The sequence below is a fragment of the Lissotriton helveticus genome, chromosome 11 (assembly GCF_964261635.1).
Source record: "Lissotriton helveticus chromosome 11, aLisHel1.1, whole genome shotgun sequence".
Lineage (NCBI taxonomy): Eukaryota > Metazoa > Chordata > Amphibia > Caudata > Salamandridae > Lissotriton > Lissotriton helveticus.
The window spans coordinates 1,048,526,061-1,048,800,448 of record NC_136072.1 but is presented as its reverse complement, the minus strand read 5'-3'; the positions used below and the strand labels follow the sequence as shown (position 1 = coordinate 1,048,800,448).

General features: G+C 45.4%; 1 protein-coding gene across 2 annotated transcripts; it reads right to left on the bottom strand.

The window, feature by feature from the left end:
* Positions 1 to 35,249: 35,249 nt before the first annotated feature.
* Positions 35,250 to 190,821, bottom strand: TMEM120B (transmembrane protein 120B). Of its 2 annotated transcripts, XM_078667533.1 has the most exons (13): positions 190,648 to 190,819; positions 177,422 to 177,540; positions 167,579 to 167,695; positions 159,335 to 159,394; positions 121,937 to 122,032; positions 116,710 to 116,739; positions 115,511 to 115,600; positions 94,993 to 95,058; positions 92,577 to 92,638; positions 92,257 to 92,349; positions 71,036 to 71,100; positions 40,674 to 40,742; positions 35,250 to 36,088 (listed from the first exon to the last, which is right to left on the bottom strand). In XM_078667533.1, exons 1-13 carry the CDS (start codon positions 190,732 to 190,734, stop codon positions 35,975 to 35,977), a joined length of 1,068 nt encoding a protein of 355 aa, XP_078523659.1. In that variant the 5' UTR covers positions 190,735 to 190,819; the 3' UTR covers positions 35,250 to 35,974. The 2 variants fall into 2 exon arrangements, with proteins under 2 accessions (XP_078523659.1, XP_078523660.1); XM_078667534.1 differs by lacking the exon at positions 116,710 to 116,739 and having other exon boundaries at positions 190,648 to 190,821.
* Positions 190,822 to 274,388: the final 83,567 nt, after the last annotated feature.

Here is a 274,388-nt window from a genome sequence, read left to right as displayed (position 1 = left end):
CTCGACGCTGACGTCGAGGCTATCGACGTTGACGGAGATCTGTGCCGTTTCCTGCCCTTTTCTTGACTGGGGAGCCCCCAAGAGGCCGAAGCACGGGCAGAGGACGAGGACCGAGTCCCTCCATGCCCAGACCCACCTGGTTCCTGATGTCTCCTTAGCTCCAGGCCTTGGAGACGGATTTTCTCCCTGTCCCTCAGGGTCCTCCTGGAGAAGGATTGACAAATCTCACAGTCTTCAGGGACATGAGAGGATGGGAGACAGAGGATACACACTCTGTGAGCGTCCGATTTAGCCTTCTTCCTGGCACACTCAGGGCACTTGTCGAACAAAGCTGGCATATTCAACAGAAGAGTGGGCAAAACTGGCCAAAAACCCCAGCAAAAGGAAGAAGAAGCAGTCAGAAGTCGAGTAAAACACTCAAAACACATGAAAAGTGTCAAAAAATTGAAATTGAAAATACACCCAAAAAGGGAGAGCTCAATGCTCCAGGATCCTGCTAGCAGGAGCCGGAAAAAAGAACTGAAAGTAAAAGGACTTTGGCTGTGCATCCTAGGATACTGAGGGTCTCTGGAGAGTTCCTTAAAGGCACGGTATCCCTTTTCAAGACACAATGGCAGCCTATGGGGGCTTGTCTGTCCAACCCTTCCTCTCCATCATTTCAAGGATTTTGGTGAAGGGGAGTTTTCCCGGTGAGGAAAACTTGGTAAAAAGTGTTAAACCGGACATGGTGGGCTATCCTTTTCACTGTTAAGATGAAGTGGTGGCCTTTGTTGCCTTGCATATGTTAGGCTGCATTATTTGTCTTAATTCTCTCTTAAGTGTCTATGCAGGACTGCAAAGAAGACAGCTTAAGGGATTATTTTTGATTGCTCCGGGGTCCACGCACATGGGCGGGACTATTCACTAGATTATGACTATACACAGAGATCCCCTACTACAGAGGGGAGAGTTTCCCACCCTCAATGTTACTGTCATTGAGGGTGGGCAACTCTCCCTTTCCCATGTCTGCTCAGTACTTGTATATTCCAGTGGCATGTCACACAGTAGGCACATCCCACCTTGTACATGGGCGCCCTGATCCTGCCAGCCCACCGCACAGGGCAAAGTAAAGAGGGCGGGAGGGTGTCTGTCCTCTGTTGGGACAGTAATAGGACATACAGGTGCTGCTGTAATCCACTTCCGGTCTATCAATCACCTTCCTGTGAAGAGATTAGGTCAAGGGAGAGAGGGTAGGAGGGGGCCTGCTCTCTGCAGGGACAGTGTCGGGACATACAGGTGCGGCTCTAATCCACCCCCGGTCATACCCTGCCTGCGATCAGATTCTGTAAACCAAGACAGCGAAAGTGCAAGGACTGCTGGTCTCATCCACGTCATGTCTCTTTAAACAGGTGTGATGTCAAACAAGGTCAAATATGCAACGCACCACAATCTACATTGGTTTAGTATTTGATATTATGTGTAAGGTAAACATCGACTGAATGGTGCTCATTTTATTGAAATCACAAGAATGAAAGCAATTCAGACTGCAAGCGTACACCCTGCAGACCATGTGCAGAGCTTTTCAGCTGGCTTAGAACAGACTGAGCCGTGTTTACCTGGGTAGAAATTTACGATCTAAAAGTTACACATTGATCTCAACAACACAAACCCAAAGCCACTAACCTATGCTACTAAGTTCACATCTGCATTTTAAGTACAGTGCTGTGCAGCAGGCATTTTAACGCCTTCTGAGTATGTAAACATGTAATGAGCCGGTTACATATAGGTCTCTCTGCTGCACGTACATTAACCACCTGAGCTATCGTAACATGAATTAACATATGTATTTGCAAAGTACATGTTTATCCTGAGGGGCCCCTTGCTGATGAACAATGGAACGTTTGACACCCAAATTAATAGTATTTATTTCATCATCCTCAGAAGAGAGAAGATGGATTGGACTTTCCCGGATTCTAAACTGTGACCATGAGGTTAAACATAGGTTCAAGTATTGGATGCATTAGTCCACTGAACCACAGGCCCGTTAGTATTATTGTAACCTCGGACTTGCTTGTTCTTAACAAATCACTGCAGCAAGCACTGGAACATCCTGAGCTATCGCTACTTAAAAAGATACATTTAGGCAGCATATAAAGCAGGTAAAATGTCTCAGTGAGTGAGTGTCTTACTTTGAAAATCTGGAGGAAATGGAAAGGTTGCAGCAAAATCAGCCTTTCATTCATCTATGGTTGATAAAAATGTGTAGTACTGAGTTGGGTACCAATGACACCCAGTATGCAGTGCGGTAAGACTACTGCGATGGTCTTAGTAAAAACAATTCAAGTGAAATTGTGTATCTCTGCACGTATACACATATTTATTGCAGGTGATAAAATTGTGGAATCTGTAGTCTTGGATTTAAGTCCTGGTGTTCGTGCTGGATAACATTTCATCAACTCAGCAGTTAGATATCGGTGTGAGTTTGGAGTATTCATAAGAAAGCTAATTAATCCCAATCGCTGATCAATTACAACTGTCTATTTACATTTCTCCTTAAAGAATAGAAGGGAGTTCAAGAAATCAAAATTAAATCTAATCAGAATACAGGAATTGGATTTTGACCAAATAAAACAGAAACATTGAGTCTACCTAGGACAACTCACAGGGCGGTTACATCAGGGAACCATGGGTTGACTTATTTTGAAGTCAAGTAAGGCAAAATGGTTTAAAATGTGATTTCATCTTTGAAGCCAAGTAAGAAATAAAATATTATTATGTCATCTATAATTGTTGTCTGCAGTGGCAGCTGGTGATGTTTTTTAAAGTAATGGGACTTAAGAGACCTCCCCCAGACCGCAAGGTGAGTGAAACAATTAAACTGAGCTGCTCCGGAAGAGTAATGACCTCCCCCCGTGACAATTTTGAAAACAATAGATAAAATAGTGCATTTTAAAGCACATTTTTACTGAAATATTTCAGTGCTGTCCTGGAGTGCTATCTAAACTTGAACATTTCCATTCCAGGTCCTTTTACACTCAGATAATCTACCAGTGTGCATTGATGACTACAAAATGCTAAGAATACCATCAATAAACCAGGGCCAGTATGATTGTCAGTGAGGACATCATCCTATCGTGGATGGTCCTAAAATGAGAAGAATGACCACCAACTTGGCATGGGTGGCCTCAAAATGCTAAGCATTACCAACAACATGCCTGGGCTAGCATTTTGTCCTACAAAGACACGTTCTTGCCACTGATGATCATACAAAATGCCAGGAATTACCACCAGCTTGCCAGGGGTGGCAGTTCATATACAGTTAGTCTTGTGGGATTCTTCCCCCTGATAGAAGCAGATACCCCAAAGGTGTCTCTATGTGTTTATTCCTGTGGGGGGGTTTCCAGGTGTACTACACTTTAGTGATCCTGACATGTTAGAGTTGTGCAGGTCGGCGGTATAATTGGAGTCTGCAAGTGCTAACCCACTTTATTCATGCAGGTGCTTCATTATCGTCAGCTATACCCTCTTGGTATCCCTGTCCAAGCGATCCCTTACTACCAATTGGTCTAAGTCTTTAAATAACTTTTTAGGGAGAAGGATCATGATTTCCGGATTAAAATATAAGCATCTGCACAACATCACCTTTTCGGCTAAGAACACCCGGCCTTTAAATGGTAAGGGGAGAGTGGCCCAAAATTCGATAGATTTCCTCAGGTCTCCCATGATTATTTGGCTATTCTTAAGTCTAGTATTCCTACCTTATGTAGCATTTGTATTTTCAGATTCCTGCACTCATCTAGTTTTCCAATCGAGGCAGTTGTTCAAGCCCACCAAACTTTCCAGTGGAAAGAAAATTGATTTGTCCGAGTTTTTCTACAGTCCTAAAAATGAAGATACCTAAGGTTGCTTGAGCTAGAAAAAAATATTGTCTGCGCGCAAGGAGACAATATGCATTATTACCCCAGTTAATATTCCCCAGTTTAGGAACTTTTTTGGTTTTCCGGCCAATGGCTAACTAGCCGGGGCAAAGAGTAATAGTGATGGAGACAATTTTGATGTGTGCCCCTTGTGCCCATCCCTTTAGAGTGCTCCGCTGCTTTTGGTGTGGCTTGCATTATACAAATACCACATACATTACATAAAGTTAGGACCGAAATTCATATGGCACCAACTACCTTATTTTAGTTTACTTTAGTTTACTTTTTGCAGTTTTTTAATAGCACTAACATGGCCCAATGGCATTATAGCGAGTTAAAACAGAACCAGACAAGTAACACATCTTTTTGGCTTGGCAAAGGGATATTAAGTGATTTGCCCAGAACCACGGGTTGTCAAGCTAAGTCTGGATTTGAAGCCCATTTTCCACAGTCAGTGGCATTAGCCAGTTGGCCACATCTCTGCCACTTCCATACTATTGAAAGATTTTCCTGTGATGGCTGTCTGAGATTCACAATAGTGATTTTGACCTGTATAAAATCCATTCTACTCAGGGTGTACCAGAGTGTCCGCTGCCCTCGACACTAGTGTTTGGTGAGCAGTAAGCATCTATTTTTAACATTGATCGGAATCGCTATACCCTAAAGTCCTGTGACCGCCATCTTGTTTGAGCATCATAAGAGGGCTTTTTGCAGCATCAGTGGTACCTTACCCACGTCTCTAGCAACAGCATAAACTCCTGTAAGTTAATCCATCAGAAAATCACTTTACGTTAGGTAGAACACGACAGGCATACGGTTGACGCACCATGATTTTCCTTTCTCCATGTCTCATATTGTGATTGTCACTTTCTCTTGGTCCAGAGGCTCTTCCGGGGCACCTTCTGGGTATGTGCGAGCTTTGTACAACCCTACAGTAGGGACAACCATCTCATTCATCCTTTTACCCCTGGGCAAGGGGGTAGTGAGTATAGTGTTTTCAAGTTCCTTCAGAAGGTACCAGGAGATACTCCTTTGTGTGTTTTCAGTCTCCTCATTTTTTATTTTTTTTTGTATTTCTTTTTATTGAAACTTTTAACAACATGAACAACAAAAAAACAATCAAGGCAGTGCATTCAATCGAATGGCGAAGCGGCCTGCGGGGAGGAAAGCATAAGAACATAATACAATCATTGACATTGCAGGATTGGAGGATTGAGGGAGACAGCGAGTCCGGAGACAATCAAAGCAACATAATAGCAGGAATGTCGGGTCAGGGGGAGGGGGGATCCGCCACCAATTGTGTGAAGGGAGGTGTACATATATCTCCTCGGTAGGAGTTCCACTGTCCCCAAATCTTACCCCACTTGCAGGGCCTGCCACGGGCCACATACACCATCTTCTCCCTGAACATACACCAGTCCATATTCTCCTTCCATGCCAGAACTGTGGGTGGCCTCTGGGAGCCCCACAACTGGGCGATATCCCTCTTAGCAATCATATTGCCAAGGGTCACCCACTGAGTCTGTGACAAATCATAGTCATTCGGTTCCCAAACATTCAACAAGCAGCGTCTATCTTCAGGCAACAACGCAACACCCGTGACCTCTTCCATTACTGCATGCACTCGATTCCAGAAGCGAACAACCACCGGGCACTCCCAGAGTATGTGAGGAAAAGTGCCTGGAAGGCCACAACCACGCCTACACAGCTCATCCGAGGCGTAACCCACACGGACCAGACGCGGACCGGTAACATAGATCCTATGGAGAATCTTAAGCTGCACAAACCTAAGGCGGGCCGGGATTGCAACCTCTTTCGGCGAGGATATGGCCGACTGCCAATCCTCGTCATCTAGCTCCAAACCATCGCCAGTCCAGGCTTCCCTGAGTCGCTGCAAAAGGTCGGTCCTATCGTTAATCAGCTTTTTGTAGATAAGCGAAATCGTACTGTCGGGAACGTGCCCATCCAGCACCCGATCTTCAAGCGGTGACGCCTCCGGAACCACCGTGCCCGGAGGGAAAACCGCCATCAGCGCGTGTCGGAGCTGAGCGTATCTAAAAAAACTCCCTGTCACTCAGGTCATACTCCAATCTCAACTCGTCGAAAGTCTTGACTCTACCCTTGGTCCACACATCATTCACCCTGCATATTCCAATCACGTCCCATCTATCAAAGCCTTTCGTCTTCCATAGGGAGCCCAGTCTCTCGGAAGCATAAAGCGGAGTAGCGCGTGTAAGCCTATTCTCCCATCCCATGGCATCATTCGCATGATGCCATACCTGCACCCCTATCTTGGTGGGGCCAGTGAGCAGCCTCCCAGCGGACTTCGTGTAAAGCGCCCTGTTGTAGTCACCACCAGGCAGCAACCATCTGTCCATTTTGAACGCGGGGTTTGACGCTGGACCATACGTGCCGTGATTAATCGCCCCCAGTTGGGAGGCCCAGTAGTAACGCTTAATATCTGGGAGAGCAATTCCACCGTCATACCAAGGAAGTGTCAACTTGGCAAGTGCTATACGGGACCGTCCACCCCATATCAGTTGTCGCTGTAAGCTTTCAGTCTCCCGAAAATAGCTGGCCGGGATGGTATCATAAGTATTTTGTAAGGCATATAAAAATCGGGGAAGTGACATCATCTTAAATAAAGCCGCACGTCCGAGCGGGGACAATGGAAGACTACGCCATGCCACAACATTGGATCGCAAGCGCTGGAGCGGGGGCAGCAGGTTACGTTCATAGCGAACCAAAGGATCTAAGGTGATGAACACCCCCAAGTATTTGAAACCCGCGTGTGCCACCTGTATTGGGCACCCACGCGGCAAGGGAGGAGGGTCTCCCGATATAACGTACACGCAGGACTTGGAGCAATTAATCACAAGGCCAGAATTTTTACCGAAGGAAGTCAAGACATCAAACAATACCTCTAGCGACTTCCGAGGCGACGTGAGATATAACAGGATGTCGTCAGCGTAAAGCGATATCCGGTCCTCGAAACCAGGGGACCAGCGGATACCCTTCATTGACGGCTCCCAGCGCAGCCAAGCCGCCAAAGGTTCCAAAGCAAGAGCAAAAAGAAGCAGAGACAATGGACACCCCTGGCGAGTACCCCTCCCGAGAGAAAATGAGGCAGAAACACGACCGTTGACAACCACCTGGGCCAAGGGGTTTTGATATAGTAGTTTCACCCAACTGATGAAAACAGGGCCGAAACCAAACTTGGCAAGGACAACCCAGAGGTACGGCCATTCCAGCGTATCAAACGCCATTGTGGTGTCCAAAGAAGCCAAAATGGCCGATTCACTCAGCGAGGACGCTCTTGCAAGGGCGCCATGTAGACGCCGGAGATTCAGCGCCGTGTTCCGGTGCGGAATAAATCCGGACTGATCCGGATGGATCAGGTCGCAGACAACAGAGATTAAATGGTTAGCAAGCACTTTAGCGAGGATCTTAGGCTCAGCGTTTAAGAGCGAGATGGGCCTGTAAGACGCGCAGCAATCCCGCGGCTTCCCTTCCTTGTGAATCACGACGATAGACGCGAGCCTTTGATCGGATGGAAGGGTACCCGCGTTTAGCGATTCTAAAAACATCGAGCGAAGATGTGGTGGTATTTTGTCTGGGCGCAACTTATAGAGTTCGATGGGAAGTCCACTCGGACCCGTGGCCCTTCCCGATCTCACAGAGCGGATCGCGGTCGCAACCTCCTCAGCCGAGAGTGTCGCGTCCATCAGTTCCCTATCTAGATCCGACAAGCAGGGCAAAGCAATGTCTCTCAGAAGCAGATGTGAATCCTGTTCCGGTCTGTCCGATACAGGGGAGTATACGGTTTGAAAATACTCAGAAAAACACTCCACAATCTCGACCGGGTCAGTCACTCTCACTCCATCCGCCCTCTCAATCAAAGGAACCACACAACTAGCCCTCTCCTTCTTGTCCAACCAGGCTATCAACTTTCCGGCCTTATCACCCACATCATACAAATGGCCCTGCCGCTCTCTACTCATCACCTTGGCGGCATCAGTGACCAACGCTCTATAGTCAGTTTGTTTGAGGCTAAGAAGGTGCAACCTGTCCTGGGTAACATCAGATTCCAGCTCTCTTTCTATGTCTGATATCTCAGTTTCAAGTCGGACCACTGCCTCGCACTTACGTTTCTTGGCGTTATTAATTAACGATAAGGCGTGGCCGCGGATGACCGCCTTATAGGCTTCCCATAGCGAGACAGACGATGACACAGACCCCACATTCTCCACAAAATAATGGTCTAGTGATTTGATTAGTTCCGTGCGGATCTTAGGGTCATGGAGATACCAAGGGTTGATCGGGGCCACCCGGCCCTCAGTTCCCGGGCCTGCTTCCATGACGAGCCATAAGGGGGAGTGATCTGAAATACCCCTAGCCAAATGTCTCATTTCCTTAACAAGCGTGGCTTGCGTTGCGGGCATCAGGATATAGTCAAGTCTCGAGAGACTACCGTGTGCACCAGAGTGGAAGGTGTATTGTAATTGTCCAGGGTGTAGCAGCCTCCAGCAATCTATTAGTCCCAGAGTGTCAAGAAAGCCACCCAGCCAGGACTGGGACCTCCCAAGATCCCTGGGCGGGTAGCGATCGACATGTCCGGAGACCACTGAATTAAAATCGCCACCCACCACAAGGATGCCCTCCGGGAGCCCCAGTATCACCCTCCCCAGGTCAGCCAAGGTCATAGTCTGGAGGCCAGGCGGGACATAAACGGAGAGCAGAGTGACGACCTTACCCTCCCACCGTCCAGTAATGGCGGCATACCGCCCCCTGTCGTCAAGGATGACAGCATCGATTTCAAGGGGGAGGGAGACTCTGATCAAGATACCCACCCCCCTAGAGCCAGTAGTGAAGCCGGAGTGTGCCAGGAGATGGTAGCCCCTACGGTTCATAGCCTGCATGTATTGCCCATCAGATGCGTTTCTTGTAACAGCACAACATCAGGGGAAAGACGTCTCAAGAGTTGTAACACCACACCACGTTTTATCCTGTCCCCCAACCCGTTAACATTCCAACACAGTAATTTTAGCCCCCTACCCCCCATCCCAAACGTATTCGCAGCATCCACCCCACATTAGTCGCGACAGCCAAGTCCAAATGTCCATCAATATAGTGCCTTGAAGGAAACCAAACAATAACAACTTCCCCCCCCCTTCCCAAAACCTACCCAGGAAACAAAACCCCCCACCCTGCACCCCTGCGTTAGACTCAAAGGCCTCCCAACTTGCAGTGTGCCTGTTGCCCTAGAAAATAACTAATCTACGAAAAGAAACCCCAGAGGAGGAAGAGACTCACTCCCCCCACCAACCCTGGAGGACCACCTCAATTAAAACAGGTTAAAGGATCCGCAAACCGTGCCGAAAGATCTGTGCGCAGTCCAGCGAACCAAGTCGCATTACTATTTCTGGTCCATCAGTCCACCCTCAGCTCCACCAGAATGTTCAGGGTGTTCCCGCTGCCTGGGCAATGTGTCGATCCAGTCACTTGCAGCCTCAGGGCGATCGAAGAAGAACGTCCGATCTCCATGCTCCACACGTAGTGGGGCTGGAAATAGCATTGCGTATTTCATGTCCCTGTCTCTCAATCGTCTCTTCACTCCCTGAAACCCCATCCTTTGCTTCTGCACCAACTGAGTGAAGTCGGGATAGAAACTCGCCGTCGTGTTCTCGAATTTCGTGGGGACACTCAAACGCGATGCCTGCAGGATAGCATCCCGATCACGGAAATGAAATATCCTGGCGATGATAGGCCGCGGGGTAGCACCCAGCTTAGGTTTACCACCCGGCGCTCTGTGAGCCCGCTCCACCGCAAAGAATTTACTCAGACCTTTGGGTGCAAGATGGTTGACGATGAGGTCCTCCACGATGAGGTCAACATTTAAGTTGTCTGAATTCTCAGGGACACCCACAATACGGACGTTGTTCCGCCTAGAACGACTTACAAAATCTTCCAAACGATGGGAGAAGGAGTCATTAGAGGACCGTAGATCGCGAACCTCCGTTTGTAGATCGGAGACATCCGTCGTAAGGCTAGAAGTCTTCAAGTCCAGGGATTTGACCTTTTCGTTCGTTTTAGCCAAATCCGCCCTGATCAAGGTGACATCGATCGCCACTGTATCCAGTTTTTGCGCCAGGGTCTCATACTGCACACCAATTGAGGCCTGCATACTCGTAATGGCGCCCATGATATCGTGCAGAGTCGGGTCTTCGTCCGCCGTAGGGTCGTCTCCCTTGTCTGCTGGGGGCCTGCCCGTTCCACCGGGGGATCCCTTGGGATGAGTGTATCGGTCCATGACATTAGATTGTATGGAGCCCACACGGTGAACAGCCTTGGTCTTCCGCTTTTCAACCTCGGGCTTGCCGGCCATTTTGGAAGCTGCGCCCCCGAGGGGACCCGAGATCTGGTGAAAATGGCTACGTCAAAATCACCCACAGATGCTCAACCAAAGTACAGCGTGTTCCAATTCACACACCGAGCGGTGATATACAGTCCCGGCCCTAAAGTGGGACCGTGAAGTGAAGCAATCCATGGGCGGCAGGGCCAAATCCGCTGCGCAGAAGGGTACGGGCCAAAAGCGAAACCGAAAGCCAAGTCCAGGATCGAAAGTGGGATCAGGGAGACCGCTGTTGTTCAATTACGACCAGGCAGTCCACCAACTCGAGCCCGGGGCAGATCCGTGGAGCAGGTCAGGAAAGTTCAGAACACCATAAAATCGGTTCTCTTGGACCAAATCAAATTTTGAAAGCAACTGTCATATCAGCTGGGTTTCATCTGCGATGGTCCGTAGTCATATCCAGGATTATGGTCAGGATAAATGCCGGAGGTGGCGAAGGTCCGGGAGCCCTGTGCTCACGCGACCATCTCGGTAGCGCGCAAAGTTCCTCCTCAGTCTCCTCATTTTTACGACGGTTAATACAGGCGTTTTGGCTGTTTTTGCTTAAAAGACCCAGAGGGTAACTGCCCCATTTTGTCTTCTCCACTGTGGAGCTTTATTGTCTACACTATGTGTGGTTTAATTTAAATAGTGTCCTACACTCTGTAGAACCTGGGCTGTTCTTCTCTAGATGTAGGGGCATATTTATAAAGAAGTGTTGCAACACAGGGCAACAAACAAAGTTACTGTGTTGCATTGTATCACCTGGAGAGAGCAAAGCTCCACTATATCTTCAAAGACATGTTGCACTTCTGCTCTCTTTCAATGCCCCCTTTGGGCTGACTTGCTCCATAGTGCAAGGCTCATCACTCAGCCCCACGCTCTTCAACATCTACATGGCCCCCCTCGCTACCATCGTCAGACAGCATGGGCTCAGCATTGTATCTTACACCGACGACATCCAGCTCATGCTCTAACTCACAAAGAATCCCTAAGACACCAGACTCTCCTTCCTGGAAGGAATACAGAACGTGGCAGCCTGGATGAAGGACAGCAGCTTGAAGCTCAACTCAGAGAAGACCGAGGTCCTCATCCTCATATCCTGCAACTCAGCCTGGGACAACACCTGGTAGCCCTCCACCCTCGGGAATCCACCCACTCCTACTGACTACGCACGCAACCTCAGCATCATCCTCGACTCTTCCCTCTCCATGAACCGCCAGATCAACGCCGTCACCTCCACTAGCTTCAACTGCCTGCGCATCCTCTGCAAGACCTTCAAGTGGATCCCACACCCGTCTGCAGAAAGACAGTCACCCACGCACTCATAACCAGCAGACTGGACTACGGCAACGCCCTATACACCGGAATCAACAGAACTCTACTAGACAGACTCCAGACCACCCAGAACGCCGTCGCCAGACTCGTCCTCGGAACTCCGTGTCATGAACACATGACCCAACACCTACAAGACCTCCACCGGCTCCCCGTCGAGAAAAGGGTCACTTTCAAACTGCTCCCCCACGCCTACAAATCCCTCTACAACATCGGACCTAAATACCTCAATGAGGGAGTATCCTTCCATGTACCCAAGAGGAACCTCCGCTGCGCCGACCTCGCCCTGGCAGAGGTCCCCCACATCCGCGGAAACAGAACAGGCGGGAGAGCCTTCTCCTAAATCGCAGCCACGACCTGGAATGAGCTCCCAGTGAACATCAGATGCTCCCCAATCCTGCACACCATCAGGAAGGACCTCAAGACCTGGCTTTTTGACTGATCCGGAGCTGCCGCCCACCCCTCCCACAGCACCTTCAGACCCTCACGGGCGAGTAGTGCGCTATATAAACCCCTGATTGTTTGATTGATTTGCATTGTGGCCATTATATTGTTTGTGCAGGAAGAAGTGCCTTCCTGCACAAAAACTATCTTTTGAGCGTGTTTCCTCTTGGCATGTACCAAAAGGAAATAAGGAGGAGAAATAAAGATATTTCACCTGGTTACTTCAGCCTCAGGCACCCATAACATTTTTGCACAAACCCATGTTTACATATCTTTGTAAATCGGGGGTTGCATCAAAATACCAGGGTGGATTTACCAGAATGCTCATGCACCAGCCATGGAATGCCTCCTGACGCAAAGTAACAGAAGGCAGCGCAATGCGGTGCGTTGGGTTACATTTTCTTACAAAGCAATGCAAATCGGAATTTGCGTACCTTTGCAAATACTAACACGCATTTACAATGCAATGGTTTCGCCTTTTGAAAAGTTTGAGCTATTGGCATTGTAAATGACAAAATTTGTATTTATGTGTTGATTTTTAAAACAGATAAATAAATGGCATTGTCATTTACAATGCCAATAGTTTAATCTCTGCCAAATGCCACACAAAAACACACAGACCCACACACACACACACAGACCCACACACACCAACAGAGCCCCACACACACACATTTACACTTTGTGTAACTACCCATTCAACCCCGCCCACACAAACATAGTACATCTGTGTGACTACCACACAAACACATAGTACACTTATGTGACTACCCATTCCACCCCGCCCACATACATATTATAATTTGTGTGATTACCCATTCCACCCTCGCGCACACACACACAAATATTACACTTTGCATGTATTTTTTCCAATCCACTTTGAGCGCACTGTAATATATTATTACATATATACTCTTCGACCCACAGTGCGTAAATGAAAAAAAGCAGCAATATGTACACGCCAACCCACACAAACACAGAGAAACACACCAAACACAAAACACAAAAAATAAATACTGGCATGGACACCTTACCACACAGATGCATATACACCCAAGCATACAGAAATACAAACGGAAAGAGAAACACGTGCGTAGAAATATACGCAGGTGAAGAGAAAACGCACAAAACGAGACACACAAATATAACACTGACTTCAAACGTAGGCAGCCCGCGATTAAAAAATAAAAGCAGAGAAGTACACACACGGGTCCATTTAACTCGCATGTCCAACTCTTTGCGTAGCCAACTTCCTGTGTCAGAGCCTTCACTGGCGAGGGGAAGTGGTTTCCACGCCTACAGGACACTGGCTCTTCTCAAATGAGCCTAACTTTTATGGCTGATTAACAAAGGAAAACTGCATCTTGTATTGTTCTGTTGAGTCTTTTAAACATCCACATTTATACAGAAATAAAAGTGACTCAACCTTTTGGCATTAACTTGAAACTCCCCCTGGCCTGGGAGGGATGCAGCGCTCACAGCCACTAACTTCGTGGCCGTGAAATGTCTGGGTAAACACTGAAAACACTTCCTCTGGGCAGCGTCTCCCGCCACCAGTCCAAATCGAAACTAAAAGTGCAGAGCGGGCTAATTTCAGTGTTTGAACTTGTAAATCTTCGGAGGAATGCGCTGGATGGGCTGGTTAGGCCCAGTTACCAGCTCACATGAAGATCACATCACACCCCGCTCGGTGAACACAACGAAGTAAGGAACGCGGCCATATTACAGCTGGCGCCATTTTCAGGCAGTATCTAATAACGGGTCAATATTGTTTCTGAAGCAGCAAAGGGGAGCGATTATCGATGAACTGACGGAGCGGGGCCCTCTGCTTTACACTACTAGCGGGAGGGGGACGGGCTCACTGACAGCGGGAGGGGGACGGGCTCACGGACAGCGGGAGAGGGGGACAGGCACACGGACAGGGAGGGGGCGGGAACAGGAGTAAAATATGCCGCTTACCTGCTAGCAACTCGAAATCACGCAGGCCACCCCTGCAAGGCACACATTGGTAATGAAACCAACATGCCGATACGAAAAAAAATAAAAGCACCGCCCACCGCCGCATGACGTGGGCAAAATGCGTAAAACTGTCGGGAACCCCCACGAATCTGGTCCGGCCATGACGGACAGATCTCTGTTCCAATGGCTAGCCTCCATTTATGGAGCTAGCCAATGGAACAGAGAGGCGGCACAAACATCCATACTGTAACTCATAAGATTTCGCCTGCGCGAAAGTCTGCTGCGCAGCTTTCGGCGAGCCGAAACCTAAAAAGGATTTTGCATCTGAGCTGCATCAAAAAAGTGACACAAGTAGATCTGGACCCTAATCTTCTGCCCAAGCTATTCTTGTATCAGTAGGTGGCCTGGAACAGTCTGAATAGTCAGACTTGTATGAGTGTGAAGGTTAGTAGTTTTGTTGGCACTGTCATTGGCAGCGGCAATGTATGGTGCATGCTGCACTGACTCCTGACGAAAGCCCCGGCACTTATTTTTTTTTCTTCACATATTAAGCACCGACTGGCATAGGTATCTTCATGCACCGCACCCAACCTAGCGCAGCAGTCCAGTCCACCATCACTGTACAAGTGAGGCTACAGAGGTGTTCTTCTCAAACACGTACGTGCCTGTACATCTGTATAGCTCACATCTGGATCAGCTGCAGTAACCATTACTTTCAATTTAAGTTGGCGGTGAAGCAAAGGTTTCTAGCGAAGCTTCTTGATTTTAGTCCTATTCAGTCATGTTGGTAGGCAGGCCCCCAAAGGGTTGTTTGTCACTTGTCGTGACTTGCTCCTGCAAACCCATAACAAGTGTGCTACCTTGACCTCCCCCAAAAACTTTTGTTTTTCTATATTTTCCTTGTTCAATTGCTCCCTTTTTAGGTGTTCTTTGTTTGATCAATGTTCTTTACTTGACTGATACTTTGATATTCCAGTGGGAAAGGCATCTTTATGCAGGCACCTGCAAATAAACTTCAGACACTTAACTATGGTTTCATTGAAGGACCTTTTAAGCAAAACATGCTTCCATTCTTTTAAATCCAGTCATCCAGGAAACCAGGATTCGAACTGTGTGTACCTTATTTTGTTTGCTATAAACAGCTGTCAAGGTGCACGTCTACTGTGAACTACCAAATCAGTCAGTCAGTCAAGTATGCTTTATTTGAGGTAAAAAACTCATAAAAGCAAAACACCTTTAAAACCTTACATTCATAACAATGGTATTAAAAACATGTTTACAATCACAAGGAAATTAAAAAATAAAGCTGCAAGACTTCCATTTAAAATTCGATTTATAACCACAGTGTTCATGCAAAGATACAACACCAATATATAATCAGATTCTCAGTAGGTAATTGGAGGGGCAGGAGAAGGACTACATTTCACTGTACATCCTATTACTGTGCCAGAAAAGTTCTTCTGATTGCCCATGCCCAGCCTAGGTATTTCGCAACAGCCACGACAATAGTGGGGGAAGAACTAGTACGTATTATTCTAAGGGCCACAACACTATCACTTGTACCAAGCTGTTTACACATGGCCCTCAACCAGACACGTCGGGGTAAACAGTAGGCCGCACATACAAACAGTAGGTGGGCAATGGTCTCTATGCAACTTTTACAAGATGGACAAAAGTGAGAGTTACCCTCAGCCCATCTTCCAGTTAGCGATCTAATAGGAATGGACCCCACCCTGAGCTGGAAGTATAACTTCCTTTCCTGGGCCTTGGTTGTAATATCCCAGTAAAGCTCAAGGAAAGGGCAAGATTTCCATTCAAGGTACTGGCCCTCCAGGGTAGAAGGGTCAGCATCATTCCAATTCCTATGATTTACTGTTTCCCAATACTTTGCTTTTATAATTTCCTTAGCCGGAAACTGCACCTCCTCTGGTTTCTCCCAAAGCTCACTCAAACCCAAAGATCTCAAGGATCTGCGCAGATCCCCTAACCAGCCTATCTTATGGAATGTGTCCCGGTAGATTACATCTAGGAAGCCCCTAGCGTAGTGAGAGTGTTCAGGAGTGACCCAGATGCGACGCCAGTATAGAATGGGTCGCAATCTGGCCATATCAGATATGGCTTTCCTGCTCAACTCGCAACGTAGCGGCTTCAAGGGTGTGCTTTTAGGCAGTGCAGTAAGGTTTCGGAGAAACTTATTTTCAGTGAGTGTTAGTGGTACCAGGTTGTCATAGCCCCAAAGCTCAGCGCCGTATAGCGCAGAGCCAACTGCTTTGGCTTCATATACCTGAAGTGCTGGCTTGATAGGTCTAGTCAATGAATTTTTATGCTCAGCACTTATGACACCTGTGTTTTGGCGGAATTTGAGGGCCGCCATTTCCATATGTTTCTTCCACTTGGCACCCTTATCAATATGGACTCCCAGGTAGACGAAGTCTGATACTATTTCCACCTTCTGGCCATCCAAGAAAAAGTTCCCTCTGAAACTAAGGTGAGCGTTAAAAGTCATGAGCTTTGTTTTTGCCACATTTACTTCGAGGCCACGATCCCTGCAAAAGTCCTCGAAAATGTTCAGGGCATGCTGAAGGCCACTAGGGGTTTTAGATACTATCAATGTGTCGTCTGCAAAGAGTAATATTGGGGTTTTCAGACCATCCAAAACTGGAGCATCAACAGACGCAGACAACATGCGCTCCACTACACCATTGATATATAAAGAAAAAAGTGTTGGCGCCATGGCACAGCCTTGACGAACCCCTCTTTCCACTGGGAACTCATCAGTTACCTGTCCATGCCTACCCCACTGGATCTTCGCATGGTTGGCCTTGTGTAATCTCATGACCAGGGATAGACTCTCAGATGGCATACCCATCTCACTTAGGACTTTCCATAACAAGGAGCGGGGGACTAAATCGAAAGCTGCACGCAGATCGATGAAAGCTGCGTACAGGCTTCCATTCCCCAACTGCACTGTTTTCCAATGTAGCAAAGTGAACCTAACGTTCGGATTACTGTGCTGGTCAATTTGCGAAAACCTGCTTGGTAGGGTGATAGTACATTAAATTCTTCTACCCAGTTCATAATCTTTGTTAGGGTCATTTTTCCTACAACCTTCTTTTTCCTACAACCTTCTCAACCGTATCTATTAGGCTGATGGGCCTATAATTCCCCGTATAGTTTTATCTCCCTTTTTAAATACGGGTATTATTACCGCCCCTAGCCACGATTTTGGCACTGGTGCCCCTAGAGCTACCGCATTCGGCAAGTTCAAGATATACTCCCCCCAGCAGGTTTTATCGTGGAGGAAGACATCAGCGGGCACCCCGTCTGGTCCTGGAGCTTTACCCCGCGCCACTGAATCTAGGGCCATTACTACGTCGGTTCTTAAAAAAGGCGGTGATTTAAAAACTGTAGGTACCACAGAATCTCCCGAGATGTCCTCCAGACGACATTTGTACTGAGGACCAAAGTAGTCCAACCAGCTACTCTGTGAGACATAGTTTGAGGGTGGTTCAGGGATGCCACCTTTCCCCCACTTGACTATATTCCAGAATAATCTGGAATCTTTGGCTGAGCTGGCGGCCTTAAGATCTAACCAATGCTGCTCATCCCAGTCCTTCTTAGCCTGGTGGACACTAGCCTTATACACCCGCCTTGCTTCCCTCACGGCTGCTGGGACCTTGCTCTTAATAGCCATCCCCAATGAACTTCTTGCTGCCCTACACTGTGCGTTATACCACCCTGTTTGATATGGGGGAGTTTTCTTGCCAGGTTGCACCCGTACTACCCTATAAAAGTGACCTTTTATTAGGCCAAAGAATGCACAATGGAGGTTAGTGATCTCATCCATTTCTGTACCTCCCTCCATTCCCATCTTCAACATAGCTTCCATGGCTACAGTGGCAGTCTCCAGTTCCTTGTTGATACTATCCAAGGCCTCTTGGTTCACCACTACTTTGGGCCACTTGACTCTTCTCATGTCGTTCGTTGGAACAATCTCTGGTATCCCCTCTTCTGTGTTGTTTAGGCCCTCCACCTCCCCACCCCATAATTTATGGGTGATACATAGGGGATTATGGTCGCTCTCCTGCCTGCAGACCACCCTCATGTCAATCATTAGGTGCCAGATTGCCAAGTTGCAGATGACATAATCAATCCGACTTTGCCATCGGCCATTGTCAAATGTGTTAGCCCCTTGTCCATCACTTACGGACCTTCCATTCAGAGCTCTTACCCCCCTTTCCATGCATAGAGCATTCATCTGAATTATTTCAGCAGACCATCTACACACGGGATTTAAACCCAGCTTGGGGATCCCCCACTCGATATCTGCCTCCTCTCCGGGATGCCAGTCTTCAATAGGAAGAGGCTCAAAGGTCATATTCATGTCCCCAGCAATTAACATATTATTAGCACTTGGTTGGGCTTCGATCAGCTGGTCCAGTACTACTAGAACGGGAGATTTCCCTCCATTTGAACCTCTTCTATACAAATTATAAATGTCTAGCGGTTCCCCCTTGGTAAGATTTAATCTTATATGCTGGATGTCATTATTACCTGTGGGGAGTTCTACTATTTTTGCAAATAGTGCCTGTCGAGTCCAAATCGTCAATCCCCCTTTTGGTCTACCCTTAGGACCCTTCACAGCAGGAACAAAAAAGTTGAGGAAACCCAAGAGAAACAGGGGCTCGCAGGCCCATGTCTCTTGGAAAATACAAACATCATAGCCATTTATAAACGATACCCATTCTGGTGAATGCATTCTGGGACCTAATCCCGTGATATTCCAGGAGACTATACTACCTACCCTGCCACTGGGTTTATACCCTAGTGTTAAGATAGTTAATGGAGGGTTCGCTTGGTCACCTATACTCAGGGAAACACTATCTGCTGTTGTCTCGTTGGTAAGCTGCATCAAAAAAGTGACACTACCGTGATGCAAACTCTGTAGATCTGGACCAAAATCTTCTGCCCAAGCTATTCTTGTATCAGTAGGTGGCCTGGAACAGTCTGAATTGTCAGACTTGTATGAGTGTGAAGGTTAGTAGTTTTGTTGGCACTGTCATTGGCAGCCCTGGCAGGGGCAATGTATGGTGTATGGTGTATGGTGCATGCTGCACTGACTCCTGACGAAAGCCCTGGCACTTATTTTTTTTCTTCACATATTAAGCACCGACTGGCATTGGTATCTTCATGCACCGCACCCAACCTAGCGCAGAAGTCCAGTCCACCATCACTGTACAAGTGAGGCTACAGAGGTGTTCTTCTCAAACACGTACGTGCCAGTACATCTGTATAGTTCACATCTGGATCAGCTGCAGTAACCATTACTTTCAATTTAAGTTGGCAGTGAAGCAAAGGTTTCTAGCGAAGCTTCTTGATTTTAGTCCTATTCGGTCATGTTGGTAGGCAGGCCCCCAAAGGGTTGTTTGTCACTTGTCGTGACTTGCTCCTGCAAACCCATAACAAATGTGCTACCTTGACCTCCCCCAAAAACGTTTGTTTTTCTATATTTTCCTTGTTCAATTGCTCCCTTTTTAGGTGTTCTTTGTTTGATCAATGTTCTTTACTTGACTGATACTTTGATATTCCAGTGGGAAAGGCATCTTTATGCAGGCACCTGCAAATAAACTTCAGACTCTTAACTACGGTTTCATTGAAGGACCTTTTAAGCAAAACATGCTTCCATTCTTTTAAATCCAGTCATCCAGGAAACCAGGATTCGAACTGTGTGTACCTTACTTTGTTTGCTATAAACAGCTGTCGAGGTGCACGTCTACTGTTAACTACCAAATCACTATTGTGTCATAAACAGTAACCTAAGTTTGCTAAAAATCCTGCCAAGCTCAGGGTGTGGCCTGCAGCCACGCGGAAAGGGTGTAAACGAAGAAAGCAGTGATCATCCAGTACGTACAATTCCAAAAACATGCCATTTAGAACTTACAAAAAACAAAAATCATCACTGCAAAGAGGGTGTGAATGAATCCACCTGAAAGGAAGTTATTCTGAACACAGATTGGATCCCAAAGAAACACAAGGGGGGCCCTTGGAGGAAGTGCACTGAATACCAGGTGCCTATAGGCCAAAGAGATGCGATGTTATGTTATTAACATTTATAAAGCGCACGTACACCAAACGGTTTCTTGGCACTGATACAGCCTAGCGCAAGCCACATATATACTGGAAGATTTAACTTCCGTATAGGTGGCAGGAAAGACCTGCACAAAACCTCGCTGGAGCCAGGTGTGACCAGCAGGAAAGGAAAAGGCCTGTTTGTGGCGCATCCCTGAACCAAGAGCCGTCTGCTAGCTCCCAAAACAAACTCCTCGCTCCAGCAGCAGGATTTGACGTCAGGCTGATGGTTAGAGCCACGCAATAGGGAATCAAAATCACAATCCTGATATTTACATTGTATCAGTTGAATGAGGCTGCCACTGCCAGCAGCCTAAGCTCAGCTGCGACCCCAAAGTCTGCGGGAGCAGAGCAGGCACGCCACGGGCAGCGTGCTGCCACATACTTAGATTTAGGCAGCACTTTGAGTGCCAGGTGCCACACAGCATCGGCGTGACAATGCATTTCAGTGCGGTAATGCAGAGTACCGCATCGAAAGGCGTCAGTCTAACGCCTGATGCGTGATACTTGGCAGTACTGCAAGTTAGGACCCCCTGCTGGAGGCCCTGGACCGGAAATGCAGGGCACCGGTGCGCAGAAACGAGCAACACGCACGCCAAACTGCTTTCCGTTGCCTGTGGGGGCCTGGGTGGCACTGAACTCCCTGTCCCATGCTGGTGGCCCTACTGGGACTTCGGAAGTGACCCGCAGCCAGACTCGAGCTCTGTGCGGTGCAGGCGAAAGAACTTAGCATGGCTGCGCACAGCTTTTGTGAGGATGCGGACAATAATGACCACGTTATGCAATTGCAATTTAAATAACTTCCAAACAGTTTTTGTGTGGTAAATGCTTGCCGCACGTTTGACGGTCGGCTTTGCTCAGCGTACGGGCGACCCAGGTGTCAAGGGTCACCGACCGTCAGTGCTGCAGAGGCTCACAGTTCTAGCCTCTGGGCCGCCCTTCCTTTGCAGTAATATCTCAACTGGTATTACTTTAAATGGCAATTAGACATGTATGCATCAAGCATTACGTGAACAGAAGCAAGGAGACAAACAATGATTTTAGAAATGTGCTCATGACATCGTTTAATTAAAATCAAAATAATGTATGCAGTTGTAGCAGCACTGTAGAAAAACAAATATGAAACAACCCGAATTGGACTTGGTGCTCTAAATATGTATGTGACACAGAAAGTGGCGACGCAAGTGACAATTGTGTAATCAGTGGAAACGGCACATGGTGCAAAGGTGCTTGAATATATACAGTGTATCCAGTGAACAATGTGGCTCAAAGCAATGATTTACAATCGAAATTTTTGAAAAGTTAGGGTTAGTTATCAGAGCCACAGTGGAAAATGCGCCATCAGTTGCGCTGAACGGTCGACGACGTTTCGATCCTATCAATCCGGATCATCTTCAGGACCGGGTTGTCATTGCAAACGGTGCTGAAAGGGTGACGGAGCGTCAAGGAAGGCGCAGCCTGTGGGTAGGCGGCTGTCTTGGCTGATGGACGGAAGACCTGAAGTAAACTGCAGTCGATTGGTGGTGTTTAAAAAGAGCTGTGTTGCAGAGGACCTCGGGGGGGACGAGGTTCAGATTGGGGTTTCACGTGGGTGGTACCCCCAATGAAGGAAGCCTAGTGCAGACTGAATCCCGCGGCGGTGTAGGCACACAGACGTGGCGAGTTCGTATATACGATGCCATGAGCACATTTTTAAAATCATTGTTTGAGTTTCCTTGCTTTTGTTCACGTAATGCTTGATGCATACATGTCTAATTGCCATTTAAAGTAATACCAGTTAAGATATTGTTTGTTTATTCTTATGTACCTACCCTACTCTCAACGTGGTTTACGGGTCATACTCCTGTCGTTAAATACAAAACTTCCTTTGCAGTAAGCACTAGAAAATTATCTGGCATTCACGAAAACAGTGTAAATAATGAATTTCTGCTAACCTGTCCTCTGGTTGTAAGTTTTGTCTCTTGTTTGGATACCCTGTGGTTTTGTTTTCTGCTCCTTTCAGTTGAGGTCTTGAGACTTTGAGTGACATGAAGCATTCCAGGGGCCGATAATCCATACATCAAATAAAGAGATCGAAACCCCAGAAACAGTTCCGCTAGTACACAAACAAAAAATGAAGAAACCTAGAGTGAAGGACAGTGGCAACGGATTCACCTGGAAATCACCACTGCACAGGGATTGATTCTAAGGGCGTTGAATTCAAAAATAGCCCCAAGTTAAAGATCAATAAAACAAAGAAAACGCCATTCCTGATAAATCCCATCACACTAATGGTATGTAATCGTTTAAAGGTTTACATGTAATGCGAATTAAAAGATAGTACTTTTATTAATGGTTGCTGTACACCTCGAGGCCTTTCTACAAGAATGTTACGCAGTGTTGAGCAGCAAGGCACCTTGCTAGGCTGCATAACAGGCACAGGGCAGACATGTGCCATATTTAAGGTAATATGGTGCATTACTGCCTTTTCCCTGTGCTGGCGTTCTTTTGGCAGCATCGCACCAATGCAGGCACCCTTGCACCTCCCTGCACAAAAACAATCCTTGAAGTATTTTCCTCTATGTGTGCTGCATTCTGCAGGAAGTAACAAGGAGAAATAAATATATTTCTTCTCATTATGCCTCATCTGAGAATCCATATCTTTTTGGCACATTCCCAGGTCTACCTGTTTTGGTAAATCTGGAAATACCTCAAAAACCATGAGTGTTGTCTGGGAACAACCCACGCAACGCCCATAGAACGCCTTCCCAGGGCAGAGTTAGGCAATGTAGCGAGTTCAGCTACGTTGCCTTACTCCCGATTTATGGAGCCATTCAGGGCCAGGAAGAGGGGCCTTGTGTTGCTTCATAAATCACATGGAAGGTTTGCATCGCTCTCGCACCACGCTGCGTGGTGCAAGAGCAACGCACATCTGCTCATAAACAGGCCCTCAGATTTTTATGGTCATTCTGGACCTTTTTTGGTGTGGGATGCCCTTTTGGTAAATCAAATTTCATAGAAATTCACCAAATCATAAGTTCATGGTTTAATAAAGTGGATTAAGGATGTGATTTTATTTATGTAAAGCATGATGAGCCGTGGTTCTTCAATTGGAGTATTCTAAATAAAATACAAAAACAAATGACAAAAAAAAGGCCTCAAAGGTGTCATCTTCGACAGCTCTTTTGCTGTGGAATGATCATCTTTGGAGTGTTTTCTGGGCTACATAAACAGATTTGCTTGGATCTCCTAGAGCTGGGTGTCTGCCCGCCTCAAAAATGGAAGCAGCATAGCAGGAGGCACTTCACCACTCTTGGACCCAGCCTAAGGAGGACAAGCAGCTTACAGTATCCAAGAAGCTCCAACAAGACCACATTGGTTTGGTCAGGAGTAGCTCTTCCAACTGATGGACTGAAGCTACACATTATATTTTCAATTCGGCTCAGAGGCATTGGTAATATAAGTAGTTTTCTTAGTTCATGTTTTGGTCAGCTACAATTCAGTATGTAGGACATGTTTGGAGGCTTTCTACCATTCTGAAGAGTGTCAGGATTGGATCAGACATGTATTCCAAGCCAAAGTTGGACAAGACAACCCTCACTTAAGTAGTGTTCTTGATGGATTTTGCAGGTATCTTACTGCACATTTTTGAGGAGGCCGACTAGGGAGGAAGGTTTGTGAGCCTCCTTACTTGTCTCCCCCCCCTTCCAAACGAAAGGGAGGAAAACAGGGGCGGCTCCTCCACTAGGGTGGAGGAGCGTAACCCCACTGCTTTCTCGCAGTGCGAGAAGCAGAAACATAAAATGGTAAAACTACCATTTTATGTTTTTGCTTCTCGCACTGCGAGAAAGCAGAAGGGTTTGGTTAGGGGCGGGTCTGCTCTAGAGCAGGGGAGGAGTGGCTTTCCTACTGCTGAAGGCACTGACTGTTTGGTCGGCCCCCTGGGGCCGACCAAAGCAGTCATGTGCACTCTGCCTTTTCTCCATGTAAACTGCACGCAGCCTACATGGAGAATATGTCCTCCCCTTGTGGCACATGGTTGGGCACCGTCCCGACCAATCACAACACTGCCATTGCATTGTTGTGATTGGCTTAGGGGAGGGAGGCTTCCTGTTCCTGCCGGAGGCAGGAAAGCAGGAGCAGACCGAGCAGTAAAGACGCAGGACCCAGGAAGGGTACGTTTTTTTTTTTTTTATTATTTAAAACCCCCCTTCCCTGTGTGACCCCCCTTCCCTCGTAACCACTCACCCGTCCCCACCACCCCTCGCGATTCATCCCCCCCCATCCGTGAGCCATGCCGACTGCAACTGGAGTAAAGAGAAGGATGGCACGTTTGTTTTGCTGGCAGGCTCTGCCAGTCAAACACCCTTTATTCATACACTTCACTCACACCACACACGATCAAGGTGGGTGCAGAGAACCCTGTTACAGATGTTTTAATAGAACGAACAAGCAGGAGGGGGTGGACCAGTAGACAATGCCCCGTGTGACAAATATAATGTACCAGGGATGTACTAGAGGTTGGTTGGGGGGGGGGGATCATAGAGACCCACACTGTTTACCTCAAAGGGGACCCCTTGGGCTGGCAAGCTGCAAACAAATAGAACACTCAGAAGCAGATAGGGAATGGAGACCTCCTCACCTTACCGGGGGTGGTGGGCCTGAGGTTTTGTTACGCCACTGTGATGTGACCCCAAAAATATAATCCACTTCCACCAACCATTTGCCCCATTTGAGGGGTTATGAGTTGGTCTACCCAATCCTGGACTATATGTAGGGGCATATTCTTGGTGTCCACCTCTTCCCCACAGTCACCTACAGCTCAGCCAGGGAGCACAAAATAATGGGATATCAGACCAATGCTTTTCTCAACGAGAGATAGTAATGTCAGTACCCAGTGTGCGCTGCCAGTGTAACATGTATGGCCAGGTCAGGTTTGGGCCCACATCTCCTAGAGTTGCATTGATGTTTGAGATCAGGTATTTTGGGAAGGCACACCATAGGAAAAGCTTTTCCCACGGTGTGGTTGGTCTGGTTGCTCCTGCCCTATTTTCAGGGAGTGGCGAAGATGAAAATAATGCATGCTTTGTGTCTCTTAATTTAATTTGCTGCTTACATTGTGGATATTATTTTGTTTCTTCACTTTGGAATAGGTCCCTTAACATTCTATAGCCTCAGGCATCAGAATCGGATGACGAAAGTCCTGGGAAGAATGTACTATTGTCCAAAGGCAGATGAATGGGGATGGAGATGAGAGCTTACAATTACTGGTAACTACATCCCATATATCTATGGCAGGCTGTAGAATTTTTGAGAAATAACATTGCGCATTTCTGTGTTACAGAGGGACTACCCATAGTCTGCCCCATCACAGCTGCATCCTTACGTACCCAATGTCGTTCCGTACTATACAGGGACTATTCGAAGAAGTCATCAAGTTGTGCCACTTGGTAGTATTTCCGTATATCAGGTAGATCCTGTTCCCCAGCCTCTCTCTAGGCTCGTAATACCTTCTGGGACATACATGCCCAAATATATGGTTCTACTGCCTTCTAGAGGGTCGGCACGTCCTTGCCAGGAAATTTCACTGGGAGGGCCTGAAAAATATATATCAGCCGGGTAGAATATCCTGCTTAAATGCAGATATTCTAGCCAGCAAAGATATGTTAAATCATTGACATTTTTGTAATCACTATAATTGAGTGTTGTAATCTGGGATAATCAGTTATGTATGACATGTCTAACCTTAATAACAATACATATACCTAAATATTTAATGTGAGGTGGACACGATTCTTCAGAACTAGCCATCTTTAGGATGGCATACTTAGGAATTCCGGAGTCAGGGACTTCCCACAGGAAGTCATCACATCGGGGACGTAGTGATCCCTTAGGGTCAGTAGCCCATTGGCTACTACCCAACGCTCCCCTAAATTCAGTAGTTAGGGGACCCCCCCTGGCTCCAGAGAAGCAGACCCTGATAACATAAGAGAGGAAACTGAAGAGCAGCAATAGAGGAGAGAAGAAGCAGCTGACCAGGTACCAGCCCAGCCAGCAGATCTGCATCCCATATCAAAAACTGCACAAAAGACGACTGATCCTGCAGCTGTTGTTTCCAGAAACCTGGGAGGGCTGCCTTCAGGGGACCTGTTCTAAAAATTCCCCAAAAGAGAAGACTCTTGAGGGCTCCAGAACCACCAAAACTTGACACCGAAGTCCACCACTGCACCTGTCGCCCACGGCCCAAGTTAAAGTGGGCCACAGGTGCCAACAAGGTTCCCCAGCCCTCAAGTCCATGGTGGTTTCACCCCTCTTAAACTCCCTGACATCACCTTCAGCCTCTGCACGCAGGCCCCTTTAACCATGACTGCTCCTGTAAGGAAAAACATGACGCCTAAGGACACTCCTGCACATGTCGCCCCATGGCATTTAAAAAGAGGACCCAAGGTGCCCCCACCCCCCTCCCCCCAAGCATCGCAAGGCCTTAGCTCACTTGTTAATTCAGCTTGACTGGCTTCCTAGCCGGAGCAGGCGCCCTCCTTTTAACAATGACCGATATCCACTGAAACACATTGTGCTCCCTATGCTGATTTGCACCCTGCACCTGGCTGCCCTCATGACGCTGGTGGTGTACTGTTGGTGATGTTTTATTGTAGTTACCCCTGAAGAAGGGCATTTCATACCCGAAATGCATTGGGAGGAACCAAATACATCGTATTCTAAAGAACAGTGAATCTCCATGTTTGTAGAAGAAAAGTCTGGATAGCCAGTGGTTGAACTTTTTAATACATTGGATTAAATAGGCATTTTGGAGAAATTGGACAAAACACAAACGGATTAAAATTGACAAAATAAAAATGGATTAATCTTGACAAAGTTTTGTCAGAATACATTTACTTGGAATCACCAAATAAGCAGTGCACCCGGGGTTGGGTCCTGACGAGGTCCCCACTTTTGTGCAGTACTATTGGTGCTGCCTTGGACTTTGCCCACCACTTACCTTAACTCCTGGAGATTGGTCCTGTAAGTCTATGTACTGGACCTGTTTACAGAACTTGTTCTTCCTTCCATAGGATAACATTACAAAACTCAGAAATTGCTTTGTGTCCACTTTTTAAAGGGAAAATATTTTTTATTTTAAAAAAGTACTTACCTGAACAATCTTTCTCTGATGCCAAATCATACTGAGTCGTGTTGTCATTTATTAATAATGGTCTGTATTTTGCAAATGTCTTGCACTCCTCTGTATTAGGCCTAAGGCTGCTCTACCTCCCCACTCCGTAATAGAGCACGTAGGAGTTGCATAGCAAGCCCCTGTCTACTCATAAGGGTATCCCTGGACTCTTTACAAAGCATATCAACGTATTGACATATCACATAAAGAGCCTGATTTTGACAGTCACCTGCACAGATGAATTTTATGACCTACATCCCCAAGTGGTAACCCTGTGATATCGAGGCATTGCCCTATTAATGTAGCCAGTGAGTCCGTGACCAGGACAAATATCAATAGAGAGGGAGCAGCCCTGTTGTGTACCCCTCTCTAGTAGGATAACGTCTGCTCTCTCCCTTAACTAACGTTTGACGTTTATAGCTGGCTTCCATTCAATTCTGCATGTGGTGACCCAGGCCTTTTGCAGCGAGCACTCAAGAGAGAAACACCCAATTGACCCTGTTGAATACTTTTTCTGCAACAAGTGACAGAATCACTAATGGAACCTTTCCTATAGCAGCTCACGCGATCAGATGAAGACCTCAGCTAAGTTGCCTGCAGCATGTCTCTGTGGGATGGAGCCTGAATGATCGGTGTTGATTGGGAATGATAGGTGGAGCGTTAGTCCATTGGGTAGCAGCTTCATAAAAATTTATGGTAGAGAAAGATGTTAGCCTCCGTCATCGAAGGTATCATTAATTGTGATTAAAGTATAGAATTGTGATGAGGTGTAAATTTTGATTTAAACAGTTTATAGAATATGTTAGTTAAGCCGTTGGGCCATGGAGACTTGTTAGGGTTCAGTTTACAAATGAATTCAGTTACCTCTTCTGCCATTATGGGTAGTTTCAGACTATCTCCATTTGCCTCCTTAAGTTTGAGGTGGTTTGCTGCAGCTATAATGGGCCTGACATCTTTCGTGTCAACTGGATCTTCCACAAATAATTCAACATAAGACTCGCAGAACGCCTTATGTTGCACTACAGGCTTGTTAAGAATACTGCCATTGGGGCCCTCAAGTGAGGATAGAGCTTCTTGAGACCACCTGGAGTTGTAAATGCCTGGCCAGATGTGACCCATATTTGTGCGAGTGTTCATAAAAATCGATGCTTAAGGCAAAATAACACTTTTTCAGATTAATCTGTGGGCAACAGTACAATATGACCCCTAGGAACTTATCTTTTGAAAGGTTTTAAGTGAGGCAGTGGTTTTATATGCTTCTAGCAATTGAATCCCTCTGAGAATTCTCTTTGGTGTGGCCATCAAACAGCCGACTGGAAACATGCCGAGATCAACCTCCTGCTGAAGAAGCCAGCTTCGGAAATGACAGACCTTAAGAACTTCAGACCCATCTCCCTCCTCCCCTTCGTGAAAAGGTCATCGAGAAGGCCATCAAAGCCAAGCTGTCAGAGTTCATCAAAGTGAACTTCATCCTGGACACCTCCCAATCCAGCTTCTGAAGCAACCACAGCACTCCTCACCGCCACCGACATCTGCTCCCAACTCGACCAGGGCGAGTCTGCAGCCCTCATCCTACTAAACATCTCGGATGCCTTCGACACTGTCTCCCACTGCACTCTAACCACAACGCCAACATCCGCGATGAGGCTTTGGACTGGATCCACTCCTTCCTCACTGTCCGGACCCAGCGAGTCAGACTTCCACCACCCTCAGAAACTCACCCACCTTAATGGACCACACACGCAACCTCAGCATCATACTCTACTCTTCTCTCACCATGAATCACCAGATCAACGCCATATCCTCTACATGCTTTAATACCCTCCACAAGACTTTCAAGTTTATTTTCCCCCCGCTCCCCCATCCCCCAAATCCTGGAAAACTGTTACCCACACACTCATCACCAGCAGACTTGACTACAGAAACGCTCTCAACGGTGGAATCAACAAAAAACTCCTCTGCAAACTCCAGAACTCCGCCGCCGGACTTATCCTCGACATCCCACAACACGACCACATCACCAAACAACTCCGTGACCTGCACTGGTTCCCCGTTGAAAGAAGATCAACCTTCTAACTATTCACACACACCTACAAAGCCCTCCACAACACCAGACCCCAATACCTCAACGATAAATCTCTTCCCACGTCCCGAAGACAAACCTACGCACAGTCGACGTCACCCTAGCAAACGTCTTTCACTTTTACAGGACCAGAGCAGGTGAAAAATCCTTCTCCTACCTCGCAGCCAAGACCTGGAACAAACTCCCCCTCCACCTCTGACGAAGTCAGACACTGCATCAATTCAGAAAGGATCTCAAGACCTAGCTCTTCAAATGACCCAAACGGAGCTGCTCACTCCCATCGCTTTGAGACCCTCACAGGCGAGTAATGCTCTCTATGAAACCCTGATTGATTCAGTTGGGAGGACCCCAATTTAGCTATCATGTCCCTTGGGAGAGATCCCCTCGGACTCCTTGGTGTCCCCACCCAGTGTGCGCGGACTATGGCGATGGCAAAAGTTGATTTGCTTGGTGTCTCAACCTATTTCCCAGCAGAGACACTCCAAATGTGCGTTAATTCTATTGACATACTCACCCTTATTATGGCAATACTTTGATGCTTTAAGATTAGGCATGCAGGGATTCTAAAAAAGAAACTGTATAAAATATGCTGCCAACTATCATAATTTTACAGATTTCTGCAATTATTTTGTTTGTGTGGAATTTGTATGAGTGAACACATTAGGGAAAAGGTTACCAGAACTCAAAATTATATTTATATCCCCAACAGTCTCTGGCATTGTTACTTATTATCTTCGGCTAAGTTAAGGGAGGTTTCTGGGACATACCTTGTTTGCACTTTCATCCCAAGACTAATAAGCTGTTCTATACCTGTGCTTGCCAAAGATCCCCACAGGTCCACCTATTTGTCATCATATAATATTTGTAAGAACGTAACATAAGATCAGTTGAACAACGCATTGGTGTTTCCATGGGGAAGCATTTCATACTCTGAAGACATATGCAAAAATAAACTGCAAAATGGAAACAGTAGCATTTATATGCACAATCCTGCATCACCATTCTTCCTATTCCTTAGGACTCAAACAAAATTCTCTACCCAATTTATACTACAAGGAGGTAGTGCGATACTAGTGCTGTAGACACCAACCCACAGCCAAATGTAGAAACACTCACCAAGTTATATTTGTGCGTACATATAGCCATTTTCCATAACTCACAATTAGCAAGGCAAAGCCTCTCCAGAATCTGACCAATCCACCATCCTTCATTTAGAATTTGGGCAATTCACAGGGTAAGATTCTGTGGACTAAGATCCCTGATTTCTTGACACGCATTCACGGAAGGGCTATTATCGAGGAATCTGCTACCATATTCAAAGAGGCCTCCTTCAGAAATATGGAAAGGCCAGTTGCATAGCCTGAGCTTTACCAATAAGAAGATGCTCTTCTTCCATGCTCCAAAATCAAAGAAAAACAAGCATTGGCATAGCCAATAGGTCTCGTCTTTGGGACCTTATTTTTTAGTTATGCTTTACATTATCGTGGGTGAAAGCTAACATATTTATTAGGCATATTAGTGCATGAGACAAGCCAGTAAAAGGTAGGGCTGTGGCAGTCATTAACGTATTTGGAGACGTATAGCACAGTCCGTGGTGAATGAGACAAGCCAGTAAAAAGGTAGGGCTAGGGAAGAGTTACTAACGTATTTGGAGACGTATAGCACGGTGCGTGGTGCGTGAAACATGCCAGTAAAAGGTAGGGCTGAAGCAGAGTCACTAACGTATTTGGAGACGTATAGCACAGTGCGTGGTGCGTGAGACAAGCCAGTAAAAGGTAGGGCTGGGGCAGAGTCACTAACATATTTGGAGACGTATAGCATGGTGCATGAGACAAGCCAGTAAATGGTAGGGCTGGGGCAGTCACTTACATATTTGGAGACGTATAGCATGGTCCGTGGTGTGTGAGACAAGCCAGTAAAAGGTAAGGCTGGGGCAGAGTCACTTACATATTTGAAGACGTATAGCATGGTCTTAGGTGACCTTGAGGATCGACTTGATGGTCTTAACAGCTGGGTTTCTAATGCTGTTGACATACTCGCCCCACAGTGCTCTCCTAGGTTGTCTAGGGAATCCCCTTCTAAACCCTGGTTCAGCCCTGAACTTAAAGCACTCGAATACGAATGTAAGACACTTGAGCGAGCGTTGCATCGCAGTGATTACTGCCCCGCAGCAAACCTGAAGTTAAGAATCAAACAGAAGTTTTATTATGGGGCCATAACTCCTGCCAAAAGGCAATTCTATTCAAACCGTAAAGACTCTGCTAAAAACAACGCTAAAGAAATCTTTGAGATTGTTCAGAGCTTTACGTCTCCCTCCGCTCAAGTTAGCGTGACATCCACCTCAGTCACCTGGTGCGATACCCTTTCGAATTTCTTCTTGGATAAGATTCGCACTATTCGGGCGGCTCTTTTATTTGGTGGCAACTGGTCTGTCTCCACCTGCCAGCGCTGAACATCGCTTGGATGCTTTTAAGCCAGTGGACTTGTCTGACTCTCTTAAAATTCTTAAGAGTTTAAAATCGGGTCCACCTTTTGATCTTTGCCCTGCTAGACTGCTAGCAGCGGAGACGATTGATGTAGAGGTTAACAGTATCATCAACTTGTCTCTCCAGACAGCCAGTGTCCCAGTAGCCTGGAAGCAGGCCAGGATATTGCCACTTCTAAAAATAAAAAAAATAAAAAACATCACTAGACCCTCTCAATCCGGGGAACTAACGGCCCATTTCTCTTCTGCTTGGCTTGGCCAAGGTGTGCAAGAGGTTGCAACAAACAACTCACATCGTTCGTTGAGAGGGAGGGTATTCTGCATCCAGCACAGTCTGGGTTCCGGGCCGCCCATAGCTCCGAATCGGTCCTGGTGGATGTCGTCGAGGCCATTGGGGAGTGTCTGGACGCTGGGGGGAGGGCAGCATTGATTCTGCTTGAACTCTCGGTGGTGTTAGACACGGTCCCGCACTCTCTTCTCCTCTCGCGACTTACCAGGATCGGTGTGTCAGATACTGCCTGGAACTGGCTTAGATCCTTCTTAGAAGGGCGGGCCCAGGAGATTTGGATTCCTCCATCCTCCTCATCTCTACAGTCTGTGAACACGGGAGTTCCCCAGGGGTCTTCCCTTGGTCACCTTCTTTTTAACATTTATATGACACCTTTAGTCTAATGGTCGAGAGCTTGGGTGCCAAGGTGATGGCTTATGCCGATGACACCCAGCTGCCATTTACATGGGACGATAGTGATGAGTCAGTTTCCTCGGTTCATCTCTGTCTCTTATCCATTTTTAAATGGTTAGCAGCTGCGCAATTAAAATGTAATGAGGAGAAGTCAGAAATTCTCCTTTACGGAAATTTCCTCCCAACTTTCGGGAATCATTGGCCTCCTGAGTTTCCCTTGCCCACCTCTGCTGGGAAGCCGGCCAAGAACTTAGGGGTGTGGTTTGATGAGAGCCTTTCTTTCTCAAATCATATCAAGAAGTTGGCCAGCAACTGTTTTTGCCTCCTCAAGACTGAGGAAATTTTTTCCTTTCCTTACCAAGGGAGCGAGAGAAACAGTCACCTGTGCACTTATTCTGTCCCGGCTAGACTAGGCTAATGCTCTTTACATGGGCATCCCGTGATATTTGTTGAAAAAGCTCCAGGAGGTCCAAAATGCGGCAACCAGGCTTCTTTTGGGCATCTCTGCCAGGAACAGCGTGCGACATCACCTGCGATATTTGCATTGGCTGCCCGTGGTGGAATGGGTGAAGTTCAAAGCCCTGGTTTTGGCCCACCAGTTTGTTGCCAAGGAAGGCCTCTGTTGCCTGGAATGCGCTGCCCCTTGCCCTCCATAACATTCAAGACCCAGCAGTATTCAAGAAAAACATGTATTTTCAAGTTTTCGCTTAAACAGACTCCCTCGCCCTTTTTTTAGGCTTCGCGCCGGGACACTCGTGAGTATCCATGCGCGCTACAAATTAAAATAACATAACAGTGAAAGGTAGGGCTGGGGCAGTCATTGGAGACATATAGCACGGTGCGTGGTGCGTGAGACAAACCAGTAAAAGGTAAGGCTGGGGCAGAGTGTCTAACGTATGTGGAGAAAAATGTGTTTAAACTATTTCCCCAAGGAATTCCGCCAGCTTTCTCTAGAATCAATCGTTGCTGGAGACATGTATAAGAATTATCAGATGCGTTGATTTGTCTAGGATCACACAATGTAGCCAAGGGGGAAGATCGGTGTTCAGACTCTGGTACCAGTGCACTGTATTTGTGACGACCACAAGCATGAGCTTAAGGATGGTGCCAGCACTCATTTAACACCATATCATGTATCCCTCACCATGCCTGGGTCAAAAGCTACTTTGCTCAAAACTGGGTCTCTATTGATGCGATGTTCTAGAACGTCATCAGGAGGCCAAAGGTCATGAGATGATCTGTTCCACTGATGTCATTATTAGTCTAAACAGTACTCTTAAAAACTGAAAAATCATACCTTTGTGGTCATAGAATGTTTCCCAATATGGTTGATGACAATGCAAAAGTTATTAAGGCAATTTCTTAATTAACTAGTTTTTCATCATTGTTCAACAAGTATGTCGGAAGCAAGGAGATTGGTGTAGATATAAATAATGTTGGGGGGGAAAGGGGGGGTTTCGTAGGTCTGATGGGACAGTTTTCTCTTTAGGGCCGGTACTATTTTGTTGCAATAAATATGTGTACAGCAGAGGACAGAAAAGCCTTTTTTGTATGTGAGTAGCATGGACGTTGGCAATTAGTCATAACCCTCAGACAGTCCAAAGAAGAACAAAGACTATTAACACATAACAGTTGCACCATCATGAAGGCCAGAAAAACACAATATTTTACTTTGTGCTGGAAAGACAGCTTCTTTGTTGCTAAGAACGCCTGGGTTGTTAACAACGTGTTCTGTGAACTTGCATTAGGCAGTAATCTAAGTGCACACAGGGTTCCCGTCAGCATTCTTGTACACTCAGCGGCTCTGCACCTTCCCCTGCAGCACCTACTTCATTCCGGAGAATGCGTACAGCAAAATCGGAGTCCAATCCCAGCTGCGTAAATAGACTCCCTTTAAAATCACGTCTCAAACAAAGAGCAAAACCACAACAAACAATATGTAATCCTAACCAGCGCGCATTACCCGACATTCCCAATCTCACGAGAGAGACATGGGCTAGTTCTCTCACCGCAGGACCGTCAGCAGCCCTCCGTGTGCCATCCCACTCATCGCGTCGCCTGCTGTCCACAATGGTGCGGGATTCAGAAATGAAACTGTAGGAGAAATCTATCACACTCTCCGGAATAGAGAACTGGCAATCACAGCCAACCCCAAAGTTTTCCCTGATTTATGTGCAAAACTGACAGAACGACCAGTCCTTCCAAACTTCGAAAGTGGGCACAAAGGTGAGGCAGAGAAGAGCAAAAGCATGGCCTCAGTCACAATCATCAGGAAACAAGCAGCCACAAAAGTGAAGGCGACCGCCATCTGTTTCCAATTAACGCGACCGCGAGACAGGCAAATGTAAACAAGCGATAATTGGAAACAGATGGCGCAGCTGCTCGCTCTCGCAAGGTGGATGCTGTACATGCACAAGTACTCATTGTAAACAGTGCTGTAAATGCACGTGTTTTCCAAAAAGTACAGACCAATTCCAAGAGGTCATCTCCTAAGCAGCGCTTGCGAGCTGCGCTAGGCTCGACCTAAAACATTTAAACAAACACAACACTAGGGTGTCGCATGTGCTACAGACCTCTAGTAGGGCAAAATTTGTTCCCCCTTCTCCATTAATTCAGCCAATCATCTAAACTCCATTGTTCTGAGGGGAATAGAAAAAACAGGCGAGTGTTAGAAAAATAAATAAAGAACCAACAGCGTTGTATTTTTTAATGTCAGTCTTCCACATGAATATCACCAGTTTTATGTGAACTGAAACAAGGTCCTCTGTAAACAACCCCCCCCCCCCCCAAAAAAAAAAAAATGGTGGCTCTGATAGGACAAAATAAAAAGTTCCTGGGCTACAAAAAAATCTGGTCAACCCCACAGGACGTAGGACAGCAGATCAGCGGAGGGATGCGCCTTCCAGAACAGTACATTAATGCAAACATCTCTCACTTTCAAAGTGAACAGTTGGGCATGATTCCCAAAACATTCGGTAGTTTCCTTTCTTCCGGTTGCGCCTGTAGGAGGGTGCTTGATATCAGGAAATCAAAAACTCCAAAACGGACAATTGCTGACAGTGTAGAAGGCAGTCCCATTGTAGGAATGGCAGCCAATTTCCCTTTCTTCAGATCCCTTTTTCAAAGCTTCAAAGATTAATGCATTATACACCAAGTTAAAAAGACCAAAAGCCCCTGAAGGTAAAGTTGGTATTCAAAGCACACATTAACAGTTAGCTACAGTGTGGAAGTGGGGTGCATTGCTCGTACGAAATTCGTACAGTAGTCTGAGTAGTTCACATTGTGGCCAGACACAAAATCTGCCAATGCAATAGCTTGTCAGTAAAGAATATATAGTAAATCCATAGATCCTCTGAAAATGACATGGTATTGCCAAAAGAAAAATTCCAACTTTTCTATGTCCGTCTCCAAGCAAACTTAAGGGTTCTTCAGTTTCTTTTTGTTTTTTTGAAGTTTGGTATGCACTACTTTTAGGGTTGTGAGGAAATTTCCAAGGAATAGTACAAAAAACGTGAGTGCCAGCACAAAAACCTGAAACAAAGAAAAAAAAATATTTCAGAAGCAGCACCTAAATCATTTATAAAACAATTTATGTTGTTGATTTTAGCCAAATCACACTTAATCAAATCTCAGGGACCCAGACAATTATCTTATATTAAAAGTACAGGCAGGGCTCTGAGAAGGCACAGGTTATTTTACTCCTACAACCCTAGGACCACCTTGGGCACCCCATTGAGTCCCTAAAGGCTGAAACTCATCAAGACTGGCCTCTTTGTATGAGATGAAGTTCACACATTACAGATCAAATATTACAAGAAAGCACAGTAACCTAGCATGTACACACCCGATGCACCACAAGATTATCTCCTAGACTTGCTCAAAATGGGCACACAATGAAGTGCATTGTCAAATTAGCAAAAACAACATTTGCTGAATTGAAAATTGTGCCTTTACTGCAAGGCGATCTGGAGTATTACTGGGGCATGACTCAGTGGATCTGGAGGCAGCAATGAGAAGATAATGCTGTGTTGTATTCACTGCAAAGCACACATAGTGCACATGCCAATAAAGCCATTGTGATGTGATTTATGTGGAGAATGCAGAATCCCCATTGGCAGATTGAATACCAAAAGCCCCTATAAACTATGATTCCAAGTACCCCATCGCCCACCACTATGCTGGAGCCTGACATCACGATTTGGTACCCTCTTGGGTACAGACTTTGCTGCACTCTTAGTATCTGGAGCTAAACATGCGAGCTGCTGAGAAAACCAGAAAGGACAGGTTAAAGTGAAAAATGAGTCTAAAGAATCAAAGGAAATATGGGCCCTAGAAACAAAGGAAGGAAGTGTCCAAGAAGGATGGGCCGAACAGAGAAAGTAATACAGGTTTGTAACAACTGGACAAAAATAAAGGAAGTTCGAGCCCAACAAACAAAGTGAAGACAAGCCAATAATTAAAGATTGAGGGAAAGAAACAAAAGAAGGACAGGTTCAAGAATTAAGGATTGGCTTCAGAAAGAAAAGGATGGGCCATGAAATAAAGGAATAACAGGCCAAAAGGAGGACACATTAAAGGTAGAATGGGCTACGGTAAGGCAGAATGGGCTACGGGTATGCAGAATGGGCCTAGGAAATGAAGGGCGGACTAACGAAAGCAAGGAAGGGCTAAAAATAGTAATAACAGGTTTAAACAAAAGAAATGGATAAAAAGATTTTTTTTAAAGGGGCTTCATTGAAGAGAAAAAAAAGAGAGGCCGAATAAACAAACAGACCAGGATAAAACGAAATGGATAAATGAAAGTCAAATACATAAAGGTGAGAAGGAAGGGGTGAAGAAATAAGGGAAGAAGAAAGGACACTATACACAATTGTAAAAAGGGAAGGAAGAATATGACGCAAGAGATAAGGTGTCCTAAATGTGATAAAGAACATCCCTAGCAAAAGCTGCGGCAATGGCATTTTAATTGTAAATTAGCACATATAACTATGGAGTGCCCCCACCAGACTTGTATACCTACATAAGATTCTTGGGTATGGCAGCCCCTTGATCCTAAATATGCATGTGCTACATCCATATGATAATACCAGCCCAGGCCAAGACTGTTCATGCCGAACTTCACTGGGTACCATTCCCCTTGCCTCCTTCACCAAGCTGCTGGGGTGCATTTTACAAGGAAGCAGCAATGATGCAACATTTGATCATTTCCTGCCTGTCCTCTCTGTAAGAAGCCAGGAAGGAATGGCCGAGACTGGAATTTCAAACACTGGGAATTACCAACAGACCTCAAGCCTTTAGTCTACGTACAAGGACTGATACTAGCCGAGCTCCATCTGCACTTTGCTCATCTATATCCAGCTCATCAGCCTGGGAGGGATTGCTACAATTGCTAGCTTGCAGTTGATGTGAATGTTATGCTTCCAAGCAAATTACAATATACTTTTGTATTACTTCTAACTCCTAACCAATTCACTGCACTTTTTATTTTGATTACTGCTTAATGTTTTAAATAGGAGCATTTATACAATACAGTTGTTACCTACGCGCAATAAACACATTTCTAAACAATAATAGAATTTTTTTTTTAATTGCATTCCGACAATATGTTTACAGAAAACAGGGGGAATGCAGCCATCCGATGATGCATCCATGTGCTTCATCGGATACACAACACCTAAAGGAATAGCTAAAAAGTACATGGATGGGGCTCAGAAGGTCAGTTTTCTCCACCCAGTTTTTCAGGTTAATCCTGTCCCTGTGCTTTGGCAACAGAAAATCAACGCATCATAACAATGGCAATGGAACCCGACCACATGCCCCGCGCTGCCACAAACAAGGTAACAACAAACTCAGCACTAAGTTTAGTGCAGCTCCAAAAAGAGGTTTATCATCATCAAGACACATGGTTGCCATTAAGCCAAGTTGGTGTCTAGCACAGGATTTTCATGAGAAAACCAACATATTCTAAGGTGACAGCATCTAAAAAATCATGGCTTTGTCACATATAAGCAAAACAAATATATACTGCTTCCCAACCCCGAAAGCACACTCCACCGTTGCGTAATAAAGCTAAAATCTATAATTTCGGATTCGCGAACACATTATTACATACCTGCATCAATGAATTAAAATAGAATTTTTTTTATTATACTGTGGACGTGCTAGTCGCCAGTTCCAAAAGCTCTGCATTCGAGTCGTTCAGTTTGGTTCAGATGCTGATGGCGACAATGATGATGAATGCTACTTCTAAACTCCAATTGCACCCAAAGGTTCTCGTAGTGTGAATCTTTCGTACTGAGATGGGAAAGCATCCGGGTAATAGGAGCAAGTGACCACAGGTGGAGCACATTCAAGGAGGGAGTTCTCACCTGCCATTTTTCTACTGGAGTGTCAGAGCTAAGGAACACACCAGGGCTTCAGATCATGAGAACTTGCGTTGTAATTCGTAAAGTAATGTGGTTGCTTCTTTACAACAAGTACAGGAGCTCTGCCATAACCAGTGTGCAATACACAGAACTATTACCTGAATATGGGTAATAGTCATCTTGGCAAACGCACAGAACTAGATCCTATTAAAGCTGTTACGGTGACATCTGGCTATTGTGGGTGAGCGGTCCCAGTGGTGCCAGAAAGGAAGGACAAAGCATAACGACCCAGATATCTTAAACAGCAGTAAAATGAACACAACAGCACACACTAGCCCTCGTCGAAATGGTGGTACGCGAGAACCTACATTAAAGCCACACAAGAACAACAATGGGACTTAGTGACCCATAGACATTAACTGGGTCCCTGTTTATATAAAGGTTACTGGGACTGAATGTTAAGCATACTGCAGCACAATTAATATTCCAAAAGAATTTGGATTACAGTGGCATATTGTTGTTGAACAAATAGATATCTTTTAAAAAATATTTTAAAAACATAATTTATTGTGTATGTGAGGGTGAGCACTGGCTGCCCAGAGAAGAGTTCCTGTTCAAGATCCAACTAACAATCCTAAACATTGACTGCTACCCAACAAATATACTTGCCTTAAAACACCCTGATTTCCTTGTATAAAGCCATAGTCGAGGGCAACATCTAATTCATGGACGATTAAGGAAGATCACAAAATGGCGCCACTTCACCTGCCCTGTACATCTCACACACTAACCGGCTAATGCAAATGGTAAATCCTGAGATCCAGAGCCTATGGGCACACCCTTAAAATATAATCTGTACATTATCTATATATATTTTTTTCCCTAAGTTTTATATAGCACGAACTTCACCTGAAATTAGGTACCATAGCGCTTTACATGAGCACCAATTGCGTTAAATGAAGACACATTAATTTTTGTTGGGCACGGGGAGCGTCGTTGCCGAGACTCGAATCCGGGACCCCAAATAAGAGGTCGACCGCCCTAGCCGTTAGGATACATCCTCCCCCCAAATATATATATTACATCAGAAACATTTCTGGAAAGGAAATAATCACAAACATTTTGTGTTTTTAGTTTCTGGGTGATCATTAGTGATATAAGAGCTTTGAAAAAGTGGGCACTCATCAACGAAACTAATGATTCCTTAGCGTGTGGTAGGGTTGGTGCCCGTTCCCTTGATTGCTGCAAACCTTAAGTAGAGAACATAAGAGAATTCCACAGATGTATTGCTGGGCCGAATAACTGGGACAAAGGGGCACAGATAAATGAGACATGGGGACAGAGTAAATACTGGACAGAAAAGGTAATGCAGACCTACAGACAGAGGGCGACACAGAAACTGTGACAGGTAGTGCCTGTTTCTGTGCCTCACTTTCTGGTCCTCTGTCCTCAATATCTTTCGCAATACTAGAAAAAAGACTGACATTAGGGGCGAGTTGCCACTAGGACTAAGACGCACTGGCACGCGGAAGAAGACACCTCAAGAACCGAGATGCACCAACATTGAAAGGAAAAACAGACGGAGAAAACCCAGACATGCCTGAGAAATAACAGGCGAAGGCTTTAGTAACTGCTTGTGCCTTCCAGAGGCCAAACTAACATCACACCTAGTTGTACTGCAGGGTACATCCCAAAGAATGAAGTACAAATTAGACGGTACTCATGAAATGTAAATGCATATGCTACAGTACCTGCCATTCTTTGCACTCCTTATGCCTGGACAGTCCAAAAAGTGTGATCGCATTATACAGCTGCCAAAACTGTGGACAAAAGAAACAAAATACTGTTAGTTTGCTCAACTGAAGGGCAGAGATCACAGGGACAATCTTTGTTACTGATAACTGTCCTCTTTTCTGGCAGGGAAGCGTAGTAGGGCAATGCACTGAATCCAATATCATCCAAGAGAATTTTAAAAGGATAATTAGATTCAAGATCAACTCAAACAAACTGGTATGTAAACCGAACAAGAACTTCTGATGTTTACTTGATGTGAAAATAGACAATATAAACATAGACAATATAAACAAGGTTCAGATCTAGCCATTCAATAGCCTCTGGGAAATGAGATCAGCACTGTAAACATACAAGATCCCCTCACGATAAACAGTGTGCGGCACTTTGGGCCAGCAGCGCCAAGAGCACAAAGGCCTTCTTATTTGAGAGGGTTGTATCCAATGACCACCACAAAAGAGCCACACAGCGAGCTAAGGCCGTGGGGACAAGCGACGGAAAGTGAGGCTGCAAATGGATTGCCAAAAGATTGGTCTTATGTTAAGAATCCATTGCATTGAGCATCAAGATTTGTTTTGTGCCTGACCACGTTTGTGCAAATTAGTTATTTGCTAAGAAATGCACTGCTAACCTGGAAGCCTTTTTTTTTAGTTTTAGAGCACATAACCGGAAAATGGTTCTTACGGCACAGAAAAACGTACTATTGGCTTTGAAAGACTGCAACCTGAACATACTGTTTAAATATACAAGAAAACTTACATTTTTTTAAAAAGAAGGATAACAAGCATTTACAATGCAATGGTCTCGGCATTATTAAAGGTTGAGCTATTGGCATTGCTCATGACCTTTTTTTTTTTTAAATCATAAATAAATGGCATTGTCATTTACACTGCCAATAGCTTAATCGTTAAATAAATGGCATTGTCATTTACAATGCCAATAGCTTAATCGCTCGCATATGCATGACCTAATGCATTTACACCCACACAGAGCCACACACACACAGCCACCCACAGAGTCATTCACATAGAGCCACCCACACACACAGAGCCACCTACACAGAGCCACCCTCACACAGACAGAGCCACCCACACATAGAGCCACCTACAAAACAAGAACAAGCATTTACAATGCAACGGTTTCGCCTTTGGAAAAGTTTGAGCTATTGGCATTGTAAATGACAAAATTTGTATTTATGTGTTGGGTTTTGAAAACAGATAAATAAATGGCATTGTCCTTTACATTGCCAATAGCTCTAACTTTTCCAAAGGCGAAACCGTTGCATTGTAAATGCTTGTTTTTTAAGTGGACACTGCCTGTTGAACCGAGACATTTCCAGCACTGACATTTTAGTTGAAACTAAAGGTCATGTACCCAGAAAACACAAGGTTTGCAGGACTCTCCATGATACAATTCAATGACTATAAAACCATTTAAAAGAGAGTGAAATAGCTTTTCCAAGACTGATATTTGAGTGGGAATAAAACATGATACACTTAAACAAATGAAAGGGCATAGTTCCAAAAATTAAGGCATAAAAGTCAGGTCACCATCATAGTATTTCAGTATCCGGATAGTTAGATAAACTGTTCCCATGATGGGCAGGTTCAGTTCTGATTTGGATATGGAAAGCCTTTTTTTGGAGTAGCAGAGTGAGTGAAAAATGATGGGTTTCAATGCTACCTGGAGGAACTGTGAGGTTTAGACCAGTGTTTCCCAAACTGTGGGTTGTGAGACGATTTTTGGAGGGTTGTGAAAGTCCAAGCAATAAAAAAAAATGAGGTCTTTAAATTCTGTATTTATCTTGTCGCTTTTGCTGTGCTTTAATGACAGAGGTCAAATGTTTGGCTGTCCCCAAAGTGCTGTTTACATGGGGATTGGTGTTTACAAAGTTATCTAACTTTGCAGTCAGAGAGAAATGTAAAGTGAATTATGTGACAATCTTACTGGAGTACAGGCAGGGAGAAAGGAAAGGCCATTACAGACTTTTACCGTGATAGCAGAAGGAGGGAACAGCTGCTGCTGCTCAAGGAAAGGATCCTCAACCAGCACCTCGCGGAACCCGCTTCGCTGTCCCCTGCCCATCCAAAGCTTGGCCCCTGCAGGGTGAGTGCGCGAGCGACAGGGCTGCGAGCGTGGGACCGGGACTCACTCTCCCAGGAGTCCCGGCAACCCAGAGGCCAAGTCACCTGGCCCGCTCTCCCTGACCGCCCCGCCCTGCAATACCATCATCTCCATTGACGCCTATAAAAAGCGACGAACATCACTGTGCGGGAGCGCGCGGGAGTGCCCGGGGCTAAGCCCGGGCAAAGGGCGGGCCCTCTGTGGCCCTCAGAGGCACGAGAAGGCCAGGCAAGGCCAATCCCCTGACATCCAACGCTCGGATACTAAGGTACTGTGCTCCTGTTTGACATTTGGCATAGCCCATTGTTCAGAGAACATCCTCTGTTATTTTTATCACAGTCGTATCATCCACATTACATAGTGCTATTGCTATTTTCTGATTGCCCTCTTGAGGCACAGCACAGAGTATGGGGAAAAAACTGGTATCTGCCCCAGTTGAAACTCTGAATACTTTAGATTCGTATCTTGTTCAAGTTGTCAGTAGTATTAACAATAAGCGAAGGCAATCTCTGGGCTTGAGTCAATCACCGGTGTTGCCCGAAGATAGTCCATCAACAGGTGCAGCTAGCACTGCAATGTCTGACTCATTGCTAGACAATCCTCCGCTTATTAGGGCTGATCCCGATTCTTCCGATAATTTCATCGAGGCCAATGATGATCTCGAGCCCTCGATGGGTAGAACTGATTTAATAGATTTGTCAGACAATACCCTCATTGACTCAAACAGCCAGATAGCCATTCAGAATGAAGACCAACAATCCCCGCAGCCAGAAACACGCGCGGTTAGAGCGTGTAGAAAGCTTCCTACGAAACGAGGGGGAAAACATTTAGGTAGGAAAAAGCCTGCCACCCCTCCCCCTAGGCGGTCGGGCAAACATACAGTCCTTGAGGCAGAATCCGAGTCTAAACGTATCAGTGATGATGATCTTTTCAACAGGATCCAAGATATGATAGATATCAAAATTAGGACTATAATCAAACCTCTGATCGGGAAAGTGGATAAATTAACTGCTGAAGTGAGGAAGTTGAGTGGGGTCCATAATGTTCTGGCTAAGGAGGTAGAGAATCTATCTTCCCTCGTCACAGATCTAACATCTACGGACGAGGAGGACTCCCCCACTGAAAGTAATTTACAGCCCATTCAGACTATCCAACAAGGGCTGGCTCCTTCTCCTTCATCGCTATCACCACCTGTCACGGATCAGAATGTCGAAACTGGAGTCCCCCACACCAGTGTAACTGACGCAACAGTGGTAGCGCACCAAGAGACTCCCTCAGCAGAATTTATTGTGGAAGCCTCACCGGTAGTCTTGGTGTTGGCCAATGTCCCAGTCCTTGTACAAGATAAAACTGAGTCCAAACAGGGTCTAAAAGACAAAGTTCTACATTGGCTCTCTAATAATATGTATATGGCTCAGGAAGGGCTAGACAAACTGGCCGGGGACATAGTTCTGACTAGGAGGGTATCTTGGATTGGCAGCAAGCCTAAAAAGTTTAAAGGCGACTGTGTTATTTTAAATTTTGCTAATGCTGAAGTTCTCCCAGACATCTTAAATAATGTGTTTCCACCACAACGCCGCAGTGGCTCTATAATTCCACTGACTCAAGTTTTTTTATGATGAGATTCAGGCTGCCACTTTGCCTAACGCCATCAGGCAACATAAGTCTATCAGTACCAGTAGTTGGGGGAGGGCCACTAGTTTGCGACACCCAACCGAGTGGTTTCAGCCAATGGTACATCGGGATGTAGGAAGATCTAGTTACCCGCACGAGCAAAATCATCAGTTTGATCATCAGCATGATTTAAGAATAAATGGGTGGGGGCCAGGTCCTTTGGGATACGACCATAGCGAGCGGGGTTTTAGGCCCACACAGTGGCAGAGATCGGACCCTTTTTCGATCCATTCAAATAGTTCATACCCCATTTGGAACGTAGCTCACAATGGTCATTTTCAGCCACCTAATCCATCCGTGTGGGGTTTCGCCACAGGAAACAGATTTGGCCCCCTATCTGACTTAAATACCTGCGACTGACTTGCAACAGGAGCGGATCAGGAACGCGTGGGGCCCAGCAACCTAAAAACTAGTAGCGACGGTTTCAATATAGAAGAACACTCTAGTTTTCTAGTGTCTAAGGTAGTGGTTGAGCCTCACCCATCTACAAACCTTACTCAGCAACCAAATCTATCCGGGCTTGTGGCCGGCGTGAAACCGGGTGTTAATGGAGAAGACACACAGTGTCGCGGTCATGGGGAAATCAGAGAGGTACCTCCATCGCAAGATACACCGGAAGGAGACTCTGAGGGCGGAAATGAGCCAAGTGTAATTATTGATTCGTGCAAGATCATAAGCTGGAATGTAGCAGGACTAAATACTAAAAGCCAGGACCCTGTCTGGCGGAGCTTTATTTTAGAACATCATATTATTGCTCTGCAAGAAACTTGGGTTACATCCAGCAACATCTGGTGGGATGGGTTCACTAGTTTTATAAGACCTGCAGTCCCCAGTAGAACGGGCAGGGCTAAAGGGGGTTTGGCGCTCTTTTTTGCGCTGAGCTTAAAAGGAAGCTATAGGCAAATCACCTCTGACTCTGATAACATCTTAATAGTAGAAAGGGTGATCAGTAAAACTAGTAGGACTCTATATGTTAATTTTTATAATTCTGGGAATAGTGACTACGCCGGCCGTAACATTGCTAGTCTGGACAGTATTTTAAACAAAGTCTCACAGAATATCGTATTTGCCTCCGAGTTTATTTTAGTAGGTGATTTTAATATTCATTTATGCAATTTAGACTGTAAGGGAATAGAAGTTGATGAAGTGGATGATGCGGTACCATTAGGACCTCACTTTGTACATTCTGCTGAGGGCCAAGAGCTTGAAGATCTACTCGCCAACTATAATCTTTTTGAACCCGACTATGGTTTGAGAACGCCAACTTTTGTGGGCGGCAATCATGGAACGGTGATAGACTATATTTTTGTCTCAATGGGTATCTTCAATCGAACTATTGCTTATCGCACAGTAGAAACCCATTATAGCGATCACAACCCAGTATTATTGGAAGTGGCCTGGGGAGCCCAGATGGGCGTTTCACCATCAATCGTAAAAGCTTCACACTCCTTGAGGACCACCGACCAAGACAGAAGAGTGAAGTGGGCAAAAGTGATTCCGGATAATTTCTACAAAAAATGCTTCCCTAAAATCAAAGATCAGGTGGAGCTTTGTCAGAATTCGGACGTTCAAGGGAAACAGATTGTAGCAGCTTTTGAGGAGATATGCGTCCAGGTCTCTAACGAGTTGTTAGCTAAACCTATTCAGGGACCTCAAGGACACAAGCGATGGTTCGACTCAGCATGCTCGAAGGCCCACAGAGATCTGATGGTGGCTCTAAAAATCGTACCGAGGGCAACAGATGACATCGCGAGGCTAAGGAAAGTTTACAAGACAGCAATAAAAAATTGTAAAGATTCCATCAAACATGAAACATGGGAAAACCTCCAGTCAGCGGCAGTACTGAAGGATAGTAGGAGGTTTTGGGAGATTATCAAGCAGCCCCTATTCTCCGAAGACAGAAATGAACCCATGGACTGCGTGATTGCTGACGATAAATGGCTGTCTTTCTTTAAAAGTGTATATGGGGGCGACGAAGGGGATGAGGGCATCAATAAGGGTTTATTGTCTAATGGGCCCGTACACCCTATCGTCTTTAACCCACAAGAAGTCGAAAATGCACTTAAGGCAACTACAAAACACAAGGCACCCGGTCCAGATGGAGTCCCGGCTGACTTTTTTATGCACTCGCCTAAACTATGGTTGAACGTTTTGTGTAATGTGTTTAATGCTGTTACTGACAACTCAGCCCCCGCATCATCGGCAATATCTACTATCGTCCCTATTTATAAAAACAAAGGTCAGCGGGACGACCCAGCATTTTATAGACCCATTTCACTTTTGGACTCAACCGTAAAAGTTTTGGGTAGAGTCCTTTTGCACAGACTAAGGGAAAATGTTGAGGGTTGCGGTGGGCTGTCCGAACTGCAATATGGTTTTAGAGAAAGAAAAGGCACAATCGAGCAATGCTTTAACTTGCATTTACTCATTTCAAAGTATACGGTGGCCAAGGAGGGGTCCGTGTATCTAGCATTTATGGACCTCTCCTCGGCTTTCGACCTCGTTAATAGGTCCAAACTATGGTCGAGCCTATTGGAACTAGGCATCGATGAAGCATTGGTCACGTTTATGGCCACTTTGCATCAGGAGCTTTTTGCAGCTGTCCGAGTGTCTAACAACGGAAGGTGTACCCCTTTATTTAAATCCTTAAAAGGGGTTCGGCAAGGTTGCATTTTGGCCCCCACGCTTTTTACCATCTATATTAACGGCCTGGGGGCATACCTGCGAGGCAGGAGCACGGACGTTCCACGTGCAGGTGATGTCCAAATTCCGGCACTCCTGTACGCGGACGATGCCGTGTTGATTGCCCGCACTGGTATTGGTCTTCAGGTTCTCCTGAACGCCTTTGGCTCCTCTATGGAGAAATTGGACCTTAAGATTAACGTGTCTAAATCACACACGATGGTCATGGGCCGGGATTGTGCAAAAAAAAGCCATAAATCATTTTTTTACAGTGGGGTTCAAGTCTCCAAGGTCACCACATTTCCCTACCTGGGCGTTTTGTTCGACCATAAAGGGACGTGGGGTCCACAGATAAGTGCAAAGCGATTGGCGGTAACTAGATCCGCCTCGGCTCTCTTAGGTTTTGCAGGCAAGTTGGGAGCAAGACCCATGGAAGCTTTGTTAAAAATTTACAAGTGTAAACCTGTGGCCATCGCTCTATACGGATCTCCCCTGTGGGGATACGTAAATCTTGACCCCATCCAGAGAGCCGAGAACAGATTTATTAGATCTCTCTTATCTGTCCCTCAGTCAACCCCAACCTATTCTATCCACAAGGAGGTGGGTTTATCGTATCTATCAGACCTACTGAGTTTAGCGCCCCTGACCTTGTGGATGAAAATGTGGTTAAACGAAGATCTCCCACTGAACCACAGTATCATGAAGGATGTCCTGTCTTTAGATAAATACAGGAAAATCCCATGGATGGACTATTTGATTAAATCTTTTACAAATTTGGGTCGCCCAGAACTTTTCTTTTGCCCAGAAAAAATCAGGGCTCAAGATATAGGTCACATAAAAAAGCTATTCTATGAAAGGAAGGATGCGTGCCGTGAGGTAGTTGAACTGCAGAAACCAGCAGTCAGGGCCCACTACCTTTTGGTAAGTGAACCCCATCTTGCACCTTATCTCAGCTTCGTTACAATCCCTTATCATAGGTTTTTACTAATCAAATTTAGGTTCAATCTTTTACATTTTCACCTTGGTTCTTTTAACGGTTGGCAGAAGCCGGAACAAGCCGCCCCCTGCAGCTGCGATAATTTTTCTGTGCAGGACACAATGCATTTTGTCATGTTTTGTAGCCTGTTTCATGAGCAGAGAAAAAAATACTTGCTCCCCATTTTGAAAGAAGCAGGGTTCACACAGGTGCGCCCTGCGCTGCTCTTTTTACAGCTTTTGACAAATCCTCGCACTACTTTTAGTATTGCAAAATTTTTAGTGGCAGCCGCAAGGGTTAAAGCCGTTGGCAATTCTCTGTCTTAAAAATGTCCCTATTATGGGAAAAAATGCATCTTCTTATATAAAATGTACTTTCTTTTTAAAAATGTGTATATAGTATTTAAAATGTGTTTTTTAGGCTGATGCTTTTTAGGAAATTGGATGCTTAAGTATGCTTTCCATGTAATGTCATATGTTTGTCTTGTCTTACTGTTTTTTGTTTCTTTGTATGACTTGGAATAAGTCGAATAAAGATATTCTGACTGAAAGGCCACAAGATATCATTTTTTGTAAAACACAACAAAATGTAAAAACCTATAAATGAACTGTAGCCATTCAGCAGTTAGGAAAGCAAAGATGAAGCACTTTTGCATTATTCTCAAGTGTGATGGAGACAAAGATGTATTAGGATCAACAAAAAAACTAATCAAGATACTTTACTTCGTGATGCACAAATTATAAACATTCACTGAAACCGGATTTCCACATTTTGTCATGTGTGCAATTTTGATTGATCAGTAAAACTGTCTGTACAAATGTAGTGGTCATTCAATGGATAATGTGCGGTCTGTAACCGGCAGTGCGCTACCACACGATGCTTTAGTTACATTAAAAATCAATAATTTAAAAAACTGCCTGCCTCATATCTACTAAAGCTAGGTGGGTTGAAAATGTTTGTTGTTCTAAAAAGTGGGTCATGGTTCTAAAAAGGTATGGGAAGCACGGGTATAGACTATATACAAGCACTCCTTTTATCACCTTTGAGAGTCTTCATGCTTTAGTGCCTGTCTCTATGTATTTGTAAAGCACATGCTCAACCAGATGAAGCTTAATCATGTTGGCAGAGCATATAGTAGACCCTTACATCAGGGCTGCAAATTGTTTTGTGAATGATGGTAAGGCAAAAGTATTATACTAACTCAAACCCTAAAATATTTGAGTAAAGTGATACTTTTCCCAAATTAGCCCAAGAGCATATATATTCTTCTAACATCAGTCCGAAATATTTTGAGATGATTTAAAAATGAGCAAGTAGTTTAAAAAAGGGATGAAGAGTTGTAATTTTCAATTGCTAGGAAGTGCTTTCCTAGCGGTACAGCTTAATGCAAAACCTAGGAATACTATTAGAAGAGCCAAGTCCTGCCACTACTGGACCAACGGCTACAGAGTTGGGGGTCAGTTGCACAACCTAGGATGCCTTAAAGGCACAAGTAAAACAAGAGACAAAAAAAATAAAAAATAAAAAATGTATTTACACCACTGTTGTAAATAAGATAAACAAGTACACTGGGAAATACATACAACTAAGCCCATGAAAAATGGGCCAGATCATAAATACCTTGCAAAATACTTGAAAACTAAAACAACGCTAATCAAATGAAGAAAAAAAAGTTACAGAACACGGGGTAAAAGATCACATAGTAGAAATATAGATGACCTGGTACAGACAGTGGATTGTTGACATTATAAAGGATGACACCAAAAGGTACTAATTCTGAGACTTTGAAATGAAAACTAAGTGCTGAACAAAATACTATCCCCTACGTTAAACCGTAAGACGGTGCAAAAATGATGGCTACCTAGCAACTAATAACAACTTAAGGCACCAAAAAAGGACAGCAACACATAAGGTTAACGTTGGCAGAGCAGGTGAAAACCTTCATCGGCCTTTAGGATGATACACAATGAATCTGTGTCTTTCCTTTCACTACATAACGTTCAAACTAAGGATCAACAAACTATAAAACACTGTAAACAAGTAAACTCTAAGAACATTTTGAAGTGTTACAACGGCAAAAAAGCATTCTTGTGTTGTATTGGGTGCAGATTTTAAATGTGAACTGACTGTCCTACAGCGATGGTAAGGAGGAGGGGAGAAGCAGGTCATACTCACCACACTCGTAGGTCCTCGGGCAGCGACAAGCGCCCGAGGTCGGTTGTAAAGGGACCTCGAGGCTCGAGTCCAGGGCACACAAGTCCCCTTCTACCACCGCAGCTCAGTACTACTGGGCCTGAGCCCGGGAGTAGAGCCGGGGTGCTCGGGAGGGCGGGGTAAGCGGGGCGCAGGTGCTACGTGCTCGTGACGCGTTTACAGACCGAGTGGCTCTCGGCCATCAGCGGCTGCACTGATGATAGAGACCAGCGGGTCGGGTCACCACAAACATGGACACAGCTAAAACTGCCCACCAGGGTCTTCTAGCAGCTTCTGAACGAGCAATAGACAAAGTTACAAAGAGTAAGATACCCATTCCACCTAGGGAAGTAGTGTTTTAATGTCTGAAAGAAGCTCAACCCGCCTTGAAAACAAGCCCAGAACAAGCCAACTACTACCAAAATAAACTAAAAACAAGCCCAAGTCGTCAAAAAGCGAACAACAAGCACCTACGAGGACACAGGGGGCGGGAGGGGACACGGACGGCGGGAGGGGGGCGGGAGAGGACACGGACGGCGGGAGGGGGGCGGGAGAGGACACGAACGGCGGGAGAGGACACGGACGGCGGGAGGGGGGCGGGAGAGGACACGGACGGCGGGAGGGGGGCGGGAGAGGACACGAACGGCGGAAGAGGACACGGACGGCGGGAGGGGACACGGACGGCGGGAGGGAGGCGGGAAACGTGCACAGGACAGCGAGGGGGGGGGCGGGGAGGCACACGGAGGGGGCGGGAATGGACAGCGCATCTGAAATCACTTTCAGTGAAAGGGGAGGGAACGGGAAAAAACGTAACTCCGCCCAGGGAAAAAATCTCGGGAACGCCCCCGAATCTGGTCCGGCCTTGACGGACAGATCCGGCACCCAATGGCTAGCCTCCATTTATGGAGCTAGCCAATGAGAGCCGGGGGACGTTCCCGAAGTCCTTTTTGTAAACAAAGGATTTCACCTGCGCCGAAAAGCTGCGCAGAGCGCAGCCTTCGGCAGGCGAAACCCAAAAACTAGTGCAATCAGGGGGCAGAAGGCAAGAAAAACGAGTGCAATCAGGGGGCAGAAGGCAAGAAAACGATAGCTTAATCGCTCGCAAATGCAAGATCTATTGCATTTGCACCCACACAGAGCCACACACACAAAGCCACCCACACACACATACAGAGCCACCCACACAGTCATTCACATAGTGCCACCCACACCCACAAAATCAATCAATCAATGAAAGATCTATATAAACACCAATATCTATATGGTTATGCAGTTTCGTCCTCTACATATTTGCCCATCAGAAAGAATCACTGCAGCTTTATTTAAAAACATGCCATGTTTTTGGCTTTTCAAATATTAATAACTATAAGACATATCTACCGTGTGAGCATCACAAACTGAATTATAGCTAGGTCCTTGAATGGGAGACTTTTACACTATGATACTTGTTGAATCGACCTCAGAAAGATGAGAGGCTGACGCAGCCCTTTATTGACTCAGAACTATGCAGTTCACAAGGCTGGCACTCTGCCCACAGATTGATCCTGCGGCTGCTTTCTTCTTCTGTGTCCAAATGGCACGGGGACACTCCTTTAATGTGTCACTAGCAACCGGAAATGCGCTCCTCAGAAGATTATTGCATAGGCAGACTACGTTACTCAGTTTATTTATGGGCCTTATCTGAACCCAGCACTGGAATAAGGTACCAGGAACTTCCCTGTCTGAATTAATACTAAAGCGCTAACAACTCATTAACTTTATTATTGTGACTCGGATTATCTTCTTTTTACCACTTAAGTAGTAATTTATGGCTTCAAATTCCTGAAAACATACTTACACATTTAATCTAAATTACCATAAACAGCAACAATTCCGCTTGAAGTAAAATCTGAAAATTCACTATAAAAACACAGATTGTAAGTGACACAGAAAATACATAATATAACTATTCCCAAAGCAATCACTTCCTTTACTCACAGAACCCATCTTAAGAAACATTGAGGGGATAAGGCGTGATCGAACACACCTCTTATCTGGTCCTACTGGCCCATACCATTCCTAGGCTGCCTATGGGCTGGTGCTGACCAAAAGAACATGTCCAAAGTTCGTATGAGGAGCCTCCAACATGTGAAAGAATTTCAACAACTCAGTCTTCAAGTGCAACTCTTCTTCACCTGGATTGACTACACAAATTTCGAAAACCAGAACATAAACCCTCGTCTAATATTTATTTCGTTTATTTTATAATATGTTCTTTAGTATGGCACTCCGGCTGCCAAGGTCATATTTCAGAGTACTACGGGTCAAACACAGAGGAGAATTGGAGAATGAGCAGGTGGCGGGGAAAAAAAATACGTCAATTAGTTTACGATTGATGATTCCTACACAGAGCAGAACAATTTTGTCTTCAGTACTCTTCCGAACTTCCTACATCCATGTTCAAACAGGGTGCAGCTTAAGAGCCTTTGCAGCAAAGGACTCTGACCCTAAAACTGTGGAGCGCTGGGGGATGGGGCTTCGCCCGGGGGGCCTGGGGGTGACAAGAAGGAGCGCCGGGGGATAGGGCAGGGTCCGGGGGGGCCTGGGGGTGACAAGAATGAGTGCCGGGTAACGGGGCAGGGCCCGGGGAGGCCTGGGGGTGATAAGGGGTGACGGGGCAGGGCCTGGGGGGGGCCTGGGGGTGACAAGGAGTGCCGGGTGATGGGGCCGGGGATGGCTCCGGAGGGGGCCTGGGTGGCAGAGGTCTGGCCGGGCAGTGTGGCTGGCACAATAGCGCGGTGTAAGCTCAAGGGCCGGGGTGGGAGGGGGGTGCTGAGAGGGGGCCCCTAAGCTGATACATTATTAATAAAAACAAACACGGCCCCCAGTCCCCCCCGACCCTCGAATGCTGCAGCGGGGTGAAGTCTGCGCTGAGATCACAAGTAAACATTGTAAACTTACTGTGTGTAAAGCAAAGGCGGTGGAGCTTTGAGCGTCGCTGCTGTCCAGGTGTGGCATCGTGTCAAGAAGAGCTGCCAAATGCTAGTTTGGGGGCATTTAAGTAGCAAACCAGTTTGGGGGAAAAAGGGGCGTGTTTGTTAAATAACAAAGGTTTCGCACTTGCCTTCAGTCTCGCCAAGAAATGCACGTGAGCGAGAGATGCTTTGCTAATGTGCACTCGTCTGCCGAGGAGGTGCGAACCTTACAGGTCAAGGGTGAAAGGGAAGGTCGGGGAGGGGGGGGGGGGGGGACGCTCCACTTGTGCGGGTAAAAACTAGGCGGTGCAAACACAACACTCAAATGAATCATGAAGGAGAGTGAAGCGGAGGAGGTGCGTGTAAGGGCACAGAGGAGCAGGGGGGGAGCAGCTGGGGGAGGGGGAGCAGCTGGGGGAGGGGGAGCAGCTGGGGGAGGGGGAGCAGCTGGGAGAAACAGGGGGGGACTAGGGGGGGGGGAGCAGCACGGATCATGCGTTTAACCCTCACTCAAGATGAGCAGTAAATGTGCCACCACAGACGAGCAGGGGTGCCCCGGCGCAGATTCAGCGCGCACAATCAGCGCCCGCAGGGACCATTACTGAGGGACAAAGAGAGAGTCAGTCAGCAGCAGGCCCGGGCTCCGTAAATCCCTAGACTAGCTCTGTGTGGGTGTGGCATTTAATGCAAAAAAACAAACAAAAAAAAGACGCTACACAGCTCCCCATAGCGCCTCAGCTCTGTACACTAGGTGAGGAAGTAAGATTTGCGAAATGCCCCCTGTAAGCTGGCTCCGGTACCAGACGCCTGTAATGGCGTGCATGTGAGCCGGCCAACCCAGCTGAGATCCTGTGCAGGCGGGCTGCAGACACCAGACTATCAGCAGCTCAGACTCGTGTTCAAGAGCTCTATTGAGTGCCGGGAGTGGGGCGGGAAAAAGACACGGCGGGGAGGACAGCAAGACGATCTCATCAGCGGGAGGGGAACAAAGACACGGGCAGCGGGAAAAAAAGACGGCGGGAACGAGGAAAGCGAGAGCAGCCTACCTCAACCTTACCAGCAGCAAAATGGCGGCCTCAAGCTTCCGAAATTTTTCGGATTCGGGGACGTGTTTTGCTGTCCTGAGTGACGGACGACGTCACGAGCTAAAGAACAGCAAAACTTACGCCCCCGAATCCGAAAAAGACGGGGCTAAATTAGAGTGACGCATCTCTCCTCCAATGGCTGGCCTCCGTTTAGGAAGCCAGCCAAGGGAGGAGAGACGGGGCAGGGAGGCGGGTTAAACAGCACACTAAGACATTAAATCTCCGACCCCAGACTGCGCAAGCGCAGCCTTTAGGTCCTCGACCTAAAAAACGAAAAGAAAAAAGCAATTGCAAAATAAAGAATCCGTCCTCCAGCCCTGGCACTGAAGGGCACTTCTTTCAAGGGGACTCTGCACATGTGATCAGGCCAAATGCGGTCACTAGAGCCCCATCCTGCATGCGACTGACCAGTAGATGAAGATGGTTAACCAAGAGCCCTTCAATATATGTATTGAGGTATGTATTTTTTCTTTATTTATTTTTTATCACAAGACTAGTGATACAACTAAAGCCAAACGTAACACATATTGGCAAAGCCAATAAGTCTTGACTTTTGTATTTGCCAATTTTTTTTGTATTTAAGATCCTGAACATCATTGTGAGAAGTTGGCCTGATAGGTGATGTTTCCAATTCTGGAACCACCTATTATCAGACCAAACAATCCCTTATGGTGTCAGGTTGTAAGTCAACCTTGTTAGACAAGCTATCCTAGGGGTAGCATGGACTAAGCAGCCTAAAGGCTTAACTTAAGAGGTCGTGTTAAGCGAGCTGTTTTACCACATACAATCCTGTAATATCAAATGAAAGGACACCACACAAGTATATATTATAAAAATATATGTGTTTATTACTAAAAACAATCCCCAGTATTCTTTATGAATAAAGGGGCACAAGCGTTAAATCAAAAGCACAGTTTAAACATACAAAGTTGCACAATTATGGATGAGGGCGGGGGGCCACTCAAACCATATACTAAACAAGTGGTATAAGAGATACCAATCGAACAGTGGTTAGGCCTAGGGCCTAGGGAATCGCTGGGAGCAGTCGGGATAAGCAATGCTGAAGTCGGGAGAGGCCCACGGGATTCGGGAGCAGTGCGGAAAGCGCACGCATGCACCAATGTTAACCAATGGTGCGTAAAAGTTGTAAAGTTAAAGTTTAAGGACACTTCCGCTGAACCTAGAGGAACAAAACTTAAGACACAGACCCTAGAGATGTGTACCAGTGTGGGAACACCGGCGGAGCAAAGTTACCTCACCCACAGGAAGCGGGTGCACAGGGTCGAAGTTGAGTCGGGTTTCGTCACGCAGGCTCTTGGTGCTTGAAGCTGAAAGGGCTGCAGGCGGGGTGAAAGAGAAGTGTCCGGTGGAGTCCAAGGGTGGACTCGAGTCGAAAAGTACCTGAAAGCAGAGGGGACAGAGTCTGGGTCACTCAGCAGTGACCAGGGTGGAACCAGGACGGAACCAGGCAATGTCGGGCGCAATCAGGTCGCTGTCGAGGTGCTTCTCTCCGCTGTCACGTGGGCTCTGGGGCATCTACGACGTCCAGGAGCAGGTCACGATCTGTCCCACGCAGGCTCTCGCCGTCGGCGCTGTCGGCTTCAAGATTGGAGCAAACAACACTTGGCAAAAGCAATCCACGCGGAACCGGGAGATTGCTTCTCACTCGAACCAGGAGGGTCAGAGTGGGGGCTCCTTTTCAGGGGAGCTGGTGCAAATCTGGAGCAACCAGATTCACAAGTCGATTTCAAGTTTTCGTCGGCACAGGGGCCACTAGCCGGCTGGCAAGTGACCGGGCCAACGCGTTGAGCCAAAAGTAGCAGAAGGGCCCCACGCAGCACTCGATGAGTGTAGAGGGGTGAGCTTTGGTGCAAGAGTGGCTCAGGGTTGGGGCTTCTCAAACCCCGGTGTACAGCTTCGAGGGTCACTCGTGGGCTGCACAGTCAGCGTCTCGTGGTCAATTCAAGATGGCGTGCCCCACGCTTCCGGTCGCCTCCACGGGTCACAGCTCTGCAGGGACTGTGGATCGGGCTGTAGGAAGGTAGGCAAGCTTGATCTCGTCGATCTCTGTCGCTCGAGTTCCGGCGGGAACTGCGACAAAGCAGACGTCGATGGCTGGATGGTGCCTGTTTGCACAGGGTGGTCACTCCTTGACCACAAGGGAGATTCTTCGGGCTTCTACGTCGAGTAGGATGTCGAAGGGTCCAGAATTTCGTTTCTTATGTTTCTTCAGGATAATCTGAAGTGCATAGGCACTGCTCCCACTCTTATTCGAATCTGGGGGGCGTGATTACCTGCTAGGTCCCCCCCTATGGGTGGGACCCAGGAAGTGGGTGGATACACCCCCTTCCTTTGATCCAGGCCGCCCTGGCACGAGGGCTGGAGTGCCCCAGAACCGGTTTGGCCGGATTATGCAAGGGGCAGCCTTGTGCGCCCCAGGCAGTGTCTGGTTTCTTTCAGACCTCCCTGCTACAATCCACTATCTCCTGTCTGGAGGGTGGTGACACCCTCCTGTGGCAGGAAACCCTTTGTCCAGGCCCCATTTGGCTGAGTTTCGGTCAGCTGCAGGGGTCCAGACTCTTGTCTGTGGCAGAGGCATCCATTTTGTGGATCTAAGGCCCTTTTAGAAATTAACCGCATTAAAGTAAAGCAACATGTCTTACCCCTCTAGAGGGGTGGAATGCTATCCCCGTCGCCAGAACTGGCGAGGGGATAGTATTCCAAATCGTATGACACCTTACACGACATGTTTTGATAAAGCCAAACCAGAGTTGCTATATAACCGCGAGGATTATAAGGCACTTAAGAGTATATGGTATGGCATTATCCTGAAGCAGCTTAGGGAGTTGTTCCCGACAGCTGCAGACAGGCTCAGCTCATGCTAGAGCTCCATCTCACATTAAACCACGCACTCTGCCTCCAGGATTGATGAGGCCTTCCATAGGAGTGGCTCACAGGTTTATATGTGTCCAGATATAGGTTTAGATATAGGTATACTATATCTAAGTAAGGGGTGATTACACCACCTTACCCCAGCTGAGTGATCAGCCAGTTGTGTCAATTTAAGAACCAGCCAGGGGTGGCAAAAGATATGCTGCAGCCCCTGGTAGGCCTTGGTGGCCCCTATGCCCTGGGCACCTATAGTGCATTATACAGGGGCTGACAAGGAGTCCATTTCCAATTGTGGTATGTGCCTATAGCACATGTATCATTAATTTAGTGAGAGAACAGCAGGCTGGGGGTCTGATCAGCAGGCCCACAGCCTCAGTAGTCGAAAACCAGTGAAGCAAAAAGCAAAAATTTGGGGTGACCATAGGATAGCAGACCCTACTCTCCTACACAACCCCCCCCCAAACGCAGGGACATTAAACTAACCTTGACCAGATAAGTCTTCATGTTCTAAGTGGAAGTACCTGGAGAGACCATCTGCATTACCATGGTCAGTCCCTGGGCGGTGCTCCACTGTAAAGTCCATCCCCTGTAGGGAAATGGACCACCTGAGCAGTTTGGGATTTTCACCCTTCATCTGATTGAGCCATAAGAGGGGCTTATGGTCTGTCTGAACTAGGAAGTGAGTTCCAAACAAGTAGGACCTCAACTTCTTCAGGGCCCAAACCACAGCAAAGGCCTCCCTCTCAATGGCTGACCAACGTTTCTCTCTAGGGGTCAGCCTTCTGCTAATGAAAGCAATGGGCTGGTCTTGACCATCTTGATTAAGTTGTGAGAGCACAGCTCCCACCCCCAACTCAGAAGCATCTGTCTGTACAATGAACTGTTTGGAGTAGTCAGGACTCTTCAGGATAGGTGCAGAGCACATGGCCTTCTTCAGGTTATCAAATGCCTTTTGACAGCTAACTGTCCACTGAACCTTTTTAGGTCTCGCCCTGGAATGAGCATCCAAAGGATGCTTCCAGGGACGGAGACGTATAGTCAGCTGTCTCGAGGGAAGGACGGACGAGAAGGTGTACGAGCTTTGCTTGGATTTCTCTGCCTGCACGCGCACCGCCATTCACGCATGCGCACATACACAGCCACACCGCCACTCACGCATGCGCACATACACATCCACACACAGGCACACACACCCCCGTCGCACCTACACGCATACACAGAAACCCCTCCACACACACCAGCCCCTCTCCTCCCGGCTCCACTCACCGGTGTCTGTCAGGCGCTCCCCGGGTCTCCAGGCTCCTTCCCTTCCTCCGCAGCCGCAGGCTCTCTTCACATCACGCGGGACTCTCTCTCCACATGCGAGCCCCGCCTCCTCAGTGCGCCCGCTTCGCCCCGCGGGTCTTCACCCGGTCCCCCATCTCGGGACCGGGACTTTAAGGGAAACAGTATCCAGGGCTCCTTCCTGGTCACGGGAGCCCTGGGGCCGCAAAGCTCACGCCACTTCCTGCTGCCGGCTCCTCGTCCTAGTTGCACGTCAGGTCCCGGGCCAGCAGCCAATCAGAGCGCGGCCCGGGAAAGACGTCACAGAGGTGTCCCGCAGTACCGCCCCCGGCCTGCCTGTAACGAGGATGTTTTGCGGTATGTATTTATTTAATGCTAAATAAATGCTAAATAAATTAATATTGCCCTGTGTAACGCAATTGGTGCTAATGTAAAGCGCTCCAATACCTTTGGGTCGTGTTTGCGCTATATAAATCTGCAAGGAAATAGAGCTCTCTTCACACACTGCCACTGGTCACCCTGCCAGAGTCATCAGTGGATGGTCAGTTGGACTGACTTCAAGACGCTGCTGTGCCCGCCAGGGCTCCTACAAATTCCGAAGAGCCCCCTTCGAGTACATAAATAAAAGTCTTCAGTATTAAGATTCATCCTGCACCCATACATTAGGCGAAAGCTTGGAATTAGAATTAATAGTCTTGGCACAATAATCGCTTTAAATCTTTTTATTTAATTATTGATTTGCAGACCGGCTGACGTTGCTTGAAGGAAGCTGCTTCCTTAATTGCGATACAATCATTCATTTATATTAAAAGCCACGTTTAGTAACGTTTCATGTTTTTCATCCCTTCAGCCCTGGTGAGCTCAGTTTCTCCTTCCTGTGGTCGCCTGTGCAAGAGAAAGACACATCCCTGGCCATTTCTTGTCAAGCACAGTGTTTTGTGTGCGCAGGGGCGAGCTGTTACTTCGAGTAATATTGTTTTCAGGAAAAATCAAAAATGAACATCTTGTTCTCCTGCCTAAAATGCGGTCATTGTTTAGAAAGACATGCGTCAGGCCGATGGGGCTCTGTGTTGCTTCAAACTAAAGGTACCGACACCCTGCTTTGAATTCAAATATCACAACAGAGCAGAGACAAAACAAGACGTGTCACTGGTTAGTGCCTGTTTGGGTCTGTCTCAGTTCTTCCCGGCCTGTTCTGTTCTGTATTCGCTTATCATCGATTTACAGTCCATTTGTAAAGTCCAGTCTGCAGTGGGCGCCTATATAGACGGCCCCCGTTTTCTTTCATTGCTGCGTTGCAGTTTGCTTACTTTTTGTGTGACACAGCTGCAGACTGAAAAATGTGAACCTTCCACGTCCCAAGCCTGAAAGATCAACAGCAGTAGCCAGTAGAACAAAATATTATGTTCAAAATCTTGACGTCAATAACAAGACTTTTAAAATGTAGTATAATACACGTAATAGAAAAAATTAAATACATGCTCCCATGAGTATTGCTGGTAGCTGACATGTAATGTGTTTAGATAGTTTAGGGAATCTGTCTTTTAATATTTTAGTAGTGGCCACTTAGGAGCTAGTGATTTCCTCTGTTACATTTTGTAATGCACGCCTTAATTCGATTTCTGGGACATTTTGGGGGACGGGGCGGGTGATTGTGTTCCCTTCGGTCAATAACAGCATCATTTTTCATTGTGCGTTAAAGAAGTATGTATTTTGCATATTTCCAATTTAAATTCTCACTGCTTGTTCTTTACCTGGCTGTAAGTGTAGCTCGTGTGCAAGAGCAGCTGTTTTTAGGTCTCGCCCTGGAATGAGCATCCAAAGGATGCGTCCAGGGTCGGAGACGTATAGTTAGCTGTCTCGAGGGAAGGACGGACGAGAAGGTGTACGAGCTTTGCTTGGATTTCTCTGCCTGCACGCGCACCGCCACTCACGCATGCGCACATACACAGCCACACCGCCACTCACGCATGCGCACATACACATCCATACACAGGCACACACACCCCCGTCGCACCTACACGCATACACAGAAACCCCTCCACACACACCAGCCCCTCTCCTCCCGGCTCCACTCACCGGTGTCTGTCAGGCGCTCCCCGGGTCTCCAGGCTCCTTCCCTTCCTCCGCAGCTGCAGGCTCTCCCCACATCACGCGGGACTCTCTCTCCACATGGGAGCCCCGCCTCCTCAGTGCGCCCGCTTCGCCCCGCGGGTCTTCACCCGGTCCCCCATCTCGGGACCGGGACTTTAAGGGAAACAGTATCCAGGGCTCCTTCCTGGTCACGGGAGCCCCGGGGCCGCAATGATCACGCCACTTCCTGCTGCCGGCTCCTCGTCCTAGTTGCACGTCAGGTCCCGGGCCAGCAGCCAATCAGAGCGCGGCCCGGGAAAGACGTCACAGAGGTGTCCCGCAGTACCGCCCCCGGCCTGCCTGTAACGAGGATGTTTTGCGGTATGTATTTATTTATTTATTTAATTTGGCATTTTTATATAGCGCAGACTTTACCCGAAGGCGGTATTTATTTATGTATGTATTTATGCATTTTTATATAGCGCAGACTTTCAACACACAGATTAGCGATGTGAGCCACACTTAAGTGTTTTTTGCGGCCCTAAGTCGCAACGCATTTTTATGTTTGCGTTTTTAAATATCTTAATCATGTTCCTAAACTGGTATTTTAGTATGCCCTATATAAATGCTGTAGATAAGCCAAATTAATCTGGTGGTCGCTTTTAGTTGTACTTTGTGTGCATGCTTGCATTGCTAAATCAGTTTCTTTCTCATCTTCTGTGCTTCTTGAGGGTTCCTCTCCTTTAAACCCAATTTCTTTTCAAGCTGAAGGACCAGGTATATCATAAGTGTTAAGCGTTGGTCCATCAGGACTAGATTTACTTTGAATTTGCATGAAAATCACTAGCCACGTGGGGGGGTGGGTGTGTGTAAGTGTCAGAGTGTGAGCAAAAAAAAGCATATACCATTTTAGATAGTTTCTCCAGTTGTGCCCTACTGTCACAAAACATAAGTAAATCCCAATGCTGCTGTGCCGATGTTTGGGGAAAATGTTGTGGTTGGCATATGAAAACCAGACAACGAATAATATACCTGGAATTAAGATGTCGCATGAAGACAAAGTGATCTAGGCAAACCCATTATATACACATGCAGTTCAATACACATGTATGGTTTTTAATGCGTACAAAGTAACATTTGAGGGAAATGTACTCTGCTCCTTGCAGGAGTCCTAGGCATATCCAAAAAATCCAGTAACTTCATCTTAATGCTCCCAAACATGGGCAGTAATTAAACGACAAAACTAAAACAAAATAACTGTAATTTTAGCCCAGCAGCACTGCCGCATTTTTTTTACTCAACCAAACTCCATCAAGGCAGTCTTTGCCGTTTTAAGGAAATGTTGTTTTTCCCAGATAATCATCTTTTTGAAAACTGGTTATTTAATAACACTGATATGCCTAGGACTCCTGCAACTGGAGAAACTATCTAAAATGGTATATGCTTTTTTTTGCTCACACTCTGACACTTACACCCACCCCCCCCCACATGTACATGTGTACTGGATTTTTTACTTGGGTGGATGTTACCGCAAATAGTTATGTGTTCAGTTTGCATTTGAACTTAAGGTGCGTCTCAAAAATATTCTTAAAAAATACACATCACCTAACTGTACGCTCTAGTGACATTCTTTGTTCGAATTACATCTTATGGCTTCTTCTGGCATATTTGAGTGGGAAAAAAACTGAACATGTATTCAGCATTTCGGAAAAAAGTGACCTACCTTGTATTGGGTTTATATGTCCCTTTTTATAAAAACAAAACGTAACTACTGCAAAAAAAAAGAGCCAATGCCATTTACAATACTAAAAGCTCAAACTTTGCCTAATGCGAGACCTATTGCATTGCAAATGCTTGTTTGGCATCTTCTTGGATGTCAAGTCATTTAATGGTGTCACTATAGACCCATAGTTTTTCACAAACTTTCTGTAATACCCAGTCAGGCCCAAGAAGGCTCTGACTTGTGTCTGGGTAACTGGAGGAGCCCAGTCCTGTATGGCCTGAATCTTGCTCTCCAGTGGCTGAACCTGACCTCCACCTACTAGGTGGCCCAGGTATACAACCTTACTCTGCCCTATCTGGCACTTGGTGGCCTTGATAGTCAGTCCTGCCTTTTGCAGGGCCTCCAGAACTTTCTTCAGGTGGATCAGGTGATCCTCCCAGGTGGAGCTAAAGACAGCAATATCATCTAGATATGCTGCACAAAAGTCATCCAACCCAGTAAGGACTTGGTTCACCAACCTTTGGAAAGTGGCAGGTGCATTCTTCAAACCAAAGGGCATTACCACAAACTGATAATGTCCACTAGGGGTAGAGAATGCTGTTTTGGCTTTTGACTCCTCAGCTAGTCTGATTTGCCAGTAGCCAGCTGTCAGATCAAATGTGCTCAGAAACTTGGCAGAAGCCAATCTGTCAATGAGCTCATCTGCTCTTGGAATGGGGTGAGCATCTGTCCTAGTGCCAGCATTGAGACCCCTGTAGTCCACGCACAATCTCATTTCTCTCTTTCCATCTTGGGTATGAGGTTTTGGCACAAGGACTACTGGGCTGGCCCATGGGCTCTCTGATTGCTCAATCACTCCACGCTCTAACATCTTTTGCACCTCAGCCTTGATGCAATCCCTGACATGGTCAGGTTGCCTGTAGATCTTATTCTTCACAGGCAGACTGTCACCAGTGTCCACCACATGGGTACACCAGTCAGTCTGGCTGGGTGTGAGTGAAAACAAATGCCTGTGGGCCTGCAAAACTTGTCTGCAGTCCATCTGTTGCTGGTCAGTGAGGCTGCCTGCCAAGGCTACTCCATCAACTGAACCATCATCAGGGTTCTGAGAAAGCAGGTCTGGGAGAGGGTCACTCTCTTCCTCCTGATCCCCATCTGTGGCCATGAGCAAGCTCATGTCCTCCCTGTCCACAAATGCTTTCAAACGATTCACATGGATTACCCTGTGAGGGCTCCTGGGTGTTCCAAAGTCAACCAAGTAAGTGACTTCTCCCTTCTTCTCAATGATAGGATAGGGTTCACTCCATTTGTCCTGGAGTTCTGCTGGGGCCACTGGCTCCAGTACCCACACCTTCTGTCCTGGTTGGAACTGTACCAGTACAGCCTTTTGGTCATGCCAAGCTTTTTGTAATTCTTGGCTGGCCTCCAGGTTTTTGGATGCTCTTTCCATGTATTCAGCCATCCTGGAGCGGAGACCAAGTACATAGTCCACTATGTCTAGCTTAGGCTTTTTGAGAGGTAACTCCCATCCTTCCTTCACCAAACACAATGGACCCCTCACAGGGTGGCCAAACAAAAGTTCAAAAGGGCTGTAGCCAACCCCCTTCTGTGGGACCTCTCTGTAAGCAAAGAGCAGGCAAGGTAAAAGAATGTCCCATTTCCGCCTGAGCTTCTCTGGTAATCCTTTTATCATGCCTTTTAGGGTCTTGTTAAATCTCTCCACAAGCCCATTGCACTGTGGATGGTAGGGGGTGGTAAACTTGTAGTTTACCCCACACTCCTTCCACATTGCTTTCAGATAGCTGGACATAAAATTGGTGCCCCTATCTGATAATACCTCCTTTGGGAAGCCCACTCTTGAGAAAACTGCAATGAGGGCTTTTGCCACCACAGGTGCTGTGGTGGTCCTCAGGGGAATAGCCTCTGGATACCTGGTGGCATGATCCACTACCACCAGTATAAATCTGTTCCCAGATGCTGTTTGGGGGTCCATGGGACCCACAATATCAATTCCAACTCTTTCAAAGGGGACCCCCACCACAGGTAGTGGTATTAGGGGGGCCTTTGTTGTGCCACCTGACTTACCACTGGCTTGGCAAGTGACACAGGAGCGACAAAACTCCTTGACATTTTCTGACATATGAGGCCAGTGAAAGTGTGAAAACAAGCCTGTCCCACGTCTTGTTCTGGCCTAAGTGTCCTGCAAGGGGAATATCATGGGCCAAGGTAAGGAGGAACCCCCTAAACTGCAGAGGTATAACCAACCTCCTGGTCATGCCAGGCTTGGGGTCTCTAGCCTCGGAGTAAAGGAGTCCATCATCCCAATACACAGTATGGGTACCTTGGGCATCCCCAGCAGCCTCAGCAGCAGCCTGCTGTCTGAGGGGTTCAAGGGAAGGGCAATCTAATTGAGCCTGCCTCAGGTCTGCCCTTGAGGGTCCCCCTGTCCCCAGAAACTCAACCTGGTCAGGTTCAAGTTCCTCAGAGACAGTCTCCTCTTGGACTGCAGAATCAGTTTCCTCTGAAACTTGATCCTCAACCTGGGGCAAGGTGGAAGGCTCAGCCTTTCCTCTCTTGCTCCTTCTCTTGGGTTGTGGTTGGTCTATTGTTCCAAGATCCACCACTGGTTCAGGAAGGCACTTCTTAACCTGAGCCCTTGTCATGGCAAGGACATGCTCTGAAATCCCTAGCATTTCTGCATGAGTCCTGTACTCCACTTCTGACCAAGCTGAGCTCTCAAGATCATTGCCTAACAGACAGTCTACTGGTAGGTCTGCACTCACAACAACTTTCTTTAGGCCATCTACCCCTCCCCAGGAGAAGTTCACAACTGCCACACTATGGGAAGTAGTGGAGTTGCTTGCATTGGTCACTAGGTAACTCTCACCTAGTACAATCTGTCCAGGGTCCACAAAGTCAGGTGTCACCATTGTGACACTGGCACATGTGTCCCTGTAGGCTTGAGCCAGTTTCTCATTAATTAGAGGCGTCTGCCTATATTTGCCCAGGTTACTGGGACTCACTGCAGTGGGCAAATCTATGTCCACATCATATAGGAGAACTGCCTGAGTAGGGGTTCTGACTAGGCCAGATCCTACTTCAATACCCAGGGTCAACCCAGCTACACCCTTGGACTGTGTTCCACCACTGCTTACTGGACTAGGGGCTGCAGTTGCTTGAGGAGCTGGAGTGGTGGAGACTGGATTTGCCTTAGTGCATTCACTGCCCCAGTGTGAAACTGATTTGCAGGTATTACACCAAGGTGTCTTTGGACCTTTATTCTTCTTCTTCTTGTTTCCATTTTGGGAACCACCCTCCTTACTATTAGTTTGGGGGCCTGAAGACTTCTGGTCTTTTTCTTTATCTTTATCTTTCTGATTCCCACCCTTCTGGTCTGTTTTCTTCTGGTCACCACCTTGGGTCTGGGGTTTCTGCTTAATCCTTGTTCTGACCCATTTGTCCGCCTTCTTTCCCAATTCTTGGGGAGAGGTCAGATCAGAGTCAATAAGGTATTGATGCAACAGCTGGTTTGTACAGTTATTAAGGATCTGTTCTCTCATTATAAGATTGTACAATCCTGTATAGTCTGAAACTTTACTTCCCTGCAACCAACCCTCCAAAGCCTTAGTGGCACACTCAACGAAATCAGTCCAGTCTTGAGTCTGTGCTTTTTGGGTGTCTCTGAACAACAACCTGTATTGCTCAGTGGTTAGGCCAAACCCTTCAATAAGAGCACTCTTCAAAACAGAGTAGTTTTTGGCATCCTCAGGTCTAACTGTGAGGAGCCTGTCCCTCCCTTTCTCAGAAAAGGAGTACCATAAAATTGCAGCCCACTGATCCTGAGGAACCTGCTGTACCATGCAGGCTCTCTCTAGAGCAGTCATCCATTTGTGGATGTCATCCCCTTCCTTGTAGGGGGGCACAATTTTTGTCAGGTTTCTATTATCATAGCCCCTGTCTTTTTCTCTAGGAAAATTGCTGCCACCAGTGGCATCTAAGCCACTCAATTTCTGCTCTCTAGCCAAGGTAAGTCTAGCTTGAGCCAAGGTAAGTTTAGCTTGAGCCAGGGCTACCTCCTCCCTCTCTATTTGGAGTTTGACAGCCCTCATTCTGGCCCTATGCTCTGTCTTCTGAGAAGCAGTCATGCCTCTCTGAGATTCTCTAGAGGCACTAGAAATATGAGAGTCCCCTGAGGGAGATCTCACTCTTCTGTTGCCTGGGAGAATGACATGGTTGGATCTGGGGAGGTGCTGGCCCTCTCCATTTCCCAGTAGGTCTAAGTTGGCCTGGTTAAGCCTGGCAACTTGAACCTGGCTACCCCTCTGATCCTGATTCTCTGGGTCCTCTACTTCTGAGTCCTCTTCCTCCTCCTCTTCCTCCTCTTCTTCTTCCTCCTCTGGAGTGGTATCAGTTACAGGGGGGTTCACTCCTTCTCCTGATTCTAAGGGGGGTTCATTTCCCTTCTCTAAGTCATCCTGCTCTAGAATGGCTATCAGGATAGGACATGTGGGACTTCTGCCCCTTTTTAACCCTCTTGATATGCACAAGGCTATCAAGTCCTTTCGGGTTAGTTTGTCATAGCTGGAAGTTGCCTTGGTAAGGTCAACTGTCACAGGAGCAGACCCTGAGGCTTTTCCTGTGTCAGACATGACTGCTAGTGAGGTGTAAGTGGTGCACTTACCTACACTAAGTGTTTTCCTACTGTACCTTGCTAGTGAGTTGTAGTCAGGGTGTGCTAATCCCTTTTATCTACAACTACTAAGTTCAGTAGAACTTAATATGCTAAGCTTTTGATTTATATGTACCTAGAGGCACTTGATGTGATCTTTCAATTTGATAAAAGATTGCAATGGTAAAACAACAGCAAGCTCAAATCCGCACCGCTGCCACCAATGTGAGAAGTTGGCCTGATAGGTGATGTTTCCAATTCTGGAACCACCTATTATCAGACCAAACAATCCCTTATGGTGTCAGGTTGTAAGTCAACCTTGTTAGACAAGCTATCGTAGGGGTAGCATGGACTAAGCAGCCTAAAGGCTTAACTTAAGAGGTCGTGTTAAGCGAGCTGTTTTACCACATACAATCCTGTAATATCAAATGAAAGGACACCACACAAGTATATATTATAAAAATATATGTGTTTATTACTAAAAACAATCCCCAGTATTCTTTATGAATAAAGGGGCACAAGCGTTAAATCAAAAGCACAGTTTAAACATACAAAGTTGCACAATTATGGATGAGGGCGGGGGGCCACTCAAACCATATACTAAACAAGTGGTATAAGAGATACCAATCGAACAGTGGTTAGGCCTAGGGCCTAGGGAATCGCTGGGAGCAGTCGGGACAAGCAATGCTGAAGTCGGGAGAGGCCCACGGGATTCGGGAGCAGTGCGGAAAGCGCACGCATGCACCAATGTTAACCAATGGTGCGTAAAAGTTGTAAAGTTAAAGTTTAAGGACACTTCCGCTGAACCTAGAGGAACAAAACTTAAGACACAGACCCTAGAGATGTGTACCAGTGTGGGAACACCGGCGGAGCAAAGTTACCTCACCCACAGGAAGCGGGTGCACAGGGTCGAAGTTGAGTCGGGTTTCGTCACGCAGGCTCTTGGTGCTTGAAGCTGAAAGGGCTGCAGGCGGGGTGAAAGAGAAGTGTCCGGTGGAGTCCAAGGGTGGACTCGAGTAGAAAAGTACCTGAAAGCAGAGGGGACAGAGTCTGGGTCACTCAGCAGTGACCAGGGTGGAACCAGGACGGAACCAGGCAATGTCGGGCGCAATCAGGTCGCTGTCGAGGTGCTTCTCTCCGCTGTCACGTGGGCTCTGGGGCATCTACGACGTCCAGGAGCAGGTCACGATCTGTCCCACGCAGGCTCTCGCCGTCGGCGCTGTCGGCTTCAAGATTGGAGCAAACAACACTTGGCAAAAGCAATCCACGCGGAACCGGGAGATTGCTTCTCACTCGAACCAGGAGGGTCAGAGTGGGGGCTCCTTTTCAGGGGAGCTGGTGCAAATCTGGAGCAACCAGATTCACAAGTCGATTTCAAGTTTGTCGGCACAGGGGCCACTAGCCGGCTGGCAAGTGACCGGGCCAACGCGTTGAGCCAAAAGTAGCAGAAGGGCCCCACGCAGCACTCGATGAGTGTAGAGGGGTGAGCTTTGGTGCAAGAGTGGCTCAGGGTTGGGGCTTCTCAAACCCCGGTGTACAGCTTCGAGGGTCACTCGTGGGCTGCACAGTCAGCGTCTCATGGTCAATTCAAGATGGCGTGCCCCACGCTTCCGGTCGCCTCCACGGGTCACAGCTCTGCAGGGACTGTGGATCGGGCTGTAGGAAGGCAGGCAAGCTTGATCTCGTCGATCTCTGTCGCTCGAGTTCCGGCGGGAACTGCGACAAAGCAGACGTCGATGGCTGGATGGTGCCTGTTTGCACAGGGTGGTCACTCCTTGACCACAAGGGAGATTCTTCGGGCTCCTACGTCGAGTAGGATGTCGAAGGGTCCAGAATTTCGTTTCTTATGTTTTTTCAGGATAATCTGAAGTGCATTGGCACTGCTCCCACTCTTATTCGAATCTGGGGGGCGTGATTACCTGCTAGGTCCCCCCCTATGGGTGGGACCCAGGAAGTGGGTGGATACACCCCCTTCCTTTGATCCAGGCCGCCCTGGCACGAGGGCTGGAGTGCCCCAGAACCGGTTTGGCCGGATTATGCAAGGGGCAGCCTTGTGCGCCCCAGGCAGTGTCTGGTTTCTTTCAGACCTCCCTGCTACAATCCACTATCTCCTGTCTGGAGGGTGGTAAAGTAAAGTAAAGTCCACATTTGTAAAGCGCACAATCACCCGTAAGGGTCTCTAGGCGCTGGGGGGCTGTCGGGAAGATTAAGCGAGCTATTGCCCAGAGTCACATGGTGCTGGGCTGACCTGCCGCCGGAGCCGGGGATCGAACCGTGGTCCCCAGATTCCAGCGTCAGTCGCCCTGGCCGCGGCGCCACACCTCTTCCACACCCTCCTGTGGCAGGAAACCCTTTGTCCAGGCCCCATTTGGCTGAGTTTCGGTCAGCTGCAGGGGTCCAGACTCTTGTCTGTGGCAGAGGCATCCATTTTGTGGATCTAAGGCCCTTTTAGAAATTAACCGCATTAAAGTAAAGCAACATGTCTTACCCCTCTAGAGGGGTGGAATGCTATCCCCGTCGCCAGAACTGGCGAGGGGATAGTATTCCAAATCGTATGACACCTTACACGACATGTTTTGATAAAGCCAAACCAGAGTTGCTATATAACCGTGAGGATTATAAGGCACTTAAGAGTATATGGTATGGCATTATCCTGAAGCAGCTTAGGGAGTTGTTCCCGACAGCTGCAGACAGGCTCAGCTCATGCTAGAGCTCCATCTCACATTAAACCACGCACTCTGCCTCCAGGATTGATGAGGCCTTCCATAGGAGTGGCTCACAGGTTTATATGTGTCCAGATATAGGTTTAGATATAGGTATACTATATCTAAGTAAGGGGTGATTACACCACCTTACCCCAGCTGAGTGATCAGCCAGTTGTGTCAATTTAAGAACCAGCCAGGGGTGGCAAAAGATATGCTGCAGCCCCTGGTAGGCCTTGGTGGCCCCTATGCCCTGGGCACCTATAGTGCATTATACAGGGGCTGACAAGGAGTCCATTTCCAATTGTGGTATGTGCCTATAGCACATGTATCATTAATTTAGTGAGAGAACAGCAGGCTGGGGGTCTGATCAGCAGGCCCACAGCCTCAGTAGTCGAAAACCAGTGAAGCAAAAAGCAAAAATTTGGGGTGACCATAGGATAGCAGACCCTACTCTCCTACAATCATGGTAAAAAAATAAAAAAGCACCAGAGTGACTATGAATACGTGAGTGTGTGGAAGGGGGCATTTTAATTTTAATGTACCATTCCAAAATTGCAGACACAATAAAATAAACAGAACAAAATAAAATAGAAAAAAGGCAAAGCGCATTATTTACAGAGGAGCAGCACGGCAGTATACATAAGATGCCAAAAATGAAAAAAGAAGGGCACAACCGGGAGGGATGGGAAAGCACACCAGAGAACACATGCACAATGCTATAGTAAAAGAAAAAAGTATCTCTCTGAATGTAAGCAACCGAAGGGTACTAGTCAAAAGGATGGCTAAACAAATAGCTAAAGCTGTAGCAAAGACCTAAAAAGGGCGCAGAGAATGAGGCATCTTTTTTTGTCAAGAGTTCTGAATGGTACTGGCCTACTGTTTATTGAATACAAATCTTCAGAACTGTGCAAACAGAATCAGGAGAAAACGATTTAACTTAAAGGGGACAATATGAATAGTGTCCTAACAAACGTGCCATGTAGTTGCTTAAATTGTAATGGGTATCTACACCACTTAAATGTTTCATTTACAGAATGCCAGTGATTTCCAATTAACAAGATCAGGAGAGATGGTAGTCTCTTCTCTGAACAATACTTGTGTAAGACTATCAGGGGAAAACTCTTTCACCTACACTATCCAGTGAAAATCCTCCATTGTGAACAGTGCTCCTTCCTGTGTAGATGGCTTTTTGAGGTACATACGTAAAAGTTATATTAGTGAGCCTTGAAATTACAACTGCCAATGAATCCCGTTAAAGCAATAATTAACTGCGCAGTGTCGAACTTACATGCCCAAAAAACAGGATAGGAAGAAGAAATGTGAGACCTCTCCACATCCAGGACTGAAATCCCTCTAAAAAAAACAGAAATAATTAGATCATTTCTTGTTAGCCTAAAGCAATAACAGATGGGAAATGCAAAGTAAATGGTACATTATCATTAAACAAATTCAGAGTATTCTCCAAAAGAAACCATCCATCCAGCAGATTTCATTGACCTAGACACCACTTTAACAGTGTAAAAGCAGAAAAGTGGAACCCTGCACTGGAATAGATGCCTGCTTTCCTCAACTTAAGAACTGATTGTCAAAGTCCTTGCCAATCCGGCAAATGAAAAGACAAGTGTAGGCAAGAAATCAAATCAAGCCAGCATATTTTGGCAATCTCTTACCCGTCTTAGGCAGACAAGTCATACATGCTTGTATTCAACATATGGTTCACAACTACTGCCCAAATGGGAATGCAGTGCAGCCTGTGCCGCATGAAAAAAAGTAATTTTTACTTAAACATATCCACTATATGCGTACATTTCGAGGGTCATGTCTTCTTTGTTAAGTTTGACTTTAGCGTCTTTCTCATCAAGGTCTACAAAATAAGTTTCAAATGTACAATGTAATACATCACAATTATGATCAAAATTTAGGGCACATTCTGTTACACAATAGAAGAATATACTTCTGTTACACATGCATTTTTTAAGACTGTCAATGATAAGAGATCTATTAAAAAACGTATTTGTAAGGATCTTGAAAATGATGACCAAGTGAACCTAACCCATTAAATAAATATTTTAGATGAGCAACGCCTGCCTGTTACTCAAGCATTAATAGAACCAGAAGCTTTATTATTATTCCCCAAATTTTTACCTAAATACAATCATAGTCTCTTTTCCAGGCATGCTGCTTTATAATTAAGGATAAAATCTGTGGAGCTCATTTTTTCACAACCCGCAAGTAATGACTTTGGCATCATTTTGTCAGGGGATAACAACCTGAATGCAGGGACATGGTCACTGCATTCCTATTTGGAACAAGCATTTGCAATGCAATATATCTCGCATTTGTGAGAGTTTGAGCTATTGGCATTGTAAATGACAATGCCTTTTATTTATGTGTTTACAAAACCTGCAAGCGGTGCTTAAACACCGCTTGCAGGTTTTGTAAACACATAAATAAAAGGCATTGTCATTTAAAATGCCAATAGCTCAAACTCTCACTAATGCGAGACTTTAAGCAATCGCGGCACCAACGCTTCAGCTTAGGATGTGGAAGCTAAGGCGTGGTTGCCGAGATTGCTTTATATATAAAGAAATAGAACAAAAAGTTTTTCCATTTCTTTATTCTTGAGGCAATCGCGGCATCCGCGCTCTAGCTTTCAACACCCTCAGCTAAAGCACAGGTCCGCAATTGCTTTAAAAGTAAACAAATAGAAAAAAAAATTGCATTTTGTTTCTATTCGTTTACTTTTAAAGCAATCTCGGCACCCGTGCTTTAGCTTAAGATGTTTTTTTTTTTTTTTTTTTGGCGTAAGATATTTATTTTGAGCAAAGGGACAGAGGGTTACACTGCGTCACGCCAACAACCCGGAGGCAGGCCGCAATAAGGTCACACAGCATCCAATGTAAAAGAGCAGTCAATGGTGACATAACATTATGGAGGATCAAGCTCCCAACAGTATGCACAATATTTAATGGATCGTACGTGAGCAATGCACCCTCAGCACGGTGAGTGATCTTACTTTTTTTCCCAGTGCAATAGTTAGATGATCATAGCAGGAGATGTGGAGGCCGTCCCGGGGCAATCAGCAGGCCCTAGCCCGAGGAACAGCAATTGAGACACATACATCCAGCAGCACTGTTTTCGCCCAACCATCCCCAACAAAATGTAGAAGTAAAGAAAGAAAAACGTAAACAACTAAACATTGGTGCAATCATAACAATTCAATCACGCAGTGCCCCACATTTCAACGGGGCCACGCGTGTCCGCGCCGTGCGACCATCGGCAGGTAGCGATCCGTGGCAGTAGTGGGGGTGTGGCCGGCAACGAGCACACCCGACTGAGGTGAAAAAAGGGGGGGGAGGGGGACGCAGGGGGAAAGGAGAGATATCAAAGCTGGGCATCAGGTCGGGACAAGTGGTCCGAGGGGAGATTTGTGAGGGATAGCAGGGCTCGCCGCAAGTGCAAAGCCATAAAGGATCAGCAGGGCGAGCGTCATCCATGTCCAAATCAAGGCAGTACCAGGAGAAAGTAACAGTTCCAAGGCCATCCAAACTCTCGCTCCCACCATTCAGCCCATATCATCCGAGACACCCACATCAGACGATCTCCCAGAGACGACCGATCCAGCCCGCTCTCTCGTCCATTGCAGAAATGGCTCCCAAATGTCATTCGGTCTAGAGGCAGTGGGCATGGTTTCCCAGTAGTGAGTAAGCTGTGCGTTCCCATAAGTGACATCCCCGACCCAGCCAGTGAACAGTGGCAGCGCCCTCCTGCCCCAGTGCAGTGCAATCTGACGTTTAGCATAAAGGAGGAGGAGTGCATGTAATTTCCTGTCACAAGGTTCTGTGTCCTTGACGTAGCCCAACAGGCCCAGAAGTGGCGACGGCGTGTCATTTCTGCTTAGGATTTGGTTTATAGCTGTAAAGACGTCTGTCCAGTATTCGGTCAGTTTGGGACAGCTCCATGCCACATGTATGAAGGAGGCATCCTCCCTTCCGCACTTCCAGCAGGACGCATCCGTGCGGATGCCCATGCGATGAAGCAGCATCGGTGTTCGGTAGTAGCGATGTAAGAATTTAAAGTGAATGAGCCGCAGCCGGTAGTTCGGGGACAGTGCCGTTAACTGTTTGCAGCAGTATTCCCATATTTCGTCTGTGAGAGGAACTTCCAAGTCCGCATCCCAAGCAACTTTGGCTGTGGCCACCGTGATCGGGGCCTGCTCTTGCATGCTGTTGTAGAGTCTTGACACCAGTTTTTTGGGAGAGGGTTTCGACAGCAGGTTCTGCAGGGCATCCAGTGCCTGCGGTTCCTCTGGGAAGTGGGGTCCCAACTTTTTGCAAGATTCCCTAAGGGAGTGGTATAGCAGTGCATCCGCAAAGGATTCTGGTTGGTCCCCATTGCCTGCGCACAACTCAATGAAGGTGCCTTCAGGGTACAAATCGGCGAATGTGTGTAGCCGTTTCCCTCGGAGCGTTAGAGCGTCTCCTCTGGCAGCCAAACATGGCAGCATCGGGTTTCCTCTCAGTGGGACGGCTGGCGCGTACAGGGAGGAGAGACCAGCTCTTTTCTGCAGTTCTCGCCAGGTCCAGCGTACCATTTCTACGGTGTCGACCTCCACTGTAGGGCGTGTGACTTTCCCATATAGGGCCACGCGTAGAGGTGACGGAGCCAGCGCAGCCAGTTCCACTGCCACGTGCGGTTGGTAGGGGGTGGGGAAGGTCCAAAAATGCAGAAACTGTGCCTGTGCACACAGAGAATACAGCTTCAAGTCGGGGGCCCCAAGGCCTCCTTGCCGGAGTGGGAGTGTGAGCAGGTCCCAGGAGACCCTCGCCTGTCCTCCAGCCCAAACCAGTGTCAGCAACAGCGACCGCACACGCGCATGGAAGTGCGACGTCATGGGTAGCGGGATGTTCACAAACAGATATAGGAATTTGGGAAGAATCACCATTTTCGCTAACGCTATCCGCGCAACCAGGGACAAAGGCAATTTGTTCCAAACTTGAATCTTCCCTTCCATCCAGTCCACTGTCCTTCCAAAGTTCAGGGACCATAGCTCCTGCGTATCACGACTGATCCATATCCCAAGGTACTTAACAGCCTCAGTTTCCCAACGAATAGGGTAGTCCGCAGGTGGTCTACAAGTCCCATCCGTCAGTGGAAAAGCTACGGATTTAGACCAATTGATGGATATTCCCGCCAGGCCCTCGAACCTCACAAACTCACGGAGCAGCGGGTTCATGTTGTCTTTGGGGTCAACAATGTACAAGGTCACATCGTCAGCATATAACGAGATCAGTAAGCTCCGAGAGCTAAACCCGATGCCCCTCGCAGTGTGGTGTTGTCGTATCCGAGCCGCAAGCGGCTCCATCGCGATAGCGAAGAGGAGGGGGGGGCACAGTGGGCACCCCTGCCTCGTCCCTCTAGTGATATCAAAAGATTCAGAAACCAGGCCGTTTACACTCACTCTGGCTCTGGGACCAGTGTACAGCAGTTTAATTAGGGTCATGAAGTTGCGACTGAAGCCCATTCTTTCCAGCACTTTAAATAGATACGGCCATTCCAAAGAGTCGAACGCTTTGGTCGCGTCTAGGAACACCACCGCCGCCTGCACCGATGGGTGTAGGTAATGAAGGACCGAGAAAATAGTTCTGAGATTATGGGACGTGGCTCTGCCGGGGATGAAGCCGGACTGGTCAGGCAAAGCAATGATCGGCAACAACGGTTGCAGCTTGTCCGCAATTATTTTAGCATAAATTTTGGCATCTACATTTATGAGGGAGAGGGGCCTATAGGAATCCAGGAGCATCTCATCCTTGTCGGGTTTTAGAAGTGTGATTATTAAGGCTTCGTGCATGGAATCTGGCAGGGATTGTAATTCAAGGGCCTCCACAAACACTGAGTGCAGTTTCGGCGCCAGTTCATCTACATAGGTTTTGTAGAAGGACGTTGTCAGTCCATCAGGGCCAGGGGCCTTGTTTGCCGGCATGCTTTTTATCACCTGGGCAATGTCCTGGACGGTCACAGGTAGGTCCATGTACTGTCTATGGTTGCTGTTAAACCAAACTAATGCAATGGAGTCAAGGAAGCCGTTCAAGGCGGCCGGGGCAGTTGGTTGTTTGGAGGCGTATAGGGACGCATAAAAGTCAGCAAATGCACGGAGCACAGCCTCCTGGCCTACGGCTAAAGATCCCTCCCTGTCATAAATAGTGTGAATGTAGTGTGAGTGTGCCCGAGAGTCTATCAACCTGGCAAGTGTTCTGCTGGGCCTATCCCCTTCACCATATCTTCGGGCCTCAGCTCGTCTCCCCAGAAACTTCACTTCACGCTCCGCTTCCTCCTGAAAGGCTAGCAGTTTCGTCTTGATATCACCAGCCATCTCTACCGTCGGGTCCAAGCTAAAGGCCGCGTCGAGCCCTCGTAACTCTCCCTCCAGTCTAGTCAGGGTGTCGCGAATCGCTCGCAGCACACCCGCCTTTCTCGCTATGCACTGGCCCCTTATCACTGCCTTAAATGCATCCCATTCAACAGCTTCTGATGTGACAGAACCTGCGTTCTCAGCAAAGTATTTAATAATGTCCTCTCTTATCTCCTCCACGAATACCGGGTCCGTGAGTGCATGCGGGGGCAATCGCCATGTGAATGCTCTGTTAATGGTGTCAGGGAGGCGCAACTCAAGCTCACAGGGGGAGTGATCTGACAGGGATCTAGCCTGTATCTCGACCCTAGTTACCCATGTCGCAACCTCAGGAGACACCAAACAGAAATCCAGTCTGGACCAAGCCGCTTTGTGGCACGTGTAACAAGTTCCCAGTCTCACCTCAGGGTGGCGGACCCTCCACACATCCGACAACATTCCCTCACACATCACATCAAGAACTGCCTGGCGTGCACGGGCATGCATAGGTCTACTCACACCTTGTCTGTCCATGTCATCATCCAGCACAACATTAAAATCCCCCCCTAGCACCACTGATGAGCAGTCAAGCAGCGCGATCTGCGCCCACACGTCCCTAAAGAAGTCCGGGTCATCCACATTCGGGCCATAAACAGCCGCCAGCACAATAGGTCGCCCCTGTATGGAGCCATGCAAGATCACATATCTGCCATCCACGTCATGCACATGGGTACGTTCCCTCCAGTCTAGCCCCCTGCGCACAAGAATAGCCACCCCTCTTGCATAGTTGGAGTAAACGGCAGAATACACCTGAGACCATCTGGAGTTCTTCAATCTGGGCGAGGGGGTAGTATTAATATGAGTCTCTTGCAGAAAGCAGACATCAACATTATGCCTGGCCAACGTGCCGTGCATCAATCGGGCTTTCCTGTAATCCCCGAGACCCCTAATGTTCCAGGTCCAAAGTTTAATCCCTCCCATATCTGGAGCAATGCAGCGTCAGGACCAACCTCACTCTAGCCCGTCCCTCACATCCGCAACTGAAACCACACTCCCCTGCCACAAATCGCACCCTTGAAAGTGAAAATATAGTATCAAGCTCTATACACCATGTCAGAACAGAAAACAACAAGCGAACAAACCCCCCCCCATTCCCCTCCACCCTCAGCAACCTCCCAATTAGGTCGTGAAATACCCCATAGTAAGGTACACAAGGCGTGACCTAGAACCAACAGCAAAAACAACGGGGGGCACCCCATGGGGCGTGGTGTGCCCAGCGATCAGCCCCGTGTGAACGGGGTGGCTACAATCAGGTGTAATGTTCCATGGGTTCTGCGAGTTCCCCACCTCGGGCCCCTTGGTGTTACCGCTTCAACACGTCCGTAGAGCAGTTAGGCACCATGTAACTCAGTCGAGAGGCCTGGGGCAGGGCCCGGCCTCATCTAGCACATATCTAGGGAGCGTGTAATAACAGTAATCATAAGGAGTCCGTGCCAACCCATGTAATGCAGAAGATGGCAAACCTACGGCGGAGTAGCGCCCATACTAGAACAACATTTAGTCATTGTCACTTAGCTGTTCCGTCGTGTCTTCATGTCTGGGCGATTTTCTCCTGGGCACCGCTCCGCCAATGTGCTTAGCGAATTTGAGCGCCGACTTCGCATCCGTGAAAAAGTGGGTGGTGTTGTCATGTAGTACCTTCAACTTCGCAGGGTATAGCAGGGAGTACGACACTCCCGCCTGTAGTAGTAGTTTCTTCGCCGGCAGGAACTCCTTACGAGCCGCTTGCACCAGGGGGGTGAAGTCTGGATAGAAGGAGATGTTATTCCCTTTATGAGTGATTCTGCCCTTCTCCCTCGCCAGTCGCAAGATCAAGTCCCTGTCCTGGTAGTTGATCAGTTTAGCGAGGATGGGCCTAGGTGTAGTCCCTGGCGGTGGTTTCTTCCCCAGCGATCGGTGTGCTCTCTCAACCGTGAAGACTGAGGATAAGTGCGGGTCGAAAAGTTCGTGCAGGAGGTCCGCCACATATGTCTCCATCTTGTCAATGTTGGTTGTCTCCGGAATTCCCGTTATGCGTATATTGGATCTGCGGGAACGCGCTTCCAAATCGTCTGACTTGGATCGCAAAATGTCTATCTCACGTTCCAAAGATGTAATATGCTTCTTGGCTTGCTGCTGGAATTCACAGCATTCAGTCTGCCTGTTTTCTAAGCAGTCCAGCCGAGTCTCATGCACATCTACCTTGGACTTCACAGATTCCAGTTGCGCAGACATGGCGTCCAGTTTGGTATCGATACTCTTCAGACTGGATCTCACCTCCATGATTAGCGCCCCAAAGTCAATATCGGCTGGCAACCCCTGAGATGTCGCCACGTCGCCATCCGCCTCAGTAGTAGGGTTCTTCGGAGGACGCTTATTATCAAAGCTGATCTTTTGTTGTTTAGCTTCGTTTTTCCCCATCGTGGCGGCTGGACCCCAGCAGTGAGTGGTACAGAGCCTCAGTGGTCTCTGTGCGCTGCAGGCGCGTCGACCCGTCTGACTCAGGAGTGATATAGGCAGTCCCGGGGGGCTCGGGTATGTAGACTAGAGTTCAGGACCCAGTGGCGTGATTGTTCGCCACCCAAGACAGGGGTACCGTGCCAGGTAGGCCAACCTCGGGTCCCAAAATGGCGGGCCGATTTCGCGGGTTACTGCAGCGGCGCCTCAATCAACCAGGGTGGCCGGGCAGGTGACCTGCACACGTCTTCTGGGCCGGAGCCCCTCAATCAGGCAGCAGGACAGGTATTAATAATTGCAATGCGCAGTGACTTCTTCCAGGCGGGGTCTCGATGGCCTGTGAACATCAGCAAGGGCACCACCGCGATTCTCTGCTCGCCTCCCCTCGCCCGCCACCTCCACTGGGTATAGCGGGGCAGGACCGAGTGCTTACCAGGTTACCTCGGGTCCGGCCGTTCCGCGTCCGTACTGCAATGGCGGCGGGCCCGGCCTCCGCCGCCCGGGGGCATCCGTCGTCAGGCGAGGATCCTGCTAACCTCCGTCGCCAAGCCCACCACAGGTCCCGATCGGTCCTGGGCTCAGCAGGGGACCTCCGAGGAGCGTCCGGTGCCTCGCCGCCGCCGCCGTCAAGGATCAGCGCCTCCGATTGCCGGGCTTCCGGAGGCCCACAAAGCCGCGGGCTACAGTGTGACTCGCCGCCCAGGGCTAATCACTTCCGCCCAGCGCCAGGTCCGGCTGCCTCGTCGACAAAGTGCAGGATGGCTCCGGTTTCCGAACCGCTGCTGCGGCGTGTCCCAGAGTCACACTCCAGATCTGCTGAAATGCTCTCTTTCAGACCCCGAGGGAACGGGGGCTCACAGGCGCCAGGAACAGGATTATCAAAGGATTAATTTTTGTAGCCGGCGGAGCTCACTCAACGAGCGGCCATTTCGCAGCTCGGCTTAGCCACGCCCTAGCTTAAGATGTTTAAAGTTAAAGCACGGTGCCATCATTCAAAATAAATAAGCAGAAAAAGAAAGGCATGCAGCCCCGTTTGGCCAGCATATAACTCTAGATAAGTGACTATAGAAATAAGTGTTGCGGTAGAGCGTGTGCTGCCTGTGTTGCAGGTGTTCAGAGGCTGTAATTAAAGTTTACTGAGAAACAACATATGTAACAGGGGGTGTCCTCATGGCAGGTTACAAGATGAGACAAGGCGGTATAAGGAGAGACTCCTAAGCCACAGTTTACAAAGGGCAGTGACAGGAGCCAATTAAAAAGATGTGCGGAAAGTGGGCGGAGCTTCAAGTCCATACCTTAATACAGCATGTCTCGAAGAGACCGCGCAAGAGCTGCTAGGCGAGACCTAAAAAAAAGGCTGGTGTGCTGTTATAATCATACACCACACCAACAAATCATTCTACATACACCTCAAAAAGCTTCCTAATACTCTCATCACTGAACTTTACTGTTGTTCCAGAAAGGGCTGCCAAAAACAGATCACACACTCCTATGGAATAAGGTATACTTGAACAGCCTAATCGGTTTCCGAAATCATGATTCAATTGACAGACGCTAGCCTCAAATCCTTCAAATTCCATTCCCGCATCATGCTCGACATTTGGAAATCTTCCACAAGTACAAACATCACAGACAAAGTGTACAAAATTGTCTCCCTCTTTGGTCTCTAGCACCCATTTCCCACACCAGGTGGAGACCTAGGGCCAGATGTAGGTGGCCCAATACCGATCGGTAACGTGCGAAATTACCGAATTTCGGCCGTTACCGACCGGTATTGGGCATTTGGGATGTAGGTGGCCTAAATTGCAAATTCGGTAATTTATCAATTCGGTATTTTAAGGAATCGGTAAATTACCAATTCCTTAAAACACCGAATCGGTAAATTACCGAATTTGCAATGTAGGGAGCACTCAAATGAGTGCTTTTCCCATTTTAGGATTGGTTATTTACCACCAACTATAAGTTGGTGGTAAATAAGGAATACCTTTGAAAATGCAAATCAGTGCATTTTCAACTGTGCCATGTGGCAAACATACATGCCCTTAGGGCATGTATGTGTGCCACATCTGCACACAAGCACGATTCAGACGTGCAACAGGGTGTCAAAGTGACACCCTGGCACCCTTGTATGTGTCCCCCATTTTACCGAATCGTATTTACCGATTCGGTATTTGCCATTCATTCCTATGGGCCGTGAGGCCCATAGGAATGAATGGCAAATACCGAATCGGTAAATACCGAATCTTACCGATTCAGTCATTTTTACAATTTTTTTTGCTACATAGCATTTACCGATTCTAACATACTGAATCGGTAAAATTAGGTATTTTAGAATCGGTAATGAATATGCTACTTACCAGTATGCATCTGTTCTTGGCATGTAGGGCTGCTAACATTCATATCTTAGCATTAGATCGCCGCCTAGTGTTGGGCTCGGATGATCGCACATTGTTGTCCTGGAAGAGTCTTCGAAGTATCCTGAGATAGGTGGCTCCTCCCCTGGACTACAGTGCGCATGGGCATCGGCTCCATCCCCAGATTGTTTTTCGCCATTGTGGCAGAAGATGGAGTGAAAAGTGTAAAGGATGTCCATGCTAATGAATAAATACAATAGTATATCTGCAGCTGCGACAGGCACCGGGGAGGAGGGCGGGCGATATGAATGTTAGCAGCCCTACATGCCAAGAACAGATGCATACTGGTAAGTAGCATATTCAGTTCGAGGCATGTGGGCTGCTAAATTCATATCTTAGCATAGAATACATAGCAGTCCCTCCATCAGCGGCGGTTGCCCGTGCCAGCTGCAGAAACCTGAAAAAGTGTCTTGAGAACAGCCTGTCCTACAGCAGCTTGCTGTTTGGAATGCACATCAACACAGTAGTGTTTTGTAAAGGTATGTGGTGTAACCCACGTGGCTGCTCTGCAAATATCCTCTAAAGGAATGTTCCCTAGGAAAGCCATGGATGCCCCCAGTTTGCGTGTGGAGTGCGCTCTGGGGGGTATTGTTAAAGTGCGCTTGGCTTTTTGATAACATATCTGGATGCACTTAACAATCCATCTGGCTATCCCTGCTTTGGAAATCGGGTTGCCTTTGTGTTGTGGTGCGAAGGCAACAAAGAGTTGTTTTGTTTTTCTAAAGGGTTGTGTTCTGTCTATGTAGTACATCAACGCCCTCCGTACATCTAAGGTATGGAGCATTCTTTCCGCCACCGTTTGCGGGTTTTGAAAGAATGCTGGTAAGTCAATAGTTTGGTTTAGATGAAACTGTGACACCACCTTCGGAAGGAATTTGGGGTTAGTGCTTAGCACTACCCTATTTGGATGAATTTGAATGAATGGCTCTTGGATTGTGAGCGCCTGCAGCTCACTGACACGCCTCAGAGACGTAATAGCTACAAGGAAAGCTACTTTCCACGTAAGGAACTGGAGTTCACACGAGTGCAGTGGCTCAAATGGTGGTCCCATCAGTCTGGTGAGAACGACATTGAGGTTCCACACCGGAGCTGGCGGTGTTCTTGGGGGAATGACTCGTTTCAGACCTTCAAGGAAGGCTTTAATGGCGGGCACTCTGAAGACAGAGAGGTGCTGCCTGTTCTGGAGATAAGCCGCTATGGCGGATAGATGTATCCGAATGGAAGTGTACGCTAGATTGCACTTGTAAAGATGCAACAGATAGCAGATGATGTTGGGGATAGATGCATCTAGCGGGTTGATGTCATTGGCTGTACAGTAAATGACAAAACGCTTCCACTTTGCAGCATAGCATGCTCTAGTAGTTGGTTTCCTCGCCTCCTTGATGATGTTCATGCATTCCGGAGGTAGGTTAAGGTATCCAAACTCTAGGACTTCAGGAGCCAGATCGCCAGGTTGAGCTGTTGCGGATCTGGATGCTGAATTTCTCCATGGTTCTGCGTCAAAAGACTGGGCGTGAGGCGCAGTCTTTGATGCGGCACCACTGAGAGTTCGAGGAACGTGGTGTACCAAGCCTGGCGCGCCCACGTTGGAGCAACTAGGATGAGAGTCATCTCGTGCTGCCTTAGCTTTCTTGCGACCAGCGGTATTAGAGGGGCTGGCGGAAAAGCGTACGCAAATTTGCCTGACCAGTTCATCCATATCGCATTCCCCTGCGACTGTGGGTGAGGGAACCTGGCGGCAAAGTGTTGGCATTTTGCGTTTTCTTTTGTGGCAAACAGGTCTATCTCCGGATGACCCCACTGCTGGAAGTACGGGTGGAGGACAGATGGGTGTATCTCCCACTCGTGCATTTGATGGCTGTACCTGCTGAGCAGATCCGCCATCTGGTTGTCCTTCCCTGGGAGGTGTTCTGCCATGAGGAAAATGTTCCTCTGAATGGCCCACTTCCACATGCTCTGAGCCAGATGAGACAGCTGTGGCGAGTGGGTGCCTCCCTGCTTTTGAATGTAGTACATCGCAGTCATGTTGTCCGTCCGGACTAACACTACCTTGTTGCACAGATGTACAATGAAGGACTTGATCGCCATGAAGATTGCCATCAGGTCCAGATAGTTGATGTGCATCTTCTGTTGCTGCGTCGTCCATAGTCCCTGCACTGTGTAAGTGAGCAGATGAGCTCCCCATCCCTGGAGAGATGCGTCCGTTGTCAGGATAATCTGCGGCACAGGCTCTTGGAACAGTCGGCCCTTGCAAAGGTTGTGTGGAGTCCACCAATGCAGAGAGTCGTATGCCCGACTGGTAACCAACACTAGGTCTGTCAATTGCCCCTGAGCCTGTGTCCACTGATTCGCTAAGCACTCCTGGAGCGGGCGCATATGTAACCGTGCGTGAGGGACTATGAAGATGCAGGAGGCCATCATGCCTATCAACTGCATGAACACTCTCGCTGGAAGCGAGTGTTGTGGTCTGAACTTTTGGATCAGAGACTGCATGCTGTCTATCCTGACTTGGTTTGGCTGAGCCATGGCCGTCAGGGTGTTGATCGTCGCACCTAGGAACTGCCGGACATGTGCCGGCTGAAGATGCGATTTTGGGTAGTTCAGGGAGAAACCCAGATCGTGAAGAAGGTGAATTGTAGTCGACATGTCTGCGGCGCACTGTTGCTCTGACTTGGCTTGCACGAGCCAGTCGTCTAGGTAGGGGTAGACATGGATGTTCTGCCTCCTGAGGTGCGCCGCTACTGTCGCCAGACACTTGGTGAACACCCTCGGGGCTGTGGTGACTCCGAAGGGTAGGACCTTGAACTGGTAGTGCCTGCCTTGAATAGTGAACCTGAGGTATTTCCTGTGTGACGGGTGTAGTGGAATGTGGAAATAAGCATCCTTGAGATCTAAGGTTGCTAAGAAGTCTCCCTGGTTTAGCAATGGAAGAATCTGTTGCAGTGTAAGCATGTGGAAATGTTCTGATAGTATGTACAGGTTGAGGGGACGTAGATCTAGAATGGGTCTGAGAGATCCGTCCTTCTTTGGAATAAGGAAGTACAGGGAATAAACCCCTGTGCCTTCCTCTCCCACCGGCACGAGCTCGATTGCTCCCTTTTGCAGCATCACCACTACTTCCTGCTGCAATAAGAGCAAGTGCTCTGCGGACATAGGCCTTTGCCTTGGCGGGATGTTGGGTGGAGTGGACCTCAACTCTAGGCAATAACCATACTGGACTAGTTGTCGCACCCACCTGTCTGTGGTGATGTTTCTCCAGACGGGCAGGAACTGCTGTAGTCTCCCCCCGACAGGTGTTAGGTGGTCGGGGGGCAGTGACAGAGAGTCACTGTTTGCTTGGAGCAGAGGAGCGGGAGCTGTTGTTTCCTCTGCCGCGACCTCTGTTGCTGTTATTTCTGTAACCTCCCTTGTTCTGTTTTGTGAACGAGGATTGCGCCCCACCTTTAGAGAACTGGGATTGTTGACCCATTTGTCCTCTGGTGACTCCACGTGCACCTGAGCGACGAAAATTGCTGCCACGAAACTGTTGTGACTGCAGGGCCCCCATGGACTTAGCAGTTTCTGTGTCCTTCTTTATTTTCTCTAGGGTGGTGTCAACATCTGGACCAAACAGACTATCAGGATTGACTGGCTGATTAAGGATTGTTGTCTGAATATCCGGTTTAAACCCTGAGATGCGGAGCCACGCTTGTCGTCTCAGCATAACGCTAGTGTTGATAGCTCTAGCAGCTGTGTCCGCAGCGTCAAGTGCACACTTGATGGCTGCGTTTGAGATTAGCTTTCCTTCCTCAATGAGCAGTTGGGTGGCTTCTTGGAACTGTGGAGGCAGGTGTTGTACAATCTGTTCTAGGGTGTCGTAGTGCGCCCTATCGTAACGCGCCAAGAGTGCCTGTGTATTGGCGATGCGCCAAAAGTTTGATGCCTGTGCAGCTACTCTTTTGCCCCCTGCCTCTAGCACTTTGGACTCCTTATCCGGGGGAGGAGCTTCATCCGTTGTCTGTCAGTTGGCACGTTTCCTGGCATTGGCGACCACAAGAGAGTCCAGTGGCAATTGTCCCCGGATGTATGCGGGGTCTGCAGGTGCAGGTCTGTACTTTTTTTCAATGCGAGGGTTGACCACTCTCGCTCTTGTAGGCTCCTTAAATATGTCCCCAGCATGCTTGAGGACTCCTTTAAGCATAGGCAGTGTCTTTACTGTCCTTTCAGAGACTGAAAAAGTGTCGAAAAGGAAGTCTTCCTCAACCGGGTCGGCATGCATGTCCACATCATGATTGGCTGCCGCCCTTTCGAGTAGTGCATGAAAACCTGCTGAATCCTCAGTCGGGGATGCACGTGCATTAAAAAGCTGCGGGTCCTGCCCCACACCTTGGGTGTTCTGGTCACCAGTGTCATCATATGAATCCGGTTGTGCATCAGGTTCATTGATAGGGAAATTGTACTGCTCGTCCTCATCATACCCCTCACCCGCAGAGTGTTCTGGGGAGGGAGTAGGGCTCCGTCTCGGAGGAGGCTGGATTGGTTCCGTGAGGCCTGAGGCGTCAAGGGGCACCCTCTTCTTCTTTAGTGGGATGACATAGGAGTCCACTGGCTCCGAAGTGATTTTCCTCTTATAGAGGGTCAGTTTGCCTGTGTCAGCGTCGATGAAATGCTCTGAATCGTCCTCTGATTCGAGTACCCGACGTGGAAGCGGGCCAGTCGGTGAAGAAATCACCTGTTTCGGTGCCGATTTGGTTGAAAATGCTTTCGGCGCCTCCTTTGGCGGCAAAATAAAGAGAAGTTTCCCAGAAGGCTTTGCTGGAGTGTCCTTTAGCGGCTGCGGCGATGGTATCGGAGCCGACGGGGCAAAGGCCTTCTCCCTGATTCTTTGCAGCGATTCGGCTATGGGGGACGCCTCACTCGCAGTTTGTGTCGGCGCTGACGAGGATGGTCTGATCTTTCCCTCGGATCCGACGTCCTTGTGCGCTTTGGGCGCGGATCCTGTCTTTACCGCCTCCGATTCCTGTGTTCGGGGCGCAGACTTCTTTCCGTGTGCCTGCGTAGCCTCCTTGGAGCAGACTTTGGCGGGCTTGGACGGCGTCGTAGCCGCTGACCCGTGCCGACCATCTTTCTTGGAGGACCCCTCCTCTGGCGTCGGTTTCGATTTTGCAGCATCGGAATCGACGGACTTCTTCGACTTCTGCGGACCGGAGGTCGACGGAGTCGATGGGGTAGCGGGCACCGTCGTTTTCACCGGCACGGCAGCCATCTTAGGGACACTCGAGTCCTTAAGTTTCGGTTTCGTTTTCGGGTCGGCCATTTTAGGTGTTGTCGATCCCGATGGTTTCGGTTTCGGTTTCGGTTTCGAAACAGTCTGCCCAGCAAGTAAGTCCGTGGCCGGGCCCGAAGGCGGGGCTGTGGCTTGCGGCAACGGGTCTTGGGTAAGGCCGACAGGCGATCCCGTGTCCCGGTCAGTATCCTCGTAACCTTCGGGGCAGAGCTCGTCCCCCGAGCTGTCTGCCGCGGCCCCATAAATCTCATCGTCGTCTCCTACCTCGTCGACGTATTCAAGGCCTTGACCCACGACTCCGTCGTCGTCTCCCGGATCCGCCTCGACCTCCGTCTCGGGTGGGGAGATTTGGAGATGATGACCCTGGTCCTCTTCGTCCTGGTCGCCGAAGATGTTCTCCGGATCCGGGGCCGCTTGTTTAGCTTCCATGCGCACCGCGCGCCGAAGCTTGAGAGTCTTCTTTGAGCGGAACTGTGCACACAACTTGCACTTGCCGTCGTCGTGGTCAGGCGAAAGGCATTTGTTACACACGGGGTGTAGATCGATGTGTGGGTACTTGGACCCACAGAGCGGGCAGTACTTAAACGGGCTCCGCTCCATGTCCGAAAAGTTTTGCAGTCGTGTCGCGATGAGAAGGCATCAAAGTTCCGAGAGCGAAGAAAACTCCGCTTATTCCGGCTCCAAGAGACGGAAGACTCGAGACCGTGCGCAGACAATACCGACGCAAGAAAATCGAGGCCTTTTGGCCGCTAAAAGTTAGTTTTTCTTGGTTCCGACAGTAAGACGTCGAGACCACATCCGAACCCAATGGCGGAAAAAAACAATCTGGGGATGGAGCCGATGCCCATGCGCACTGTAGTCCAGGGGAGGAGCCACCTATCTCAGGATACTTCGAAGACTCTTCCAGGACAACAATGTGCGATCATCCGAGCCCAACACTAGGCGGCGATCTAATGCTAAGATATGAATTTAGCAGCCCACATGCCTCGAACATGTACTTTACCTACATCTGGCCCCTAGTCCCCTTATTTGAATCAGAGCAAATGTGATCTCCCTTCAGAATTCCATAGGAACAAAATTGAATATTTGTCCACTAGTCATGTTCCTTCCTCCTATTGCAAAACAGGCCAAAAAACTTAAAAGATAGTAGAACCTGGAGAACCACGTCTATGCTTTTCAACAAGCATATCCTTAAGTTGCTTAACTACAATGAAAGGTCAAACATAAGAAAAATTCTCGGCTAGAGGACTCGTCGATCCTCATTCCTATAGGTGTAATAATCTGCACAAAAAAGCTACCACAGGCAGGCAGCTATCTTCATAAATCTGTCTGATGTTCCTCCGATATCTTCACCATCAAAAAATCTCACTCCCTCTGTTACACTGCACTCTTGGAAACCAAAGGCTGAGTGGTGACCACAGAATTTGAGGTGGGATCCCCGATAAGCGGATGGACTCTCTGAAAAGGCGAGTGAAAAAGAGAGGAAAGTCAAAGGGTGCAATTTTCGGATGTATCAAATTTGAGAAATGTGTAATTGTAACTTGGAAGCTAAGGCAGAAATACTGGAGAACAAGGAGCAGGCCAGGGAGAAGAGAATCCTGGTATTTTCAGACACAGTAGTCTGTGTACTTGCAAGTGGCAGTACAGCAACACTGACATGATGGTGGTTAAGGACCACTCCTGCCAACCAGGAGGTTGGCAGGCAAGGCTACTGGAGACCGTCCTGATCAACCTCTAACAACATCATGACTCGGTTTCCAGGCTGGTTGGAATGGGGCGACACAAGAGTTCACGCTTTTCCAGACTTGAGCCTCATCACTCAGGGCTGTGGTCCATGTCTGCTCAAGGGCAGACAGTGGTTCACAGCTAAATTGTGAGTCAGGGATGCAATCAAGATGAACATCTTCAGTAATCTGGCAGCAGCAAGGAAACTTTAGTCCTGAAAGGGAGTTGATGCAATCCAACCAGCGTGAAGTCCAACAGGGATATCCAAAGTCTGGGAGTTGATCGAAAATATCTTCGCTGGATATGAACAAAAGGTTTATTTTGGAAGATCTTACTTCAGTGGTTTGAATGTATGCTATAGTTGATAAATGTTTAGTGAATGAAGTACTAGGTCGATACCTCCCATTTCTTACCTCCCACCAGACCTGAAATTAAGGTCTAAGAACATAATACACATTTTGGTACAAGAGCAGATTTTTTGAAGAAACTACTGATGTGATGGGGAAGATTTGGCAAATAACTTTAAGCCCACAGTATGTTCAAAGCACTTAATGGCGTTCCTTGTTCCTGCATGGGGCATAATAGTAGCAAAAAGATAAAAGAAATAAAGAGCACATCTGCAAATAAATGTCGGATCAAGATTGCACATTTTATATTAGTGAAAACCTTTGGCACTTCCTATTGAAAACATGGCTGAGTGAATCCTTTGTGCAAATTTACATCTCATCCCACTGGATTTCTATACTACACCATGGGACCAGGAGTTGCTAGTTTACAAAGACAGTCAATGCAAGTTAAATGGTTGAAAGGCGGCCCTTTTCAAACTTTGCAGTGCCTGCCTGTATAACTGAAGACCACTGACGTAATTCCCACGACAAAGCATTTGATATACCATCTTTGATGGAACAATTAAACCTTCATAGTACAAGTGCTAAAATTAATCACAACTCCGGTATCGTCTACTAAAAATATATCTCTGGGGGAATTACAGTGGGTGATCCCAATTGTCATTTATCACCAGCAATGAACTCTTCCAATTATAAAAAGTTCCCACACACAATATAGGGACAATGCTAGATCTACTATTAGATCCCTCAAGATAAAACTGGGATAAATGGAACAGTTCTCAGCTGGATTTCCTAGTTATGAAATGAAAACCAGCAAAAAAATATAAACAAACATATGTTCTGCAGGAAATGCCCCAAGGAAAGAATCTGTCTCCTAAAACATTCAATTTTTATAATGAATTCATCGGCTCTCTTTTAACCACTCCAACATTTAGAACCTGAGGACACGCATATGTGCCTGAAAGTCTCTTGCCCCCAAGACATCTCTCCTGTGGCTCAGGTTCCCAAGAAAATTGAATCATAAATCACTTTTCTTCACCTCTAAAACCAGGATTTATCCTTATTTCACTTTCTCCTATGCCACCTTGCTTCATTCAAACTTGAACCCAGCTCGCCTGAACAAAGAATAAAACTCAGGGAAGAAGGATAAAGGTGTCAGCTGACTAGAAAAGGACGGTGATGTACTTAGTCAGAAAATTCCAAAAACGAATCACAAAATATTGGTATCCGGTCCATGAAACCAAAAGGGAAATATGAAATGACCAACAATCCAGCCACTGCAAAATTATCTTAAGGCTAACTGGAAAACAAACACACCACATATGAATGCTGCAAACAGCTGAATCAGACGTCATGCTGGGAATACTATAGAATAGCATTACAGGCCTCAGACAATCACACAAGTTCCCAGGTGAGGACAAAATGTGGTTAAAGTCATTCTTTGAAGTTGGGAGAATTTTCTAGAATCAGGGTTGTAGAAAGAAAAAAACTATCCACTACCTCAGAGATCAATATCATCCTTTGTGCACATCCCCAGAGAGTAGCAGAATATTCTGTGTGGAAGGGAATTAGTGTAATCACCTACATTTTCCATACAGCTTCATCTCATTTGCAGGTAACCACAGCACTTCATATAAAAGTATAAATGTTTTCTGACAATGCTGTGCAGCATCAGCAAAAAAAGAATAAAATAAAGAAGACAAAATGCCTGCGTCATTATGTAGGCATGTACATGCTTGATGACTTATGCACGTGTCAATGGGAATGCGCATTCATAAGGAATGACAGGTGCCTTTTTTAAATTTTAATTTACTGTTCCAAGAAGGCGGACACCGCTTGGATCGACAAATAAAAAAGTTCTATTATATTTGCGTGATAGTGCTTTTAGCAATGTGGAGTGGCCTGGCCATAACCGACAGCCGAATGACACTCCCAAAAAATCAAATTAACTGCATTAAGTGAAAGACTAAGGGGTACGGAACCAACAGAGGAGGGGGAGAGCAGTAAATAAAAATAGTAATAGTAATAAAAATATATATGAGGAGACACCCTTTGCAAAGAAAAGGGAATGGATATGTGATACGCAAATTTACAATAATATCAGTATAGATCTACATTAACATTTCATAAAAACAAATCAACACATACAATTTATTAAAAAATATATGAATATTACATTCCTTTTCATTTAAAATTACTTCAAGAAAAAGCACACAAACTGTCTGTGTGCTTTTTCTTGAAGTAATTTTAAATGAAATGTTAATGAAGGTAAAACATTGGCTTGTTTTGGCTACAATAAACCTCATCTATGAAAATTGTAAAATCTCTTTCCAATATCTTTTGTTTACTTTTGATGCAGATCTGAAATTGCATTTAATTATGAATACTCATGTGGGAAAAGCTAATGATCTATACTGATGATATTATTGTAAATGTGCTACTTTGTGGAGTGGGACTCAAATTTGATGATACTCATAGGCCATTAGAAATTAGGATTTCACAGTAAGGACCACAAGGCTTGGCCAATCTGTCACGTATAACCAGGAAAAGGGAACCCTTGTTTTTTTGCTTAGAGGATAAGTAACACAGGAGCACAAAAGATTTTTGGAATGCAGACTAGCCCAGCAGCAAATTGCTACTGTTGGGCTCTCAAAAAATAAACGAACTAAATAAACAAAAACTTTTTTTTTTTTTTTTTTTTTTTTTTCAGACGTCGAGAGCAAGGGTTGTAGAGAAGGGTGATTCCGTGGGTGGGTGAAGGGGGGGCGTAACATCAGGGTGGTTGGTGGTGGGGTATAGAGGAGTAACAGAGGTGTGACTGGTGGCTGTGAATAAGAACAAAAAGGGCAGTGGGTATTGGCGGGAGAGCAGCAGATATGAGAGAGCTAGAAAACCCACACTCTTTAATGGAGTGCTTAATGCAAAAGAAAAAAAATGCTCCCTAAATTAGAACAGTGTGAAGATACTAGCCAATCAAAAGGAAGGTAAAGAGGCTATGCTCCAAGGAAGAGAAAACAACAAAAGGAGGAAGGTTAACCACCGAAAAATAAGCAAACAAAATGAGTGAAAGCAAAGGCTACCAATGGTAAACAATGGGCGGGGTTTGTAGCTCAGAAGTTGAGAGAGCAAACCGATCGCTAGAGAGTGGGCCAAAGAAGGAGGTTGAGGAGCACCTTGACATGAGAAAGAAGGGCGAGCTTTTCATTAATAGAAATATGTGAAGGGAGAAGTAAACAAATATTAATTTTGTAGAGGGAAAGCCATCTGTTGTTTCTGGAGGGAACAAGCAGACTGGTTTGTTACCCTTTCTCCATTTTGCACTGGAGCACGTCATCATCAGACATTACCGCAAAGCTACACACCTCAACTTTTCAAAAAAGGAATGTTGAATTTAGCTACCGCCTCCTTTCCAACTGATGTAACATGTCAGAGGACAAGCACAATGACCAGCCATAAGCTTATCTGTATTTAAGAAACGAGCCTTTCTTCTTCCAGCTAATTACATGAGCCAATATATGAAAATATTATTACTCACGTCATTGTATCCGATTATTCAAGTCTTGTGCAGAGAAACAATTACTGTCTGCATCCCAACTCAAACTTTTAAAATCCCATACAGCCTGCATTTCAATTCCCTGCTACTGTTTAGTAGATAAAAACTACAGCTACAAAAATACTACATGGCTCACAGACATCCAATTTCTAAAATTGACAACACAGGTGTTTGCTTTTGAAAGATTGCTGAATTTGTATTTCCTCTACTCTGATCACTGATATTCGCCCAGCAATCCCCATATTCACCCAGGGCGCATCCTTGCAGACAAAGAAACAGAGCAAAAGGAGAAAACAAATGTAATAGGCTGTGCTTACCGACTGTAAGGTCCAGATGGTTTCTTTCACCTAATGCACGTAATCTGTAGAGGCAGCCACTCTGGTAATAATATTGTAGGAACTGTACGCAACCTGAAAGATTTAGTAGACCCCGTGAGAAGCTTCGCTTTGGCCCCAGTACTCAAGAGCTAATGCTTGAGCAAGTTATAAAAAGCCATTTTCAAAAAAATCAGTCCATGATAAAGGGTTTAGTATTTAAGCTAGAACTCAACAGCACAAATAACCATAGATTCAAAGTAAAATCTTATGGTAAAAGGGTTACGGAATAGATAAATCGAAAAGGGTGGTAATGTACTCACTCTGATAAATTGAAAACGCCAAAAACTGATTGCGAAACATTTGGTACATTAGTCCATTTGGCCTGCGAGAAACGAGAAACAAAAAAGAAAAAAAAAAAAAAGAAATAGAACATGGTTTAGTTCTCCTAAAGCAAAATGACCATCTATTCAACATGAATAAACAAAACATGCATGCAATGCCTTTCAATCTGCAGGGTGGGTCCTTTTTACTAGCCGTACTGAAGAATACCGCAGAGGATTAGTAGGACTTCTTTCACACACAACAAAAGCAGACTTAGTACTTGACCCAAAGACATAAAACATTGATTACCGAAAGAGATGAGATTTGCAAACTGAACAGATATTACTGTAATATTCTAAAGTGACGCTAACCAATACAGCCTTTCAGTTAAGAAAGTACTAAATGGATAGAGTATCACTTTCCCTAGCGAGTAAAGACACAGCGGAAGAGAGTTCAACTATCTGTCTCGGTGGAGTGAGACAGAGGGGGGAAATCTTCTTTCAGCAACAAAGACGCTTTGGCTAATGCACCTGTATCCTATGAACAAAGTTTTGCGTCCATATTTACTCAGAAAACAATGTCACATGGCCTCACTTTTATATCTGATGGTGGGGGGTAGAGAGGGCTTAAGATAAAGAAAACTGTTTCAGCTGTATTAGGACCCTGCCTTGAGAATTGCATTAAACAGGTTACCATAAAGGAGGCAGCCCTACATTGTTCGGAAACGTTATGTCAAAACCTGAATGAGTTGAATAGTCCACTTGTGATTACTGTGTGAGGGCGGTGGGAGGAGGGGTTTTTGGAGAGAGGAAAGGGCAGACACTTGACGTGGGTGGAACAATCCACAAAAGAGCTGATGAAATATGCTGGACTGGGGCCAGGTCATTAAAAAAAAAAACACAATGGTTGCTTTGGGGCTATTTATAAACAATTTTTGTTATTAGAGTACACAAGAATTGTATGCCAAGACCGCTGCATTTGTTAGTTATTTCAACCAAAAATAAAACAGATACTATAAAACACAACTCAGAAAAAAACTTTGATTGGTGAAACTACAATTTATCCATATATTGTAAACAACAGTAAGAATATTGATTCAGCAAATTAAACATATCACAAAGGAATTGAATGATGGTGAGGGGTGAAGGTGTGCGATGTGTTAGAAGGGCCTGGGCCGTGGAATTTGTGTGGTGCAATGTGTGTATTGTACAGTTGTGGCATTATGTTGTGTTATCAAACATAATAGAATGTGTTTATTAAGTAGGCAAAAAGCCTTGAGCGGGATGCCGCATTCATTAAATCCTAGACATGACCAGGACGTCACCTTACCCCAAGAAAGTCTCTTCAGAATGATAAAGCACTGGTACTTTATAGAACATCGTTGGGTTGAACTTCGTTTTTATGCTTTCTTTTATACACTTGTTTTTAATACATGCATGATTTTATGGTATGATTGCAGAAACTCGTGTGCATAGCTTTTAGAGAACTGTTTGTATGCTCGGTGGTGCAACATGAAGTCTAAAAACACTGTGTAAGCACAATCTCTAGTCCAATAATGTATCAAATAATTATTCCCACTGATTTACTGGCTTTTATTCACTGTACAAGTGCTGCACAATGCTTTTATGATGCAGGTTATTTAAATAAAGCAATTGAATTGAATAAAAAACATGAACATGTGACGACACAGTGCTCCAGTGTTAAACGTGAAAAATTTAAACGCACAAGGCAGAAGTTGTGTCAGCATCATGTAATAGCATTTAGGAAGAGTAGCATCTATTCTATAGTAACAGGAAAGAAAGTATAAAGTCTATAGGTGCCAAAGTTAAGGTGCTTAGGTAAGCAGAAAAAACGCCAAAATGGCCGCTTGCCTACCATGGCTTTTAAGGCAGTAGACCAATTAATTTATTTAATTGAAGAAGTGGAGCAGTCCTGAATCAAAAGAACTACTGAAATGAATGCTGAAAAAGACGGGTTCAATGGCTACAATCTATGTGTACCCATATAAATAAGGTTGTTTATAGATAGCCCAAACTCTGGAAGAATCATTGCTTTATCGAATCTCTATAGGATTAATCATGTTGCTAGAGATATTGGGTTGCCCGTGTATACTTGGCTCCTCTACTAAAAGCTTGGTTCCAGGGGGCAAGACAACTCTATCTAACAGATTTCACTGCAATGATCTTGCATCCTGCAGTCAACCAGGAGATCAGCAGAGGCTCTGGGTGGGTGATGGAGCGACACACACGGCTGCGCCCCGTCTGCATGGGAATTAGCCACTTACCTAATGGCATCGAAGACAAAATAGGGTGCTCGTAGGAAGAAACAATAAGGGGAATGTCGTAGTCAAATGATATGAAAATATGTCAATAACCTAGCTGTACAGGTAGAGATTGCAGAACCGGAGTCACTTACCATGTCAACATCACGCCAGAAAGAAATGTTGAAACATAATGATGCGACACCCACCAGCCTTTGATTCTATGAAACAGAAACAGAAGCGTCAAAAAGGTGCATTAGATATTTATAATGGCAAGGTTTTCTTCACAAGCTTTCCAATGCTTGATGTAAAAGTCAACTGGTCGCACTCCCCCACTTGGCGTGCAAACCCTCAAGTTTGTAAACACTCTCACAGGCTGTTGGCTCATGCAAGAACAAATTCTGGGCTATAAGGTAATCCCTAGATAAGATGAAATACCACTGCTGAGCAATTTGACCAGTAGCAAAATCAACCTGCATTATTGGGCACACAGATCCACCACAAGTGCTCTCCTGCTGACGATGAAGCCTAGGCATAAAGATTAAGCACCTTAAATGGTATTCATTTTATCGACCTTGAAGTGATGGCAGGCCAAGTGGACCTGCCAGGAAGCCACCATACGACCATTAGTTCAAACACCATGGTCCATGCAGTCATTGCAGCACATTACAGAGGTGTCAGAACCCACATGCATGTCACGTGCCCAGCGCATAATATTGCTGGTCACATTTTATGTTACATTTTTTTGAAACATTAGTCCCTGCACGCACCTGAAACTGAAAGTAACAGAACATTGTAGCAGGATTATTTTAAATTTGGGATGGATACACCTTATTATCTTCAGACTTGTGCAAGTGTTTCGGTCTTGATGCACAAACTTTATATCACAATCTGTTCAGTTTGTTTGCATGGCAACTGGTTTGCGACCTGACCTTTCCTGTTGCACTGCGACTGTTGTACTCGCATGCAGCAGTGCAAAATACTCATGCAGTCGTAAAAACTCCAGCCTAATTAATATGTATGATGCAGGAGCCTCTGGGATTTCTTGTCAATATCTGAATGGAGTATGAGGGACAGCAACCTTTTTTCCCCACTATAACTTTCTGTAAAGCTGTTACGCCCCTTATATAAGAATTTGGAGCATTCCTGGTGTACTACGACACAATACGCTGCCATGTTGTGGAACACCAGCTCTCCGAGTTAGGTCAGTTTTCGTTACTGCACGGCAGTAGGCTCGCAAGTTATTTTCTTATGTCCATAAAAAATCATAGAGGCCAATGGCCCAGAAACTTACTTATTGTTTAGTGAGGAATTCCCCATGAACACCAGTGCCACAGAGTTGTCCTGTTTAATCAATAAGTGATGATCATCTTTGAACACCTTGTAGGACAAAATTGCTTGGTCCACTGCCATAGAGGATATTATTTGTCCCCTTTTTTTTATTATATGGTATGCCTCATTCTATAAGAAAATTAGGCTAAGTGTTAAAACGTATGTACATTGATAGTCTGTGTCTACTACCTTATAGATACAACACTCATCACACATTTCTTTTATAGAGGGTGCAGCAATTCCTTTTGTACTGATGAAGACTTTATCCTAAATCATCTTTAATTGGGTCAAAATGTTGACATCTAAATACTTTAATGTTTGATTAATTACAATGAGGAATGGGAATAAACATTGAGTTAATGCTTGCCAATGTACATTTAGGTATCATTGTATACCAAGATTTTGATGGTTTCCCCGACTGTCTTTTGTCCTATGGCTGCTTCACAAGCACCACACTGTTATAACTCTCCATTAGGGACACACTTCTGTGATTCATGATATTGTGTTGAAAAAATAGACCCAGTCTATTCATAATATTGGTGTGTACTTGTTTCCATCTTGTAATTAAGAGGTGTACAATTTTCTTCCCATCCCATTGATTAGGTCAACGAAGGAAAATTATGTTTTAGCCTTTTATTGAGTTACAATGTGTTGTAAATTTGCTTCTAACAGAATCAGGATATCTTTAACATAATACAAGCCCAGATTCTGAAGATTACCGGGTGTACCAAGTACATTTACATTTGTACAAGTAAAGTAGGCGTTGTGTGAAGGACCTTGAACAGGAATGCAGATATCTCTGGCGACTGTTTGTCAGTGCTTGTTGCAGGCATAGGGGTGAGCAAAGGAGAAGCTATCTCTTGGGTACAAATTCAACTTTGTGAATGCTTTACTACTCCCTTTAGGGTCTTGTTAACAGATAAAGGGTATGCAACCAAAATTAAGGTTTCAACTGATACATTTCACCCCGACTCGCAATGGAGAGAGGCACAGCCATTACAAGCCTCTATGGATTTGTGATTAAGTAAGGGTCGCAAGGTGTACTGTGGCAGTCAACAAGACTGCTAACCCACAAAGAACACACGGTTTGGTGTTCACCAATCTTAGAAGTTTGCAAATCCTAGAATTTGCAACATAAAAAAAGATTTATACTTCAGGCTCTTAGTTTCAATTTGCAGGAATATTTTGGGATGCACTGGCATGTGGTCAGAAACCAGTGTGAATGATTTGAACCCAGCGCACAGAATACTTGCTACCGGACCCCCATTCCCCACCGCCTAGCTCAGAGTTTGCCTCACTCTGTCAATAGTTGGAAGGTAAAATCCAGAGGTTATGAGTCAGATAGCTGTATGGCACAGTGATGGCAGCGGTGTAGCAGATTGGCAAAGGATCGGATCTCTAGCTCGCATTGAGCAAAATTTGATTGCTAAATGAATTTGCATTTCAAGCACTTTGCTCTAGATTTGTACCATCCGTTTCTGAAGATTATCTTAAGCCCTAGAAAGGAGCACTTGCAACAGCTGCTGTAACATATCAAAAAGGGAGCACAGGAAAAGTCACAAAAGTGACAAGCCAAATTTTCCTGCCTCTTCCTGCTTTTGTGCAAGGCAGCCATTTCTCCCATAACTTACATAGAGCATAGCTAGACCTGCAACACACAATCGATGATAACCAACCAGACAGGCTGACGCACATAAGAAGTGCTAATTGCTTCCTACAGTGCAGAAGACTTCCATGGTCCTTTTCTGATAGAGGTTGCAGGCAGTGCCGATTTCTGTCTGCCTGACAATGCCCAGAGAAACCAGGTAATGAAGCAGCAGACCTGGCATGAAGACAAGCCGCGAGAAAGAGGATCCCACACTAAAAAGTACTTCAGTGTGTAAAAAGAGGACACTGCCATTTCCATGCCAGTGTGCCATTAAAATGTGTGCCTAATTATGGTGTGTAAGGGGTCATTGTGTACCTAACTGAGTGAAAAGTGAACTTTTCATATCAATTCTTGTATATTTCCGTGTGTGCAGGAGCACTTGGAACATACAAGACCACATAACACGTATAGAAGGAGGAAAACAGTATGACAAGGACTGTTGTACGACGAGAACAGGGAAAATATATTACATATACAAAGCAACAGGAACAATACCGTGAAGAGTAGAGCCAATTTGAACATGACATGGAAACATTGCTGTGGTGACGTCGTATGCCTATCTGGCGTGGCTAGAAGGCTCGAGTTAAACAGCACCGACTTGAATCTTTGTCTTATTGCATTTTGAGGCATGCAAAATGTATGCCATTAAACTAAGCAATGCAAAAAGAACTAATGATGGGCAGAATCCAGAACAATGTCATGTTCACCCCAGTACAGAATCTGGGCCTAAATCCATTGTTTTTTTGCTCACCATGCCATTCCAGTTTGGACTGTTCACATGAGGCACAGGGTCAGACTGATTTGCATATGGCCATGTCTGAACTGGGGTGGTGGAGTGAGCTAAAGAATGATGATGGATGAAACCCGGATCAGTTGACTGGGGGTGAGTATTTGATTTGCTCAAACACTCCGTCCATCATCCCCCTTGGTATCGCACTAAACTAATAGCAGCATCTGTTATTTATAGCGCCTGGAGAAATGAAAACTTCAAAATGCAAAGTCAATAAGAAAAGTATTGTCTATGCTTCAACAACTGAGCAAAAATGCTAATGTGCACTGTTCTCTTCGTCAAATACATTAATCCACTGTGCAGCTTACGGGTGATATCTGTGCAATAGAGTAATAGGTGCCTGAGAGCACCATGTCTTCAGGGACCACACTACTGTAGTGGTGTTGGACTGCTGATGATACACTCTGGGCATCAACTGAAACCCCCCCTTCCCTAAAATATGTTGCTGTGTTTACTTCTGATGAATCCGGCGGGAATGAGTGGCACTGAAATCACAGCTTCACACTGAGACGGTGTGTGATCTAAGGCAAAAGCAAAAAGATAGCCTTCAGGACCATACACAAAAGATGTCAAGTCAAGTCAGAGAATTTATATAGCGCACTACATACCCAGAGGGTCTCAAGGCGCTTAGAAAGGGGAGGAGGATTACTTGTCAAATATCCACGTTTTAAGTTGCTTTCTGAATGCTAGGTGGTTCTGGGTAAGGCGAAGGTAAGCGGGGAGTGAGTTCCATGTTTTAGCAGCCAGGTATGAGAAGGATCGGCCTCCCATGGTGGTCTTGTTGATGCGAGGTACCGTGGCGAGGGCTTGGCTGGAAGAACGTAGTTGGCGGGAGGGGGTGTAAAAGGACAGTCGTGAGTTGAGGCATTCTGGTCCGATGTCGTAGAGTGATTTGTGTGCGTGGGTTAGCAGACGGAAAGTGATCCTCTTATTGACGGGTAGCCAATGGAGGTCTTTAAGGTGACCAGAGATGTGTTCGTTGCGTGGGATGTCTAATATGATCCTGGCTGAGGCGTTTTGGATTCGTTGGAGTTTCTTCTGGAGTTTAGCGGTAGTGCTTGCGTAGAGGGTGTTTCCGTAGTCCAGTCGGCTCGTGACCAGAGCATGGGTGACTGTTTTCCTTGTTTCGGTGGGGATCCAGCGAAATGTTTTTCTGAGCATGCGAAGAATGTTGAAGCAGGAAGAGGATACGGCGCTGACTTGTCTGTTCATTGAGAGTGAAGAATCCAGGATGACGCCTAGGTTCCGTGCGTGGTCTGTCGGGATGGGTGCTTTTCCGAGGGCTTCCGGCCACCAGGAGTCGTCCCATGCAGAGGGGGATGTACCTAAGATGAGGACTTCTGTTTTATCTGAGTTCAGTTTCAGACGGCTTTGTTTCATCCATTCGGCAACTTCTTTCATTCCTTCGTGTAGGTTAGTTTTGGCGGTGCTGGGGTCATTGGTGAGAGAAAGGATTAGTTGAGTGTCATCCGCGTAAGAGATGATGTTGAGGTTGTGTTGGCGGGCGATGGCCGCGAGGGGGCTCATGTATACGTTGAAGAGGGTGGGGCTGAGTGAGGATCCTTGTGGTACGCCACAGATGACTTCAGTGGCCTCGGACTTGAATGGTGGGAGGCGGACTCTCTGGGTTCTTCCGGAGAGGAACGAGGTGATCCATTCAAGTGCTTTTCCTTGGATTCCGATGTTATTGAGGCGTTGTAAAAGGGTGCTGTGGCAGACTGTGTCGAATGCTGCAGAGAGGTCGAGGAGGATGAGGGCGACTGTGTCTCCATTGTCCAGTAGAGTTCGAATGTCATCTGTTGCTGTGATGAGGGCGGTCTCAGTGCTGTGTTTTGCTCGGAAGCCGGATTGTGAGGAGTCGAGGGATTTGTTGGCTTCGAGGAAGGCGGCGAGCTGGTTGTTGATAGCTTTCTCGATGACTTTGGCCGGGAATGGAAGGAGCGAGATGGGACGGTAATTTTTGAGTTCGGTGGGGTCCGCTGTGGGTTTTTTCAGAAGGGCGGTGAGTTCAGCGTGTTTCCAGTCTTCCGGGAAGGTGGCGGAGTTGAAGGAGCAGTTGATGACGTCTCGGAGGTGCGGTGCTATGACGGAGTCTGCTTTGTTGAAGATGTAGTGAGGACATGGGTCTGTGGGGGATCCTGAGTGGATGGAATTCATCAGGCGAATTGTGTCCTCAGTGGAGATTGGGTTCCAGTCGTTAAGGGTGTTCACGGGGGGAGAATGTTCAGCAAATGGTAGGGTGGGTTGGTTTCCGGGTTGGTTGTCAAAGCTGTTGTGGATGTCTGCAATCTTGTTGTGGAAGAATGAGGCTAGGGAGTCGCAGAGGGCTTGAGAGGGGGTGATGTCGTTGGAGTTGGCCGAGGGATTGGAAAATTCCTTGACGATGTTGAAAAGTTCCTTGCTGTTGTGGGTGTTGTTGTCAAGTCGATCCTTGAATGCAGTTTTCTTGGCTTTTCGGATTAGTTGGTGGTGAGTGCGGGTGGCGTTTTTGAAGGCGTCCTTGGTGCTAGTGTTTGGGTCTTTTTTCCAGGCCTTTTCAAGGGAGCGGCAGAGTTTCTTGGACTTCTTAAGATCATCGTTGAACCATGAGGCCTTCTTGCTGCCAGGTTTGCTTTGACGTTTTTTCAGTGGTGCTAAGGTGTCGGCGGTGTTGGATAACCATAGGGTGAGGTTGGCGGCGGCTTCGTTTGCGTTAGAAGAGTGGGCTGGGGCGTTTAGAAGGAGCGAGGCGGAGATCTGGTCCGTGGTGATTTTGTTCCAGTTTCTTTGCAGAGTTGGTTGGAGGTGGTTGGTGGGTTTCGGCTTGTTGTAGGTGAAGTGAACGCAGCTGTGGTCAGTCCAGAGGAGGTCCGTGGTGTGGCTGAAGGAGACATGATTGCTGGAGGTGAAGATGGGGTCGAGTGTGTGACCTGCGATGTGGGTGGGGGAAGTGACTAGTTGTTTAAGTCCGAGGTTGGCGAGGTTGTCTAAGAGGGTGGCGAGAGGGTGGCGGTGTTGCGGTCGTTGATCTTTTCGAGGTGAAAGTTGAGGTCTCCCAGAAGGATGTAGTTTTTGGAGGGGAGCGCGTGTGGGGTGATGAAGTCCGTGATGTCTTCACTGAATTTTGCGCGGGGTCCTGGTGGTCTGTAGAGGAGGGTGCCTCTGAGTGTGGTCTTGGGGTCGATGTGGATCTGGAAGTGAAGGTGTTCGGAGTTAGCGAGGTTGGCGTCAGAGCTGGTTGAGATGTGGATTGATTTCTTATGGACGATAGCGATTCCTCCTCCTGTGTGGCCGGTACGGTCCTTGCGTGTGATCTTATAGTCTTCAGGGATGGCAATAGTGATGTCTGGGGCGGAGGAAGCGTTCATCCATGTTTCTGTTAGGAAGGCGACGTCTGGAGAGATGGTGTCTAGTAGATTCCATAGGTCAATGGCGTGTCTGTGGACCGATCGGGTGTTGAGAAGGATGCACTGTAGGTGGTTGGGGTCGAGAGTCTGTGGTGTGATCGTAGCGGAGATGTTGTCGGTGCCGCTGAATTTGCAGGAGTAGCAGGAGAAAGGTCCATGGGTATGTCCAGGAGCGGCTTGGACACAGTTGGGGGCGCGACCGGGGTCAAGGGCTAGGAGGGTGGCGGCATCGTAGGTAATGCGGGAGGGCTGGGGAGCGCGAGGGGCAGGGGGTCTGGCGCTGGGCGCGGTCCAGGCGCGGACGGGCGTAGACGGGCTTACCTTTGGCGCACCTTCGGCGCGGATTGGGCGCGGTCGCTGCGCGTGGACGCTGCGCGCATGGGCTACTGTCATATATGGATGGTGGGAAGGGGGAGGGGCGAGGGCGTCTCAGCTGGGAGGCAGGGCGGGTTAAAGGGAACGGAGCACAACAACAACAGCGTTAAAATGGAGGGGAGGGCAGAGCAGGACGCTGGGGGAGAACACAACAACAGTGCGCTGATGAAAAACAGAGCAAGCCAAGCAATGAAAGCGCTATATTTATCACAACAACAGTGCGCTGGGGGAGAACACAACAACAGTGCGCAGATGAAAAAAGCTGAGCAAGCCAAGCAATGAAAGCGCTATATTTATCCTGGCGCTATAGAAGTAAAACTTTCTCCCAGATCGCTTTATCAGAAGCCAAACCACGTTACCGCTTTTGCAGCGCTGAGGCAGGGGAGCGACCACTCGAGGCTGGAGCGAGGAGTGGAGAGAGGAAAAGATGACCTTCGGAACTAAACACAACACCAAAGAGGAAGCCTTCAGTACAGGACAACAAATATCTTGAGGACTCCAGAACTCGTTTAATAAAATGAGACAAGACTACAACAACCAGAATGCAGGTGTCTATTCCAAAAGTCCAGAACTGGAAGCAGTGTTCGTAATGACCAGGAGTGAGGTGGTCACCCTAGTATGCCTTGTCTGTGTGTGTGAGAATCTTGCACCAATGTCACCTATGCTGTTTAAAGGGAAGCTTGAATTACTGCTTTCTGTTGTCTCTGATCAGATAGAGGAAGTGTGTAATGTTGCTGTGTCTGCACGGAAGAAACTTCCAACTCAGCTGTCAATAGTGTACGTAGTGTGGCATTTGCGTGCCTGCAAAACCTTCTGTTTGCATTATCTGTGTGATGAATCCAGCCTGGCATGCCAATATTTGAGCAAGTTACACAATAGGCTTCCACCCAGAGATTGGCATTGGTCAGTTGAGGAGATCATTAAAGCAACCTGTGAAGTAATTGTCATACAAGTGTAGACGGGATGATAGAAATTCAGTACAGGCATTTGGCAACTCTAGAAACGGTGGGTATACAAATTTGTTATGTGAAATGTATCACTTTTAAAGAGATGCAACCTAACACTTTTGTACTGTCTTCCGTAGCAGGATCCATTTCTTTCTACATGTGTCAAGAAATCGCATTTTTCGGTACATGCAGATACAAAATCAATTTTATTTTGGGGCCAAGAACCAATCATCTTCCTAAGCAGATACCGATAAGTCGCTAAAATGCAAATATTTTGCCTAAGTGGGGGCTCTGAGGTAAGAAATAGAACACAATAGTCAAAAACGCAAGCGGGGATCAACTAGAATGAAAAACTAGGAGTTGGACACAGGGAAGGGTTTCTTCACCGCTCTCACCCAAGCCTCTGACTTACACTGTGAACTAAAGGCTTGAGGTCTTTTAAAAGACTTAACTAACTTTGATACAAGAAACATGCCTGTTCATCACAAATGAGCCCCCTACAACTTTGTCTGGGGTACAGAACGGGAGAACAATCTGAAAATTTTCTTTTTATGAAACCATTTTATTGAGGAACTTTCAGCAACAGGTATAAGAAGGAACAGGGAGAAGAGATCACAAATACTAGTTACAAAATGTTTGAAACTGTTCTATAATCAACTTGCACGTTTTCCTATTTCAACAGTTATTGACAATCAGGAAATTGGTTATCTCTAACTCAAAATTTAAAGATAGGATTAATCAAAAAAGGTGTAAAACTGTACAAACGAGCAGCAACAATAAGGGAAACATGGGGTAGGAAATTTGGAGGTTTAACTTGTATTCAGTAACAATAGTATACCATGAGCTATCATCCAACTCAAAAAATTGCTTGGATTCGCTCCCTATTTACATAAAGATGCAACAACATATGGCGACCTTTCTACAAGCGTATCATGCAAGCTTAAGAAACACCAACAGCTGTTGGATGCGGATTATATTTTCATCAAATGTTGATATCAATGAACAAATCTAACGAAATAAGGATCCAAGCAGGACTTTTAATGAAAACAAAAAAACCTATCCTGGTGGACTGCTAGACAGAATTAAAATTAACAGCAGCAATGAACTTCAACCAACTTTACAGCTAAAAAGAAATGTAATTGAGCTTGTGAGTGCTGTTTGGCCTCTAAAGGTCTAAAAGCGTAAAAAGTTCAAGCAAAGTAAGCGGCAGATTTGGGTCGCCAGACATAACATCTAATGTGGTCTAGAAGGGTAAGTCTGTTATGAGGCTTTTAAAGGATTTAAAGAGTAAGTAGATTCAACAAAAATCATTCTTCAGATTATTCTGGTACTTCATTTTTTTCAGGTACAATCAAGTCTTCTCAAAAGAAGGCCTCCTCCTGGAGAGTCCAACAGCTGTTTGGGTTCCAGCAAAAGTCGGGTTGTAACTTCTTACACTGCACACAACACTGAACTTGAGTCTCTATGGACAAACAACCAAGGTTTCCATTACATGAAGTTTTGGTCACACCGTGTTGGACCCGGCCTCATGGCGTGGTCCTACCCCTCCCGCATGGCGGGCCCAGGACGACATCGGCCCTCCACCCAGCATCGGGCAGCCCTTTTGCCCGACACTGCACGCCCCAACATTGCTGGTCCGGGCACCATCCCGGACCCCCCCCCTACCGGCCTGGCCCCATCGTGGGCCCCTCACGACCTAAGCACGAGGCCGCGCCCGACTCCATCTTGGGCCCACCACGTCACGACCACGTGGCTCCGGCCCCGGCCCAGGCCCAGCGAAGCCCAGACATCGAGGCGCCAAGATCTACCCAGGTGGTCGAGTGGCCACTCGACAGATCCCGGAGGAGGGGAGTTTCGATGGCCCTCCAACCGTCCCCGGACGCCTGGTATCGATCACCCCCGGCATCCCTGGGTGCTGGCCCCACCCCCCTGCTGGGTGTCTGGACACCATCTTCCCGGCCCCTCTGACCCCCAGGAGCGAGGGTCCGGACATCAAAGGACTCCAGTCCTATATCTGGGCCAGCCCCGGAGTAGGACGGCAGTTGTATCCTGGACTGGAAAGCCCTGCTGACGCTGTCACGGCCGACCCCAGAAGAACTCATTTCCTGGAACCTGAAGAGAACTTGAGAGCCTGCTGGCGCTGCCGCGGCCCACCTTTGCCGAACCATCTTGAGAGCCTGCTGGCGCTGCCGCGGCCCACCTTTGCCGAACCATCTTGAGAGCCTGCTGGCGCTGCCGCGGCTCAACCTCTCTACTTGTACATATCGCTGGGAATCAGCAGCCTTTATTTCCTGATAAAGCTTACGAACTCGACCTCTGGTGTGGTGTCCATTTGTAGTGTGTGGTTACTCTGCTGTGCGATCCTAGGAGAGGGCCCTCACCCAGGAGGCCTCTCAGTAACGCTCGGCTACTTCTTGACGGAGAGGTGGACCTAGGGGTGGTCAGTCAGACATCTTCTGCCGCCCCGGGGTCGCCTTTCTAACATTGGTGGCAGGCGACGGGATCCGAGCCGACGCAGATCGTACAGAGAGTAATTCGCTCACTACCGAGAAAAACACACCGCGACCATGACTACTCAGGAAACCAGACCGACGGCGGAATTCCAGAAAGAAAAGATGGAAGATTACAGCCACAAGGAATTAAAACAATTCTGCAAGGACCTAGGCATCGCTACCACGGGCCTCAACACCAAAGAGGACTTTAACTCAGCCCTGCAAGCCTGGGCGGACGCCGATGATGCGCCGCCCCAGAATGAAGATAACCCGGGCCCAAACGGGCGCCCGGAGACCGACGCGAACCCAGCGGGGGAAAGACCCGAAAACCTGGACGCGGGCCTCCCCCACGGAGACGCCCGAGAACAAGAGAAGAACCGGCTCCACGAGTTGGAGCTCGCCCGACTCCGACAAGAAGGAGAGATACAGCTGGCAGAAAGGAAATTAGCCCTCGAGCAACTACGGCTAGAAGGAGACCTAGAGGAAAGGCGAAGACAACGAGACCTCGAAGAAAAGAAACTCATGCTCGAGCATGAGCGCGGCCTCAAAGAACTGGAAATCAAGGCCAAGACAACAGACACCGGCACCGCCGGGGGTAAGACCTCACCCCCGCCGGTGGACACGAAGGTGCACATACCCAAGGAGGTCGTCAAAGAATACTATAAGAACGACGACATCCAACAGTGGTTCAAAGCCTACGAGGTCGCCATGACCGCCCATCGAGTACCCCTCAAAGACTGGGGCGCCGGCTTATGGGGAAAGTTCATCAACGAGGGGAGAGACGCCCTGCTAGAGCTCCCCGACGCCGAGATGACCTCGTACGAACACATGAAGACCGCCCTCTTCACTCGCTACGGACTCACCCCCGAAATGTACCGGCAGCGATTTCGAGACTGTAAAAAAATCCCCGGTACCACTTGGGTGGAGTACGTGAACTTTTACAGCAGAGCCTTCGAAGGGTGGATCAGAGGCTGCCAGGTCACCACCTACCAGCAGTTGGTCGACCTCATCCTATGGGAGCATCTGTCCAATAATTGCTTCGTCGAACTCCGGCAGCACCTCCTCGACAGCAAATTGACAGAGCCACGAAAACTCGCTGTCGAGGCGGATAGATGGGTGAGCAACCGAGTTCCCCGGAGTCCGATGGGAGACTACGGCCGGGGATCCCCGGGGAACCACCGACCACGAGGCGGCGGAGGAGGCCAGAGCAGGGGCCGAGACACCCCCACGGGGCCATCCCCTACCTCCCCGTCGCCATCCCTGGGTTGGAGGGGGGGCCCCCCAGCAAGACCCGGGCCCCGCCCGAATGTTACGTGCCACAGATGCCAGCGACAGGGCCATTATGCGAACGACCCTCTCTGCCCGATGAACCAGCGACCCGGCACCACCAGTCCCCCGAGCCGCCAGATCGCGGCCGCCGCCCTGAGTGCAGAGGGAGGCGAAGAAGAGGGCGACGACAACGAGCAGGCCGAGTGGGAGCCCGCAGCCATGATCTTAGCCTGCCTGGGTGATCGAGACATGATCCCCCGAGACCCGATCCCAGGTAACACCCAGAAATACCGCCAATGGGTCACCATCAATGGACGCCGGGCCGAAGCCCTCCGGGATACTGGAGCCAGCGTGACGGCGGTCCGCTGCCACTTGGTGACCCCCGAACAAATTCTCCCCAACGTCTTGTGCCCAGTGCGGTCGGCGGACAACTCTGAAAGTTTGTGCCAGATGGCCTGCATCCCCTTCGAGTGGGGAGGGGTGTCGGGCATGCTGAAAGTGACTGTCCGAGACGATGCCCCCGTGGACTGCCTCCTCGGGAACGGCCTGGAAAGTTCCCTCTGGGCCGGCGTAGAGCGGAGAGAACATCTGGGATGCTAGGCCTTCCCGAGTGGGTTTGTGCGACCACCCGCTCCATGTCCGCCCGGGCCTCCCCCCCAACGGAGGAAGCCCCGATCGAGGAGCCGGAGTGGCCCGCACCTCCACCGCCCGCCGTCCCCGAGGACACCGACCCTGAACCCGGCCCCCAGGGGCCCAGCCATGAGGAAATCACCGAGCTCGACCACCTGCCGGAACTAGCTCAGTGGCGCCAAGAAGGTGGCCCCACCCGCGAACAATTCCGACAAGAACAGAGCACCTGTCCCTCCCTCGAGGGAATTCGACGGCAAGCCGCCACTCAAGCCGCGGGAGACCCTGCGGGGTCCCACTGGGTCTATTGGGACAACGACCTTCTCAACAGTGAACAGAAGATTGCCGAACTAGGGGCCAGCCGGGTGCTGGTCGTTCCCCTCCGATTTCGAGACTTCCTCTTGAACTTAGCACATGAAGTGCCCCTCGCCGGGCACCTGGGGCAGGACAAAACTTACAGCCGCCTGGTGACTCATTTCTACTGGCTGAAAATGCGCAACGATGTGCACAATCACTGCAGATCCTGCCCGACCTGTCAAGCCAGCGGGAAGAGCGGGGGGAAAGTCAAAGCCCCGCTCCAGCCGTTTCCCGTGGTCACCACCCCCTTCGAGCGAGTGGGGATAGACATTGTGGGGCCCCTGGACCCCCGCACCTCTCAAGGGCACCGCTTCATCCTCGTGCTGGTGGAACATGCCACCCGCTATCCGGAAGCCATCCCCCTCCGAACCATCACGGCCCCAGTAGTAGGCCAATCCCTAATGGGGATCTTCTCCAGAGTCGGCTTCCCCCCAAGAAGTCGTGAGTGATCGGGGCACAAACTTTATTTCCAAATATATGCGATCCCTGTGGCAACAGTGCGGGGTCACATATAAGTTCACCACCCCGTATCACCCCCAAGGAAATGGACTTGTGGAGCGGTTTAACCGAACGCTGAAGGGAATGATCAAGGGCCTCGAGGAGCCACTACGACGCAAATGGGATGTTCTGCTGCCTTGCCTCCTGTTTGCATATCGCGAAGTACCCCAGAAGTCCCTGGGGTTCAGCCCCTTCGAACTATTGTATGGGCACCCGGTCCGAGGCCCCCTCAGCCTGGTCAAAGAAGGCTGGGAGACGGCTGTCCGAGGTGCTCCACCAGATGTCTACCAGTACCTCCTGACCCTCCGCAACCTGACTCGGAAGTTCCGGGAACTTGCCGAAGCCAACCTTGAAGCCAGTCAGGAGGAGATGAAACGCTGGTATGACCAGAACGCCTCGTCCATCGAATTCGAACCGGGCCAGCAGGTCTGGGTCATGTCCCCGGTTGAACCTTGTGCCCTCCAAGACAAGTGGACGGGGCCCTTCAAAGTGGTGGAGCGCAAGAGCCCCGTCACCTATCTGGTGGACATGGAGTCCCCCAGGAACCCCCTCCGGGTTCTACACGCTAACCGGCTCAAGCCGCACTTTGCCCGCACTGAACTAAGTCTGCTATTAGCGACCGATGACGGAGCTGAAGACGACTCCGAACCATTGCCAGATCTCATGCGCACCACTGAGAAGGACGGCTCCATCGAAGGGGTCATGCTCTCCTCCACCCTGACCCCGGAGCAGCACCATGACTGCCGGCAGCTGCTGGGGCAATTTGCAGATCTGTTTTCCCTCACCCCCGGAGTCACCCGGTGGTGTGTCCACGATGTAGACACCGGAGACAGCCCGCCTGTAAGACACCGAGCTTTCCGAGTGCCCGACCGAGTGCAGGCCTGCATCCAGTCCGAGGTGGCCAAGATGCTAGCGCTGGGGGTAGGCGAACCCTCCGACAGTCCGTGGGCCAGCCCAGTTGCCTGGTCCCTAAAGCCGCCGCCCCCGGCACGCCCCCGGAGCTCCGGTTCTGTGTTGACTACCGGAGGCTGAATGCCGTCACCAGGACCGACGCCCATCCCATCCCCCGGGAGGATGAACTGATCGATCGCCTGGGGGCTGCGAAGTATCTCAGCACCTTCGATCTCACGGCCGGGTATTGGCAGATCGGCCTCACCCCTGGAGCGCAAGAGCGATCAGCCTTCTCGACCCCTGATGGCCACTACCATTTCAAGGTGATGCCCTTCGGCATGAAAAACGCCCCAGCCACCTTCCAGAGACTCGTGAATAGAGTGCTGGCCGGGCTAGAAGAGTTCAGCGCCGCCTACCTAGACGACATTGCGGTGTACAGCCTCCGCTGGGATGCACACCTGACCCACCTCCGGGAAGTCCTGTCGGCCCTCCGACGGGCCGGACTAACAATAAAGGCCAGCAAGTGCCAGATCGGCCAAGGGTCCGTGACGTATCTGGGACACCAGGTGGGAAGCGGCCTGGTGGCTCCCCTCCAGCCAAAGATTGACGCCATCCGGGCCTGGGAGCCCCCAATCACCCAAACAGCCGTCCGAGCCTTCCTGGGGCTCACAGGATACTATCGGCGCTTCATCAAAGACTATGGAAGCATTGTGGGGCCCCTCACAGAACTGACCTCCAAGAAGCTACCCCAGAAGGTGTGCTGCACCCCAGAGTGCCAAGCAGCCTTCGAGACCCTAAAGACTGCCATGTGCACCGCCCCTGTGCTCCAGGCCCCCGACTACAGCAGAGAGTTTGTGGTTCAAACCGACGCCTCGGAGCACGGCATTGGGGCGGTCCTCTCCCAAGTGAACTCTGAGGGAATCAACCTTCCCGTTGCCTTCATCAGCCGGCGGCTGCTCGCCAGAGAACAGCGCTGGAGCACCATCGAGAGGGAAGCCTTCGCCGTCGTGTGGGCCCTAAAGAAGCTCCGGCCCTACCTCCGGGTCCAGACCGACCACCGGCCCCTGCGGTGGTTGATGCAGATGCGGGGAGAAAACCCGAAACTGTTGCGATGGTCCATCTCCCTGCAAGGGATGGACTTCACAGTGGAGCATCGCCCCGGCAACGACCACGCCAATGCTGACGGCCTCTCCAGATTCTTCCGCCTCGGCGAGGAGAATCCCCAAGAAGATGGGTGACTCTCCCCTGCCTTCAGCTGGGGGGACGCGTGTTGGACCCGGCCTCATGGCGTGGTCCTACCCCTCCCGCATGGCGGGCCCAGGACGACATCGGCCCTCCACCCAGCATCGGGCAGCCCTTTTGCCCGACACTGCACGCCCCAACATTGCTGGTCCGGGCACCATCCCGGACCCCCCCCCTACCGGCCTGGCCCCATCGTGGGCCCCTCTCGACCTAAGCACGAGGCCGCGCCCGACTCCATCTTGGGCCCACCACGTCACGACCACGTGGCTCCGGCCCCGGCCCAGGCCCAGCGAAGCCCAGACATCGAGGCGCCAAGATCTACCCAGGTGGTCGAGTGGCCACTCGACAGATCCCGGAGGAGGGGAGTTTCGATGGCCCTCCAACCGTCCCCGGACGCCTGGTATCGATCACCCCCGGCATCCCTGGGTGCTGGCCCCACCCCCCTGCTGGGTGTCTGGACACCATCTTCCCGGCCCCTCTGACCCCCAGGAGCGAGGGTCCGGACATCAAAGGACTCCAGTCCTATATCTGGGCCAGCCCCGGAGTAGGACGGCAGTTGTATCCTGGACTGGAAAGCCCTGCTGACGCTGTCACGGCCGACCCCAGAAGAACTCATTTCCTGGAACCTGAAGAGAACTTGAGAGCCTGCTGGCGCTGCCGCGGCCCACCTTTGCCGAACCATCTTGGGAGCCTGCTGGCGCTGCCGCGGCCCACCTTTGCCGAACCATCTTGAGAGCCTGCTGGCGCTGCCGCGGCCCACCTTTGCCGAACCATCTTGAGAGCCTGCTGGTGCTGCCGCGGCCCACCTTTGCCGAACCATCTTGGGAGCCTGCTGGCGCTGCCGCGGCCCACCTTTGCTGAACCATCTTGAGAGCCTGCTGGCGCTGCCGCGGCCCACCTTTACCGAACCATCTTGAGAGCCTGCTGGCGCTGCCGCGGCTCAACCTCTCAGAACCCCCGGCTCGAGGATTGAGAGCTGTGCGCAGGGTATCCCTTCATACACCCCAACCGAGACTGTCCCGCTTCCCTGACCCCCCTTTTTCGAGCCTTTACAGACCCCTCGGTCTACTTGTACATATCGCTGGGAATCAGCAGCCTTTATTTCCTGATAAAGCTTACGAACTCGACCTCTGGTGTGGTGTCCATTTGTAGTGTGTGGTTACTCTGCTGTGCGATCCTAGGAGAGGGCCCTCACCCAGGAGGCCTCTCAGTAACGCTCGGCTACTTCTTGACGGAGAGGTGGACCTAGGGGTGGTCAGTCAGACATCTTCTGCCGCCCCGGGGTCGCCTTTCTAACACACCATTGTTCAATCCCTACAATTCATGCCATGACTGGCCCCGCAGGGCTCTTCTCTACGAGCATAAAGCATCACTCGGAGGCATCCAGCATACTACCAATCAAACATCGAGACAGGTTGGGAAGCATGCCAGGCTGAAAAGAGGACAATGATTGCTCAGGAAAATCAACAGAACGCGTTGGAGAAGTGTAAAGGAAAAGAAAGTTAATAACATGAAACTCAAGATGTGGGCTTTTGGTCTCCTTTTTTAGAGGTGGCTAACATTACTTCACTGATTAGGTTGCCAATGTTAGTCTGTAAGGGCTGACAGCAGCAGCTGATACATGACTTGTAACGGCATAGCATATGTCACCATCACAGCTGGGTCCAACACACAGCTTCATCCGCCACACCATCACCAACCTAAATCTATTCAGGAAATGCTCATGACCACAGTAGCAATGCACCCAGCTATAAGCTATGTGTCAGTGAAAACTTCATCCTGCCCGTACGTTTTTAACTGAAGTTTTGCAAGAGCCATGCACAAAATGAACCTGCTTAGCTAAAAAAAAAAGCAAAAGGCCCTTCAGCTGACAAATAAAAGTTTAAGTAGATTTTCTCAGTTAGCAATAAAGCGACAAAGGTTAAAACTGTCTGGTATGGAGAACAGTCAGCAGAAGTACAGTTGGCTGGTTGACTTAAACAAAGTGATCAAAGAAACCAGGTAACTGGAAGCCGGCACAACGCCAGAGATCAATAACTACAATGTGCTATGCAAACATAAATCCACGGAACTCCATAGACACACAGGTTACAAAAAAAACAAATACGCAAATGGTAGGCCAAAAACAACCAGAAAAACAGAGCATATCACACACAAAGAGGAGATTAGGGACCAACGTGGGCAAACCTCCCAGTCAATTATATAACACACAAAAGAGCCCACAGGTCCAAACAACTATTAATACAAGGAAGTGACACCCTAAGAAAGTGACAACTCACTAGGGAAGTTATCCATTTAAGGATGACTCCCCTCACACACCAAAGATGTCATGCATCATCATGGGTGAAGGAAATTAAAGGCAGACTCATTCTGTTCATCTGCAAGTAGCAGTGCCCTCATTATGTAGCTGTTAAAAAAAATGCAGCTGTATTTTGCACGGACAAAATATATATTTCACCATTTTGGGGGAATTGTGAGCCTGCTTTAGGTTGCAACAACAGGGCACAAAATAGTAACACTAAGCTAAGTGCCTCAAGTTTGCCAAGCACAAATATCTGTGACAATATACGTTGTACTCTTGTCACCTATCTGAAGCTTTTACGCTACATCGGATTATTCAAAAGTCACTCACATCACTGGTGTTTTTGTAAAGTCAGGCAGGGCAAACAGACTGAACAAAAGAAGCTAGTGTAGAATGTTCCCAGCATACAGATCAGGAACATGGTAAGCTCAAGCCTGAAGAATTGCTCAAGTCCATCGGCCGTCCATTGAACCTAAAGACAAACTGTCTCAAATAGGCTTTTCCTGCTAACTTTTATGTCACCAGGACCACCCTCGGATACAAGAAGTAACTTTATCCCTACAAAAGAAACATCTCAAAACCCCAGTTGAAGCCATCAAATGAGGCAACATTCTAGTACATCTATAGTTTGTGATGGTTAGCGATGTGGGACTTGGTAAAACACGGATTTGTTTTTCTTTTCTTACAAAGGGTGACCCCTCTCTTTAAGCCCCAGAACCAAATTCTACTATTGTGGACATATACAACACAGGAATGCCACTTCTGGATTCACTGTTGCCTTGTTGGTTAGAGGAGGTGGGTTAAAAAGGGGGAAGAGGGTATGTGGAGAACGCAAAAATGCCATTAGAGGTTTCTACACACATTAACAAACACAGGCGCAAAATTTAAGTCCCAGGAGCCAGCCCCAAGCCAGATTTTCACAATAATGGAAACAAGTTCCATTGTAAATTTATTGTAGTTGGCTTTCCTGAAAATGTAAATGGATCAGGCGGTTCTGGATCTACTTTGGTTTACAACGTTTACAATTCAAAGCACCTACGTAAAAAGAGATATTTGTTGATGGGAGAGCACGTCAAAACACTAAAAAGGAAACAACACAGGTTGAAGTAAACAAAGACTGCTTAACACAAATGTATCTCATATTTAGGAGCAATAAAGACAAGGGTATAAGGTGCTACTGCACAAAACAGATGCCCTCACTCATTGCAGACACTGTAAAGGCAGAGGACAAAAACCATAAGCACCAACACAAAATGTTAGTACATACCACAAACTAAATGATTTGTAGCTGATCAAACACACTGGTACCAATTGCGAGCTGATGGCCCAAATCCCTAGATCTTTAGGCTCTTTGAGATAGATGTAAGAAAATTCAAATTAAAAGGGAAAAGATACAGGATTCCAGAACTCCAACTCATTATAAAAATGGACTTCCTAAAAATATTTTCCCATTGTTAGATGTTTGATTTACAGTTTTATTTAATGCAGACTTGGCCCTAGGGCATTAAACCAGTATACATGTGCACCAAATTATGTTACAATTTTTTTTTAGGCGCAGTTAGATAAAGCGACCTGTCCACAATCACAGGATGTTCCTCCGAGACAGGTACTCGAATCGATCAATCAGTCAGCATTTATACCTTGTTCCCCAGTGCCTAATTATGCAGCTCTTGCGGATGTCCCCTTTTGACTGAATATCGTGATGTGTGAATATTGTAGATATCTGAAGCGTGGATATTACTTCAGTCTCTTTAACCCTTTCACTGCGGCGGCTATTCCGCCACAGTGCTAAGGGGCTGGGGGGGCGCGCGGCGGTCCCGCGCTTGTGACGGAACCGCTCCATCACGCCCCTCGGGTGAGCTGTGCTTGTGACGGAACGGTTCCGTCGCGGCCCCGCCCGCTCAATAGAACGCTCAGCGCAGGCGCGGAATTCGTGCCGCGCAGGCGCGGCGAGCGGGTCGTGACGGAACCGTTCCGTCACCAGCACAGCCCACCCGAGGGGCGTGACGGAACGGTTCCGTTACAAGCGTGGGAGGGGTTAAATTAATTTTACTTTGCAACAATGGCTCGCAGCCGCCCTTTTTCTGTTGTAATTATTTTTATTGGTATCAAGAACTCCCAAAAAATAACAAAAGTGACAATGTCATGTATATCCATCATGGGTACAGAAGAGATGGACGATCATCAATAGCAAAACATCCATACCCAACAATGGGGAGCACAACAAACCGGGCGGGGACAACATGGGGGAGGGATGAGAAAGGAAGAGAACAGAACTCGAGAGGGTGAGAAAGAGGGAGTAGAGAGGAAACAGGAAGGAGAGCGAAGAAAGCTGTCTGGTACATTTACATGAGTGACTCGATGCATTAAGCAAATCCCACCGTCTTTCTCATTCTTTAGTTTGGGTAAAATGCCTAAGAAAAATATGCTCATGGCGGGTTAGAGAACTCACCAAAGCATCTATTCAGCCCACCATACAACCCATGATTCTTGGATGCGCATGCACACACTAGCTACCTGGAGCCATTGCTGATGAGAATGCTCTCCCTTATTGTCAACGTACAGTAATACCAAACCAGCAGGAAGTTAAAGACTTCATCTGTGACCCTGGAAGAAAAACAGTGAATTGCAGAATGAGCCACATGTTTGTTCACAAGGAATCAATTAGAACAGAACATACACTATCTTGTACTGTGCTTTTACTTTAGTACCGGTACTGTAAGCTTTAACTTGCTGAGCTTAGAAATTGATTCTTACCCACCCACACTTCACAAAAGCAGTCAGGAGAAAATGTCCTTGCTGATTTTGGCCACTATTTTTATTTAATAGGGTAGTTCCATTACCCTTATGTAAGAAGAAATTGCAAAAAACTAAAAGACAAAAGGGTTAGAGGGCAGTGTGAGATTGTAAAAGCAGGACCTATTGCCTTAGGCAATGATCATTTCCGTTGCCATATTTTACCTTTCTAAGATGGTAGCCCAAACATGCGTATGCATGGAGACACAAGAGTGGCCATCTTGAAATGTTGTTACACTTTAGCTAGCAAAGACATGCAACAAGACCACCCATGCATGCATGTGTACACGTATGCAGGGGCAGCCATCTTGAAATGGTTTTTGTAATACAATTTTCAAAAAATGCCCAAGGATGTTTGTGAATTCACATGCATTTGCACCCACAGGCAGCCAACCTAGAATATTTTTGTAATACATTTTATTACACCATACAGTCATATGTGAATCTGTGCACTCATGCCAGTCTTGGAATGTTTTAAAAAGACCATTTCCAAGATGGTGGCCGCTAGCCATGACCGCACTGAAAGGGGCATACTACAAACAGGAGCATGAGCTCAGACGCAGTCTGAAGGGAATCCGGCTCTGGCAAAACTAAATATCAATAAATACATGCGTTTGTTGCCTTTTTATTTATAAAGAGAACATATTGAAGCGCAAGTCCATGGCACTGAAGGAGACTAAACTTTACACAGATCAGCAGAGGCAGGATGTGGTCAGTGACAGAGAGGGGAGACAATGGCCTATTAGCCCATGCTGTGTGTGTGTGGGCTGAATGACAAATGAAAGAAGATGGCTGATTGACAACCCCTCAACGTACATACGTTTCGAATTAATTTTTGGGGAAAACAAAAAGGTCTTGGCTAATGCCAGGCCAAATAGGGGAAAGCACAACGCAAAAAATAAGGGTAGCAGGGTCATTACCGTGAAAAGGTACCAACTGAAGGGTTGATTCTAGGTCAATGGAAAAAAAACAGTAAGGCATCTCCATCAGGGGACAACGGCAGGCCATGCAAGCAAAAAAGTCATGATGTACTTATGGGCAGTTTACAAATTTCAGAAAGCGTGCAAAGTGAAGTATCTATACAATCATACAAATAATTTGTACAGAAATAACATGGCCCATCATCTCCCTCTTATTTCTGCTACTGTTTCGTATTAAACTAAGAACGCTCATCTCCCAAAATAAACTGTTATCATGGAAACAATATTGGTCTCGTGTATTGCATGTAGTCTACATAACTTCTCCAAGGGATAACTTATTTTAAGTCTTATTTTAGCACTTGCCATTATGTTTAATCCATTCTCTCAAACTTTCACATATTTTGCGACAACCTTAAGAGACCATCCTTTCGGCAGCAGTGCAACAGTTACAAGCCCATTTTGTGATTGTTCCTTTTTGCCACAGCAAGTCCTTGATTTACAAGCAGTCTATTAAAATGTAATCAAGTCTGTTGCATCCCAGATCCCTGAAAATACAGTTGGTGCTGTGAACTTCATGGTTCAGCCTGTGGTTTTTCCTAGTTCTCAGGGTACTTTCTACAAGTACCATTCTAGCGTAGGGCACCTCCAGCATGTGTGAAGAACGGTGCATTTCTGTTTACATCCCCTTATGCACATTTCATCATCTACCTTCCAAAGTTTATAGACATTTCGTATATTATAGCACATTCTGTGAAGAGACTTCAGCTCGACTAGCTTTTCATCAATACCTCCCTGGAGGAATGTAAGGACTTTTTCTACATGTTGGCCTTAAAAGTTGCATCTCCCTGGTCTCATCGGATTGTTAACTATAATAGTACGGTAACAATTCTGTCACATACATCCTGTGTAACCCGTGAATAAATGGTCACTTCCCCTTGTCTTTCCAACAAAGGAAGACAGACAAAAAACACAAACCATAAAGACATGAAAATGAGCAGAGAACAGCTATGTAAAACAACTAAATAAAAAGAAATACACTGAAGGCAGCAGAACTCTAGTGCAAATACCCAGACATGCACTTATGTCAAAAGGATACAATGACATTCCTTTGGGGCTAGAGGCTTAATGTTAAGCACAGGACAAGCTACTCCTGGCATGTACAACTAAATCACCTAATGTATTTATTCATTTATTTATAAAGATTTATATAGCGCAAACATGACCCAAGAGGATATCGGAGCGCTTTACAAGTGGTAAGGAAGGAAGAAACAGCAAAAAAATAACAAGATCAAGAGCGAAACAGGATGTGGTGAGTCCCAAAATGAGACCGGAAGCCACCAAAGGGACTAAGCCACCCACAAAATATACATGATACCTAAAGAGAGTGACTTAAAAAAAAAACGTTCTCCGTTCGTCTACAATTCTGATATACTTGCTACTTAGATCTCCGTTCGTTAAGAAACCAAATACAAAAATTACCAGTAAAGACGACGCCTAAAAGAGACAAAACCCGACCATGGAAAGAGGACCACGTAAACAGAAAGCTAAATATTTCTGCATGGGCAGTGTGACTTGAATAAGCTGCCATTTGGTTTTCCTTATGCTCTGAAATATCGCGTTTTACAAAATTGGTATGTATCTCTATTTAAATAAAACTTGCTGCAACTCTGATGGTAAACTCTTACAAAGCTTAGCACTGAAGTAATACAGCTGGTACCAAACACGCTCTGCTACAAGCTAAAATCACCAGTCTGTGCACCCACAGCGCTATCTAGCACAGGGTAAGAACCACTGGCCTAAACTCCAGCATGAAGATCCTTTGAGAAGGTGGTCTAGCCCAAGCTTCAATCACGTAGGTGAGGTGCAAGGACATGGCCAAGTGATGTAGTAAGTACGCCTTTTGAAGAGGAAACTTGTGGTACCAAAGAAAAGTGAGAAAAAAAATAATAGTTGCATTTTTACAAAGAGAATCAAGAGCATTAGCAGAATTCTTAAACAGAAAATGCAAATACCAGTGCATCACTCTGGGCCTTGTATGCAGCCTCCATCTCAGCGTTAATTTCAGAGGATGCCCTCACAAATCCCTTTATTCCTTTTCTCACTCCTACTAGCAGCACATCTACACTGTTTAAAAGCCTCATGCTGGAAAAGGTCCCTCATCTTCCTTGTTAAAGTCAACAGACTCCCAATGGCCGCCCACTGTAGAATGATAACAGAAAAAGATTAAAAATCACTTAAGGTTTTTGGAATTAGACTGAGTCCCACTTTTTTTCCAATCCAAATAACATATGCCTTCCTAGAATAAAACAAAATCCTCATAGAAATATAAAAGAATATCTCAAGTTTTAATCACACTCATCTTTGGAACCAGGTCCATGAGGGAGAAGAGCTCAACTTCCCAGACCACAACTAAAATGGAATACACCCTGTTTACACATGGCTAATCAAGGAGAATTGAGACCTAGATAATCATAAAGCCAAGACTCACAAGTGTAGTCCACAGCATTCCTGAACTATTGGGGCAGAACCGTGGACTCTTGAGGCAGAAAGCAGCAAAAACCATTGCTGAAATACCAGGACTCACTGGAGTAAAAGAATGTATTTCAAACAGATCCAGCTGCACCGTACAATGCTTACTTATGAAGAGTTCTCACCAGGAAACAGGCAATGCCACGTGCCCCTTGCAATATACAGGAAAAACCCTTTCCTTGCAACTTACTTTCATTTCAAAGATGCACATTGGTAAGTAGACCCTGAAGGCAGGATAGTAAAGGGTTAGGTACTTTCTTAAGCAACAGGTTACAAGTAAAGGAAGGGATTCCCACGAGGAGCTAGGATGTAATCAGCTCGGCTCTCAATTGGCAGAGATGAAACAATTACACTGACATCACTCATGTATCCCAACTCCAGGCTCAGAGTCCTATTTTGTTTTTTACTGCAAAGTCACAATCGCCTGGGTTATGTTTGACAGGAACCCATATGCTATCTTCAGTGTTGGAATATGCTATTTGATGATCCCAGAGTTAGCTCATGTATTATGACTAAGTGAGCTGTTTCATAAGTTACTGAGACATGTTTTAGACACATGCACATATGCAGAATGTATCTGTGCAAACCTAGATGCGCAGAGGAGTTGGTTTTGACAAATTAGCTGAAGGGGAACGATAGACCACGTCATGTTCATGACATTGCAGCATCTTCTGCCTTTTAATACCACACACATAACTATGCAATATAGTAATTGTTTCGCAATATGATCACAAAGATTATGCTGAAGAAGGTGAACTGCAAATGACGAGGATTCCCCTGAAAAGTGTGTTGGTATTGTCTTTTAGAATGTTCACTGTTTAATCAATCGATGATACTTTGAAAAAGATTCACATTTTGGGATTAGTTGGGCTAAACAGGAGCATAGTTTAAGGATTTTTTTTGCACATTTACAGGATATTTATGCTCTATGGCGCAAAGATTTATGGAGTTAGGACTCTTGCTCAAGCTGAAGAATGGCACTGGCTTGAATATGATTTTTTTTGTACTTTGCAATGTATCCATTTATTTTGTAGTGTCTCTAAAGACATTATTAAAAATAACTTTTGATAGAGCCGATTTGTTTAGATTTCTTCGATGGGGAAATCGACGTTGGTGGGCATAGAATTCTTTATTTGCTTGCACCCATAGGGGTCTTTCCATAATTCATCAAATATTCAGCACAAACCTTTTATATATTTCTGTCTATCCCACCCCCATGTTGCCAGCAGCTTTGTAAGACCTGATCAGTACAACAGTAGAATTGTCACAGAAAACGTATGCAAGAAAAAGGAACCTAAGAGAATCAGCTAACGCCGTGCAAAGAAAGTGGAGGAAGTTGGACTTCATGGCACGCTTGTATAGGGTACTGAACTGAAAAAAAAGGTACTCTAGCACCGCATCTTTTTTTGGATTTTTTATGGGGCTGATTTCTGTTAGTAGCAGTTTTGACAGTAGGAGTTAAGGGATAAGTTATTTCAGATTTCCAGACTGGACATAGTTAGAAGATTCTCCAGAGGTCCTGTTAGTCTCTCAACTTCTGAAGAAGTTTACAATAGTAGGCCTGTAGTCCTCAAGTTCCTTATTCAGACATCTTGACCTTCTTAACCGCAAATAAAAATTCCTGATGGTTACTGCATCAGCTTATAGGGTAGGTAGCTTTCCAGATACTGGGGACCTTCTTCCAAAACCCACCTTTCAGCTCAATGCTGTTTTGAGCCTTCATTCGGGTCTTGACATTCCATTACCCGTCTTAACCCAATCAGTATCACAAAGAATTTCATTAGCATGGTCTATATATAGACATTAAGCACTGTCCATTCAGAATGATATCACATCATGTACTTCAAAGTGGTGGCACAGGAACCCTTAGAAGAAAAATAAATCAAGTGACCATTGCCAGTTGACAAAAGTGGCTTGCTTGCCTTCATTTCCAAGCATCTGTTTGCCATCAATAATTGACTGTGGCAAAAGAGTAGGCCTACTGCTAAAAACCCACAATACTATCAAAGTGAATGAAGGCTAGGGGACAATGCAAAATCCCAAGCAGCTCCCCCGTGAGCCTGGAATAAAGAGAAGATAAAAGGTCATCATAATTTGTTAATTTAGAAATGAACTCTGCCACGGAAAATAAAGTGGTCAGAGTTAGTGGTCGGATAACACTTCTTACACACACTTCTGTAGCCAGAATGTCAAAGCTGTACAGTCAAGTCCCATAATATATATACGAGACAATGTACAGTCTATATCCAAAACCCTTTGCGAACTAATATACCTATAGGCCTTAATTAGCCACTAGGGGCTGGTACACCTGACGGACGACCTCACCCTACACTTTATTCTACAAAAACAGTTCTATAACTTATTAACCACAAAAAGACTTCCTCGCTGAACTATTATAGTCTGGAAAATGATTTATTAAACAATACTAGTCCATCTTCAGACATAACATAGGAACATGTGGGATTCCAAGTACAGTTCCAATGGCATATGCTTGAGTAAGTTAAGGCGTTTCACCACAATTTTTAAAAATGCACTTTTAATGCAAGTACTAGGTCATAGTTACAATGCTGGAGATGCCAGAACTTTAATTAACCAGGCACATGTGACACCAGGACCCTGCCAGCTCCAAAGTTGACAAACATTTTCTAAAGTGCAGTAGAGAGATCCTTATGGTCATCATACTAGGTCAAGTTCTTACCTATAGTGTAGAAAGAACATGCATGCAACCGCACCAAGTAACAGGATAATAGTCAGATACAGCTTAAACTTTTCATATTCATCTTTGTAGGCAAATCTGCAAGAAGAATCATAAGATTAGCATATGACACAGAATGCAGCATATAAATGATATTCACATGATGTAAACATATCAAATGTTCAAAGAAATTTAGAGACTGATTTGAAAACTGAAAAAGCATCCTGCCAAGAAACAAAATTAGGAAGAGACCATGCACTGTCAGTGTTAGATAAAGTAAAGGCATGTTCATCATTCCTAACGATTGGACACTCAAATCCTCCTTTTTCAACTCACATATATGACCATCCTTGACTTTTTGAGGCACTGGGTACAGATGCTGACCTCAGCCTGTGCTCAAACAAATGGACATTCGTCCAGTAGGATTCTTTCATAGGTACATATCGAATGGATCTACCAAAAGTATCAATATTGTACTACTTTCAATTACTATCAACCACATCAAATCAAATCAAACCAACTTTATTCGGTTTTCGTATTTTGAAAGCCATAAAAGTACATAAAAACATAATAAATATTTAAAAATACATTCAATTTAACTCTGATAATTCATAAAACTTAATGTTGGACATCTGACAAGTTCATAAATTCAATCGATGCTTAATACAAAGTTTAAGATATTGGGCAATCTATTTAGTCATCATATTGTTTTCCAGGAATTGTAATGCCAGAAAGGCAGGGCGACATCTGCGGATTTTTAGTACTTTTAGTACTGGTATTATCCATCGTCTGCGAAGTGGAATGTAAAATTTACAAAAGAATAAAACATGGATAGTGGACTGTGATGATGTTAGGTCACAGGGACACAGTGAGATTTTATGAGTCCAATCATTTTGTTTGGGAAACAAAACCAAATAATGAAATCAATTAAACCTAAAACGGGTGAGAAGAAATTTTTCAAATTGTGTCAAATCATATTGCAAATAAGGTTGGATGGTAGGGACCTGCTGGATCATTGAGCAATGCTGGACTGAAGGCTTCCCTATTTCTGTCATCAGCCGGATTTGGGATAAATGTGACATACAAATTGATTTAAGTTCCTTTTTTGATATATCTGTGACCGACGATGGGTCATCAAAAAACCCTGAAAGACCAATGTCTGTGAAAAAGGATTCTACGTAGGCCAGCCATTTTATCTTTCTTGCTTTATCTAGTTTCAGAAATCCTGGATTATTGGTCTTGTAAGATGACACTCATCCGTCGCCCATATCCTACGCCATAACATGATGGGCTGGATTTTTATAATGTCAGAGATAAATTCGATCCAGAGTTCAAGATGACATCCGTAAGTTGTTGTACTTCTCGGGACGGCCAACAAAAATCTTAGGAATGAGTTTTCGAGTGTTTGCAATTGCTCGACATTGGTTGTTCCCCAGACCCCCGCTCCATAAGTAGCGGCGCTTATGCATTTAGCATTATAAATCTTAATCATTTCAGTGGGAGGTCTTTTTCCCAGGCGAAGGGAAAAGGCTTTTAGTGCGCCCGTTGTTCTTATTAGAGACAGTTTCCGTGAGTTTACTGCTTCTTTCCAGTTGAGATCGTCGTCCATGGTGATGCCTAAGTAGGGGTAAATTTTAGTCCTTTCAAGGGGTAGATTGTCCACAAAGATAGTCTTTACTTTTTTCCCCTTAGTACCCACATGCATCACGTAAGTTTTTTTGATGTTCATTTTCAAGTTTAAACTAGTCATGAAGGAGCAGTAATTATCTAGGGCCCGCTGAAGTTGGATAGGAGTCTGGGCAAGAATTACCGCGTCATCGGCGTATAATAACGCAGGAATCTGCCGACGACCTGCTTCGGGGAGATCTTTCACATCCTTTAACATTGCCCTCTCGAGCCCGTTGGTGTAGAGCGTGAATAAGAAGGGGGCCAGTACACAACCTTGTCTGACCCCCTTCTGGATCGGAAAGCTGTCTGTCAATTGGCCATCTAACCCGAATCTGACCTTGCCTGACGCTCCTGTGTATAGTTCACGGAGAAAGTCTACTATTGGTGGTTCAATCCCCATTTGCAGCATTATTGACCACAGTTTTGAGTGTTGCACACAGTCGAATGCTGCCGTGAGGTCGACGTAAACCATGTGCAGGGAAGATCTTTTTGCGTTCACGTATTTTCCAACCAATAGTGATAGATTTAAGACTTGATCTACGGTACTCAGTCCAGCCCTGAATCCATATTGCAGGTCTGATAATACGCCTTGTTCTTTGGACCATTCCTGGAGGCGGTCCAAAAGAATGCGACCTGCCATCTTTCCGGTGGAGTCCAAAAGGGAAATAGGGCGGTAACAGGATGGACTGTCCCTGTTTCCCTTCTTGAATATGGGAATGAGTAATGAAGTGGACCAAGAGTCAGGGAGATTAGTGCTCTTTGCTGCATTTAGTACTATGTTTAGAAGCGGACCCCAAAGATCCGGTAAAAGTTTGTAAAGGTCCATTGGGACCGAGTCAGGTCCCGGTGCTTTACCCGACTTAGCCACTTCAATGGCTTTCCTTGTTTCATTCAGTGTGAAGTGGATGTCAATTGGATACTTCACCGGAGGTAAGGGGTGAAAGGATTCCTGGACACTAGGGTCTACACGGAGGTCCTCACCAAATACTCCTGAAAAATGTTGGACCCAGTCCTGTGCTTTAATGGCTACATCCATGGAGGGTTCTTCATTTGTGTCTTTTAGGAAAGGATTTTTTACTATCTCCCAAAAGGCTGAACTATCTTTTAGCAGGCTGCTTTTTAGTAATTGTGCCCAAAGGTTGACTTTCAGGTCCTTTTTCCTTTTCTTAATAGCTAATTTGTAGATTTTTCGTAGCCTTGATACTTCTTGTCTATTTCTTTCTTTTTTAGTTAGGGCCTTCTTTAGTTCAGAATAAGCTTTAGTACATTCTGTGTCAAACCATCCTGTTCTTGCAACCTTGTTTGGTTTGTGAGGTTTAGTTAATTCATTTCTTATGTTTGTCACGATCTCTTCGTAGTTAGTCATAACCTCAGTGGGAGATGAAAAGGGATCTAAGCATTTATCTATTTGGTCTTTGCAGGTGGCAATTATTCTTGTGTTGATCACGTCTTGATCAATTTTGCACCATTTAAGGGTATATCCGTTAAGTCTATTTAATGTAAGTACATCCTGATTAAGCAATCCGGTGTTAGCCTTATCTGTTTTCTTTCGATGGCTCAGTTCCTGGTAAGTCAATTTTAGTGGAAAGTGATCACTAAGTACGTTCTTAAGTACCTCAAAGTTCTTGATACGTGTGGCTTTATTGGTGGATATCAGAATATAATCGATTAGAGTTTCGAGGCCTCTTCCATGAAACGTGGGGGTAAACTCGATAATAGGGGTTTTTAACATGTTGGCAAATCCTAGGTCTAGTTCGGTCATTACGGTCAGCATATCGTTTCCCTCGATGGTGTGAGAGAAGTGCGTATGGCAGTTTTCTTCGTCGTCTGATATTCCGCAGATGAAAGTGTTTGTCTCGTTACATATGTGGAGGTTAAAATCTCCACCCCAGATTATTGTATGGGAGACCTTGACATACTTTGTTTTAAAAACATTTATGTGGTGCTGGAGTTCGTTTAAGGTTTTGGTCCATTCTGTGTTATTCATATTGTTGTAGAAGTTTATGATAGTAAAAACTTCGCGATGCTTGCCTTGAAGGTTGATGATCTGGTAATTTTGGTGTAGTATCATGGGAGTTATTTCATGACATGGCCATAGGTTCGAGATATACACTGTTAGACCACCTTTACTTCTCCCAGAATTTGATCTTATGGCTTGGGAGAAGAATGTTTTATAACCCAGAAGGTGGATTGGGTTATTTAGCCACGTCTCCTGGAGGCACAGAACTTCGATTGATTCAATTAGTTCAAGGAAACTTTTTTCTGCGTGTTTGGTCGCCAGTCCCGCGACGTTCCAGAAGAGCGCCCTCATCTCAGCTTTTTCTAAGGTTGGTTTAACAGACATATTCTGGGCAATAATTTCTTCTTGATAAATGGTTTGCGAAGCAGATGTTACGTTTAAGGCAGTTTCCTGCGACTTGTTGGGTGTTGACAACATTGATGAAGGGGTTGTATAGGTCTTTGGATGACAGTATGGATCATGTGTCGTGTTTGCCTTAATTTGATCTATTGATGATTTTATGGGTTTTTTAATCTTTGTTATTTGTGTGTGTTCCTTGATGGGTGGATTGCTTGGAGGAAAATTATCTAGGTTATTTATTGCAAAACTGTTTTCCATTGAAGGAGACTTATCGTAAGACTGTGGTGATGGTCAGTCAACCAACTCTAAACAACTATAGGTATTAAAGGTTGGTAATCCGGCCCATGGTTCCCTCTGTGGTGGTTGGTACTGTCCCCTGCGGCCAAAGGTGTTCCACTCATTCCGATCTCTTTGATCAAACCCCCAATCCGCTTGTGGTCTTCTCCTAAAGTTATTTCCAAAACCCCATTCGCCCTGGTTCCTGTTTCTCTGCTCAGGCTGGTTCCAGGACCAATTTGATGGCCAGTTAGGATCCTCGGGCTGATGGCTCTGTCGAGGGTAGAAGAAAGATAGGCGTTTCGTATTTATTTCGCCACTACCTTCCAGTGATTCCCATGAGCATATATAATCCACAGCGTGTGGGTTTTCAAGATTGACAATTATACAGTCACCGGGGATCATTTTAGGTTGGTGACCTATCCAAGAGACCCTTCTGGCCGTGGTGATCCTGGTGATGTTATTAGGGTGGTTAGGTCTGTTGGTATTCAACCAATACCGGGCTTTGTTAAGCAGAGACCAGGTAGGTTCATCCATATCATTGCTTAATTCCGGAACCCCTGTTAAAATGACTACGAAGGGGGCTGCTTCCGGGGGGAGATTTACTGGTCTAGTCCATTTTTTCTTTGGTCGCTCTGATTTATTAAAGTGCTTTTGTGCGCACTCTGGCTGTGAGATGGAGGTCACAGGTAGTCTGGGAGAGACATTTACTGGAGAGGCTTTGTCTAATGGAGCACTTACTGGTGGTTGATTTTGATTGCCTGGTGTTGGTTTTGAGAGTTCTTGAGATGGTTTAGCTTTGGTTAAGAGGGTTGAGTTATTGGGGGTTTTTACTGATTGGTTTGTGTTTGTATTAGAAGTCTTGGCTGTTTGTTTTGAGTTAATAACAGATTTCGCCTTTACGGGTGGGGCTTTAGGTGGAGGCAATGTTAATGGGTCTTGAGATCGTGGATTTGTAGTCTTTTTAGATTGGGCGACTAATATCGCAACCTGTTTTTCTATCAGTTCTAGACTTTTTTGTATGGGTCGTAGCTGATACTTAACTATGTCCTCTAAATCTTTGATTAAAGAAGATTGTGAATTAACAATATGCAAGTCACTATTTTGCATAGGCACCAATTTGTTTTGGAGAGTTTGGGCGGGATTACTTGCATTATGTACTTCCCTTGTGAATAAGATTTCATTGGTGTTACTGTCTTGGTTTGGAGGTGCTGTGTTACTGATAGTATTCGCACTTAGAGATTTATTTAAGTCACGTGGGTTTGGTAATACATTAAGTTGAGAAGTCCTTCCTCTGGTTTTTTCTTGATAACCTTTATGAGTTTCGGTAATCGTTGGTTTTTTCGGGATAGCACCTTCCCGTATCCCCCTAGTTTCACTTTGAGAGTGATCATTTGGGGGTAACTGAGGACTTGCGAATATGTCTGGCGTTTGCTCTAAGCCATGAGACAACTGTGTATCCGAGAGTTGTAAGGATACCGATAGATCAACTGTATTTGGAACTACATGGATATCGGCATGTGAATCCAATGTAATGGTGTCATGAGGTTGTGCTGTTGGTGTTCGTGCTTGAGCTAAGGGACCCATCGAGGAGCGTCTTGCTTGTTCAAGTTCAAAAGAAACACGTTTATCAATCATCATAACAGTGTGATCTATTGTTTGATTCACCTTGGTGAGAAATTGCTCTATAGGACCAGTAGAGGACGTCATATTTTTCAGTGTTTTACTCCTTAGTCCTCTTGTTGACATTGTGTGTGAGTTAGGCTGTAGATGAATAGAGGATAATCACATGCAACTCTTGGGAGGTGAGATAAGTATTCAGCCAACCCTCCTTGAAATACATACAGTTAAAATTGTAGATGTATGATACCTGGTAGTAGATGTTAGGGGGGTGGGCCCAGCCCAGTCTCCTCCGGTCTGTGACGGGCTTGGACGGGCCCACCCTTGGCCCAGGCTTCGCCCAGCGTCCCGCTCGCGTCCCGCGAGAGGTAACTATGACGCCCTTTAAGCGACACCTGGCGCGTCCTGGAGGGGGTGTGGCTGGAGACCTCGAGGGCTGCCGGGAGTTGTAGGCAGCCCCTCGCCTCACTCCACTCGGCGGTCCCGGTGTCAGATTGCAAGACACAGCAGGACGGCGGGAGGTAGGCGGTGGGGGGTCTCTACAGCCCGTCGATGTAGGGGATAGATGAATCCTTTCTTTTCCTTTTGGCAGCGAGGAGTAGGACACGGTAATCTGGTCACAAGGAAGAGCGTTTCAAAGCTCCGTTCAGCTATGACGCCCTTTAAGCGCCACCTGGCGCGTCCTGGAGGGGGTGTGGCTGGAGACCTCGAGGGCTGCCGGGAGTTATAGGCAGCCCCTCGCCTCACTCCACTCGGCGGTCCCGGTGTCAGATTGCAAGACACAGCAGGACGGCGGGAGGTAGGCGGTGGGGGGTCTCTACAGCCCGTCGATGTAGGGGATAGATGAATCCTTTCTTTTCCTTTTGGCAGCGAGGAGTAGGACACGGTAATCTGGTCACAAGGAAGAGCGTTTCCACATTAAATGTAAGAATTATAGAAAAGAATGAGACCTAGCTTTATGGTGCATATTCAGTGTATTCCAAAATAACTAAATGAATAGAGTGGAGACGTCACAGTCCTCATTGTGGTGTGGATATTTCTATACGATATCATCAATGCATATAACAATCATCTGGTGTTTCCTCAATACAATGAAGAGACAAGCAAAGTGTATTATCCGTGGTCTCAAACTGAATCAAATTCAAATATAACCAGAAATGTGTGTCTGCTTTTCGACCAAGGTCTCGATATGCAAGTCTCATCAGGACAAAAAGTTGTGGCCGCACTGCAGGCTGGAGAGAGGAGACACACTGTAACCCTCGCGCAACCTCAAAGTCTGAATGCAGCTGTAAAAACAACTTTGCTCGAGTTTTGCTGAGAGCGATTGGATAGTAGCTTTTCCAGAAGGCTACGACCTATACATACTGATTTGGGGTGTTGCGATAGACCCCAAATTCCTCGGGGTACTGTGGATGGGGCACTGGCCTAGTTCCCTCATGATTCCGCACCTTTTTGGGCACATCTATTCAGCTTCTAAGGTTTAAGACAGACGCTCAACACATTGTGCATACCTGAGCAACTGATGGCAAATTGCTTGCAAGTATATTTGTTGGGTCACTTACCCGTACCAAGGAGAAGGATACCTACTAACGCCCCAGTGCAAGAGAACACTCGAGTCAGACCACCTTGCCCTGAGGGGACCCACAAATTAGTACGGCATTGATAAGTTGTGTAAAATCAGTCCATATGTACCTATGAATGAATCCTAATGGACAAATGTGTTTCATGTAACTGTGTTACCCCAGTTCAAATTGGATATATAGAGTTGCCCAGGTACAAACGAGATTCAAATAAAAGGAAACATTAAAATCACTAGCACCAGCTAGGCTACCTTAGGAAAATACATGCTTCTCAGATGAAAATTCAGCAACAATCAACAACCTGTCTATGTCAAATCTATTTAAGAAGTCAGAGACAGATAGAATACTCATCTGGCACTTGCAAGGCACATAGGCCCAAGCATGCTGTAGCAGCGGCTTAAATTCTCCATAAAGTTTATAGATAACCATGTGATTTCATGGTTAAAAAAAAAACAAGCGGTGAAACTAAGCTCGAGTGATTTGTTCTTTCGAGCTTTTAGAATAGGAGAAAATAACAAATGCAACATCTTGGACATGTACTTTTTCCAGGAAACGTGTCTTGAAAACCACAATAGTGGTAAGGGACTCTCATAGTGAGCTCAGTCACGAAGGGAGTTGACCAAATGCAGAATGAAGCGACTTAAAGTGTGCGCAAATCCCCAAATGAAAGATAAATTGAAGTAGGATTTCTTGCCTTTCCAGTAAGATGCAGGAAAACAACTTTTTTTTTTACAACATAAATCATATTGAAGCACCCAGCTACGCTGCCGTCATGCAGAAGTACAGCCGCTTAAGTAAGCAGCCACGCTGCAGTAATGCAGACGTACAGCCCCAGCCGCTGAAGCACCTAGCCACGCTGCCGCCATGCAGACGTACAGCCGCTAAAGCAAGCAGCCACGCTGCCGCCATGCAGACGTACAGCCACAGCCGCTGAAGCATGCAGCCATGCAGACGTACAGCTGTTGAAGCAAGCAGCCGCGCTGCAGTCATGCAGATGTACAGCCACAGCCGCTGAAGCAAGCAGCCACACTGCAGTCATGCAGGCGTCCAGCCGCTGAAGCAAGCAGCCACGCTGCCGCCATGCAGACGTACAGCCGCAGCCACTAAAGCATGCAGCCACGCTGCAGTCATGCAGGCGTACAGCCACAGCCGCTGAAGCAAGCAGCCACGCTGCCGTCATGCAGGTCTCCAGTCACTGAATCAAGCAGCCACGCTGCCGTCATGCAGATGTACAGCCGCTAAAGAAAGCAGCCACACTGCCATCATGTGGACATACAGCCGCTGAAGCAAGTAGCCACGCTGCCGTCATGCAGGAGTTCAGCGGCTGAAGCAAGCAGCCATGCTGCCGTCATGCAGGAGTTCATAAGCAGTAATCAAACTATAACAGACTCTAAAGCCTTATTGGATAAGGTGGATAAAGAAATCCAAGAATTTAAGGATTATACGATCACGCAGAAAACTACCCAGTTTGAAAAGGATAAAAATAATTTTTCATTAGAAAACGTGTACCCCTTTCTCCAAGTGGACTTCTACACAAAATCAGATTCACAACGTTATCTCTCAGACAATCGCTGGAGATTTCGTAATCAATTTATCACCTTTTCTGATACATCCTCTTCCTCTGGAGGTGAAAGGGATAACAGCAATAGTAGACCCAATAGGAATCGCACATGGAACCAGCAACAACAACCTCAGGGCCTAACTCAGAAGCCTTTTTTAGGGAGAGGCCAACCCAGTGCAAGAGGAAGGCCGAGATACACACAGCCATGGGAGATGACAACGTGCCACCAACATTACAAAAACTAGCGGGATCCCCTATTTTTAATTTATCCAAGAGAAGCCTGACGGATACTGAGGAAAGTGTCCTTGTGAAAGGACTATCTTTTGTACCATAAAAAAAACCGGACTTCGTGAAAATAAAAACAGAATTCATTGAATTCTGTCGCAAGCTCAGACTGACTATGTTTTTCGCTGACAGCCCAGCTAAAATGCCAGCTGAAGTAACAGGACTTCGTAAGAAATCTACTTTTTGCCCTCCAGGTAACAAAATACCAAAAGAAATCTTGTTATTTGAAAAGACTGTTCTATCTGCCATTTCTGATATGGAAAAACAAAAAAAGTTTGTTAAATTTAACATCTCTAAAGAACAAACCAAAGCTTTGACCACCTTACGAAATGATTCTACCATAACTATTAAACAGGCGGACAAGGGCGGGTCAATTGTTGTTTGGGACACCACCGAAGTTATGAGGCAGTTAAATGACCCGGTATGCTATCGCAAAATCACAAAAGATCCCACTGCTGATTTACAAAACCAACTATTCTCCATCTTGAAAGAAGGGTTTGACCAAGGTTTCCTCGGCCCTAAAGAGTTTGAATTTTTACAAAATAAACACCCCAAGACACCTATGTTCTACATCTTACCAAAGATTCACAAGAATCAAACCAACCGACCCGGAAGACCTATTGTGGCTGGGTGCGATTCATTATTAGAACCGATCGCTAAATATGTAGATTTTTTCTTGAAAGAATTCATGACTCTTGTGGTTTCTTATTTACAGGACACCACAGATTTCATTAATAAACTAGAAAGGGTGAATTTCAATAAAGGGAAGGATTTATTGGTCACAATGGATGTGACATCCCTTTACACCCAAATTCCCCAAGATGAGGCGGTGGCAGTGCTCTCCCACTTCCTGGACTTAAGAACTAGACCAGTTAGGGTCCCTACACAATTCTTGGTGGACTTGGCACCCTTTGCCCTTAAAAAGAACTACTTCTGTTTTGGCAAAGAATTCTTCTTTCAAACTAAACGAGTTGCTATGGGGTGTCCTTTCGCCCCAGAGCTAGCTGTTTTATTCATGTCTCTGTATGAAGACACTTACGTCCATAACAACAATCCATTTTCAGAATACATTGGAACGTGGCTACGTTTCTATAATGACGTTTTTTTTATTTGGACGGGTGGTGAAGAACAACTCATGCTGTTTCATAACTGGTTGAATACCAGAACAATTGATATCCAGTTCAGTATTTCTTACTCGGATAAAAAAATTATCTTTTCTAGATGTTGAGGTGTACCCAGCTGAAGGCAAATTAGCCACTTCACTTTTCACCAAACCGACAGACCGCATTAAGGCCTTACTATTCGAGCAATCACCCGAGGAGCTTGAAAGAAAATTTGCCTTATGGCCAATTTTTAAGGATCCGTCGGAATTGCTCCTACAATGAGGATTACAATCTGCACGCTGGAAATCTGGTAAACAAATTATGCGAACGTGGGTATCCAAGGAAATTAGTCCGTAATTCCATGAAAAGAGCGAGATGGACTCCAAGGGAAAATCTGCTTGAACGGAGAAGTAGACCACAACTAAAACGTCAAGTTTTTGTTACAACCTTCTGTCCCCATGCCAAACTAAAAAAAATCGTTGAACAAAATTGGCATTTGATAAAAAAAACTTGGATGAGAGCCTTCGGGCCCCCCCAATGTTTGCTTTCAAAAAAGAGAGCAGTATTGCCAATCATGTGGTAAGAGCGGCGGTCCCTAAAGAAACCCAGCCAACCTTGAGACAACTGATGGGTCTAACTCATGTCATAGGCCACCACAAATGTGGCACATGCCTGTGCTGTGATCTAACCATAGAAGGTTCACTGTTTCAACACAAAGGTATTTCATGGAAACATGATTTATTCAGTAACTAAGTCCAAATACTTTATATATGGAATTTTATGCCCATGCGGACTTCTGTATATTGGTAAAACCAACCAGGAAATTCGCCAACGAATTTCACAGCACAAATCTCGAATTAAGAACAAAGTGGAAACGGCGCCACTAGTCAATCATTGGACAAGACTGAAACATCAAATCAGCGATCTCAAATGGACCGTCATTTCCAAAGTTGAAAAGGACTCACGTGGGGGTGACTTGGACCTAAAATTGACCAAAAGGGAGGCACTCTTGATCGTAAAGTTTGACACAGCTGTGTCAGGCCTTAATGAACTTTCTGAGATTTATAAACTGTAGATCTTCAAACACTGTCCCCTTCATTGTTCAGCCCGACGCAGCAAGACCGTATTTTGCTGTTGTTGCGGTACACTTATTGATTGGCGTTTCTTAATTGCACCTCCCTCCCCTTTTCTGAATTTTTGTACTATACTTTATGATTTCCTCTGGCCATTAAACTACCAGCCCCAGCTCCCCTTCGTGAGCTTCAGGGGTTAGACTTTCAATGAATAATCCCGCCTTCCGACGGCGTCATTTTCCGCCGTAATCGCCTTGGACTACATTACCCGTCATCGGTTGAGCTCGCGCATGCTCTAATTGACGAGTACCTCCGGTGCTGTTTTGAAATTGAAGACGCAGCAATTCCTCCGGCGATGGAGGTATGTGATCCTCTAAAAAACGTAGCCTTGATTCTATGTTTTGATCAAGCTGTCGATTAGCAACCCGGTTGACACCCCGCATCATCTTTTTCCAGCAGCTCGGTGCTTTGGACTGATTTACCCGTCCACGCCCAACCATCCCTTTCCAACCAACCTTCCGTGCTGTGGCACTAGGATTTGCACGGTAAGAAACCGGAGGGTCCACTGGCTTTTCATATCGCCTTCATTCTGGCGGTCCATTACAATTTATTTTGTTTTTCCATTAGATCCTTTCAACCCCTGCCCAGCAAGCTGACACCATGGCATTAGTGAAATGAGGGCACCTTAACCCGTTGCTCAGGTAACCGGACTTGTAGGTTGTCTCCCCCATTTCCAGTCCACTCATGTCAATTACACAGGATACATTGTTTACAAACTTTTTTTCTCCTTTTCTGTTCTTGTTTCCTCACTGGTCTAGGAGGTCACTCTTGGGAACTTTGTTTACTGAGAAAAAAGACTGGTAAGCTGAAGTTTTACTTAGGTGTAGCAGTGCTCTCTAGTTTTCTTGTTTTTTTCGATTTTAGATATATTGTTTTTTCTCTTTTACAGAGACGCTTGGCCCTGATGAGAATCTTGGTATTCAAAAGGATTCGAAACGCGAAGGCCCTTTGGTCTGCTCATTATACCTTGGTGTTTATTTGTTTTGCACCTCGAGTTTTGTTGACAAACTTATTGTTATAAAATGACATGAAAATTATTGCGACTTTATTGAATTATCAATGGTGCACTGTTTAGAACACTATAGAACACTATTGAATGCTTTTGATTTTTGAGCAGACCTTATACTTTACCACCTGGTTCACTTTAGCTCCAGATCGTGTGAGGTATTGAGTTTGAATGTTTGAATGATAGTGGTTTGAATGTGATATGTCTGATGATTTACGAGTGTGAGTTTGGATGAGTTTTTACCGTACCATTTGGTGTTCTGATGTCCTTTGTTGTTTTATGTTTTGTTTTTGAACTTGAACACTAAATCAAAATTGTGCATTTTCAAGAAAACTTTTTTTGAATAAACAGCTATTCAATAGCAATCCTGAATATTGAACTGTAGTCTGTATTTGGGTTCGAAATAATTGCTTTGAATAATGTATCAATATTGGCTTTTCTTTCTTGTTATTTAGTTCATTGGCTCAGCTTTACTGATTAGAGCCAACCCCATTTGTTATAAGTCATGCAGGAGTTCAGCGGCTGAAGCAAGCAGCCATGCTGCCGTCATGCAGGAGTTCAGCGGCTGAAACAAGCAGCCACGCTGCAGTCATGCAGACGTACAGTCACAGCCGCTGAAGCACGCCAGCACACTGCTATCATGTAGACACGGCCATAGCCCGGAGGGTTCCAACCCATCAGGCTAGTGCGAGTTGGCGCATCGTACTTCCCGGAGGACTTACAAATGAATGTTAAACGCTGTCTGAAGGAGGTAGGACAACACATTAAGGCAGACAGGTTACTCAACTCTCCTGGCGACACCTTAGGAGCTAAACAATGCGCAGACTGAATAAGTAAACACTTAAACGGTCATGCTCCGTGACACCCTTGAGACGAGCTTAATAGCTGAAAACCTGCTCATTCACCTAAAAAGGAATTTCTAGTCTCAAGAAAGTCATTTTTCCCATACCGGGCACACCCAGAGTATAGATTGCTCAAAGATGCTTATTTTTTCACTTCAAAGGTGAGGTGGTTTTAAGTGAACGCACATTCTTGAAGAAAAAGCGGCTATAAAACACAAAGATTTGAAGTGATGGACCCAGTTGCTGAAAGGGAACTGTTCAAAGCTAATTCTGTAGCTCCCCCTGCTGGATGTTAAGGGAATAGCACTGGATGTAAAAGTAGTTTATTGTAAAGCTAGTTAGTAAAGACCCTTAAAATCATTCTTAAGTAGCAAATGTTTGCGGCGTCGAAGCGAGGTGAGAAGCAGAAGGGGAACCAACTTTCCCTCAATGATAGTGGCATCACAGAGCGAATCCAGCTATTTTCGCTAGCACAATATAAACCAGTGTGCTGCCAGCTCTTATGAGGGCAACTGGTTTTCTTGCCAAATCGTAAAGTCTACTATGCTCCAGTAAGGATTTCACACGATCAGCCTACCGACTTGGATGGCAGCGCCAGGGACTGTGTCTCAGTCAGGCTTCACCAACAAGTACTCAGTCAGGAAAAGTGAAAATCGCCGTTTCGCATGGAGAAAATTCCAGTACAAGGTATGCAAGGTTGTAATATTTAAGTGTTATGATGCCGACTGCAATGACTGCCGAACCCGGGGCATTACGCCCGAGACACTTGAGAAATCTATCACCACGAGCCAAATTAGTCCTGAACAGAATTCACCATGCCCTGAGGAAACCCCAGGCCGGATGGCCATGTAAAGGGGGCGAAACACATGTTGGCTGTCACTGAAGCGAGTCGTAACACATAAATATTACAACCTTGCATACCTTGTACTGGAATTTTTTCCATGCGAAACAGCGATTTTCACTTGTCCTGACTTTTTCTTGGAACTATCTTGTTGCCAGGGGGGAAGGGGCATCCCACTGTCAAGGAAAATTACCTTTTTCAAATTTTGCTCAATTAAATACGGCTAGTAAGGGATCGGAACAATCAACCCTTCTCACCCTGAAGATTCACCAACCAGTACCTCTGGAGCTAATGGTAGCTCTCCAGTTTCCTGTATCTCTTATCTGTGTAACCCTGCCTACTAAACTGCAAACATTTATTTAGTTCAATTAATGTATGTATACCAAAATTGAGAAGTGTTTCTTCGAGAAGAAAATGTGGGTATTTATCAGAATTCAATAATCTGATGTTCTGTGAGAAGATGGTTGGATTTCTAAAATATATTGAAAGATGATATTTCAGTGATAAACCATGTGGCGTTGGGGAGACCCATTACAAATATTAATACGTACATGTCAATATTTCTAGAGAGGGAGGCAGCGTAAACAAATTTGAGGGATTTTATTTCCCCCACTGACTTACATCGAAACAGATGCAATTTTAGACAGCTAAAATAAATCCATTTCGGGCTTTGAAAACCGGGAGCCTCCAGCTTGAATCCGGTCTGTTGGTATACATGTTATTACCTTGGTGCCAGATGCATTGCAGATATAGCAATTATGTATGACACAGAGGCATTGCAGATCGACAACACCTTGTTTACAATGCCTTTGGCAACAGTGCTTGATGAACTGAGGTGATGGTAATCTTGCAAATGTTTGCCGCTAATGCACGCCTGTCTGATCAGGTCACTATTACAACACTAAACATTTTTTAGTAGCTCAGGATAATTTTCTTAGAACAAAAGTAGCTCTTATTATAGAAAATGTTGTACACCCCTTGCCTATGTAGTAACTGCGAAGTCTTTGTTTTTTTTTTCGTTGGGTTCTCAACAGCCTACACGCCTCCACATACCTAAAAATGGCAAAGTAGCTCCATTAGAACTCTAAACTGACCTATCACTGCATGATAGGTCCCACTCCACTTTTCAGGTGCGGACACTGGCAAGTGGCTGATGAAAAAGTGTTTTAGGGGTATCTTTAAATGCGCAAGACTATCCCCAGGGGTGTTTCCCATGCATCCCTCAGTTTCATGGAAGTGCAAGAGTTGATCATTTATCACACATTCTGGGCAATGCTTTAGCTCAGTTTCAAGAAGCTCTCATCTTGAAGCAGATTTAATATCTCTTCGATCAGCAGGCAAAAGCGGGTGGTGTCCATCTTCCTGAGAGCAAGGAGTTACCGAGAGGCGAACCCAAAAAAACAAAAACTACACACTGCCTTTTCTTTGCCCTAAAACACGCTTCTGGAGTCAGGTTCCCGTTTTCTTCGAGTGTCTTCTTCATCTCCTCTGCTTTAGAAAGGAAATAAACGTACTTTGTGCCCGGGAGACAGGATGGGTGCCTATTATTTCTAGGGCCTGAAAATAACTAAGAATTGTTGGTAAGATTGCATTTTGTATTACAAGACTTAGTATTTACTTTTTATTTTGGGCATATTTTTATTATGTTAAACAATACACTTTTTCATTTTATAATAATGCTGCAAAACGCTTTGAAAGTTGTATGTTGGTGCTGTGCTCACAACTGCAACAAGCATTTGCAATGCAATAGGTCCCGCATCAATTAAGTTGGAGCTATTGGCATTGCTAAATATTGCTACACCAATTGCAACAAAAGTCTATAAATTGTAGGCCCAAAAAAAAGTGTATTTATTTTTGTAGTAATGGTGGCATGCTGAGTTTTAGATGAATATGTTTAAAAGTAAAGTGCGCCATATTGCGATTGCTACAATAGTTCATTGTGGATGCGTTAAGCACTGCACTGATGGCTGGTGGTGTGTGTGGCTGGTGGAAGTGTGAAATTATGGCTGGTGGTGTGTATGCCTGTTAAAACGTGCACTGACAGCTAGTGGTGTGTGTGTGCCTGGTGAAGGCGTGCACTGACGGCTGGTAGTGTGTGCCTGGTGGAAGTGTGCACTGACGACTAGTGGTGTGTGTGCATGGTGGAAGCGTGCACTGACTGGTGGTGTGTGTGTGTCTCGTGGAAGCGTGCAGTAATGGCTGGTGGTGTGTGTGCCTGTTGGAATCGTGAACTGATGGCTGGTGGTGTGTATGCCTGGTGGAAGCGTGCACTGACTGTTGATGGTGTGTGCCTAGTGAAAGTATGCACTGATGGCTAGTGGTGTGTGCGCCTGGTGGAAGCATGCACTGGCGGCTGTTGGTGTGTGCCTGGTGAAAGTGTGCACTGAGGGCTAGTGGGGTGTGTGCCTGCTGTAAGCATTGCACTGATGGTTGGTGGTGTGTATGCCTGGTGAAATGTATGGTTGAAGCGTGCAATTATGGCTGGTGGTGTGTGTGCCTGCTGTAAGCATTGCACTGATGGCTGGTTGTGTGTGTGGCTGGTCGAAGCGTGCAATTATGGCTGGTGGTGTGTATGCCTGGTGAAAGCGTGCACTGACGGCTGGTGGAGTGTGCCTGTTAAAACGTACACTGACAGCTAGTGGGGTGTGTGTGTGTGCCTGGTGAAAGCGTGCACTGACGGCTGGTAGTGTGTGCCTGGTGGAAGTGTGCACTGACGGCTAGTGGTGTGTGTGTGTGTGTGTGCATGGTGAAAGCGTGCACTGACTGGTGGGGATGGCTGGTGGTGTGTGTGTCTCGTGGAAGGGTGCACTAATGGCTAGTGGTGTGTCTGCCTGGTGGAAGCGTGCAGTAATGACTGGTGGTGTGTGTGCCTGTTGGAATCGTGCACTGATGGCTGGTGGTGTGTATGCTTGGTGGAAGCGTGCACTGACTGTTGATGGTGTGTGCCTAGTGAAAGTGTGCACTGATGGCTAGTGGTGTGTGTGCCTGGTGGAAGCGTGCACTGACGGCTGTTGGTGTGTGCCTGGTGAAAGTGTGCACTGAGGACGAGTGGTGTGTGTGCCTGCTGTAAGCATTGCACTGATGGTTGGTGGGGTGTATGCCTGGTGAAATGTCTGGTTGAAGCGTGCAATTATGGCTGGTGGTGTGTATGCCTGGTGAAAAAGTGCATTGACGGCTGGTGGAGTGTGCCTGTTGAAAACGTGCACTGACAGCTGGTGGTGTGTATGTCTAGTGAAAGAGTGCACTGACGGCTGGTGGTGTGTGCCAAAGATAAAGTGTGAAAGCGTGCAACAAAAATAAAGAGTGCAAATTAAAGGAAAGAGGCTATTTCTGAGAGTGTTTAACATTATAAATAAAAGATGTATATATAAAAAAGTGTAGTGTGTGAGACAAAAAAAAACAAGAAGGAGAAAGGGAGTGAAATCATGTGTTTTGCTAGTAAATTAAAGGTGTCAGAGCAATTTTAATGTGCATTCAAAGTACATAATGTAAAGTTATATAAGTACTGCAAAAATTCGAGAGAAAAGAGAGACAATCATCTAGTGTAATGTGTAAACTAATTGTTTTACAAATGTAGTGTAAACAAAATAATACAAAAACTCCTTTACGTTGTGTGTGACTATCAAAGTATTTTATAAAAAAAATATATACTTACATTGGCTTAAACCCCCAACATAATGCTAATAGGGTGAAATACTGAGATGAACATAGTGACGTTCCAATTTTACCCCACAAACATTACTGTTTAGGGTAGTATTTATTAATAATTTGAAAAAAAGTACAACCTTTTGTAGGTTTGGAGTTGAGCGTAAAATTACTCTGTTCTCAGGGGAAATGATAATTAAAAAAAAAAACCTTATATATGTTTGGAGTTAAGCGTAAAATGACTCTGCCCCCAGGGGAAAAAACACTTAAGGAGAATGTCTCCGTGTGGCTTGGCCTCTGCTGGCGCCTCGGGCATGTTTCCTGCTATCACGTACAAATGAAAAGCCATTAATCAAGCAGGATGGCTCTGTCTGCCTTCAGGCCCAGTGGCGCCTCTTGTCTGTTTCCTGCATAGCAGTAGAGCTGGTGGAGAAGGTAGGGGGGAATGCGAGGAGCAAAGGAGCCTCAATACTAACAATTGTGTTAAAAAGCCATGGGATGGTGCGTAAAGAAAACAAACTATGCAGAGAAGGCCTGGGGGAGAAGGGAGTGCGAGCAGAGCCGCATAAGTAACAGCGAGTTTTAATAATAACAAGTTCTAAAACGAGCGGCGCTCAGGAGCAAGCAGCAAGGGAATGGTTGAGAATGGAGGAGGGGTGGGGCGATGAGAGGCTCGGACAGCACAGCAAGTATTTAATAGCAGGAGGGGGTTGATTGGGGGACGGGGGAGAAACCAGCTGCTGAGAAACGTGGAGAGGAAAAGAAAGAGCGAAGGGAGAGCGTGCAAAAGGAGACTGGGTCGAGAAAAGGATAGGAAAGAGGAGAAGGATCTAAGCGCGAGTGTTACATCGCGTTTTTTACATATAATTTAAAGCACGGACACTGTTGTAGAAGCAGCCGAGGGCAAGAGACTGCCTGCTGGTAAAAAAAAAAAAAGCCTGTTAATGAGGGGAAAGAAAAGGATGTAAGCGCAAGCCTTTGAAGTCTGTTGTGAGGCAAATGGTGGTTTGTGACGTAGCTGATGTGGCGGGGGGCTGGGGAGCGGAAGGGATTACTTTGAAGTCTGATGCCGAGCGTTGGGGAGCAAATGGCAAGCGCAGGCACGGAGCACATGCACTGTGCGTAATCCGCCTGCCAAAGCCCTCTTGGTAAGCTTTCCTGATGCACCTCTATATGTCTCGAGCTGCAATGAGCAAGCGCATTGGCAGGTCGAGACCTAAAGAAAACAGGACAATAGGGTTTTTGAGGTATATTTTGCCTCACAAAATGGTGTGCGGTACAGAAGACCAAGTCTCAGTGGCCTGAAAACTGAGCATTGAGATGGCTGTCAGCTGTTAAAGGGTGGTAGGGACAGATGGCATAATTCTGGGTGCCCTAGTCAGAAGTGCAAACTACACCCCCTGTTTTTTTAGGATACAGACGGGCCAGAATGACTTGTTGGCCGTGGTCGGGAAAACACACTCTCAAAACACTCCACCTAGCCTGCGAAGTTTCCTCGCAATATCCGCTGATTAATACCTCAATTTACCCTAGCTTCTGCCCAATGAGGCCGCGGAGAGACCAACAGAGGTGGGTGAGGCACCAAAATAACAGGCAGAGCCGAGCCAGAGTCAAGGGTGTCACTGGGCTCTAAGATCGCATGCACGAGCAAGTCCTGCAAATAGTTGGCATCTAAATCATGCAACAATCGGGTGAAAATAGGATAGCCTCTTAAGGTATTTCTTTAACACGCACAAGCGTTTCAACTTAATAAAGCCGATCATTTTTGTACCGTGCACACCCTAAGCTTACGTATGGAAGGCGCGCTCATACGTGATAATGAAAAAAAAAGTGGCTCTATAAAATAAAATATTTGCTTAGATCACACAATTTGGTCAATCTGGGAAGCCAGAATTGGTCTGAGGTTTTCTGGTTTCACATTATGCAATTCATCAACAAGATGGCTACCTCGATCTCTCTCATTTTTAACACTTGAGATTTATGCATTGTTTTTAATTCATGGCACATGATGGTAAAGCGTTGGTGGCATTCAGAAGCCACTTTAAAGTTCAGCTCGTTTCGGCCTGGAGGGCCCAAGAGAATCTCACCCTAGGTGGCTCACCCATCTCTGGAGACACAGGTGTACAACTGCCGTCACTGAGAAACGCTGGTGTCTCAGACAGCGGGTAGCTCTGGGGGAGCAGAATGGAGCATGACGCAGATGTAGGGCTGAAGCGGGAAAGCTTGCGGCTTGGAAATTATGGAATGGTGATCCAACTTCTCATAAGCTGGCAGGCAAAAGCCCCTGACAAATCAGCCAGTGGGTTGCTCTGGTGGCTTGGGACAGAGAAGTGGAGAGGCCACACAGGCTCCACAGGCCCGATGAGCCAATGGCAGGGGTGGGGAATCCAGCAGGAACCACACGTAAATGAATGTGTGGGGGAAACCAGCTGAGCCCGATTACGTTGAGGACTGACATACTGCCACTGTACACTGCTGGGTTCAGGTTCTGCACCCCCCCTCCCCCCACCCCCACTTTGTCCAATCTAGAAGACTGCAGCAGCTCAAGCAGTTCACATGGGATGCAGCAAGTGAAATCCAAAGGGTAGTGGAACAGGGAGGGACTCACTGAACTGCGCACTGTGCAGGGATAACTACCAGTGTGCAGCAAACTATAGGCAAGAGAACTGTAAAGCTGCCCCTAGAGCTAATCACGTCTCTCAAACTCAAATCTTTAAGCTCGTGAAAACCTTTTCTCTTTCCGCAGCCCTGTCTCAGGGCAACTGCCCTATCTCAAGAGATGTGCAATGGTTTGACAAATTTTTTCAAGACTAAAATCTCGGATATTCAAAGTTCATGGTCTGCTCTCCAGGAGAATCTACCTCCTGTAGGTGCTCTGACTCCGGACAGCCTTAGCAGCAGGCTGACTCAGTTTAGGACCATTTATTTATCACAATCGAGAGAAGCAATCTTGATGCGTGCCGCAGCGACAAATGTCATTAACCCGTTGCTCAATTCTATTTTCAATCAGTCTTTTGCTCTGGAGGTTCTGCTTGCTGCCTGAAAATTGGGTGCAGGTGCTAAAAAAAGCCAGCTTTAAACCACAAAATGTTTAGTAATTACAGGCCAATTTCACTTCTTCCATATCGGATCATGTTAACTGGCCAATGGATGAAGAAAAATGAATTTGGTTCTGACCCTTCTCCATTTGTTTTCCGCCTTCGACACCGTCCCACACACCATCGTCCTGCACCGACTGTCTGCCCTAGGTGTGGGGGGTACTGTGTGGGACTGGTGTAGGTCCTTTTTGGACTCCAAATGCCAGTCTGTCTGGCTCACTCCTTTTTCCTCTGTAGTTAAGGCAGCCAAGCAAAGGGTGCCAAAGTGCTCCCTGCTAAGCCATACCCCATTCAATATTTTCATGTCCCCGTTGGCTGATGTGGTAGAACCTTTTGGGTGTCAAATTATTTCATACGGATAGGATACCCAATTGCTCTTCTTGCGTTTGATGGGCCCCATGCATCTATTGCAACCTCCTTCACAGTGTTTGCATGCTGTTTTTGAATGGCTGCCAACTTAAATATAATTCAGAAAAGACAGATTACCCCATGTGGATCTATCTGTCTAATTGGTGGGAAGATCTTTGGTCCCCTGCACTGCCCCCACCCCCTTTTCCCCTCCAGCCACTGTCCTAAAAAATTTAGCGCTGAAGTCAGACATTTTTCTTTTCATGCGGCCGCAGATCTCGCAAGTGGGTCAGTGCTTCGCCATGCTCAGCACCCTGAAGAAATTACTCCCCCCCCCCCCTCTCTTAGGAAGTAAGGAGAGTGGTGGTGGTGCATGCGAAGATCACCTTTATTTATGAATTGTGGAGGCATTGTGAACTGCCTGCAGGTGGTTCAAAATGCAGCAGACAGGCTCCTCTTGCGTCTACCTAGGCGCTCATCCATTTCTTCGGCTCTGAAGGCTCTCCTCTGGCTGCTGATAAGTAAGCGGATAGTATTCAAAGCCTTGGCACCGGTTCATAGAGCGGTGTTTCTGTCCAGCCCCAGCTACTTGGCAAAGAGATTCATACACTATTGTCCCTCTAGAACACTGCGGTCTTCTTCAGCTCTCTTGTCGATTTCCGTATTAAGAGCGCCCGTAGGGGATAGGCAAAGCCTTTTCCTTTTGGGCAGCTAAAGCCTGGAACTAACTTCCACAGGAACGGTGCCTGATTCCGATGGAGAAAGTCAAGTTCTGGCTTTTCCAGTGAGTCAGTAAAGTATGGCAGTAGTTGTGCAATGTTGGGGGTTTTGTCCCATTCAGTGTCAGGACATACCCCGGAGAGACTATGCACTTTACCAATCCCCCCTCCCCCCATTAATTCATTCATTCACTAGGGTGAGCACAGAGAATAGTTTCACCGCCAGAAAAAGACACTGGAAGAAGCACATTAGGGTTGCAGGGCCACACGGGGAGAAGGTACTCTGCTGGATGACATTATTCACTTACTGGGAGCGGGAAAGTGAGGATGGATGGTGCGAAGGGTGAGTCCACCAAATTGTCATCTCCCCTCCAAAAATGGGAAACAACCTTTACAACGCAGTCATTACATTGCACTACACTTACAACGCAACATCCTTTACAACGCACATCACTACAACGCAGGCATTACAACGCATGACACTACATCGCATGTCACTACAACGCATACCATTACAACACATACCATTACAAAGCATAGTACCCCTACACTATCCAACACTTACCCTACTGTTGCACCCCCTGGAGTAATAATAGTCATTTTAACCCCTACACTATCCAACACTTACCTTACTGTTGCACCCCCTGGAGTTAGAATAGTAATTTTTTCCCCTATACCATCCAATACTTACCTTAAATGCAATGTAATGGTATGCGTTGTAATGATATGTGTTGTAAAGGTAGTATACAATGTAATGGAATGCGTTGTAAAGGTAGTTTTTTTAATATGCGATGTAGTGTCATGCGATGTAATGGAATGCGTTGTGGATGTTGCGATGTAAAAACTGCATTGTAAATGCATGCGTTGTAACGTCATACATTCGCCAAAATTATATCCTTTATAAAGGTCAAACCCAAGGCACACAGGCCCAACACAATGAATCTGAAGTCAGCACAACAGCGAGGAGCCTGCTAGCCAACCAAATCGGTAATAGGGGACTTCAGAGACAACTCCTTGAAGCAGGACAAGTTACATTCTATGCTAATGGCCATCAGAGAGACATGCAAGGCCCTGGAGCTGAAAACCGACAGTGAATTTGATCTTAACCTATTCCTAGTGGACCAGCATAAGATTTTATGTAGAATAAATGAAGTTAAAACTGTGTGGCAACAGTGCAGCCATTCAAACGAGACATCCAAACACAAATCTCATACTTTATGGAGCTACCTGGAAGAGGACGCAGAGGGTACACAAAATTAGGATGACAGGGCTTCCATTGGAAACAGAGGGCCCGAGCATGGATCTGTATCTTGAGAAGTGGCTCAGCATCGAGACCAAGCCACAGAGAATAACCAAAATCTTTTTGATTGAAATGGTAAATTGCATGGGAACCCTATGAAGTCCAGGACAACAAGATATTCCTCTTTCAAGACTACCGGAGGGGGAGGGTGGGTGAGGGCTTTCGGGGCTGCAGTAACAATACAGCGCGTTCCTGAAGACAAATCTCTTCTTCCCCTCTCTAAACCTCAAATGCATGCTTTTCATCCCAGCTACATTGAAAATCGTAGATGTGGCAGGCTCACACTTCACAGTGTCACTTGCTGTCAGCGAGCAGGTCAACGGATGGGAAGCGGAACAAAGTGAAGGTGGAAAGCACCATAAGGCTCAGGCTTCACACAAAAATAAGAATCAAAACTGGAAGACCTCGCACAAGTCAACCGGGGAGACACTGATGTACATTGCATAATAGCATAAAAATTCCAGAGATGCCAAAGGCGACTCCAAGACTAGTGCAATGACACCAGGAGCAACGAAAGAGGAGGACGACGATGACCAGGGCTCAAAACTTCTGACAGGAATCATACCTACGATGGCGGATGAGAGATTACAGACTGAGAGACACATAGAAATTGTCCTCTCCTGCTCACCTACTATTCAATGTATGGTCAGCAGCACAGCTGGCTAAACCAGGATGGATTGGGCATCAGGACATGAAGTGGAACCCTACATGAACTTTCTCCTAGACTGATTTGCTGCAAGAAGTGCCACATGAGAGACACAAAGTCAACATATTGCCAAAGGCCAACACATGATAGAGGCACATTATGAGAGAAAGGTGCACAGTGGAAGTCACATGTACTCACAGTTCCCACCCCACGACTTCAAGATCGCACCAGCAATTGGGGAAGGTGAATTTTGGTAATGTTCAAATGTGTTGGGCTTGGACAGTTCAGAACCAGAGCCAAGGGATATGTTTGTTAAAGTTTCTATGAATGGTTGGTATTCACAAGAGACCTACTGCAAACATTGATGGCTGAGAGGCCAGCACTACTGCCTGGGATACACAGTAAGCTGTCAGGTAGATGACCCTTGGTGGTGTCCTCTTATCAACCATTCTCCACGCCGAATCTAGACTGCAAGATACTGGGTAAAATATCTGCAGCTGGCATATACAGTGTTACTCAACCGTATACTTCGTGGAGAAGTGTGGCTCAATGGTTAGAGCGGCAGACCCTGATGCAGAGGTCTGGCCCGGACCAGGGTTCAATTCCCGCCTCGGCGGGTCTTGGGCTCAATTTCCCCGGACCTGATAATTCTCGCCTCGGTGCCTATTCTAAGCATGGGTCCCACCCTGCAACTCTGGGCAATAGCTTGCTTAATCTCCACAACGGCCCCAACAGCGGTAGGATGCCTGGCTTCACCTTGGCGGTGCCCAGGAGTGGGCACTTCATAGGGAAAGACCAGGAAGGGTTCGACAGCGGTATGTGTTCAGCGCCTCGAGACCCCTTAGGGGGTGATACGTGCGCTATATAAGCACTACATTCATTTATATCCAGACGAATTGTGCTCTGTTCCCAGAGAAATACTGCATTGAATGTAAGGAAACTACTCAAGAGAGTGCTCAATGGTGGTGATGGCGTCATAGAGAAGGAATAAGAGACAAAGAAAGCATTTGACACTTGACTGGAAATATATAAACCTAGTCCTCCGCAGGATGAAATCTGGGAGAATAGAGTTAGAGTTTCATGTTGCCACTTCTGTTCGACCTGGCGGTGGTGTTGCGTCAAGAAGGCACGTCAGGAGAATTAAATTTGGACAGGAGACCATTACTGTTCCTATATGCAGAAGGTGAATTACTGTACGCATTAAAGTACCTTTGTTGTACAATGAGTACAGCAACGGTGCTGGCCCACCTGGAAAGCTTTGGTAAGTATCTAGGCTCGAGGTGAACACAGACAAGTCGTGAACGGTACCCACTGAGGTCACCATCAGGGCTAGACCCCTATGATCTGCCAGTGTTACCTGCTCAAACAGGAACCCATAACTTTTAAATATCTAGGTGTTCAGTTCTAGTATACAGAAGAGGCATCGATAACTGGAAACATAACCCTGCTGCTTTCAGGAGTCCAGTCATTGCAGTCATCAAAATGATGGTACTGTCCAGCTTGCTCTACATATTTAGTACTCTCCCAGTCCAGTTACCTAGGTGTCAGTTCTCTGAAACAGAAACCATGATTCGGAGTTAGAGCATCTTACAATACTATCTTGCAGCACAGATGTAGTGGGTCAGGGTTTGTTAGCAGACCCAGATAATGCAGGTCCAATAAATATGAAGGAAAATAGAGGAAACACTGCTGATGACACATGAATTCTAATGCAGCAGCAACGCCGAAGTCTGCCAAGGATGCTGTGTACAACTCAAAACCCTGTAGAAGACAACCACGGTGATGGTATATGCGTCCCCCACCTCCTAATATGGTGCCTGCCCTACCTTGTGAAACTAGCTAAAATGATAACCTTCAATGAGGTAATTAGCATTGTAAAATGAGGTTGGGATTGGGGCATGGAGGCCATTAAGACCCACACACTGGGTCCCAGCTGTACTCGGTCTTGAGGGCCACGAGGCGGAAGTATCTGCCCAGACACAGAAAAGCATTGGCCGAGGATATGGGAAGGGACTTGACAGATGCCAATTGGTAACAGGCACTAGGGTACCTGAAAGCGGTATCCAGAAATGGTAGGTTTAAGCTGATTCAGTATTAACATAGTACACTGCATGTATTTGATGCCCTACAGACTACACAGGATCTTGCCATCAATTCTTTGATAAATACCCTAAATGCCATTCCACTGAATGGGATTACTCAGTGTGTAGCTAAATGAGCCCCTTAAAGGGTTTTACCTTCACACTATTCTATCAATTTAGGAACAAACCGCTAGGAAGGAGAGATAATCATAGCAAGAGTCGTGCTGGCTCATTATTATATGAGTACTTTGAAGAATGTGAAAAAATAAGGCCTTAGTATCTGTAAAGTTTTGAGATGATTTTCCAAAAGGCACATTGCTCTTCAAAATCTTCTATTTTTTTTAACAAATTTTATTGGGTTTTGTTTCACACAACATACATCATTAATTACATTTCCTGTGCCATCCAGGCTACTGAAAGTGGCCATTCATCCTATAGACTTAGGTGGTGGACCCAGATATGAACAGGATCGTATACAGGAAACCCCAGTAAAGGGTACTCCTAGTTTGTCTTGCCCAATTACTTAATAAACACTATTATTAACCCTCCTCCCTCCCCAGATCCCACCATCGGTGCGCGGAATAGGTTACAGTCGTGGTGGTCAGCATGCACAGGAGCTGTCAGACAATGGTTTGTGCTATGTACCTATCATGTTACGGGGATGTACTCCAATCATGGTATCAGTTCGCTAGTTCGTTCCGTGTGTCGTAGTCGCGCAGTGCTTGTACTAGTGCATCCCATGCCTGCGCCATTTCCAAAGTCTTGTCATTCCGCTGTCGCCGTGCAGTTTGAAACCTCAGCATGCTTTCCCCCGCCAGCCCACTTAAGAAACTCGTTTCTCCACCTAGTACCCGTGGGGCCCGCCACTGCCTTCCAATGTCGTGTAATTTCGCATTTTGCTGGGATGAGCCCCATATCTATGAATTTACTCGTGATCTTATTTTTAGGGGTATGAGGGAACCAGTGTAAAACCCCAACGGCCATGTCAAACACTAGACCCCTCTCCGTCACCTCGTTGAGAGTGTCTCCCACTTCCTTCCAATAAGGCGTTAAGATTGGGCATGTCCATAGGATGTGTTCTAATTCAACACCGACCGTCATACATCTAGGGCATCCTGCGGAGTCTGCAGTAAAATACCTTTTGATCTTCCCCGGGGTCAAGTATGCTCGGTGGAGAATGTAAAAGTGCACTAGTTGAAATCGCACGTTGTGTGTACTCTTCCAAGCCCTTCTCATTAACTGCGCCCACACTGTCTCAGGGATCTCCTTTCCTATATCAGCTTCCCATTTGCCCTTCAGCGCCACTAAAGGAGGTAATCCTTCAGTGGTCATTCTGAAGTAAAGGCACGAGACCGCCTTAAATCTTCCCACCGCCATCATAGTATATTGGCAAGCCATCGTTGTTCTTGGTTCTGTGAGCCCTTCTCTCCAATGCGCTTGTATTGCTCGTGTGAGCGCTGAATGCAGCAGGAAGTCCCCTCTAGGTAGGTCATACCGGTCCAGGAGTGCCGGGAACGGCAATAGTGTCCCGTCTTCGTAGAGGTCCCCCAGGACTTGGATCCCCGCTTCCTCCCACCTCTGCAACTGCGACCAATCGCCGCCGTGTGGTAATGCTGTTATCATTCCTAGCGGGATTTCGGGGGCGTATGGGTGCAACACGCCCGCCCTACGCTGTGTACGGTTCCAGCATAGTCTAATCGCTTTTTCCTCTTGCGTGAGGTCTCGGAGGTCCAATTTCTGCTATCGTGCTATAAAAGCACGTGACGAGGTATGCCTAGGCCCCGTTTGTTTTCTGGCCCTCGAAATTCACGTGCTATTTCCTGGGTGTAGGTCTGCAATTGAGCTGCTAAATAATACACTTCGAAATCGGGGACCGCCAAACCCCCTTCCGTCTTAGGTCTCATCAACGTTGTTAAGGCTACTCTACGTCGACCTGCCCCCCAGAGGAAGGCCACTATCATGGACTTCAGGAGCCTGAAGGTAGCAGGAGGAATCCAGATGGGTAGCGTTCTGAAGTAATATAGGAGCCTTGGGAGCGCCACCATTTTGAGTAGCGCTATTCGACCTGCCACTGACAGTGGGAGGGTGGCCCAAAAGGTCATGCTGCCCTTTAACGCTCGTATGCCGCGGGCAATATTACCCTCCAATACGTCAGCAGGGGTGTGATAGACATAAACCCCTAGGTATTTCAGGCAGCTGGGTTCCCATCTGATCGCTCTGGTCGTGGAGGGCTGGGTCTCACCTTTATGCACTGGAAATAAGCACGTCTTGGACCAGTTGACTGTAAGGCCGGATATTTCGCCAAAGCTGGTTAAAAGATTGTCGGCCCCTACCAGGGCCCCGTCGGCGTCTTCGAGAAGAGCAGAAGATCATCAGCATATAGCGATATGTATTGCTGGCCAACTCTGCTCCGCAATCCCCTATAGTGGTCTCCCGTGCGGATTGACATTGCGAGGGGCTCCACTGCCAACGCAAATAACAGTGGAGACAGTGAACACCCCTGTCTCGTGCCTCCCGGATATTGAGGTGATATTAGTGTGCCAGTCTTCACTCTGGCCACCGCTGGCCACCGCTGAGGTGTATAGCACTGTGGTCCATTTCAGATAGTCCTCCCCCACACCAAAGCGCCTAAGCACTTTGTAAAGTTATTCCCATTCGAGGCTGTCGAATGCCTTCTCTATGTCGAACGATAATATCATTGGATGGTGGGTCTCGAAGTGATCACTTTCTAGCAGCCGCATCAAGCGGCGTATGTTCGTGGTCGTATTGCGCGCTCTTCAAAACCTTCTATGATGTAAGCTCACTATATCTAATGCCAGGGCCCAATAAAAAACCTTGCGAGCTGCTCGGCAGGTCATACCATAGTAATTCATTTATTGCCCTTCTGAATGGGATTACTCAGTGTGCAGCATGATTAATAATCAATAGAGGGAATAGGGCACTCTAGGTACAGCGGATTTAGTAGGTGGAACATGTCCTCGCAAATGCACTTTGGCAGTATGTTTTAGGTGGTTTTAAACTACGACTTAATTGTTTTAAATATGGTAACAACTTTATTTTTAAATTTGTTATTTTGGGATATTATGCATGAATTGTGCAAAATGTGTTACATTGTGAGTTTTTATTAACTGAACAATAAAAATAATTCTTCTCTCAAATGTCATTCCAAAAACAAAAACCTCATGTACATGTACTCTGATTGCATAGACGTATCCCAATACAGGACGGAGATCATGCAAGCAATATGACCCCTGACTGGTAGAATGACCAAAGACACCTCCAAGACGTGCCTTGTTAGGGGTCATAACTCAAACCAAAAAAAAAAAAAAAAAGAACAAAGTTGACTGCAATATCAATAATCAGGCCATATTTTAAGCTAAAAGGCCAACATTAACATACAGAACAAAGGGCAGGAAATCTTGCCAGGCTACAGTCTAAGACATGATACAACAGAAATTGATTGATCAAAATGACAAACTGCTTTGAAGTGGAGAGAGACTTTGCATGCTATTCAGAGGCCATACATGATGTGAAATTATACTAAAAGCTGTACCAAAATGCTTGATACAGGTCACTCTAGACAGCCAAATGAAGAATAGTAACCAAGACAAAACAATGCAACTCTGAAATATATTTATAAGCAGGGAAATCAAACACCAGGAACACCTCCTGGCAACGCGGGATCCCTGAATACACACTGCAAGTAAAACCTCACGCTGATGCAACCACTCTCTTGCCCACATTTATATTGGCATAGTGAGCACAGAGCAAAATAATTGATGGATACCTGTCATGTTACGTTGTTGTTTCAAGAACTTCTGATATTTTGTTATAGAGTATATAAAGACGTGATTGAACTCAGTGCATTATGTCTACTGTAACTCATGCTGAAAGTTATCAAACAGAAAATTAAAAATATTTTTAAAACATTTTTAAAAAACGAAAACCAAACCAGCTAAGAGATGCCCCAGCGCCCAATTTGCAAAAGCAAAAGCATTCACTCATTTATTTGAAGGAGAAGAAGCAGGAGGGTAACGACAATCCCAGTGCCGAGTTTGTAATCCCAGTGCTTTGTTGGCAATTATGGCACTCTAGGGGGCGTTAAAAATAAAATAAAAAATACCCTCTCCCTTGCCTAAGCCCAGGATGGGTGCTATAGATTTGTCTGTGGGTGGGGAAGGACGAGACATGCCCCCTCGACTTTAAAATAAAAAAATCCAAATACATACAGATGTTCAATTTTTTTCCTACAATTTCCAGTTTTTAGTGGATATTGAGAAACTAAAAATAGTGATAAACTATGTCACTGCACTTGTAACGCATTTGTATTTTTCATTTCTTGTGGGCATCGATTCAACTGCCCCAGTGACCAACTGAAAAAATAAGACCGCTGCTAGGAAAGGCTACCGGTGTCTCAATCTCCCCGTGGCAGAGAGAAGCACCGACGCTGTGAAGACAGAATATGATGATGATGATGAGGAAGATGTATTTATAAAGCGCAACAAATACCCTGAGGTGTCTAGGAACTACACTTAGCACCTACAGATCTAGCTGGAGTAAGTTTAATAATTATGCCTTGAAAAGCCAGGGTTTTAAGCCCTTTCTAAATTTTAACAGGATAATTTCTTTTTTAGGTCTCGTCCTTTTCCATTGCGAAGCAATGGGAAATGGGGGAGAATTCATGTGCTCCATCGGATAGTCAAACCACCACTTTTTTCCGTGGCGTTTTCTTCGAGTGCACGTACAGGCACGCGCATTTGGCCCATACACTTTCATGGCCATCTGTTCCTGTTCCTAATGGCCCTCCCCCAGCACAGAGCGCGCATCGCGGCCGCACAGCACATCAAAGGGCTTCGCCCACCGTGTGCTCTGCGGCTTGTCGGCTTCTCCTCCCCTAACTTCCTTGCATTTCTCCTCCCCCTCCCCAGCCAGCTTCCCCCAGGCCAGAAAAGTACATTGTCATCACACTGTTTGTTTCATTCAGTTCGTTACCTCCTTTATGCTGTCTATACATAAAACAAACGTATTTGCTACTTTTTACCAGTCTTGGTAAAGCCAACAGGTCCAGCATAAAAGCATTTGTGAATGCAGCTAAATGATTTGCCTACATGGGCTACCAGCTGCGATACAACGGAAGCACAGTGAATCACACATGCTTTCATCCATCCCCAGAGCACTCTGATCTTTAATTGGCAATCGGTAGCAACATGTAAAACCTGTAAAGATTTACAGAATACTATGATTGGACATTAGGGCCGAGAACATACCCTATTTATTAATTGCACGGCACTTTTAATTAAATTACGAGTTATCCTCTAATCAAACGTGGCCACAGGAGTTCTCTTTTAATGCTTTTCTCACTAAACAGTTACCTTTCTGTCTCTCGCGCCTTTTTCTGTTCGTCTTTCTTGCTCAAAGTTAGTCTTCTTGGCTTAATTGCTTTAAATTGACGCCCCCTTTATGATTCTCATTTTCGCTGTCGCTCTGTTAGTCAACATTATGCGTCCCTTGATCTCTCTTCTCTTTTTTTGCTCTCCTCTTCCTTGCTCCATTTTACTTCCTCGTTCGCTTTTCCCCTCTTCCCTGAATCCCTCATCTCCTTTTCTATCCCTCTCTTCCTGGGCACCCCTGGTAGAAAACTGACTTTTGTTCTAATTCATTGCCCGTGGTCAGGCCCGTGTAATATATCCTGTTCTCAGACAGACCTGGACTTCTTTTTCCCGCTGCCTCCTACCTTCGCCTCTGACTGTGAGACTGCATCCCAGACGTTTGCATTCGTCTTAAAATGTTCTATGTGCTTCTTTATTTAAATAAACTTTATTAATCTGTTGATATGCACGTTCCTAAGCAGTCACTGTCACCCTCGAATTTTTAAACAGCTCGTGCTACCACGTAATTCATAAAAGAAGGAAGATCGATAAATTCATTCAAAACTGACCCAGAACATAGCGTTCAGCTATACCCAGCCTTAACCAACGCAAACATTCTGCCGTCAGCACAATCACTACATCAGCAGGACACACAATGACAGTCAGAGGAGCCGGAATAGCTAACGTCATTTGCATGGTGTCGCAAATTCATCATTCCTTCAATCAACTCACCGGACCCCCCCACCCCCCCACAAGCACTCCCTTCCCGCACCTCTTGTGTCCCCACAGGGAGGAGCAGTGCAAGCTTCCCTCACACACAGAGCAGGTACAGCACAGGCAGCTACAGTGCAAGCTTCCCTCACACACGGAGCAGGTACAGCACAGGCAGCAACAGTGCAAGCTTCCCTCACACACAGAGCAGGTACAGCACAGGCAGCAACAGTGCAAGCTTCCCTCACACACAGAGCAGGTACAGCACAGGCAGCTACAGTGCAAGCTTCCCTCACACACGGAGCAGGTACAGCACAGGCAGCAACAGTGCAAGCTTCCCTCACACACAGAGCAGGTACAGCACAGGCAGCAACAGTGCAAGCTTCCCTCACACACAGAGCAGGTACAGCACAGGCAGCTACAGTGCAAGCTTCCCTCACACACGGAGCAGGTACAGAACAGGCGGCAGCAGTGCAAGCTTCCTCACACACAGAGCAGGTACAGCAGCAGTGCAAGCTTCCCTCACACACAGAGTAGGTACAGCACAGGCGGCAGCAGTGCAAGCTTCCCTCACACACAGAGCAGGTACAGCACAGGCGGCAGCAGTGCAAGCTTCCCTCACACACAGAACAGGTACAGAACAGGCGGCAGCAGTGCAAGCTTCCCTCACACACAGAGCAGGTACAGCACAGGCGGCAGCAGTGCAGCACAGGCAGCAGCATTGCAAGCTTCCCTCACACACAGAAAACGTACAGCACAGGCAGTAGCAGTGCAAACTTCCCTCATACACAGAACAGGTACAGCACCGGCAGCAGCAGTGCAAGCTTCCCTCACACACGGAACAGGTACAGCACAGGCGGCAGCAGTGCAAGCTTCCCACACACACAGAGCAGGTAGAGCACAGGCGGCAGCAGTGCAAGCTTCCCTCACACTCAGAGCAAGTACAGCACAGGCGGCAGCAGTGCAAGCTTCCCTCACACACGGAACAGGTACAGCACAGGCGGCAGCAGTGCAAGCTTCCTCACACACAGAGCAGGGACAGCACAGGCAGCAGCAGTGCAAGCTTCCCTCACACACAGAGCAGGTACTGCACAGACAGCAACAGTGCAAACTTCCCTCACACATAGAACAGGTAAAGCACAGGCAGCAGCAGTGCAAGCTTCCCTCACACACAGAACTGGTAGAGCACAGGCGGCAGCAGTGCAAGCTTCCCTCACACACGGAACAGGTACAGCACAGGCGGCAGCAGTGCAAGCTTCCCTCACACACGGAACAGGTAGAGCACAGGCGGCAGCAGTGCAAGCTTCCCACACACACAGAGCAGGTAGAGCACAGGCGGCAGCAGTGCAAGCTTCCCTCACACTCAGAGCAAGTACAGCACAGGTGGCAGCAGTGCAAGCTTCCCTCACACACGGAACAGGTACAGCACAGGCGGCAGCAGTGCAAGCTTCCTCACACACAGAGCAGGGACAGCACAGGCAGCAGCAGTGCAAGCTTCCCTCACACACAGAGCAGGTACAGCACAGGCGGCAGCAGTGCAAGCTTCCCTCACACACAGAACAGGTACAGCACAGGCGGCAGCAGTGCAAGCTTCCCTCACACACAGAGCAGGTACAGCACAGGCAGCAGCAGTGCAAGCTTCCCTCACACACAGAGCAGGTACAGCACAGAAAGAAGGGGAAGGGGTTAAGTCAACAAGGACTACAGGTAGAAAGGGCGTGTTTTATGCACCGCTTGCAGGTTGTCAAAACACATAAATTGAAGGCATTGTCATTTAGAATGCCAGTAGCTCTCAAAATCTCGCAAATACGAGACCTATTGCATTGCAAATGCTTGTTTAAGCGAGGTTGGCAAGGAGTTCCAAAGTTTAGCTGCTGTTGTAGTGAAGCTCCTGCAACCCCACCTGGCTCTCCTTACTTTAGGAGCAGCAAGATTTCCAAGCTTGGCTGACCTGATGGACCTTCCTGGAATAGATGGCTTAAGAAATGTTGTCAGCTGTGTTGGCCCCAATGTGTTCAGTGATTTAAAGGCAATGCAGAGTGATTTAAATTGGATCCGTTTAGCTACCGGCAACCAGTGCAGAGAGGATAAAGCAGAGGAAACAAGAGTGTGTATGCTAATCTGGAGCAGTGATCAGAAGGTGGAGCTGCATGGAATGCTTCAGCTTTGAGCCTTCTAGCTAGATAATTTGAATCACCCAAGAGCACTTACTTAAGTGTACATTGCACCCCAAATAGGTAAGCTCTATCGTACAAATATATGCATCTTGATCGATCAAATACAGTGAGGATCAGCAGAGTGCTGCAGGGGACGCACCAGAGATGCCCTTGAGATCATATGACAGAACAAAAGATGGTAGCTTGTTGAAACATGCACACAGCATTGAATCAGAGTTTGGCTTAGCCTTCCTAGGCAATACGGAGCGGCAGAGGACACTGGAGGGAGTGGATGCAAAGAACATTCTTCCAATACAGGCCTGGCATTGGCAGGCAAGACTCTCTGAAATGTGCTATGATTGTATATGCTCTAAAGAAGGTGAAAGAAACCTCTATTGCAGGAAAATCCCCAATTGACTGTAGGACAGATGGGAAGGTGTAGCTATCAGGGTGATGCTCTCCACGTTCCCCCTCACCAGCTATACTCAACCGGTCTTTATCAGACAGAAGAAAAAAAACAAAAAAAAAGAGCAAAGTTGAAATATAAAGCAGATAAAACCAATTGCCATCGAATCGCTGTCACCGAGTAATGCACCAAATGGAAGTGGGACAACCCTAGCAAAGTACAGGCAGAAAAGCCAGGAAATTGCCCAGAGAACTGCAATTATAACAAGATAACCACCTCCCTATGATAAATCAAGTAAGATTCCATACTCTTACTATTTACCTGGCCGCTGCCACCGAGAAAGCTTGTTCTCCCATCCAACTTTCCGAAACCTAAGAACTATCACCTTTCGCTGTCTTGCCGAACTCAGTGGTCTTCTAGGAGCATACCAGTTGAAGACGGCCCTATGATAACATGATCATTGCTGATGAAGAGGCACGGGGCTTTAAAAATCACCCGCTTCCTCACTGGCAGCCAATGGAGAGTCCTCAAGCTCTCCCTGACTGACTGAGTTGTGTTTAGGCAGACCCCGGACCAACCGAGCAGCTGCACTTTGGATAACCTGAAGCTTATATAACGAATACTGGTTGGCATTTAAATAAAGGGCCTTACATTATTGAAGGCGAGGTGTAATGAGCACAATGACCCCTCACACAGGCAACTTCCCAGGAAGAAAGGGAAACATTTTCTTCAAGGTCTAAATGATTCACAAACAAGAACTCCCTCTTCTATAGAACCAGGTATCAAATGTCAATGTATTGTCAAAGATCACCCCCTGATTTTTTTATTTGGCCTCCGGAACAGATAGTGGACCATAGGTTTCAGGCCACCAAAGGTCGGTCCAGATAGAATTTTTTGGCCCAAAAACCACAATCTTAGTTTTCTACTTGTTCATTTTAAGCCTGTTCTCACTCATCCAAATACTAACTTCAGCCATACAGGAGCTAAACCTGTCTGCCGCCCCTTCCCAATCATCGGAGATGGAGACGACGATTTGGATGTCAATCCACACAGGACGGCATCTGGAAACCAGGTGAAACCATTTGCACCAACGGGGCGACATACAGGTTAAACAAGGTAGAACTGAGGGAGGAACCCCGCTGAACTTCACAGGGAAGCAGAAAAGGTTTAGCCCTAAAATACCGCAGTCTTGTTCACCAAAAAAGACTCCAGCAGGTTTAAGGCAACATCCCTGAGCCCAGCCTGTTGCATCCTATGCATCAGCAGAAATGGGAGTTATGGTGTAAAAGGCTTTGGAAGGTTCGAACATAACCAAAATAGCCCCAAAAAGTTTGTACAATGTAGACTTGGAAAAGGTACAGCGATAGGCAACATGTTCAAGGGTCACCCCATCAGCTATTTTGAGGCCTGGAAATCTCACTTTGCTGCCAATGTGGAGAGGCTTACATATTACACTCTGATGCAACAAGCTGTAACAGTGGCAGCCAAAAGACCTTTGACACCGTTCAAAACATTTATTACAACACGGTCATACACAGACAGGCTGAATGTGCAGGGAACCCTGATGAAGCAGCCCCAATTTACTGATCCAAATAGATAGGGAAACAGAGGAGCGATTTAGAGGCGAGGTCAGTGACAGAATCAGACTTGACCAACAACAACCTCTACTGTTATGTAACCAGGAACACAAAATACACACTGGAGACATTGCAGTGACAAGAGAATCAACATCAAACACATATCGGACATATATAAAAAAAAGTCTGGGATTCTGGAAGTTGCCACTATAAATAACATACTGAGTTATTCAGTCCCTAAAACACAAGGTTTGGGTGTACTGGGATCAAGCTGTGTGTGGGCTGTGGAAATAACTGGTTCATTACAGCATGTCTCACAACAGAAAGGTAGACTCCCTAAGGGCCAGAGAGCAATGTTACATACTAGCCCTCGGGCAACCGGTAACTCAGTTCAGATCAAGGACACCAGGGGACCGATGGGCCATCTTAGACAGGTGCTCTCCGAGTATCTGACCAGGCCAATCGAGAGAAGAGTGAGACGGGAAGTAGAGGTAGCTACACTGGATGCAGAGGTGCTATTTTCGGGGAGAGGATGTAGCCTAACATACCATAACGTGTATTTGTAAAGCGCACGTTCACCCCAGCAACGGGGCATCTTGGCGCTGAAATAACAGATGTATATTGTCACTCAACTCAATGGTACTCATTTTATCGACCTCAAATGGATGAAAGGCTGAGTGGACCCGCCGGGATTTGAACCTGTAACCATGAGCCACCAGACCCGACTTTGGAGTTGGGGAACCGCGTTCGAGCCTCAGTGTCAGCTCAGCATCCTGTGATTCTGGGCAAATCACTTAATCTCCCCGCGCCTACCAAATATGAATGTGTCCTTGTGTAACGTAACTGGTGCACATGTAAAGTGCTCCAATACGTTCGGGTCGGGTTCGCGCTATATAAATCCGCACACACAAAAAAAAATTGCAATAACATTCTACTTGAGGAGTACTGTGATACTGGTTTGTCATGTTCACATGTTAACATCGAATAAAGACGTAAACAAAGTTTAAAAACTCCAGTACAATAAAACAAAGTGTTTACATTAAAATGGAAAAGGATAGAAGTGTTACTTACTTTGCCTGATTACTAAGAAGAGTTACATTCACATTTCCAAGAACAAGGTTTAGATATAAACTGAAAAACAAAACATTGAGAAACAGATTATGACCTGTACACAAACAAAAACATTGCTTTTTAAAGACCATTAAAACAGTGATTAAAGACGCAGCATTCGATGCAGGCAGGACAGCAAACTAACCAGAGATAAGCATCCACCAGTGAACAGGCCAGACCCGGCTTTCCTAGAGCACACAGCAGGGCCAGTTTCTGCATCTGGAGCAGATTTTCTTGCCAAGCACTACCTACCCTCCACAAGTAGAATATAAAGTACCCTTTAGGAAAGTAGTGATGTTTCATAAAGGAGAGTGCAGATGACCACACAGGCAGGAGCATCCCTACAAAACCTTACTTTAAAAATCCACCCAGATCATCGGACTTTCTCAGTAAATAGAGCATGTGGCAGCAGAGAGGGGACATAGCCAGCTGTCAAAGGATTGCAATGAAGGGGTATTGTCTTCCCTAGCCCTCTACTACCAGAATTGTGGAAAGCTGCCCATGTGAAGCAGGGCTGTAGTTATGCTATTCTCTAGCAACGGCCGTGCACTGCAGAGTTGAAGCCAAGAAAGACCCATACTTCACGCTGTGAGGCAAACACAGATTACAGACGTGCATCCTGATGGGCGACTAAATATCAACTTAGCACCTTTGATTGAACCACAAATATGGGCGTAAAATGTACGCTGGCCCAAGTAGTACTGATAAGTCTGAGGGACAACAATTTACTGCTATGAATGCAGAGGAGCCTTTAAAATAGGCGTATATCCTTTGGTAAAGGGTAGTAAAACCCTCTAACAATGTTCACAGATGTAAATGTTTCTGAGACCAATGATTTGACACAGTTCTACTATATAGGCACGACTACAGGCACAATATCTCTGCTAGAGGAACACATGATGAACGGCAACATTTCACTGCTAAGGCGGGACTGATAGCACAACAACTGTAGGGGATCCTGAAAATCAGCCGCATAACTTCTCTTACAGGCAGGAACTGATGAGACACACTGCCCAGCACAATGAAAGCGGAGAGAATACACACTTGCACACTACATTTCCGGAGCCTAATTGCATGCTCTATTGAGACATCACATTGGCTCCAAGAGCTCAGCTAGAGTAATACAACTGCATGATAACTTTGTGGAGCCTGTTTACAATCATAAATATTCAACGGCACTGCAATGATTAAATCTATTGTAGATCATACCTCATGATTTCTAATGGATGTTCTTGATCTGTCTGGAATGGGGGCTACTGACTTTACAAAGTAAAGCTCAATTATGCACAAATTAAGTGATTTGGAATGCATGACAAAGAAAGAGGCAACTGAGATAGATCTACTCTTTCACTCACTCACTCACTGGAGTGAGAGTGCACAAAATCACTCCCATATCGGTCTAGATCATGGGTACTCACAAACTTTCTCTCCGGGGCCAAATTTACAGTGTGGTATATGTACGAAAGCCGCACCGGTGGGGCGGGGTCAGTGGGGGAGGGGGCGGGGCTAGAGCAACAAAATAAACTGTGGCCATGAGGTTGATCACAGGTCCCTGCAAAGCACGCCTTCGTCCACTGAGCCACCAGACCCGGCATACACACATCTCTCTCTCTCTCTCTCCGTCTGTCTCTCTCCCTCTGTCTCCACCTGTCTCAAACACTCTGTCTCCCTCCCTCTCAACCTCACTCTGACAGTCTCACCCCTTCTCTCCCTCTGTCTCACTCACTCTGAATGTCTCTCTGTCTTCCTCTGTCTCCCTCTCCCTCTGTTTCCCTCTCGCTCCCTCTGTCTCCATCTCTCCTTCCCTCTGTCTCCATCTCTCCTTCCCTCTCCCTCCTTCCCTCTGTCTCCCTCTCTCTCCTTTCCTTTGCCTCCTTCCCTCTGTCTCCCTCTCTCTCCGTCCTTCTCCCTCACTCTGAGGTCTGCCTCCCTCACTCTGGCTCCCTCACTCAAGCTGGAGGGCTCCCTCACTCTCCTTCCCTCACTCTCTCCTTCCCTCAGTCTCCCTCACTATCCTTCCTTCACCCTCCCTCCCTCTCCTTCCCTCACTCTCTCTCATCCTCACTCTCCCTCCCTTCATGTCTCTCTCCCTCCCTGTCTCTCTCCCTCCCTTTCTCTACCTTCCTCCGTCATCTCGCACACACACACACACACACACACACACACACACACACACACACACACACACACACACACACACACACACACACACACACACACACACACACACACACACCCGCACCCGAGCACTTCACAGGTCTTTAAAAGACCATGCGCATGTTAATGAGGCTTTGTTCACCTCTTAGCCCCCTGCGGCCCCACTCTGACTATGGCGGGAATCGCCCGGCCCCCACATAGCAGCAGAGTCTTTGAGTCGCGCTGCCACAGGGGTGTTTGCTGACACCCTGTAAAAAAAAAAAAAGTAAAACACGGGTACATGTCTGCAAGGTCCACGGGTCGCCAGGGAAGGCTTGTCGGGCCGCTGACGGCCCGCGGGCCGTACTAGGAGTACCCCTGGTCTAGATGAAGAGAGGTGCCAAAGGAAGGCCCTGAAGCTGCCCGTGTGACCAGGCAAGCGCAAGTAACACACAATTGGAAGTACAATGGTGGATTTCCCCTGTAATCCCTGACAAAGATGATCAAGGAATGCTAGGTGACAGCAAGAAGGTAGAGTGTTGGGAAGGAGGGGGGGGGGCTACATTCAGATTGGGTCACATTAAATGCAGTGGTATTCCGCTGGGTAGAAGAAAGTGAAGTAGGGATGAAGCTATGGGACCCGCTGAACAGTGCATCAGAGTATATCCCAAATTTTGTAATATACACTGACTAAGCGAGAGGGCAGGAGTGACCTGTGAATGCACTTTTGTGAATTGGGCTATGGAAGATGGCTAGGTAATGGTCCTACGGCTGAAAAGCAAGACAAATTAGCAGAGGCAGCGGTTTAATTTCTCCAGGGGATGTAGGCCAAACGCATTTATTTAGTAGAAATATTTGTATAGCGCCTCGTCACCTGGGTAGGTATTAAAGCATTTTACAGAGAGCAGAAAAAGAATTCGAAAATTTCATGAGCACCATCATGGAGGAGGTTTGGTGAGTTTGGGGACTGGGACCAACACGGAGATACAACAGAACATTCAGCGAAAATTAGAACAAGGGCAACAAGTAGTAAATGAGAGTGTGATTAAGGGAGTGATCTCCTGAGAGTCACTGTGCAGAAGAGTCACTGTCCGCTGAGGTATGATTTGAGGGGGAAAGTATTTAGGCCTTCCCTGGAAGACAATGTCTGATTGTCTTAGCCACCCCGTGAAGTTTTCTTCCAGACTAAAAGGATTTGAATTTTGAAGCTTCTAGACTAAAGAAGGATTTGCTACTTGACTGTCTTACACCTCCTGACAGTGCGAGAAGCAGGATAAATAAGAGGGTCTGAGGTACTGAAAATATCTGTAGGGGATGCATCCAATTCTGAACTTTAGCCGTGCCTTCAGCAGGAGTCAGAGGAGGTCTCTTAGAATTGAAGAAATATTGTCAGATTTATCTCTTCTCTGAGCTGAGGCTTGTGTTCGAGAGAAAGATGGCTTTTAGCTGGACCAGAGGTGATGAGGAAATGAACGCCAGAGTCGATTCTTGGGCTAAGAGCATAACTGCGGATCTTGGTTGGAGGAAGAGTGTTTTTTTTATTTTCTTTAGTTGAAAGTTGGGAGATGCTGCCATTTTGCTCACCTGAACTGAGAGTGAGAGATAGGAATCCAGCATGAAACCCAGGCATTTGTCAGAGTCACATTATGATAGATTAAGTCCCACTGAACACAGTTCCATGAGCAGAGATGTGTTGGTTTTAACATATGATTTCTGAGAAACTAAAAGGAATTTGTTTATTAATGGATTTAGTTTCAGATAGTGAAAGTCCATCTAGTCATGGATTGATTTCTGCTTAAGAATGGGTCTTGTGTTTTGGGAGAGATCAGTGGTGTTCCATGGCTGGTGGTATGGAGTGGGTGCCTGTTGGACTTATACCTTGGCAGGGGGCTTCCCCATGAATCTTGATTGAAGGGTAGGATGAAAAGTTGTCTGTTTACTTCTAAAGGGGAGCCAAATCGATCAACGGGGTTGTGTCACCAGTCTTTGTTGAGGGAGGAAATGTTTCCTGAGGAGGCTGCCATATATTTTTTTGCCTGACTGAGGAGCTACGTTTTCAAGCAATCGGTCAGTGGGCTATTGTGTCATATTAAAAAAACCTTGAGCTCAAGTACAAGAAGCCCTTGCTTGAAAAGAAAAAAAACATCTCCAGGATGAAGGATAAACTGAAAGGAACTAAGGGAATAAAGCTACCACCACAAAGGGGAGACTGGAGGAAAGTGGCACATGCTACGCCAAATTTGTACCCTACTAAGAAAAGCAGAAGAAAGAAAAGTTACTCTAACAAGGATGAACAAAGCACTGGCTTCCAGAACAGACGTGTGTGAAATTGAAAGAGGATGACCAAAATCTGAGCTTTGGGACTCCCTCTACGTGTGGGTTGCGCTCGTTCTACCCAATGTATATTTGTTGGGGTCAATAAGGGTTCATCAGGGAAGGAAAAGTGTTCATGTCAAGGTAAATGTTTTAGGATCAAAACCAAAAGCAATGATGATCAGTGTCAGAGTAACAGAACGGTAAAATTAGAAACACGTTCTTGAGATAAAAAAGGAGGGTGAGAGCATGAGAGCTTAAGAGCTTAAGACCATGCTGGACTTAGACCCAACCCTGGTAAGAATGAGAAAGTGCAAATGTTATGCTTAAAACAAACAAACCATGATTTCCTAGGGTTTTACTGGCACTCTTCATTCAAATACAATAAGTCAAGACGGAAAGAATAACACTTAGAGCAGACTGAGGCATTACTGAAATTAATTAATTCATAAAAAAAAAGAAGCGAGCGAGGGATTATCAGGGTAGGTTTTAGCAAAGTATTTGATGAATAAAGTGGGGCATAGCTGCAAAGAGCATGAGGTGCGCCTAAAGCATTCACAAAGTTTAACTGGTTGTGTTAAACCATCACCAGGAATTTTTAAGAAAGAAGAGAATGCTCAAAATGAAGTAATATTTTCTATTCATTCAACCCTACTAACAAAAATCCTCAATCTTAGAAGACAAGATCGAACAATCTTACCACTAGGTGACTAGAGTTTCCTTGTACAGTGCCCAGATTTTCTTGTATTTTTGGCAAAAATACAAGTGCCAATTGGCTCGCTATGAAAAATGCCTCAACAAGGAACTTTTAAAATGCCCCTTAAAAGAATTGACTCTTTCAATCAAAATGACATGGTGTCTTCAGGAAGAGGCATGTTTTTGTGTACTGACCAATCTAGCTCGCTCAAACGAGGATCCATTTTGTTAACATACAGAGCATGATCTGGTGGAACCAACTTCTCAAGCACATAAGCGAACGTTCATTTTGATTGCTTAATTTGCAAAAAGGAAACGCAGGTAAATACAAAAGAAATGTTTTAATTCCATCTCATGCCTCTTTATTCTGCCACCCAACATTTCCTGCCCCTATATTTCTCTCTTCCGGGTTCATTCCCATCAATGCTTTCTTTTCTCTATCACCATTGCCCATCATTCTACTCCTTTCTCCCTCTTTCTTTTTGGGTCAAATACTGATGATGAAAATTAAGTTTTAGTCCCCAGAAATAACTGAGGGTGCAAATAACCTACACATACCGGTAGAAACTAAGAATGTATTTCATTAAATAGCGAGCTTGTTGTATAGAATGATTTAAGTAGTTATTTAGGCCGTTAAATAGAGTATTCCACTGTGATGGACAGAGCTCTAAACACTAAAATATACCGGATTGCCATGCAAGATTACACAGCAAGCGTTGTTAGGTGTCAGACTAGGTAGACTGGAATGCATTTGTTTGCTGGTTTTAAACTTAGTGCAAATCTTCCACAACACAGTATGCAGCAGCTTCTCTTGAGCCTAAACTGGCTGGGTTGCAATCTAATGGCATAGTATGGTCCTAAATTCTACAAGTTACTAGTGCCATCACTTGCAATAGTCTTCCACAGAGACACAATCTTTTTTAGTATCCTGTAATGCCCGCTTCGGCTTGCAGCTCCCAAGTGCACTTTAGTGGGTTAGAGGTTTTATTTAAATTGTAGAAGACCTTCCGTCCCTAAGAACTTTTGCAATGAAACAGTGCACAAATCATTCAACAGATGGCTCAAGAAGGGCTTTAAGTATGGGTTTTTGCCTGGTCTCTCTTTTTGACAAACCATATGTTTAGCTGCTAATCTGTGTACTTCCTGCAGTTCCTTTATTTTTGGGAGACTACTGTATAGGCCACTTTAAGGTTTATTTAAGACGAGGGCACAGGCATGTTTTCAATCTTGGTAATGAGGAGCTAAATCAAGCTCTCTTTTTGAGGAAGCATGATTTAGCTGTGGGGTGTGAAAAGTTGGAGTCAAAATGAAAGACATTAAATTACTGTGGCCGCTCCCAAGCTGTACCAGTACTTTAGTCTAGTTTAGGCATAGGCTGCGGTCATGTATCCATTTCAACCTGTGGGAAAAGCAGCCTAGAGGTGGTATATTTGGACACATACATATGTCAATACCAAGGATTAGGTGGATTTGGGTGCCACCAGCTGTTTAAAATGGCAAGTGGCATGACTGTAGGAGGCCTGCTAGGGGCAACACATATGCATTCACAGGAGGCAGAACAGATGAGATGCCTCCGAAAGGTCAAAAAAGCATTGCTCTCTTTTCGGACTCAAATTCTACTAACTGAATTTGACCGATAGAACATATGAATACCTGCAGTATACTTTTCATTCTCTGTAAATGTTTATGGTCCTTGTACAAACACAATACAATTTACAGTGCTAAAGCTTACCAGGAAGAAATGATATCATGGCTGCGTGCTTGCCCTTATCAACGACTGCCTGCTGATCTTGAAGTCAAGGACATTGTTCATATCTTCGTCTAGGGATATCAGCTTGTGCAAGAGCTGGTTCATCTAAGGCCATCAATAATTGCCCCCTAAGGCTTTCCTTCCAAGTCTAAACCTTGACTGCTAGGTCCTTTTAAAGACAGCGAACTCCCTTTTAAGTACCTTGTGATGAGTGGGAGGCTCAAAGTTGGGCCTTTGTTGCTAGATTATTTGTGTCTCAACTGATGTTTATTAGGTGTGGGATGACACATGAACAACAACAGAAGATGGTTTGCTTGGTAAAACAGTGCACGACTTAGGACCCGCTCTGCCATGAGTTAAGTAATAAATGAATACAGGACAAGGGGACTCGGTGTATACACAGATAAATGTCCCAAAGACAGAATAAATCAAATATAAACACACCAAGGTGCACTGATCCCATTTGGTAGTTCAGCTCTCAACATTCCTTGAAAACGATATATGGTCTCTAGAGTCAACTATCCTGCCCCAAACCAGCTGAGAAAAGGAACACAAACTATGGAATAAATTAGAGAAAAACTATTTCAAATAGACACCGATAACTATCAGCCAGTATGGAGATAGGCTCGAAATTGTATGATAGTATTTCTGACATTAAATACCAAAACACCATAAATATCATTGGTTATATAAAAATAAAAATAAACTAATACTTTCTAAGATCATATTTTGGGAAATTTAAGTACATTTTGTATTCAAAAAACATATGTTAAATACATTGTTAATAACGCATGCTAAAGGAGAAGGTGGATCCCACTAAGCCAAGGCATGGAAGTGTTCAACGCATGGCAGGAGAACACCGGGTACAATTAGGCTTTCATAAAATTAAAAAACACATATGAATGATTGCTCGTAGTACTTGAATCCAAAAGACTGACACACGGTAATCACAATGTGCATTGACGCAGGGCAGATTTTGCAGTTTCTACGAGCTGTAATTAACAAAACCTCATTTAATGGAACTTAATTGATCAAAAGTTCGATCCTGAGATCAAATGTCAGTCTTGAGCACTTAACTCCCTGAGCCCATTTGCTGACTTTAGTCGGCAGCTTTACTGGGACAGTTCAGCCCAGGGCAGTGGTCAAACAGGTTAGATTAACCCCGAAATGCTCCAGGCAGCAACTCCCAACGCTAGTCACAACCCCTATGCAGAAGCTACATTAACAAACAAGCGCACAGGAGTATATTTTGAAGCTTATTCAAACTATGCTGACGAGCATACCACATACGCTTTGAAAAACAAACATACCCATTTTTCTTTGGCAAATAGGCTTCCATATCAAAGAAAACGTGCTTCCGCTCTTTGATGTGACTGCTGATTTGCTGTATAAGTTCAGCATCTTCAATAACAGCGGTTTGTTTGTGCCTGCATAAAGAAGACATTTAAAAACAGAACAAACACTTTGAAAATGAACTCTTTAAATAACACGGAGGAAACATTGAAGAAAAAATAAAAGTCAGAGGACGCTGCAGAGATCAGTCTTCACGCATCAGTGGTGCAACAAGCAATGACCATACATTTGGTAGCATGCTTACATGGTGTACGCCTCTAGTGTGATCCAGTGGATACATAGGTAGGCACTATCCTGTTTTATGAATTACAAAATGCTAAGCCTAACCACACAGGCATCTTGGAGGTAACATCACAGCCTTCAGAGTTGCAGAATAGGACTATAGGCCTACAATTACATTTTCTCATTAAGAATACAAACTGATGGAAGTAAATGGGGTAAAAATGCACTATGTATAGTCTGTTAATTTGGGAATGTGTGTGCACAAATCTGCTTAGCACTTCCAAATCCCAACAGGTTCACCCTTTTGTAATGTGCAAATCAAGCATTCGTGGGGGTTTGGCGATCCCTTCAAGTGCGGGATGTTTTGGGGGCAGAAAGGGAGGCAGTACTCCATTCCACCGAACAGACTAGAATTTAAACAGGACGAATAACAATAGTAATTTCAACGTCCCACAAACCTGACGGTCCCTCCTGAAGTGACACGGCCGAGTGGTGTAGCACAGAGTAGACGGAGAGTTGTACATTCACGAATGTGTGAACTGGTATTTCTCTGGCTGCAAACTAACTGGAGAGCACCAGAGCCCGATATGTAACAGGACATGGAAGGGATAGCAAGAGGGAAGGGACGGGCTTGGAGGGCCCCTCTTGGGGGGCCCACATTGAAGGTTAACGAGGAGGTCACGTGCTGCCTCACATTTTAATTCATTTCCTTTAGAGATCATGGTGATGTTTGGACGCAGGGAAAGAAACACAGGCCCCTGCTCAAGTGTAATTAAAAGAAGCACAGAATTATTTCAGTAAATTCACATTATAAATCAAAACAGACTACCCGGAATATACTGCTGGAGCATGGGTCTCATTTAGTAGAGAGGACACAAGCTCCCCACGCACACTATATAGTGCACATTACTAAACAAAACAAAACTGTGATGATTCCGAACATTCCTAGTGGAACATGTATGACAGAGACAAACCATACCTATTCAAGACTCCAATGAATATTACTTTATAGGTCTTGATGCATAAGTGCAAACATTTGGGGACAAACTGTTCATCGTACATGCGGGAACACATACTGTCTTGGTCAGATGTAGAACAAGGCTGACAGGCTCAGTCCTAGCAGGCTCTGACATGCAGAGGTGAACTGGCCTACAAGAAAGTAAGAAGCATTCCCAACAAGTTTGTCCCGTTAGTACACCTGGAAGGCTGGGGTTTACGTGCTCTTTATGCATGGCGGCCTGGGTGAAATAGGCTTATTTTAATATATGCAATATAACTTTGCTAATGGATGCTTTGCGGGTTCCCTGCACAGCTGTTGCAGGCTGCAGTATCAGCTCAAATACGTGGTGAGAAGAATTTACCATACTTAGCTAAACTCCTTGCCACTCGCACACTAACCACAAAACTGCACTATGGTGGCCAGGTCTTTCAGCGTCTACAACTGGCATAAAATGCCCTCATCTACCAGTAACTTACTATAGACGTTTTTAGCTTATCTTGAACTGCACGGGCTGAGACGCCCATGCAATACTTTCTGAACCATTGCCCAGTTCACAGATCAGTTTGCTTCTCGCTTGTGTTGGCTAATGTTAAACCTGACCCTAGGTTCTGTACAAAGTTTGAAAGTCTCAGAGCATGCTCTTTGGAACTGATGCTCACAGAGACAGCATATTTTGGTTGAAAGACCAGTCGACACAGCAGGCCAAACCTTCTCAATCTCTTGAATCCTTGACACAGCTTGCACAAATACAGAGGACTGTGTAATGCTGTTTGTGCAATGGACAGACGATCATACAATTGAAAGTTAGGCAAGGTTGACAAACCACCTCGAGGGTTAAAAAGATTGCATAATCTGTTCTGTTTTTAGAAAGGAATAATATTGAAAAACAGCTGAACCACAACATACCAATTAGCAGCCCAGACTTGTTTTGTGGGTACTTGGGACCAGCATTTATCCCGTTTCTGGGCACTCCCAATTTTTGCCCAAAAAGGGAAACTGTGCAGACCGAGAAATCTAAATTCCCCAAGATCCAAAGATCACACCTGCATTCATCAAATACTGAACCAATACTTAACAGTCCTCCAAGCACACAACTAATTTTACAATCTGGTGATTTATCTTTCCAAAAGAAAAAATTGAAATGTTTGTTGCAGTGAACAATATTTAGCACTAGTTCTCAATATTGATTACTTGTTCTCAGTAATAAAGGTATGCTTGAAAACAGGTTTAATATAGTTTAGCAAGGATGAATAAAAAGCAAGCTGCAACATGCAGCGCACGTTTAGCAACGGCATGGCAAACCAGTGTTGAAATGCCTTACCCCCGGGCATGGCAAACCAGTGTTGAAATGCCTTACCCCGGAGAGCGAAACGTATAGTGTAAGCGAAGGGTGCACTGTAGGCTAGAGCAGACATGCTCTGGGCCAGATCCATACGAGATTTTCAGGATATCCACACAGTAACAATTTTCATGCAATAAATCTAAATGGAAATAATGTATAGAGTAGGGGGTTGTCTTGAAAATGTGGCATGGATCCTGCGTTTATAAACCTACAGGCACCACTGAGACAGAGCCCAGTTGTGCAACAGCAAGCGGGACATTTATCCGTTTGGATGCCCATCATTATGTGCAAGTCTTACTCAGCGAGGGGGAAAGGAACTTATGTGTTGGTGCCTTTAAAGGCTTGTGTCGGAGGTATTCCACTCCAGTGCTGATACCTGCATTCCATGTTGGCTGCAGATCACGTTGAGCAAGAGTAACAGGAATTTCACAGCCTCAGGTGGCTTCAGGAAATGCACCCCAAAATGCTGCAAAATTGCACAAGCAGTAATCTAAAAATATACCGCTCTACGTTCTTTTACTTGGTGTTTTACACAATGCTTTATGCAACTCTCAGGCTGCCTCAAAGGGCGAAGGACGACAAGGGAGATGCAAAAGACGCCCCAATAGAGGGGAAATTAGGGGATGAGTTGGAGGGAAATATAAAACATGCTGTGGGTGAACGACCTTTTTCAACACTGCTAGCATGTCGCTGGAAGGAGAAGTGGTGCATTGCAAGTAGCTAGCCTTAAGCAAGCAAGAGAGGTAAAGATGCAAGCATTAAAGGGCTGGAGGAAATCGGAGCTGGGTTGATGGGATGGTACAGAAAAGTCGGGGACTGCCTGTGTTAGAATTTGTGTATGTCATTCCATGGGCATCAATGTCCCCCTTGTGTACAAGAACACATTCTCCGGCCAGGTAGTTTCTCAGATGGTTATATTCAAACACACCTGTTTGGCCCAGCAATGCCTTCACAAAAAAGCACCTCTTTAACTTATTAAGCAAATTTACATACAATAGGTAGCAGAACTCTTGGGTTGGCTGACTAAGACTAGTATTCTGTCCTGAACTTCCATCTGATCTAAAAGAAACTAGATATGTTTGACATAGGCCCCCAATGCACAGTTCTGCTACACATGTCTTATCTGGCCGTAGATGTTTTATTCCAATGCCTGCAGGTGCCAAGCAACCAAAAGCTGTCAGGTCCATGTGGCACCATAGAACACATTGTGCTGGATCTCCGGGGAGTGTTTCCGATGGACACAGAAATTCATGGTGGAATTATATTGTTGTGCTCCTTTCCCCACATGTGGGCCCCGTTTTCCATGGGGTCAGCAATGTTTTGGCTAAAGTTACATGTTGCACTACACTAGTAGTGTCATTGAATCTGCTAAACATAGACTGGTATTTTTTCCCACCAAATATTCTTTAATGGTGTAAGCCAAACACATTTTTGGTGGGGGAAGGGGTGAGGGGGGGGGGATACTGGGACCCTTGTACCTACTATTCTACAGCTTGAATACCATTGACATGAGCAGAACACCTTCTGTTTGAAGACGAGTGGTGGCCTGGTTACTGGACTGCCAGTAACATGTAAATTAAACTAGCACAGGTAATTGTACAAAGGGCTGTGCCACCTTCACCTACTTCCAAAACAGAAATAAAAAATACTTTATCCTGTGCCTACATTACCTCCGTCACTGTACTCCTGTACTTGAGGGCAGCAAAAACACTGGATTTCGGAGTGGCAATGGAAGGATTTTAAAGCTTGTGCTAGACTTTTCATGGCTTTAAATTGGGCTTGCCTGCAGCATTGAGCAGCAACTGAAAAGTCTGTATTGGGCCGGTTTGCAACCAAGGAGAGTGCGGGCTGGGCAGCAACGTCCGTGCCCCTCTGCACACCAATTTCAGGTTAAATGATTGGGTTTGGGCCCAGAGTACCCTGACCAGGCCTTCCTCCTCCGCTTCCCTCCTAGCAGAGCTCCATTTGGGATAGGAATCACAAGGAAGCCATCTCCATTAAAAGTAAAGTAAAGTCCACATTTGTAAAGCGCACAATCACCCGTAAGGGTCTATTAGGTGCCCCCCACATACTGTGAGCCTTGAGCAGCCCCGGGGAAAGCTGGTAAGAGCAGGCGGCTCTTGCTGTGAAATTTCACATTTGAATCCGTGCTTTGTGTGCAGCCCCATATTTCTTCCTTTTCCCCCCAAACTGTACTAAAGTGACAATAGACAGATTTTTCCCTGCCAAAAAAAGGGAAAAAAAGTTCATCGATACCTGTGTGTTAAGGATGCCTAATCGTTTTGTGTGTGTTAAATTGTGTTTGGGAGTCAGTCTGTTAAGCGCCCCTTTTAGGGGTGGTAGGCGAAGGAGTTTAAAGTATTTTTGTGACTTTAAATTGGGTCGTTCATACAGTATTGAACAGGAAGTAAAAATCGTGTATTTGGCCAAGATACAACCAAGGAGACTAAGATTGTGAGCTGAGCAGCAGCTTCCTTCCCCCTCAGCACACTAGTTTCAGGCTTTGTGATTGGACCGGGGCCTAGTCACCTGAACAGGCCTTCCTCCTCCCCTCTCACCTTGCATAGCCCCTTAAGTTGGAGTCCACATGATTCATCGAGCTTTGGTTTCGATTTGCTGTTGGATGTGGGTTTTGATTTGTTCCCAGATCTAGGGTTTCTACTGGCCCTAGGACTTGGGGTTTGGTTTTCCATTGATCCCTGGGTCTAGGGTTCCTATTGGCTTTAGGGCTTGCATTTTGATTGGTTCTCAGAGCTAGTGTTTCTACTGGCTCTAGGGTTTGGGGATTGGTCCCCATCTGGCTCCTGGGACTAGGTTTCCTATTGGCTCTATGGCTTAGTTGTGGATAGATTTCTAGGGGTAGGATTCCTATTGCTCTAGGGCTTAGAGCTTGGGTTCTTATTGGTTTCCAGGGCTAGGGTTTCTACTGACCTTAGGTTTTAGGGTATGGTCTCCCATTGGTTCCTAGGGATAAGGTCCTATGGTTAGAGCTAGTATCTAGGTCATCTCATCACTATGGATATTAAACAGTGGGATTAAGGCATCCAGGTAAAGGGCCTCAGGTTATGGGCGTTCTCTGTTTGGGCCTGGAGAGATCATAAGGTTGCAATATCTGTTTACCAGAGGTTTTTCTGGTAACTAATTTACAAAATCCATATCTGTTACTGCTTCATAAATGAAACATGTACTAAATGCACACCTCTCATATACATTCACTAAGTGAATGTAACTACTACTAAACCACCCCCTCAACCACATAACCTGTTCAAAAGCAAAACCATCCACTACACCTATGCCACACAACCTACAAACAATACACCAACTCTAAACCCACAACTCAAAGAACTGACAAACACAATGTCAATTGCCCCAAAAAAAAACTAAAAATCAACAGGCTCAAACATATGATCGCTAGGTTCCCTGATAGTACCTTCCCCCCACAGAACCCTCAACACCCCATTCAAATCACCCGACACCAGAGCCATTATAACACAACTATCATCCACAAAAAACACACACTCTCCACACAAACATCCATTCCACCTTCACCCCATGCTGCAACCAGACTATTTCCCAATGCAGTGACACCAAATTATTCTATGCCCATGTTCCTCCTCATATATTACATCGCACAATAACCTCAAAACACCTTGGCATAACCAAGAAATAAACACAACTACAGTGCTTACTCTTCAATACAAGATCCAAGAACAAAAATCACTTCAACATGTTTGACCTACTCTCATAAATCACACCAGACTTCACCTTCATTGCAGAAACAAGGCTCAGCAAAGACGTGGCACCCACATGCCAGAATTTTATCCCTTCAGATTTGTGCATCATCAACAAAAATTGTATTTGTAAAATAAGAGGAAGAAAACCGGTCATCAACAATAAAAAAACAAATTAAAACTGAAGCACACTATGGACAACAATGAATCCTAGATGATAAGGGGGGGAAGAGTGTGCATACATTTGCCTCGCCCAGGAGTTCGACAAATTGTTTCCATCCAACTCCCTCTGCTGGAGATACCATAGATATCATAATAGCAACCTTAGCACACGCCATATTTACAGATAACTCCCCAGTTAAGCTGGGGTGACTAAAGCATAGTGACTTCCATGATTAGACCACCTATCAATGACAACACTTCAAAGTCAGCAACAAACAACACTCACAGACAATGGAAAAACGAGACATTCACTAATTCATCTCTCATCTTGAAAATACCTCAATAACCATGTGACCAAAAGACATACACACCTTCTACAACTGGATCTCCATTACACTAGACAGATACTAATAAAGAACAGATCCAGGGTGGACCACAAAAAGACCACCAAATGGATTAATGTTAGTATCAAAATCATGAAAACAACTCCACATACTACAAAGCAAGTGGTGAAAATCAAGAAATGAAACTGACAAAAGCACACTACACCACTAAAGCAGAGCCTTCAGCAGAACCAACAGATCTAAAAAAAGGTAACACTACTCTACACGCGTAACTGAAGCAGACTGCCCTTCCAACAAACGCCCTAAGAAATTTGCAGAATTCCACCATTCACAAGGCCAAATCGGAGAAACAACACAATCGCAAGACTTCTGTAATAAAATCTCCATAGACTCGATCTAAAAAATTAGAAAGACAGAAAATTAGAGAACACAGTCAATACAACCCCAACACAAGACCCTATAACCATAGAGAATTTTCCACTACTAAATACTTTGAATACACACTCAAAAAATACTTCCTCAAATGTATCATCACAAGCAAACCATCAAGATCTCCTTCAGATTTGGCACCATCAAAAATCTTTAGAGAAATCCTTCACATAGTGTGTGCAGAGGAGATAGCTAGATGCTTAATTAACAACTCACTAGAACTAGGTTCATTCCCACCCAAGCGGAAAACCTACATTAGACCACTCCCCAAAAAGAAAAACCTTGATCCATCTGACCCAGAAAAACTACAGGCCTTCGTCAAATATATCATTCTTAGGAAAAAATATTTGAAAGAGAAATGTTTACCTAACTTTCAAACTTTACAGAAGATAATGACTCCATGTCAGACCAACACTCCAGCTTCTGACCAGGCAAAGTCAGCTATAGTATCCATTTGTGATGGTCTAAACTCACAGTGGACAAGAACGGAGTGGCTGAACACTATTGCTTCTGGACTGATCAACTGCATTTGGCACAGTCCGCCACCACATGCTACTACAGACAATCATCACAGAGAATGTGAAACTGCTTTATAATGGATTGCTTATTTCAGAGATGGACAAAGTGTAGTTTACCAACCACCTTTCACATCAGCTCCTCACACCTTACTCTGTGGTTTCACTCAAGGGGCTAAAATATCCCCTCTATTATTCAACATCTACCTAACCCCCTTACCAAACCTGATTAAGACATTCAACCTCACCTGTTACAACTATGCATAGGACACCCAAATCATTATAAAGTGAATGGCCTGCAAGAACTCTACAACTCCAAAGGTAATGACTGCCTTCACATTCTAAAGACATGAATGATGGATACCCACCTACAGTATGACACAACAAAGACCAAAATCATGACCTGCAGATTATGGCTAAATACTACCATATGGCCCAAGGAACATGAGGCCCCTCCAGCATCAAAGGAACTCAGAAACATAGTGGTAATCATGGATTTAGACTTTTCTTTAATACCATATGTTAACATCATTGCAACGTGTGCCTTCTACACAATGAAAGTATCACATCTACCCTTATCTTGGATGCCAAGAGAAACTGCTATCTATGTGAACACTCGTAAACACCAAGCTTTACTATGCCAAAAGCCTATACCCCAGCACATCCACATTCATCATAGGCAAAATACAACTCATTCAAAATGCTGCCGCAAACTTCTAAGTCACCCCAAAGAATGCATGAATCTAGTCTTGCAGTCACGCCACAGGCTACCTATAGCTAGAAAAATATACTTCAAGGCAATCTGCATTGTCCACAGAGCCTCACAAGGAAAAGGACACTGTAGCACCAGATTAAATGTAAGCAATATACACAAAACAAGGTACTGTGCTTCCTATTTGCACCACAGATCATCATACCGTTGAAATCGATGTAAGCCACTGTTTCTACATAGCAGTCAACATACAAAGCTTCCACAAGCATATACCCTCGCGAAGACAGTTAAAAACATGGCTATTTCCAAGATAAATACATCTTTACTAGGATAGAACCGGGAATGACAATAACACCTTCAAGTTCCATCTTTATCTTTCAACCCACTCATAGAGAACAACCCAACCAGCAAACTACTTTCGATATGCAGTTAAGCTAAAGAAGTGCTGACCTATAGTTTGCCTGGATATTATATAGTTAGGTCAGCCAACTGTAACATTTACCGTTCTTACAGTCACATAAGAAACAAAACTGCTACGGGGCTTGTCCAATACCATTATTGTACCGGCCAATAAATGAGCCATCACCAAATTAACAGGTGTGGTATAAATGAAGAGAACTGTCACACACTGATGGTTTATTGGAGGAATGTAATCTAGTCTAGCATTACAGGTCCCAACTATCTACACAATATGACCACTTCTTTACATCTCAAAATGCAATATGGGTAGTTATTAACAAAGTCCATTTCAACAGATTTCCCCACTTTGCTATTGTTCCAACCATGCCACCTCAAGAGCAAAAATATAAACCAAATTTTAGTTTGAACAATTCTGTTCAGTAACCAGCTAAGTAGACTGATCATAAAAAATACAATAAAGGGACCTGCAGAGCTGCTCAAAGCTGCCAGCATCCTGAAAACCATAAACTGCATGTTTATTATCTTTCACACCTCATCATCAACCATAATGCCAAATGCTGCGTCCCTGAACACAATAACCTCCCCTTGGTGGTCATCACACACAATATGTAAACACCGCCCACTTAGGTTTAAAGACAACATCCATCAAACCACACAATGTACATGGCAAAGCTTGCTGCTAATGTAGGCAAGAGTTGCAGTGCCCCACACAAAGGTAGTAAGTGGTATATGAATGCTGTAATACAATACTTTGGTGGTCGCTAAATACTAAACTAGTTTTGGACATGTGTGCCCGATGCAAGCCCACACGCTCACAGCTGCCAAGAAAGATTGCTCATGTTGTCCTTATTATGGTTCAAACTGCGTTTAGCTATCGACAGAGCAGGAAAAGTACTAGGCCAAGCAGGACGCTCTCGCATTACCTCCGCAGGCTGTACTCCAAGTCTTTCAGCCGCCTCTTGTGTTTGCTTATGGAGCTGCTGCAAGCTGTCTGAAGGACATTGAGTTCTTCAAGTTTCTGCCTGTATACTTTGTGAGATTCCTGCAGGAAGCAGAATCAAAAAGATATCCTTTTTTAATGAACATGACAACAAAATAGGTATTTAAATGCAAGTGACAACTCCGTATGAATGCGAAACTATCACACCGATGCACTGAATTCTAGCCTGTCAAAGCACCACAGTAGTAAAGGCAGGTAAGTAGATTGTGAGCTGTTAGACACAGCACAAGGAAATAGACAAATAACATAAACAGGTGTCAAAGTACATTTTTGCATCATGACGGGGAATGATTCTGAAACAATTTCTAGCTATAACAGGGATTCTAATTTAGGATAATGTCAGTTCAGTCAGAGTATAAGGGATTAGTACCTCATTTACATAATGCAGACATGGATCGAGTTTTTTTATTTTATTTCAGAGCATGAATAGCAATTGACCTGGTTTGCATCAGAAAGACATGTAGCAGCCGAACGTGAAAGTGGGGGCTAAGGTAGCCTAATGTGGTTCCCATTACAGGTTAAACAGTCTCGGAAACAGTCAATTTAGAGATCTGGACATCTGAGCAACGTCTGTCTGATTGCCATCCCATTTTGAGTCTGAATTCACTATGGGATGCCTATACATGGATACATTTTCCGAGAAAAAAAAGTGGTGTCAATGAATCATAATCTGCTCAAAATTACAAACATATGTTTCTCAGGCCCAACATATCAGTTTATTTTGGTGTTCTATATAGACAATTTACAGTCCTCAATGAGCAAACAACATACAAATTAAAAGTAAGTGGCATTAGAAACAAAAAAAAGTCAATGAAAGCATAGGCACTGGCAGCATAGGACTTGTGTCAATCATGTGTTTGTGACTTACCACCGTTTAGAAATAAGCCAGGACAGAAAAGGTTCACCTCTGACCCCATCTAAAATCTGCCGTTTTAATGATGCCACCAAAATGTCACCACCGTGAAGATCCCAGGGACACTACATCACCATTGTATGGCTCACAGAACAAAATACCAATACTGGGTGGTCACATGCATGGAACAGCACCATCAAAACGACCACAGGCACAAAATATCGCCACAGTGACATACAGGTGTACAAAATATTAATGTTTTAGTGTTCCAATTTTCAAAGCATCAACATTCTGATGATTCCATACCCGAAAGATAATCACAATGGAAAGCAAATAATTAAAATATCTTCCTGGTGATTACATTAACATTAGGCCATCATTTTTCTTTTATGTATTTATAAAGTTGTATATAGCACGAACATGACCCAAGAAGGTATCAGAGCGCTTTACAAGTGGGAAGAAACAACAAAATCAAGAGCAAAACAGGATGTGTTAGGTCCTAACCAGAGGCAGGAAGCCAGCATAGGAACCAAGCGCCCACAAAATATACATGATCATAGAAGTCCAATACTTTACATTGGTACAGCAAAGACGGGCTAATGCGTAGGCTACTAAAGTACATGAGCCTTTCAGCAAGAACTTGTTCAGTAGTAGCCCTTTGCCTTCCTTTTTAAATGACACAAGTGACTTCTCAGAATCCATTACATTGATGTACCACTGTATAGATGTTTCTATGAGGACTGAGATTACCATTTCTGAGAATATTTCAGTACCAGGCTAAACGTTAAAGTATGCGGTACTGTTAGTTTTGCATTAGATATGGGGCAGTGTTTGGTTTAAGTGAAGGGTAGAGTTACGGTTCGTATTTGGTTTGACCCTGGGGTAGACTTATTACCATAACAGGTCTGGTAACTGTTATGGCAAAACTAAGAATATTCACCATAACAATGCGAAAGCCCCCAGGCATACATCAGAGGGGTGGTTACATCAGGCCCAAGGTACCACTTTTGTGGCAATCTCGGGCGCAATATATCAAAAGCAAATATATCTTCAATGTAATGTTCCAAGACACAATATTGGCAATAGGACAATGTGCATATGCACAAAACAACAATGTAATGCTCCCAGGTGCAAACCACCACCACAGGAAGATCCGAAATACACATCAAAATTAAACAGCCGCATACACTACATGTCACTCCTGGGATTACCAAATGCACACAACATTCCTCATGCAATATTCCTAGGCACAAAACATCACAACTGCGTTCACGGCATGCTGGAATTATCCCAGACACAAAATATCACCATCGAAAAAAAATTCCAGCACTACACATGAACATTATGATTTGCCCATGTACAGAATACTGCCTAAGATAATGCCAGGCAAAAACTGCAAATCCTTTGCACAAAATATCACAATAGTGCTAGGCACATGCAAAAAAAATGTTTGACTAATGATCTCGTGTATAAAAAAATATAATCATTAAGATTATCTAAGGCTCAACAAAGCACTGGAGAAACCACATGTGGAAGACATCACCTGTGTAAGCAGATGTGCAAATCATTACCAGCATGGTGATTCCACACACAAAATACTACCAGTGTGGTGATACAAGCCACACTAACACTAAAGAACATTCGATTCTCTATAAAACATCAAGACATTTTCGGTTTTGTACATCAAAGATGTTCTCTAGCCCAGGACAAAACTGTTTCAGGTATTATTTTCTAATTCAAATGATTTTAAAACCATAAAGCGTGTACCTCCCACAACCAAAAGATATGAATGAGCCAAATACAGATGTCTCTTAGTCTTAGGGTTCTAAGGCGCTACAAACAATGTGGGCCTAGCGGATCTCTGATTTAGCACCACTTATGTAGGATAAGAATTATACGGGACAAAGTACCCTGAACCACACACGATCTGGATATCATACTGAGTGAGGCAGGGGGCAGAAGGCTGAGACACTGTATAAGGTCAAAGAATTTCAAGGTGGCTTTTAACATTCGGATTCTGTACAAACCTGAAGATGCTTGAAGGCTTCTGAAACAACCCACCCGTTCTAAATCTACACAAGCCAGGCCTATTATTTCACCCAGAACATATTCTCTTCCTAACAGCCGAGGGCTGCCCCCGCAATAAAAAAGAAAAATAGAAAACCATATTTATATACAACCTAAAAAGACAGTGCAAAGTTCTTTTTTGGCAGATCATTGCCATTATTTTAAAGAGGGAAGGGAAGGAAGAGAGGGAAGGAAGAGAGGGAGGGAAGGAAGGAAGAGAGGAAGGAAGGGCGGAAAGGAAGGAGGGATGGGCATAACCCAAATACGTCACTAGGACCCGGGTAAAATACGGTACAAGAGAAAATGGTCCCAGTGGAACAAAATTAAAACATTAATTTGTATTCCGCCTATTCAATTACTCAAACAATTTCTCATGTTAAACATTATTTAATCATATTGCACACATTTTGGCATGTTCAAAACACAGCATATGTCTGAATAAATTATGCAGTGGTGCCCCAAAGGAGGGAAAGGGGAGGAATGGTGCAGCAATGTGTAGAAGTGAGGGTTTGGTGAAAAAAAGAGGAGGGCAGTGACAATATGTAAATACAAAATACATACAAGGCCTATCCAGCCTTACACAAGGCTACAAATTAATTTACAGAATCATAATGTTATATTTGGCTCAGTGAAAAAAACACTTGTCCACATTTGGCATAAAAAATGGAGCGGTCGACGTTTCAACCCAGTGGTAGTGTAGGGAAGCATAAATCCTTACAGTAGAGTCTTCATCAGGACTGTCAGGGGCACCTAAGGATAATTGAAATTACCTTTAGCATATTAAAATAAAGCTAAATGATTGCAACACAAATTGCAAAAGGAATTTATGCAAAACGTAGGGTGTGAGAAATTACCCGGTGTCCACCTGTGTCTACGGTGAACAAAAGGCAGAAGCTGGGCAGACCTTGATGACGGCGCTTATTTCAGAAGCTGCCGCATGGCATAATCTACTTCAATAATGTGATAGAAGGAAAGCTTATATTAATCCCAGTCACTGGCAATCACACAATCATCATACTAGTGCATGGTTTTTTGCCCACTCTTCCACTCTAGACAGAGGCCAGACACATGCAAATCAGTTTGTGCCTCCTCCAATTGGAACAGTCTAGCCTGACATGCCAGACCTAGCCTACTGCAGATGATAACATAAGCAATACCATGCTAGTTTGGGCCTACTTGAGCAGAGTCTAGCGAGTGTGAGCTTACCCTTTGAAACCTCCTGTACTGAGCACTGATCCTATTCACCCTGGTGATGTGGTCCTCCTTGGACCCTGCTCACTGAAATACATCAGCAGAGGCAGTCAACTTCTCTGTGCTCACATCTCTAAATACTGCCCACTGAAGGTAGACAGATGCAGCATTTACCTACTGAGTCAGTTGCATACACACGCTGTGGACTACAGCCAATAAATAAGGGACAAGGGCTTTTCTAGATAATACAGTGACACGTGTTTGCCCACCACACTCGTCATTAACAGAGTATGTTTCAGACCAAATGATAACTCTGAGCATACACTTTCTGGCCCTGCTCCCAATACGTACAAGATAAAAAAAACTTTATAGCGGTGTTATTATCCTAACATGTGGTTCGGCATCTTCCTCCAGTTTTACAAGTTGACTAACAATAAAGTTCAGAAACAAACTCAAACAAAAAAGTTGTTTGGCCAACAATATAACTATCATTGTACCCATTACTGTCATTTATACAAATAAGGAAAATGTAGTATATCTCCTGAGACTCGCGACTCTGTTTGGGATTGTTACACAAAGGCTGGACCTCCAGAAACACATTTCAAAACACTCCTGGACCTGTGGAAGTTACAGAATAAGGACTGCCCGGCTGCAACAGGACTGCCCCACTGATTAAAAGAATGCCTTGCTATCTGAGAAGGAAGACTGGGCCTGCTTACCTACATCGCATGCTAACTAGAGTGATTTTAAGGGTCAGCAGGCTGACGTCCTGTCTGAGGTACAGAGAAAAAACAACCTTCACAGGCCTCCCTGCAACTGCCTATCTACCTGCTGCAACTAGACCTGCCTGGACGTCTAACTGGATCGTCTGAGCCCTGCTGGCCTCTGCTGGGGTGAGTCCCTGATCTGCAAGAGGTGCCCCCCAGGTCCTGGATCCTTTGCTGGCATCAGAGTGTACTTCTCCTAAAGAAAAGGTGAAGTCCTGTAGCTGCTCTGATGACTTTGTTTTGCATTATATTACAGAATGAGATAATTCTGGTCACTCTACTCAAAGGAGACAATGGATTATGTTACTCTGTATTTGAATACGGAATGAGAGAGCTTAACTCGGTTTAACCTTCTGTCATTTACTGATTACAACAACTGTCTTACTGTGTGGTAGATTACAGAAAGATTGCACCATCTGCTTCATCCTGTTTTAGATTACAAAAACAGATTATGCAGATGTAGGAAGCTGGCTCTGCGCCTTGAAACCCTTACGGGTGAGTAGCGCGCTTTACAAATTATTGATTGATTAATTGAAAATAAGGTATAGTGTGCACAGAGTCCAGTGGATCCCCAAAGGTAGGCAGAGGTAAAAGTAGATAATACCTTACTCTCCATTTTTAGGTCTCGCGACCTGTCAATGCGCATGCGCATTGAGCGGAGCGAGACTATAGGGGCTTAAACAGACTTTAACTAACTGGCGATTTGATGCTGTGCCCGTGCGCTTTTAGGTCAATGCGCAAGCGCATAGACCTAAAATTCGCGTGCACAGCATCAAATCGCCAGCCATCTGTTCCCCAGCAGCTCTTCCCGCTCCGCCCCACAAGCTTCCCCCAGCGTGCGCTCTGGCTCAGCCGCACTCCTCCCACACCTTTGAAGTGAAGCTTCACTTCAAAGGCCCCTGCTGCTTCACACTATTCACGGCCGCCAGGCCGGGGATCTCCCTCATCGCCTCTCTGCCCGCTCCGCCCCCTGCTGCGGCCGTGTCGCATTTCTCCTCCCCCCTCCCCACAGCAATGCCGGCCATACTTTCACTTTGACAGCCGCAGGCCGTCTCTCGTGTTTCTCCTCCCCCCTCCCAGTGTTATTTTTTTAACTTGTTTTACTTGCGGTGTGACACAGTGCCTTCTAATTGCTGGGTGAGCAATTTCTTTTTTTCATTCGCACAATGACGTGGCGACAGCTTTTTTTTAAGTCGGTGGTATCATGTGGACTTTGGTTTATGAGTGTGGGTCCGGAGCCAATTTCATTAATATGGGGTTTTTCCCTGAGAACCACACCGTCGGTCCTACCCCGCTCGATCCTGTCCTATTTCTCTAAAACGTCTTTCTCTCCAATTCTCTGCACTCAACCTCGCCCCTTCTCAAGCCCTTTTCTCTCCCAGTCTTCACACTACCTCTCACGCACACATCATGCATCTGCTTCCCTCTCTTGTTCTTGGAGGAGTCTTTAAAACTGACGCCAGCCATCATCCCTCACATACACACCACCACATACATCCTCCCGCTGCAAGGAGGGCAGGCGAGCGCAGGGGGCAGCTCCGTGACTCCACTCAGAGGATGCGATAAGATCTCACCAAAGGCTGCCCCACAAATTCCTCCCTTTTAACAAGACCCCCCCCTCTGAAAACAAGCAAGCAGAACAATTCATCTGCTCGGCGGACTTCCCTACCCGCTTTCTTCTGCCCGCACCGGATTTCTCCACTCAGAGACTTTTAAACTCTTTGCTCACATTTCTGACTGGATTGCACGGATCCATTTTAAAACAGCTATTGTTTTACTTCACTTGTCCCCGCCGCAGTTCTTCGGCACCTCGCTTAGCCCGCTATATTTACAAACACCCCTGCCGGTCCCGCCTGCGAGACTTCAGACATGTGAACACATTTTTTGTTTTAATTTCTCCTGTTGAGTAAAGTACTCCAGAATCTAGCGCGCCAAACGCTCCAGTGCAGCCCAGGCGCGACGCACAAACCCACATCACATTTATTTGAGAAATGGAGATTTTTGCAAGAGACACTTGCAGGAAAGTTCATAATTTTATTAATGACAGGCTCGTTTGGTTAGATGCACGTCATATTTTAAGTCTCTGCAGAGTGCTGGGAAACACATGGTGTTTACCGGTAACAGAAGAAATAAACTGCGAAAGTCATGCAGTCCTTCATGCACGCTGCTGCTTGGCCCGCAAGGTGGTACCCTGACTAAGCCTTGGGTGCAGCCGCACCCTATCACCCATTATAATTGTATCCACTCTTCACCCCCGCACCACATCCCTGCGTGTCCTTAATACTGGGAGGGGGAGCCTAACCAAGGGGCTTTCTGTTGTGTTTTTCCCCTCTCTCCCCCATTCCACCATAGACCTGATGCTATTGGAACGAGTTACTCGAGCACCAGGTACATTACAAGGATACGTTCATTTTTTTTTAAGACCCGAGGATATTGAGTCTTTTACCCAGAATCAGAGGATGTTCAAAAAGTTTTCCACAAGTGACCTTTCAGACTCTTCACATCCATCTGAGTTGTGTTGTCAAACAAAGACCTCCGGCATCCATCTACCTTGGAGGTAAACTTCGCACATTGCTACACAGTAAAGCTTCCAGCAACACACTGTTCGAGTCACACACATGTGTACTCGCTCGCACGCGGACAAAGCAACAACACCATAATGTCACACCAGCAGAAGCTGCACGCATACGGACACCAGCTAACATAACATATTTTGGTGTTTACAATACTGGGGATGGTCTAAAACCCACAATAATTTCCATCTGGTCCGGTAGTAAGCTGAAAGAAGGTCATTCACAAGTCGCCAACTTTGTCATACCAACCCCTATGAAGTATCCATATGCCTGCATGTGCGAATGCTAGGGTGATTGTATATGGTGAGTCCCTTAGTGTTTTGTTACACCACTGTCTTTCAGACTGCCCGACAGTGTGAGGAGGGTGGAGAGAGGTGGAGGGAGGGCTGGTGCAGACGGTTTGTAGGCTCGGCATCACAATTTAAGTAAACGACCCCTTCCTGGTTCACAAGACGTCCTCAGTTAGAATTCAGCGGAGCCCGTCTTAACTTACACTCAAAAAAATGGTCTGCACTGCTGGCATCCAAGTTCACAGCCTGCCATCATGCATCCTAATCCAAACTTCTGCAGTTGACTGACGTTGTGTGATTCTGTGTAAAGGACTTTATTTCACTATGGCTTCAAGTGTAAAACAACCATTGAAAATGCAATAGGCCTCGCCTTTTATTAAGTTAAAGCCATTTGCTTTGCTAAACAATACCATTAGCTAAGCAAATGACTAACTTAATCAAAGGCAAGACCTATTGCATTTTCAATGCTTGTTGATAGTGTGGGTGAGCAGTAAGGCTTTATCAGAAGGTATTAAGCATTTATTATACACAGTCAGGCAAGAAATGATGTCACCCACTCAAAGACCAAACTCACACCAATTTGTTTGTATAAAAATATTATTTAGTTGCGTTTTATTTTCTAGAACCAAGCCATGCCTGGTACAGGTAAGTATAATAATACTTTGCAAGTATAATGCAGATAGATACAGTTTGAATGCAGTTTAATGAAATTGGATTGGTTACATGTATCATTTTTTCATAAAACATTTATAATTACTTTTCAGATTACGGTGCTTTTCGGATTACTTTCTAAGTTAATTTTTCTACTCAGTTTGATATGCCTCGATATCACACTGGGGCATTTCCTAGATAAAAGGTAAGTAAATCAGTTTATGTAAATAGTTTCTTATGGTTTCATACAATCCAACTCCACACTTGCAACAATTTTCACAATGCAGTCCAATGGGAGAAAATCAGGTTAACGGTAAGTACTTAGGTTTGGGAGTTGGTTTTCTTGGGTTAGAATAGGGTTCCCCCCAGGGTCAAGAATGCACACTCAAAGCACCTTCAATGGCAATAGGGCGGCCGGGTGCTGAGGCCTAATTTTATCCAATGGGGGATAGGTGGACACCGGTTGGTGGCTGCTCACGAGCAGGCCACAAGGTTGTGGGAGCAAAGCTCCTGGACTTGGGCTCAGGGTAAAAGGGGATCCGATTTAGCATACAAGGTGCACCCACAGCAGCACAGGGGTGGCTGGGTGCAGGGTGCTGTTTTGGCGTTTGGTGCCCTGTTGGTTTCAATGGGGATTCTCCAGTTGCAACAAACATTACAGGTTTGAGGACGAAGATCTTCTGGAGTCGACCACCAGTTGGAGATGTAAGCTGGGATGTCTTGGGATGCAGTGACACTGTCGTTTGGGCCACCCAAGGCCATGGAACGTCAGATGCAGGGGTGTCTTTTGGCATTGGGTTTTTCTTACCGGCTCCAGTCGCGGTCAGGGGAATCCTTGAGAAAAGGGCTGCAGGCATCAGTTGGAGACTTGAGGTGGGTCAGGGATCGTCAGATCCCAGGTCTGGATCGCCGGGGAGACCTCCTCATGGTATAAGGCCACTCGAACTCAGGTCGTGGGCGTCGGGTGCAGACCCCCTGGATTTGGCCGGAGCCAAAGTCTGTTGGTGAGCAACTCCGGTGTTCACAGGAGAAAAAGTCTGGTTGGGGAAGGCAGGACAGATCCTGCAGGTTCTGGGGGGGCTGCTGGCTGCAGGACACACCAGGATTTCACTGGCGCAGGTCAAGGTCGGGACAGGCCGGTAGGGATGGGGCCAAGTCGGTTGGTGTCCTCTTCTTCTTCAGGACGGCTCTTCTGCCCTTCTTGTCTAAGGAGGCAAGGTTCAGGGTTGCCCCTAAATACTAAATTTAAGGGTGTTACAGGTAGGTACAGGTCAGTACCAACGGGTCCCTTCCTTGGGGTGGGTACACCCCCTATTATGCCACCCTCCAGTGGGAGGGGGGCATAGGCCTCACTCTGGTTGGCTGGATCCCCTCCATCTGCAAGATGGCGGGGACAGAGTTGTGCTTCCCCTCGCCTCCCCCACCTGAGGGATGGGGTTGGCAAAGGTTGTCACACCTCTCCTCCTAATGTGGTTTTGACAGCGGATTCTACCGCCCACAGTGGGGGATCAGAACCGGTGGGGGACAGTTGTTGGGAGCAGTAATTAGCTGGGTTAGCTCACTAAAGCGGAAAGCCTTTGAAGCTTTCCCTTCGTGGACCCTGCCCATCCTGGGGGAGGAGGCTTGGCACCTTGACCCAGTATGTGCTTTGTTTCAGACCCCGAGAGCGGCAGGCTCTCAGCCCAGGGGTCCAGAAACATGTCTGGTGGTCGAATCTGGTGAGCAGCCACTCAGCCAGGTCACTAGAGTGAGGTCGTTTTTCTGGAAAATGCCCTCCGAGTACTTTTTCATTAAATCCCACACTAGCATCAGTGTAGTTTTAATGTGCTAAGTAGTTTGATACCAAACTTCCCAGTTTAGTGCTGTGGAGTTCGTAATGACTAACTCCCATATACTGTATGGCATTACTGCACATACAATGTCTAAGAATTGATTTAGACACTGTAGGGGTACAGGGCTCATGCACCTGTACCCTCACCACTGGTATGGTGCATCCAGCTAGAGGGGTGGCTTATCTATGCCAGGACAGTGGATTGTAGGCATGGCACACAGGGATATGAGCCACGTCGATTCTTCACTTGGTTCTGCACCAAAACCCAAAGCCGGGAGGGGGAGGGGGAGGGGGAGGTGTGTGTGTGTGTGTGTGTGTGTGTGTGTGTGTGTAGGTAGGTAGGTAGGTAGGTAGGTAGGTACAGGGTCTCTAAGGGTGGCACAATAAGTGCTGCAGCCCTTAGGGGCCTTCCTGGTCACAGTGCCCTTGGTACGTCTGGTACCTTTTACAAGGGACTTGCATATGGCCAGAGAGTTGCCAATTGGGTTTTGCTACTTCACAGTTTAGGGAAAGAACGTAGGCCCTGGGTACCTGGTTGGCAGGAACCCAGGGCACACTCAGGCAAAGTACATCAACATTAGGCAAAAGGTGGGGGGCAATCATGCAAAAAGGGGCACTTTCCTACAGCGGATCACTTCAACCTGCACTCAAATACAAAAGATTAGGTTTACCTTTCTTTGCATTATATTACAGCGAGTGATTACTAGGATTGCTTCATCCTCAATTAGATACAATTATTTACATTGACTTCCCGAGTTAGATCATCGAAGACTACCTTATCTTGTAATAAAGGCAACCAGTCCCATTAATTTAGTGTTGTAGTATGGAGAAAGTGATTTCCTCGCTTATGTGACCCTTTGCTACATTAAATGGAAATTGCGCTGGTTTCTTCACCCAGTGATAGACCACAGGAAGATACTCCGATCACCTGTCATGCACTTGTTTACAGGAGGTGACTGCTCTGATTACTCAATAGATGATAACAGACTGGGATCACTCCTCATTGCTTTTCCCTGATTGTGCCTGCTGGATACAACTTCGATTGCCCAACCCCTCCACGGATAACGGACAGAGGGTGGAGGGGAGAGTGGCTTTACCTGGCATCAGAGGTTATAGCAGGTCATTACTTGTATACTTTACAGTGCGTGTGTTAAAAGCTTTAGTGCCTTAACTAGCATTTGATTAGAAAATATTACTCTCTGTAGAATATGCTATATTTGATTTCATGAGATTACTAGAAATGTTTCCCCATGTATTAGTGTATGGAAGCAAATGACACTGATTTATTTATCTTGCATCAGATCACAGAAGAAAATGGACTGATATTTCACCTTGTATAAAATAACAAGTTTATCTAATTTATTTGCCTCGCAATAGACCTCAAAAGTAGATTGCTGGAATTTCTTTACCCTAAACTAGATGAAGTAAAGAGATCGCTTGGTTATTTTAAACTTTGCTGAGCAATAGAAAAGAACAGAACGCCAGTACTTATATTGATAAAGTATGTATTAGATAACAGAAGGAAATCATCCCAATTCCAATATCCGATAGAGATTTCACATCAAGGACTAGGGCTTACAGAACCCAAATGCAACCAGTAGCGTACTGGCAACTGGTAGTCTTGATATGTTGAAAGAAAAGGCCAGTTTCCAGGAGAATTCTGTTCAGGAGAGGAGCATTCAATCTTAGAAGGCATCCAGGAATTTTCTATTTGTTAGGGTTAGAAGGCTAAAACACAGTTAAGCAAACAGTTTCCACAGCTCTTGATGAAATATCAACAAACACGAGAAGCTGACAAACATATGGAGTCCACCTAGGAACACTGCCTTATGCCCACTCTATTGTACACATGCGCAACCAGATTACCTGAACAAGACAAAGCGGGGGCAGAAATGCTTCTGTACAACCAAAGCACACATCAGGCAACTGCGACAGGTTGTTAGTGACTACATACTGCCAGCATTGCTGTAGACAGAAACGAACATGCAAACAACAAAAAAATCAAGAACTATATAGTGGGCAAGGGGATACTGGTTTAAAGATGTTGAAAGCAAAATAATGCTGTGTTTAGCTCTGCACTGTCTGCAAGCCAGAGGCGATCGCTCATGTCCTACCTAACATGGCAATATTTTCAGAGCTGCAAGAAAGCTGGCCAGTCTCTATCTAAGTGCGTTTCAGGTGATGTCACCTACCACAACAACGATGACAGCCTATACCAGTGTCACTCATGACGTCTTCAACAACGAAATGCTTTGCTTGGATTTCATTAGCACTCAGCTGCTTTGCTGGTGCTATTGCCGAGTGAAACAGCAAAACTTTACTCACAACTAATTCAATATGAAGTTTACTTACGGATTCCTAAGCTTTGGATAAAAAAAAAGGCAGGGCTACTCTTGGTTTATGGATAGGCGAGTTCTGGAAGTATGGAGAATTACTGTTTTTCGTGCAAGGCTTGATCTTATCTCACTCCTGTAGATCACTGAAACCTACGACATGTGGTAATGAACGCTCTGCAGTGTCTTTAACCCATTGAATATCCTTTTAGACGCAACTATGCAAAAACTAGAGGATTTGGTAATCAGCAAATTAACGGCGGCCCGCTGAATGGATATGCTTAATAAAGTGATTAACTGCATTACATGCTACATTTTCGGGTTTATTAATTCCAGACTGCAGCGCTCTACACTTGGAACAATCCCTGCGACTCCTCTGACCCATTGAACACTAGGCGTGTGGTCTGCAGTGTGTGCATAAGGGCTGGGAGAGGTTGGCTGCACAAGGTCACCATGAAACTAATTGTACAGAATACCCACAATGGCCCATGTGTGGACTTTATACACAGGTTGCTTTCTGACCTCCAGGTTGGGAAGGATTCCAAGGGGCACCGCACTGGCCCCCACTCACCCACCCTCGACAGGGACTTTACCTGCAGCTGCTGGAACTCGTCCTCCAACTCCCCCCAGTCCGCCCGGCATCTCTCCAAAGACATGGCGGGGCTGCTGCAGGAGGACATCCTGCACCGCTAGCACCCGGCCTCCGCAACAGCTGCTCCAGCGCGCGCGAGGCGCGTCACCATCGCTCGCGTGCACACCCCGTCTCATCGACAGAGACGATACACCACATGGCGGTGCCTAAGCAGAGCATAGCGCCGCCATGTTAGAAACATCGCACGGCCATTGCTTAGGAAAAGGCTTCTCACTTAAATCCCAATTTTAGTCGAATTTGTATTTTATTGATACACTGAAATCTATAATAATTTTTATTTTAAACATTAAATTAAAGGGTAATATAAAAAAAATACATAAGAAAAAAATGCCAAGTGTGATACCCATTTTTTTTGCCATGAATGTATGTGCAATATTGAAAAGTAAGACATTTTCTATTATACCAATGATACATCTTTGAGGGTATCGCAATGAAATGATTGAACAGTGTCGCCTTTCAAGCATGGCCGAACGTTTCGTGAGATCAAATGAGGCTTTTTGGGAAGGTTGCGTGCTAGTCTTTTTGGCAAGTTTTCAATGATCCAATGAGAATCTTGCACGAAGGATCAGGTCACTCTATGCATGCAACAACAATTGTAGATTATTCTAACCTCTTTATATGGAAATTCCTGCTTTTATGGATTCATTTATTAGTGGTCCTCAAGGTCCACTTTGTAATGGGCTTAATTTTTTGCTGCTTCCTTATATTAGCCATATGGGGAACTTCGGCCTTGGCTAATTTCAAGGGCCAATTGGAACAAGAGGCTTAGTGGAGGAAATACACCTAAATTCATAGTGAAAACAGTAATCTGACCTCCCGAATCCCTAATTATTGGAAGTACCTAAACATGCAAACTGAGTACACTAAACATATGACAAATAAAACTCTGCTTTGCCTATGAAGCGGAATTGATAAGCCCTCAGGGAGCATCTTTATAGTAAGTACAGGAGGTGAAGAGGCGCAGTAACCTGAAGATCCTCATTGCCTCAAAATCTGGATGCTTTGGATGTTTGTGTTTATGTGCTGAGTGTCTAGACACATTTAAATATCATTAAAGACCAGTAAGATAGTTCAGCATGTTAGGTGCACACTGTAGCAAACTATTTGCAATCGGCTAATCACCTGCACAAGAGTTTAATGAATTCGCTGTCAAGATCTGTGAGGAACTCGTAGGTCACAATTTCACATTACCGAAAGCCAAAAATTCAACTGATGTGGATATCTGACTGTAATATGCAGGCCACGTTTTACTATCCCAGCGGGGTCTTCCCAGCTTTTCATCCTTCTAGTGACAATAAAGATGTCCTATCCAGTTGGGTAATATATTTAGGAAGAGTTTTTTTAGTACTTTGAATAAAAACAACGACATTATGCCCCTAAAGCTTTGTAAAAAAATTACCAAGATATATAGCACTCATCGAATAGCAAATGATTGGACTTAGCAGCTTCCATTTATCAGTTTCCCACGATCACACTGAGTGAGTGTGAAACTGAGACTACCTCTGCCGTCAGCGGTGTGCCAACAAGCCACACCTCATGTGAACTAGTTGTTTCCAGAGTGCTCATTAGCCTTGTCAAAAAGTGACAGATAAAAAGAGAGCTAATCAAATAAGATATTAAGGGCCAGATATACCAAGAGATATACACCCATCGCAGTGCAGGAGCCAAAAATGCTGTGCTGCGTTGCATGCCAGGGAGGGAGCAGGAGAGCGCCATATCTACAGAGATGGTACAAAAGGGGGTGGTGATGGACGGAGCATCTGAACCAATCAAACACTCACACCCAGTCAACAGATCTGGGTTTAATCCATCACCATTCTTTAGCCCACTCTGCCACCCCAGTTCAGACATGGCCATATGCAAATCAGTCTGACCCTGTGCCTCATGGGAACAGTCCAGCCCGAACTGCCAAGCCATGCCTTCGCTGGACTGGAAACAAGCTTCCGAGGACCGGTTTCTGGCATTACAGCCGTCTTCAGCCCGGCTTGCTTGAATCCAGTGGCAAAGTGAGCAAGGGACTCACGTCTGAGCATACCCTGCCAACTTATGGCGAACAAAGTGGTACAAAAGGGGGTGGCGATGGACGGAGCATCTGAACCAATCAAACACTCAGACCCAGTCAACAGATCTGGGTTTAATCCATCACCGTTCTTTAGCCCACTCTGCCACCCAGTTCAGACATGGCCATATGCAAATCAGTCTGACCCTATGCCTCATGGGAACAGTCCAGCGCGAACTGCCAAGCCATGCCTTCCCTGGACCGGAAACAAGCTTCCGAGGACCGGTTTCTGGCATTACAGCCGTCTTCAGCCCGGCTTGCTTGAATCCAGTGGCAAAGTGAGCAAGGGACTCACGTCTGAGCATACCCTGCCAACTTATGGCGAACAAAGTGAAACTGAGACTACCTCTGCCGTCAGCAGTGTGCCAACAAGCCACACCTCATGTGAACTAGTTGTTTCCAGAGTGCTCATTAGCCTTGTCATAAAGTGACCGATAAAAAGAGAGCTAATCAAATAAGATATTAAGGGCCAGATATACCAAGAGATATACACCCATTGCAGTGCAGGAGCCAAAAATGCTGTGCTGCGTTGCATGCCAGGGAGGGAGCAGGAGAGCGCCATATCTACAGAGGTGGCACTCTTCTCTCCTCTCTCTAGCGCAGGCGCAGATTTTAGCTGTTGAGTGTCACACACACTAGTTTGTGCCATAGTGCAAGGGTGTGTACATCATCTAGCATAGGTTTTGTACTGGAAAGGTTCCTTTCCAGTACAAAATACTATGCCTAGAAAACTTATAAAACGTTTCTCCTTTTTACGTGTGATGTACAGTGCAGCACACATGCAAAGTCAGAAAAGAAAGGCGAAATGTAGACATTTCTTCTTGTAATGTCTGCTTTCAAGAGGCTTTAATTTGTCATGTGGGGGAAACAGAGCACCCATTGTGAGTTTGGGTCAAGGGCTACGCAGATGAATGGGAGGAGTCAGTATCAGAACAACAGGTACTGTGGATAATCCAGGATGGTTATCAGATCGTTTTTCAGTCCTCTTGTTAGACCTGTCATCCTTAGGGTGGTCTTTCCCCGACATTTTGCCTCCTATTTTTGCTGATTCTTTTTGTTGGCCTTAGAACTCTGAGCACTTTACAACTGCTAATCAGTGCTCAAGTGCATGTGCTTCTCCCCTAAACATGATGACATTGGTGATTAGCTATTTGTTGTACTGGTAAGTCCCATGTAAAGTGGTAGACCATATACCCTGGGCCTGTACTTGAAATGCTATTAATGGGCTGCAGCACTGATTGTACCACACACAGAGTAGCCTTTCAAACCTTTCTCAGGCCTGCCACTGCAGTACCTGTGTGTGCAGTTTACTGTCACTTCACCGTGGCATTTAAAACTACTTGCCAAGCCTTAAACTCCCCTTTTATTACATATAAGTCAAAGCTAAGGTAGGCCCTAAGAAACCCTAAGGGCAAGGTGCCATGTAAGTAAAGTGAGCCGCGGTCAGTGCAGGTAAGCACAGTGGGACGCGTGGGGCTGTTTTTCGACAGACGATGACGAGGGGAAAGTAAATATTTATTTAGTTTACCCTAGCCATCGTCCACCGAAATCTCCGGCCCCACCGCACTTACCTGTATGGGTCGTGGCTGAGTAAAGCGTAGGACATGTATCTGTATGTTTTGCATGTCCTGGTAGTGACAAACTGCCTATTTCATTTTCACTACTTTGAGGCCTACCCCTCTCATAGACCAGCATTGGGAATTCCTTAATAGACTTTTAAACTGTAATTCCTGATTAGAGAAGAGTAGCTTTTCATGTTTGATATGTTTGGAATGGTAATGGCAAATCCTCTTTACTGGTGAAGCTTGAGTTAACATGATGTTTTAGAAATGGCACTTTTAGAAAGTGTGCATTTCTCTGTACTTACTCCTCTTTGTGCCTGGCAGCCTGTCTCCAATATACATCTGGGCAGGGTGACAGTTACATTGTAAATTCCCTCTAGACAGCCACAATCACAGGAAGGGCTGGGTGTGACTGAGCACTCACCTGCATTCTGGTAGCCTTCCTGGGGAGGTAGGGGAGAGGTGGCTCACACTTACATCGGAATAGGCTGTGTCCTGTCCTCATACAAAGCACTGGTTTACCCCCCATGGTTAGCCTGGTGACAGGACTGGGTTGAAAGGGATCCTTGTGCACTTCAGAGAGCTTCTTTGAAGTCACACCCTACATCAAAGACACTTTTGGGTATAAGTAGTGGGTCTCTGACCCCCTGAAATCAGACACTTCTGGATCTTGAACTGAACCTCTGCCAGAAGGACTGCTGAGTGCTTAAAGGATTGAACTGGACTGCTTTTCTGCTTGTTGCCCTGCTGCCTGCTGCTCCCTGACTCTGCTGGAAGGAGAGCTGGACTCTGCCTTCCCTCCAAGTGATTTACCCTGTGCGTTCTTGCATTGCTTTGCTAACGAAGGCTTTGTGATGACTTTTTGAAATAGGAATATGCAGGTAAACATTGATGAGAACCAATGTTAGAAAATGTGTGGCCGATATTAGAAGAATAATTCTCTGCCGGGTTTGCATTTTGAAATTGATACTCTGGATGAAGTTGTTCAGGTTCTTTAAGCTAATGACCAATCAATAATTCCCCGAGGACCTTGGAGCCAGAAAGACAAGGGAGTACACCTCCTGCCCACTTCCTCCTTGCAAACTGGAACAATGGCTTCTTTCTTAACTGCCTCCAAGTCTTGCCACAACAGAATCCACATGAACATTGGCAACATTTTATCAATATTCTCCAGAGCAGGCTTCTCTAGCTAGTAGGTCCTGAGCTACTGGGAGCTCTCCAGCTACTTTTGAGTATCTCCCCTGTGTGCATCCCAGCCTACTAAATTAGAAGCTTTTGTAAGATTGAATTAATATATTTACATCAAAATTGAAAAGTGTTTATTCAAGGTGAAAATGTGTGCATTTTCAGAACTCACAAGATGATGTTTGGATTTCCAAAATAGTTTTAGAGCCAAGTGATACATTTGTCACATTCATGTGAATTATCACTAATGTTATTACACCAGTGCCTCGTGCATTGAAGCTACGACTGTTGTGAATTACCTACGAAAAATTGATAAAGACTTTTTTAAGTTACTGCTGGCAACCCTGCCTGATGTACTGAGGTGATCGCTGCCGGTGGCCACTAATATTATATTGCATTAACTATTACAAGGCCAATAATATTAGTAGCATAGCAGGAAAGTTAATGTTTTCCCTAACATGGACCAATAAATCCGCCATCATTTCCTTAGCTATGTGTTTGCCCTTTACTTCTGTAGACCTATGAGCCTCATCTGCTGAGTCTGAGTCTCCTGTATCATAAACTGCCTCTGGTTTCTTTTTCTCCTTGGAGGCAGTTGATGAATCCTCTTTAAAGGCTGGTGAATGCACAGAGGTATGCGATGAGGAAGAAGGCTGTGGCAAGGTATGCCTTAGTTGAGATGTATGCTTGCCCATTGTCACAACAGATTAATGTTCCCACGCTAATCCAAAACACTGCTTTACCCACTAAGCAAAGGATCCCCTCACCTGCTAAGGCCACTGGATTTATGTGGTTGTGTGGCAATGTGTGCATAATTCTAGAATTGCCTCATTTGCCACATAATCCATCATCTGCTGCATAATCTGCAGATTTTGGCAAACAACACATTTTGTTCCTAGCTCAAATATTTCAAAAGTTACGTGTGTTGCTGCGCAGTGGAAGACCCTTTGCAAAGCTGGACTGGTCACCTTTGTGTTGCTTATTGGTATATTTGGGTGTTCACAAGTGTAAAATGAAGAAATAAAGAAGTAATACTATCACAAAATGTGCCGCATTATGCCGCATAATTTATTTTCTTGACGCATAATGTACTCAACCCTGCCACATAATTTGTCACTCTTCTGCCGCATAATTACAGGGGCCTTGGATATAGTAGAAAGGGTACCCTGGGACAGGCATTCAAAGCAAAAGGTCGTGCATTCTCGGGCCAGTCTGATCCCACCACGGATGAGGGAACACCATAATCTAGCCCACATGTGTGAACAGCAAGTAGGAACTCCTTCCATACCCTGCGAACCTTAGAAGGGAGACTACAATAGAGCTGTCTCTCGGTCGCCAGACAGGAGGAGACATGATAAGGCCATTCCAACAAGAAAGAGAGCCACAAAAAATCTCATCTGCATACCTGCCAACTCCAAGAGCAATCTTATCTGAAGGAGGGGGTGTGGCCTTGAAGGGGGCGGAACCTCGTGCTGAGAAGTACCTATGAGGCAAATTTTGAACCCCACCCCTCCCCAAGCCCCCTCCTCTAAAAAAAAAAAGTGCTTGCTGAGGCTGGTGCCAATGGGGTGGGGGAATGCTTGTGAGAAGCAGCACTGCTTACGCTTTAGCACTGCTGCCGGTTTTGTTACAGGAGGCCGATATTGCAGCAACACTGCAAAACCAGCCCCCAGTAACAAAACCGGCACCCACTGCTTGAAAACCGCCCCAACCGTTCGGACCCACCGAAAAAAACGCCTGGTGCACACTATGGCCAGTCCGGCCCTAGATATAGGCTTCTCATCGGAAGACCGTGTGATGGAAGCCAATATCATGTGTCACAAGGTGGCACCGTGCGCGTTGGCAGGGATGCATCTGGGGGGCATGTTGCTCCCACGAAGGAAGACCCCCCTTACCAGCACCAGCAAGGGAAGTAAGCAAAGCTGCATTATGACCCAGGGAGCAGGGAGTCCCAGACACCTTTCTGGCACCCAGAGTGGGTGGGTGTGTGGGGCTAGCAGTCAAGGATCCTCCTGCTTTCTTTCCTGTCAAGAGGTGACATTACCTCAAGTTGCATGACTGGGAGGAGGACAAGGGACATAGGGCTGCTTGCAACTGATACTTAATTGGGGACAATAGCATAACACAATAAATCGTTATGCAGTGGTGGGGCAATGCTAAACCCACAGGCCTGTTTAACAAATATGATTGAAGTGGGCACTTGGGGCAACAGTTGCAGTACACATGCATTCCAACTTTACCAGTTTGCTTACGATGTCTTTAATGGTCTTTAATCTCCTCAGTTTCACACTAAAAACATTTTTGCCAATATTTTCCTGTCTCTATTACAGCCCCCACCACTGACATATGTTGAACAGATTACCAGTTTGCCCACTATAAATTTCCCCAAAAAAGGCTAACCAAAAAGCTGTGCAAACTGTGGGCAGCTATCGCTATAGGGATTCCAGGGCCCCAAAATGAACATTACATTCTGACGAAGACGATTCAATCTAGTCAACATTCCATAGCCAGATTCATGTAGTGACTGTTTTTGTGAGGTCGACCAAACCTGCCTATTTTCCAAAGCGCCCACCACTTTGGCTTTTTTTACTTTGGTCATCCCAGCCCACAGATCCTTTGCAGTAGTAAACCTGACCTTATTTCACTTCATTTTGCTTGTCTGGAAATGAGTCAACCCCACTTAATGGGTTCAGTGACTATTACTGAATTCCAGTGCACTCCCTTGGTGTGAATACAAAAAAAGGCCAATCAGAGTCATGCCTAATAAAATCCATGAATGACACAAACTAGGGGGGGGGAGTGTAGGTCCCACACTTTTTCTTGGTTCCTCAGCAGAACTAATCTCTTGCCTCTCAGGTCCACTTTGCATGCTGGGACCTCTCTCTTTCCACCCTTTGGCAATTAGTAAGCAACCCAGGCTATTTTATTAAGGTGTTCAAGACATGGATTGTTCCCATTGAAACAATTTAAAGGACACAGCTGATAAAAACAAATTGTTACAGCCTAGGATTGCAATTATAATGTCCACAGTATTCAACTGAAGTGAGTGTTATCATGTACTGTTTTTATCACAGTGCATCTGGGTGAATTGTTTGTTGGTATGCCAGGCTGTGTGCTACCTCTCCCCTGTTGTGATTGGTTCCTTGTTGAATTGTTTATCACATGAACTCTGGTATACGCCTGCGCTCTTGGAGTGGTACAGAAACCTGAGAAGATTTTGAGCTGCATTTCCAGCACCCCCAAATGTAAGTTGTCACTCTCTACTGGAAAGGGATAATTATCCTGAAACATGTGTCTAGAGCTACACAGCTCTGGCTGTACTAACAATGGTGAATATTAAAAACTTGCAACTAAAGTGAGTGTTATTATATACTGCACTTACTACAGTGCATCTGAGCTCATCGTGTGCTGGTATGCCAGGCAGTGTGCTCCCTCCTCCCTTAATTATTGGCTCTTTGTTTACTTGACAATTTCTTGGATGCACCTGCAATCTTGGAGTGGTGCATGAACCACATTGAGCTTCATTGCCAGCACCCCCAAGTTTAAGTTGTTACTTTGTACTGAAAAGGGACAAATAATTGGAAACACATGTCTAAAGGTACACAGCACTGGCTGTACCAACAATCGTGAATACTAACGACTTTCAATTAAAATGAGTAATATACACTGCATGTACCTCAGTGCATCCGGGCAAACTGTGTTTTGGTATGCCAGACACAGTGCTCTCTACACACAATTTGTGATTAGTTCCTTATTGAGATGTTGAGCTGACAATCTCTGGTAGGCACATGTTCTCTGGAAGTGGTACAGAAGCCTGAGAAAACTGTGAGCAGCATTGCCAGTCCCCCAAATTTAAGTTGTTATTCTCTACTGAAGGAGGACAAATATCCAGAAACACGTGTGTAGAGATACACAGCACTGACTGTGTCAAGAAAGGTAAATACTAAAGACTTTAAAGTGAAGTGAGTGTTATCATGCACCGTGTTTACCACAGTGCATTTGGGAAACATGGGTGCTGGTACGCCAGGCAGTGTGATCCTTCCCACTGGTTCCTAGTGGAGTTGCTGAGCTGGCAAACTCTGGGATGCACTGGTGCTCTGGAAGTGCTACAGAAACCTGGGAAGACTGTGAGCCGCATTGCGAGCAGCCTCAAATTTAAGTTGTTACTCTATTGAAGATGGACAGCAAACTTGAAACACGTGTCTAGAGATACACAGCACTGGCTGCACCAACAATGTTGAAAACTAAAGAATTTCCCCTAAAGTGAGTCTTATCAGTCACTGCATTTATCACAAAGTATCTGGGTGAAATCTTTGCTGGTATGTGAGGCAGTGTGCTTTACATGAACGCCAATTACATTACACAAGATCACATGCCTTGTTTGTAGGCATGGGGAGATTAAGACATTTTGCCCAGAATCACAGGATGTTGAGCCGACGCCGAGACTCCCACCTGTTTCCCCGGTTGGCTGCTCTGACGTAAGCCACAGAGGGAGACAGGCAGAAGCCACAACATGAAAGCTCCACAACATGAAAGCTCGACTCGTTATGGGCTCGAGGCTCCAACAGAACCTCGTGCTGAACCATGGCCAGACTTCAGGCTCGAGCCTGGCTCGAACTTTCAGTGGCTTGCCCACCACCTCTAATCACAAGTGCGGTCCCTGCACCAAACTAGCTGCAGAACGGGATTTTGTGAAAGGGAGTCTGGAATAAAAGATGTTTGAAGTGGTCCAATACTTCATATTGGCAGATAACACAGTACCTACATTAAGACAGAAGAGGGAGCTAGAGTACGAGAATTGTTCGTGCAAAATGTGTTGTGACTGTTCTGTTTAACACTCACTGTTTTAGATTTCAAGATAGGGATCAGCTGCCCATATATAGGGTATATATAGTACAAAAAACTGAGTATATTAGCATAAACTAGTGACTTGCGAGCTGTAAATCTTCGACAAAGATCTAATAAGTGCTGCAAAAGAGTGGGAAAAGGAAGGAATTAATCGCAAAATAAGAGTCAGACAAGTGTACGGAAGCAACCCCCTCTTAGCGACTTCAAAAATGCTTTTTAGAATCTACAAATCCAATTTTAGGAGTTGTAGTCTTTGACCAACTCCGACCCCATACCCAATCACTATTTGGAACGGGCTTGCTGTAGGCATTCTTTCCAAATATCGATTTGGTATATAATGTTTTACGATTAAAATCCAGTCATTTAAAAAAATTCTTGACTCCCCCTGTTAAAGTGGTAACTCATTCGCAAAAAAAAAAAAAAGTAGTAACTAGTGAACCAGGGTCCACTGCCAGCAAACAAACTTAAAAAGTTGTTATTTTATAAACGCAGTTCCATTTTCTTTAAGGAAAACAGGCAGCATTTAAAAAATGTTTAAATTATGGAAAGGCGATCACAGACTTAGTGGACTGCTGACCCTGGCAGGCCACCATCGTGATGGCATCCAGGTGATGTAGAATTTGTGACCTACCACATTAATATTCATGAGGTAGTTAGCTTTTACAACCCACTCCAAATTGGAATTTTACAACCTAACCGATTATATCATAGGTCGGCTCTTACAATTCTTTACTGGTCGCAATGATACTGGCCGCAAATTGCAACCAGTAAGTGGTACATCTGGCCGTAAAGGAGGCAAAAAGAAGATGCCTCACCCATATGCAGACAGGGGTGAGTGCCAACAAGCGCACAAGCTTTTGAGTAAAAATGATGGGGACACAGTAAAAGTATGGATATTCAGGGAAAAAACCCACATTCCACAACATTCAAAAGAGGAGACAACATTTTGATGTCTTAAAATTTATTGTAAAGAAAGTCATACATTTTCGCAGGATCTGTCACATCTTTTCATGTCTTTTGATACGTTATTTAAAAATTGCAAGTGTGTTACTTCTATGAAGGTGAAATACATTCTTGTTGTACTCATCACCAATAAACCTTGTTCTGTAGAGTGATTTTAAGCTGCTTTTGAGGTAGTTATTTGCCTGTGTCCTCATAGCATAGACAGCTGGAGCAGAAGGAATGACATTCTAATTGGAGCACCCTGGAATACTGCTAGTTGCAAAATAGTCGTGTAGCCAGGAACATGATCTAGGGTGCACAAACTGGAATTTTGTGCATAAACATGTGGGAAAATGGTGTAGCGTCAGTGCTTAATTTGAGCAAGTGTTTTCCGGAACTCTGCATAGGCACTTAACTGGCAGCAACCGGCACTTATAACAGTCTGCCACATAGTGGCGCTGTTTGTCTACTTTAGTGTTGAGCCCAATACCTGCCTATTATTTCATCCTACATGTAAAATGACTAATACCTGCCTCCCATTCCATTCCTAAGGCTTTGGAGGCCTGGAAAAGTCGTAATTGTCATGCTTGTAGGAGTGAATGGTTAGTAGTTGTGTTGGTACTTTCATTGGCAGAGCTGGCAAGGGCAATGGGTGGTGCAAGCTGCAGTGGCCTCCTAACGAGGGCCGTGGCACTTACCTTGTTTTGCAAAATTAAGCACTGTTAGGGATATAATCTTAATAATCAGATTTTGTGCCAAGGGATGCCACCTAGGAGGAATAAACTGTGATTTAAAGGCTCCCTAAACAGAACTAAACCCCGCTCAGAACTGACTATCTCCAGAATTTAGTTTAGCGCCTCTGACTTTACATGTGCTCGAGATCAGAAGTATTTTACGTTACTTCATCAGGGCTGAATCCGTGTTTCACGATCTCCAGATGGAAAAGTGTACAAAGAATAAATCTACTGACGTCTGGAACGTGCGCTTTACAAATACACGTCATATTACTAGCCATGACACTTGGTCAGCTTTCTTCAAGTTCCTGTTGCTCGTAGCCTCCACAACTGAGGGAAATGGATTACTTAAACTATTATTATGAAAATTTAGAGCGCTGATCACTGGAGGACTGATTAACAAAGAAAAGTATTAAATCTGCACATGAACAAAGAGGTGCATTTTACAATGTTTTGGAATGCGCAAACATTTTTAGTAGTGTGATCTGGAAAGCTGAGCTATGTGTAGGATTTCAGGTCTATTACTAGGAAAGTTATGTTCCTAAGGAATAAATGTCAGTCAGTCAATTATCTTTATTCGATTATTAAAAATCATAAAAGAGCGAGCAATAATACATGACAACATTTCATCAAGACACATAATAATATAGATCAATATTTTGTTTAAAAAAAACCTAAAATCACATTATACAGAATAAATTATACATTAATGTTTAAAAAGAGTAAAATCACTAAAATATAAGAGGTAAACATTAGTCTGGGACAAGGTGCCTAATTCTAGAACGATGCTTATTTGTACGTACTCCTGCAACCAAAAAACTAGCAACATGAAATGCTACTTTTAAGTTCGGAAGAAGTTGCAGGAACATCATAGCTGGTTTTACCTGTGTAAAACCCAAATTGCACAGTATAGGTAGCAAATATTTTTCCCTAATCTCTTTATAATGGCCGCAGAACAAGATAAAGTGAGTCGTGTCCTGGGTGGAAAAATAATCGCAATCACATGGTTCAGCATTTTGAGGTCTAATCCACTTTTTAAAATTACCCAGAATGAAGGGAATCAGGTCAAGACGAAATCTCGTTAGAAGGAAACGATGGTATGGTTTATTTACCAAAAAAAGATATGGTTCCATACCTGGGACAGATCTTAACGTACAATGTTTCCTAACCGAAGATTTATTTAACTCTGTGGCTTCCCTCTCCAAAACATAATGATTTGTCAGGAGATTTTTAACTATTTTTATGTCTTCCTGAGTTATCAAACGTGGAGAAGAAAAGAGTTCGGCTCGGCCAACTAAAGTTAACTGCGTCTGAACGTATTTTAACCATGGAATATTATGTGCTCTATCCAGGGCTAAACAGTCTTTAAGGATGTTATGATTTAAAGTAAGCTCCTGGTTGAGCCAAACTTTCAACCATCCAATAACTGGGGCTAATTTTAAAATGTCGGTGATATAGCCCAGTCCAAGCTCTGTATGTACTATATATGTGGAAGTCGATTGAGGGACAGAAAGCAGGGTTCTCAAGAATTTATTTTCTACTTTCTGGATTTTATCATATTCATGACTTGTGTACCCCCAAATAACAGAGCCGTATTGAGCAACCAACAAACATTTAGCTTTGTAGACCTTGATAATGCTTTCCATGGGACGGGCTCCAAGTCTTTTAGCAAAACCAAGCAACCCAGCAGCCGCTCTTGCTACAGCGTTGCTTTTAGCCAAAAGCTGGGGACCCCACGTGCCCTTTTCATCAAAGGTCACTCCTAGGTAAGGAAAGGATGGGACTCTCCTAACCTCTTTCCCAGCACAGAAAAAAGTTTTAGTCTTTCTTTTCCTGCCTGCGGCTCCTGCTATCATTACGTGGGATTTTTCTACATTGGTTTTCATGTCCAAAGAGGACATGAAATCCCCAAAGGATAAAAGGAGTTTATTTAATGCCACTCCAGAGCGTGCTAAGAGGACAGCATCATCCGCGTACAGGAGGACAGGTATCTTTATCTCACCTGCACGCGGGATGTCAGTATGGGAATCTGCCAGGATTGCCTCGAGGTCATTTATGTAAAGAGTAAAGAGGAGGGGGGCAAGGATACATCCTTGCCTAACCCCCCTCTCTGACTTAAAGTGACAAGTACATCTTCCTTCCCTAGTCACTCTGACCGAGGTCTTAAGGTCTCTGTGTAGCTCCGCCAGATACCCCACCAAGGGAGCATCAATGCCCATGGACAAAAGGACCCCCCACAGCTTAGCCCTGTTGACCAGGTCAAAAGCTGAGGAGAGGTCCATAAAGGCCATGTACAGAGAGCCCCCTTTGGCAATTACATATTTATTTACGATTAGTTCTAGATTTAAACACTGATCTAGAGTTCCTCTTTTGGCTCTAAAACCATATTGTGCATTTGATAAAGCACCCTTCCCTTCTAAAAGCTGAGTCAGTCTTCCTAAAAGGACTCTCCCCAAGATTTTAACACTAGAATCAATAAGGGAGATTGGCCTATAACAGGCCGGGTCTGTTCTTTGTCCCTTTTTAAAAATCGGTATTATGGTAGACTTAGACCAGCTAATGGGAAAAATAAAATCTCTTGTAGCATTAAAAATATTAGTGAGAATTTTGGCACTTAATTCAGGGGCACTCTTAAAGAAATCTGCGGGAACCCCATCGGGCCCGGTGCCTTTTTAGAGTGTGTGTCACTGATCGCTTTTTTTACCTCCTCAATGCTAAAAGGGGGGATGATAGCTACTACTTGTGTAGGTTGTATTTCACAACCTGGAGTGTTATCAGGGCAGCTATAAGTATTACTGAAATGTGTAACCCACTGTTCATCGGGAATGTCTGACAAAATATCGACATTCACAATATCGACGTACAAAAATATCGGAGCAAAAATATCGAAATCAAATATATCGGCTTCCTATACTTAACTAGATATATACACAAATATCGATTTTTTAATATCGATATACAAAAACATCGTTTACTTTTATATCGACTACATTAACATCGGAAAACAAAAATATCGCTATCTACAAAAAATAATGACATTAACTATAATATCGACATCAAAAATATCGTGCACTTCAATATCGGATTATCAGCTATATCGACTTTTTATATGTATCTGTTTGCATAATTAATTAACGTTTTATATGTTTTCACATCTAAATAAACACGCAATACTTAAATTAATACTATAGACACACTATTAATTTGTCAAAAATATCCTATTGGTATAATTATATCACCTACACATATAAAAATATTCTATACTACTTTGTATAATTTTATTATTTTTTTTGGTTTTTCACTTCTATTACAAAGTAATCACAACTGAAATTCAAATATAGTAACTAACCAATCACAAACCTAATTTTTCAAATGAACCAATAGCAAAGTAATTACTACTGACACTCCCCTATATAAACAATTAAAATCTAAGCACAAACTACTTGCCAAAAGTCACTGAAGGAGATTTATCTCTATCCGAATTGCTGCACAACAACTAGAAGAACCAGACTATCAACCTACTATCACATCTTCTAAGTAAGTAAATAAAATAGAAACTGCATTATTTGCTACTACTACTTACTTACCTGCTAAATACCCAGTACCCCTTTGCTATTCATACTACTGAACATGCTAAATAATTATATGAAACTATTTTTTTTAGATACAACGACTACTGAATATTCTACTCAAAATAACTGTGAACAAAGCATAGGAATACAGATTCTAATAACTATGTAAGTAATTTCACATTGTTTCATTATGTGCACATAAATCTAAACACACAGAAATAATGACTTTTGCCCCACATATTTCTTTTTTTCTGTAGATTCTACTACTGAAAACTTCACTACTAATGAACTAAGGACATCAGTACTATTTCTCCAATACATTTTACTAAGTAAGTATTATGCAACTGAAATAAATGTGGAAAAACAATACAAACATTTAGAAGTGTTCTAATTATTTTCTATTATATATTGTTTATTTACAGAGCAAACACAACGAATAGATATACAGACATAATACAGAACTCCACATTCTGAATAATAAAGATACTAATCACAAAGTAAGTATATTAAAGAACATAATTACCAGATAATCTATTAAAAAACATACCAACATGGTGATTATTCTAACACATATGTTCCTTTTTTATTTAAGATAACACTACAAACTACTCTCCAGAAGCTGAAGAAACAACTATACTGGCAAAGACCAACCTAAAAAAATATGTAAGTATCTTCACAATGTGAATCATGAAGATACACTTTTGTAGTAGAAATGAGCTCTAACATTGCAAATGTACCGAAACATTAATTAATAATATACTACTTTCATGTTTTTCATAACAGCTACAACAACATCACAAACAATTATCCCCAACAAAAGAAGCAAGCAACTCCTAATTTTGCTGTAAATTCTAAAACACGTAAGTATAAACATTCCTACTTATCACTAACATAGATTATTTATCACATTTAATTTGACATTAACTATTATATATATATTTTATAGATATACAAAGTACAAAATGACCGAAGGAGCCGAATTTGTGACCAGCCAGAAAGGAAAACTATTACTATGCTACATGGGTTACACTTATACACAAGAAAAGCAATATGGCATGAAAGTTAATTGGAAATGTTGTAAATATTATTCTAACAAGTGCTATGGCAGAGCAACAACTAGAGAAGCTACAGTACTGTATACTAGGGAACACAATCATCCACCTAATGTTACTGAAATAGAAGTTAGAACAGCTTTGGAAAATATAAAAGAAGCTAGTACAGGTTCCCAAAAGCAAACAAATTTCATTTTAAAAGAAGCCATTCCTAAAATCCCAAAAACTGCCACAACTCAAATGCCAAATATCCTCTCCTTAAAAAGAACTATAGCACGAACTAAAAAAGCTACTACTGCTACAACACCATCTCCCAGAACATATCAGGATATAAATTTAACTGCTAACCAAATAATAACTTTAAATAAACAACCATTTATAGTTTACGACAACGAAAACAATGACAAAAGGCTTATAATTTTTGGTACCAATATGAATTTAGTTAAACTGCAGCAAAGCCAACATTGGATGATGGATGGAACATTTAACATCTGTCCCAAACCATTTTTCCAATTATACACAATACATGGCCTCTACCACAACTGCAACATACCTTTGCTATATGCACTATTACCAAACAAAAATAATTCCACATATATGGAATTAATAAATATAATTAAACAAAAAACTAATGATTTTTCTCCTGAAAAAATCATTCTTGATTTTGAGCAAGCAATGCTCTCAACTATCCTAAAAATCCACCCCCATACCTGCATTCAAGGCTGCTATTATCATTTAAACCAGTGTTTATGGAAACACCTTCAAAAAACTACCCTAAGTGTCGAATATGCTACAAACTCATCTTTTGCTTTCCAAATTAAAAAACTCATTGCACTTGCTTATGTCCCTGAAACAGACGTAGCTGAACACTACAACATTCTTATAGACAGCCCCTTCTACAAACAAAATGAAGCTAAATTAAGTCAATTTCTCGACTACTTTGAAGACACCTGGGTAGGCAGACTCCACAGATCTGGCCACAGACGAAATCCCAAATTCCTCATACCCTGGTGGAACGTTTACAGAAGTACCCTTAACGGAGAATCAAAAACTAACAATGCAGTGGAAGGTTGGCACAATGCATTTGTACAATCAACTGGCAGAACCAAACAAACTCTAGAACATTTCATTAAATGCCTACAGAAAGAACAGAGCTACCAGGAATTTAGAATGGACCAATCTGTAACTGAACTTGTCCCTAAAACATCAAAGCAAAATAAACAAATGCACAAGTACCTGGAAGAACAAGTTAAACTTTACCCTAGTACAAAAGGCATAGAATACCTAAACATCATTGCCAAAACACTACTCTAATTAATTCCCAAAATGTTATAAAACACTAAAATTATCACCTAAGTATGCAAAAATATGTAACGTGAGCTTCTAAAGTATTTAATGTATGCAATATATAGAGATATTATTATAATATATGCACACATTAAAACTAAATAACAAGTAAAAAACAATTCCATAATAAAAATAACATTACCCACCCACACAAAATAAGAAAGCAAGGACTTATCAATCATGTTGTCAATCCAATAACGTCCTTCTCCACCAAAGTAATCCAGGTAGTGCAAAATTAACCCCCAAAAAAATGTAAAAATACAACTGTTCCAAAATTAAGACATCCACGTTGTCCAGAGCCATCGAATAACCATAAAAAACCCGAAAAATTGGAAAAATAGAAAGAATCGCTCCAGCAAAACCGAAAAATGTAAAGAAGTGTTTGTAAAGCAGTGTTGAATAAAACAAACAAACACTTCCTTTAAAAAAAAACGGAACTTCCGATGTAGCGTACACCTATGACAAAAACATAGAAAACAGACATTCCCACCCACATTAATTAGCTAGTAATTAGGTACAAACATATTAAAATTGATGATTTCACTTGTAGATATACCGTAAAAGACTAAAATTCACTCTATATATAATGATTTAACTAACTAACACTACGTGTATATACCATAAGTAATTATCTGTTTTCGAAATCTAAAACATAACTCCCTCACATTCAACAACACAAAATATAAGGTCACTAATCTCAAAACATCATTAAAATACACATAAAACATATAAAATAAACCTTACCTGAAGCGACGTGAAGTGTCTCCCAACCGCGATCAGCCCTTCTTCCAAATAACCCAAAACGACCTAACCCGGTTACAAAATAAAGCACCCAAATGCAATAAAATAGTCCCAAGTATAAAATATAATATCTATACTTAACTAAATAGGCAAAAATAAACATTAAGTTTATATTATTGTAAAGAAATATTTACTTTAATCCTACAATGATTTGATTAACAAATATATAAATGAATGTAATAAATACATATTAAAAAAAGAATAATATTTATGTTAACAATGTCTAGAAATATAAGTACATTGTCACAAATTATAATAATTGAAAAATGTGTAAAAAATGTGTGAATTGTATAATAAATATTTCATGTATTGAAATGAAGTGGAAAAAATACTTTTGTTATTTCTACATTTCTTTCTGAAATTACAATATGTAAAAGAGATAATAAATAATTTTCATTTTTTTACAAAAAGGATGAAAATAATAATGCTTCTGTATAGTTGCTTATCATTGTGTTTATAAAATATGTTTATAAAACCAAATGTAATAAAAAGATTTTTGTTATGAAATAACATTTTATTTGTGAAACATAAATAAAAATAATGTTTCTACAATCATGTTGAACAATTTGTATCATTATCTTACTATAATGTAACAATCCTATTAGAAATTTTGCACTGTATATTAAATGTGAGTATATGTTGGACTCTAATAATTTAATTATTACTATACCAAATCCAGAGTACATTAAATTAAAACTGACCCTGAACCCAAACAATACCCCTTTACCCAAAAACTGAAAACTGACCCTGAACCCTAAAAATACCCCTTTACCCGAAAACCCAAAACTGACCCTGAACCCTAAAAATACCCCTTTACCCAAAAACAGAAAACTGACCCTGAACCCAAAAATACCCCTTTACCCAAAAACCCAAAACTGACCCTGAACCCTAAAAATACCCCTTTACCCAAAAACTGAAAACTGACCCTGAACCCAAAAAATACCCCTTTACCCAAAAACTGAAAACTGACCCTGAACCCTAAAAATACCCCTTTACCCAAAAACACAAAACTGACCCTGAACCCTAAAAATACCCCTTTACCCAAAAACTGAAAACTGACCCTGAACCCAAAAAATACCCCTTTACCCAAAAACTGAAAACTGACCCTGAACCCTAAAAATACCCCTTTACCCAAAAACCCAAAACTGACCCTGAACCCTAAAAATACCCCTTTACCCAAAAACTGAAAACTGACCCTGAACCCAAAAAATACCCCTTTACCCAAAAACTCAAAACTGACCCTGAACCCTATATATACCCCTTTACCCAAAAACTGAAAACTGACCCTGAACCCAAAAAATACCCCTTTACCCAAAAACTGAAAACTGACCCTGAACCCTAAAAATACCCCTTTACCCAAAAACCCAAAACTGACCCAGAACCCTAAAAATACCCCTTTACCCAAAAACTGAAAACTGACCCTGAACCCAAAAAATACCCCTTTACCCAAAAACCCTAAACTGACCCTGAACCCTAAAAATACCCCTTTACCCAAAAACTGAAAACTAACCCTGAACCCAAAAAATACCCCTTTACCCAAAAACTGAAAACTGACCCTGAACCCTAAAAATACCCCTTTACCCAAAAACCCCAAACTGACCCTGAACCCTAAAAATACCCCTTTACCCAAAAACTGAAAACTGACCCTAAACCCTAAAAATACCCCTTTACCCAAAAACTGAAAACTGACCCTGAACCCTAAAAATACCCCTTTACCCAAAAACCCAAAACTGACCCAGAACCCTAAAAATACCCCTTTACCCAAAAACTGAAAACTGACCCTCAACCCAAAAAATACCCCTTTACCCAAAAACTGAAAACTGACCCTGAACTCTAACAATACTCCTTTACCCAAAATTACAAATTAATTATTAATTAACAATAACAATAAAGTAACTATATTAGCACATTAGCTGTAAATAAATAAATTTAATTATTAATATTATTTTTTCCAAATTAATTTACAATAAGTAAAAAATATATATTTAACTAAATGAAGCTAATTAATATAATTAACTAATTAATATTAATTAATTACCAATTAATTAATATTTAAAATTATGTAAAAATGTATATTAATTAATTACCTAATTATTAATAATTAATTACAAATTAATTATTAATTAACAATAACAATAAAGTAACTATATTAGCACATTAGCTGTAAATAAATAAATTTAATTATTAATATTATTTTTTCCAAATTAATTTACAATAAGTAAAAAATATATATTTAACTAAATGAAGCTAATTAATATAATTAACTAATTAATATTAATTAATTACCAATTAATTAATATTTAAAATTATGTAAAAATGTATATTAATTAATTACCTAATTATTAATAATTAATTACCAATTAATTATTATTTAAAATTATGTACAACATTATATTAATTAATTAACTAATTAATATTATTTAATTACCAATTAATTATTATTATTTAATTACCAATTATTTATTATTTAAAATTATGTCCAAAATTATAATTAGTAATTAAATAATTAATATTCATTAATTACCAATTAATTAATATATAAAATAATGTACAAAATTATATTAATTAATTAACTAATTAATATTAATTATTTACCAATTAATTATTAATAAAAAAAATTACAAACATATATTAATTTATTAATTATTTTTAAATTACTTCCCACCCTTATCCCCTATAAACCCAATAACCCGCTCCTAAAACTTGATATCTATTATTATTTATTAATATTAATAATTTAAATATTATTTTAAAAATTATCTTTTTTTTCATATTTTTTATTATTTTATGTATTTTTACATACATTTTAATACACTCCCCACCCTCATCCCCTATAAACCCAATTACCCGCTCCTAAAACTAGATATGTTTTTAAAAAAAAAATTTATTAAATATATTTTCATTTTTTAATATAGACCTTTTTATCAATTTTTTATGTACAATTATTATATTTTTTCCTATACTATTTATTTTTTCCATTACTACACGATATTTTGTATTGTCGATATTTTGTCATACGATATTATTATTATCGATATTTATACTTACTTACCTATTACGATATTTTTGTATCCGATATTTTTGCTTCCCAATATTTTTTACCTTCGATATTTTAACTTCGATATTTTGTCTTTACGATATTTTATTTTCGATATTTTGTCTGAGTACCGTTCATCGGGTATGGTGCAATCTGCTCTCTTTTTCTCTAAGCCCACAAAAAATGGATGGTTTATTATCGCCCAAAATCTAGAACTATCTCTCTGTGTATCGGGCGACAATAAATCGTTCCAGGCCTCCTTTTTGATCTCAGACTTCCTCATCCTGATAGCATAATTATATTTTTTTCTCAGTAATGCTATCTGTTCTTTGTCTCTAGGTTTGTTTTTTAAAGCCTTCAAGAGGATTGAGTGAGCCTTGGAACAATTTGAATCGAACCATTTTGGGCCCCTATATATATGGGGCTTTTTCTTTACAGTCAGGTCTAGGTTGACCTGGTGGCAATTAACATTAAACGCTTCTATCAAAGTGGTAACAGAGTTATTATTATCCAAGCAGGTTGCAACCTCCCCCTCAACTTTAGACAGGGTATCCTGTATAAAGGTAATTGGGGTTACTTGATCCCATTTCAGTCTGCGATTCTGATCTCCCAGAACTAAATCAGTCACACATAAAACTTCAATTTCTCTCTTTCCCAAAACTCCCTGAGATACAATATCTAAAATTATTGGGTTATGGTCACTAAAAACTGAAGTTTCTACCTTGTAATTAAACACTTCAGACAGAATACTAGACGATAAAAAAATATAATCCACAACTGTGCCGGTGTTGTTACCCACGTATGTTGGTAACCTCAAGCAAGTGTTACTACTATAAAATTCATAGAGATTAAAAATTGCTAAGAGTGATTCCAGAGCCTCTCCACGTGATGAGTGTTCAAAGTGCGGGGTGGAGAGATAAGGGGGAAAATCCTCGTATTCCACGCGGCAATCCATGTTACATGGGTGAATATTATAGTCTCCCATGAGAATCACATCGAAACCATGAACACTATTCTCACTGTGGGTGGACAGGAAATCCTCTAGAGTTACCAAATGCTCGTTCAAGATTTGACTGACGGGAGAATTATAAAAATTGACAAATAATATAGGCTGTGAGTTTTGTGTGGTTAATTCAACCGCTAAGATATTTGTTGAATTGGTTTTAATCTGTCTTGGCTTTCCTTGAATATCTAAGGAAATGTATATAGCCAAGCCCCCCTTTGCCCTTCCAGAGTTACTAGGTACTGCAGGTACAAAGAAATGGGAAAAGCCGTCTAGAACAAGTCTGTCTGACGTTTCCCAAGTTTCTTGAAAGGCAAGAATGTCATTGGATCTGACCATCTCCAACCAGTTCTTATCGTTGAATTTAGATCTGATACCAGCAACATTCCAGCTCATAATTCTGCAGGGCCTCTTATCTGTGAGTTTTGGATCTAAAGGCCCGAAAACAGGCAAAGGACCCTCATCATTAGAATCTTTTCTGAGAGAGAGTCAATCGTTTTGATCCATGAAGGATAATGGGGCATAGCGATTAAATAATTGAAGGGGTTCTACGAAAGAATTTTGCTGTGGTAGAAGGGGATAATGGACCAATGCATTATGCCTTATGTCTTGCCCCTGTCTAGGATTAAAGTCCCAGAATCTATCCCACCCTGGCTCAGGAGTCCTTGGATGAGTGACGTTCTGTTGCTCTCCGTAGAAAAACTTCAGGGTTAGTGGAACAACAGTACCCTGTCTGCGTTGAGGAGGAAGTAAGTTAGCAAGTATGTTAGGAAGGACATCTTGATTTGAGAGGCTCACTGCCACACAGTCCCCTTTAAACTTTTTCGGCCGGTTTCCCAGCCAGGGGACCCTGGTTGCTGACTTAATTACGTTTGCCAGTTGATGTTTTCCCCCTGGAGCTAACCGCATATTACTGGTTAGCCAGTGCAGAGCCTTGCTTGCAAGGGAGGTAGGGCTTTCCACTGTTCCCCCTTCCAAAGGAGGGACATTCGCTAACACAAGAACCACTGGTGTGGCCTCGACTAAAAATTGTAGGGGGTCCGTAGAATGAGCAATTACTGGGGGTAAGCTGACAGGGGGATTATTATCTGTTGGGATGTTAACTAAATGGGGGCCCTCAATAGTGGTGGTCAATGATGTTAATGGTTGGGGCGGTAAATTCTCAACAGACAACTGAATCCCTACACCATCGCTTACAACCTCGTTAACCACATTTCCCCCTGTATTATTGCTCAAGTTTGTAACTATCGTGGTAATGTTTTCTACCCCTCCTGCAACCGTGGTGTGGAGACCACCCAATCTTTTAATCTCCGCTTGCAATTTATCAATTTTAGATATTAAAGGTTTTACAATGGCATTAATTTTTAACTCAAGAAAGTCAGCAATCCTTTCAAAAAAAGCGTCCTCAGAAATGTGATTTTGTTTATCCTCCACTGTATTTACTTGCTTTGTCTTTGGGGTAATAGCCCTCTTCCTTCTTGACCCTGGACGTGGTCCACCCAACTTCGGTGGATTTTTAGTACATAATCGTTTTGGCCTTATTGCGCGCCCTTTGGGTGTCTGCCCATCAGATGAAGCTCGTGCATGTTTCTCCTGGTCAGAGTCAATGTCAATGTCACTTTCGGCCTGTATATTGGAAACCTCAGAGGCCGGGACTACATTGTCAAGTGCGCTGCTTAATCCTTGAAACATAGGGCCACTAATTATGCTCTCCTGATTGGCTTCCTGCAAAATTGTGTCATCAATCAGGATAGATGCAGTCGGGGACAAACAACGAAGGTCTGGGGATTGGCTTAACCCAAGAGAGTTTCTCCTCTGCGTGTTTATTTTTTTCACAGTCTGGACAAGGTAGTTGTCAAGAGTGTTTTGTGGAGCATCCTTCGCTTTCGTAGACATATTTACAATATATTCACAGCCTTAATTATTAAACTAAGATAACTAATAGGAAAACTCTTTCAACTGTGAGTCTTACTTGCACAGATGGATCCTGCAGCGTTTCTGGCCCTGCCCCTGCCTCCTCGTGCCGATGAGGGCCGTAGAGGGCCCGCCCTTTGCCCGGGCTTAGCCCCGGGCATCCCGCTCGCGTCCCGCGACGCGGGGGTGTCGGGGATTTGTAGCGCCTCCTGGCACGTTCTCCCCGCCTCGTTCGTCACGTGCTGTGCGCCGCCGCGTGGCCTGCCGGGTGTTGTAGTCCCCGGAGCGGCGGCGCGGACCTTGTGAATAAGGTGACTCTTGGCGGTGGCGGCTGGTGCCTGCTGCAGACTCTCGGTGGTGGCGGCGGCAAGTTAAGTGTCTCCCCCGCTCTGCCGGGGTGTCGGGGATTTGTAGCGCCTCCTGGCGCGTTCTCCCCGCCTCGTTCGTCACGTGCTGTGCGCCGCCGCGTGGCCTGCCGGGTGTTGTAGTCCCCGGAGCGGCGGCGCGGACCTTGTGAATAAGGTGACTCTTGGCGGTAGCGGCTGGTGCCTGCTGCAGACTCTCGGCGGTGGCGGCGGCAAGTTAAGTGTCTCCCCCGCTCTGCCGGGGTGTCGGGGATTTGTAGCGCCTCCTGGCGCGTTCTCCCCGCCTCGTTCGTCACGTGCTGTGCGCCGCTGCGTGGCCTGCTGGGTGTTGTAGTCCCCGGAGCGGCGGCGCGGACATTGTGAATAAGGTGACTCTTGGCGGTGGCGGCTGGTGCCTGCTGCAGACTCTCGGCGGTGGCGGCGGCAAGTTAAGTGTCTCCCCCGCTCTGCCGGGGTGTCGGGGATTTGTAGCGCCTCCTGGCGCGTTCTCCCCGCCTCGTTCGTCACGTGCTGTGCGCCGCCGCGTGGCCTGCCGGGTGTTGTAGTCCCCGGAGCGGCGGCGCGGACCTTGTGAATGAGGTGACTCTTGACGGTGGCGGCTGGTGCCTGTTGCAGACTCTCGGCGGTGGCGGCGGCAAGTTAAGTGTCTCCCCCGCTCTGCCGGGGTGTCGGGGATTTGTAGCGCCTCCTGGCGCGTTCTCCCCGCCTCGTTCGTCACGTGCTGTGCGCCGCCGCGTGGCCTGCCGGGTGTTGTAGTCCCCGGAGCGGCGGCGCGGACCTTGTGAATAAGGTGACTCTTGGCGGTGGCGGCTGGTGCCTGCTGCCGACTCTCGGTGGTGGCGGCGGCAAGTTAAGTGTCTCCCCCGCTCTGCCGGGGTGTCGGGGATTTGTAGCGCCTCCTGGCGCGTTCTCCCCGCCTCGTTCGTCACGTGCTGTGCGCCGCCGCGTGGCCTGCCGGGTGTTGTAGTCCCCGGAGCGGCGGCGCGGACCTTGTGAATAAGGTGACTCTTGGCGGTGGCGGCTGGTGCCTGCTGCAGACTCTCAGCTGTGGCGGCGGCAAGTTAAGTGTCTCCCCCGCTCTGCCGGGGTGTTGGGGATTTGTAGCGCCTCCTGGCGCGTTCTCCCCGCCTCGTTCGTCACGTGCTGTGCGCCGCCGCGTGGCCTGCCGGGTGTTGTAGTCCCCGGAGCGGCGGCGCGGACCTTGTGAATAAGGTGACTCTTGGCGGTGGCGGCTGGTGCCTGCTGCAGACTCTCGGCGGTGGCGGCGGCAAGTTAAGTGATCCTAGAACATTTGCAATTTTTTTCTATTTTTTTCTCCACATGGAGTACATTTTTCCTTGTGGAGAAATCCCCTCTCCACCCCCAGTTTCAGGTTTGAAGGTGATCCATTGTCCTTTCAACCCTGAAAAGGGAGTATATTCACCCCTTTGCTCCAAGCGTTTCTGAGGTGGGAGGAGGTCAAATCAGAGTTTGTGAATGCCAACAAACTCACAAGTTTATGGGTGTTCTGTTAACAAACTTTCACGGCAACCCACACCTTGATCTATCCATTCGCTACCCTTTGAGTAGGAATTCCTTCTGTGGAATCCTTCACAGCCAAGGAGGAGGAATCTGCATTAGTAATACCACTTACACCTCTGTAAGGAATCATTCTGTGAATTCATGTCATGCATAAATCAAACCATTGTCGACTTGAATACAGGGCTCTAGGACAAGGAAGAGTAGGACTCAGTGTAATGAGGATAACAGAATCCATACATTTGGTCTAGAAACATCAGCCCCTGCACACTTTACTCTGTATCCACCTCTCCCGCCCCAGGCTGTACCCTTGGAAGAAGTGTACCTATGCACAGGTTCTCTGTTCCTTCACTCTTGTTACACACTTGCCATTGCTTAATTGGCTTTGGAAACAGGATAACTGAAGGCTGTTGTCCCAAATACTTGCCTTCCCTCAGGGGATGTCTTAAAAATAGAATCGACCTGAAAAGAGCAGCAATACACACTTGAGCGTTGTCCTTATTTGCAGTTAGTCTATCAAATGCAATATTGAATGTAGTACAGAGCTTATTTTGAGCCGGTGGTTGCAGCTGGGGCTCACCAGCACTCCTTGTTGGGGACCACCGCTTATTTTTCTGCATCTGACGTTTACTGAGACAAACAGGGATAACACACAAAGCAGAATGACAAAGGAAGATAAAGCAGGAACCTTCATAAGTCACATAAAGGAGGGGGGAGTGTCTGTGTGTGGTTGGAAGAGTCATGAGGTCGATTCAAGATTACCCAGCCTTGGTATTTGGTGCACAAGGATTAAATTACCAATTAAGCACTGCTGTGAACCATTCTGCATCAGAGGGAATTTGATAAAGAATCACTTCTGGGTTTGGCACAATTGGACAACAGGGTACCACAATTTGATTCACCTTCCTCAGGTCTTGAACAATCTTGTACTTTCCACTCTGTTTCTTAATTCCCATAATAGGTGAATTACAAGGACTCCCTAGTATTTCTCTCAAGATACCTTGTTCAATTATTTGCTCAATCACAGATGTAACTCCTGCAATAGTCTCAGGACTCCTTTTGTACTGTGGCGTTTTTGGAAATTCTGCTCCCTTTTTTAATGAAATCTGAATATGATCAACTCCCTTCATCAATCCAATGTCTTTCTCTGAAAAGTCCCATACATCAGTCATCACAGTTTTTCTCAACTCAACAGGCAAATCCTTCTCTGTAAATAAAGGATATAAATAATTTACTTCTTTCTCTTGCCTTGCCAACATCACTTTGAATGCAACATCCTCATCTGGCGTTGGAAAATGCCATCTGGTGTACAATAGATGGTGCAATTCATCTTACATAACAAGTCTCTACCTACACCACAAACTAATGCAAATCCCTAAACTCTTCAATGTGTACCTCCATTGGTTTTGTCACTGGAGTTTTAATAAGCTGATTTGAGACTCCTACAACTTGGATAGTATCTCCCGAGAGGGGTAGGTTTGGAATTTCTGCTGTTCTCAGAGGAGTACGAGTAGCACCAGTGTCCACAAGGAATGTAATATCATTGCCTTCAACTTTCTGATCCACAAAAGGACAACACCAATCTACCTCTAAAGATGCGCCAAGCACGCACTTTTCCTCCCCCCTCAGGCACCGTCATTGAGATGTATCTGAATCACTATCAGGACACTGTAGTCAGTACTGTGAAACCATTTGTACATTTTGATTCTTACAAACGTGTTCATCCATTTGAAATCCAGCATTCGCACTGTATATCTGTACTGGAGCATTCACATTATTAGGCATAGGAGCTTGTGGTATTTGTACCCACTTTTCTGTGCTGCTTTCACCTGTGCCCACATCATTTTCTATTTCAATTTCTAATGTCGACTCAATATCATCACTACAATATTTTGCATATCTCAAAATTTCATCCACTGTCTTGTTCTGCAAACAAATCAGATGCTGTTGAATCATATTGCTAATCTCTGGTTTCAATCCAAACACAAATTTATATACAAAATAACCCATATCTTTGTCAGTTATGCTCTCAAAACCATTATACCACTTAAACACATGTAAAAGTATCTCATAATAAGCATGCACTGATACTTTTTACTCCTGTGTCGTTCTATCAATTTTATCCAAATCTGTCCCTTTTGGGGAATTTTTACTCTTCAAGTTAGTAATTACTTGATTATATATTCTCATCAGCTCTTCTGATGGGGTTCCAGCTTTAATATCTCTAGGATATTCTTCCTTTGGCCAGTCTACTGCAATTTTACACTCAGTCCATAAATCAGTTGGAACCACAATATTAAACAAACCATCCAAATCTTTCAACAAAACCTTTCAAACTTTTACAATTCGACAGGTGTTTCTCTCAATCTGGGAAATTCATTCTTAAAAGACAATATATCCTGTCTTGACCAAGGACATATCCACCACCTGGAACTTCTCTCATTGGATATATCATTTCAGCTGTCAATGTCTCTGTCCCTGCCTCCCTCAACGGAAGCAAAGGAGATGCAGTCGCACCTTTATTCACTAGCATTTCTTCTTTGTTTATCGCCCATCTGCCTTTGCAATGTTCCAATTCACCCCATCTCTTCAAGGTATTAATGAACTCCTTTATCTGCAGTCATTTACCTGAAGCATTCAAACTCTCTAAATCTTTGTCACTATAATCCAATCCATATGTCTTTTGCAAAGCTTTTGACTTTTCAATGTTATATGCCTGTGCAGCTTTCTGGAAATTTCTCATGCAAAATGCAGTTGAGCGCGGTGAGATTAGAGAGATATTTCACAACAGTGGGGGTTTGCCTAGTCGGCGCAATGAGGAGGAATTCCGTCATGAGGGCGTTTAGTTTGAGGTGGTTGGAGGTAAGCCAGTTTAGGGTTTTGAGCGGGGTTCCGTTGAGAGCCTTGATGTCTTCGGGGGAGCATATTTTCATGTTTAGACTGACTGACTGACTGACGGTATTTGTAAAGTGCACTACTGCCGAGGCGTTTTGGCGCTGGGGTAGAGATGAGCTGGGACATAAAACGCATACTTTAGTGTTGGAGAAAGAGCCATGTTTTGATTTCTTTCCTGAATGCTAATCTGTTAGGTAATCTTCTCAGATGTACTGGTAGTGTGTTCCAGAGTTTGGACGCTAGAAAGGAAAACCGCTTTCCTCCACAGCGTACTCTTTTTATCTTTGGAATTTGTACAAAGCCAAGAGTGGATGACCTTGGAGTCCGGGGAGGGAAATAATGTGAAAACAGAGCTTGCACATCTTCGGCCCCTGCTCCAAACAAAGCTTTGTGCACCAGGCAGAGTGATTTGAATTCAATGCGTCTTCGTACCGGGAGCCAGTGAAGATTCTTTATAGCTTTTGATGTCGGCTGATGCTTAGGCAGCCCAAGCAAAACTCTGGCTGCCGCATTCTGGATAGACTGAAGTTTATCCAATTGGGCAACACCTATTCCCAGATAGAGGGTGTTGCAATAATCGATTCTGGATAAAGTGGTGGATACTACAACCGTTTTCCTCAGGGGGAAGGGAATGTAAGGGAGAATCTTTCTCAAGCCCCTTAAAGTAAAGAAGCATGCGGACGTAACCTGATTAATCTGTGACGCCCAGGTGAGATTTTTATCAAACATAACTCCCAAGTTCCTGGCCTTTATGACTGGCCCTGGACAAGTGCCAGCTGTAATAGGCCACCACAGCTGATTCCAGATTGGGTCTTTTGAGCCAAACTCCAAGACTTCCGTTTTCTCGGCGTTCAGCCTCAAGAGGTTCGAGCTCATCCAAGTCATCAAAGCTGAAATACATTTACAGAAATCCGCTGCCCGAGCATCTGCAGACTTAGCTACAGAAACTATAAGCTGAGTATCATCGGCGTAAGACACCAATGTAAAGCCATAGTTCTTTACCAGCCTGGCCAGAGGGGCTACATACATGTTAAATAGTGTTGGTGATAAGGTCGAGCCTTGCGGGACTCCACCCGGGAGGGAGAATTCCTCCGATCTGTATCCATCCCAAACAATCATTTGTTTTCTGGATGATAAAAAGGATGACAGGAGAGAAAGAGCTTTACCACTGATACCTGCATCATGCAGCCTTTGATGTAATACCGTATGATTTACAGAATCAAAGGCTGCTGTTAGATCAAGCAGGACCAGTACCGCCCTTCCCCCTTCATCCGTCACCTTACGGATTTCTTTGTCACTTTAATCCAATCCATATGTCTTTTGCAAAGCTTTTGACTTTTCAATGTCCACTCTATATGCCTGTGCAGCTTTCTGGAAATATCTCATGCAAATTCTTCGCTCTCACTGTAACATTCTTACACAAAAATAACAACTCTTCTTCATGATATTTTCCCAATCTCTCCGGACTAATTGTACCTAGAATCATTTCTTCCAGATCTGCTTTTAGTCTACTCACATCCACACTTGGTTTCATCTTACTAAACGCCATCACTCTGACCCAATCATCTAACTCTTGTGATGGTCCTGCTGAACCCCCTTATGCGGGAGTTATTTCTCTTGCATTCTGCATTCATTTTCTATGGTCTACTTGTACACTTCTCTTTGGGGTGTCCATTTGTCTTTCTGTCGTATCAATCAATGTTCCCATTTCATTTACTTCAGAACTATTACTACTCCTAGCATTATTCATTGGAACTGTCAATGCATGTGCTCGTGAAATATTCTGACCCTTATTATACAATGGGACTATAGGTCCAATGGGCACTGGAACTGACAATGCTTCTGTGTTCAAACTCAACTGATTAATACTCTGTGTCAATTCTTCTTTTGTTTTATTAAGTACATCTACCTCTTTCTCTTGTGATACCTGTGCCATCTGTAAAGACTGTGAGCTAATGGAACTTGTGAAATCTGTGGAGCTTCTATTTCAATTAATGGTGCATTTGAGGTAATCCTTTCCTGATCTTCATGATATGGTGGAGGTCTATTCAATAACATCTCATCCAATAACTCATCATCGATCTCATTTGGATCTGGTTCTACTCTCTACATTATTCTTTTTCTCTTTGCATTTCCCTCCAGCCTGATCCTCAGCAACAGTCACTGGATATAATCCCTCTGAGATTACATCTCTTCTCCATCTCTTCATTTGTGCATCCCACTTCGCCACTGAATACCTACTCACTGTATTTCTATTTTTTGTAGAATTCCTGTTTATATCTCTCCTACATGCCTCATGTCCACATTCCTCAAGCGCCTCATACTGCATAGGTCTAGGGGTTGGTCTCATCAGATTCCTCAAATTATCCAACACTCTCACATTAAAAGTACAATTTTCTGGAAAAGCTAAACACCCATCTCCTTCTGTAAACTTCACCCAATTCTCCAATCATGTACACATATGCTATCCATGCTCTAGTGTCATAAAAGAAGCAGGTGAACCAGCAGGTGGTATAGGAACTCCCTGTCTAATAGGTATAGACCTGTCTTTTCTAAGCAAAGTTTGCAACATCATTAATAACTTACTTTTCACCCTTTTTTTCATTACTTTAAACTCAGAAACCAAGAAAATCCTTCCGTAATTCCACTCACGCTAATTGTTCACACTGTCAAATACCAGCGCGACTCACACCAATCAACCAATCACAGCACAACACTTTCTGATTACGATCCCACTATCTGACTAATGCTAGCGCGGCTCTCAGTGACGTCAGTATAACTCTTACAACTGACCCTCCTTTTACAAAATATTACGGCAATGAACTACAACGTTTTCTCAGAATAAAATTATTAGACATAACACAAAACACTGCTAATTTGTCTGCTCCACTAATAAAAAGATAGTTCGATCACTCGTAGAAATCCTTTTGCATCCAGTGGAATATCGACCAGCGTCACTCCACTCTCAATCAAGTGAAAGAACTCTTGTTACTACTTCAAGTGCACTTTCTAACGTTTCCCAATAATCTATCACTATTACTAACTTCAGAATAGGTCCCTTATGTAATATGTAATATTAACAACCTCTTTTGTTGTTCAGTATCACAACAACAGACAAAGCATTTCTCTAGTGTGTTACTTTCCCACACTCTTCCTCTGCCCCTGAGGCTAAAAACATCCCGGGATCGTAGGCAACTCCGTACCCTTTACTTCCAGACTTAATAAAACAAAACGCTAGTACAACATATTAGTAACCAAAATCATTAATTCAACCATTAATTTGCCAAAATAATTAAATAAAACCATCAGGCTGCTACCAAAACTGATCCAACGATCCGGGACTAACAAAAATTCATTTCCAGGGCCCAGTTCATTACCCAACTAGCCCCTTCACGCTGGGTGAGTGAACATTTCTAAAGTTACCAACATCCAATTACCACGTCATGTTTGCACGAAAGTTTTGGCGATGCAATCTTTATTTATGTAATCAGGGTTTGGCAAACTAATACTTGGATCTAAAAATATTCTCATTAATAAAAGACAAACACATTTGTATATTTATAACGCTTTATCTAATAAATGTTTGAAATGCTCATCAATACCAATTCAGTATGAATCATAGCCCTTCACGAGAGATGAATAAATGAGAAATGACAATCATACATCTCAACAACAATTCATGACAGAGTGGACAGGTGTAGAGACAAAAGGTTCAGATAAAATAAATTTGCAAATGATTATGCAAAATTCAGTTTTCTTGTCTATACTAGTCCAATAAGAAATAGGAAAACTACTCTCTGGCCATGAGAGCAGTAGGCCCCTCAAGAAGATTTTGAAGAGGCAAAGAGAAAGTCAGGAATCAGCAGACAGGAACAGCAAGATCAAGAATAGGAGACAGCAACACGGCCCTCTCCTCACGCTAGGTAGAAATCACGCAACTCCTCCTTCCCTCCCACTGGGAACCTCAATTATCCCCAAAAAGACCAACCCACATTTGTGTCAGAACAGACAATTTCTCTTCATTCTGATTGGTTAAGGAAGAGGGGTGTACTGTCACACCACTCTCGTCATGTCACTTTCTTCAGGGACCTCATTGTTTGTTTATTCATCTTATCAACTTCCAGCCCAGGAAATACAAATTCGAGCCGCTGACATAGTACACATTTCCTCCATCCCGGTCGTGTAACAACTTTTTTGCCTTGATTTTTCATTTAGGCTGCTCTCTAAGGAAGTGTTCTTCTTCCGAAGATTATTTTGTTTCTCCATGCAAACTTTGGCAGGCACACAGGACACGTGAAGAACAAACTGTCTTCCACCTACCCCTTCTCGCTCAGGATTAACCCGCATTTATTTCTAAAGTTTCTTTCAGGCCTTTTCTGCAGAGCAGAAAGCCATACTTCTACAGAAAATAAACACAGTCATTATTAATCACTTATAATGCTATACCATTATTAAATTAAATTTGTAGGGCGCACAGCTACCTGGAGGTTTACCGGCGCTGAGGACAAGCGCAGCAGAGAGACCAGATTTACTGGTTAAATAACCAGGTCTTAAGGTTTTTGCGGAAACATTTGTGATTAGATTCATGCCGAAGCAAACATGGAAGTGAATTCCACAACACTGGGGCCAGGTGAGAAAAGGAACGTCCCCCCGTACGTGCTAGTTTGAATCTTCGGACTGAGAATTTGGCTTGGGAAGAAGATCTAAGCAGGCGTGTCGGGTGATATATCTGGGCCAGGGAACATAGATAATGGGGAGCTGTACCTATTTATTTATAAGTTTTGTATAGCGCAAACATGACCCAAGTGGGTATCAGAGCGCTTTACATAAGGATGACGAAGAAATAGGAGCACAGCTCAAAGAGACAAAACAAGGTACAAGTAGGTCAATGTGTCACCAGAGTAAAAATTACATTGTGGAGGGAAATAGGTAGAAGGGTATTGCAGCAGGAGATTTAGGACAGTATACATGAAGAAAAAAAGGGACATTATGGCAGGCAACAGTAGGTCGCAACAGATGACATGTAATAGTGAGGATATCCAAAACGTCTCAAGGTAAGAGGAGCAAAGTTTGTAGATCAGCGCATTTTTCATTAGTAGTGCTTTCACTTCCCTTTTGAAGGCAAAGGTGGATGGAATAAGCCTTGTCTCCACTGGAAGGGCATTCCAGATTCTCGGGGCAATGCCTGAGAATGTACGGTTATAGGTTTTAAGCTTATTGAATTTCTTTGGCTTGAGCAGCAAGGTGCCAGTGCTCCTTGTGGGCGGGGAGCCCCCAGAAAGTTCCAGCTTATTTGCCAGGTAGAGTGGGGTATTAAAGTGAAGAGCTCAATGGTTCATACAAGCAATCTTTAATTGGATCCTTGCCTCAAAGGGAAGCCAGTTGAGTGATTTGAGGTCCGGCAAGATGTGGTTGGTTTTCTTAGAACCCGTGATGAGTCTCGTAGCCGCATTCAGCAAAGCCCTGATGGGGGCTGTAGGAGAGTAGGGTCTGCAATCCTATGATCACCCAGATTTTTGCTTTTTGCTGCACTGGTTTACGACTTTCCCTGGCTGTGGGCCTGCTAATCAGACCCACAGCCTAGCTGTTCTCTCTATCCAAATTGTACTCAGGTACTGAATTGGCACTGGGCCCTCTCCAAGTCCCTGTACCCAGGGCTGAGGTGTACCCAGAAGTCTCCCAGGGGCTGAAGCATGTATTATGCCATCCCTGGGCTGACTAACTAAACTGGCACAACTGGCTGCACGACAGTTGGGGCAAGGTGGTGTACTCACCCTTTGCTTTAGATATAGTATACCTATATCTAACCCTAAAATGGACACACAGATCTCCTATCAGTCACTCCTATGGCAGGCCTTAACAATCCTGAAGACAGAGTGCTTGGAATCGTGTGAGATGGTGCTCTGGCATGAGCTGAGCCTGTCTGCGGCTTTCGGGATCTATCCCTTAGCCGTTTCCATGATATCGCATACCATATACTCTTAAGTGCATTATAATCCTCGCGGTTAAATGCCAACTCTGGTATCGCTTTATCAAAACATGTCGAGTAAGGTGTCATACGAATTGGAATACTAACCCCTCGCCAATTCTGGCGACGGGGTTAGCATTCCACCCTTCTAGAGGGACACGACATGCATGTAACCTATAACCCGGTTAAAAGTCAGACAGAGCCTTAGCATCCACAAAATGGATGCTGCCACCGAGACACAAGTCTGCCCTCCTGCTGCTGGGAGTCCTCCCAGAGCAGGAGATAAGGACAAAGGGTTTCCTGCCAGGGGCGGTGCCAGCACCGTCCCAGACAGGGTTTTGTGTATTGTAGGTAGGCAGGGCTTCAGAGGAAGGTGACTGCACGTGGCACCCCGGTGCTCACTGTGCATAGGCTGGCTTAAACCAGTTCCAGGGACACTCCAGACCCTGTGCTGGGGAAAAGCCCGCCAAGGAAGTGGGTGTAACCACCCCCCTCCTGGTCCCACCCCTAGGGCAGGACTTAGTCGCGTGCCAGCCCCCTTTTCCAAGATAAAGGTAGAGACTGGCCCCCTTCCAAATCAGATCATCTTTGGAATCAAGATACCACTTTCCACGAAAGGACTTCACGATTTCTTCCTCAAGATTCTCCCTTGTGACTAAGGAGTAGTCACCCTGCATCCGCAGGCACCATCTAAGAACACTGCGGTCTGCTGCACGTCCTTCCTCCGGAATCCGACTGCCCAGCTCGACGAGACCCGGCTTCCCTGGCACCTCTGACCCCTACCCACCTCTACAGCACAGCTGAGAACCGTGGGTGCGACGAGACCTCGAGGGACCGGCCATCGCCAAGACTGCACGACTTCTGCACAGCAAGCCCACCGAGTCATTTCCTGGTGAGTGCTTTGGGGTCCGAGAAGCCCCCACCCTGAGCAGCTCCAACACCGAAGAGCAGCCCCCCAGCATCTCCACGATCGGCGTGGGGCCCTTCTGCTTTTTGCTGCTCACCGCGTTGTTTGGCTACTAGCCCGCTGGCTTGTGGCCTTCCGAACGACGCCCGACGACAACACTGCTGCTGGTCTGGTTGCTCCAGACTGGCCCTTGCTTCCCTCCATCGGAGAAGTACCCTGGACCCTCCTGGTCCGGCTAAGACGCCATTTTAGGTCCACCGCGTGGGCCTTGCATTTGCCAAGACTTGTTGCCCAATCCTGGGTCCAGCGACGTCGACAGCAAGAACCTTCGTGGGACAGCTCGCACCTCCATCCTGGTCGCCGACAACGCCTCCTGGTCCGAGAGACTGCAGAGCCCAGCAGCGCCCACTCACCTGACTGCGGTGACTTCGCCCGGTGCCATCCTGGTGCCCACTTAATCACTGGCTAGTGATTCAAGAACTTGGTCCCCTCTGCTTTCAGGTTTCCTTCTTCCTTGATCCAGGCTTGGATCCATCGAACTTTCCTTCACTGGTCGCCTGCCAGCAACTTCCTTCTTCCAGGCTCCTGGTCCGGCAACGAGATTCCCGACGTCTTTTCAGACCTATGCAGCTGCAGCCCCTGGGCTAGGTAACTTCGGCACTTCGGTGTCCCAGCATAGCCTCACTATCCAAGGGTCAGGATCCACTGTCGTTTTCTCCCTACCAGGTCGGGTTCGCCCGTGAACACTAACTTTGCCTTTACTAGCTTCCATAGACTTTGTCCCGCATCCCGCGTGAGAGTGCACACTCTGCACCCGAGTCCCCTAGGTCTCCTAGAAGTAATCTAACGATTCCCTAGTCAAGTCCTAGCGATTCCAAAGCCTATTAGTACTGTACTTACCTGCTAGTAATCTCGCATTCCACTTTTAGAGTATATGGTTTTTCGTGCCCCTCGGGCATTTGTGTATAACGTGCTCACTTAAGTATTTTCATAAGAGTTTTGTTGTGTGCTTAGCACCCTGTCCTCATAAAGAGTACAGGGTTGTTGTGATTCTAATAAATACATTGTTTATTTTCATAACACTTGTGTGGTGTCCTTTCACTGGGTGTTCAAGGGGTAATGTGATGGTAAAACAGCTCGCTTAACACGCCCTCTAGAGTCTTAGCCTTAGACTGCTCGTATCCATGCTACTAGGATAGCTGGTCTATAAGGTTGACTTACAACCAATCATCAATAAGGGTTGTTTGGACTGATATATAGTGATCACTAGAATAGTGAACACTGCACATCAAGCCAACTTCTCACATTGGTGAGCAGCGGTTGGGATTTGAGCTTGCTGTTGTTTTACCACACATGCCCTAAGAATATCTTGTGAAAGATCACATAAGTACTAAAGGTACATATAACTTAGCTTAGAATACTCTGAGTTCTACTGAACCAGCTGTTGTAGCTCCTAGGGCCTAGCACACCCTAAACTACAACTCTAGCAAGGGATCAGTAGGCAAACATATAGTGTAGGTAAGTGCACCACTTACACCTCACTAGAAAAGCATGTCTACCCAGGGAGAATCTACTGAGACTCCCCTGGTCAGTGTTGACCCTCCACAGGTCACTTCAAGATATGCAGCTCTCAGTTTCCAGGAGATGAGACAAATCTGTGTCTCCAGAAAACTGAAGCAGGGGTCTAACCCCACCATTCCCTTTTTAATAGGTCTCTTAGAGACTTATGATGCGAGAAAGCTTTCTCAGCTAGATGGGAATATGCCAGCCTTAGAGGGTACCTCTGGGGATCCAGACCTCCCCAACATTGCCAATGCAGTTGAGGAGGAGGATCAGGGGGAACTCTCTGGGGACGAGGTAGACAAAGGTCTTGAGGTAGTCAGAAGGCTAACTAGGGCCAACTTAGACTTGCTTGGGCTAGGATCTGGGGGACCCCCAGTACTGACCCTAAGTAGGCCTAACCTTGGAGTTAGGAGAGATAGATCTCTTTCTAGGGACTCCAACAGATCTCTGCACTCTAATGCCTCTTCTCAGAGGAGAAGGAACTCTCCCCAGAGGAGATTGACTTCCCCTCAGAGAATGGAGCATGAAGCCAGGATGAGACAGGCTACTCTGAGGATTGAAAGGGAAGAAATTGCCCTGGCCAAAGAGAAACTTGCCCTGGCAAGAGAGCAGCAGATGAGTGGGTTAGCTCCCACTGGTGGCAGCAATCTCCCAAGAGATAGAGAGAAGGGTTTAGATACTAAACACCTGACTAAGATAGTGCCCCCCTTTAAGCAAGGGGATGATATCCAGAAATGGATGGCTGCTCTGGAGAGGGCCTGCACTGTGCAGTGCATTCCCCAGAGTCAGTGGGCAGCTATACTGTGGCTCTCCTTTGATGGTAAAGGTAGAGATAAGCTCCTCACTACAAGAGTAGAGGATGCTAACAATTACCAGGTCCTGAAGAATACACTGGTTGATGGGTTTGGTTTAACCACTGAGCAGTACAGGTTGCTGTTCAGAGACACCCAGAAAACTCAGTCTCAGGACTGGTCTGACTTTGTGGATTGTGCCACTAAGGCTTTGGAGGGCTGGTTGCTGGGTAGCAAGGTTACAGATTACACAGGATTGTATAATCTAATGATGAGAGAACAAATTTTAAACAATTGTCAGAACCAGTTGTTGCACCAGCACCTTGTTGATTCAGATCTGACCTCTCCCCAAGAATTGGGAAAGAAGGCAGACAAATGGGTCAGGACAAGGATCAAGCAGAACCGGAACCAGAACCAGAACCAGGGTGGTCAGAAGAAAGCAGACCAGAAGGGTAATGCAAAGAGTGAACAAAATGACCAGAAGTCTTCACCAGGTCCCCAACAAACCAAAGAGGGTGGGGGTCAGGCTTCCCAGAAGAAGAAGACTCAAGAAGGCCAGTCAAAAAGGTGGTGCCAGTACTGCAAAAGTAAATCTCACTGGTTTAGTGAGTGCACCAAAAGAGGAGGACAAACTCCTGCCACTACAGCCCCTAAGGCAACTGCACCCCCTAGTACAGTCAGTAGTGGTAGTGTACCTCCCAAGGCATTAGTTGGGTTAACCTTGGGAACTGAGGGGTCTGACAACTTAGTTGGCACACTCACTCAGGCTGTCCTTGTCTGTACAGGGGATATGGATATAACCCCTGAGATAAGTCCCAATACTTTGGGCAAATACAGGCAGACGCCTTTGATTAATGGCAAAATGGCTCAGGCCTATAGGGACACTTGTGCCAGTGTCACCATGGTGACACCTAACTTTGTGGACCCTGGACAGATCATGCCAGGTACTGATTTCCTGGTGACCAATGCCAGCAATGTCACTACTAGTCATAGTGTGGCAATTGTGGCTTTCTCCTGGGGTGGAGTGAAGGGACAAAAGAAAGTTGTAGGCAGTTCAGACCTCCCAGTTGATTGTTTGTTGGGCAATGATTTGGAGTCATCACAATGGTCAGAAGTGGAGCAGAGGACTCACATGGAAATGTTAGGCTTGCCAGCACATGTGCTTGCTGTGACTAGGTCACAGGCCAGAAAATGCCCCACTGAACAGGTGCTGGATCCTGAAATGATGGACCAGACACCTTCCAAGAAGAAGAGCAGTAAGGGTAAGGCTTTGCCTTCCCCCTTGCCCCAGGTTGAGGATCAAGTCTCTGAGGAGGCTGATCTGGAAGAGCTGAGGGAAACTGAGCCTAAAGAGCTTGAACTTGATCAAGTTGAGTTTCTGGGCTCAGGGGGACCCACCAGAGCAGACCTGGGGAAGGAACAGTTGAGCTGCCCTTCCCTTGAACCCCTCAGACAGCAGGCTGCTGCTGAGGCTGCAGGGAATGCCACAGGTGCCCACAGGGTATACTGGGAAGATGGACTCCTGTACTCTGAGTCAAGAGACCCCAAGCCTGGTGCAACCAGGAGGCTGGTCATCCCCTTGTCTCTGAGAGGTTTCCTTCTCACCTTGGCCCATGAGATTCCCCTTGCAGGTCATTTAGGTCAGACAAAGACTTGGGACAGGCTTGTCTCACACTTTCACTGGCCCCATATGAATGAGAATACCAAGGAGTTTTGTCGCTCCTGTGTCACTTGCCAAGCCAGTGGTAAGTCAGGTGGCACAACAAAGGCCCCCCTCATACCACTACCTGTGGTGGGGGTTCCCTTTGAAAGAGTGGGGATTGACATTGTTGGTCCAATGGAACCCCAGACAGCATCAGGGCACAAGTTTATACTGGTGGTAGTGGATCATGCCACCAGGTATCCTGAAGCTATTCCAATTAGGACCACTACAGCACCTGTAGTGGCAAGGGCCCTAGTTGGAGTGTTCTCCAGAGTGGGCTTCCCTAAGGAGGTTGTTTCTGACAGAGGTACAAACTTCATGTCAGGATATCTGACTGCAATGTGGAAGGAGTGTGGTGTGAACTACAAGTTCACCACACCCTACCACCCACAATGCAATGGGCTTGTTGAGAGATTCAACAGGACCCTCAAAGGGATGATTCATGGGCTAAATGAAACTCTTAGGAGAAGATGGGATGTCCTGATCCCCTGCCTCTTGTTTGCTTACAGAGAGGTCCCACAGAAGGGGGTTGGCTACAGCCCTTTTGAGCTTCTGTATGGACATCCTGTAAGAGGACCCCTGTGTTTGGTGAAGGAAGGATGGGAGAGACCTCTCAAAAAGCCTGCAACCAACATAGTGGACTATGTACTTGGTCTCCGCTCCAGGATGGCTGAGTACATGGAAAAGGCATCTAAAAACCTTGAGGCCAGCCAAGAACTTCAAAAAGCTTGGCATGACCAAAAGGCTGTTCTGACTGTGTACCAGCCAGGACAGAAGGTGTGGGTGCTGGAGCCAGTGGCCCCAGCAGCTCTGAAAGACAAATGGTCTGGGCCCCACACCATCATTGAGCAAAAGGGAGAGGTTACCTACTTGGTGGACCTTGGAACTCCCAGGAGCCCTCTCAGAGTGCTCCATGTTAACAGGCTCAAGGCATATAAGGACATGAGCTTGCTCATGGCCACAGATGAGGGACAGGAGGAAGAGAGTGACCCTCTCCCAGACCTGCTCACTCAGAATCCTGATGATGGATCAGTTGATGGTGTTGTCTTTTGTGGCAGCCTCACTGAACATCAGCAACAGGATTGCAGGCAAGTTCTGCAATCCTACAGACATATGTTCTCTCTGACACCCAGCCAAACTGATTGGTGTACCCATGATGTTGACACTGGAGACAGTCTGCCTGTCAAGAGTAAAATCTACAGACAGCCTGATCATGTTAGAGACTGCATCAAAACTGAAGTGCAGAAAATGTTGGAGCTGGGAGTCATTGAGCCCTCAGATAGCCCTTGGGCTAGCCCAGTAGTTCTAGTGCCAAAGCCTCACACCCAGGGTGGTAAGAGAGAGATGAGGTTTTGCGTAGACTACAGAGGCCTCAATGCAGTCACTAAGACTGATGCCCACCCAATTCCAAGAGCAGATGAACTTATAGATAAATTGGCTTCTGCCAAATTCTTAAGTACATTTGATTTGACAGCTGGGTATTGGCAAATCAGGTTAGCTGAGGAGGCCAAACCCAAGACAGCATTTTCTACCCCTGGTGGGCATTATCAGTTTGTGGTAATGCCCTTTGGTTTGAAAAATGCACCTGCCACCTTCCAAAGGTTGGTGAATCAAGTCCTCACTGGGCTGGATGACTTCTGTGCAGCTTATCTTGATGATATTGCTGTCTTTAGCTCCACCTGGGAGGATCACCTGGTCCACCTGAGGAAAGTGTTAGAGGCTCTGCAAAAGGCAGGCCTCACTATCAAGGCCACAAAGTGCCAGATAGGGCAGACACAGGTTGTATACCTGGGCCACCTTGTAGGTGGAGGCCAGGTTCAGCCACTGGAGAGTAAGATACAGGCCATCAAGGACTGGACTCCTCCAATCACCCAGACTCAAGTTCGAGCTTTCTTGGGCCTGACTGGGTACTATAGGAAGTTTGTCAGAAATTATGGGTCCATAGTGACCCCTCTTAATGACCTGACAAGCAAGAAGATGCCAAAGAAAGTTCAGTGGACAGCAAGCTGTCAGAAAGCATTCAATGACCTAAAGCAGGCCATGTGCACAGCACCTATCCTAAAGAGTCCAGATTACTCCAAGCCATTCATTGTCCAAACAGATGCTTCTGAGTTGGGTGTGGGGGCTGTTCTGTCTCAACTGAATTTTGATGGTAATGATCAGCCTATTGCTTTCATTAGTAGAAGGTTGACACCCAGAGAGAAAAATTGGTCAGCTATTGAGAGGGAGGCCTTTGCTGTGGTCTGGGCCCTGAAGAAGCTGAGGGCCTACTTGTTTGGCACTCACTTCACCATTCAGACAGACCATAAGCCCCTCTTGTGGCTAAATCAGATGAAGGGTGAAAACCCCAAACTGCTTAGGTGGTCCATTTCCCTACAGGGGATGGATTTTACAGTGGAGCATAGACCTGGTACTGATCACAGCAATGCTGATGGGCTCTCCAGGTATTTCCACTTAGAGCAAGAAGACTCACCTGGTCAAGGTTAGTTTATTGTCCCAAAGTTTGGGGGGGGGTCATGTAGGAGAGTAGGGTCTGCAATCCTATGATCACCCAGATTTTTGCTTTTTGCTGCACTGGTTTACGACTTTCCCTGGCTGTGGGCCTGCTAATCAGACCCACAGCCTAGCTGTTCTCTCTATCCAAATTGTACTCAGGTACTGAATTGGCACTGGGCCCTCTCCAAGTCCCTGTACCCAGGGCTGAGGTGTACCCAGAAGTCTCCCAGGGGCTGAAGCATGTATTATGCCACCCCTGGGCTGACTAACTAAACTGGCACAACTGGCTGCACGACAGCTGGGGCAAGGTGGTGTACTCACCCTTTGCTTTAGATATAGTATACCTATATCTAACCCTAAAATGGACACACAGATCTCCTATCAGTCACTCCTATGGCAGGCCTTAACAATCCTGAAGACAGAGTGCTTGGAATCGTGTGAGATGGTGCTCTGGCATGAGCTGAGCCTGTCTGCGGCTTTCGGGATCTATCCCTTAGCCGTTTCCATGATATCGCATACCATATACTCTTAAGTTCATTATAATCCTCGCGGTTAAATGCCAACTCTGGTATCGCTTTATCAAAACATGTCGAGTAAGGTGTCATACGAATTGGAATACTAACCCCTCGCCAATTCTGGCGACGGGGTTAGCATTCCACCCTTCTAGAGGGACACGACATGCATGTAACCTATAACCCGGTTAAAAGTCAGACAGAGCCTTAGCATCCACAAAATGGATGCTGCCACCGAGACACAAGTCTGCCCTCCTGCTGCTGGGAGTCCTCCCAGAGCAGGAGATAAGGACAAAGGGTTTCCTGCCAGGGGCGGTGCCAGCACCGTCCCAGACAGGGTTTTGTGTATTGTAGGTAGGCAGGGCTTCAGAGGAAGGTGACTGCACGTGGCACCCCGGTGCTCACTGTGCATAGGCTGGCTTAAACCAGTTCCAGGGACACTCCAGACCCTGTGCTGGGGAAAAGCCCGCCAAGGAAGTGGGTGTAACCACCCCCCTCCTGGTCCCACCCCTAGGGCAGGACTTAGTCGCGTGCCAGCCCCCTTTTCCAAGATAAAGGTAGAGACTGGCCCCCTTCCAAATCAGATCATTTTTGGAATCAAGATACCACTTTCCACGAAAGGACTTCACGATTTCTTCCTCAAGATTCTCCCTTGTGACTAAGGAGTAGTCACCCTGCATCCGCAGGCACCATCTAAGAACACTGCGGTCTGCTGCACGTCCTTCCTCCGGAATCCGACTGCCCAGCTCGACGAGACCCGGCTTCCCTGGCACCTCTGACCCCTACCCACCTCTACAGCACAGCTGAGAACCGTGGGTGCGACGAGACCTCGAGGGACCGGCCATCGCCAAGACTGCACGACTTCTGCACAGCAAGCCCACCGAGTAATTTCCTGGTGAGTGCTTTGGGGTCCGAGAAGCCCCCACCCTGAGCAGCTCCAACACCGAAGAGCAGCCCCCCAGCATCTCCACGATCGGCGTGGGGCCCTTCTGCTTTTTGCTGCTCACCGCGTTGTTTGGCTACTAGCCCGCTGGCTTGTGGCCTTCCGAACGACGCCCGACGACAACACTGCTGCTGGTCTGGTTGCTCCAGACTGGCCCTTGCTTCCCTCCATCGGAGAAGTACCCTGGACCCTCCTGGTCCGGCTAAGACGCCATTTTAGGTCCACCGCGTGGGCCTTGCATTTGCCAAGACTTGTTGCCCAATCCTGGGTCCAGCGACGTCGACAGCAAGAACCTTCGTGGGACAGCTCGCACCTCCATCCTGGTCGCCGACAACGCCTCCTGGTCCGAGAGACTGCAGAGCCCAGCAGCGCCCACTCACCTGACTGCGGTGACTTCGCCCGGTGCCATCCTGGTGCCCACTTAATCACTGGCTAGTGATTCAAGAACTTGGTCCCCTCTGCTTTCAGGTTTCCTTCTTCCTTGATCCAGGCTTGGATCCATCGAACTTTCCTTCACTGGTCGCCTGCCAGCAACTTCCTTCTTCCAGGCTCCTGGTCCGGCAACGAGATTCCCGACGTCTTTTCAGACCTATGCAGCTGCAGCCCCTGGGCTAGGTAACTTCGGCACTTCGGTGTCCCAGCATAGCCTCACTATCCAAGGGTCAGGATCCACTGTCGTTTTCTCCCTACCAGGTCGGGTTCGCCCGTGAACACTAACTTTGCCTTTACTAGCTTCCATAGACTTTGTCCCGCATCCCGCGTGAGAGTGCACACTCTGCACCCGAGTCCCCTAGGTCTCCTAGAAGTAATCTAACGATTCCCTAGTCAAGTCCTAGCGATTCCAAAGCCTATTAGTACTGTACTTACCTGCTAGTAATCTCGCATTCCACTTTTAGAGTATATGGTTTTTCGTGCCCCTCGGGCATTTGTGTATAACGTGCTCACTTAAGTATTTTCATAAGAGTTTTGTTGTGTGCTTAGCACCCTGTCCTCATAAAGAGTACAGGGTTGTTGTGATTCTAATAAATACATTGTTTATTTTCATAACACTTGTGTGGTGTCCTTTCACTGGGTGTTCAAGGGGTAATGTGATGGTAAAACAGCTGGCTTAACACGCCCTCTAGAGTCTTAGCCTTAGACTGCTCGTATCCATGCTACTAGGATAGCTGGTCTATAAGGTTGACTTACAACCAATCATCAATAAGGGTTGTTTGGACTGATATATAGTGATCACTAGAATAGTGAACACTGCACATCAAGCCAACTTCTCACAGGGGCTATACTGAGTTTTGGCAGTCTGCATAAAGTAGCACTGCCATATTCTATTTTGGAGATGACCAGTGCTTGCACTGCCGATTTGAAGTCCTCATGGGGCAGGTAGGGTTTGAGTTTTCTTAGGATGCACAGCTGGAAATTCGCTCCTTTGGTAGATGCTCTGATGTGCTCTTGTATGTTTAGGTTTTTATCAAGCAGGATTCCAAGCGATTTTGTGGAGTCAATGAGGTGTGGTGTGCAGTTGAGCGCGGTGAGATTAGAGAGATATTTCACAACAGTGGGGGTTTGCCTAGTCGGCGGAATGAGGAGGAATTCCGTCATGAGGGCGTTTAGTTTGAGGTGGTTGGAGGTAAGCCAGTTTAGGGTTTTGAGCAGGGTTCCCTTGAGAGCCTTGATGTCTTCGGGGAAGCATATTTTCATGTTTAGACTGACTGACTGACTGACGGTATTTGTAAAGTGCACTACTGCCGAGGCGTTTTGGCGCTGGGGTAGAGATGAGCTGGGACATAAAACGCATACTTTAGTGTTGGAGAAAGAGCCATGTTTTGATTTCTTTCCTGAATGCTAATCTGTTAGGTAACCTTCTCAGATGTACTGGTAGTGTGTTCCAGAGTTTGGACGCTAGAAAGGAAAACCGCTTTCCTCCACAGCGTACTCTTTTTATCTTTGGAATTTGTACAAAGCCAAGAGTGGATGACCTTGGAGTCCGGGGAGGGAAATAATGTGAAAACAGAGCTTGCACATCTTCGGCCCCTGCTCCAAACAAAGCTTTGTGCACCAGGCAGAGTGATTTGAATTCAATGTGTCTTCGTACCGGGAGCCAGTGAAGATTCTTTATAGCTTTTGATGTCGGCTGATGCTTAGGCAGCCCAAGCAAAACTCTGGCTGCCGCATTCTGGATAGACTGAAGTTTATCCAATTGGGCAACTCCCATTCCCAGATAGAGGGTGTTGCAATAATCGATTCTGGATAAAGTGGTGGATACTACCACCGTTTTCCTCAGGGGGAAGGGAATGTAAGGGAGAATCTTTCTCAAGCCCCTTAAAGTAAAGAAGCATGCGGACGTAACCTGATTAATCTGTGACGCCCAGGTGAGATTTTTATCAAACATAACTCCCAAGTTCCTGGCCTTTATGACTGGCCCTGGACAAGTGCCAGCTGTAATAGGCCACCACAGCTGATTCCAGATTGGGTCTTTTGAGCCAAACTCCAAGACTTCCGTTTTCTCGGCATTCAGCTTCAAGAGGTTCGAGCTCATCCAAGTCATCAAAGCTGAAATACATTTACAGAAATCCGCTGCCCGAGCATCTGCAGACTTAGCCACAGAAACTATAAGCTGAGTATCATCGGCGTAAGACACCAATGTAAAGCCATAGTTCTTCACCAGCCTGGCCAGAGGGGCTACATACATGTTAAATAGTGTTGGTGATAAGGTCAAGCCTTGCGGGACTCTACCCGGGAGGGAGAATTCCTCCGATCTGTATCCATCCCAAACAATCATTTGTTTTCTGGATGATAAAAAGGATGACAGGAGAGAAAGAGCTTTACCACTGATACCTGCATCATGCAGCCTTTGATGTAATACCGTATGATTTACAGAATCAAAGGCTGCTGTTAGATCAAGCAGGACCAGTACCGCCCTTCCCCCTTCATCCGTCACCTTACGGATTTCCTCTGTTGCCATGATCAAGGCTGTCTCCGTAGAATGTTTTGAGCGGAAACCGTGTTGCGAAGTATCTAGGATATTATTGGTCTCCAGGAATGATGTTAGTTCTAGATTTATTACTTTCTCCAACACTTTGGCAGCAAACGGTAGACAGGAGATATGCCGATAGTTCTTTTCGTCATGTGGATCCAGCTTGGGCTTTTTTAAAAGGGAACAAATCCAAGCTTTTTTCCATGCTTTGGGAAAGACTCCTACAGACAGAATTTTATTTATTATTGGAGATAAGGATATACTGATCTCCTCTGATGTCAGATGCAGTATATACGATGGACAGGGGTCCAGTGGGGAGCCAGATTTAATGTTTAACACCAATCCCGCAACTTTTTCCTCTGTAGTTAGAGGGAAGGAGAGCAGACCTTCATGGCCCATCCTAAATTCATATTGAACTACGACTTCTGCTCCTGTGTTGTTTTTTGATTCTTCGAGACTGTCATACACAGATTGCACCTTGCTTTGAAAAAAAACGCTAGTTTATATACAAATTTTTTGATCAGGTGTAAACATTACATCACATGGGCATTTCAACAGGGCATTGACAGTTTGAAATAATTCTTTTGAGGAGTTAGCGGCTTCTTGGATTTTGGTAGTGTAGTAGGTAGCTTTAGCCTATATAATTGCGGCCTTGTATTCTTCCAAGGCTACGCAGTATTCTTTCTTGTGAGCATCATCATATTGGGATCTCCAGATTCGTTCCTTTTGCCTACACTTGATCTTTATTAGTTTGAGATTGGGCGAATACCAGGGAGACGAGACCTTTTTAAATCGAGGTTTCTTGGCCACTTCAGGTGCAACCTTGTCAGCCGCTGTGTTTAACCAGTTATAGAGATCAGTGCCAGCTTGATTTATGTCATTAGATGTTACCGGTCTGTTACTAAGTGCCGACACAAAGTCTGATTTGCTTACTGACTTCCATGCCCGGTATCTATCAGCCAGAGGACGAGAACTCTGTCCTCTAATTGATGTTACAGGCATGGTGTCAAAATGCACAAAATAATGATCGGTCCATGGCAACGGGCAGACCTTCCTAATCTCTATACGGTAATTGTTGGTACATATCCCATCTAGCGTGGGTCCTGCTACGTGTGTGGGTTCATTGACGATCTGATTGAGATCAAAGCTAGCTAATTTATCTAGTAAACATACCGTATCAGAGTTATTATTATCTTCCAAATGGAAGTTAAAGTCGCCTATTATAGTGAAGTGCTCAGTATCTAGACAGGATTCCAGGTAGCTATGGATGGAATTCATGAAACACGCTCTAGGTCCAGGAGGTCTATAAATTAATAGGCCTGGAAATATTTCTATATTATTACATTTTATAGAAAAAGATATTGCTTCCACGTCTACTACAGACTCTAGAGTAACTCTGACCGTAAAATCCAAGCGATATATTATAGCAGTTCCTCCGCCTCTTGCCCCCACTCGGTCAGAATTGGGGACAAGATATCCCATTGGGATTGCTAGCTGCCAATCAGGGTCACTGTTCTCATTGGCCCACGTCTCAGTTAAGAAAACCAAGTCCGGCTTTTCTGTTTGTATCAGACATTCTAGCTGGAATTTATGTTTCACCATCGATCTAGTGTTAAGCAAGATTAATTTGATGGGTCTAGAGTGTTTATTAGTAGGAGGAAAACTGTGACGTGAATCACAAGAGTGATTGTTATCATACCGTCTGTTGATGTTACTTATATTAGGAGGGTTCCCCTCAGCAATGGTAGTGAAATTTAATGAAGGTTCCACCCATCCGCATAGATTGCAGTATGCAGGCGATGTATTCTTTGAGTTCAGCGCTATGTTATGCGGGGTACATGTGTGTGAATTGAGGCCATATAGTTGCTTCCTTGAATATAGGTGCCGGGTAAATTGTGCAGGGGTTCTGGCCCTGGGCGCGTTTTGGGCGCTGACGGGCGCAGATGGGCTTGCCTTTGGTGCGCCTTCGGTGCGCCACCAGCGCGCGGATGCAGCATTCGCCCTAATATAGGAAGTGAGGGAGGGAGGGAGGGAACCTCCTGAGCTCCAGCATCAACTAGAGCGCTATTCTTCAGGCGGGTCCGCTTTAAAGACGGACACTGCGTAATTGCTAAAGTTGAAGGCAGTATGCTGGCCCAGCCAAGAGAATGAGTTAAAAGGATTCTGGTGCATTAATAAGAAATAATAATTTTAAAAGAGACCCACCACTTGGGGTAGCTTTATCTCAGCCCTCTTACACCAGCTCAAGCACAACTTCCGTCCTAATATAGGAAGTGAGGGAGGGAGGGACCCTCCTGAGCTCCAGCTACAACTAGAGCGCTACTCTTCAGGCAAGTCCGCTTCAAAGATGGAAACCGCGTTAGCGCTAAAGTTGAAGGCAGTATGCTGGCCCAGCCAAGAGTACGAGTTAAAAGGATTCTGGTGCATTAATAAGAAATAATAATTTTAAAAGAGACCCACCACTCGGGGTAGTGTTATTTCAGCCCTCTAACACCGGCTCGAGCACAACTTCTGTCCTACTATAGGAAGTGAGCGAGGGAGGGAGGGAACCTCCTGAGCTCCAGCAACAACTAGAGCGCTACTCTTCAGGCGGGTCCGCTTCAAAGACGGACACCGCATTAGCGCTAAAGTTGAAGGCAGTATGCTGGCCCAGTCAAGAGTACGAGTTAAAAGGATTCTGGTGCATTATTAAGAAATAATAATTTTAAAAGAGACCCACCACTCGGGGTAGTGTAATCTCAGCCCTCTTGGGGTTGGGTGCCATCAACGTACATGTGATATTGGCATGTACATGTACATGTGAAGGCAGTATGTTGGCCCAGCCAAGAGTACGAGTTAAAAGGATTCTGGAGCATTAATAAGAAATAATAATTTTAAAAGAGACCCACCACTCGGGGTAGTGTAATCTCAGCCCTCTTGGGGTTGGGTGCCATCAACGTACATGTGATATTGGCATGTACATGTACATGTGAAGGCAGTATGTTGGCCCAGCCAAGAGTACGAGTTAAAAGGATTCTGGTGCATTAATAAGAAATAATAATTTTAAAAGAGACCCACCACTCGGGGTAGCGTTATCTCAGCCCTCTTACACCGGCTCGAGCACAAGTTCCGTCCTAATATAGGAAGTGAGGGAGGGAACCTCCTGATCTCCAGCAACAACTAGAGCGCTACTCCTCATGCGGGTACGCTTTTAAGACGGACACCGCGTTAGCGCTAAAGATGAAGGCAGTATGCTGGCCCCGTCAAGAGTAAGAGTGAAAAGGATTCTGGTGCATTATTAAGAAATAATAATTTTAAAAGAGACCCACCACTCGGGGTAGCGTTGTCTCAGCCCTCTTGGGGTTGGGTGTCATCAATGTACATGTGCTATTGGCATGTACATGTACATGTGAAGGCAGTATGTTGGCCCAGCCAAGAGTACGAGTTAAAAGGATTCTGGTGCATTAATAAGAAATAATAATTTTAAAAGAGACCCACCACTCGGGGTAGCGTTATCTCAGCCCTCTTACACCGGCTCGAGCACAAGTTCCGTCCTAATATAGGAAGTGAGGGAGGGAACCTCCTGAGCTCCAGCAACAACTAGAGCGCTACTCTTCATGCGGGTCCGCTTCAAAGACGGACACCGCGTTAGCGCTAAAGATGAAGGCAGTGTGCTGGCCCAGTCAAGAGTAAGAGTGAAAAGGATTCTGGTGCATTATTAAGAAATATTAATTTTAAAAGAGACCCACCACTCGGGGTAGCGTTATCTCAGCCCTCTTGGGGTTGGGTGTCATCAATGTACATGTGATATTGGCATGTACATGTACATGTGAAGGCAGTATGTTGGCCCAGCCAAGAGTACGAGTTAAAAGGATTCTGGTGCATTAATAAGAAATAATACTTTTAAAAGACACCCACCACTCAGGGTAGAGTTATCTCAGCCCTCTTACACCGGCTCGAGCACAACTTCCGTCCTAATATAGGAAGTGAGGGAGGGAGTGAGGGAACCTCCTGAGCTCCAGCAACAACTAGAGCGCTACTCTTCAGGCGGGTCCACTTCAAAGACGGACGTCGCGTTAGTGCTAAAGTAGAAGGCAGTATGCTGACCCAGTCAAGAGTACGAGTTAAAAGGATTCTGGAGCATTAATAAGAAATAATAATTTTAAAAGAGACCCGCCACTCGGGGTAGCGTTATCTCAGCCTTCTTGGGGTTGGGTGTCATCAACGTACATGTGATATTGGCATGTGCATGTACATGTGAAGGCAGTATGCTGGCCCAGCCAAGAGTACGAGTTAAAAGGATTCTGGTGCATTCATAAGAAATAATAATTTTAAAAGAGACCCACCACTCGGGGTAGCGTTATCTCAGCCCTCTTACACCCGCTCGAGCACAACTTCCGTCCTAATATAGGAAGTGAGGGAGGGAGAGAGGGAACCTCCTGAGCTCCAGCAACAACTAGAGCGCTACTCTTCAGGCGGGTCCGCTTCAATGACGGACACCGCGTTAGCGCTAAAGTTGAAGGCAGTATGCTGGCCCAGCCAAGAGTGCGAGTTAAAAGGATTCTGGTGCATTAATAAGAAATTATTATTATAAAAGAGACCCACCACTTGGGGTAGCGTTATCCCAGCCCTATTGGGGTTCGGTGTCATCAACGTACATGTGATATTGGATGTTGGAGGCTTTAAGTATTACCATCAGTGGTTCCAGGAAAAGGTTAAAGAGCGTGGGCGAGAGTGAGGACCCTTGTGGAACCCCCAGCATGCAGGGACTGGGGATGGATAGAGACTGATTGGATTTGACTCTTTGAGTTCTATTGTTGAGGAAAGAGGCAAACCATTTAAGGACCGTGCCAGATAGTCCCATTCTGCATTCAAGGAGGTGGAGAAGATTGTCATGCTTGACAGTGTCGAATGCAGATGAGAGATTGAGAAGAATTAGTAGGCAGGCTTCATTCTGGTCAAGTAAGAGCGTCAGCCACTATGTTATTGATGGCCGGTTCGGTACTGTGGCCAGTGCGGAAGACCGATTGGAATTGGTCGAGGAGCTGGAATTGATCAATGTGTCTACGCAGTTGTTCATGAACACATCTCTCCAGTAGTTTAGCCAGGGTAGGAATGTTTGTGATAGGTCTGTAGTTATTCAGGTCTTCAGGTTCAGCCAAGGGTTTTTTTAGGATGGGGAGCACAAGGCCCCCCTTCTGGCAGTCCGGGATCTCGCCTTGACGGAGAGAGGCGTTGATAATCTTGGACCAGAGCGGTGCTAATGAGCCTATCATTTCTTTATAGAAGTTGGGGGCAGGGGGTCATTGAAGTGGTTTGAGGGTTTAATGGTCGAGAGAGTGTTGAGGATGGTAATGTCATCAAGGGGTGTGAATTGGCTCCAGGAGGCATTATTTTTGGGAGAGAGAACAGACTGGCTGGGTGAGGGCATGGAGAGGGAGGAGGCAGGAGGGGGTGAGAGTAAGTGTGCAGCCAACCTTAGGTCAGATTCGATCTTGTTCGACTTTTCTAGGAAGAAGTCAGCAACCGCTTCGCAATTTGGCTGTGGACGAGCAAATTGCTGAGATTGGGTGGGTGCGTTGTTGGATTGTGTCGGGCGATTTCTTGCTTTGTCAAGTTGTGCTTTGAAGAAGGAAAGTTTTGTGGTTCTACTTCTTTTGAGTCTAAAGATTTTTAGAAGATCCGTGGAGGGAGAGGATCTCCAAGAGCGTTCAGCTTGTCTAAGGCTATGTCTGTCCACATTTAGGTTGTCGTTGAACCAAGGTTTGGAATCCTTGGCGGGTATTCTTTTTAGTTGTAGGGGGGCCGCAGCATTCAGCGCCTTGAGCATGGCATTGTTATAGTGCAAAGTGAGGTCATGCATGTCGGTCATGTTTGCAGGCGGTGGAAGGGAGTCATTGCAGTGCGCTATGAGCTCATTAGCGCTACTATTGAGAAGCGATCTTTTCCAGTGTTTGAATTTTAGTGGTTGTGATCTATTGGGGATCCAGCATTCAAGGATAAGGAAGTTGATATAGTGATGGTCCGACCAGTCACAGGGAAGAATAGATTTGAGATGAATGGTGTTGGGGTTGGAAATTATTAGGTCCAGTGTCGAGCCTAAGTTGTGTGTGGGGTTGTCACAGAATTGAGATAGGGAGAGGTCTGTTAGGAAGTTCTTGGGAGTGTTAACCGCCTGATCATGCAGGTCATTCCAGTGAAGGTGCAAGTCACCAAGGAAGTTCTGTGGGCAGTGACGGCCCAGGTTGGAGGAGATGGTTTCCATAGTTTGTTTAATTAGAGGGAGGTTATCACCAGGGGGGTGGTAGAAGATGTGAAGGGAGCATAAAGGGCCGGGGTGCACTAGTGATGTCTATTCCTAAGTATTCACAGGAAGAGAGATTAGCTGAGGAGGATTGTTTTGCTGTGAGAGAGTTGCACAAGATGCAGGCTATGCCACCACCAATTTTCTTGATGTGGTCTAGTCTGATAATATTGTGGCTAGAAGGGACTAGTATGTCAAGGATAGGCCCTGAGGAGTCATTGAGCCTGGTTTCTGTGAGGACAAGGAGGTCCAGTCCTTGGGCAAGGATGAGATCTGCAAGGTCTGCAGCAAGTTTAACCGTTGACCTGCAGTTAAGTAACATGCAGTTCAGGTGCCATTTGTGCAGGATGTCAGTGATCGGTGGGTGTGTGAAGGAGATCTGCATGATATTATTTGTGTTACATTGTAATTCCTTTCCTTGCCTTAAAAGCTATCATAGACATTAGATAACGTATATATAGATCCCTATAAATTGTCAGACCTTATGGCTCTCCAAAAAACCTTCGGATTCACTGACGAGGAATTCGAGACACTTGTTGGCACTTCGAGTTCGTTTAATCATCCTTCAAGTGAACCCTTACGCCATAATGACGACACTAAAAAATTACTAGATCTTAAGAAAAAGCTAACACGTATTGAAGCCCATGGCGAATTCATGTTGGCATATCTTCGCCTGGGCATTATCCCATTAGGTCTTCGTGTTAAAAACATCCCTGGTCTCTTTGTGCACCACAAGGCATTTCTTGATAAGTGGAGCAGAATTGCCAGCCGGTGTTCAAGAGACTTGATGATGCTAATAGTCGAAACTGCAAAAGAACTAGCTGCAGAAGTAAGATCAGATATTGATGAGCTTGAAGACAAAATCAAAAAAATGGGGAATATAGAGGATGCAATGAAAAAAATTGCTGAGTGCAATAAAGAATTAGAATCGTTCTCCAGCTATCTGGACAAAAGAAAAAACGACAAATTACTTAAAGACAAACGATATGCCACAATTGAAAATACCTACCCTTATCTAAAAATAGATTTTTATAAACAAAATCACTTCACTGTAGACAACAGTGAAGAACAGCAACGGGTAAACACCTTTTCCCAAAGTTCCGATTCAGAGAATGAGACTGAAGGGTATTACGAACCAGAACCTAATTACAACTACAATTCAGGTAGAGGGGCACGCAGACAGCCTTTTTTAGGGAACAGAGGGATGGGACGGGGACGCCCCAGAGTCCATTTTCAGGGGCAACCGAGAGGGAACTACAAACCCCAACACCATCAACAACAACAACAGGAGGAAGCCCAATTTGTACGAGAGACAAGAAACAGGCAATATTGGAAGCAGGGGACATAATTCCAATTTTTAATCTTTCTAAAACTAATCTAGACTCTTCCAGTATTGCATTGTTATCTAAGGGTCTTTCCTTTGTGCCCCATTCAACCCCAAACCTCTTTGAACTATACTGTGACATAATTTCATTCTTTCGGAAAGTACGTCTAAAAAGATTTTTTGCAACTAATGAGAGTATTGATATAGAAACTACCAATATTAAATCTTTGAGTCTTCCATCGACCTTTAGTCCTTCTTTGGAACAACTAGGACCGGAAGTGGCCACTTTTGAGCTAGTCGTTTTAAAGAAACTGGACCAAGCTTTGCGATACATCCCAAAACCAATTTATAATATAAACAAAGAAGAACATCTAGCTCTATCGACTATTTCATCCAATAAAGATCTCACTATTAAGAGTTGTGACAAGGGTGGTGGGATTGTTCTCATCGATACGGCCCAATATGAACTCAACATGTTAAAAATGTTGGGTGACACGACTTTTTACATCCCGATTCAAGCATACTCCTCATTGAATCTATCTAAAAAAATAAGATCCTTAACTAAAACAGCTTTAGAAGATGGCCACATCAATCCCAAGGAATTTGAATTTTTAAATCATCACCAAGGAAAAACAGCCTGCATATATGGGCTTCCAAAGATCCATAAAAACCCATCTGATCCCCCTTATCGACCAATAGTCTCTACCATAGGTACAGCTACTGAGCCCCTTTCCAAATATATAGACAACTATCTACGTCCATTTGTATCTAGGATCAAGTCATATGTGCGTGACACAGGTGACATGATACAAAAAACAGAAGGCTTAACCTTTGCCCCTGGAAGAGACCTGTTAGTCACATTAGACGTTGAGTCTTTGTACAGCAATATTCCCCTCATTGGAGCAATGAAAGCTACATCTTGGTTTATTGATTCATATAACATCACTTGCCCCAAATCATTTTTACTAGCATGTTTGGAAATTGTCCTAACCGACAACTTTTTTGAATTTGGATCGAATACTTACCGCCAGATCAAGGGGGTAAGTATGGGCGCATCAGTAGCGCCCTCGATTGCGAATATATATATGGCGGCTTTTGAAGCAAAAAATATATATAATGAATTAGCTCCCTTTTTCGAGTCCGTCTCCCATTGGTCCAGATACATAGATGATATCTTCTTTGTCTGGACCAATGGGAGGGAGACATTAGAGGAGTTTATCTCTTGGATAAACGAAGCAGATTCCAACCTGCACTTTACGTCTCATATCAGTGATGATAAGGTGGAATTCTTAGATATTGAAATTATGAATGACGCGGGCATCTTAAAAGTTGATCTGCATACGAAACCTACAGCCAGAAACACCCTACTGCATTACAGTAGTTTTCACCCTAGGTCACAAAAAGATTCAATCCCATTCTCCCAGTTTCTAAGGGTCAGGCGCAACTGCACAAGCCTTGCAGATTTCGACAGACAGGCAATGGTGATGAGAAGCAAATTCATCGAGAGAGGCTATCCTCACCGATTAGTGAGACACTCCTATAAGCGTGCCCGCTATTATGACCGTGATCACTTGCTCCAACCAAAATCTGCAAAAACTACTGACCAGGTGGTTTGTGTAACTAAACATTCTACCCTGGACACTAAAATTAAACAAGTCATAAATTCAAACTGGCACATCTTAAACAGCAACTGTACTCCAGAATTGAAATTAGCTAAGCCACTTTTTGCCTACAAGAGGAACAGAAATATTAAGGAACATATCGTTCGTTCACGCTTCCAACCTACATCTGACAGAAATCATTCAGTACAAAGGTCGATTGTAACAGGCAATCCAATAAGAGGAACCTTCCCTTGTTCCTCATGTTCCTCTTGTACCAACATCATAAGAGGCAAAGAATTCACACACAATGGCCATACAACTGTGGCGAAAGAAATGTGGAATTGCAGATCCTCAAATCTGATCTATTTCATACAGTGTCCGTGTCTCCTCGGGTATATAGGAGAAACATCCCGTGCTATACAAACACGGCTAAACGAACATCGTTCGGCGATAAGAACTCACAAACTTGCTGCCCCAATGGTGAAGCATTTCTTGGAGAAGGGACACCAAGCAGATGACTTCAAATGGAGAGTGCTGGAAAAAATTCATATCTCAGACTCCAATGGTGGATGTGCAATTAGAAAAAAGAGGGAGGTGTTCTGGATATTTGTCTTTAACACCTTTCGGGAAGGAATGAATAGTGAATTGCCATGGGAGCACGCTATTTGCTAGAATAACCGCAGATTTTTCCTACCTCAGGAATATTTGTTTTGGCTCTATCTGATGTAATGTTGAAGATCCATTCCGTTTATAAATTGACAGTTATATATAGTGTGTCCTGAGTAAAATAATTATTAAGAAGCTCCAAAGTATTTCTCCTCATGTGATATCACGTATTATATCACATACACTGGGGTCCCCTTTCTTCCTTTCTTTCTTTCTGTCAATTCATATTATTTATGTATATTCTTTTAAAATAGTAAATGATATAGATTTCCATCATGTTGACATCTATGGTTCTGTCAAATATACTATTTAGTTGCACTATTCTCTTTATGGTTTGATTTTCACATCCATAAAATAGAGCACATACCGCTTTATAACGAGTCCAGATTTATTCCCGCATACACGTGCGGTGTGTCACTGATAATTCCCTGGTTTGATTTTTACAACAATAACAATTGAGTTCAGTGCCCACCTAAGATGCAACTTTCTCGCGTTATCTTCCATTATCCTGACTAGGTGGAATTTTCCTTGCGTTCCACACTGTCGTTTATGTTGATTTAAGCAACATTAGATCTGGGAAGCATTGATCTAATAATTACTAAAAGTATAGAAAATCTGGAGTTTCTTCAAGTTTACACGTATAGTGGTATCAAACAGAGTTCCAAGCCTGATGAGATTCCGCACGATTTGACCCTTTCTTTTGCAAATTATTAGGTAGATCGCTACTCAATACATAACGTGCCTATGGCTATATTTGGAATCATTCTTGTTGCGCTATGTACATAGAGTTTCCTAATTTGCATTTGGTCAATAGGTAAAATTGACCTTAGTGCCCCTTGATAATATGGCTCCCTTCTCCGTCTTTACTCTTCTGTTGAGTTAGGTGAGTCTAATCGCTCCACACCATCATCTATGTCTACTCAAGTGACAGTGTACTTGGAAGCCATCTTGGTTATCCCTTTAGAGAATCGAGTCCTCTTTCTACTTCCTTGCAATTGGTGGTCCTTTCTCCATTCCCACACACAGGTCAGGTGCACTTACTTATCCAATCAAGTAGGGTATATAAACAGCAGTTGATAGAGCTTTCAGTTGCCATCGTTCGTGGAAGGAGCATAGAACCCCCGTGTCCCGCCGCCGGATTTTTGGAGCCCTGTTGATATCTATTGGGTGAGTCCTGGGAGAAATCCTTAATGCGGCACCTTCAATCTAGTCACTCTTTAGTTGACTCGCTAGTTTTAAATAATGAGCGAGTAACATAACTTCCCTACCATTTTTTCTATTTTTCAGACAGGGAGTTATTTTAAAATCATCTGAATCAACTGCCTCTGAGCGCAACCAAAAAGGTAACCATCAGTCCTTCATCTCCTTAAGAGTTTTAGTTAAGAAATTGCTATCCTGTGACTATATAGTATAGATGTTTATGCCAGTTTTCTTTCTATCCATTCTGTAGGCAATCATCACAATTAACTATCCCCACATCAGGAGGATCATACCTTTCCAGTTTCACATAAATACGCATTACTGCGGCCACTACTTTTTAACTCCGGGCGGCGGGTCTAAATGAACCCCTACTCCTTAATTAAGGTACCTTCATCTTCTAAAGTAAAAAACTATATCCTTACTAATTGTTTAGTTAAAATTAAAAAATCAAAAGTTGAAAGATCGAATATATTGAAAGATCCTATAATTTCTTTAGGAAATATAGAAATTTAAATCAACATTCGAGACCAACGAATCACATCAATGTTTATGGAATATCCATCTGCAAACCTCAATTAAAATAGGTAATACACCAATCTTGTTCGTCTATTAAGTATTGGCCATGAAGAAATCATAAGACTAGGCTATAATAATAAGGGCTCAAATGTTCATTTACTGTTTCTTTATGGTTTAGAATATCTACATAACATAAACAAAAGAAAGGGTACTCGTTGGACGTACAGACCAGATTGCGTCATCGAATTACAGCAATATATTTCGTGTTTTTAAAGTAAGTGACCTTATTTATGATATAGATGCATTGCATATTATTATTTAGGTCCTGCTAGAAAAACTTCCTGATAACTGCGACCATCCCTAGTGTTCTCTACTTCATCGTTCACGCTAGTTAGAGGTTCAACTAGAGAGATACAAATATCAGAATCCCTTTATTAACCATCCAATGTAAAAACCCTTTAAACTTACAACATTGGGAATAGTCAATCTATGACTATAAGACACTGTCTTCTTTCTGTGACCACTAGTGCAGATAAAAGATTATGGGTTCAATGATCTACCACAGTTACGCATGTATGATTACCTTCAAGGCAAGGAAATGAAATCCTTAATAGTAATGTTATAATATAAAAACGTTTGGTCAAAACAAAATGGAAAGTCTGAGACTACTACAATAACATTGGATTGTTCTGAAGTGTTTTTATGTTACACAACAATAGTAATATTGTACATAATGTTTCTTTATATGATATTTTCCTTTTTGTAGATACTATCGTGGCTGCTCCAGAAGAAGGCGCTGGTTCGCCGAAACGCGCGTAGAGATTAATCTAGCCACATTTTTTTCTTAAAAATTGTGTTCATTTTATGTAACTTCTACCTCGTTGAATTATTTGCTTCTTTTTAACAGTGTTGTTGTGTATTCTCAATTCATTGAGTTACATGTGTTTAATGTAAATTGTAAATGTGTATTATTATTTCAATGTGTTTTAATAATTTGTGAATAAAATTGAACTCCCCTTTTTTACAAAAAACCAATGTTTTAGCTCAGTTCATTTCGACCTCTCGTTACGCTCTGTTGCCTAGATTGATACATATCAAATTATTTGCTTTTCCCTGATCTAGGAACTCTATTTCCATGCACTCAGGGGGTCATTGATAAATATTGACGCAATTTTCCCACAGCTTGTCTGTGCAGGGCCACTTTGTTGTTTGTTCTATTTTTGAAACATTGTAATTCCTTTCCTTGCCTTAAAAGCTATCATAGACATTAGATAACGTATATATAGATCCCTATAAATTGTCAGACCTTATGGCTCTCCAAAAAACCTTCGGATTCACTGACGAGGAATTCGAGACACTTGTTGGCACTTCGAGTTCGTTTAATCATCCTTCAAGTGAACCCTTACGCCATAATGACGACACTAAAAAATTACTAGATCTTAAGAAAAAGCTAACACGTATTGAAGCCCATGGCGAATTCATGTTGGCATATCTTCGCCTGGGCATTATCCCATTAGGTCTTCGTGTTAAAAACATCCCTGGTCTCTTTGTGCACCACAAGGCATTTCTTGATAAGTGGAGCAGAATTGCCAGCCGGTGTTCAAGAGACTTGATGATGCTAATAGTCGAAACTGCAAAAGAACTAGCTGCAGAAGTAAGATCAGATATTGATGAGCTTGAAGACAAAATCAAAAAAATGGGGAATATAGAGGATGCAATGAAAAAAATTGCTGAGTGCAATAAAGAATTAGAATCGTTCTCCAGCTATCTGGACAAAAGAAAAAACGACAAATTACTTAAAGACAAACGATATGCCACAATTGAAAATACCTACCCTTATCTAAAAATAGATTTTTATAAACAAAATCACTTCACTGTAGACAACAGTGAAGAACAGCAACGGGTAAACACCTTTTCCCAAAGTTCCGATTCAGAGAATGAGACTGAAGGGTATTACGAACCAGAACCTAATTACAACTACAATTCAGGTAGAGGGGCACGCAGACAGCCTTTTTTAGGGAACAGAGGGATGGGACGGGGACGCCCCAGAGTCCATTTTCAGGGGCAACCGAGAGGGAACTACAAACCCCAACACCATCAACAACAACAACAGGAGGAAGCCCAATTTGTACGAGAGACAAGAAACAGGCAATATTGGAAGCAGGGGACATAATTCCAATTTTTAATCTTTCTAAAACTAATCTAGACTCTTCCAGTATTGCATTGTTATCTAAGGGTCTTTCCTTTGTGCCCCATTCAACCCCAAACCTCTTTGAACTATACTGTGACATAATTTCATTCTTTCGGAAAGTACGTCTAAAAAGATTTTTTGCAACTAATGAGGGTATTGATATAGAAACTACCAATATTAAATCTTTGAGTCTTCCATCGACCTTTAGTCCTTCTTTGGAACAACTAGGACCGGAAGTGGCCACTTTTGAGCTAGTCGTTTTAAAGAAACTGGACCAAGCTTTGCGATACATCCCAAAACCAATTTATAATATAAACAAAGAAGAACATCTAGCTCTATCGACTATTTCATCCAATAAAGATCTCACTATTAAGAGTTGTGACAAGGGTGGTGGGATTGTTCTCATCGATACGGCCCAATATGAACTCAACATGTTAAAAATGTTGGGTGACACGACTTTTTACATCCCGATTCAAGCATACTCCTCATTGAATCTATCTAAAAAAATAAGATCCTTAACTAAAACAGCTTTAGAAGATGGCCACATCAATCCCAAGGAATTTGAATTTTTAAATCATCACCAAGGAAAAACAGCCTGCATATATGGGCTTCCAAAGATCCATAAAAACCCATCTGATCCCCCTTATCGACCAATAGTCTCTACCATAGGTACAGCTACTGAGCCCCTTTCCAAATATATAGACAACTATCTACGTCCATTTGTATCTAGGATCAAGTCATATGTGCGTGACACAGGTGACATGATACAAAAAACAGAAGGCTTAACCTTTGCCCCTGGAAGAGACCTGTTAGTCACATTAGACGTTGAGTCTTTGTACAGCAATATTCCCCTCATTGGAGCAATGAAAGCTACATCTTGGTTTATTGATTCATATAACATCACTTGCCCCAAATCATTTTTACTAGCATGTTTGGAAATTGTCCTAACCGACAACTTTTTTGAATTTGGATCGAATACTTACCGCCAGATCAAGGGGGTAAGTATGGGCGCATCAGTAGCGCCCTCGATTGCGAATATATATATGGCGGCTTTTGAAGCAAAAAATATATATAATGAATTAGCTCCCTTTTTCGAGTCCGTCTCCCATTGGTCCAGATACATAGATGATATCTTCTTTGTCTGGACCAATGGGAGGGAGACATTAGAGGAGTTTATCTCTTGGATAAACGAAGCAGATTCCAACCTGCACTTTACGTCTCATATCAGTGATGATAAGGTGGAATTCTTAGATATTGAAATTATGAATGACGCGGGCATCTTAAAAGTTGATCTGCATACGAAACCTACAGCCAGAAACACCCTACTGCATTACAGTAGTTTTCACCCTAGGTCACAAAAAGATTCAATCCCATTCTCCCAGTTTCTAAGGGTCAGGCGCAACTGCACAAGCCTTGCAGATTTCGACAGACAGGCAATGGTGATGAGAAGCAAATTCATCGAGAGAGGCTATCCTCACCGATTAGTGAGACACTCCTATAAGCGTGCCCGCTATTATGACCGTGATCACTTGCTCCAACCAAAATCTGCAAAAACTACTGACCAGGTGGTTTGTGTAACTAAACATTCTACCCTGGACACTAAAATTAAACAAGTCATAAATTCAAACTGGCACATCTTAAACAGCAACTGTACTCCAGAATTGAAATTAGCTAAGCCACTTTTTGCCTACAAGAGGAACAGAAATATTAAGGAACATATCGTTCGTTCACGCTTCCAACCTACATCTGACAGAAATCATTCAGTACAAAGGTTGATTGTAACAGGCAATCCAATAAAAGGAACCTTCCCTTGTTCCTCATGTTCCTCTTGTACCAACATCATAAGAGGCAAAGAATTCACACACAATGGCCATACAACTGTGGCGAAAGAAATGTGGAATTGCAGATCCTCAAATCTGATCTATTTCATACAGTGTCCGTGTCTCCTCGGGTATATAGGAGAAACATCCCGTGCTATACAAACACGGCTAAACGAACATCGTTCGGCGATAAGAACTCACAAACTTGCTGCCCCAATGGTGAAGCATTTCTTGGAGAAGGGACACCAAGCAGATGACTTCAAATGGAGAGTGCTGGAAAAAAATCATATCTCAGACTCCAATGGTGGATGTGCAATTAGAAAAAAGAGGGAGGTGTTCTGGATATTTGTCTTTAACACCTTTCGGGAAGGAATGAATAGTGAATTGCCATGGGAGCACGCTATTTGCTAGAATAACCGCAGATTTTTCCTACCTCAGGAATATTTGTTTTGGCTCTATCTGATGAAATGTTGAAGATCCATTCCGTTTATAAATTGACAGTTATATATAGTGTGTCCTGAGTAAAATAATTATTAAGAAGCTCCAAAGTATTTCTCCTCATGTGATATCACGTATTATATCACATACACTGGGGTCCCCTTTCTTCCTTTCTTTCTTTCTGTCAATTCATATTATTTATGTATAATCTTTTAAAATAGTAAATGATATAGATTTCCATCATGTTGACATCTATGGTTCTGTCAAATATACTATTTAGTTGCACTATTCTCTTTATGGTTTGATTTTCACATCCATAAAATAGAGCACATACCGCTTTATAACGAGTCCAGATTTATTCCCGCATACACGTGCGGTGTGTCACTGATAATTCCCTGGTTTGATTTTTACAACAATAACAATTGAGTTCAGTGCCCACCTAAGATGCAACTTTCTCGCGTTATCTTCCATTATCCTGACTAGGTGGAATTTTCCTTGCGTTCCACACTGTCGTTTATGTTGATTTAAGCAACATTAGATCTGGGAAGCATTGATCTAATAATTACTAAAAGTATAGAAAATCTGGAGTTTCTTCAAGTTTACACGTATAGTGGTATCAAACAGAGTTCCAAGCCTGATGAGATTCCGCACGATTTGACCCTTTCTTTTGCAAATTATTAGGTAGATCGCTACTCAATACATAACGTGCCTATGGCTATATTTGGAATCATTCTTGTTGCGCTATGTACATAGAGTTTCCTAATTTGCATTTGGTCAATAGGTAAAATTGACCTTAGTGCCCCTTGATAATATGGCTCCCTTCTCCGTCTTTACTCTTCTGTTGAGTTAGGTGAGTCTAATCGCTCCACACCATCATCTATGTCTACTCAAGTGACAGTGTACTTGGAAGCCATCTTGGTTATCCCTTTAGAGAATCGAGTCCTCTTTCTACTTCCTTGCAATTGGTGGTCCTTTCTCCATTCCCACACACAGGTCAGGTGCACTTACTTATCCAATCAAGTAGGGTATATAAACAGCAGTTGATAGAGCTTTCAGTTGCCATCGTTCGTGGAAGGAGCATAGAACCCCCGTGTCCCGCCGCCGGATTTTTGGAGCCCTGTTGATATCTATTGGGTGAGTCCTGGGAGAAATCCTTAATGCGGCACCTTCAATCTAGTCACTCTTTAGTTGACTCGCTAGTTTTAAATAATGAGCGAGTAACATAACTTCCCTACCATTTTTTCTATTTTTCAGACAGGGAGTTATTTGAAAATCATCTGAATCAACCGCCTCTGAGCGCAACCAAAAAGGTAACCATCAGTCCTTCATCTCCTTAAGAGTTTTAGTTAAGAAATTGCTATCCTGTGACTATATAGTATAGATGTTTATGCCAGTTTTCTTTCTATCCATTCTGTAGGCAATCATCACAATTAACTATCCCCACATCAGGAGGATCATACCTTTCCAGTTTCACATAAATACGCATTACTGCGGCCACTACTTTTTAACTCCGGGCGGCGGGTCTAAATGAACCCCTACTCCTTAATTAAGGTACCTTCATCTTCTAAAGTAAAAAACTATATCCTTACTAATTGTTTAGTTAAAATTAAAAAATCAAAAGTTGAAAGATCGAATATATTGAAAGATCCTATAATTTCTTTAGGAAATATAGAAATTTAAATCAACATTCGAGACCAACGAATCACATCAATGTTTATGGAATATCCATCTGCAAACCTCAATTAAAATAGGTAATACACCAATCTTGTTCGTCTATTAAGTATTGGCCATGAAGAAATCATAAGACTAGGCTATAATAATAAGGGCTCAAATGTTCATTTACTGTTTCTTTATGGTTTAGAATATCTACATAACATAAACAAAAGAAAGGGTACTCGTTGGACGTACAGACCAGATTGCATCATCGAATTACAGCAATATATTTCGTGTTTTTAAAGTAAGTGACCTTATTTATGATATAGATGCATTGCATATTATTATTTAGGTCCTGCTAGAATAACTTCCTGATAACTGCGACCATCTCTAGTGTTCTCTACTTCATCGTTCACGCTAGTTAGAGGTTCAACTAGAGAGATACAAATATCAGAATCCCTTTATTAACCATCCAATGTAAAAACCCTTTAAACTTACAACATTGGGAATAGTCAATCTATGACTATAAGACACTGTCTTCTTTCTGTGACCACTAGTGCAGATAAAAGATTATGGGTTCAATGATCTACCACAGTTACGCATGTATGATTACCTTCAAGGCAAGGAAATGAAATCCTTAATAGTAATGTTATAATATAAAAACGTTTGGTCAAAACAAAATGGAAAGTCTGAGACTACTACAATAACATTGGATTGTTCTGAAGTGTTTTTATGTTACACAACAATAGTAATATTGTACATAATGTTTCTTTATATGATATTTTCCTTTTTGTAGATACTATCGTGGCTGCTCCAGAAGAAGGCGCTGGTTCGCCAAAACGCGCGTAGAGATTAATCTAGCCACATTTTTTTCTTAAAAATTGTGTTCATTTTATGTAACTTCTACCTCGTTGAATTATTTGCTTCTTTTTAACAGTGTTGTTGTGTATTCTCAATTCATTGAGTTACATGTGTTTAATGTAAATTGTAAATGTGTATTATTATTTCAATGTGTTTTAATAATTTGTGAATAAAATTGAACTCCCCTTTTTTACAAAAAACCAATGTTTTAGCTCAGTTCATTTCGACCTCTCGTTACGCTCTGTTGCCTAGATTGATACATATCAAATTATTTGTGTTTAGGGCATTGGTTTTGAGTCTGGGAGCTCTGTACGGGTTGGATGTGATGCTTTGGATGGATTCCAAGAAGCATTGCTTAGGACGGATCGGGCTGGGGGTAGGTAGCGGGGCTGCTTGTGCAGATCTTGAGGGGACTGGGGTGATTGAGTGTGTAGAGGTGTACGATCGGAGGAGGGAGATGATATCTGGTTCAGAAAAAGGATTCATGAACCTGGAGGGTCTAGATGGGGCGTTCGGGTAGGGGGTGGTTTTCCAGTTCTGGCCTGAGGGAATATCTGGTACTGAGAGAGGGTACATGGTCCTGGAGGATCGAGCTGGGGCGTTAGGATAGGGGTTGGTAGTCCAGTTCTGGACTGGGGGTTTCAACAGAATCCTATGTGGGGTCTCCAGAGAGCTCTTATTGGAGGAGAGATCAAGTGCCAGCTCTTCGGTTGACTCAATGAGTTTTTGAATGACAATTTTGAGAGATAGAAGTACTTGCTTTATTTCCTTGAGTTTTGCAGCAGGCTCTGAATGTGGATTATGTATCCGTGGAGGGTAGGTGGAGGATTGGACAGTGGGAGGGGAGGGTGGGAGACCCAGGCTGGATGAGGAGTGAGGTCAGCAGGAGGGGAGGTCTCTTTGTGATGAGCGTGAGTGCAAGGAGAACGTGCAATGGGATGGAGGTTGGGAAAAGGGGGGTTGGGAGATTTCCTAATGTCCTGCAAGGGACTGCCAGGAGAGTGGGCAATGGGAGTGAGGTTCGGGGAAAGAGGGTTAGCGGAAAGGAGGTTAGGGGAGGGGAGGTTTGGGGAAGGGAGGTTAGACGAGTTTATGTTGAGGGGCGGGCGAGCCGGCTGTTGAATGAGGGAGTGAAGAAGGGGGGAAATGATGGGTGACGGTGAGGTGTCAGAGAGGAGGGTGGCGCAGGGAATATGCTGTGCTCCTGAGTTGGTGGCAGGTGAGTAGTTTGGAAGGTGCAAGTTGGGTGAATTTGGGGCGACTCAGGTAGGTGGAGGTAAGGTCATGTGTGTGTTGGTAGCGGTATGATGGGTAGTCCCCAGGTTGAGACCCCTTGGGGAGGGATCAGTATCGTCTTGAGATGGGGTAAGGGGACGCCCGCTTCTAGGTTGAGTGGGGGAAACATTAGTGACCAGTGAACCTTTAAGCAGGGCAAATCTGTCATCAAAGATGTCAAGGTTGAGGTCGGAGGCCTGAATTAGAATTGTCCCATTGTTGTAGATGGATATTGTAGCATTTGCTCTAAATTTGGGAGACGTCGTAGCCAATAGTCGAAGGCCATGAGGGAATTTTTTGTTCGAGGAGATTTTGAGTGAGGAGTGGAACATCGACCTCCACTGAGCTCTTCTTTTAGTGTAGAAGATCAGGTCGCTAGTGATAGTACCTTTTTTGGACAGATGTAGGGGTCAGAAATAAGGGTTTCAGGATTAGCTTTGAGGAGTCTGTGTTTAAAAGCTTTTGTTGCATTTTTGGAGAGGTTGGTCGGATAATTCATTGTGTAGCTATTGGTGCCAAATTGTTCTAGTCTGGAGTCCATTATGGACTAAGGTAGGGTGGTCGTGAGGGTGCTCTCTTTGGAAGGGTGTATAGCAGAGAGGTCAGGGAGGGGAAGAGACCCAGGGATCCAGCTGGGGGACCAAATAACTACTATAACCACTTTAGGCTGGGAGCGGCAATGATAGTAGTTGACCCAAAGGGAAGTCTTGTTAGCAGTAATCCGGCACCTGTAAGAGCAGGCCTCTACCAGTTTGAGAGTAAGAACAGATAGTGTAGATGAGTAGTCGGTCCTAGAAATATATTGATGAGCATGGGGCGGGCTTTAAGCTTCCCATGTGTCCAGGGAGCAGCCTATTGGGGAGTTTGGTGATCAGCTGAGCCATGGTCAGATGTTAGGACCAGTTATAGAATTCCTGCTAGTGTGGGACGGGAGTTAAGATATCAACCCTGAAATAGTACTGATGAGCAGGTGGCATCCATTAAATATCCAGTATGATCAGTGTATAGCTTGTAGGATAGTTCAGGTAAATGCAGAAAACAGCCATGTGCTAGGTCACGTGCAGAGGTCAGGGATGCATGGTACTGGGGTCAAGAGAGTATGCCCTGCTATCTCACTACTGCGCACGGAGCGGCCATTTTAGAAGGGTACCTGGCCCAGATATAGCACTCTTGAGTAGGGAGCGGCCATTTTAGAGGGGATCCAGAATAGTGAAGGCGGTGTCCTGCAATAGGCCCAGTTAATCAAGAAAGAGGCAGAGGGAGGCCATTTCAAAGCATTCAGTCTTGCTGGGAGATTGGGAGCAAGTAGTCTTTCAAAAGTCATACAGGCTTGTAACGAGGGGCACTTACCGATGTATCCATAAGCGTAGTAAGTTAGGCACAGCAGCCACCAGGATTCAGCACAGACGTCTTCATTCATCTGAATGGGGAACTCCGTGAACAGCCAGCCGCATGGGCGTCAGAGGGCATCAGAGACTTCAGCCGAAGTCCTTGTGCCCTGCAGCTCCTAACTGTAGATGCCAGCAGCAAGCCGGCGGCCTCCGATGACCAGCGGGAAGCCCAATGGTCGAGGGCATCCACTTTGCCGGGGGTGGGGGGGAGCTGAACACAGCTAACAGGATTCAGCAGCCCACAGGATTCAGCCGCCAACAGGATTCAGCGCCGAAACAAAAAGCCGCAGGAGCATCCGAGGGCATCCGAGACTTCCGATCACTATTTATTTCGCCGCTTTCTTCAGCGTGATCGGGGGCAGTGAGCAGGGGGGAGAGGGAGATCGAGTTTAGACCCGTGTCTCAGGCAATGCACCGGGACGGTTCAGGAGTCAGCTGCAGCAGTCTCCCGAAAGCAGCTGCGAAATGGGGATGCACTGCTATCGTAGTTTCTGTCTCACGGACCAGGTCTCCAGCCCCACCTGCGGCAGGCCTCAGTCTCCGTTCCACTCATGATATGAGGGACGGTAATCAGGCAGTGTGGCAGGCTGTGTTGGTCATCACGCGAAGGCCTCGGTCTCCGTTCCACTCACGATATGAGGGACGGCATTCAGGCAGTGTGGCAGACTGTGTGGCTCATCACGCAGAGAGGGGAACAAATGCAGACAGGCCGGGATGTTTCACATCGAGGCTCAGTGGCCGCTGTGGTCCTCACGTCTTTTTAGTCCCTGCTAGTGAGGTGGAGGGGCCCATCGACACCAGGGTCATCGGCGGCGCTGTTTGAGCCGGAGGATCGTAGTAGATTACTTTGATTGTATGAGATCACTTTAATCGATCTCTTCTGACCTTCTGTCGGGAACGCAGGCGGACCGAGTGCAGTTGCTCCAGTGGTGCAGTCTTGGTGAAGGCGTCGAGTCCAACGAATTGCGCCTCTACCGATCCGGGTAAAGCAGTTAAGCGCAGGTAAAAAGCTTCAAATGTTCAGTTACGCAGACTTACATGTTGTAGGTGGCAAAAAGTTGAAAGATGTTGTTAGATGGCAGGTTAACGCGGGGATATCAGCCGATATGCGATCCCCAAACCGGGAGCTCTGGAAAGAGACTCGGCGGCCATCTTAGTGTGAGAGTCATGTATGCATGTAGCATAAGGCCTTAAATTTAGTCCGGCTCTCAATGCTTAGCCAGAGGAGGTCCCGAAGAGTGCCTGAAATGGGAGATGTTTTGGGTACGTGACAAAGCAGCCTCGCCGCAGAGTTCTGAACCACCTGCAATCTGTGTATCACCTCCCTATTGGCTCCTAAGTAGAAGGACGTTGCCGTAGTCCAATCTCAACTTTATTAAAGCTTGAATTACAGTTCTTTGAGTAGGTCCAGGCAACATCCATAGTATCTCACGGAGCCACCTCAGAATGGGAAAGAAGATAGAGGCTGTCTTGATTACTTGCTGCTTCATGGACAGTTGATCATCGATCACTATACCCAAGTTTTTCCAGAGGCCAATGACGTGGGCCCCAAAGATCTTTATCTTTCCCCATAATCGAGACCTCCGTTTTTCCGCTGTTTCATTTTAGCCAGTTGAAATGCATCCAACTGGCTATTTTATTCACCCCTGTCTATAAGGAAGATGCTTTAGAGGTATCATTGGAAGATAGAGAAAAAATAAGCTGGGTGTCATCAGGATAGGAAAAGATAGACAACCCAGCTTCTTCCGCAATGGTGGCTAGCAGGCTTACGTAAAGATTAAATAACACAGGGCTCAAAATTGAGCCCTGTGGTACTCCATAGGGGGATCCATAGGTCTTTGAATTCACCAGGGAAGAGAAGACCTGAAAAGTTCTTCCAGTAAGGAAGTCTTAGATCCAATCCAAGGCAGTGCCCTCAATTCCCAGTGACTGAAGAACTTTTATAAGAGTAAGGTGAGACACCGTGTCAAAGACGGAGCTTAAGTCGAACAAAATAAGCGCCGCCGTTTCCCCTTTATCAAGGAGCTGGCAAAGTGTTTCATTAACTCCCAGAAGAGTCGTTTCTGTTGAGTACCCGGGTCTAAATCCTGATTGGGATACGTGCAGGATTACCATAACGCACCTACCCTGTGTGTTGCATTTACCCATGCGCATCCCAGATTATTGTTATTTTCCTGCATGTATTTGTAAAGTGTTATAAAGCAGCATTAGTCCTTTTAATTTTTTCCATTAGCCATAAGCATTTGCGTCCTATTCCACATTTTATTTTTTTATTTTTTTTCAATCTTTTTATTAAATGAACACAAATAAAACAATACAAAAGCATCATGTGAGTGACATATGACACCACTGCAGGGTTAGAACTGTCAATCGTACAGAATCGTAAATACAGTATACAGAGTTTTTGGGATCAAGGGGATTCCAGCGCTTCAGCTGCAATCTGTCTCGTTTGGGGTGTACTTAAAGCGCCACGGTGGCTATTCCAGGCTCCCCAAATCTTCGCCCACTTCTCCGGACAACCCCTAGCTACATATACAGCTTTCTCCCTAAACATACACCAGTCTAAATCCTGGGCCCACTTGGTAGGCTGGGGTGACTGGCTGGCTCCCCATAATTAAGCAATGTTACGCTTCGCCACCATACACGCCAACGTCACCCACTGTTTCTGATATCCATTCAAATCTGTGGGTTCCCATATATTCAATATACATCTGCGGGCCTCTGGTCGTATCTCCTCCCCTAGCACATCTTTAATCACATCATGTATTTTCATCCAATAATTTTGTATCTCATCGCAGTGCCATAGGATATGTATGAAAGTGCCCAATTCACCACAACCTCTCCTACAGTCTCTGTTCGCCGTTCTTCCCATGTGCATCAGTCTCTGCCCTGTGACATAGGATCTATGTAAGATCTTCAATTGTACCAGCCTAAGCCTCATCTGAACCGCAACCACTTTGGGGGAGGAGACTGCTTCCACCCAATCTTCATCATCCAACTCCAAGCCATCCGCTCCCCACACTGTTCGAATGCTCCCCAGTGGATCTTCCATATTATTAATTAGCTTCTTATAGATCAGGGAAACTGTTTTTTCTGGGAGGTAACCATCAAGCACCCGGTCCTCAAGGGGGGAGGCCTCCGGGAGCTCAGTGCCAGGAGGTATGTGGGCAAGAAGGGCGTGTCTAATCTGGCGATATCGGAAGTGTTCATTGTCATTTAGGCGGTATTGCTTTTGGAGAGATTCGAATGTCTGCACACAGCCCTTTCCCCACACACCCTTGATCTGACTAATGCCAATGAGGTCCCACTTGTCGAACCCTTTAGTCCTCCACAGGCTACCGAGCCTTTCCGAGCTTAACAGGGGGGTGGCCATCGTCAGTTTCCCTTCCCATCTCAAACCTTTAGTAGATGCATGCCGGACGTGCACCGCGTAGGCCGTAGGACCCGACAGCGTGAATCTTCCCAGTTTGGCATATAAAGCTCTAACCATATCCCCACCCGGGGCCTGCCCCTGGTCCATGGCATAGCCTGGGTCCCCTGGAGGGCCATAAATTACATGATTCACAGCCGCAAGATGGGTGGCCCAGTAGTATTTCTTCAAATCCGGGAGACCGATGCCCCCGCCATACCATGGAAGAGTAAGCTTGACAAAGGAAATACGGGCCCTGCCGTCCCAAAGAAGTCGGCATTGGAGTGTTTCAATCTCCCTGAAATAAGTAACAGGCACTGGGTCCATAGTATTTTGGAGTATATACAGGAACCGAGGCAAGGCCATCATCTTGAACAATACCACCCTTCCAAGCAGTGACAAGGGGAGAGCTTTCCAACGTTCCACATCTCTTCTGAGCCGGCACAAGGAGGGTTCAAAATTATTAGCATACCTAACCCTTGGATCTAGCGTTAAATACATGCCAAGGTATTTAAATCCCACTAGCTCGACCTTAATAGGGCGACCTCGGGATCACAGGTGGATCACCCGATATAACAAACAATATTGACTTCATCCAGTTTATTGCGAACCCGGAGTATCTACTAAATATCGTCAGGACATCTAAAATATTACTCAAAGATGCACTGGGGTCATTAACATATAACAGGATATCATCCGCATAAAGCGAAATTTTATCCTCCCATTCCGGTGTCCACCGCAAACCACGTATCGAGCAGTCCCATCGGACCCATGCCGCCAGCGGCTCCAACGCCAGTGCGAAAAGAAGTGGGGATAAGGGACATCCCTGTCTCGTGCCCCTCCCAAGGGCGCAATCAGCTGATTTACAGTTATTCACGATCACTCTGGCCAAAGGAGCGGAATAAAACAATCGAACCCATCCGATATACTCCAGCATTTTAATTTGCGCTTGCACAGTAGCATTTTCCCTTATGTTAGACCTTTTCCCACATAACTTTTGCACGCCACACAATTAGTATAATCACTAGGGGTTCAATTCGAGCTGGTTTCATTTTGCGAAAATCCTGCTCCATCACATGCTTCTCCCAACCTGTACTATACAATATATTAATGAAGAAATTCTGGATGTTTGTGAATATTGAGCCATCTAAAGGAAGTCTTAACCTCAGCTTCCCCACAGCACTCTAAAAAACGTGTATTTTCATTTGCCAATAAACACTGTTTGCTTCCAAATGCACTTTTTCAATTGGTCCAACTTTGCAAAAACACACAGGTTTCAAGCCTCTCGTGAAAAGGTGTTTTTTTCTAAGTGCCCTTGGTCATATGCGGAGCGACGGAAGTTAAATTTGCCTGTTTAAAAAACAAACAGCAATCTTAGGCCCTCGGGTGTTTTAATGTCACTGGGCAGGATGTGAAACCTCGCTATATGATAACCAGTCTATGTAACTAACTGTCCCGGACAAGCCCAAACATTTGCGACAAAAACAGATAGTTTTCTTTCAGAGAGCCTTGCATCACTGCTTGTACAATGAGTAAATCACCCAGTTCTTTCCCGAGCTGTGCCGGGGAGCACTGGGCCTTGCTCACGGCCTGGGCCTGAGTGACAGGCGGAAGGCGCCCTTCCATTCTGGACGCGGCGTCGGGGGTTGCCCGGGAGACAGGCGGGCCTCTTTGTTTACATCCAGCGGCAGCAGCCGGTCTGAGCTCTGGGGAGCTCTGTCCCAGTCCCTGAAGGAAGGGAACACAGTCGCTGCCAACCGGCCACCGAGGTGAGTGAGTGAGGCCAGGGATGTAAAGGAACGTGGGTAACCTCCGACCCGGTTCGAAAGTGGTTTGTTCCTTTTCTTTTAGAACGGAATTGATTGTTTCTTAGATTGTGAGGTCACTTCTCCGTGGACAGCGTTCTTCCTGGGTGGGTGGCCTTGTGCTCTCCACAGCACTGCTCCACAGCTCAGAATGTTAAAGTTGCCACTTATTCCCCTCCCGACCCTTCGAGAGCTGGTCACATTTTAACTTTCTGTTTGAAAGTTTTGGCCTGAAAGATTATAGTTGAAGGGTCGCAGTAAATGGCTAACACTTAATTTGCTAGCAAAAGGTGGCTAGGGCGGTGTCTGAAATCCCCACTACTATTAAATTTAACCGTGCAACTAAAATAGTTTGAGCACTGGGTAAGACCACTTTTCAGATGTATAGAGGGCCCTGGACCGAGTGGAGACTAGAAGCGGGCAATACATTTGTTTTACTCACTCTGTGTTACACTTGTAAGGTGGATCTCCGCCAAAACTCAGCCAACCGCTGCGTGATGGAGTTTTTTTCTCGCGTGTAACTCGTGAATGAAGATTGGCATCCCCTGGCGTGATTTTGGGGCACTTGGACGGCACCTGGCGAGATTTTCTCAGTGCAGGTGGTCGCGATCATTCGTGGCGAGAAAGCTGCAGCTCTAGTAAAAAATCGACTTGAGCAGCAGCAAAGAAGCAGCACCCTCTGCCGCGCTGCATGGTGCAGTTCGCACTTATTTCGCAGTGCTGAACAAGCTCCTGGTGCTAAAAATCAGCGTGACGTGCCAATTCCACCCACCCGCAGAACTCTGCAGAGCTTTTATTTAACTTAGCAGAATTCTGCGGAGTGAAACTCCACGAGTTCCACCCACCCCTATTGGAGACCTCCATGGCTGTCAGCTCACTCTCGTTTGGCAGATGCAGTGTGAGGCTAAATTGTACTGTTGTTCCATTTGTATAGCATTTACTACCCCTGATGTTGAAGGGCGTTACACCAGGCAGCACACTTCTCCAGAATCCAAGGTTAGTGGTTAATCCAGTGGCTGTTGTTGGTTATTGGGATACGTCTTGTGCTCTCGAGGCGACCACGCTTCTTTGGCATGATTGACTTTTGTAGAGGATGTTGTGAACCACGAGTAAAGTTATACCTAAGGATCCAAGATGGCCACTGTTTCTGTAGTCCCCCAAAGGTTTGTGGCCTGCTGGGGATCGTAGTTCACTGCCAGTACACTTCTGCACAGCTCAGCCATTTAACCCAAATCCAGCTAATGTCAGCACTCTATGATGACTGCCTGCGTTTCACAGCAAACATAAGGAGATGATGGACAGAGCTCTGAAACATTTCAGACACTTACCCCCAGACACAGATCTGGGTTGAATCCATCATCTTTCTTTAGCTCACTTTGCCACCCAGTTTGGACCCAGCCATATGCAAATCAGTCTTGACCCTGTTTCTCATGGGAACAGTCCAGCCCGAACTGCCAAGCCAGGTCTTCCCTGAACCGGAAACAAGCATCCTGGGACCAGTTTTGGGGTAACATCCCTACCTGCGTTTCTTTTGCTGTAAGGCACTCAGTACAAGTGGCTTAAAAGTACTATTTGCCCACGCAATGACCTTATTAAGCAGTAATCATTGCTCCCATCCCCAGCTCCTGACATGGTTCTGGGATATCGGGTTTCCATCATAATCATAGACCAAAAGAAAATCACATATTTTTGAGTGGCTGAAGTTGACCCCAAGGATTTAGGGCCAGTTGATATTGATGGTGAATTTCATCAATTTTAAGGAGGATGCTGCATTATTTCGTACAGAGCAGTCACATTAATGTTGAAAGTTCAGTCCATATTGGCCACCTCTGCACAGATATGCACTATCTGAGTAGAATAAAAAAATCCAAAACTGCTGAGGTATCGCTTCTGCAGCGCTTACGCTATAACTTGGTCTGCATTTAACAAGTACTGCCTGCTGTGTGCCCTCATTACCGCTGCTTGCTAGAACCGCCGCTTTGCACATTTAATAACTGAATTTACCGACTTGCCCTTTTAAAGTGCGTTTCTGCTAGCGTGACTCTGTTGCTCATTGTGTTTTGATCTCGCCGCTTTACCTGATTAGCATTCGTTTCCCCCCTAGCGCTCCTGCCGCCCTGACCCCTCCACCTCCATTTTGTCGCATTTTGTTGTTGTTGTCGTCGTCCTTTGCCCGCCCCGCCTCCCAGCTGAAGCGCCCTCGCCCCTCCCCCCCACCATCCATTTATGGCCAATGCCCCCACGCGCAGCGTCCACGCGCTTCGTACACGCCGAAGGTGCGCCAAAGGTAAGCCCGTCTACGCCCGTCCGCGCCTGGACCGCGCCCAGCGCCAGACCCCCTGCCCCTCGCGCTGCCCAGCCCCCCCGCATTACCTACGATGCCGCCACCCTCCTAGCCCTTAACCCAGGTCGCGCCCCCAACTGCGTCCAAGCCGCTCCTGGACGCTTCCATGGACCGTTCTCTTGCCTCTCCTGCAAATATAGCGGCACTGACAACATCTCCACTGCGACCACAACACAGATTACCGACCCCAACCACCTAGAATGCATCCTGCTCAACACCCGCTCGGTCCACAGGCACGCCATTGACCTTTGGTACTTACTTGACACCATCTCTCCTGACGTCGCCTTCCTAACGGAAACATGGATGAACGCTTCCTCCGCCCCTGACATCGCCATCGCTATCCCTGATGACTATAAGATCACACGCAAAGACCGCACCGACCATACAGGAGGAGGAATCGCTATCGTCCACAAGAAATCAATCCGCATCTCAACCAGCTCTGACGACAACCTCGCTAACTCCGAACACCTTCACTTCCAGATCCACATCGACCCCAAAACCACACTCCGAGGCACCCTCCTCTACAGACCACCAGGACCCCGCGCAAAATTCAGTGAAGACATCACGGACTTCATCACCCCACACGCGCTCCCCTCCAAAGACTACATCCTTCTGGGAGATCTCAACTTTCACCTTGAAAAGAACAACGATCACAACACCGCCACCCTCTTGGACAACCTCGACAACCTCGGACTTAAACAACTGGTCACTTCCCCCACCCACATCGCAGGTCACACACTCGACCCCATCTTCACCTCTAGCAACCATGTCTCCTTCAGCCACACTACGAATCTCCTCTGGACTGACCACAGCTGCGTTCACTTCACCTACAACAAGCCGAAACCCACCATCCACCTCCAACCAACTCTACAAAGAAACTGGAACAAGATCACCACCGACCAGATCTCCACATCACTCCTTCAAACCTCCCCAGCCCTCTCTTCTAACGTCAACGAAGCCGCCTCCAACCTCACCCTCTGGCTATCCAACACCGCCGACACCTTAGCACCACTGAAAAAACGTCAACACAAACCTGGTGTCAAGAAGGCCTCATGGTTCAACGATGACCTCAAGAATTCCAAGAAACTGTGCCGCTCCCTTGAAAAGGCCTGGAAAAAAGACCCATCCACCAACACCAAAGACGCCTTCAAAAGCGCCATCCGTACTCACCACCAACTGATCCGAAAAGCCAAGAAAACAGCATTCAAGGATCGACTTGACAACAACGCCCACAACAGCAAGGAACTTTTCAACATCGTCAAGGAATTTTCCAACCCCTCAGCCAACTCCAACGACATCACCCCCTCTCAAACCCTCTGCGACTCCCTAGCCTCTTTTTTCCACAACAAGATTGCTGACATCCACAACAGCTTTGACAACCAACCCGGAAGCCAACCCACCCTACCATCAGCCGACCATCCTCCCCTCGTTAACACCCTTAACGCCTGGAACCCAATCTCCACTGAGGACACCATCCGCCTGATGAATTCCATCCACTCTGGATCCCCCACAGACCCATGCCCTCACCACATCTTCAACAAAGCAGACTCCGTCATAGCTCCGCACCTCCGAGACGTCATCAACTGTTCCTTCAACTCCGCTACCTTCCCAGAAGACTGGAAACACGCTGAACTCACCGCCCTTCTGAAAAAACCAACAGCAGACCCCACCGAACTCAAAAACTACCGACCCATCTCGCTTCTTCCATTCCCGGCCAAAGTCATCGAGAAAGCTGTCAACAACCAGCTCGCCGCCTTCCTCGAAGCCAACAAATCACTCGACCCCTCACAATCTGGCTTCCGAGCCAAACACAGTACTGAAACCGCCCTCATCGCAGCAACAGACAACATTCGAACTCTACTGGACAATGGAGACACAGTCGCCCTCATCCTGCTCGACCTCTCTGCAGCCTTCGACACAGTCTGCCACAGCACCCTTTTACAACGCCTCAGAAACATCGGAATCGAAGGAAAGGCACTGGAATGGATCACCTCGTTCCTCACCGGAAGAACCCAGAAAGTCCGCCTCCCACCATTCAAGTCCGAAGCCTCTGAAATCATCTGCGGTGTACCACAAGGATCCTCACTCAGTCCCACCCTCTTCAACGTATACATGAGCCCCCTCGCAGCCATCGCCCGCCAACACAACCTCAACATCATCTCTTACGCGGATGACACTCAACTGATCCTATCTCTCACCAAGGACCCCAGCACCGCCAAAACTAACCTACACGAAGGAATGAAAGAAGTCGCCGAATGGATGAAACAAAGCCGTCTGAAACTGAACTCAGACAAAACAGAAGTCCTCATCTTAGGTAAATCCCCCTCTGCATGGGACGACTCCTGGTGGCCGGAAGCCCTCGGAAATGCACCCATCCCGACAGACCACGCACGGAACCTGGGCATCATCCTGGATTCTTCACTGTCTATGAACAGACAAGCCAGCGCCGTATCCTCCTCCTGCTTTAACATTCTTCGCATGCTCAGAAAAACCTTTCGCTGGATCCCCACCGAAACAAGGAAAACAGTCACCCATGCCCTGGTCACGAGCCGACTGGACTACGGAAACACCCTCTACGCAGGTACCACCGCTAAACTCCAGAAGAAACTACAACGAATCCAAAACGCCTCTGCCAGGCTCATATTAGACATCCCACGCAACGAACACATCTCTGGTCACCTCAAAGACCTCCACTGGCTACCCGTCAATAAGAGGATTACTTTCCGTCTGCTTACCCACGCACACAAATCACTCTACGACATCGGACCAGATTGCCTCAACTCTCGACTGTCCTTCTACACCCCCTCCCGCCAACTTCGCTCTTCCAGCCAAGCCCTCGCCACTGTACCTCGCATCAACAAGACCACCATGGGAGGCAGATCCTTTTCTTACCTGGCTGCCAGAACATGGAACTCTCTCCCCGCTCACCTTCGCCTCACCCAGAATCACCTAGCGTTCAGAAAACAGCTTAAAACGTGGATCTTTGACAAATAATTCATCCTCCCCTTCCTAAGCGCCTTGAAACCCTCTGGGTATGTAGTGCGCTATATAAATTTTATGACTTGACTTGACTTGACTTGTTCTACAGGGTTGAGACATTTACTGGTGATGACGTTTGACACATGTCCCTTTTCTCTGTCTTAAGATGTCCAGTGAAGTGTGAATATATTCAGGAAGGTTGAGGGAAAGCCAGACTTTGCAAATAGGACCGGAGAATCAGACCGTTGTGTGTCCTCCACCTGGTTACTTCAGTTTCTTTCCACTAGCAAACGCGTTGTATTTGTAAAGTGCAGCACCTGGCATTATCTTAAAGAATTGTGGCATTTAGATGTTGCCATAGCCTTGTTTGTCCTGATGTCCATGTCCCTATGTCCACCCCTGGAGTCTGTGACTTTGTCTCATGCCCTAGCTTCCATGTCCTGGTTTTGGTGTCTCAGTATTAGCACCCCATTGTCACTGTTTGCCAGTTTTGGATTAAATGCACCATTGTCCTCTTGTCCCTTTGTTTCCTTTCCACCCTGACTCAGTGTCCTAATGCCAATCTCCCAGTCTCATTGTCCTATGGGTAGTTTTTGCATGTTTCAGTATGTTTAATTATGTGTAACTGAGTTAGTGTTCAGTGTTAGTGCCCCTGTGTAAGTGTGCCTTTGGCCATGCCCTGTTTACATGTCACCAAGTCACTATTGCCTTAGTCAATAGCAGTGTCCCCAGGTCAGTGTACCATGAAAATGTAACCATATGAGCTACCCCCCATCAGGGTCCCCAGGTCTATGCCACCCAGTCAGTGTCTCAGTGGCTATACCCCATTGTTAATGCCAGTGCCCCAGTTTCATGCACTGTTGCCACTCTTCCTGCGTCCAGGTCTCATTGTCGCTGTCCATACGACAAAAGACCTGATTATGGAGGAACACTTTGCGTTTTTTTGAGTACCAGGGGCAGTCTGAAACTAGCTCTGCCCAGAAGCTGGCTTCACCAATATGCCAGTCAAGCCTAGTTCCCAGTGTTTAAATTTAAAGCGTTTGTCAATCCAGCAAAAATAATCTAATGTTATGAAAAAAAACTGAAAAAGGTGTTAGAGGTCATAAATCACCTCAAGTAAGCAGCACAAAGGGAGCTGCTGGTTGGTACTCACCAGTTTGCTCGTGTTATCATAATTGGTAACTCACATGAACATGAAAAAAGAAAAAAGGTTGTGCCCTATTTTTTAAGTACAGAAAGGCAGTAGTCCCAGTCTTACAATTAAAAAAAACACGTAATTAAATGCCAGCCTGCAATAAAGCATTCAATATTATTTAATCATATTGCACATCAGAATAAATCTGGGACAGCCTATTATATCAAGTGCCCCATGAAGTGGGGGAAAGAAAGGGGAAATAGTAGGGTGCGATTTGGGAGGATTGGGTGAGTGAAAGAGAAAGGTAGTGACATCAAATACATTACAGTTAGAGACGGCTTCAGTCTGCTATACAATAATCATGGAGACATGTAAAAGGCCATTCATTGTTTGCAAAACACTATCACAGTGAAGCAAGCACTGTTGGTCAAACTGGCATAGGGCAGTGATAAAGTCGACGTTTCGACCCCAAAAGGTAAGTAGGCTGTTTGGGTCCTTATGCCGGGGTCTTCCTCAGGACTAAGAAGGGGGCACCAGAGTCCACCCTTTACTGGATGGAGGATTTAAATGTTGATGGGCTTCTAGGGCTACGAAATGACAGAGAAATGGAGCGATGTCACTTATAACGTGTAGTGGGGGAATCCTCCTCATATACACTACTTGCGTCAGGGAATTTATGAAAAAATCTGCTAAGGCCCAGTAGTTCCATAATTACTGAAAAGGAAACCCAAAATCTCATCCTCATTCCTATTCAAGAGAGTTACCAAATGTTCTTTAATGTGTCAGTCTCCTGGAATCTAGTTTTTAAGAGGTGAAGAAAAGAAAAGAAAGTGGAAAAGAATGCAGTGTCGAATCTTGTGTCATTCTTAGCCAATCTCACCCCGTGGTGAGAATGAAGCTTCTCCAAGTTAAATGAGTTGTGACTCACTTGCAGTTATACATACTTTATTGATCGCAGTGATCACACTCAGGTTAAAAGAACGGTATGTGTTAGACCATTTCAGTTAGAAAGGCCGACTGGTATATTGGTGAAGCCAGCTTCTTGGCAGAGATAGTTTCAGACTGCCCCTGGTACTCTAAAAACGTATATTGTTCCCCCATAATCAGGACTTTTGTTGCATGGTTTAATGAGTGGAGGGCGACCTGGTTACTTTTCCCTCTGTTGCTCCCTTTTTGTTCACTCATTGTCACTGTACCTTTGTCACAGTTCCATTGTCAGCCTCCCTGTGTTAAAGGTCATGTGTCAGTATTCCCATGCCAGTTTCTTAGGATCATTGTGTCAGTGCCTCTGTGTCCCAGTGTCCAAAATCAGTGTCAGAATCCCTTTGTTGGTGGTGTTATGCTCCTGTGCAGTGGTGTTCCTAATGCAATGTCAGTCTGTCCGTGTGCTTTTCTCAAGGCTCCCATGTCAGTATCCCTGTGTAAATGTGTCCATATCAGTGCTGTGGGATCAATGTCGGTGTCCAAGGGTCTCCTCGTCAGTGTCCTTGTGTCATTGCCTTTGCTCCAGCTTCACCCTGTCAGTGAAAGCATTCCCTTCTTACTGTTGTTGTCTGTGTTTAGTGTCATCAAATATCAGAGTCACAGCCAGCGGACCATTTCAAGGTCCACACCTCGCTGTCCTTGTACCTTTGTCCAAATGTCAGTACCCCAGTGTCAATGACCCCATACACATTCTGGGTCTTAATGGCATGTAGGGGTGGGCGTAATTCGCGTAATCGCGTTACGCAAATCTCCGCGAAACGGTAAAAAATCTCGGCGAACACACAGAAATTCCGCAAACACACGGAATTGCTTGTTCGCGATGCTTTTTTACTGTTTGCAATCACTGTTTGCTTGCTCGGGGGGAAATATCTCGCAAACACGCATTTGAGAACGCGAACAAGCAAGACATTTCGTGAAATTGCGGAATGCAGAATTTTGGGAAATTTCCCGTTCTCCGCGGAACGCGAAATTACCCAAATTTCGTGAACGGAACGGAATTTACCACCCAGGCCTAATGGTAATGTTTGTGTAGAGCTGAAACCAGACTACTTTGAAGGTACATAGAAGGGGAAGTTGGGGGCATGGGATGGATGCAAGGGCCCCTGAAGGTGAGAAGGGAAGTGGTGGCAGAGATAAACAGCACAGGAATGAGAGATTCTTTAAGAAGAATAAGAAGAAGAAGTTGGAAATAACATATTTTATAAGAAGGATTACTTCTACTGAAAAAGGGACATCTAGCAATACATTTTTATACATATACATACAGTTCATTGATACATTAATTTGTCTCACGTTGCAGCATAACTGTTGTTGACCATGTCCAGGCCCGCATCTCACTTGTCCTCAAAGTAAATGGCACGTTTGTTACTTCAGAAAAATGTGTTTTATAGGACAAAAAGGAACTATCCCTTTAACTTTCATGTTGTAAGTAAGCTGTACATTTCATTTAATAGCATAGTGCCTGTCCTTCCTATCCTGTTTCTCAGCAAAAGGAGTGTTGGGGGCAAAAATCAACAAAGATGGCCGGGTCTCATGGGTTCCCCGTTGGGTACGGCATAACTCCCAGAAAAGAGAAAAGGCATATCAGTGCACACGAATCTCTGGACTAAATTCTGCATTGAAGTGCTGGGTTTGTGGCCAGTGTTTGTTTAAATGGATGACCGTGGGCAGTGGGGTAACATAACATGAGGGAGTCTACATCCAGAATGTGAAGATGGGCCCTGAGTCTCCCATATCTCAAGGATGTCCATGGGTTTTGGGGTGAATGGGGGGACCCCTGAAGGATTGGGGTCTGCTGAATAGTTGGGGCCCCCCTGCACTGCATGGACTTCAAGGGCCAGCGTTACGTCCCTGACAAGGGTAGGGGAGCGTCACGCATGCAAACATTTTAGAAGGGGAAAGTGGTAGCTTTTCAAAAAAGTAATCTGGAGAATGTATTTCTCCCATTGACTTCTATTGAGGCCTGAATCAGGTCTATTGTCATGTACTGGGACTAAATGAAAATATGTTTTGTTTTACTATACCTGTCAGGACAACGAAGGAAGTGCTAAGGCAGCCAGAGAGAGTGTGACATAAACGTTGTGCACTGGCCTGCAGGAGCAGATTACTGGCAATGCATACTCTGAGTCACACAAGACCAGTCCCTGTCTGCAGAAGCCTGACGAGGAATTGGGTTTTTGCAGACAGGAAATGGAAGGGGCGAGACTAGACTTGAAATCGGTAGTCTCCCGCCTGAATCGGGAGTGTTGGCCTGTATCGAGAGCGCATTATCACAGGTGTTTTGCATAACTCAGCATTAGCAGCAATTGTATCTATCCTGAGTCATGCTGATACAGCACTAAGAGTCATGGCTTAGTGAGGACAGTCGTAACATGTAGTGTGGCAGTCTTGAATGCAGCAGTATTGAATGTGGCAGGTAAACTGCTAAGGGTAATGGTCAATTGCCCCTGCCTGATACCATCCCCTCAACTATACATTTTTTTTAATTAAATCTGTTTATTGGTATTTGTAAATTCAACAATACAAGAGAAAAAGCACTGCTTTACAATCGGGGTCGTTCTACAGTCATACACAGGGATTAGAACATCAACAGTATGGTTCATCGGAAATCCCCTCAACTATACATGCCAGGCTGTTGAACTATTTGCTAGTCCAAACTCTTTGCTAGCACCCCACTGTAACAAATCACTCATCTATATTGTTCTTCATACTGTCCTGATCACATCGACGTTGGTGCAGAAACCCCTCTCACATTGCTGCTATCACACCGCCTTATCAACACTAGGGCTCCCTGTTAAGGTACCTACCAGCGAGCCCTGCTTTTCCCGTGGGTAGGCATCTCGGACCGCAAGGGTGCGCCCCAACACATGTTAAGAACCACTGGGTTAGATAAACACTTATTTTTCGTTGAGCACACATCAAAAATGGAAACAGTGAAAATAAGAAACAGACAAAAGCGTACAAGAGTTAAACCTGTGACGCGCCGAAGGACCACGCGCAACCCCTGGGTGCAACGGTCAAGGCTGGAGGTTTAGGTAAACTCCAGTTCAGGGTGCTGCAGCTCCATCGTGTTGCACCATAAGGTAGAGAAACCCTCATGTCGGGGGCACAGATATTATG

Coding starts and splice junctions, on each gene's coding strand:
- TMEM120B (XM_078667533.1), bottom strand. CDS start 190,734: ATGTCCTCCTGCAGCAGCCCCGCCATGTCTTTGGAGAGATGCCGGGCG. Junction 116,740..121,936: donor ATGTTCTTTCTACACTATAG/GTAAGAACTTGA, acceptor CCATTGACCTAG/AATCAACCCTTCAGTTGGTA. Junction 36,089..40,673: donor AGGAGTGCAAAGAATGGCAG/GTACTGTAGCAT, acceptor TCTTTGTTTCAG/GTTTTTGTGCTGGCACTCAC.